Source organism: Leuresthes tenuis, unplaced genomic scaffold (assembly GCF_036924035.1).
Source record: "Leuresthes tenuis unplaced genomic scaffold, fLeuTen1.0.hap1 SCAF_17, whole genome shotgun sequence".
Lineage (NCBI taxonomy): Eukaryota > Metazoa > Chordata > Actinopteri > Atheriniformes > Atherinopsidae > Leuresthes > Leuresthes tenuis.
The window spans coordinates 16,772,992-17,061,349 of NW_027325371.1; the positions used below are offsets into that span (position 1 = coordinate 16,772,992).

The following is a 288,358-nucleotide window of genomic DNA, read 5'->3' on the forward strand; positions in this document are numbered from 1 at the left end:
ATAACATGACAACAGCAGTATAAATCATTGTCTTGTGTGTACTGCAGCTCTTTTTTATGTTGCTGTCACTGTCACTGTAAATGTCCCTCAGCCAGTTAATCAGTGGACTTACCTGTGAGTAAGTCTTGTGAGTGACACACATTTGATCTCCCAAAAAATAGGCAGTGCGGTTCAGTGCATATTAGGCTGTTCTCGCTTATTTTGTGCCTGTTGCTGATGATTTAAAATGACATCAAATGCGTAATGACCTTAACTTCTCCTTGCACGTGGTTTGAGCACGTGTCCATGCTGGTGATCCTGCTTAACTGTGTGACTCTGGGGATGTTTCAGCCCTGTGAGGATGTTTCCTGCCAGTCAGAGTGGTGCCGCATACTACAGGTTAGTGTGACACTCACCCTGTTAGCTGGGCTTACAAGAATATTCTCTGACGTGGGAAGTGTTATTTTTGTGTGCCATGCTGCATTTTATTCCACTACATGACATTCACCACATACATTCACATTCTTTACTGACAGAAATGGAAAATTTATAAGAAGCCAAGTCATGTGCAGTGTGGGCATGTTCTTTCTGTCTCATTCTTATTGTTTAGATACATTTTCACGACAGCAAAGTGTTGACTGTTAATGCTTGTTAAATTGAGCCACAATCACTGTACTTACATACACACACAACTATAACCAAACTAAGTCAGAATTGCCCGTTGCGTGGTTGAAACTAAGGGATAAAGGAAGTTTTTATTTCTTATACAGCTCCTTTTCGTACTTCTATAACTTCTTTGTAAATATATCGCCGTGCAGATGTGGATACTTAACAATGACTTGACCTTCTGAAAATTACTTTTTGTTTCCAGTGCGAATCACTTTTTGTGTGTTTTCTTATTTTTATTGTGTACAACCAGGTGCTGGACGACTGCATCTTTGCGTTCTTTGCGGTGGAGATGGTCATCAAGATGGTGGCCCTGGGGATATTTGGCTCAAATTGTTACCTCGGTGACAAGTGGAACCAGCTGGACTTTGTCATTGTCATGGCAGGGTTTGTACCTAATTTCCCTTAACTGCCCATGTCCACGAATTACTGATTTTTCTTTCTTGCTGTTACTAGATAACAGCAGTATGGTCTGGAAGTGGGATACTGAATGACGTGAATGATCTTATCGAGATATGTGATCTTCTTCATACTTTCACAAGCCCCAAATTCCAATCTTTTCTAGTTGTGACATAATTAGGATGATATTCACTGGAAATGAAAAATTCTCGAAATGAAATACAAATGGAAATAGGGCGCATAAATTTGTGATTTGGGTTGTCAGCGTTTAGCCGTGATGCATTGTATCCAAGCAACCATATGCAAAAGTCATGTGATCACTCTAGTTACACTAAATTAGTGGGCAGAAATATGATTCAGATCATTGCTCGTGCTCCTAGCCCAAAAATTTGTTCTCATCATCTTTTGTCCAAATCGCCCACCCCTGAATAACAGCTTGCTTTAGAACAAAATAACATTTCTGCTTTTCCACATATTTTCACGTGCACAAAGTAAAACAAACACGAACCAGCACAAACGCAATCTCACACACACTAGAGTGGAAATGTTTTTCCCGTCTGAGGAGTAAATACAGTATTTCAGGGTTGCTCAAAGCTCACACATGACGGAGCGCTAAAGCGAGATGCACGACACAGGTCTATCTATGGCGGTTCTCAAAATTAGAAATGTTGTGAATATTCATTTGTTTAGTTTTCTCGATTTCTTTTTAACTTTTGTGGTACAAAAGCCTATTTGCGCAGGCTCAGTATACAATAATCAGGGCTAACAATGAGAGAACTGGTGAAGTAAACACAATTTCTGCTGACGAGGAGAGATAGGGGAGGGGGTTTATAAAGATTTGGGCACTCAGTCAAGCCTCTACATCTCTTCTTCGCAACTTCCTCACTCTCAGTGCTACTCCAGTATGTTTATAGCTTAAAGAAAAGTGTAAAAAACAAAAAAATTGTGAAGACCATACCTATTTCCTTCTTGTATAATGTTATACTTTATTTTGTTTCCAAAATATGTAGACTATTGCCTCACATGATTAAAATGCACATTAATTGCTTTATTGGTTGCTTTATTACATCATTGGTGTGTGCGTGTGTATTTGTGTGTGTGCTGTTTTGTTTTTATAAAGTGTAGTACACCAAATAAAACTTTACATCTCTGCCTTTCTCATATATATATATTTTTTCCAGCGTGCTGGAGTATTCTCTGGATGGCCACAATGCCAGTCTGTCAGCCATCCGTACCGTCCGGGTTCTCAGGCCATTGCGGGCTATCAACAGAGTACCAAGTAAGTCCAAGTGTTATGAAGAATAGCTCTACATTCCATGATTAGTGATAGGGACATTAAAACCTGGGCAAAGCATCCTATGCAAAACTGCTAAACTCCTAAACTCCTTGCTTAGTCTATTTTGAAATAGGAATTCATGTACCTGAGCTTACTCTAAAGAATGTTTGATAAAAAGAGCATGTCCGTAACTTGTTAGCCAAAAGTAAGTTAACTTGATAAATAGAGTTCATAACAAGATGTGAGTTGGAGGAAGAATTTGCCTCAGACAGAGCTGACTTTTCAGTGAATATCAAGGATCTGGAGGTATGCCTTACATACATAAGAGATTGTTTGATTACAAAAAAAAACTATCCGCAAAATGCACATGAACCTTTTTCCTCCCCATTGCCACCCAATGTAAACTTTCCTTGCTCCACCCCCTGCTGCAGCATAGTGTCCTTTCAGCGCTCTATCAAAGCCAGTGTTATTTTTATTTTATTTCATGTACTTTTCAAAGTATTTGTTGTATTTCACCTGTGAATACTGTTGTGCGTATTACTATCTGTCTGTAATCCTTCAGTTTGTTTGCCATGAGCAGTGCAGTGCTCTATTTTGGTACCTGCATTCTTACTGCTTTGTTCATTAGTTGACAGATGTTCCAGCGCTTTGGCGCTTGCTTTTAGCTCACGAGAACTTGCTCGTAGTTTATCATTTTCCTAAAAGCTCTGTGACAGAAACGGCCATGAATCTACAGCTAAAGAGGATCACGGGACAATGGTGTCATAACAGCTTACAAGATTATTAACCATCATACATTAGGCAAGCGGCCAAGCTGTTTTTCAGACTTAGGCCGTGTATTCATGTATCTGTTGTGGCTTAATAAAACAAAAAGACTGAGTATATATTGAAAAATGTGATCTTAATTGGCAAATGGGAGTAAATTTAGTGCGATGACCGCATTATGTCAACGTTACTGATGTAGGTTTGCTGAATGGCATCAGCAAGATAAAAAATCATGACCCCATATATGTGACACATGACCAAAGATTCACCCATGCAAATGATGACATTGTTATTTTACTGCTGGTGTGTGCACTTTATTTCCTGTGTGTCTGTGTGTTGGGTGGGGAGGTGCTTTAGGCAATGAGGAGAACCCAAACAAAATCACCAAGCACTGCAAGTTGTAATATTCTACCTCCCTGAACACTGAACATTCTACATAAACCTTACCATTGAACCAACAGTATAGCCCCGAAAAAATACCTCCATGGACAAGGTGAAGTGAAACGTATTGCTATAACCTGCTGCTACCTGTAGGTAGACTAACAGATGGAGATCGACAGTGAAAGCACAGAGATGGAGACAGCAGTGAAGGTGACAGTGACAGGTATCACTTGGGGCTGAAAAGCTCAAGGTTAGTGTAGGCACACACGCATAAAGCAAACATACCCCAAAGCCCACACTCACATACTCACAAGTACATGCAACCAGAGACTCCTGGAGTTTTTTTTTTTTATTATTCTTAAAAATCAGTGTTTTTCCATACTATCTCTATTTTTTTATCCTTTAACTTATCAACATAGACGGAGCGTTTGTGGGTGCAATGCAGCAAAGTTGATGGAAAAGCTAAAGTTCTCCTACTGTTTTGTTTTTTTTCTCCAAACAGTCTCTGTCTCTATTCGTCTATCTGGATCAGTGGAAATGAATTGTTAGATGGATGTGAAACGTGTTTTTGTGCGGTAGCTTGGTTACAGTGAGCATGTTTACAAAGCTGCGGCTTGCAGGGAGCTTCTGCAAATTCTCTGCCGACTGCACAGCACACTGGATGAACTCACACACACACATACTGTATTCTGCTGTCGCTTAAATAAGTCATCAGAATTAATTAGAGATGTGTGCAACACCTTGTTTTTTTTCTGCATTATCTGATAGCGGGTTATTTTGCCATCCATCTTTATTTGATGACATTTGACGACTAAGTTTAAAGAAAAAAAATAGCACTTGGCTGGTTCCAACAGTAAAAATGAGAGCTTACACACGAATGAGATCACAAGCAGAGAACAAAGATGACATTGCCAAAGGGAACAGTATCTGGAAATGTGTGGCATATGAACTTCTTTCATACATAAGTCTTTTTTTTACATACCAGTTTTATACCTTGTTATATATGGTGATAGATCTTTGTTTGTGTACATAATTGCATGCAACCCGGCATTTATGACAAAATATGTGTCTCATACACACACACACACTTTGTATTTAATCTGAAAGTAATGCAGTGCAATTTAAGTCCTTTAATTTAAGCACTCAGGTGGGCAGTTTTTTTTTTAAGTCCTCCAACTGAAACAGTCTTAACTAATTTGATTATGTCCCTCAATATGGCATCCTGTGGAGTACTGCCCATGCAAGCGGCAGAAGGGAAATACAAACCATATGGACGTTTCCACTTAAAACTAGACATTTTTTCCTCACGTTTTTCATCTCAGAAGACACAAAATCCTCATGGGCAGGATGGAGGGTGCTGGATGAAGCAGCTAAGAGCTTTTCAACTATCGGCCTTCGTGTGACGTGAGGTTGAAACTGACATACATTCTGTCAGTAACACAACAAAACACTTTTGTCCCTAGCCGGTTGAGTTTTGGCAATAACGTAACTTGGTGAGGGTTATAAAAAGTTCAGAGTCACTTTCATGGACTTCATTGGCTGTTTGCCTTGGTTACATGTAAACACAACACGTTACAATGAAACATTGTCACTTTCTGGTTGTCTTTAAAGAATAACATCACTTGGTTAGGGTTATGGAACATTCTCTTTACTACACAACTATCAGCCTCACGCATACCACTTTTCCCATTCATGTGCAGTTGCTCTCGTGACCACTAGAAGTTGCCTATTCTTTGAGTCATTATTGGCTGTATCTACCAGCATAAACAAATGCCATAAGGACATGTGGGGAAGAAGACAGTTTCCGCAGTTTACTTAAAATTTTGCTTTTGTTTTCAGTGTTCGAGTCTTTCTAGTAATGAAGTCTATTTTTGATACTTCCTCCACCACTTAACCACCATGCCATTGCCCTCATAAACTGTAGGCTCAGGTTCTGGTGCGTCTCTTAGCTCCCTCTCCACAACATACAAAGCCCCACTGTGTGTCCTCGATGAGAGTCATGAGTCGGGAGCAGAGTGTTTTTCCTCTGCTGCACAGCTGTGTGTGTGTTGGGGGAAAAACCTAACATGAAGTGGCCTTGATCAAAGCAGATAAATATTCAGTGAGGAAAGCAGGCGAAAGTCACTGAGGCTGACAAGTTGACAGCTCGCCACATTTCTGTGAAAAAAAAGCCTCTCCAGAAGTGATTTCTGGGGCTCTTAACTAATACTAATACAAACTCTATTTTCTAGAATTTCTCGATAAACCGAGCACTTGCTTCTCCTGTTGCTTAGTTTGTAAAGAAACCTTCCTCTGGTGTTACGTCGGCCTCGTAAAAGCAACAGAGACGCTTCATAGAGTTGCTTTGAAGGGGATTTTTTTTTCATTCTTCAGGGGTTTAATTAATGCTGGGAGAAAGACTTTAAAAGTTCACTGATGTGATCACTTTATATTCGTGTGAGCTATGAAGATCACAGATTATCAAATGTCAGGGGAAAAGACATTCGTTCCCTGAGTTTATAATTAAGACATACTTCACAACAGAGTTGAAGGACTTATACCAGGTTTTATGATGCCAGCAGGAAACTGACATTAAAGGCTCATGCCAGCGGACAATATGCAAGTCACATGCTAATATACACAGTAACACACTCAGATCTGGACATATACTGTATAGCTGCAAACATGAACTTCTTCACCTTTGAGAAGGTGTTGTAAAATGGAATGACCTTCTAATTGGATGTCGTCAGTCCTGTAAGAAATGCTATTACTTAATTACCATGAAATGCTTTTTTTGAGAAAGTTCTACTTTCAACAAATGGCCTGTTTGTGTCCTCTCAGCACCATTAACTCACACTGTTTGTTACTTGACAAATGAGGCTTTGAAAATGTCATTTTTGTTCTCCTCAGTTCAAAGCTCAAAGGAAACTTATCAGGGTTGACAGCGTTTCTGTGTTTCAGACGCTCTGGTCAGCAGTGCCACCTATGCACTATTTGATTGCATTATTCTAATTAAACTAATGCCAACAGATTACATTTTCTTGGAGTAAGTGCACTTTCAATCTAGTTTGAAATATTTTGCAATGTATTCTGTTTTACCCTGAGGAATGAGATTCAGAGTGTACCTAAATCACACCATTTACTCCCCCCTAAATCGTGTCAAGAGAATGCATTCTGCATTGGGTGTGTTAGTGCTGTGAAATGTATTTACTTATTTTTATATATTTTTTGTTCTATATGTTGTCTGTCTATTACAATAACATATCTTCTATAATAACTTATTCTAAAGTCAAGTTATTTCCCTTAAAGAGGAATTTAGGTTTTTTAAACCTGGACCTTATTTCTGGCATGAAAGACGTTCATCTGCTCACCGATAACAGTTTGGCGTCCTTCGGAAGATATTTAGATCACTCGAGATCCGCGTATATTCATGTAACGGGAGAGACCAGGGCATAGACATCTCATAAGTTCCCCGATAGTCCCCCTCAGCTCTGAACTAACAGTGCAATAGTTCACATTCATTCATTCATTCGGCTTAAAGCATTGGTGAAATAAAGACAGATAATGCCTTATTTAGAGGCTGTATTTCAATGCCCTGTTCACTCCCGTTATATGGATATATCTCGAGTAATCTAAATATCTTCCGAAGGACGCCGACTTTCACCAAACTGTTATCGATGAGTGAATGAACGTATTTCATGCCAGAAATAAGGTCCAGGTTTTAAAAAAAAAACAACAACTTACCCTTTAAGAGATTGGTAACGTGTTCTTGAGTTCAAATATATATATTTTTATAGCAAACTTCATTGCACCTCTATCTGAAAAGTAATGCATCTGTATCTATAGTGTATCCAGTTCTTTAGAGAGGTTCACAGCCTTTCTGAAACAGGAGTTTTACATATAATGGGAGATTGTGTTCTTAAGCTCACAGAACTGGAAGACTTCTTCCTGGACAGCCAACGGTTTAAAGTGGACTTTTCTACCTTGTGTGTCTGACTGACATAAAGAGATTTTAATGGATTGAGCCACATGAGCCTGCATGCCATGTCTTAACAAACAAAGAAGAGAAATAAAAGGGGAAAGAGCATTACATTGGATACAACTCAAGGTCTGTAACTGTAACTGCACTTGGTCAATTCGTTTGGAAAGTAGAGCATGCCCTTGACAAAAAGTTTGTGTTTAATGAGTGCACGAAGAAGCAAACACTGATGAGTCACAGCCTTGGAGCAGGGGCAGCTGGTACGTCACAGAATAACAGCATCCAAAATCCAATTTCTACACTTGCAAACAAAAAGAAGTGGGCAGTATTCACATTGTCATATTTATGTTTTTCAATTATGAGTTAATTTTCCCCTAGAGCATAAAAAATTGTGAGTAATAATACATTGTTTTCCTGTCAGCCCTGATACTAGTTATCTTATTTTGTTATTCTGCCTGGATGACCTCTTTAACTAGTTGTAATGACAATGTGCTCCTTAACATTAAAGATGGTTAATTCAGACATAAATTGTTGAATGGATTTAATTTCTAAGACGAAAAGCTCCCCTTACTTTACAATTATGTCTATAAAAAAATGAATGGGCAGTTGAGTGAGATTTTACTCTGACCTTGCTGAATGGCACTTCATCTTTATCCTCTGGGTATACATTAATGAAGATCACTGATGAGTGTCATGCAGTTTTGGCCTGTCCCGATAACTGTGAAGCTCATAGACGAGCTATTTGTTCTTGTTTCCCAGGTAACGTCGTGATAACAGATTCAGGCAGGCTTTTCTCCTGCAGTGGCACAGCACAGACAGCCTGAACTTGAGAGGCATCTCTGCAGTTGTAAGAATTAGCTATAACAGTGTGGCGTAACCTTAGAGTGTTGTTATCGGCCTGTAAATGTGATCAGTGTGACAAGCGCTGTGCTTTAAGTGAAAAAGGACAGAACACAATGTTTCAACCTCAGGGACTGGATCTGCAACTCTGTTGACGCTGAACATGTCTGACATCTTGAGATGGATGCTGAATGCATGTGGTTAGATAATATTAGCCACAAGGAAGCTGTGAGTTCAAATCCCAGGGGATGAAATGATGTCAAACTGTCACTTTGAGTATTGTCACCACTTGTGATTATATTGGCTGTGAGGATGGAGTTACAGGTCTCACACTCACAAGATCAATAGAATTTGTCAGGGTGTTGAATAACCAGGGGCTAGTAAAAGACTAGCTGTTGCAAAACTCAGCTATCGTACCATTCAAACTCGTGCATGTGGGACCGTCTGAGTTGTTAGTTTCTCATGGCGGTTTTACTGTTTGTGTCCCACTGTGTAGGTATGAGGATCTTGGTGACGCTGCTCCTGGACACCTTGCCCATGCTGGGAAATGTTCTCCTCCTCTGCTTTTTTGTCTTTTTCATCTTTGGCATCGTAGGAGTCCAGCTGTGGGCGGGACTACTGCGCAACCGCTGCTTCCTGGGAGAAGACATAAGAACGTAAGCAATTCAGCCTTGAAATACAGAATTTGTATTTCTTCATGTCTTTCTAGGCTAAGAGTAAGTGAGAGTGACACAGGGAATTGTTACTCCTACCGTTTCAAGAGATATGTGGTTTGTTTTTTCTTGAGTAAAGGCAAAACAGAGATGAAAACGCAGATGAAATGATTAACTTTAATAGCAGAGTTTTAAATTACACCAACATACATTGCTTTTAAGGGCTGTATTTTGTATTTTGAATAACTTTCACCTAAACTCTTCACTTTCCCACTTTCCTTAAATCTTCCCCATTTAAGCTTATCTGTTATTCATGTGCACCACCACCACCACCACCACCCCCCACCTTGTCATTTCATAGTTTGTGTAATATTTTGTGATTGCACGAACAAACTGTAGCTTGTTGGAGTATGCAGACTGCGTAGTGCCCTGAGGATACGACCACTGTGTGGCCCTGAGAAGTAAGAACTAAAAACGAAGAGATAGGCAGAGGAACATTTACTTGATTTACATGTCTCAGAGATGTGTTATATAATATGTGTCATAATAAACCTATAAATCAGACCAGGTCAGTGCACGGGCTCTGACGTCAGTTTTGCTCATTGCAGATTATGTGACTCTTAAAAACTGCACTAAAGAAAAGAACACAGTAGAAAAGACCGCTGTCTCTGGGAAGAGCTCTACAACAATTGCCACATACTAGCTCAGCACAAAGTTATAGACCGTGTAATATGCTCATTTTGAAGTTTACAATTGTAGCTGTTCTGCTAGAGTTTACACGCTTTAATTAAAAAAGAACAAGCACACAGTACAGACACACCTGTTATGAGCGTGCATCTTTAAGGCCAAGCTGATGTTGGTCCAGTTTGCTCTGACAGGGCAAGTGTTTGGTCGAACAAAAAGAAAAACATGAAAGCCCAGTAGCAAACCACCTGCCCTTAACGAAAGCTGAGGAAATAAAAGCTTATTTAGACATGGACTACACCAATGTGACTGTGTCAGAACTCTAGAGCTCAGAAAGAGCCATGACCCAGAAAGGTCACACTACATTCACTCTCATCTCAAAGATAGACGAGTAGAATGCTGCGTCTCTGTCTTCACTGCACATGCTGTGAAAACAGCAGACAACCCATTTCCCCCCATTTATCTGATTCTGTTTTGTGGTGTAATAACATCAGATGCAAAAGCAGCAGATACACATTCCCCCTCTCAAATTAGGCAAACACACACACACACACACACACACAGACGCACACATGCGTTAAGGCAAGCGGAGAAAAGCTCAGTCACCAATTTAGCTACGGGGAGTGAAATTATAGGAGAGAACATGAACAAAAAAAAGCAATCCTCAGTGTCAGTAACCTTAGGAAGCCAATAATGTCACTTTGAAATCTTGGAACTAATTCTGTCTTTGATGTAATGGTACAAATTGTACCAGAGTTAAAGTGGATTAATCTTTTCTGTGTGTAAGGAAGAACAGAAGGCTGCTCTGTTTCCTCTCACAGAACAAATGGTTGTCTGACTTCCCGACCAATATGTAACCCTACTGTCTGAGATGACACACATGAACACATTGTCATGATTAGATGTTTCCCCTGTTAGTTTTTCAAATCAACGGGAAGAAAACAGTTTCCTACCTGGCACAAATAAACTTCATTCAAACAGCCTTTTTTTTTCTTCTTTTAGCTATTCAACAGGCAGCCGAGCATGTTATAAACAAACTCTGATGTGCTGGAAGGTAGGACCTAAATAGGGGCAGCAAGAGGCAGAAAAGTTAGAAAAAAAAGGATTTCAGATTTGTTTAAACGCTGAAAAAGAGCAGAGCCGACAGTGGTCAGAAGCTATCTATCTAGAACCGGTCCCTCCCTCTGGTACCTTCAGAATGAACGTCAGGCTTAAACCACAGTCACTGCTGTGGAGAGCCCTCCAATGTAAGAGACTTGATAAATGATGGGTGGGTAAACTGTGGGATACACTGATAAATCTCTATCATGAGCAAGAAATATCCCTGCCAACACATTATTGGCTTGCTGAGTCTTTTCATTTGTGTGTGGGGATTTGCTCTAAACGCAAAATAGCTTAACAGCATTCAACAAGTGGCAAATATGGGGCATTACTTACTGTGACTCGAAGTAAATAAACTTTGCGGCCATTTTCAACCCAGTAAAGACCAATAAGATTGTCAAAAAGTGTAGAAGCCATAGAAGGCTGAGCCCATACATGATCACCTGCAGCAACAAACAAGAAACAGTGCAAAAGGGAAGTGAGAAGTCACGCTGTCCTCAGCAAACAGTAAATGCATTTTAAGTGTTGTGTTGGCTGCCGCTGCAGAGCCACTGAGCTTTTATAAAACAGCAGGTTTATCCTTCATCATGTTACAAGGAATAACTTTTTGGTTGAGGGTCAAATCACCTATTTAGATGCTGAGGAAGAAGAGTATGATAACTCCAAAGGTAGCTTACACGAGGCAGTCCATGCACAGCGTCACTTCATCATCAACCTACAGATTATGATGTTTATACTGTGTATGTTCAGTTTGACCTTTCATTAGATAAATGGATGACAAGTGCAACTTAAAACTGTTTTGCATATGAAAACATGAGAAAATGCCGTAGCTGTAGTCAAACTTCTGTTGGTTTGCCTGCACTCTGTTCTGCTTCTACGTGTTTCAGGCCTCAAAGTATGTTCATTGATAGTTTTATTTTTCAACTCAATGATATGTCCATCATCAGAGTTGCTTCTTAGTATCTAATCCAGGTCTGATGTATAATAGCTCACCTTAAATTGAATCATTTCTACATGACAGAGGTGTTCAGGGGAATCGAAAACAGGATTTTTAAACCTTTAGACAATAACTAACCCATTCCTGCGTGATTATTAATACAACCTAGAACAAAATATATCAGTCATCTTAATAACCTGCTGTTGATGACACATTACTCTAAAGACAAAGAACCAAATAAGAAGTCATTTCATCTGAATTCACAAAGTATCTACAATCTATGTCGTGTCACAGCATATTCAGCAGTTACAATGATTTTTTTTCCCCTATCCAGAATTTACAACATGTCCATAAATCCTTACTACATGACTGAGGAAGGGGAAGACAGCCCGTTCATCTGCTCAGCTCCTCGCGAGAACGGGATGCTGCGCTGCCACGATGTGCCACCCTACTCTGAGGGCAGAGCGGAGTGCTCATTGGCTGCGCCACACCAAAGTTCTGCTCTGATTGGATCATCCCTTGCGGTGGGTGGGGCCAGCGTTAACGGCTGTGTTAACTGGAACCAGTACTACAACATCTGCCGCCCTGGGGATCTCAACCCCCACAAGGGAGCTGTCAACTTTGACAACATTGGCTACGCTTGGATAGCCATATTCCAGGTGAGGAGTGACAGAGGTGCTGTATTTGGATTAGGAAGCTAAAACTATCCAAACAACCTTGGACTTCCACAGTCTGTGCTGTTGAGATACGGATTTCATCCCTTCTTGTAAATCTGCCCACGTCTCTGTGTGTATATAATATCCTTTGACATACAGATTGCTTTCTTAAAGAGAGTCTTACCTTTCAAAATTACTCCAGACAGCATCAACACTGAGCACACACACAGACATATTAATCCCTGTTTGGTACTCCGAACTTTCCTGTGTGTGGTCTCAGCTCATGAGGCTTTGAAGATTAGATTTAGCTGTTTTTGTGCTTTTTTTTTTCTCTCGGAAGGGAGGGGTGGGGAGGTGGTTTGGTAAACAGCATTTTGGGTCTTATGTGAGATTAGCTTTTTGCCAGGTGGGTGATTTGTGAGTATACGTCTAATATCTTCCAGAAATCCTTTTTTTTTTTCGTTTGTTTGTTTTTAGTTGGGGTGTATGAACAAGATGATGTGGTTGAGGTGGGACACACAAATCTAAATCTCAAACAAAATATTCTAAGCGTTTTCCTAATTTCAGAGAATATTTGTTCATAAGATGTTACAGAGAGAGAAAAGGGTATGGAAGAGCTATTTTGAATGTTAGCTTAGGTTTGTTATCCCTTTCCATACATTTATTCCCTCAGTATCTGCATTGTACATTAAAATCATTACAGTCCGCGGCTCCAAACTGAATTAGTTTAGGTCTACATTAGGACTCTTGATGAGTACAACTAAGTTTAAAGATGTCACATGAGTACCCATTTTAACCAAGCTTGTAACTGAATTGAGTCATAAGGTTAAGCGCTTCACCCAAAACACCACACAGTCCCATGCTGATTCCTTTGCTGATTTTAGAATTATAAGCAGTTTTCTTTCCTAGAAAATAGTTTAGGTTCAAGAAAATACAAAGTGGTCCCATGATGTTGCTGCACATGTTCAATATAAGAGTTTCTGTTGATCCTCTACTCATGCAGGGAGAAACCAAGCAAATAAGTTGCTGATATCCAGACACATAGGCTCCTTCTAATCTCTTGTAAATAAAAATCAGATTTGAGAAAGAAATCTGATTCACTTTTTTGTCTTGATGCTGTTTGCTTAGTCATTGAAATAGTAATTTTATGGGGTTATCATCACACAACCCGTCATAGTGGGGTTATTAGTGCAGGTAAATATCTCGTGACAGTATCAAGGCTCCATGCAACCTATTTTCCTTGTGTGCACCATACAATAAAAATTATGAGGATCCATTTTTTTTTACTCTGCTTTGAGATTCCCCAGTGACACTTCAAAGACCAGCTGGCATCTGTGTCAGTAGGAACTTGCAGGCAGTTTTCAAGCCATTTAAAGATTCCTCCTGCTCTCTTTCAAGACAGTCTTGTTGGAAAATAAATATCAAAAAGCACAGGTGTCACATTCAAGATTCCCTACAACCACTATTGTCCTTGATTTAACCCCGGTAGAGTTAGCATCTATTCCAACAGACAGTTATATTTATTAAAGAGCAACCTGAGTTTACAAAAGATTGCGTCGCACCCGTAAAATAGTTGAGAATTTTAAAATATTTCAATCTTTTGAAAAAGAACAAAAAAAATGTAGTAATTTAGAACATACCTGTATGAATCATACCTGTTTCTGTAGAAAAACGTCATGATTCTCATGTCTATTTTCTTCTTATTGATCTAAAGCATTCCAGAAAACAGTCATTTTGTTGCTTTGTTTGTATGTCCAGAGTTTGTATTTTAACTTGTCTGTGGATGGATTTTGTAAAGATTTACAGACGCACAAACACATGGCTTTTGGTACGTTTTTTTTTGTGCAATGTTTATGTAAACTAAAAAGTTTCCTCTCTCTCTGTCTCTGTCTGTGTGTTTGTTTCTACCACCAGGTCATCACACTGGAGGGATGGGTGGACATCATGTACTATGTCATGGATGCTCACTCCTTCTACAATTTTATATATTTTATACTGCTCATTATTGTAAGTACCGCCTTTATTTTTTTCACTTTGTTGACAATCAAAAGTAAATATGAAACATTTTGCAAGAGCTCAATTGAATTACATATTTGATAAAGGCCCCGTAATTTGTGTCCCAGATCTACATGGACAATGTCCGTCGAGACTGACCCAGATACAGCTGAATTTCTCACTGCAATCCTAGCTTTCCTCTGTTTTCGTGTGGCAGCAGTCATCAGTGGATTTTAGGGCTGTCACTAATTCAGGATTATTAGAGTCGACTCAGTTGACGGATGATTCAATTCAACAGCTGATGGATCTGATGGCAAAAAAGTGGCATTGAATGATCACTGATCTTTGATTCGTGTTTGGAGTCAAGATCCTGTTTTGCTTTGAGATTGCTGGTGTATAAAGGAGATCAGAAGAAGCTGAAAAGGGTATTTTGGACTTGAGGGGGAATTCTGTGGGAGGAAGTGTTAGAGATGTTAGTGTTGCAGGGTACATATGGGGGCAGTGTGGCAGTTGTGAGGTGTACAGTCGTATGTTTATGCATTTGGCGACTTACATGTAGGCAGATAGTAGGGAGGGTTTGAGTCTTGCTTTGTTTGCAATAATGATGGACATGTTGAGTAACCATGGACTGCTCTCATCAATATTTGATCTGAAATGACAGTCGGGCTCAGGTTTGGCAGCGCCCGGAAAGGTGGAGGTATGTCATGGATGAAAAAAAGAGGGAAGAAGGAATACACGTGTGTCACTGACACGTAGGTTGGTGGATGGTGAGAATATGAGAAGAAGAGGTGGAGGAGTTTAACTACTTGGGTAAACTGTTCAAAGAAACAGGAGTTGCTGGGGAGAGATGAAGAAAGAAAGTGCAGGGAGGGTCTAGAGGACAAATAGAACAATCCACCACTTGATTAAAACCAAACAAAATTTAGTGAAAGGATTTTCTTTAACTGTCCTGCTTCTTTATATAAAGTTATACACACAAATTGTAATTTGAATGCCAAAACCACTATGCACATTTGTCGCATGTTTCTTTTGAAAAGATATATTCCGGTACTTTGATTTCACTCCTACTTTGCCAAACTCAGAGTAGCCTTTCTGAATGTAAACAGTACACTCTGCATGGAGCACGGCCCCATTGCTGTTGAACCCTGTAGACTTCTTATTGTGCGTGATTTGACTCTGATCATTTTCTTTTGAGGGGTTTCAAATGTCTCAACTTAGAGTATGTTTTGCATGGAGCTCCCTGTCCGCCTGCTGTTTGATGTAGAAGTGTTTATTATGCAGTGGAAGGGAGAGGCAGAAATATTTGGTGGGTATAGAAGTGGGAATGAGAGCAAAGGAGATCTTTTAAAAGAACTGAAAGAAAAAACAAAAAGAATATTCATTTAGAGACTGAGTATTAAAGATAAATTGGAATGTCTGACAAAGGAATATCAAAAAGTGGAGAATGCTAATTTTATGCCTTTCTGTAGCATATAGTGTTAGAAAGAGAGAAACATACATATTTCAGATTTTACACATCTCTAAAAGTTAGTCAGTTTTAACATCCCAGCATCTGACCAAATACAAGCTTAAGTCGTTGTTCTGAATCTTACTGAATTAAAGTTACACCCGTTACACTTTAAAATAGGATAAGTTGTTCTTGAAATCAATAATCTATCAAGTCCTCCCTATGTTGATTTTGTATTCCAACTATAAGGTTGAAGAGTTATTGCAACTATCTGCACGTTGGGCGACACGTCACAGCTGCTCAGAAATCTGGTTTTCTGTGGTTTTTTCACTTTATGAAGCTTTCTCTGTGGATGCTCTTTACCCTCCCAACCAGGTGGGTTCTTTCTTCATGATCAACTTGTGCCTCGTGGTCATCGCCACCCAGTTCTCTGAGACAAAGCAAAGAGAGAACGCCCTGATGAGGGAGCAGCGCGCTCGCTACATGTCTAATGACTCCACACTCGCCAGTTACAGCGAACCAGGCTCATGTTATGAGGAGATGCTACGTTACATTAGTCACCTTTACCGCAAGCTGACTCGCAGGCTGCAGAGGATGTATTATGGATGGCACAGGTACAGGGAATGTCAACTAAATATACCTACATCACAGTTTTTGCTGTAAATAATTATGTGCATGTTGAACTTTATGTGGCCAAGATAATTAATTACTTTCTCCCCTTCTCTGAACAGTAAACGACGTAAAAAGGTGAACCCAAACGGTAGCGGGGGTGGCAGTAACAGTGGTGGAAATGGGCACGGCCAGGGTTCCAGCAGAGGCTGCGGAGGCTCAGGACCAGGCAGTGCATTGTGGCTGAGACCCATCCACAATCTCCTCCAGCACCATCAGCACCAGCACTGTCGCCTCAGCAACGGGGGACAGCACACCGTCAGCGTGGTAACCGCTGAGCACATGGACATAGAGGGACATGTTGGAGGAGGAGAGGAGCTGGAGATGAAGTCGCTTCCTGTTCGCAGAGGAAGTACAAATGGAAACAGCAGCGATAATCTGGCTGTCACTCAGGGCATGGGGGCATTGCTTGGAAGACTGAATGGGGGGATGAATTATCCAACTATCCTACCGTCCTTTGTGTGCAGCTACAGCAGTAAGACGCCACCCCCTCACTCAAAGCAGTGCGGGCCAAGTCCGGAGCAGCATCCACCAAACCACCCAGCATCTGAACACACAGAGACACTGAACAAGCTTTACCAGTTGATGGGACAGCACAGTAAGAAAACAAACAATCCACATGAATATGCAGGCACACGAATGGATTATAGCTGTTGTAGTAAAACTGTGATGTAGAAGGTGTCAGCGTAAGGAAGCCGCAGCTATCTCCACACAGCCTGAAAACTTCAGCTACAACTAAAAAGAAGCTAAATTCTTTTACGTCCTTTCTTTTTCAAATCTCACTTAATTTCCCTAAACATTATGCAATTCACCAGCAGGGACCACACCTCAACAGTGTAAGATTGTGTGAGGAGTCAAAGTATTAGGTGGTACAAAGGAGAACTGGGAGCGTGAGTAAGGATGAATGTGAAAGCCCCAGATAGGCTCATCTGGGACGGTGACTCAGAATGGGGGCTCCTTCGCAAGAAAGTAATTGACCTGAGCTGACTGCAGACCCCTCCGATGATTTCTAAAAATAAGAGGAGAGTAGAGGGATTAGTGGATGAATGGGTGAATGGATAAGAACAGGGATGCCTAAGGTAGAGACGAGGTGGATGGATTAGGGAGGGAAAGATAGGATGAATGGATGTAAGGATGGATAGATGAAGGAAAGGGAAAGTGTGGTCAAAAGAACCAGACAAACAGTGCTGAAACCAGGTGGTAGAATGTTTGCTGGATGATTAGACGTAGCCCTGCTTCCAAACATGTGAACTTCATTTGATGACTTAGATTAACTTTTGGGCTCTGTCATGGTCTTGTCATCACACTCACGTCTATCTCTAGTTTGGTTCTTCCCTTTTTGCTCCTTCTTTTAGCACGTGTCTGTTTCCTCTACCCGAGCTTGACCTGAAGTAGCCTCTGTGCCGCGTGTTGGTGCATGTGTTCTAAGCAGCACTTAGAGTTCTGACAAGAAATCCATGTCTCAAGTGTTACAGTCATCAGAGCAGAGAGGTGGATAAAGGGCCAGGATTGAATGAATCAACACAGTGTGTGGGGAGATGCAGAAGGAGGGAGAAGTAGGCTGTGCAAAGCATGGTAAACATAAACAGGTGTGTAATGGTATTCTGAAAAATATGGAGGATGAAAGAAGAAAATATTGAGTTCAAAGGAGCGGCATAAAGTATTAAAGATATGGAATCCAGAGGGAGAGTCTAAGGAGGGAGAGAAAAAATAAATTAGATCAATAAGAAAAGAGAGAGAATAGATAAAAAGGAGAAGGAAAAGGAGGTTAGTTCAGGATATGGCACGGGAAAGGAAAGGATGGAGGACAGACCGCAGGGAGACAGCATGGTGCTGTGTTAGTTACAGAAGAATATGAAAAATCTGCAGCAGTGTAAAAGACTTGTCTGTTCTGTCCTAACAGGGTAAAACAACCAACAACTACACACATTGTATACACAAACACTTCTGTCTGCTGACACTCCAAACTAAATTAAGAAAAATTAAGATTTGTTCCAGGCGTAAGTGAGCTGATACAATATATTCAGGAAAGACACTATTAGGGTTTTGAGTGTGTTTGATAGTCGAAACACCTCCAATATCAACACACTCTGAATCCTTTGGAGAGTAAGTCTAACATTTAGTCTGAACATATTTCATATGAACTGTGTGTTCAGATTATACATTTAATCATTTGAACATTTCTGGCTTTGTTCTAAATGTTTGCTCTCAGCGTTGTCAGATGACTCAATGTCAAAGACCTCGGTTTTTACAAGAATAGCCCCTTTATACCATATGAGCACCAATGTACTTGGGAATAGTTATTTTTCAAGTCTCCAGCTTTCAAATCTAATTTCAGAGAAATTGTAATCTGATCAAGCCCTAATGCAATATATGGTGGTGTTTTTACCCAGCAAGTGTTGTGTTTGCTCTGATGGAATTTGCTAAAAGAAATTCTGAGAATGTAAACAGTCCGACAAGAATTGGAGTCAAAACTAGATGGAAAAATGTAATTATTGCCGTGATGTAAAAGACAATGACATATGATGACAGCTCTCACAACACCCTTTTTGCAGCTTTGGGTATAAGGCGAGACTGTAAACAGCATTACGAGTCATTGAAGCTGCTCTTTAAGAGCCGGTGATTCCACAAGCCAAGTCGTGCTTTGCATTTCCTCTGTACTGATTTTAAAAGGCTTTAGTCAGAGAACAGAGGATAGGCGCAGGCAGCCAGAATCCTGTACTGTGGAAGAGCTGGCGGTCTATTGGCTCGATATGGAAAAGGGACAACCACTTTGCTCTTTGTGCAAAACTTTGAGAACTCTGTGTTCTTCCAATCTTAGCATTATATTGCAATGTCTCACAATATCTCCCTATTTGTTTGTTTCTTCTGTCACTCTGACAGAAATCTCACATCAAGCGGATAAAAAGTTTATTACACTCCCATTTAAAGGGAAAGTCCCCCATCCTAAATTAGATATGCATAGTTTTTCTCTGTCCTGTGGTGCTCTTCATCTGCCTAAATTGTATTGGTGTCATTTGCTGGATTTCTGACGATATTGGCCATAGAGATGTCTGCACTACACTACTGCATCACTTTAAAATACGATGCAGTTGAAGGTACTCGGCTGTGATGCTCAAAGTGCCATTTGAAAAATTCAGGATCATCCTCCAACCCATCCTCCCAACATTTTCCTGTAGGAACGTTTTTCCCTCTATCATAGTAAAACCATCATCTGCATCGCTTCTCCTCCCACACCTCAAATGCTTACTTTTGTGACACAAGTGAGCTGCAACAGTAGCAGCCACCTTTTCGGTCTCACCTGCATCCTTCTACTGCGAGTCACACAAAATAGGTCCAATTGAGATAGTACAGATATCAAAGATCATTTTTAATGTCTTCCTCGTCAAACATTGGTAGCTCGCTAAGTTCATAGCTGACCTGATAGCTAAGCTTAACTAAGAAGTGTCTCATTAACATTTACATTCAGTCACAATGTTGTAATCACAAGTCTTGTGTTTTTTCTATTAGTTTTTGTATTTTTTATTTAAACAAATATATTTTTTGCTGCTTTAGGAAACAGAAGATGATTACCTTCCTGTCATTTAATGAAGAGAAGGCCGCTGTCTCAAAAAACAATCAACTCACTCCAAAACAATTCTAGATATGTAAATAGCACCTCAGGCCAGAGGAAAACCATGTCCACTTGATTTGAGTGTAGACTTTTTTAATATGCATCCAACGTTAAGGATCTGATTGTTTTTTACCTGTTTTTTGAGCTACCCTGGATTAATTCAGTCCTACCTCGCCGATGGAAGCTTCAAATTCTACTTCTGCAACAGCTGCTGTTCACACTGGGAGAGTTTTACCTGCGGTTTTTTGGATTGTAATAGAAAATCAAAATCAACACACTAATGAATCAGCTGGACTCTTATGCAAATGCATCATGTTATAAGGGGTCAGTGGGTTTAACAAAAACAAAGATTTATACTGAAGTTCAAACAAGATATACCACATAGCATAAAATAGATTTAGAGAGAATCTGGTGAAAGATGAATGCTAATCCAAAAGAAACAACAACATCAAGACAGCCAGGAACATCCCATCGACATATTTCTGATCATCTCGATCCTTTTCTCTCTTCAGGTCGCCAAAGGCTGCTGTTCCAGCTGGCAGGTGTGGTGCCCAGCCCTTTGCTCCTGGAGCTGCTCAGCTGCCCTCTATGCGCCCGCAGCCTTGAGACCTTGGAACTGGAACTAGGAGACCTGGAGGGAGGCAAGGGAGACGCTGACGGACTACATGACTTCCCTCAGGTCAGAATGGTTGGCGATGGACAAATGATGAGTTGAAATATTGATGATGAGTTGAAATATTTTTGTTGAATTTGTGTATGCCGATCTGACAGTAAAAATCCAGGCGAAGATAGAATGAAAATTAGATTCTGTATTACTTGTTTTCAAGCAGTTCCATTTAGGATTTTATGTAGCTGATTAAATATTACTGTTTATACATATTTTTAATGATCACGTCAAGCATTTTCTGAAACATAAGTAATTATTAAATTACTCAAAAATCTGACCTTCAGGGGGGTGATCTACGAGGAGGTAGAAGTCGGTTCAGACGGCGCAGAGTTGCCGAGTGCAGAAATGGAGCTGTTCGGGCCTGGATAGACTTTAGGGATAAACTGAAGAGGATTGTGGAAAGTAAATACTTCAACCGAGGAATTATGATTGCCATCCTCGTCAATACTCTCAGCATGGGGATAGAGTACCACGAGCAGGTAAGAGGGAGAGGGTGACTGTCTGCTTCAGTTTCTTGTCTCTGGGAACACAGGCTCGTTAGAGGTCTCAGATAGACCTGGGAGGTTTGACGAGAACTGTCGGCAGCTGTGTGTGAAAATGGCATTCGGTTGTCTGAAATTGTTTGAGAGGAAAGGAGAGAGGAGAATGGGAAGAAAGGGGAGGAGTGCAGCACCCATTTATCTCCCACTCTCTTCCTCTTTCTCACACATAAAACACACATCAGGGCAGCCTCACGGACTCTGAGCTTTTCTCTCTGGTTAAGTCTTTCTGGCTAACATCTGGAAAGTTTTGCTCAGACAATGCTGCTCCTTAATCCCCTCCCCCCGCTCTCACACACTCTGTTTGCGGAGACATACCGACTGTACAGATTTTTTTAGACCCATTCAAGTGTATTACATAGGTACACCCTGTTTATTTTAGTTTAGGAACAAAAAAAAAAAAAGATGTTATGCTCTGTTCCCTTTTTTCCCCTCCCTCCCCCTCTGTCTCTCATTGCCTCCATCTCCCTAAATTCCCTCTCCAGGACAAGTGTGTGTGTGTGTGTGTGTGTGTGTGAGTGTGTTTCTATCTTTGTGGTATAAACATAAGGAGCAACTGGGCGAGCCATTGCCTTCTTTGGGTAATACCACACACACACAATCACACATAAGCAGACTGAAGTGTGATGTATGAGTTCCGACTCCCCTCAGTTCTCATCATCCCCCATATGTGACACCTAGCCAAACTTTTTAGACTATGGGTGTATGAAGACATGTATTAATGTAAGGTGTGTGTATGTGCAGAGAGAGCTTGTTTTGGCTGTGTTGAGACTGATTCCATTCTGGTAATAGACTGCTGTTATGAAAAATTAAAATAAAAACAATGCACTTAAAGTGACTCTTTAGATTTTATATACTTCAAGACAAAGGGACTTCATATACACAATTTGCAAATGTTGACTTCAACATACAAATGTAAGTCATGGTTTCTCGATGTTCTACTATTCAGCTTAATGACTCACAGAAATAGCAGCATGGGTGGTAATTGCCCACAGAGATAAACTACACAGACATAAACTAACATGTCACTTTTCTTGTGCTTTGTGCGTTGAAATGCACACACAAAAATAAAGAAATGCAAAAGCAAACTTTAAGGCAAACCTAAAGGTTCAATTAAATTTGTGTTAAACATTTTCTATGGGAAAAAAGAGTCATGCTTTGTGTTTCTTTGTTTGAAATGCCAGTAAATACCACAGCACTCCAGTTTAAATGTTAACATTGTCTGCATCCTGTCTGTACCTAATGTACATATGAGAGTTTGGCACATAAAACTAAAATACATTCAGATAAATGTCAGTCCCCATCACTTTTAGCTTTTGTCAGGGTTGTTTTTATCTATGTCAGTTCCCTGCTTCTCGGCTGGGGGTTGTTCCTATACCCTGCTTTGAAACAAAAGCTGTGTGTGTGTGAAATCCTCAATCTCTGTTGTGATTTTCATCCTCAGATTAGTAAAAGGCAACGTCAGATGCAGAGCTGGATTCAAAATTATGATTATGTTATTTAATTTACACCAATAATTATACCCAATAGACACGGTCTAGTAAATGTAATGAAAAAGACAGCAGTTACTGCTTTGAGACTAATTCAGGTGAAGAGCAATAGCTATATCTACACAAATAATTTGTTGATGCTTGTATAGCGCTTTTCTAGTTTAGTTGACCACTCAAAGTGCTTTAACACCACATTCCCCATTCACCCTTTCACTCACACACTTGCACAGCACATCTAAGTACTACACGGTGCTTTCTTCTATGCATTCATACACCGATGAACGCATCAATAGGTAACGTGGGATTCAGTGCTTTTGCCCAAACCACCGACCTTCCAATTGGTAGACGACTGCTCTTCCTCCTGAGCTGCCCAAGAGGGCTTTTTCTAAGAATAGTCTGCTTTCACGATCCTTAAACTATATGAGTTCTTGTCACCTTTCTGTGCATAACGTGTCATTAACCAGGGCAGGCAGCTGAAATTAGTTTTGCTCAGGTAGTTCTACATCAAACAAAACCAGGGAAGCGACCAAAGCACTGCTGTGTCATGATCTTTGGCTCGAAGCTTTGTACCCTTTAGCTGTTTTGTACTGACTTGACCTACTATATAAACCACGCTTTACTGCTGTTTCTCCACAGACTGTGAAGTGGAAATGTAAAGATGAATATATAATCCTATCAGCTGGCACGAAAACTGCCCTCTGCAGTGTGCTTTTTCATTTCCCTGCTGAACAGTCAGTGGGTCACAAAGGTAATGAAAATGCCAGCATGTCCATTGTTGAAAATAATATATGTGTGTCCAGTATTATGTGTGCTGAAGAGAAAAGCTTGTTGAGAGCTTTTTTTTTTAGCTTTGAAGAGCTGCAAGGCATTTTATGTCCCGGTTAGTCAATACAGGAACATTTTGACAAACAACAATGACAGTTATTTTCTCTTCTATTTAAATGGAATTAATTTCCTCACAGCACGGGCACGGAAGTAATACCAGGGTGCATTATTTCTATCATTTCTATCTTCACACAAGAAGATTTAACAACAAGATTTTCCAAAGCAGGCAGCACCCCTTTCACCTATGTGTAGACACAGGACACTTACACGTGTGCAGGGAGAGGCCACTGCACAGTGGAAGCTGTAACCCACAGAACTGATCAAACACAGGCTCTCGTTAAGAAACCCATACCTCTACTGTCTGATAGAGGATGTAAACAGGAAGTAGACGCTGCGTGTCAGTTTTTTGGGGTGCATTGGGGTGAGGTTTGTGGTGTTTTGTGTTATGGCGCCCTCTATCAGAAATCATTATGATAATCTCTCTTGTGCTTGATCGAAAGTGTCAGTGACCTGACTTGGTTACAGCAGCATGTTATGTAGTTGTATTCAGCATATAATTTAGTTTTCCTGAGGGAATTGGCCAAGACTCCACAGTTTTGATGAAATATAATTATTAGTAAGTGATTGTGAAGCCCTATTAAGTTTAATTAATAAGCACAATGTGTTCAGCTGTAAACGTGGATCTTTTTGCAGGATACTGACAGAAAAGGATTGCCAAGAAAGAGGATTAACTACTAACAAAGATAGTGGGATTTTAGAAATGTATCGTGCCAGTGTTAGTCTTTAATAAGGCCCGCCTGCTTTTATATGCCATGGGTCAGGATACAAAATTGGCTTTGGGACTAATGCTTGTTGGTTACTATTGGGACTATAGCTTTTGGACTATTGCCCCGCATGAAAAGAAATGCAGGGTGCTTTAATGAGTCTCCAGTGCAGGACATTTTAAGAAAAAAAGAATCTGCATCAAAGGCGTAAGTCTGTACCTGCTGTAAGTCAGCATATGGAGGTTATGAATATATGATTTATAAAGATTCAGTCACCTGAGGATTGTAATTATTCATTACATATGAATCTCGGGATTGCATAAAGCTTGTTATCAAGAAATCATGATACTGTCCAAATGAAATATGAAATCCAAGAAAGAAAAGGGAATATAATATAACTCAAGGAGAGCAGCTGCAGGAGTATTTTTAAGATTTAGAGCGGGTGTGGCACCTCGACATGAGATTTCAGCCAATGGTGCAGAATATAGAGGTTTCTTTTTACAAGAGAGCGTCAGATTCGGACATTTATACCAATTTAAAAGTAGAACCATTTGCAGACTTTAGCGTCAAATGTGTCAAATACCACGTTTCCAGGCAATAACACGATGTGTGAAATCAGATGTGAAACGTGATAGAAATTAAACTGACAATCTCTGATATTCTGTCAAGCAGCCAACACACAAGTTGATATGGATGGAAGTTAACGGGATATATTTGGGAGAAGTGGGCGGCAGTGGTTGAAAATCACCAAGTACATTTACTCAGCTTCTGTACCTCAGTGTTATTTTCAGCTGCCTGTGCTTTACATGAGCAATTCCATTTTATGCAACTTCATACTTCCACCCCACTACATTGTAGAGAAAAACGTTGCCAAAATGAAACGTATCAACCAAAATTTGAGATCAGCACTTTTATGAAGCAGAACTTTCTTGTTGTCTTTTCCCATTAATCACCTCCCGATCCCCTGAGATTGCCCTGGTGTCCCTGTAGAAATAACATTGTGTGAATGAGTTCAGATTAGCATCAACCCCAACAGTTCAAACAGCAATGTGCAGCCTGGACAATACATTTGTAGTGCTGATAATCTATATTACAATAAAGTGATGCACCTGCCAGACAGTCAAAACAGTGATCTCATGGTTGGAGTTGAGAATTTGGGAGTTTAGGGATTTCTCCATCTGTTTGACCGAAGACATCAATATGTTTTCAAGTCTTGAAGTGGAATAAGAACCGATGAGGAAAAATATTAGAGTGAGAATCTGTTGATGTTTTTGGTCACATTTATGCATATGAATAGAGAATGTACACACAGTTCCCAAACTTTCAGCCCTCTCTGGATAGTAATACTTACTTAACACTTATACTGACATTTTTGGGGTAATTTTTCTTGCAGGACTTACTTTCATCAGAGTATACATATATTTTTTTTATATTTCGGACACTGTCTGAGTTCTTCTTCCACCACTGGATGGTAGAGTCTGTCATATCTTTTCAATGACTTCAGCACGTTTAGATCACCGATTCAGCTTAAGCTAAATTGCTTCCGTGGCAAAAAGTTGCAGATGTCGTCCCAGAGCACGTTTAGCAGAGCACAAAATTGCTACATTTTTCATACAAAGACTTGACTAAATGCTTTATAGTGGGCTTAGGAGGCTCAGTTAAATCTTTGCTGGATCGCCGAGCATACGGTGAGGTAAGTGGAGTAGATCAGCGGTGATATATTAGTGCTGTTGTTCTCACGTTGATTGATTGGGCCTGACTGCAGCTCTGACCTTGATTGATAATGCCTCAGCTCAGGGCACAAAGACAAAAAAGGTTTTACAGCACAGGGTTAAAAGAGTGGAGATTTTAATCTTGTTTAAAACTGTTCGTGTTTTCTTTCTTGTCTTCTTTCCTTTTTCTCTTTCTCTTGTATTCTCATGCTTTCTCTCCCTCCAGCCTGAAGAACTGACTGATGTGTTAGAGATCAGTAATATCGTTTTCACCAGTATGTTTGTCCTGGAGATGGGCTTCATGCTGCTGGCTTTTGGCTTGTTTGGATACATCAGGAACCCATACAATATCTTCGATAGCATCATAGTTATCATCAGGTCTTAACATTCCCATTATTTTTTTTACCCATAAATGCATTTGAGTTTCAGGTGTTGTTAGTGCATGAAATACTCATCCAATGGTATTTAAGATAAGCTTTGTTGTTTGTGCTCCTCAGTGTGTGGGAGATAATTGGTCAATCCGATGGTGGGCTGTCGGTCCTGCGAACATTTCGTCTGTTGCGGGTGCTGAAGCTTGTTCGCTTCCTGCCTGCCCTGAGGAGACAGCTGGTAGTGCTGATGAAGACCATGGACAATGTGGCCACCTTCTGCATGCTACTGATGCTTTTCATCTTTACTTTCAGGTGCAAACACATAAAAACACAGCTTGTTTGTGTTGCAGAAAAATGCATATTTTTCATGACTATAAAAATATTGTTTTCCCCCATTGGCTACATAGGTTTAAATCATTATGTATGCATTTTTTTTTTTTTTCTGCAGTATATTGGGCATGCATCTTTTTGGTTGTAAATTCAGTCTACCGATGGAGAACGGAGACACCATCCCTGACCGCAAGAACTTTGATTCTCTACTCTGGGCGATCGTAACTGTATTCCAGGTTAGTTTTTGACCTCCCGTTCCAGAGATGGTCCCTGCCCTCCTGCTTAGATTTTGCTTTATTTGATGCTTCCCTGTTTTAGGTTTTGGTCATCTATGAATCAGCTTTTACTCACCGAGTTTTTTTTTTTTTTTTGATGTTGTTGTTTTTTTCTTCTGACTCATAAAATCATCCAGTGATCAGATTCCATGATTAGATCAGATCTCCAGCTTCGGTGGTAATACACGTCTTATAAAAGCTTCAGTACAATGGGTTTAGGAGAAGACGAAGAGACTTTTTGAAGACGACCTCCTGACCTATAAAAACTGGAAAAGGGGGGTTTAAGATGAGACTACTGAAATAACGCACCGCTTGGAGCAGCACTCCACCCTCTACATCATTCACAATTGATGATCTGACACAAAATCCACCTCCATAGGCCAAGATTTAAAAAAACAACAACATTTGTGTGTTTTGATCAATCATGCCGCAAGCATCACTGACAGATGAAGTTTGGCACATTGATCACAGCAGAGCTGAGCACAGATGACATTGGATTTAAACGTAGACTAAACTAATATCTTGTGTTATTTACTCTATGATAAAAAAAAAGCTGTTCATGATTATCTATCACTTTCCCCCCCTATGTGCTGTGTTCGAATCTTATTGCTGCTTTTTAGGCATGCATGATCTGAAAAAATAAGTAAAACAGATTTACCACTGGTCTTCTCCTTTAACATGTTGCTGAATCTGAAAATGTTAGAAAATTGACATGCAAGAAACACAGTGGTCATTTTGGATGTCTGCAGTAGCCTGACATTTGTCCCAGTAGCCCTGTGTCCTAATCGGGTCTAACAAGTCAAACCAAATGTCAAAGTCAATCTAAAATGTCCCTACATGCATGTGTGCTCTTAAGGCAGCAAGTTTGCTCACTGCATATATTCCCCGCAAGCCACACTGTTCAAAAGGCATCGAATGACCTTGGCTTTGACATCATGTTTGATGTATGCTGGCTGCACGATGATGATACCTGCTGAGCTGTAGGACGGTGAAACTGCATAGAGCAGGTTCACATTGGCGTGAAAAAAGGGTTAAACTACGCTGTTTATGAAGGTTTGGATTAATTTGTTAGCTGGTTTTCTACACTCCCAGGCATTGCATTTCCACGTTATGAGCTGGAGGACTCAAACAGGCAAGATTTCTGCTGCCACAGCTCAACAAGATTTGCTTCTTTGTTTCGAATGCCATGAGATGCGCTTTGCTCATTTGGCTTCAACAGACTCTTTTAAAGATGATTTTGGTAACAGTGTTGGATTGATGAACACATCACTCCAGGCTACATTACTACTGGCTGCTGAGCTAAACAAAAATCATGCAGTGCATACCGAGCTTTGGTCAAATGCTATGAAAATTGTACTTAAACTACATCCACTATCTCTCTTTTACCAATATGTTTGAGTCTTTGCTCTCCCTCCCCCGTGGAGATGTCGTTCAGTTGCAGCAGATAGATTTTTTTCTTTTTATTTATTTATATTTTCCTGTGCTGGATGCGTCAGCAGCGGCGTGGAACACAATGCAGTGAACTCTCTTTGGTGCTGAAGAAGCATTTTATCAAGAGCTGACTGTCATGTGACAAAGTTACACTCCCTCTATACATTTATCATAGCTTTCTGGCATTTGACCAGAGTACACCCCGAACATTGCGCAGACAAATAGCAGAGTGAATTATCTTGTGTGCACAGTTTTTAAAGTGTGGACAGAGACGGAATAGGCTTTCATACTGGATCTTGAATTGTGGACACACAATTTCAAACTGATAGGTTTCTTAAATCAAAATGCTTTTGCTGCTTTTCATCTGGCTGCATCTGGACCAGATTCGGTTTTTAATTTTACATTACTAAACATCACATTCTCTTTGTCTTTCTCTGTTACTGCCTCTATCCATCTCTCCCCCTCCACCCCTTCCTTACTTACGCTTACATACTTTATGCGTTTCATCCAATCTTCAGATTCTCACCCAGGAGGACTGGAACGTGGTGTTGTATAACGGCATGGCTTCCACGTCTCCATGGGCGGCTCTCTACTTTGTCGCTCTCATGACGTTTGGCAACTATGTGCTCTTCAACTTATTAGTTGCAATCTTGGTTGAAGGCTTCCAGGCTGAGGTGAGAACGACCGGGTTGGCTTTTTGAATACGATAATGAGCTCAGGTTTGTTTGATTTGTTGCTACACTCATCATCACCATGCATCTTGAAAGGTTTGAATAAAATATTATATAAAGACCTCTTCCCTCCTAATTATGCTTTGTTTTTTAATCTGAATATACTTTGAGATGCAGGCTTAGTTTTTAATGTCAATTTTTCAGTGTTTGTGTTTGTATTTTTGGGGGCACTTTGCTGTTAAGATATTGACAGCAATCCAAAGGTGCTATAAAAATCTCTGCATAAAATAGTGCATTGGTTGTATGTATGTATATATGTATGTTGTCAGTTAAATTAGTGAAGATGTCGATAATGCTATCAACAGCATCATTCTTCTGTTATTTATTCCATTTTGGCAGTCCTTTCTAAAAAAGGAAAGCACACATGTAATTACATAGAAAGATAGACTTTTTCTATGCCTTTAATATTAGCAGAAGCAGATATATATCTATATGTCTATATAGATATATATACTAACATCCTCTTCCTGAACGCATCCCTTTCTCATCCACAACTGTGCGCCTCCTATCTAGGGCCTTGTCTTACTGTTAATTAACTCCAATGGGAATTCTCGAAGTGCCTCTAGTCCAAAATCTCAATTATGAAACTGTCATGTCACTAAGCCACCACTGCTTTTTAAAGGGGTTTACAACACACCCTCTGATGATTTCAAATAATCAGTTTTTTTTTTGCCATTTAACTCTTTAACTTATGTTTGCTCCTGGGTGTCCACTTCAATGTGTTTGCGCTCAATGCCACACTTAAAAGAGTTCTGCCCCTGCAATTTGTCTCTCTCGTGGTAAACTGATGGGAAGACTTTTAATTAATGCAGAAAAAGAGCTCATTTGCGTCAGTGTATGTGTGTGTGTGTGTCATAGGGTGATGCTAATCGCTCAGAGTCGGACGACGAAAAGAAATCGGACAACTTTGAAGAGGACGAAAAGGTGGAGCAGCTCAGAGACACTGGTACGTGAAGTGGAGAAAACAGTTCATCACGCATTGCTTTTATTATTGTGGTAGTGTTCTTACAACTGGTTGATTCCAAAATGTGGGAGAGATCATTTGAAGAATGATGATTATAATGACCGTATCTCTTCTCTGCAGAGCTAAAGATGTACTCTCTGATGATGACAGCTAATGGTCACATTGACCCTCGTGGCACTATAGCTCCTCCCATTATCATGCACACAGCAGCCACGCCCATGCCTACTCCTAAGAGCTCTCTGGGACCTGAGTCCGTCCTCGAGGAGGAACTCTTGTACAGAGAGGGTATACCTCAATATGGCGAGGTTGGACTGGGTTTTTCCGAGGCAGGAATTAGTCACGTGGAGTCTCGTCGTGGAAGCTCGACATCCGTGGACCCCTCAGCCTATGACCAGCGTTCTTTAGTAAGTAAGACCAACAATAGTTCAAAGTTTGTGCCTTTACATTCGGTGTCTCTGTGTTGAGAGTTGGGCCAAAATGTTCTTCCAAAACAACTGCTATACTCATCTTAAATCAAGCCTTAATGGGTTAATGGAGCTTCTTGGACTTTGCTTGAGGGATGGACCAACATTCTTCCAAATTACATTCCTCCTTTCAACACTTTGATGATGGTGTTCAGGAGTGTGTAGGTCCAGAATCTCCCAAATGTTCAGCTGGATTGAGATCTGGTTATAGCAAAGGCCAAGGATTTGTGTTCACATAATTTCCATTCTCATTAAACAGTTTAGTTACCCTATGATGATGTATGAATGAAGGCATTATCACCCTGAATGATTTTTCTGCACCTAGAACTGAACTATGTCAGCAAGATGGTTTCACACAGCATGACAGACAGAGTATAGCACAGGTCTATTTGCCCGCTCGGGGAACAAAGATGAATGTGACTGTATCACCTTTTTCCACATTTCTGTTGAGCAATGACAATAGGTTTTCATGCCACTAAATGAAAAAATCTCTATCTTGCGGACAGCCTGATCTTAAATTAATGTTCTCCATCAACTACAATTCTAAACAATATTTTTTGAAGTCTTAGATCTAGATGCTGATGCCAATAGGTGACAGAAACATGAGTCAGTTGATCAGTCTTGATGATTAAAGCTTTGTCCCTATTATGAACCCTCGAGTCCTTTTCTTTTGACACCAAATCAGAATCAGTTGAGCCTCTTGGGCTGAATTTGTATACATGCCATGCGCCTGGATGTCAGCCATTAAATTTTACCATATAGTGCAAATATGCAGATCCAGTCACTTTGTTTCTCAAATATTCTATGAAGATTCTCTCTTTTATTTTTTAAATACACCTTCTGTTTTTCAGTTCTACAGTTTTACGTATCAGGACATAATAAAAAGCTCATACAGCCCTCATTAGATCTTGAAATCAGGTAAATATAGCCTCAGGTGAACAACAATGTCATGGGAGCTTTAGATGCCTCGTGGCTGCTCAGGCAGTCAGTGTGGATGCTCTAATCTGTTAACAAAGAGCCAAAATAAAAACCATCGAGGTTCTGAACACGCTGCCCTTCAGTCTGAAAGGGCTTATACGACCAATTCAGAACAATTTAATGCTCATCATTCTACAAAGAAAAAGACTGTTAACAAGTGGAAAAGATTCAAAGCAGTTGCGGGTCACCCAAAAGTCAAACCGTGCATTACTCAGAGAAACTGCAGTAAAACCCAAGCAATACATTTCATACTTTACAGAACTCAGTTAGAATGTTAACGTTAATGTTCATGACAGCACAATTAGAAAAAGACTCATCAAGTATGGCTTGTCTGGAAGGGTTGCAAGAGAATGCATTTTCCTTTAAAAGCACAGCAGCACAGCTTTGGTGTGTAAAGTTAAAAGACTTTGAACAATGTCTTTTGGACAGATGAAACCAAAGTGGATATGTTTGGTTATAATGCACAGTTCCATGTTACGTGAAAACCAAACACAGCATATCAGTACAAACACCTCTTACCAACTGTCAAGCATGGTGGTGGAGGAGTGATTATTTAGAGTTATTTTACAGCCAGAGGACCTGGGAAGGTAGAGATTTCTCCTTGATGATAAAAAAAATGGAAATAGAGAAGGCCATTAAGCACCTCGTGCCATCTCAGTGGAACGGACAAATCCATTTAACATCAAATATTCAGTATAGACCATAAATTGTGGTCTGGTAGATAGCTAGTAGATGGAAACTTGGAAACACTATAGAGAAAACAGTAATGAATCCCAAAAATTCTTGTGTCAGCCTCATCTATGATCATTTCTGTCAGAACTTTATGGGATTTATATTAAATCTGATTCAGAAATATTACTGTGGGATAGACCAGAAGACCTGAAACTATTTGTCAGACTCAAACTGTAGCCACAATACACTACATAGCATATCTTTATATTATATATAACATATTATTGTACAGCATTAGCAGTAACTTTTGAAACTGATGTTTTTTTTTTTCATCAGATCGCCAGGTAGCTTTTTATAACCTACAGTAAATGACATATATTTTCATAGCAGCACACTGTGTTTAACCTTATTTCCTGTCTCTTCAGAGCCTTTCAAGTCCCGGTCGGCGCTCCCCTCTTCCCCCGCGCGGTTCCGGCAGCTCATGGGGAAGCCGCCGTTCCAGCTGGAACAGCCTGGGAAGAGCACCAAGCCTCAAAAGGCGAGACACCAGCGGAGAGAGAGAGAGCCTGTTGTCTGGGGAAGGGGGAGAAGAAGAGGATGGCCAGGACGAAAAGGGGAAGGCTGGAATAAATAACAGACTAAAGCCAGGGTCCTTGGAGCTTCTGCAGGCGTCTACTCTCTGCCCTTCCATAATAGGAGAGTATAGCGACTGCAATGGGAGGACCGTGACTTATGACCCAAATATGAACTCTGACCCCAGAGACGACTTCTCGCCTGAGGATGACATAGATGATGACGTAAGCTACCATGAGTCATAGCTTTCAAAATGACATTTAGGAACTCTGCGGTGAGGTTTGAGCAGTTTTTAAAGGTCCACAGCATGATACCATCCCAACGTATTTCATCAACTTTTCATTTACTTGCTTTACAATTATACACACGTCTGAACAAGAAATGAGGTAGATTTGACATTTATTATCTTAATCCGTTAATCTGCTCACTCTGACTCTGTTAACACATTTTATTTCTGTTTTTCTCCCTGTCTGACCACACTTATCCCATTCTGCTTTGTCTTCTGTGCCCTTTATCTCTCAGTTACTTTTAGATATAACGATTCTGTGTTCGCATTGCAAGACCTGTGGGGGCACTAATCATCAGGCTTTAATTGATTGACCAAGGCAGTCATTTTTTTTACAAACAACTTGCGTATCCGAGTGTGTGTCTGTGTGAATGCGTGTCTGTATGTGTGTGAAAAATCTGGAGAAGGGTTTACTCCCTCGCTTGTTTTTCGGTGACCTCTGCTGTGACACTGTTCATGGTTTTATGGGCTGCAAATTGAGTTCATCAAGCCATAAAATTCACAGCCACAAAGGCCTCTCCCTTGGTACACGGAATTCAAGAAGCATAGGTCTGTGTTTGCATGTGCACATGCAAGGGCACGCGCACGTGTGTGCGTACAATGGGAGATGCGTTCATAATGTTCTCTGTGAGTGTGAGTGTCAGGGATTTGAGCTATCAGCTCCGAGGGCATCTGAGCACCAGGTTCTTTTCGTCTGCGCACACTCTGACAAACAAACACACAGAAAGACATACGCAGATGCAAACATACTCACATAAGTGGCAGTGCGCCAAATAAGCAGTCTGAGAGTCTTGACTCTGGGCTGTTTTTAATTAGAATCCCGAAGTACAGAAGCTGTGGATCTAAGCTTTCTTCTGTTTGTTTTATTACAAACTTTAATGAGTTCACTCTGTACTGAGCTTGTGGAGTAGTTAAGTTGAAAGTCCACCTGTTATTGTCCAATTATCTCCCTCTACTTATGCAGCAAAAGACATTTTTACTGCGCCCCTATAGATTTAATGTGGAATGGCTAATATCAGCAACCCTGTGGAAACTGTTTAAATGGTGTATTGTTTCTTTAGTGGCTGTGACTCCTCATAACTATTTTCCATGCGTACAAACGCAGTTTGTATTCTTTACCAATGACTCACACAGCAATTGAAAAAAATCCTCTGTTATTAACGCTTGGAGTCAGTTGAATAGGAGAACACACTTTGTCCTCAGCCATGTGTTTAGTTTACACATTTACACCAATCAGCCCGTAACATTAAAATCACTGGCTGGTGAATAGCATTGCTCATTTTCACACAAAGCAATGTTCAGCTGAGGGATGAAAAAAAGCTGCCACCTACCTATACATTTTCGCAGCTCAGTGACCATCCCCCAGTACCAAATGGCCACAGCAGCCAGAAAAGCCTGAAAGTTGCTCCAGTGGTCCACGCTTAGTACAAGTTGTACTACAGACCCTTTGGTTTGAGGTTAACCACTCTAGCTGCTAAGCCATGGTCCATTAGAAAGGGCTCAAATAATGCGACAAAGAGACTGAGGTGTTCACCGGGCTTCTAAGCCCCAGAGATACCTAATGGGAAATGATGGTCCGTGGGACATTAGCCCAACCCACAAAATCCCCACCCCACAGGGCCCAAATGATCTATTGCTTACTGCCCAGTACCAGACACTCCAGCACACCATCAGGTGTTCTTGGTCAGTGCCTTGACTAGTCAGAGATCTTGTTAGACTTACTCAGTAATTGGCAGATGGTACTCATTTTATGGCTGATCAGTGCTAATATGCGTGATATCTGAGCAGTGCTTCAAAGTGTGAAATTGATTCAGGCAGCATTGCCCTCCCACCCCACCCCACCCCCCACCCCAACAGTCAATCTCTAAAAACATCTGGGGTATTCCAAAGTAGAAACTAAAAAAACATTGTATTTGGTCTTGAATTGTCCAAGAGCATATCAATTAAAGACATTTATTCACTGTTTGATCAGTTTTAGAGCAGCAACATAAAGTTAATTAAGCAATCTGTCATGTACAAATCAATCTGCAGCTATTATAACCTATTGATTTAAGATTTCCAGGCAAAGTGCTGTTGGCTCTTGTAATCTAAATGTCTTTTTTCATTTTTTTTTGGTTCAAATCAATTATTTAAGCATTCAAAAGACCCTTAGTCTTTTGCAGATCAGTCAGTTCAAATGATGCTGCTCCAGGATTTGAAGTGGGGTGAGCAGTTTGCTTGCTGCTTACTGATTAGATGAAAGATTCAGTTTGGGTAGTAAACATCATGACAGTGGTGGTTATTAGGATTTCCATCATGATGCAATTGCCAACATGACACACATAGCTGTTTGGTTTATAACATGCAATAAAGTCGTTTTATTGCCATTGCAAATTACATTAATGCTGAACTCTTAACCTTCCAGAGTCCTTTCTGCTACTGGATCAAAAGAGAGCTCCGAAACATGAAGCCCAGCTGGTGCAAAGAGCATGAAGACTGGACACTCTATTTGTTTTCTCCAGAGAGTCCGTGAGTCACGCACAGTTTTGTTTGTTGTGTAATTTCTGGAAAATACCTGAATCCTAATTAGTTGCCTTACTCTATTTTTAAATCAAATGTAAATCACTACAATATTTATTTGTTTTATGTCATGGGAACTTACTTTGTCCTCAAAACAAGCATTGTGATGTCGTAATCAGAGTTACATCCCACTGACTTCAGTAATTCTTATACACATTTACATAAAAATGTGGCCCCCACTAAGGTTGAGATTGTATGCGGCTTTGTCGGTGCCCCTTTTCGCTTCTAATCTCTTCCTATCTTAATGTTCCTATTTTATTTTTATTTTTACTGCTTCATCACTCCTCGTTGCCTTTTCTTCAGATTTATCTGACCACAGTTATTTTATAGACGATTATGTCTTTGTCTAGACTTCGTGTGTGGTGCCAAAGTGTGATCTCTCACAAGTTGTTCGACCATGTGGTTCTGGTTTTCATCTTCCTTAACTGCATCACTATCGCTCTGGAGAGACCCGACATACAGCCTCACAGCACGGTGCGCCACACACACACACACACACACACACACGTTCCACCTGTGTGTTTCAGACTCCGCCTTTCATATTCTTATTGAAAGCACTTGTTGTCCCTCAGTTCGTCCCTCTCACTGTTCTCAATTAACTGACAGCAATTAAAACAATAAAAGTAATAATAATGGCCACGTGGGGATGGCTTCCAAAGCTAATCAGACTTATTGTTGTGCATTATTACATGAGGACCTGCTTTGATTGACAATTGAGTTACCAAACTGATGTCTGAAGATTTATTTAATTTTCCCCTTTAGGAGCGAGTGTTTCTGAGTGTGTCCAACTACATTTTCACTGTGATCTTCCTAGCAGAGATGGCTATCAAGGTAAACATCGTTGTTTTTCCGTTTGACCTTTCTATGTGCCGACTGAGCGAGGTTCTCATGATTCCTTTTCCGTTTCACCAGGTCGTGGCTCTTGGCTTCTGCTTTGGGAATCAGAGCTACCTCCAGTCCAGTTGGAACATTTTGGATGGGTTGTTGGTGTTTGTGTCGCTCGTCGACATTCTGGTCTCTCTGGCGTACACTGGTGGTAACAGAATCCTGGGCATTCTCAGAGTCCTTCGTCTTCTCCGAACACTTCGTCCACTGAGGTACTTATTGTAGTGTATATGTGTGTGTGTGTGTGGATGCTGGTTTTCATTTTCTGGGATGGGGAGAGAGTTAAGTGGATGCTTGTCATGCACTTTTCTGTCTTAATTGCTGGTACTCATGTTGAAATTGTCTATGTATGAGTTGATAGTTATATTTGGTGCATTCTAGGGTGATAAGTCGAGCCCCAGGATTAAAGCTGGTTGTGGAGACACTCATCACCTCTCTTAGACCAATTGGGAACATTGTCCTGATCTGCTGCGCCTTCTTCATTGTCTTTGGCATCCTGGGAGTCCAGGTAATTACGAACTCACAGCACAGGCATTAAAAATTACATTGATTATGCAGCTCTTTCTTCCTCTCTTAAGCTCGAGAACACAAGTCTTTTATCCTTTCTTGCTTTAAATACCAGAGATAGTGAGCAGCTACATATTTGTGGCTTTAGGGAATTTAAGTGTCTTTAATGTTCATCAGATAATGAGCTTTTGTTCCTGAAGAGTTTTGAAAGAATAACAGTTAGGTTGTGTGTGAAACGAGTGACATGAATCCTCGGATCCTCTTGTTAGCCAAGAACTCAAAAATATTGTTTTACCCCATTGCAATGGAGAGAATGACTAATTACAGCCAAACAGCCCTGAAGGCCACTTTCTCTTATTTTCTTTTGCCTCCTGTAGCTGTTCAAAGGAAAGTTCTACCACTGTGAAGGTCTGGACACAAGAAACATCACAAATAAGTCGGACTGTCTGCAGGCCAACTACCGCTGGATACGGAGAAAGTACAACTTTGACAACCTGATTCAGGTATGGATTAATAGAACAATGTGAAGATAAGGCAAGAAAGATGGGGTATGATGTAAAACGCCTGCACAGCTGTATTATGTCACTGAGAGCTATTTCCAAGTGATTTTTCTCTCCTTGTGTTAATATTCCCAGGCTGAACAATGATATTGCTTCAGTTATGAGGCGATATGGTTTTAATTACATTTGACAGAGTGTGCTTGTCTTCAGCACAAGTGCTAGATGCCTACCTTAATGCAGGGCTCGAGCTTGATTTATGGTTGCACTCCTAATATAAAGATATTAAGCAAAACATCAATGGGTTGACGTCAAACTCCTCTCTGCCTTTCCTCTCCAGGCTCTGATGTCTTTGTTTGTACTGTCATGTAAGGACGGCTGGGTCAACATCATGTATGATGGACTTGATGCAGTGGGAGTGGACCAGCAGGTAATGATGTGAAAAATATATGTCTTCCATGTTCAAAGCAGTAAACTGTTCCTCTTTCACACTACAATGCACCCGTGTTGTCTAAAAAAAAAAAAGATATAACAATCTTTTACACTGCTCTGCTGTTCTCAGCCTGTAAGAAACCACAACCCCTGGATGCTACTCTACTTCATCTCCTTCCTGCTCATCGTCAGCTTCTTCGTCCTTAACATGTTTGTCGGTGTGGTGGTGGAGAACTTCCACAAGTGCCGACAGGACCAGGAGGAGGAGGAGGCTCGCTTGCGGGAAGAGAAGAGGCTCAAAATGATAGAGAAAAAGCGCAGGAGTAAGGAGAATGGAGGGGCTGGTCGGTAGTCTATTTTTCTGAGCACTGCCTGCTTTCAGAGCTTGAAAGAGACTGAAAAAAGAGAATGACAAAGAGTGAAACAGGGAAATATATATATATATACTGTATATATAGACTTCGAGAAAAAAAAGAGGGAGAGTTTGAAAGACTGGCTAGTTCATGCAAACAGAAGAGCATGGGCTACGCCACTCTGATGCATGTAACTGCATGACTGCAGCCCTTCCCCAACCCTCCCCAAACACAGCATGAAAAACTTAAGTAACCACAACTAAATAAAAACATTATATGCTCACTCTTTAGATATTATCACTTACACTATCATAAAAACTAAAAAGAAAAATCAGATCATAAAAAAAATAAAGCACAGGTCATGTATTTGAAATGCTTATGTTTAAATACTTAAACACCACATCAGTTAAAAGCTTTTATTGCTTTGATTTGTTTCAAAGAGCATATTTGCATGCAAAGTAACCAGTGGGAACTTTTTCAATATATCTAAAGACATTTTGCTTGTAAAATTCTCATCTATAAAATGCCAGTATCCCTAACCCCCCCCTTCCAAATGCATGCGCAAGCCCGACCTTGACACCTCTCGACTCGAGAACGAGAACATTTCTTCAAAACATGCTTTGACTGGCAGACTCAGAAACATAGCAGACGTTTTGGCTGCTATACCTGCTAATACCTTGTATAAAGTTGATGGTAACTGAGTTAGATAGTGTTATTTACAGCTTTTTAGAAAATACACACTGGTAGAAACATCAGCAACACACCACCTATTGAAAAAGTGAGTCAAAACACAATACATTCAAAAAAGCTCCAAGCACATGGTTTTAAATCCATTTCTGTAACCTGAGAATTGCATTTTAAGGTGGTAAGTGGTGTGAGCAGAGGAGAACTCTTCTCATCTTGGATTAGAAGCCCGTCTCAGTGGTCTAAAACTCTAGACAAACATAATTTAATCTCATCTGTTCCAGAACAAACTCCTAACTCCAGGGTTTGGCCATCCTATCAGACCAAACTCACTCATCAGTTCAAAGAAGGACATATTTTTAGACTACTGAGATTTGTTCCTGTAGCGACGCCATTGGGGAGGCTCCAGTGTTCGTTCAGCATCACAGACATTTTCTCAAATGAAAAGTTAATTAAGAAATTCAACGGTGAGGCAAGGCAAATTAATTCTATCTAACTAATTTCAAGCTAAATAGTCCATGTTAAATCAGCAAGGACTTGCTGAAAAGCACTTTATGTTTTTACGATTCTGTATGCAATAAGTGTATTGTTGAACACACCCTGTGTAGCCCCTCTACATCAAAGACATTTCATCAGAGTAATGTCAGCATGCAGAAGATAGACGGGGCATGGTGCTCATGGGACAAACACATGCACGTATAACATTAAAAATCATCATTATGGACATGTGAGTACAGTCTGTGCCTGTACTGAGTTGCTAATGTGAATTTGGGTGAAAAGGATTTTTTTTTTTCATACCAGGTCTCTCAGAGCCTGTTTGTTATTCTCAAGCAGTAATGCGTGTCACAGTTCCCTTTATGTTAGTCACCGTTTCAGTGGAATACAAAGTAGAAACACACTTAAGAATTTAACTATTCGAGGCACTGATAGTTGTAAAAGTGCTCTCATTGAAGGACTACTCCCTGAGCTGACTCCTTACCTTTTTTTCTCCATCAGAAAACACCAACATGGTACGTTAGTCTGGTGCAGCAAGAGGTCCAAATCATGTTTGTTCTCAGCAAAATAAAAATAAAAAGTAGAAGGGAGAATCAATCAAATGAGCAAAAGTCATTTGCAGCAAGTGCTGTTCAGTCTCAGCTTCACCTGGTAGCATATATTGTAGCACTTAGGTGAACACTCTGCTCGTGCAGAGTAGCTCTATGTAACATCTTAAATATACGTTCCTCATACTGGGGCTGTGCATCGTGCCATGAAGAAATACAGCACATATTTTTGACTTATCTGTTACTCTCATGTCCTTTCTCATTTAAAAAATGCCACACAGGGAGTAGTGTGCACAGACTGTTTTAGGACCAGAGGCAATGATTCACTTGGGACACCACCATCATGGGTTAGGCTACCGTTAGAGGTACTCATGAGGGCCCCCGTGCAAAAACAAAAGGGGCCAGATGCATAAATGTTGCAAATACATAAAAACGCCTCGTGTACACCTTTTCCTACTCACAAGCGGGTATTTACAAAGGAATGATTGCGAAGGTGCGCACCTCGCACATTTCTAAGACCATGCATCCACACGTTTTTATGGGGGTGGAACCCCGACATGAGGTGGAAACAGAAAAAGGCTACATTAAAACATTTCACAGCCTTACCTCAGTATGATAGGGACTTTTTTTCATTCGATTGTGTTTCCCAACATCAAATTTCAGTGTTAATTTCCATTTACAATAATTGTGGATGCTGTAAGTAACAAATGTCATACATAATGGCTTCGAAGGGCCTCCTTGATATTTAGAAATCACTTTTGATTTTCTAGCACAGCAATGTTGCGCAGGCTTTCACACAGCTGTTTAAGAAACAGCAAACATACTATGCTCCATCAGACATCTACCTCCTGACCTTCATGCAGACTGTATACTGCACAGACTGCTTTCATCATTTATGTTATAAAACAGGAGTTATCGGTCCCAGGCTGTGGCCTTGATGTGATGTGTGGGCAGATGCACGTTTTGGCTGCCGGCTTGTAATCCAACAATTTCTCCTTTACCACACAGAGCTATTCAATTTTACCTTTTCGACTGAGCAGTTTTCGTTCTGTTCATGATGACGGAACAGAGTTCACCAGATAATGTCTCCATTTTAAAAGCGGGTAAACTGTGCTTCTTCCTCCCCGTTGCTTTTATTAGCTGTTTATTTGTGGTACAAATTGCGTTTTTGATATGCAAATGACACATTTGGGGAGTGTCATAAAAAAAAAAATAGGAGTGGAAATCAGGTTGATGTATGTGCGTATGTAAGTTTCACAATGACTGACATTTAGAAGAGATAACCACACGTATGCGTAAGCAATTTTCTGCCTCTGTGTGTACACAAATTTTTATGCATCTGGCCTGACATGTCTACCTACCTGTGCACACTACTTAACAGGTAATATTTCCATTTCAGAGCGCAGTCGCTCACAGTTATCTGTCTGCCTCTCCATGTGTCTGTGTCTTGTTTGTGCGTTTGACTTCTCCAGAGGCCAAGCAGAGGCCATACTATGCGGACTATTCTCCTGTTCGTTTGACCATCCACACACTGTGCACCAGCCACTACTTGGATCTCTTCATCACCTTCATCATCTGCATCAATGTCTTCACAATGAGCATTGAGCACTACAATCAGCCCCAGGTAATGTATGCTCCTGCACACAAAGGCTGAAGTCAGCTGGTGCTACAGTCGTGTCTTAAAGTGGCTTCCTTGTCAGATCCTAATTATCCTATGCATCTTCGCCGAACATGAAAGAAGAATTTCTGTACATATTCATTGTCATCTAATCACCAGTGTGACACAAGTTCATTAAGTAGAAAAACATATTTTTACAGTGTAGAACAGCTTGGAGTTTGTCTGCAACTGATAACTGATTAATTTTGTCCCAAGTTTGATGTTATTCTTGTGAGGAAACTACATGAGATCCCATGAGAAATCCTGATCCAATCAGGTAGAGCCACCAACTGGGCGACAGTCTGTTACCACCTGGTAGGCGCTTAGCAAGAGATAACAGGAGTCAAAAATGATTTCCTGGAGTCCAGACACAATTTCCCACGTTTATTCAGTTTTCAGTTTTTCCATATGAAATTTGATCAATTAGGAAATATTTTCAAACTCTCTCAGTTTTACCTTTTTAAGGAAAAATGATTACTTTGCAGTTTTTATCTGTTTTCTTTTTGTGTTCAAAATATTAACTTGCAACCAGAAAATGATCATTTAATGATAGTAATCCTTTAGATTGTCCCTCAAAAAGCTAAAACAATGCCAGAGACTTCCTTGTTTTTTTTCATTTGATATTTGAGCATTTCACTTTTTAAAGTATACTTCTGTATGCTTTATATCATCTTGTATTCTTTGCAATTCATTAGCAATAAATTGCCTATGTATTGATATTTCTTCTCTCGAAAATAAAAACTATGAATTACTTTTACAACCTGTTTAGGGCATTAATACACGATATAGGACAAACTGTGAAATATCTTTATAAACAATGTCTGCTTTTCCGTGTACATTTGTGTGTCTCTCCTATTCAGTATTTAGAGGAGGTTCTGAAGTACTGTAACTACGTATTTACCATCATCTTCGTCATCGAGGCCCTGCTCAAGCTTGTGGCATTTGGAATCCACAGGTTCTTCAAAGACAGGTAACACATGAGGGTGACCGCTGATATGATGCCCTCTTTCGCATTGTCTGAATTATAGAATTTGTTGCTTGTGAAACAATGACAAATAATAAGCCATCAAACTTCTGACTTTATGCATATATATATATCCCTTTGTTTTCAGCACATTATGTTCAAGTGTGTCTGTGTCAGGGTGCTGGCAGAGACTTATCTGGGTTTAAATCAGTGCTTTTCCAACCATGGAGATTAGTGGGTGGTCTACCCATTAATCTAAATTCCCTGCTCCCTATTTACCATCAACAGTCAGACTGAGCCAGCATTAGAGCCTTCTCCAGTCCTCTACTTTCTTAAGCAACACATTTTAAAGGAAAGAGTTCACTCTCACCTCCACATGATTAACTGAGGACGGTGAATCTCTCATTTAACCGATATACACGCCTGTTAGAAGTATGTTCTCTTTTTATTTATGTGACTAAATTTTGCTCTTTGTATGTTTAGGTGGAATCAGCTGGACATAGCTATAGTGGCATTGTCCATCATGGGCATCACTCTGGAGGAGCTGAAAATGAAAGCAGCACTGCCAATAAATCCCACAATCATCAGAATCATGAGAGTTCTCAGGATAGCACGAGGTACACACACACACACACACACACACACACACCAGCTCATAACTCATCATGTAACTTGTGAATTAGGCTTTAAAAGAAAGATATAAAAAGTTTTATGAAAACTCCCTTGTGTAGTTTACCATTGCTATCATAGCCCAGTGTAGGTTCTGCAGAAAAAAGGCTTACTGCAGCAAGTACTTCAGACTTTTCCTGTGTCTCTCTGCAGTGCTAAAACTTCTGAAGATGGCAAAAGGAATGAGAGCTCTTCTGGATACCGTCATGCAAGCGCTGCCCCAGGTAAACACAGACTCTGGGGTCTCACGCAAAAAAGAATGCTTTTGTTTATTAGTTTTATTATAAAAATGGGGCAGACAGCCTTGAAAGATTTGTGCCTGTTGATGAATATTTTGATTCAAGGCATGCTCGTCCTCGTAACAGCATGCATATCTTGACCCTCAGGTGTATCTGTTTCTGTTATGCCTTTTCTTTCTTTCTTTATATATTTTTATGGCGTTGTGCAGTCCATTTGGCTTTATTTGTAAATGTGCCAAACAAGTAAAATGCAAAAAAAGGAAATTACATTATTTATCACAATACTAATGTAAGTACTGCTTTTGAGCTGTCAGCAACCAAGTTCTTTGTTTGAGCCACATTTTTAGCACAAGTACGTCCGATATCTTCAATTCATGACAAAAAGCAAAGAGCTTACCTACAGGGAAGGCATTCTGTTAATGGGGTCCGTTGCTTGAAAATGCAAGCTTAGATATTTGTCTGTGGAATAAATGCAGTTAAATAAATTGCATTCCCTCCATTCCCTGGAGCGTTTGACAAGCAATATCTGTGCTGTAGTGCTTGGTTCGCAGAGTGGAATTTAACCAGGCTACTGTTTCCAGGTGGGAAATCTTGGTCTCCTCTTCATGCTACTCTTCTTCATCTATGCTGCTCTGGGAGTGGAGCTCTTTGGGAAACTGGGTCAGTCACACTTCTGCTTACTCACACACATTCACACACATCGGTCTCCCTAGCTTCAGCAGAATAAAATATGCTCGTTATTACCGCAGTCACGACACGTCGCAAATTTCCCTGCCTGAACTGTCTCCTGACGTGCTGCTCCCCCCCCGTCTGTGTCCCTGACTCTTTGTGTCCACTTTCTCATATCAGCATGATCACCTTTATTTACATATTGCTTCCTCAATAGGCCAGCTCCATCTCACCAATTTTGCCCAAGACGATTAGATAAAAAGAGGCATCCACTTGCTGATAAATAGGTTGCTTTCAGAGAAATGTCATTATGGTTCCTGCTGAACACTTTGCAGGAAAAAGTAATGTCTGTTTTCAGGCTTTATGAAGCAAACCCCCACCACCAGTTACCATATTATTATGTCAAGGTGCTGAGAAAAGTTCTTGCATGTGTTTCATGCATTATTTTCTCAATCTGCGCCTTGTTGTTGATTCATGTCTTAGAATAGCTGACTCAAATGAACTAAATTACAGCTTGTAGGAAAGTTCTTTAGTCATGACAGAAGGGTTATCAAAGGGGGTCCTCCACATCTTCAAGTCAGTAGGGGTTTGTGGAGCAGTGATGATCAGGGATGAGTCCGTCTCAGCTGTCTGTCTGACAAGCAGTGCTGTACAATCACGGGTATGTTGAAATCTTATCTCTGGCTACACTGTCAGCAGAGAACTGAGATGATAAGGTGGAGCCACATAGAATTGACATGGTATTTTAAAGCTAATATTCAAATCGTGGGCAAAAAATTCCACTCCAGTAGCTATTAGCCCCCCCTCAACTACTCAACTATGACACTCATAGCCTGATAATGGATCAGAGTATAAATATACCCTTTTGCTCATTCAGTGAAAGTGTATCTGTGTATCTGTGCCCAGTAGATGAGACAATATGTGCTTTCTTTACTAAAACTCTGTTTTTGCTTTGCTGTTTGGCACTTCAGATATTTGGGTAACTCATAAATGTTTACACCTCAGAGTTATTCTTAACAGGAGGAAGCTGAAGTATGCATGGTCAACAGCCCACATTATACGTACATATTAAAAACACGTGGAGAGGAACTTTGATGACATCGTGACAGCAGATGTTCATCTCACACACTGAACTCATTTCAGTTTAATTCTGAAACTTAATGTAATTACCGATCTTTTGATCCGCTCACAAATGACTCACCATCACCTCCTCTATCCTCCTGCCGCTGCGCCATGAGTCAGACACGAGGAGAGAGACGAGGGTCTTTTTTCCTGCCGGAGGAACTGCTGACAACAAACACATCAAATCATATAGATTCTCTTTGATAATCTGTTCCTTCTCGACATTTTCTTTTTCTCCTCTTTCATATGTTCTGAACGTTATGCTGTATGTCTACGATATCTTTGTGTCACACAAGACATTTTTATCTCGCATTGAAATGAATGTTTCCATGAAGCTGTTTTCCATGCATTATGTAAAGCTGCCTTATTCAGTTCCTCTGAGCTGAACTGTGGCATTGTTAAATCCTCTCCCCTTTTCTCCTGGTTACTGATATAGAGAGAAACAAAGCGCATGATACTCAAAGGACTGTCTCAATTCTCTCCAGCTGCCTGTGTATGTGAACTGGGGTTTAAACCTACTGAAAATATCTACCAGTGACTGTTTGACGCACACTTGGCCCTGAAGGCTTTCTGCTGAAGCTGACCCTGAGACTTACCCTGTTCCTTAGAAGACTGTTCTTTTCTCCTTCACTGTGTTATGTCCAGAGGGACATAGCACTTAGCGACAGTTTCCTCAGTGTCTATACAAATGGTATATAAAGTACCTCCGTTTAAACTTTGTTGTGTCACAAAATCAGGTTGTTTGTCATACACACCCTCAAAAAAACAAAAAGAAATAGAATTAGATTGAATAAAACAGCCAATTTAATAAACCATCTGTGAGTTATTTGTATCACAGGTTAGCTTTAACCAATCACAACGCAGTGAGAACATATTTTCCATTGGAAAGAGCTATCTGTGTAGCCCTAATATAACTGATGGCAGAGCAGCTTTTATACTGACCTAAAAAATCTTCCCATAGCAGCTACTACAGTATGCTGATTGATCCAAACCACTTTACTTTGGCTATAAGCACATAACCCGGAGCTTGGCTAGACAGGTTCTCTCATGATCTCGATCTTGTAAATCGAAGAAGATGTTACCCTTGCAGGGCGAGGCATGATGCGGGCTTTAAGTTTTTCCTGAGGTTGTCGGGGGGGCTGTCCACACTCAGACTCAGAGACACAAGGACATTCACCCTGTTACCTGCAGGCACTCTTTTTTTCCCCCATCTCTAACATTCCTGGTCTTGCACAGCAGATTTTCCACAAGAATACATAGACTACATACATGTATTTTGTTTCGTCCTCTCTATCCTGACAAAGTTCCACAGTCGTTGAAGAGAAATACTTTCACCACTACACGTATAAAGTTTCTCTGGGCTGCGAGTTCTGTTTGAAGCGTTTGTTTTCCATACCATTGCTGCGTTATTAACGCCTGCATGCATTTGTCTGTCGATTAGAATGCAACGACAACAACCCGTGTGAAGGTCTGAGTCGCCACGCAACCTTTGAGAATTTCGGAATGGCCTTCCTTACACTGTTTCGAGTGTCGACTGGGGACAACTGGAATGGGATTATGAAAGTATGAACACATACACACTCATACATGATGACTGGGCTGGTAATAAAAAGAAGAAGAACAGTATTTATTTAACAGATATATTAAGCACTGTGGATTTTTAGATTTTTATACGATTTGATTTGCTTCTGATTCCGATTCTTGACGTCACGATTTGATTTCAAATCAATTTTCGATTGAAACTCAGTTCAAAACCATTCTTGATTCGGTGCAAAAGTGTACTCGTTTAAAACTGAAATGAAACCCAAAGTCTTCCTTGTCATCTAAGGCTGTAGTGGTTATTGATGTTATTTTGCAGTGTTTGCAAATTGGCTTGATGTCGAGCTGATTTTCTTTTACTGCTACAAAATCAGATGATACTGACTGATTTCATGAGAAGTAACACTTCTCCTCACTCACTCACATTCATGTCAGTGTCTGCTGCTGTGCTGCTCCCTTTGTCCTCTCTTCCACTCACTGACTGGTAAATTTATTCTTCTTTTTTTTTTGCTTTTGCTTTTTGCTCTACTTTTAACTTCAAACCACATTTTTAATTGTAATGCTTTTAGTTTTATATCCCAACAAGAAAATAATTTAATCCATTCTCTATACCCAGGTGATTCAAATGTATTTAGCAAATGCATTCCAAGTCCCTAAAATTATCAGCTGGAATGGATGTGTGAATTATTGGATGACAAAGCAGCTGCTGCACTGTTTGTCTTCTGTATGCGATATTTTGACCAAAGCATGTTACAGACATTTCATTAAGACCATGTGAAATGATGCCAGCTTTTTGGGAAAAAATAAAACTATAAACTATAGAGGGGGTTGGCAGCTCACTGGTCAGCTTTTCTTTGCTGTTTTCAATTAGCCTTTTAGAAGATGCCAATTAGACAGTTTACAATTAGCTCAAACATCCACAGCCGTGCAAAAAAAGTTTACACGTTTACTTAAGGTGGTTTCTTCTTGTTTCAAAGAAGGCTTCTTATGGGAAATAGAAACTAAAGTGCAAAGCACTCCTGACCTGGTAAAGATTATAATAACATGACTTATTTGCTGTTTCCAGTCTGAGCCAGAAACAACAGGTCACTGTCTTTCCAGACATGATATGATGATATTCCAGATATTCCCAGAGATGAAAGTTATTCCTGAAGAAGGGCTCTCTCTGTTTTCCTCTTGTAGATGTCCACCACTGCAATTGTTGACTTTCTCCTCCTCGATGTTTGTTACCAGTTAGGACAACTACTAACAGCCTACAGCTAAAAAAGACGATGCACAAATAGATAAATCCTAAACAAACACATTGCAGCAGATTAGCAGAACTGTCTGGCCTTTGCAGGGAGTCTTGTTGGCTTTTCTTTCAGAGGTGTCAGTTGGGCTGTAGCTGGGTTTTGATTAAAAAAAAATAAGATGGGTTATTATAGAATATGGGGTAAAAAGAAGTTTAACTTGATGGTTGAGTGTCAGTTTAGTTTGATAATGTGGGAATTTTAATCAGATCATTTTAACACAACATGTTATGACTGTCTGTCCACGTTTCTTTACACGTGTCACTCTCTTTGTTCCTCATTGTCTTTCTTTCTTTTTTACCCCTCTTTTTAATTTTGTTTATCTTGCTGTATGATTCTCCAGGATACGTTAAGGGAGTGTCACCCAGACGACCGGCACTGTCTCACATATCTGCCCTTGATCTCTCCAATGTATTTTGTCACCTTTGTGCTGATGGCCCAGTTTGTTCTGGTCAATGTGGTGGTGGCCGTTCTGATGAAACATCTCGAGGAGAGCAACAAGGTACAGTAACAAGAGAGGCAAAGACATAAAATGTTTACATGTGGAAAAAAACACTTGAATTTATGTAGTATTGTCTTATTAATCTGAACATTTCTTGTTTTTGACGGACATACCGTAGATGCTGTATAATTGTCATTATAAACTAGAAGTATATCTCATTTTACAGGAGGCTAAAGAAGACGCAGAGATGGATGCAGAGATCGCGCTAGAAATGGCAATGGAGAGGCAACGCAGGCAAAGCAACACTTCTGACAGCAGCTCCGTGGGGGGGACCTATGTTGGGCCATGCCCACATTCACCAGGACAGGTGGGAGGCGGCTACTTTGCCCAGTATGCTTTTAAAGCTGCAACTGCAATTTATTAGCAGCATGCAGTATGTCTCTAGCCATTTCAAATGAATCAACAAATTGATTTTAATACGTTGTTGCTGTATGCAGTAAGTCTAACAAAGCAAGATTCTAAACATATGGCTTCTGTCTCCCTCTGTAGGAAGAAGAGGTGCAGTACAACGACCAGAACCTGCTGTCCACAAGGAAGATGTCCGTGTCCAGGATGCACTCTCTGCCAAATGACAGTTATATGTTTCGACCTGTGCGTCCCGCCAGCGCTCCCCACCCTTTGGAGGAGGTAGATGTCAGTCCGAAGCACCAGCATTCAGGTAACTTGTCACTTCAAGAATTAACTGTCAGACATGAAATCAGTTTTTTTGGCTCTCTTTCCTGTATGTTAACCAGCCACTGACAAAGACACGACTGCGAGAACAGTTTACTAAACTTTCCATGGACAGAAATCGCTCCATGAAGCATGCATCTTAACACCGAGCTAATTCAGTGCTTTAAAAAGCGCTTAAAGTCCACCCATCAGTGCTGAGTTATTCTAGAGTCTCGTTTTAGTTTTTTGGAATTAGTCATTTTAGACGACACACAAAAAAAAGCATACAAAAAAAGCCTGTTCATGAAAAAAAATGAAATAGCTGGAAATTCACAGATAGGGAAAGAAAGTTAGCAAGCACACGTCTGCACTAATAATGTGCAAGGTGCAGGATGTTGAGCGTTAGCAGATCTGTCATTTACATGACAAGCTTTTTAGAATTTGGATATTAATAGCACTTAGATTTAGGAAGGATTTTTGTGCCGACATAGATGCAGATTTAAGCAAAGAGACTTGGCCTAAAAAAAAGAAATTGCTGCTGTTGGAAAGCTGGGGAATTACTAATGAAGTCGGATGGAGGAAAGGAGAAAATTCTCTCATCAGAGACAGAGAATGTCAACAGAGAATTAATCTGACAGAATACTGTGAATACTTTACATTAATAATTTTGTTTTCTACTGTTTGCCTTTAGAATTCTCAGTCCATAAAGAAAATAAAAACATCACAACAGTGTTACATAACATTATTGGTGTTTTTTTTTTGCTTTTTTTCCTCTTTGCTTTTCTCCCTAAACAGTCAAAGTTAAAGTAGAAAATAAAATAAAAAATTGCGGAGAACTGTTCTGTAAACACTGACGGGAACTGTTTCATCTGCAGTCAAAGTCTAATGGCATGTTGTGGCCTGGCTGTAGACAGACCCAGCTCTGTCCCAAGGTACTCACTGTAGTGGATGAGCTGATACATGTGAATCTCTGCAAACTTCACACAGGCTCATCTGCTCAGCTGTGAAATGGCTGAATACTAAAGGAGAATGACGGCTAACCTCATGGCCAAGCTGCAAAGTCAGAAAATTTGTCGATGCAAAAAAAAAAAAGTGTGCTTGTTGCAGCTGCTGTCTGTTGTTTGACAAAAGTGACTTTACAGCTTGAGCTGAATTTATCCACTTAAAATGAACTTGCTTAAGAGTTACAACCCCCGATTAAAACAAAAAGTTGAGATGGAATGGAAAATGCTCATTTAAAAACGCAACGATGCGGACAGTATGAACCAAACATAGTTTGTGTTTTGTCTATTTTGTCCATCTTTGCATTTCATGGCCTGCAACACATTCCAATAAAATGTTGGGTTGTTAGTTCTTCAAATGTATATATTTCAAAACAAGCAATGTCAACAGGTGATTGTAATCATGATTAGATGCAAAAGCAGCATCCGCAGAAATGTGTGAGAAGAGTCATTGAACAGATTGAAAACAGCAATCCTCAAAGAAAAATGGAATGTGATTTTCATATTTCCCTCGCTGCAGTGCATCTAGATAGCACCAAGTCTAAAAGCCAGGCCCTGTGATGATATGGGGCTGTATCAGTACTAAATAATATCTGAAATGCCTCATCAACATCTGTTGCGGTAATGAATGGCATATAGTTGAGAAGAATGGCGCATCAAGAATAGAAATGAGGCACTGATCATTCGAAACATCCAAAATGTATTAAATGTCACACTCAATAAACTTTACAGATATATCTACATAAGTACTGTCCTTCTACCATTTATCCGTCCGACACGAAACGCATCCAAAATGAGGCTCAACTACATACATGAAAATCATCTAAAGTCCTTTTTCTAGATACACAGTAAAAAACATTTCATATCAAAATCTATATTCAGATCATGTGGCGCGAGAATGTTTTGTTGAATTTAATCATCCAGTTAACTCTCGATGAAATAGAGGAAATTACCTATCAATCCAAGAGGAGATAACTTCTAAACGCAGTGGTGACGTTACAAAATTATAAAAGTTTTACTGTCCTGAACTTTTTTTGTGTGTTGTGTTGCAGCCCTGAAATGCATGAATGGATGCAAAATCTATGATATATCTTGGGTCCACACTGTATGCAAAAAAAAACACTTTATTTGTCTTGTTAAAATGTATTTTGTACAAATACATACATTTTTTTGTTTTTTTTTTGCATTTACTATACCATGCCATCTTTTTCTGATTTAGGGTTGTACGTCCAGGTTTACTGGGCCTGTGTGGGCAGAATGCCTAAGACCCTGGTTACACATTTTCACAATAGATGCGACACTTCTGATGAAGTTGCTTCTCCCTTATCTTTGTCCACTTGACAGGACACATAAGAATGCTACACATGCACCAGTAAAACTTGATATTGTCACATTAAACTTTTAGTGTAACCAGGGTCTAATGCAGAATACCACATCTGGCAAACTGACTGCACTGTCTATGAAGATAACTTGCTCAGTTCTGCTACTGAACGTAACATTTCTGCTCTGATTAGTAACCCCACTGAATGAGTTTCATTCAGACGAAACACTTTATTTTGATAGCAGGTTGGAAACATTTTCAAACTGATATGACCAAGTCTTTAATTGAAAGCTTCATGTTTCTCAAATCCAAATGTTCTATCACAATAAAGTGTTAATCATAACAAAGTAACAGGAAATGGTATGTGTTTGTACCCAATAATGCATGTCTTTTCTGCTAATTTTCCTCCCCTGTCTCCCCCTGAGTCTGTAAATGTGGTTTAACCCTGTGTGATGAACACGTGACACGTCTCCCCCTGCAGTCTCAGTGATGTCGGTCCACTCCCAGCCCTGTGAGAGCCACTCTCTGCTGCTGGTTCCAGATGTTTCCCCCGTTCACCCTCAGTCACCTCCCATCCTCACCCTGCCCCGCATTGCCCCACCAACCCCCAGCCCTTCACCACGGGCCCTTCACAGACAGGTGAGAGACGCCAGGCCAGCTGCTTTCATATACGCTTAGACGCATGCATCTGCTTGGACAAAAGCTGATCAAAGTAACTGACAGTGTGGGGTGTACTGTGTGCTGCAGGTGGCAGTTAAGGTGGAATCTGTGGAGTCCCAGGGGTGTGAGCAACATGAGAGATCCAGCTCTGCCAATCTGCCTCCTCTATCGCCTCACACCTCCTCCTCCTCACCTTTGGCCCCTCCTTCATCCATTCAACCCTGCTCCCCCTCTGTCTCTCCCCTTCCTCCACTACTATTCTCCCCCTCTCCTCTCCCTCCTCCACCAACCCCACCAGCGCTGCTTCTCCCTCCACCTCCCTCCCCACGTCTGCCTTCGCGCTCTGGCAGCCTTCGTCGACCCCGGCCGCCTTCCGCCATCTCCCTCTCCGACCCTGCTGACGAGGAGGTGTATCACATCACCAGCTCGGCCCGCCACAGGTGGCGAAATGAAGAAGAAGGAGGGCAGGATAGCAGACGGAAAGCTGGACGCAGTCACTCCCTGTCCCCTTACGCCTTGCCATGCTCTCTGGACTCCAAATCCAGCTCTTCGTCTCCTCCTCCGCTGCCACCTTCCTCCTCAAGGAGCACACTCAGTCTACTAGGAGTAGGACTGAAGGATATCAGGAAAGGCTTCAGTGTTGACAACCAGGGCTTCCTGGACAAACCGGCACCAGTATCCGCTGGTTACTCTGACGACCAGCGCCGCCACTCCATTGAGGTTTGCCTTCCACAGGCTGTCATCACCAGTGATAGCCAACACTTTACACTGGAGACCCACCGGTCGGAGAGAGGGGGTCAGGCATTTCCTGTGAGGGTGCAGTCAGTAGGTAGCAACCACAGAAAGAAGAAAATGAGTCCTCCCTGTATATCCATCCACCCACCCTCAGAGAAGGAACACCCCCAGATCGCCTCACCCCCAAAACTGATGACGCTGAGACGCAGGACGCCATCCAGTGACTTGACACCACACACACAATCAAACACATACATGCAAGATGTGTCGGCAGACACACAGATTCGCACACAGATGCAACCGCCACTAACACCTATCCAAGCACATTCACCGACTCACACACTGACTCCTTCACAGGCCTCCACCCCAACACACACAAAGACATACACTCCTCCTCACGCATCCACATCTGCACCCCCAAACATCCCCATCAGCCCCAACATCTTCATCCAGACTCATTCTCCTCTTCTCCCAAACTTGTCTTTTTCACAGACACACCCTGTCTCCCCCGCTGCGAGTCACTCCCCTCTCGCAGGGGACTACATCCCCCTCCCCCAGTTCACCTTTGACCAGCCACAGTCCATATACATGAGCGGCCTGTCGGCGGGGATTTCAGATACCGACACAGCCACCTGCTCTTCTCCTTTCGACAGCAGACTGGGAAGTGGTGCAGGATTCAGTGCAAAGAATCGGAGGACCGCCCAGTAAACACTGAATATTTCATTCAGGAGGTGAATTAATTGCTCTGAAGTCACCTGGAGAAGAGGGACCCCGGCTGACGTCAGCAGAGAATGAAACAAAGAGGATGACTGTGGGAGGTTTTGATTTTTTTTTTTTGCTTTTGTTTTGGTAAATAATGAAAAGATATTGATCACTCTTTCCAGAAAGACTCCAATACAGACTCTTCCTAGACTAACAAACAATGGATCGATTTTTCTAAACCTCGCTTGAAAGACAAAAGTTCAGCTGAGGCTGTACTTTTCAAGTAGTACTCACTGTACATGGTGTGTGTGTGTGTTCAGGACTGACACTAAACACACACCAGGACTAAAGCCACCTTACTCCGTAGCCAAAGTTTTTTTCACACACTGTCCTCACCCACGCGAGCCAATCAGGAAGCAGCGTCTGGCTGATCACCGCTGACCTTTTCAGGAAGTGGTTTGTGAAATGCGAGCGTGGGGGATCGTGGGATATGCAACTTCAGGTTTTCTACAGAAGTTCTGCTTGCCCCTCCTCTGCTCCTCGATCACATTGATCAGAGCAGAGGTGTGTGTGTGCGTGTGCGTGCGTGTGTTTTCTTTGTGTGTGAGTTTTGTCAAATCCGTTGTCACGGAAGTCGGCCATGTTGTTGTTAAGCTTGTAACGACAGAGAGGGGAGTGGGGCAGAGCTGTAGTTTGTTTCTTTGTGTATCTGCGCAGTGTAAATAAAGGAAAATACTGTATTCAGTGAGATTAAAAATAGTTCTATCCATATGCACATATTTTTATAGAGGTCTAAAATGTTTTTGCACACAAATTTGAACTTCGAGTTGCTTGTTTTTCCTCTGTTGTCCTCTTGTGAATGTATGTTTCTTCAAAAAAAAAAATATCTGAGAGCGGTCAAGGAGATTAACGCTCCTCGTAAACTGCAAGCCGAATTTGAGGAGAGGGATTTTATTTTTCTATTTTGAAAAAGAGACGGAGGAGAACTTCTGTGTGATGTGTTTCTGTAGATTTGTCTTTGACTTATATGTACCTGGTGTCTCAATAACAGTCTCAAGAAGCGGGCTCAGTAACGCAAGCCAAATTCATTTTCGATGGATTTCCACATAAACATGAAGAATTCCCGTCTCCACAAAATTTCATTTGGGTTCAAATATAGAGGTGATGTATGTGTCGGCAGAGTTGTGACTGTGCTGGGACTGCACCCCACTGAATGGCAAATAGACAGCTGACTCAGTGACCATGGAATGTTTGACTGGCAGGGAGACACACAAAGACATGTCTGAAATGGTGAAGAGCTGTTGTGCGACGAGTGAAGCAAAGAGAGCCAAATGCTATTCATATAGAAATCCAGGCTCAGAAGCATGGATTTGGAGTTGATATTTGGAGTCCGATATGTCCGATATAAGTTTTTGTGTAAAGATAATTACTGTACAATATTTTGACAAATATGGACAGGCAAAATAGTTTTACCCCATTTTTTCTAGCAAGAGATGGAAAAAAACCTTTTTCCCTTCTTTTAGTCTGCATTGTAGATAAGGGTTGCGTGTTGGCTCGTCGTGACAACCATTGAGCAACATTAACAGCTGAATTTCGGCAAAACTATACTCACACAGAAATTGACAATTCAAGTTTGCTCTAAATATGCTCAAAAGAAGGTATTTATTCACTCATTTGATGGATGGATGCCATTGTAATTCCTATCCTCAGGTTTTCAAGTTCAATTTTTTCAAAATGTTTTAAATCGAGGGGGTAATGGGTAAAGAAAATTTAAGGGAAACAAAACCGTGTAAACTCTGACTTACTTGTATGCAAACTGTCAGTACCGCCAGTGTGTGTACAACCAGAATGTAAATGTCGGATCTTCATCACCCACACTTTGCTGGTGAAGCCCAATTTGAAGTATGATCAGGCATCCAGACTTTTACATTCAGGCTTTGTTTTGTGAATTTTTGCCCTGCATTGAAACGAGGGGGCACATAATCATCAGGACACCAGATTTCTGGCCAGATATTAATGCCCGCAGTCCCCAAGATCCTGAGTCGGTCGTAAGTGTCCCTGTGGAGACAAACAGCCTTCAATTTAGATGATATTCACCTTTTATACTTTTGATCTCACAGCTAATAAATCATGTTGAATTTTTTTGCCACTCGGTGGGTGTGTCCGGAAGGAACAAAGAAGCGGGTGCATACCCTATATTATTCAGCTAGGACTAAAAGCGAGTTCTACCCCAGATTTTGAATCTTGAAATTTGAAGAGAAAGAAACTCTGCTTTGATATCTTTATTTGGCCGCGCACATTTAGAAAATATCAGCCTGTAAGCACCTGAATATATATGTATTTGGGCTGCTGGCTACGTGTCAGTTTACATTATGAACAGAATCCATTTCTTCTGATGGAGACAAAGCGTGGCATCACCGAGCCTCTCTTCTAAGTCTGTTCTCCAGCTGGATCAGCTGTGACACCTGTGTTTCTGTACATCTAAAGACAACCAAACTAACTTTTAAATATGTGTAGCCAGAGTGCAATAATAATATATACTTGTGGAAAATATAGTAACATCCACACACATTCTTGTATCCATACATACTGTAGAACTGCTATATATATAATATAAAACCATTTTTTTATGACGATTGAGAATATTTCTATTTCTAGTGTTTATGCTACTGTAGGTACTTGTGCCCTAACTGTGGCTGTGATGGAGTGGGTGTTGTTGGAAGCAGTGTTAGGTACTGTAGATTTCTCCAAAAAGCTCAGGCCCACCTGCTGATGGTGTTAATGTAAGCAGAAGAGGGACATGCATCTCTGCCGAGGGACTCAATAAGCCATTGATCATTCCGCCTTTTTCTTTGTCTTCTCTTACCCACCACTTCACTTTACAACAATACATCATATTTGTTTCGCACATCGCGGTTGGGTTAAATGAACCTTCACACAGATGGAATCACACAACCCTTAAGGTGTGAATGACAGAGTGTGACAAGTGTTTTCCCTCTGGAGGCTGAATGTTTTCTTACCAAGCCATACTTGTATTCTGACACAGCACAATATGTGTTTAATTCTCTCTTTGTGCACAGTCTGGTTTGGCCCACGTGCACGACTAGTACGCTTGGAAGCTTCTTGTATCAGCTGAAATTTCTAAAGGCAGCTGGCTGGGACAGCGTCTTTTTTTTTTCTTGTCTCTTCTTTTGTGATCAGCATGAAACATGCACAAATCCTCAGTAATCTGAGTGAAAAACCAAAGTGCTTTGATGCTGTACCATAATCACTTTAGGCTCCGTCTTACTTTTCCTTTCGCGCAGAGGAAAAAGAGATTACAATTTGTCATGATATTGCCAATTTCGAGTGCAACTAATCATAACAGGCTAAGTAGGTCTCTGCGGGTCAGTAAAAAAGTGGGGAACCGCACGAAAACAGTTTTACTAAAATGCTTCAAGTCCTGATTTTAATTTAAATTGATTAGAAAAAAATCTGGTTTTAGATTTATTTTGCAGATGAATAAATTTGCCTTTAAAGGGCATTTGGAGTTTGCTGATGCTTGCAGAGACCAATGTAAACACAGGATCAGCAATGAAGCGGTTTATCATTCCCATTTTACGCTCTCATTAGTCTTTCCTCTCCCACACAGTATAGTATGCATGTAGATGGCACAACTGTTAGATAAATCGTAAATAATAATAAAAAAGAAGTGAACTTGTGTGTGTCAGCCTCGTTTTGCAGCAGGTTGACAGATTTGGCTTTTGTGTCTGTCGTAAAATCAGCGCCTTCTGATTGGTTTTCTTCCTCGGGCTGTTAAATCAGATGGAAGTGAAAATAAGGACGACTGATGAATGTTGGCATCTTCTCAGAAAATCACGAGTTGAAAGTGTTACTGCTTAATGTATGAGCACTCTTCTTCCAGCTTTGACACAGAGAGGCACATCTGACGTCGGACTTGGAGAGGCTGTCCTGCCTCCTGAACTTGCCACATTTGGTCATTTCTCTAGTTTAAAACCTTTTCTTTTCTATCATTTTCTTCATGTTTTTTTTGTTGTACAGTATGTGCATCAACACACCAGTTATCGTGCAGCTGCTTCATCCCGTTTCTTGTCCTGTTACTGCACAGATTGTCAGCAGTGGGAGTTTTTGAGCGGTCTGAAGACAGCCTCTTTCTGTACGTGCAGACAACGCTAATCGGAAGCATATTGCCCTATTAATCAACACTGTTTGGTAGAGTGACTGCGTAATTGTTCTTACGATTTGCAGATCTTTAGATCTCAGTATTTAAATCCTGTTTTTGAGGAAACAGTTTTGATTATTGCATGTTCTGATTCAAGGAAAAAAAAAAGCTTTTGGGAAAGAATCATCTGGATGTTTTGGAGATTTTGATATTTGCATTTTCAGATGTTTCCATTTGTAGATTGACTACCTAATTGCGCTGGACTTTTATTAATTGGTATCTAATGAAATACTGATTAAATGACCTTATTCTTTATTGTCCAATGCAATATGGGGTTGTTATTTACTGTATGAGGACCATTCTCCTCTTTACACAGTTTTATAGAGAGAAGTGGAAACCTAGCCGGTTCTGTTTTGTTTAGAACCAATGTTATTCAAAGTAAACGAGGTGAATATTTCTTTCACTTTTCCTTATGATACTCTGAACATAGTAGAACTCTGGTGAAAATAATTATCTGATGTATATTTTACGTAGGAGTAGCCTCCGGCCGGATACTCTGTAATGAACCGACCAGATTATTAATAAGTTGCATTTTCCTGGTTGACAATGAGCTGGTGATCATGATCATTAACACAAGACCCCAGAAAGTTTGAACTATGACAGATCTTGACAATAATAAAGAAAAAGAAGCCTTGTTTTCTTTCTTTCCTTCTTTAATTCTTTCTATGTCTTTCTTTCTTTCTTTCTATCTTTCTTTCAACCCTCCTGTGATTGGCCCAGGCTCCCCCCTAAGCCTTACAAAGAGGGGAGAAGGTGCACGTGTTCTGTCTGTCTGAGGAGAGTCAATGTATCTGCAATAATAAGCCCTCTATAGCGTATTTTTTCCCTCATATCAGAGGGAGAAGGGAGGGGGATGAGCGGTGTTTAAAGGTTCCACACAGGCAGATTCTATCTATTGTATCGTTGCCGATTATTGTGTGATGACCAACCATTGTCCTGAAGGATGTTTCCCTGTCAATTAAAGAATACAAGAGTTTTCATTTTTTATTCCCGACACAGTCTGCTTAGTTTCTTGTGTTGATTGTGTTTACTCAATAACTTTACATTTCTACAGTGTGTGCTTGAGCTTGAGCCTTATATCATCCAGGGCCGTACATCAACCTGCATCATGGTTATATCAGAGAAATCATTTTTTTGGTTCACATGTTGCCTGGCAGGTAACAGGTTAAAGGTTAAAAATTATCTTGATTTAAGTTGTTGCTCTTGGTTGTTTTGTTTTTTTTAGATCACAAAAGGAATCACAATGTTTAAACTCATATGCTGGCAGGGGTTATACTATAAATAAGCGCAGATAAAGTGTCAGATGCACATTCAGAAGCAGAATGTGAAGTTTATTTATTGGTGTTAGTACTGTGTAAAAGTATTTATCTACCACTTATTTCTTGATATTTTCAAATCGCCAGGCTTCCTGGTTGTTTTACAATGGTTTTCTTTAGACATTAGCTGTTTTTTCTTTTATTTTCACTCCAGTCTATGTACTTGACCATTTTCAGAGTAATGATTTTATCTTTTTGTAATTGATTCATTAATTCATTATTTCTAAAAAGACACTTGACACCGACCTGGGATTCATTCAAACATAAAAAAGGCACCTAACTCAAGGGATGAACCAGTGTTCATCCAATGTAACGGACATTTTTCCAAAAGTAACTATTTTATTTCATTGTATCTTTAGACACTGTGTTAGTAGCACAGAGGCACTGTGTTAGTTAGTTGCATCTACAATAAACACCAAAAATGAGAGTTTAACAGGCATAAAACAGTATTTTTGTACAGACAAGGTGAATCCCAAAGAGCTGTTCGCTGAAAACACCATATCTCAGCATGTTCTGCAGTGTGCCCTATTAAAAATGTAAGGAAACTAGACAAGTGGAGGACAAAAGAAATTCCAGGCTTTAAAAACTACAGCAGATGAACAGTTGCTGAAAGTGATTTCCTTAAGAAGTAGAAAAAAACATCCAGCAAAGACTTCACAAAGTCCTGAGAGATTAATATTCAGTTGATCCATCAACTGTTCACTGAAGCCTCTTCAGAAATGATCTCCATGGAAAGGTGGCTGTCGAGAAGCCATTCTTAAGAACGGGAAACAGGGAGAAAGGGCTGAGGTATGCCAAATGACACACGAACTGGACTGGAAATCAGTGGCAGCAGGTCTTATGGAGGGATGAATTCTCCCCAGAGCCTGGACCTCAACATCATTGAAGCAGTGTGGGATCATCTTGACAGAGAACGGAACAAAAGGCAGCCAACATCCAAAGAAGAGCTTTGGGATGTCCTTCAAGAAGCCTGGAGAACTATTCCTGAAGACTGTTTAAAGAAATGACAAGAAAGCTTGTCTCAGAGGATTCAGGCTGTGTTCAAGAATAAAGGTGCTGGAATATAGATTTCCATACTGTATTTCTGGTTACATTTGCACATGTCCAAATATATCGCTGCACCTATTTCCCATTTTCCTGTAAATATATCTGAAAGAATAAGTGGTGACTCAAGACCTTTGCACAATATTGTATAAGATGCTGTATGTCATCAGCAAAATAAATATAAAACCCCATTATTATTATATTAGCAAACTATAAGTAGCTAATAACATCAGTTTTTTCTTTTTTTTTTAATAGAATTACGTATTTTTAGGTCAGTAAGAATCAATATTCATCAGTGCCAAAACACCGAAGGGTGATGACAGATGTTAATGTGAAGGGCCAGATGTTTTGTTTCACAGAACTGAAACAACATCTCTTACCAGCTTTTGAATCTCGCGAAAACCCAGTTTCTTCTCAAGGTAAGAGTGATGTAAAGTTTTAGATGGAAGGTTTTCGAAATGTGCCGTGGGTCTTCCCAGGAGGCTCCTCACAGGTTCAGGGGCGGCTCAGGGAAGACACACATGGTTATCAGAAACACAACCGAATGAATACCTTTGGACCAAATGCATTTGATTATTCCTGTGCTTCCAGTGATTGCGTATTTGCTTCAAAAGATCAGAATTATCAAACTGAGGTTTCAAGCTTATGCAATGTCCAAATGCTAGGAAACAGATCCTGTTATTCTATACAAACTGACCAACTTCAATAAACCAAAAAAAATCAAAATTCAACACTCCAAAGTAAGGCATATTACTCTTTTTTCCCCAAATCTTATTTCTACTTTAATTGTGATTTACAAAAAGTATGATACTTTTACAACAAACCTCAAGGAATTTTTAAGTGGTCAAGTAACCTGCAGGCAAATGATATCCATTCTTATATTTTACAAACCTACTTGACCCTATTCAAGGCTGCAAGGCGGCTGGAGACTATCCCAGCTGCCATCGCTCGAGAGGCAGAGTACATTCTGGACAGGTGGCCACTCGGTCACAGGGCCCTGTACAGTGTTCTCAATCTGGATTTATCTGTAGGGAGGTGACACAACCACTGAGTGGCAGTGTTTGACTGTAAATTAAGGAGCGGCAGATGTTCCCTGATGTACATTTCTAAATGTAAGAATGCATGAGGCACAGTCGGTAACTCCTGTGTGAACAAAGTCAGATGTTATGGAGCTGTATCCATTGACATGAGCATTCAGGTGTCACAAAAGAGGATGTCATGTACCAATCAGAAAACTGTTAATTAGCAGTAAATCAATTTGCAGCTAGCCTGCGAAAAACATGGCTTTGTTTCCAGTTAATATGGTGATAGTGGGGAAATACGGTATTAGGGCAAAGTGATAGCGTCACAGGTGAAATTGCTGCTCAAGGTAAATTTGTTTTGGCACAGCAAGGTGGCCAGAGCATCAGAAACCCAGCACATTGAGCTCTGTGCACTGTGAGGTGGAGAAGTAACCACACAGACTTAGATAAAGAATGTGTGACTCCAGGCTTTGTCAAAAGAAATCTACCTAGAATTGGTTTCATAGGAGTGTTGTCTCTATATCACTTCTCATGACGGGAACAAAGCCAAACACATACCAGTATTTCATTGTAAATCACTGAAAAGAAAAGTCTCATATGCTGTTTCCGGCAGACAGGACAGACACACGGGACAGAGAACCAGAACCATACTAGAGTGTATCAAGCCTGCAGTCGAGCATGGTGGTGGTGCTGAGATTTTTTTTCTTACTGCTGAGTTGGATAACTGACATGGATTGATCAGGTAGATCAAGGAGAAGCAGTAATCTATTCTTCAAATACATGCTCAACCCTCTGGTTTGCACTGGAGAAGGATTCGTACTGCAGCAGGATAATGAGCTCAAACACCCCTCAGAGCTCTGCATGAACTACTTTAAGACCAAAGTAGACCAGTGAGTGCTGACCTTCCTTCCTTTACCTGAAACTCTCTGGACATTTACGGTGGTGCTTGAAGAAATAGACAGATAATGGAAGATATATCAAATTCAAAACAAATGGTTCCTTAAGAACTATCTACACTGGAGGCCTCATATTTTTTGGCTGCTTTATTTCCCTTTTATATTTTGTTTTATAATTGTGAGTATTCTAATCCAGAAGCTTCCATGTGTGACATCTGTATATAAATAAACCACAACATGTGGTCAAAGGAGTTGTAAGTGCAAGAGAAATTAAGTCAAACCCAATAGACAGTGTGGTTTGGTCCATTCTGAGAAAAAAAAGTACTTTGTTGAACTCTGCAACATAAACAGGCCCGTGCACTGTAAATTCACAGTATATTCATTCATCACACCACTAGATGTTGCTGCTGAACATGATACTGTCACCGTAGAAAAATGTGAGTGCAGACTCCAAGGATGCAAGTACGTGTGCATGCGAGATTATGCGAGTGTTTGTTAGTGAAGCAAAGTCAGCTGAAATATGTTCCTGTAAGAAGTAAAGGTCAAGATGACAGATTCACAGAAAAAAAAATCAAAACACAAAAGCCTCCCTTCTTCTCTGACATGAGCAGCAGTGCCCGGTAATAGTTTTTCTTTTCAAACACCAATATTCATTTAGGCCTTTTTGCGGTAATAGATTTATTGTAACAAATTCAATTTTAATTCATCACCCACTGTAATGACATCAGTCACAGGCTTTTTGTCCATGTCAGACAGCACTACTTTTTGATGTATTAACAGAGAGATTCTGGGTTTGAATGCAGGTCTGCCTCTCCTCGATTGAAGTGAGCCAGTCAAAGCTGTATTCAAAGACTAACATTGCCAGCAACTGGTAAAGAAACATCTCTTTTTTTTGGCTTATGGTCCTTTTGAAGCATGTTTAAGAAGACTCCCTTGCAGACAGACATCTCCATATGTCTCTTAACTTATCTATCTTCAACTTGGTACCAGTCAGATGACAGGCTATCTTAATGGTGTAATGAAACACCTGCTATCGACTTTTAATTGGATATCCCTATTTGGCTCTTCAGCAAAACATCCCACAAAAAATTGGTCATACCACTCTTTAGAAAATTCTCATACTTCAGCACCTGTTCAGATTCAGAGTATAACACATTTATCAGGTGGTGACATGACAGTTAAGTCTGTTGGGATGACAGTTATAAAGGCACGAAAAAAAGAGAAAAACTTGGTTTGCAAGATGGTGGCATTAAAGTGAGCTCTGTCGCATTTAAATCCTTTTCCAGTGGACATCTACTGTGCAGAAGTGTCTGTGAGCAAAACACTGATAACAGCTCTGGCACTATGTGCCCAATCTGACTGACTCAGATGGGGGGGAAGTAAAAAGACGATAGAGTTAATTATAATGTTCCCAGTTGCGGGAGTATAACTAACAATTTTACATTTCTTGGAATACCTCCAACAACATGCGCAAGCTCCTTATTATCCAGCAAACTACCACTCATTTAGAGGTCAGCAGGGAGCCTCTGTACCTTCCACACAGAAACCCGGATCCAATGCAATTGAGAGGCTTTTTTTCACTGTATTTCATCTTGTACGCTATGGTTCTAAGTCCTGCAGCAGACAATTGTATTGATTTATTTTCATTCTCACGCTCTGTTTGGTTTGGTTTAGACAACAGCAATATTTGATTAGTATGAGGAAGCCATTATTTTATTTCTGTTTTCTAATTTAGTTCTGCATTAACTGTATTATGAATTTACAATGGATTCCAGTACGACCAAAGAACATTAAGATGCCCTGAGGTTTACCACAAACTGTATTGTTCAAGGTGTAGCACCTTTGCAGAGTTCCTATTTCAGAGAAAAATGTTCATAAGTATTGTATATCCCATAAAATACTAGATTCTTTTGGAGTATGAATAACCTATACATTTATAGATATTTGTCAGATTTAGCCATGGAATTGGAAACAATGTTGTAATATCATGTAATTAGAAGAATAAAGTATGACTTAAGGGAGCTTTATGTTTTAAAGAGAATAGCAGGTTGTGTTGGCAATACAGCTTCCAGTGCAATTGTATGTGTCATCTTATTTTTACGCTTTTTTTGTAATCAAAATACAGTTTATCTATGCATCTACTCAGATAACCAAATAAGCCTTGCAGGTTGACATTGAAAAAGATTCAAGCCATAGTTTTACATTTTGTCCAGGCCCTAAAATAAGCTGAAATTAATCTTTGCCACAGTTGGTGCACTGACATCATGAGGGAATTCAATTTTATACCAGCAGCCATTTCTCTGGGAAATAGCTGGCATTACTTATTACATTAAATGAGGAGTTTTACCTTCATAGAACAGGAACTTCACGGATATCATTGAGTACAGTACTTTTTCATGTCAGAGTGGCTGCTGTGAAAAAGACTTATGGTGAACAACTTTGGAACAAACATTGATCATTTACAAAGACTCTTATGGTCTGGACAAGAAGTCTTCATTTTCATTTTCAACAGCACTATCTGACACATCAAACTAGGCACCATCTTCAGTTTGGCTAAATGTCAAACATAGCAAATCCCTTTAGTCCCAAGTGACCTAAACTGCTAAGGCATTGCTTTAAAAGTTGCCTGGCTTAAGACTCCTGGAGGAAACCCAGGTGTTTGGTAATGGTTATGATTACACACTTATACTTCTGCCTTTTTCATACTATCTTCCTTGTTTTGGTAATGTTAGTTCCATACAGTATATCTGTATTCGACTGAATGCAGGTTGACTCTCTAACAAAAACTTAACTGTGTTGCTGGGATCACAATGAAGGCCAAGCTAAAAGATGACCATCATCTGAGTTCATATTGATACTGATTCTGATGTGGTCCCATACCATGATGGTTCTTAATCAAATGAGTACTTCATAGTACTGAGTCAGACTATAGCTTTATTCAAAGCTGGCCTTCATTTTGATCTCAACTACATACCTTTAAAGCTTCTAGACCACATTTTGTAGGGTTGTGGCACGGTGACAGTAACTGACTACAGACAGACAGATAAACCAACACTGCCCAGCCAAAAAAAAATACAAAGATAAAGCCACACACTCAAATATCTTTTCTCATGCAATGTATCAACATTTATTTCCATTCAGAGTTGCATTAACTTTTCACCAAGATCTTGTATTGATGATGGGAAAGTTGGACTGCTGCATAAAGTCTTCTCTTGCACACTCCAAAGAACATCAATGGGGTTAAGGTCTGTACTCTATCATGACAATGTCAGAAAATGATGATTCATGTTCCCTAACCCCTTTTTACCAAGACCTCAATTTTACCAAGATGAATCCTAAGATTGTGCTCTTAAAAAATTCCCATGCCCACAGGGAAGAAAAAAATATTAATGGAAAAACCTTGTCATTCTGTCAATTCAGTGTAACTTTGCTTAACCAAGACCTCAACAACTAAATCAAGCTCCCATGGTTCGTTTTTCAGGTTTTGGTTTCCCTGTGGTTTGTATTAATGCAGTTTCTAGGTGTCTGTCATAGTAACATTCATGTCTGTCTTTGTCATTTAGTTGGGTCAGTAGTTTTATCTTGTTTCATGTTTTTTTATGTAATCTTCTCAACCATAGTTTCCTCAGTCGCCTCCTGTTCTGTTCTTTAGCTCTGCTGCCACACGTGTTCAATCTTCTCAGCTGCAACCATTCACTAATCAGTTCTCCACAGTATTTAAGCTCTCTGGTCTCTCATAATCATTTTGTTTGCCTGTTGATTCTTGTTCATGTTCATAGTTACAGTCAGGTTTTGTTGTTTCTTAGGCTTTAGGGTATTCTGGCTTGGCTGCACTTTTTGTTACAGTTAAAAAAATAAGAAGAATAAAGTCGAGTTCTTCTGCAATTTCTTGTCCAAATCCATGTCTGCATTTGGGTCCTCACTTCACCACTAACCCTGACAATATCTGGACTAATCACACCGAAAGGCCTTTGTCATTGCTCCACAATCCAGTCTTTATGCTCCCTGGCAAATTAAAGCCTCTCTTTTTATTAGCTTCTCTTATAAGACGGTCCCAATACCTTGAGTTGTCTTTGCACTGAGCACGTGGAAACACATGCTTTCACTCCTAAACATGGTGGTTAGTTTGGCTTTTGATTTTAATTGATTTAATTTCACCAAACTGCGGAAATGATCTTCATTCAAGACTTTCCTTTGACTCCATTTCTTTCACCATGATGTTTTACCATTTCCCTCTCAGGTTTCGATGAAGCTTTGGAGAGTTCATGACCCAGTTTTAGTAGTTTCGGCAGTCCTCTAAATTTTCTTTGTAACCTTGATACAAACCATTGAATTGAACGCTCTAAAACAGTAAAAACTTTTCAAACACCACAGGATGGGTCTTCCAACATGATTGTTTTTGGAATGAGATGAGCTGCTCACTGCATCAGTTTCAGTCAAATAACTTGTTGCAAACTAATAAACATATTAATCTTATTTATTTATATCCAAGTTCTGATTTTTTTTTTTCTGTAAGATATGCACACAGATTCATGGGAAGAAAACTACCAGCCACGATACCACAGTGTAAATATACAACAAAATACAACAAAGCCAAGGATGTGGTGGCAGAGAAAGGCTTAACATATTAAGAGATAATAGCATGGAATTGCTGGTATGTTAAAAAAGGTCAAGATTTATGGCATTTGACAGTGTATGTGGAACAGTAACAATCGAGGCTGAAGTCGTGCTGCTTTTTTGAAGAGGAAGAATTTCTGATCCTAACATACCCCTGGCACTTAATGAGGCTTAAAGGAGCTTTGTTCGGAAATGCAGAGAGAATGGTGTGGGTGGGTGCTCTGCTAAATACCTAATATCTTGTGCAACTGAATGCCGCACAAAGTCACAATAACAGTTAATTCACCTCAGTGAGTGCATTGCAATGAGAATCCAAATGAGCTTTGAGTAGCTGCAGCTGAGTCAATTTGATGAGTTTGTTTCTAAAGTTTTGGATGTCATTTAAGGAGCACATTAGGTTAATTTGATGTCTTAAATTTGGGGGAACTTGTCATTTCCCCTCTATCCATTCACATATTGTGCTACCCGTCAGTCGTTTGCTTTTATCAAACGGAAAAGATACTGTTTTGGGTGAAGAACTCATAATGACTAAAGAGAACTAGAATCCTCAGGCGGAGAGGGAATCTCCATTCACATGCCATTAAAAGATAAAGAAAAAGACCCCGGGTCATCTAATTCAAAGTTATTGTTTTTCGTCTCTTACTCTTTTACAGTGCAAACACATCTCCACATGCTTGTTTTCCCCCACTCTATTAATTTATCTCCCTCCCAATGACTTTGTTGATTTATGTCACTCTGTTCCTTACTTATTCCCATTTTCCCATGCCCCTTACTGTGAATTGTACAAGATGTATTTGTGTGTAAGACAGTGTGGCCACAGAGAGAGAGAGAGAGAGAGAGAGAGAGAGAGAGAGAGAGAGAGAGAGAGAGAGAGAGAGAGAGAGAAATGAGAAATTGATTTTTTTTTTTATCAGATTTCTGCAGCTGGAAAACTTCAGGAAGCGCTGAATTATACTCTCAATAAAAAGATCAGCAACTATAAGGGAACTAATTGCTCTCCATATGGTTTTTTGCAGTGGTGTGTGTGAGAGAGTTTGAGTGTTTGGGAAGCAAGATACCGCAGCATCTGTTTCTCTGTTTCCTTGGATGTGTATCATACATTTGTAGCTGTGTTACCTTCTGTACATGAGTGTGTGTGTTGCACACACCTTGAGGCCATTCTGTCTCCCAGACAGCTGTTTGGTGACCTGGTAACACCCCCTACTCCCCCTCCCTCAGCATGTCGCACACACCAACATACTCCCACACAAATGGCATCCCAGCATGTCTGCCACTACTCGTGTCCCCGAGCCATCACACTCACAAACACTCAAACAAAATCAAGGCCACCTTCAGTCCCGCCAACTCAACACCGGGATCATCCAGGACTGTCCAGTTGTTCCCCAAGTGCATGGTTTTCATCACACAAAGCTCTCTAAAGTGTTAATGATTGAATATAAGCTTCAGAAGTATAAAACACTTTGTTCTTTCTATTCATGAACCTCTGTCGTTATGGGGCCTCGCAGAGATGGAGACACTACACACACAGCACTGAGGGCTGTGGATTTGCAGGTCAACCTCAATAACTCAGCCAGGTCCAGCCAAAAATAAGCCACCCAGCAAGGCAGAAAGCTCTTAGGATTTGTACACACTTTGGGCAAAGGATGAGGGTAGAACTCATTGGCACTGACAAATTGTGGCTCCTGGTACATGCAACGTGACTGGAAAGGTAGTCTTGGGTTGTTTGTTACAGAGAATCTGTACAGTACAAGAGGGTTCTTGGTTTGAATCCTGGCTGGGGGTCTCTGTGTTGGAGCTTGCATTTGCTCCCCGTGCAGGCGTAGGTTATCTCCGGATTTGTCCCACCATCCAAAAGCATGCATGTTAGGTTAATTGGTGATGAGTGTGAAAGTGCATGGTTATCTGTCTCGCTTGTCCCTGTGTGGCCCTGTAATGGGCTGGCAACAATGGCAGCTGAAATGGGCTCTCAGATCACTGAACAGTGTGTGGTCGTTGTCTGATTTACATTTTGATGATAAGACATGCATTTGTAATTCGAGACAGATCTGGACTGCAGGCAGGACAGTCAGGCACACAAACAGGGTGTGTTTTACATGAAGTTACACTGTTGTAAATTGTGCAGAATGAGATGCAATTCCATGTGAATAGTACCTTCACATATATGCATCAGTGATGTGACCCCATACCATCACAGACACTGACATGTGCACCTCCAAGCTTTTGCTCAGAGAACTCAACAGTGCTTCTGCAGAGTTTATACATGACTTCCTCCTTGTGTAATACAGTCTCAGATTACATTTCTGGGTGCAGTATTGGACTGTGTTCAGTGAAATAGTTTTTCAAGGTTCTCCAGAGTCCATCTGGCTATACCGATCACACGGTGAGATGAGAGTTTCTTACACAGTACCATCGGAGGGCTTGAAGGTCATGTGCATCCTACAGTGGTTTCCATCCTTGGCATTTACAGATTGGGATTTCCCACAGGCTCCCCAAAACCTTTTACAATGTTATGCACCGTAGAGTTGAAGGATCAAATTTCTTTATAATCTGGCATTGAGAAATATGTTTGAGCAGACACTGTGAGCCACAACCCATCCTTGCTTAAAAAAAAACTAAGCCTTTGATGCCCTTTTTATACCCACTCCTGTCACCCTTACCTGTCACATTTTGTCTGGCTGATTGTAGTCTTCCTGCACAACGTTACTTGTATATTTCTTTGCCTCTCTATCGGCTTTTTTGTTGTTGTTGTTAAACCTGTGGCTGTAATCAAATTTTAGATTTGTATAAATCTTTTGAATACAGTAAATTTGGTCAACAAAGACAATGAAAAGAGTTTCACAGATGTAATTTGTTGTTGCATTTTGGAAAGGTACCAAAGTTTGCAGTAAACTGAATTTGTATACAGAAACTCCCACAAATGATGTTGCACGCCAGTTTACACAATCTACTATTAGGTTTACGGGGGACCTTCGAGAGACCAAAGGAATAAAACTTGAGCTACATTCCTGTGTTTCTAAAGTAGGTCATTTACATAAATAATTCATACGGGGGGAAATTTTCCAGTCTTCTATGTTAGTTTTGTGGATTTCTGCGAACCTTGTGTTGCTAAATCTGAGGGCCTTGCAGCATAAAATATGGAAGCTGAATTAGCATTTTTGGCATTTAGTCATATGCATTTATGTTACCACAGGAGTCCAGGAAGGAAATGACTGCCCTTTCTCTGACTGTGGTATTCATGCACAAGAGGATGCAACCAGACTGTCTGGAGAGTGTCCAGCATGGAAGCACTGGGGTGCCATCCGACATTGTCCTTCTGTCTTCAGCGGAGCATGATCGTTGGTTTGCACAGGAGCAGTCTATGGATCAAGTGGAACACAGTGACACTGAGAGATCATCTTCACATCAGGTGCAAGCATCATGCTCGATGTTCCAAATGCCTCTTAATCCTGTGTTCTTTCTAATATTGTAATACCAACTTCTGAAATGTGAAAATTTGACTCATGACCTTGACACTTTTCCCGCCAACTATATACCTGAAATGTCATTAATGTTGTCATGAATGTTGAATTCATGTAAACAAGTTAGGATGTTTTAGATCATCTTCAGAATGTTTTAATCTAAACTTTGTTTTGCTATTGTGAATTAAAAAATAAATCAACAAATAAAAAAAATGATCCATGGGAGGCAACAATGTAGTTGACTCATTAAGCAGCTGACAAAAAGGACATTTAAAAGTTCAAAGTTTTCACAGATTTATGTGGGTTAATGATGGTGGCATGATAAGCTGGGCATTTCTACCCTTCCTCTGACCCTTGAAAGGACTATCTGAGCCTGCATGCTGCGTAGCCTCCAGCAAATGAATGAAAACGACAAACAGGACACTGGTCAAATGTGGGCTATCGGATCACTATCTATGTATGAAATCAATTGTCAAAGAGGATATAGCAGATTTTCTGACCGGGCATGCAAAATCGCAAACTATTTTCAAATGCAGTACTGTGTATCAGCTTTTACCATGTACTGTCAAATGATAAATAAACTTTACTTTGGAATTTCTGTAGGGAGAGGAAATATATCTGTGATATGGCTCAACAGTTTCAATTTCTGTGACAACAGACTGCTTCTCACTTAACTTTAAGTTCTTGAAGTGTTTCTAACCCCACTTGTATCCATAAAATCTCCATACACTGAATGTTTAAGGCTCATTCATATTAAGATCATATGGCCTCATATCCCTTCATCGTTGGATCACTATACTTTTAATAAGGGCAACATAATGTATCTGTGATGTGTAGTAATGAGTTCATGGTGACCCGTGTGAGCCTTGTGGCATTTTTAATGTCACAATGGCATTCTGTGACATTTTTATTACAGCCTCGCAACAGGTTTGCTGCAGTATTTGTTGGTGTGTGAAGTAGCTTGTCCTTGTAATATTACCAAGGCCTTTTTTCATACGGTAACATGGCAGATTGAAAAGTATCATTTGCTCTTCACAGGTACAAGGGGCACTACTCGTTTAAAATCCCAAAACAGTTTTTTTTTTTTAAGACGCAGACATATGAAAAGCCCAGTTTTACAACGCATCTATCCACCAAAATGGAAGCAGTCCACACACAACATGCAAAGACACACACATGCAGATACACAGAGGATACTCTGCGCATCTCTTATCGTTTTACAGTAATTTGTCCTGTCAGGTGTGAGTTGTGACTATATGGCCATTTGTGAAGCCTGTATTACTGCATGTAACCCCAGCCACTCCTCTATTGCTCTCTCCTTCCCTCTCCCTGATGCTCTTTATACTCCTTGCTGCTCTGTTAGAGATGTAGAAATAAAAAAATCAAGAGAGGAGGAAGATAAACTCGGAACTTGATAACATGCTAAGTGAGATAGATAGATAGATAGATAGATAGATAGATAGATAGATAGATAGATAGATAGATAGATAGATAGATAGATAGATAGATAGATAGATAGATAGATAGATAGATAGATAGATAGATAGATAGATAGATAGATAGATAGATAGATAGATAGATAGATAGATAGATAGATAGATAGATAGATAGATAGATAGATAGATAGATAGATAGATAGATAGATAGGAATTTCATATTTTGATCCATCTGACCACAGAACAGTTTTCCGCCTCGCATCTGTCCATTTTAAATGTGCTTTGGCCAAGAGACGATGGTAGCATTTCTGGATCATGTTCACATGTGACTCCTTTACATGATGGAGCTTTAACTTGCATTTACCACCACCTGAGTGCCCAAAGCTCTCTGGCATCCAGTACTGATTTTTGCCTCTTGCGCAGAGATGTCTCCAGATTCTCAGAATCTTCTTAATACATTACGGTCTGTATATGAAGGAAAATTCTAAATCTTTCAATTGTACATTGATGAATATTGTACTGAATTTTGTAGATTTTTGCAGATTGATGAAATTCTGCCCATTTTTACTTCTGGTAAAGGTGCTCATTAACTTAGATAGTTGCAACTGTTGAAGGACATGAAATGAGAAAATCTCCTTTTGTGAAGATTGAAGATTTTTTGACTAAGCCTCATCCTGTTCTGCATCACTTTTGATAGCGCTTTTGAAACTGTGTCTCGTGAGCAGACTCGAAATATACACTTTTGTAACTTTTTTCTAATGTTTCTGTACATTTTCTGCTTGAAATCCCCATATCTTGCTCTTATAAGCTACTTACTCCAAGTCTTGACTTGTTCCAAAGTCAACCAGGAAATGTAATCTCTCCATCCGGTCCTGGGCCTACCCCAAAGCCTCCTGTCAGTGGAACATGCCCGAAACACCTCCCCAAAGAGATGTCTGGAAGACATCCTTTCGATGTGGAGGAACTGTTAATCTACTATCTATACCCCTTCCACTTGACTGAGCCCCTCATCCTTGCTCTAGAGGCTAACCTCCCCTCCCCTCAGAGGAAGCTTACATCCTTGAATTGCATTAATAATTATCTCACTACATTCACAATCCTAGGTTTTCTTAGTCATTTGCCAGGTTATCACCTTTGTCATATTTCCTATTCTAGTGGATGTGTTATCCTGATTACCAGCTCCTCTCCTGTTCTGAGTTTCTTTTAGTTTGTATGCCTTCTGGATTTTCTATTTTTGGACTTCCTGTCTGAGCAGCGCCTTCTGTTTCTTGTGTACTACATTGAAGACATTTTAGTTCTTCATCCACCTACCCTCGTGGGATGTTGCATTGGGCTATTCGCTGCACACAAAGATGATAAAGTGACCCAGATTTATTCATCAGCCAAATTGAAAATGTATGTATATGGAGGTCTCGACGGGTGTCAGTTTGGAACCTTTCCTGCGAGTCTCTCACACATTTTGTCTGGACGGATAAATACATTTCATAGAAAAACTAAAGTTCCCTGGCCCCCTTTTCCAGCATGGCAGCAGTCAAGTTATGTAACTGTTGTAACTTTGCTAACAGGTAGCCCATAAAGGCCCAATTCCAGCAGGTCAGAAGAAAATTTAGCCCAGGTGAGGAAGACGCCTAGAGCCAGCTCGAGTCCACTGGCGTATCTAACTTTAATCCAGCTCAACAGGCATGTTCCAATTCATATTTAGACCAAATGTAACTTAATTTGGCAATACTCAAACCAGGACAAATCCTCCCCCGACAGAACCTGCCCTAACAGGACCTTAGCTGACTTATTTTGGTTTATTGCTGCCAAGTGTGTGAACACCAAGCCTCAGTCTTCTTGATTTATAGATAAACGAACAACGGCAAAGAACTTGGAACAATTAGGTCATGGGAAAGATAAGTCTAATACTTTAGCAATAGATCCTTCACAACAGGGCATGGGCTTGTTTATGTGTTAACACAACCTTTTTACATTTAGTTGATATGCAATCTTAGATGACACGTGTCAGTGGTGCCCTTGTGTCAGCTAATTCCTTCACAGTGGGAGGGTGAAGCTACTGACGTTCAAGTGGCATTTAATATTTTTAGTTGTATGTACCACTTTCTGCTCTGTTGTGCTCTAGTTTTCCGGATGGATTGGCTCGATAAACGTCCCTAAAGACATGACTTGAGGGGCCATTTGATGTCAAAAGGGAGATTTTTCTTTCTTTCTTTTTTTGACAAAACCAAGAACGCGATGGTGAAATAACAGAATGGGTGTTAAAAAGCTGTTGCGATTAGCCCACACTCCCCGTGTTGCCTATTTTGTGGGTTGTCTTTTTTTTTTGAGTGTTTAACTGAGCGGCTTGCTGATGAAGCTTTAGCGCAGAGAGCAGTGGGGGGGGAGAGAGAGCGCGACAGACCGACGGACCGCTAGTCCGTCTATCCAGCTGCCCCTGCCTCTGCAGAAGCGCGCAGGCACACGCATACACACATACACACACACACACTAAGACAAGAACGCGAGCACGATCACCACGCGTGCACGCGCGCGAGGAGAGAGACCGAGAGACGTAATTCAAAGCGGGTCCCATGCATGGTTTGCAGCCTGCCTGCCCGAGCCTACTGTAGTAGTCAATGAGCGTGTGCGTCTCTGCGTGCGTCCGGCGGCCGCTCGCCTGCCTCTTCCCTCCTCTGCGCTTCTCTCCTCCCGGGACAGGAATAACGGGATACAGGGAGCTCTAATCATACGGAGGCAAGTTGAGCCCCCACAATGCGCGGGGCCAGCAGAGATTGCAGTGGAGAATCAGCAGCATAGGCGCACACACACACAAACACAAAATGAAGATTGGATTACAACAACAGTAATTTTATTCGCAGCTGCGCGCTTGTGAAGTGCTAAAACGGAGGATTTCATTCATAATTTTCTTTTTTCGGAAACGGTGGGAATTATTCATTGCCAGAGATTCTGTGATTTTTTTTTCCTTGTCTTTCCCTCTCCTGTTGTGCAGTGTTAGTGAGAGTGATCACCATCAGAGGCTGCATGGTTTTTCACGGGAGAGTGTGGACTGTTGCAATGTCATCTCACACCACTGTTTTGGAGCTCTGTGGAAGGGAGATGCTGTAAGTACTTTGTTATTTCTCTCTCTGTATGTGTGCGTTTTCTCTGACGATCCTTCTCCGTTGATCCGCGGGCGCCGCACAAGCGTCCCTTATCCCAAAGTGCGGCACCACGCCATAGAGAGCACAGCTGTCCGTAAAATACGATCAAGTTGGATTTAAAAGGCGGATGGCAGGCAGCATAAGACGTGTGAAAAAGAGGGAAATTAAGCTCTTTTCTCACGGCTCTGACGTTAAGTGCTAATTTCCTCTTAATTCATAATGCTGGCGCAGTGAGTGGAGCGCAGGCAGCCACAGTCACCATCCACTCACACTTCCACATTTAAGATGAAAGTACACTTAGAATATAGATATGTCAAAAAGGGGTGGCATATTGTCTAATTTGTAGTTTCTTTTGCACCAGTTACACATCACTAACATAGAGAATCATGTTTTATCCGAAATAGATTACATTAACTGACAGGCTAAATAAAGCCCATTTAGGTGATTTAATTCTTAGGCTGAAGAACACATTGCGGGATTTTGGTCGTGCCTCTGCTTGGCACAACTTCCAGCAGCTCTTCTCCATCCCATATCAGGACGAACGATGTGCTTTGCACTGGAGAGATCTCCAAGAAAACGCCTCTCGTTTTATAAGTTGTAGTTTAATTTCGAGGACAGACATTGCGACTGTTCTCTGCTGATTCATGACATAAAGTGAACACAAGCCCCGAAAAGAGAGATGGGGAGGGGAAAGAAAATCTGTGTGTAATGAGCGCCTTGGCCAGGAGTGGAGGAGGCAGAACCACGTTGTGCCAGTGGGGGTCGCACTTGCATTGTCTTGGCTTCATTGAACCTAATAGGGAGATCCAAATAAATTTACATCCACCCTCCCATCCCCGATCTCCTCTCCTCTCTCCTGTGCTCGGGATTCAGTCACGTTGAAGCGCAGTGGTCCTGTCACAGAAAAGCTCTCCTTCTCTTTTCTCCCTTTGTCTATAAGAAGGCGTCAGCCTCTGCCCATAGAAGACCAATCTATATTTTCACAACACCAAAAGAGGGGGAAAAATATATTAACCAAGACCTCTTCCCATATACGTTCAGGGCTTCCACTCTTTCCACTGAAACAGAAAGACAGTGTTCTTATATCCTTTTACTCTGTGCTTATTATACCGATCAGCAAGAGTGTGGATGTATGTGCTTGCTGGTGTTTTTGTGCAACAAAAGACACATGCACGCAAAAGAGTTACAAAGTAACACCGCTGTAATCTTTTTTCTGCCAGTTTTGAAGCCTACCATAGTGAGAAGGGTGTGGAGAGAAATAAAGAGAGTGAGATTTTAAGTGCGATCTAGAAAGATAGGTGTCATTGATTTTTAATGTGACCTACATAAAGATGTCAGCACTATAAGCAGGGCATAAATCGAAAGAGATTCGAAACAGGAAACATCTGAAAACAGTAAGGGGTTAAAATTCAAGTTAAAAGTGATTTCTCCGGCAAAGCAACATAGCTAAACTATGTTTCACATTAATCAATGTTGTCCATGGTCGAAAAATTCTGAAATTACTTCTGACTCTGGCCTTCAGAGGTAACCTCTGGGAAAATATTCTTTTGCTGTTGGGCAAAGACAGAAAGCCCACATGACTCAGATCTTTGTATTTTACCTTAAAGCACGAAAGACAGATACCAGCTAACATAACAAGCATATAAAGCAAGTGTAGGAACATATAACATGCTCTCCTTATCTTCACTGACAGACTCTAGTGTTCTAATATAGGATTCCTGTTGTCTAATAAAATATAAAGTGACTGATATGTAATGAATGAAAAGAACAGAATATAACCAAGAGAGGAGTATATAGGCTGATCTATATGTAGGTGTGTATTGGGCATCAGGTGCAGAGAGAGGACATTTGACACTGTTCACATCCTTCATAGGAGAAAATACAAGTGACATCACCATTTTCCTTGCCATTCCCTCTTGTTTCTCTTGTCTCTTTCACACACACACACACATTCACTCAGACACTCAGTGGGTTTGTTATAAGGTAAAGAGGTATGTGCAGTGGGCAGACAACATGCTGAAGCCTGAGTGGTAACAGACGATTACTTCCACTGGGCTTCTCATGGGCGCTCATGCACATGTCAGGGCACATGGAGCAGATGGCTGGGGCCTGAGAGTGCGACTGAATGAGGGAATCGCTGGGAGAAAATTCTGTGACGGGGAGAAGAATGTCAGGTATAATTTGTGTGTTTCATGGGTAAAAGAGCACTCAAGCAAAGCTGAGGGAACTCAACTTTACAAGAAAGGATTAACGTTAAGAGTTAAACACAGAGGTGTTTCTCTACTTTAAGTTCAGGGTAATGGCATTGCCCTGTTTGAATTTTGAATTCAGCTCAAACCGAAACCACCACAGAGGACATGGCTGCTTTCATCGCTCTGACCGCGGAACAATCTTCAATTAGACAACTTTTTCCAGACAATTTTAATCTGTTTTCTGCAGCTTTTTAAAAGCTGCATGTAGTGTTATTGGAGATACTTTGATGAAAATGGCACCGTATAGAGCCAGGACATTTTGACATATTGGCCTTGACTCCTGTGCTTCAGAGATATATAGGTATGAACAGCTATAATTCTAACGTCCTTGGGTGGCACTTTCTTGAAAATGGTTAGAATACTGTAAATTGCACAGACTCAGGAGCATTTTCGAAAAGTGTTATCATGAAGCGCAGTTCACAGATTCCATAAATTCAAGTTAAAACTTGTGGAAACAAGATCCTGAAAAGCTGCTGTACTCTCTGGACTTGACCTCAATGAAGATGAACTGAGGGACACTGTCAAATTATCATTACTGATATTGTTATCATTAGTTATTATCACACTAGCAAGCATGCTTCTGTGTCTTCTTTTTTTTTTTGTGCTGCTGGCATCAAACTCTGACATTTTCTAATTTTCAATAATTGCTCTATGTCATCTCCATATTATTATTTTTTTCCATTTAGATAAGGTTTAAAATTGTAAGTTGTTGCATTCTGTTTGCAGCATCACAATTTTGATGAGAATTTTGGAGAATGATTGAAAATACTCGAAAAGAGGGGATGAAATTATAAGTTTCGTTATTTGATTCACACAAGCCAGAGTTGCCTTTGGTTGACGTATTGAACGGCTTGTGCAGCAGAGGTTTTTCTTGCACAGTTAGAAAAAAAAGCAGATGCTGAGGAAGAGGGAAGAGAAAAATGTTCTTGCAGTATTATGGCAATTTGAAAAAGAAATATAAGCCTGCATTGTTTGATAAGCTCAGTCACCAAAAGTGACAAAACAGCAGCAAGCAACAACTTTGTAAATGTCTTATATCTAAATGTTCTTCCAATCTCCACACATGGTTACTTCATTTGCAAAGGCAAGCGGACCCATAACTTTAGCAGCACATTGTTATTCATACAATTTGACTTGGTGGTCTTCAAATGAAAAAAAATCTAATTTCATATCGAAATTTTTCAGATAGAATGGGACAGAAGAGTACAGAACCTGAAGAAACAAATTAGTTGGGCGAGATTTGAATGGAGATGGATGGAAACGGTGGCGTGGAGCAGACAGAAATGGGGAAACAAGTTGTTTCAGAATCAAATGATGTTTTTAATCATTCTTTCTATAACTTGGCATACATGGTGAGACAAATATGGACTGGGATGATGAGGGAAAACAATGGAAAAACAAGGATGTGAGGAATGGTGGAAAAAGCTTGAACTCCCCGGCTATTCAAAACGATGGGCAAGTCACAAAGGATGAAGGAAAAGTGAAGACATGTGATGGGGAGGATTTATTTGGTTTGAGGGTGTAAAGATTTAAAAATCTCCACGGTAACACAGACAGAGACCATGGAGGAGTGTGAAATTTCAAATAATAGAAAAAATGACTTATGCAAACATCATAAGCCATTGCAGCACAGAAGAAAATGGTTGACGGTGAATAAACGTTTGAAGGATGAAAGCAGTATAAAGGATGAAAGGCATGATGGACAGATAAGGGAATAGATGGCAGGGTGATGAATGAACGTAGCGTAATGAAGGAGCCAGTGTGGGCCGAAAAAAAACGACAGAATCAAAGATCTACAAACAGGAGAATATGCACAGTCCACTCACACGCACATCATCTGGGATGTGGCATAGTAGAATATACACTTATCATCCTCAGTGTCAACCATTCTGACCCCAACTCTATAAATAAATCATATCCATAGAGTATATACAGTCTGTTAATCTAATTTTAATGCAGTTTGGGAGGATAACAGGAAGAACAAATGTGACTGCAGTGGTAAATATAATCATTTTAATCATCATGTAAAGAGAATGCAGCTGAATTATTGATGCATGTGAAGTTTAGTTGTGTGTGAAATGGAAATGCGGGCTTAGTGACGGCGAAGCAGTGTGGGAATCGTGGCAATAATGTAGCAAGAGATTTTTCACTGCTTCAGTGGCAAAGAGAAAAAGAGAAGAATTAACCTCATAAAATGTTTCTTATTCACTGATGCTTGTGAATTATCCCTCCAAGACCAGATATTCATATGTACAGGCACAAAGTGCTTGTTTTTGTTATTTATGTTCAGTAGAAAATTTGAGTCTATGTGTGTTTGTGTTGCCAGTAGTATGGATGTGACTGCCAAACATCATTTATTATTGTGGTGCCAAGGAACGGTAGCCTCGGTGTGACGACAAACTACCCAATACGCTTTGGCATGTTCTCTCTCTTATCCTTTGTATCTCTCCCCTCATATAACGCTTTTTTCCCCCCTCTCCGCATTGCTGTTACTTATTCTCTCTGATTATTATCCCCAGATTTTCTCCAGTTCCCAAAATATCCCTGCAGTGCCGCAGAGTTGAGACAACTAAAAGAAGACAAAAAAAACCCCACATTATTTTGTTTTTCAGTTTTTGCACGCCATCAGTGGAGCCAAAAAATAATCTTGTCAGCAATGGACTAAATACACCAAATACATGCTCGCTTGACCTTTTAAACTTTTTGGTTTTGCAAGCACCAACACTGTAGTTCACGGGAGTAAAAGCTGTGTGTGCAACTTCTCAGAGCATTATGAAATGCCCTCGTAGCTTTTCATAATACCTAATTCATTAATGACACATGAAAGAAGTAACTGATTTCATGTGTGCAATATGTTTACATAACATATGGAAGGATCTATCTAGATCTATCTAGTATCCAAAGTATGTCTTGCTAAGCTCCTGTGTGTCTACACTGTTTAGGCTGTGTGGGCTTTATATGTCATCTGGAAGCTCACACCCAACAATGTTTGATGGGCCTGCTGATGCTGTGATAGTAAAATGTAATACACCAATCAGCCACAGCATTACTATAAAACCTCTGAGGTGAAGTGATCAAGATTGATCATCTCATTACAATGCAATGTTCAGCTGGGGAACTTCATGTGTTTATGCGGAGGTTATTTTGACCTGTACCACATTGTTGTGGACCCACAACACCAATAAGCCCGCAGCAGTGGCTGTAATACACCTTAATGAAAGTGGCTTCCCCTAATATACATCCTATTTGACCCCAAAACAAAAAGAAGAAAAACAGCTTAAACACGGGCCTATGGTGTCTACCAGGCTTACTACTTTCCAAGATCCCCATCTGATCATAATGCACGAGAAGAAGCGCAATCTTTTCAATCGAATTGAAATTTATCATTGAAATTATCAATACCCTTGCATAAATTATATCCTTGCAGTATAAAGGGATTATAAATAATATAGAAAAAAACAGGTTAGATAAAAAAAACCTGGAAAAACATTTAACTCAGCTGACAACCCATTGGAAAGCTGAGGTATCGCAGAGACAGAGCCAGGGTTGAAGTCTTCAGAGATCACCATAAAAAGCATTGGGTTGTTTGTAATGACGTAATGATGTAATGATGTTACCCAGAAAGTCAGAAAGTCACAGCCAACAGTTAAATATCCAAGTGCAGATATGCTCCTTCTCAGTTATATGTCCAGTAATACATTATCTGGTGTTGAGAAGTGCTGCAAAGCCTCACCCTTTATTCTTACGACTCCATCTGCAGTCTCTGTCTGCCCGTACAGTCTGAGAGTCTGTTTCTAAAGCCAAGCTTTTTGAAACACATGATTCCACATTCCAGCTATTCCCGCTGCGTCCTCGTCACCACTCCAAGCTGTGTACTGCTCAGCCACTTTATTTGCTCGTGATTTTATGTTTACGCAATGATTGAAGGATGAATGGTTTCAACTTCCTCTTTTCTGTCGGATCTACAGCGCCTCCTCTTCGACTTTTCTGGATTTGGGGCCATCTGGACATTATTTGGGCTTTAGAAAGCTCAATCAGCTACTCCCACATTTAAACAACTTTCCTGTTTGCATGGTTGTGCATCATAAAAGATGTTAAAAATGATCAGAACTACTGAAGCAGAAATCCCTTCAGCAGCACTGCATCCAAACCAGGGTAGAAAAATGTTTCAATTATTAACGTTTTCACGGAAATAACCTCAGTTGAAAACCCCAACGAGATTAAAAGAAGGACACAATATTACTAGAGCTACTGCAACATGCCTGTTTCCATGTCCATGGGTCAGATTACCCAAAAGAGAATCTTGATAATATGAGGCAGGTGTTCTTAATGATGTGGCTGATTGATGAGGTCAGTGAGGTATCTTCTCATGGGCGAGTTAATGGTTGAATTTATGTATCTCTGGTTTGGAAAATACTCGCTGACCACCATTATTAAGGACCGTGTTTATGTTCTCTCTCTGTCTGTGAACTGGAAAAACATGAAAGTCAAGAGGGATGGAGATGATCCCTTGACACGATGTATATAATATGTTGTTAATTCCTGCAATTCAAATAAATCCCAGTTCTTCACAATGAAATTATTTCACAAGTTGTCAGTGCAAGCCTCCACGTAATCTTACAGCTTTTTTGGTGAAGGAATGTGACGACCTCTTGACAGAGACACTAAGAATCCATTAAGCATTATAGCTCTCTCTGCAATGAATGGACTGAAATATGGATGATTCATCTCTCAATCTAACCGTGGTTTGGCTGGGGGGACAAGCAGTCCTTTGCTTATTTAAAAAAAAAAAAAAACACAGGATGACATAGTGAGCCCACATGCATTACTCAGCTCATATAAAGCCTTCCACTGCAGTCTCGATTGTATTTGAGAATCCCAAAGTATGACAAATCCTAGCCCACAGAAAATGATATAAAAAATCATCATCATATGTTGAATTTCCCAATGCTGACATTTTTTTTCTGTTTTTGCCCATCTTTGGGCACGCAGGGTTGAACAATCATTGAAATACATGCAAAGTTGTGACAAGCACTGGGAATTGAGTAGAAAAGGTTCAAATGGCCTCTGGACAGAGTTTTCATGTAATTTCTTTTTAACCTTTTGACATTTTTGGGTAAGAAAACAGAACTACAAAAGAAATCCCTCTGTTCTACTGCCTGCACTTCTTTTTGCATTACTTACATGTACATGTTGGGGTATTGGTATGATTTTTATAAAGATGTCACTTCTGAGTAGAAATGCTGTGTAAATGAGACAAGTTTCTTATGAACTCAGTACTTACGCGTATGCGACCTCCCACAGAGTCATGATAAATGATAGCTCGTGTGAATCAGTCACGCACCAATAGGCTTTGCACAGACGCAAAAAACATACGGTTCTGTCAGTCAATCCATAAATCGTCAACAAGGGCACAATTTGTGACCATATGTTTCATGCCCATATGAATTTCCTCACGCTCTGTTGTTCAGCACACCTGCTCATATGTCTTACAACATATGATGATGTCTCATGCTCTCTGAGCACCACGTTTGTTAAGGCCAGTGAGTGTTCTCTCTTTGGAGAGATTGGGTGTTGAGATGATGTCATCATTTTGCTTTTTCTGTTTATTGGTGCAGTGTATCCACTGTATCGTCATACCTGTAACTGCTCACATCAACAGTCCACCATTCACCTGTGAACAAGTTCTTACACATGCACACACATGCATTTGCGTCAGCCGTGGAACTCAATCTTCATACCTCTTTCTCCCTGTCTCTCTCCTGGGAAGGCAGTGCTTCTTCGGAGACACAAAATCTGACATCCATCTGTTATTCACGACAACTCCTAATTTATACAATATTAGCCTCTTCTGTTAGGCCTTTATGCATGTGGTCTCCCACTGAACTTACCATAGGTAGACAAACTAATCTTTGTGTGTATCATGATAATTAGATCATTTCAACCAGCTCACATACCCAGGGCATCAAATTGTGCCATGCAAAGTGTCCTTTGGCATTGGTGCTGTGACTCACTGGTCACAGTAACCCAGTACTTATACTTGATGCCTTGAGCAAGCATCACTTTATTAATGAGCTGCAAAGTCATTATTAGAAGGTAGATAAGAGAACAGAAGAAAAGAGTCAAGGGGCTGTTCATAGATCCCAGGCTCCACACCTCTCAACACAGCTCTTTCTACACTATGTTGCATTCAAGAGGCAGAATTGAGCATCCCTTTTCAGTCCCTTGTAAAAATAATTCTGTTTCACTTTTTTGGTTAGGGCACCAAAACTGGTTTGATGCTGTGCACAAAACTCTTCTCCACATTTGAAATGCTAGTTATACAGAGCGGTTTATGAAGCGAACTAAACCCTGCTCGTACCTGTGAGGTTCTATCCAACAACAGCAATCTCCTGAGCAAAATGCTAACATTAGTTTCCAAACATGGTCTTAAGTACAATGCTAATATAGCAGTATTTAGCAGGTCAGTATTAGCATTTTCCAGCAGCACTAAACACAAAACCGTGGATGACTGAGAAACTAAAAGACTAACATCATTAGTCCTTGAGCAACGCTGGTAACATCGTCAAAATAATAATAGAGTACTCGCTGGAAACATTTAGGACATAATCTTGAACTAATGGAACCACATTTCACGCTGTTTGTCATGTGTCACATGTGAAATCCCTTTGATAGCTTAGTCTAAATTATGTGTCAATCTTTACTGAAAGCTGAGAGGGAAGTTATTACACTTGGATACTGAATAAATGTCTACATGCCTCTACTGAATAGCACAGCTTGTTTCTGAATCATCTGATCCCAGCAGTCGTGACCAAAGTATACACTTGTTAGTCATGTTCTCTTTCTCACACCCTATTGCAACTTCCTCCCAAGGACATCTCCCTCCCCACAAGGTTTATGAGTTTGATAAACATACTGAAGAGAAATTGAATTTAGAAAAAAAAAAGAAGCTATTTGAGTGTGTGGGCTAAAAGAGCTGCACATTAACAATTTATCTCATCTGCTTTTTCTCTCCATCATCTTTCTACTCTTCTCTGCCCAATCTTCTTCACTCTTTGATTTGTCTTCATCTGCGCTGTTTTCCATCATCCTCTATCCATGCAGGGGATGAAGTGGTTTCGCAGTATGTCCCTCAGCACCAAAAGGAGTAAGAGGAGGAGCAGAGGGAGCAGCAGTTCTAGCAGTGGAGGAAATAGTGTGCTGTTCTCCTTGGCCCTCCTGTTGGTGGTGACCATGATGGCTGACCCTGCAGCAGCTCAAAAGCAGAGAACTGGCGGTGGTTCGGAAAAAGTGCCAGTCCTGAACATTGCGGTGATCCTGGGACGCACACGCTACATCTCAGACCGGGACATCCGGGCTCTGTGGAGCAAAGAGGATCCAATCGACGTCAATGTGGTCACACTGCTGGTCAACGAGACTGACCCGAAAAGCATCATCACCCACATGTGCGACCTGATGTCAGGGACCAAGATCCACGGAGTGGTGTTCGGGGACGGCACTGACCAAGAGGCCATCGCCCAGATTTTGGATTTTATTTCCTCGCAGACGCTCATACCCATCCTGGGCATTCATGGAGGGTCGTCCATGATCATGGCTGATAAGGTATGGGGGATTAACAGGATGCATGACAGTGAGGATGGGCAAGGTGATGGATGGAAGAATGCATGGCTATGGAGATGTTTGTGATAAATCAATGTAGTTGTGCAATGCAAGGCAGGGTCTAATGGGTGAATGGATGAATAAGGAATAATTGTTGTATTGTCTTTGTTGGAGTCATTTGCCAAAGCGTCTGGCTTTTGTTCTTCAACTGTTGTTAGGCGTCTGTAAAATCTTACTGACTGAGGACAGGAGTGACACTGGCAGTTAGCTGTACCTTAAAAACATGAGTTTACTTGAGAAGATACAGAGAGGACCCAAGCAGGTGCTGGCAGACAGACATGATGTGGAGGAAGGATGAGGTAAGTATCTGCAGAAAAGTGTTGGAGGCTTTAGAAGTATTTGAAAAGCAGGAGGAGAACAGGAAAGGGTGAAGAAGAAGATTTGTGACTCGAGAAAAAAAGAGAGAGGACAGAAAGAAGGATTCACGAAAGGAGTGGGTGTTGTGGTTGTCTGACTAACTCTGGCTGTGTGGTCCAATGGGCTGTAATATAAGAAATCTCCATTCATTGTGCAAGATTCTCCCAGACAAGGTGCAAGAGGCCTGATTGGTTGCCTCATTTAAACAGGCAATGCTTCCCCTGCCTGCCAATCACTCTCAACCTTGAATGGGAATAAATCAGCAGCGCATGATTGTGTGGATTCATTTGTCAGTGATGAGCTCATGGAATTCATCACATTCACAATGGAGCTATACTTAAATGTGTTATTTGCCTAGAAGATCAAAGACAGCTTAACAGCTGTGATGGGTATATAATGTGACTTTACTTAGGTAAAATCATTCTCATTGATAACAAATTTGAGGAAAAGGTGCTCAGATGAAAGTAAAAAGTAGGGCAGTTCAAATGTACATAAGTAAGAGATATAATGTTATATATCTATTATAGAACTCCTTTAGGGTACAAAATAATGCATTACCATATGAGTACAACCTGTGCTGAAGCAGAACATCATCCAGGTATAACACCATCGCCATTGTTTCTTGCCCGATTCAGACAGAAAAGAGGACATAACCACTCACATAACCATGTGAGTGCTCATTTGGAGGGAGAAACAAATACAATGTCTTCATCGATGACATCATTGTTGTGCTGTATTATATACACTTATTGTGTTTGCTGTACTTCCCACAAACTGCCAACCTCAGCTGAATATATCTGTATCCCTCGCTTCCTCTGATGTTTTGTTCATGAACATATTGTACAGTTGGACACATCTGGAACATGTGTGGCTTTATACAGCTGGGATTGACTGAGAGTGACACATCATGACGCTAAGCTCTCAGAGGCACACAGACAGCAGCTACTCCTCTCTCCCTGTTGGTTCTCCGATCTTTAGTGCCTTTTTCATGTGATTTTTCCCCGTAATGACTAATGGAAACAACAAGGTTGAAAAAATGCTCAAATATACGAAGAATTATTACTGATGTTTACAGCAAGTACTGAAAACTAAAAGGTGACTTTGTTACTGTTATCCTTAGTGTACGAGCCCGAAAAGCATTAGCAATGCAGCATATAACATTTTGCTATGTTAATGTGTCATTGTCCATTGAGTTGTTGTAAATTACCTTGCTGGAAAACAAATCAACCAATTATGACTTTAAGTTATTGCTAATGTTCTCTTCATTACCACAATACTTCCTCCAAATCCCCCCTCCCCTCTAACTTAAAGGCTCAGGTGGGTTTTATCCTGCCACTTACCTGATGATACATTTTGTTTCTGTAAACCCTCATCTTTCCTCAGCATTTTTTTGTTAAAAAAAAAACAAAAAACTCAACTATAGCTTCAGTTAGACTAGAAAAGTAAGATTCTGCCTCCTATTTAATGCCAAGTGCTCCTGCAGATTTCCTATCAATCCTGAGCCTGTGTTCCATGGGAAATCGCATAGAGGTTTGGACTTTCCGAGATTTATCTTGTTTGTTTAAAGTAAATACACAAATACTTTAAAGTTACCGTGGTAATGGTTTATTGATCCTGTAATGGTACATGTGGCGCCTTTCTATGAGAAAGCAGAAGAGGGAAGGGCAGAAAGAGATAAGTTGAAGTAAAGAGGGCAGAGGAGAAAGGAGGAGTTGGGTGTTATAGAGAAGGTGGACAGGGGCAGCAGAGAGATGAAGGGGTGAGAGATAATCCCTCATCTTGACCAGAGGGGATGCCGAGTGGAAGGGGATTACTGAATGTACTGATTGGCACTTTCTCTCCACCTATTTCAGGAGCACACACACAGTGGTTTTCCAACACTTCTGAGGATATTACATTGACTTGCGTTTGTTTTCTGGAGAGCCACACAAACCCTAACCATAACCAGCACCTACCTGACTCCTACCTTGACCTTAGGCCCACAATACCCTCAAGGATTTAGTCATTTAATAACTTTGCTACCTTCTGTGTTTTCTCTCACAATTTTCTTTAGATCTCAATACGATGATGCAACCTCAGTTCCCCCTTATACTGAATGCTGTTCAGAATGCAGTCCTTTAGTCTATTAGAGCTGGGGTTGGATAGGATGGAATAGGACATGATGCATTGCTTTTAATAGTTGGTTTTAATGTTTCCACAGGCTTTCGCATTTGCATTCTGCAAAGCATTTAGTGCTATCATCTATGTATGACTATAAATAAAGTCTGCTTGATTTATTGGTTGATTACACTAATCTTGTGCCAATTATACATATCAAAAGTGAATTATTTAGGGTTGGAGAGTTGTTTTTTGTCCTTAAAAAGAAGAAGGCTCCCCACACAGCAATGATAGCTTCTTGACAGCAAAGTTGTTTACTCTCCAAGATCATGTTAATGGAAAAATTCACCATTTGTCTGTCTTTGTTTTGCCTCACACCTTTTTTTTTCACCCAAAAGCTTACAGGCTTCCCATGCTTTGTGCAGATGTATCTTATCTCTCAGCACAATTGTGCCAAAAACAGTACAAGCAGCTGGTGGCTATTGTAACTGAGGAGGCAGACTATGCAAAATGCAGGTGTGTGCACAATCTACTTCTTATAAGTGCATCCTGCAACAAAATAAAAAAATATTGAGCTTTAAATCAGATTACAACAGATCCTGAGTAATGTTCAAAGCAATACTTGCACAATGCTGACCCGCAGACTCAACTCCAGTATCACCTGTCAAACAATTTAGGGCATTACCGACCTCCCTTGGCAGCACATCAGATATCATAGAGTGATAATCACCCACTAATAACTTGAGCTAAAACACATAGAATCAAAATGAATAACGCTTTATTTTCTGCATATAAAAAATATAGAATATTTTCCTCTGAAATTTTAGAAGAGGCTATGCCTCCTCTGCTTTGTACAACATCAAGGTTAAGATGCAAAGTATGTTTTTATTTAACAGAATCTTACTGAAAAAACAGAAGGTACAGCTTAATCGTGGCCACTGCTTCACGTTCAAAAATGTGAGCCTATATTCTTTTTCTAGTCCCCATGGGCTTGCAAAAAAAGCCACACACAGTGAGAACCACTTTGCAGTGTCTGGTTTCTAGTAGATTATTTGACATTTAATTGCAAATTCAGGCCTGAGGTTTGTTCATGATAGAGATGTGTAACCATAACTTTGTCACTTACCAGTCTGCATACATTTTATTTCTTTGTACATACTGATTATGGACTGCAGAACGTATTATATGATCAAAGTTCTCGAGTCAGTCAAATATTCTCAATTAGTAGGGTAATACCTGGCAGGGTTAAGTATGTTAATTATATCCACTTCAGAACAACATTTGTTTTTTCCATACCAAACATGGATTAGGAGTCTTCCAATGGGTTCTGTGATGCATCCTCTCCTCTTAACATTTTCATAAAGCTGTTTCTCGTCCTTTAAAGATTTATGTAACTCCTCACCCTCTGTGGTTAAATGTTTATACGGTTACCCTGTGCAGTAGCGGAGTCTCGTTCCACCTTGTTCCGTGGAGATTTTCCCTAATCCTCATGTGAAGTATGAGGAGAAGCTCGCCTCCAATGATTATGCCTTGTAAGACCCTTGGTGTGTTTGTCTATTCTTGATTACACCTTCCTACTTGTGCGTGCATAGACTTGTGTGAAATTTCCCTACGCATGTATGCTTTGGTGCCTTTGGATGCATTTAGCTCGGTGTGGGTATGTGTGTGCATTTCTATGCATGTCACTTGGAGGATAAATCTCTTGGTGCTGATGACTTCCAGTCAAAACCATTTCCATGTCAACTTCTCGAGAACTCTATCTGGGAGCTTCCCCGTGAAAAAAAAAAAAGTATACATGCCTCATGTAATCTCTCTCTTTTTCTTTTTTTTTGCTCTCCTCCTCTGCTCTCTCCACCCCTCTCTGTCTTTCATTCTTGCTTGTTAATTAGATAGATGTTGTCGTATCTCCTTGTGTTTACCCCTCCCCTACATCTCCCAGTCTTTCTTGAATAATGCACACTTTCCTGTATTGAAAGGAATACATTATTGATTAGGGAAAGAATTATCTTTCCTTGCTGCAGTCTAAGCAATTCAGCTTGAAGGTGGTACCATCCAACTCCTTGTTTAGTTTATTCCTCTTTTTTGTGTGTTCTTTTGAAGCTTCTCTAATTGATTTACTTATTAATTGTGTGGGTGGATGTCAGGATTAGCCAGATGATTGGCCATGTGTAATTCTCATGCTAAATGGTTATCGACTTGCTCAAAGGTCAGGAGTAGCGACTTGATCGTGTTTGTCACGAAGCCCTAAAGCTGTGTATTGCAAGCCTTGCCTGCTCTAAGTCAGAGCTGCCTGTTGACACGTCCACTCTGATTTATCTTCTGCTGCTGCAGCTGTTTTCTCAGGCTGTCAGTTCCCCCTTTTTTTAAAGTATGCGTCATGTAACAGCAGCAGTGACAAATATCCATCTCTGCTTCGTCTCTTAAAGAAAAACAAAAATCCCGGATGTAACAAATAAAATCCTTGCACTGAGGGTCGCAGACATGCTTACACTGATCTCCCTTTGAAATTGATTTCCAGAATGACGTGAAAAGTGGCACTTCATTAACATAGGCTTTAGCTGTTAATTACTGAGCAACTAAAACAAATTAATGAATATTTTGGTTGATGACTAATAGAGCATTTATATTCTTTCTGTATTCAGAGCTCTACATGTTGCTGTGCTAGGCTTCTTTACCATAGTGCAATAAAAGGGAAAAATTAATGCGACCAAGAAGCCTAAGTAAGCTGCATCCTTGTCAAAGCCAGCTATTGATCTGTCCAGTGGTGATCCGGTTCGGGCTCTGTTGTTTGAGCTTTTCTTTTTTCAGAACCAATCCACAATATTTTTGTGGAAACATCAAATTTAGCTGTTGCCAGTGCTGGTCGATGGGCAGTACGGTGTCTTTTCTACAACACGAGCACCTCTCACAGCTTCCACACAGCTCAGTCAGTGCCAGAGAGAAGCAGCAGCAGCAACACCTGATTGTCCGTGCCTTCTGTCACTCAGAAGGATTCTGTGCACTTTGTGTGAGGAAAAAAAAAGACACTTTTTCTGTCACTTCTAACTAAATTTCCGAGTGATCACCGTGTAGTGAGGTTTAGCCGAAATCAATCACAGGGGTCCACCCGTCTCAGCACGCAAACACAGAAAATTCACCGAAATTTACACAGGTTTATGACAAGATATGCCAAAAAAAACTGTTCATTTTTCATCTAAATTGATCATATCTAAGTTACCCCGACCTGTAACAGCATGCTTACACAATGTGAAGTGTCAGTGACTCGCATCAGGTAATAACAGGGTCCCCTGCCACTCAAGCCCACCCCCAACCTCCTGGCCCTGATTGGTAGAGGCTGCGCTCCATGGTTTTTAGAAGCCCTCCATCTGCAACTGTTGCTCAGTGTTTCCATGCAAGTAGTTAAACCATGACACACAGTGTACCCTCACTGAGTGCATTTATGTAATCTATGGACCCATAATGATGAATTCTATTTGTCGATCATTCCCAGGATAATGAGGGCCACCCATGTTAGAGTGATATTCTTTGCATAGCTGCAAACCTGGCAGCTGCTGGCTGAAATTCTTCTTTTTTCCCAATTCTACTATCAAATAACCACACACACACCTGATATAAATGTCATCATTAATGTAGTAGATTTGTGGGTGTGGTGCTACTGTGATCAAAGGACATTATTCATCCATCCCTGTTGTCTCCCCTCAGGCGGTCTAATTACACAGACACACACCCACACACACACACTCACGAGCTCTGTGATGTTTGTTGCTGCTTGCTTATGTCAAACAGCAAATCAGACTGGAAGGGAGGGAAACACAGAGAGAGCCTGAGAGAGCGGATAACTTTTCTACAATATCATTTATGAGTTTGTCCAATTACTGTGAGGAGACATTTGTTTTTGTTTGGTCTAAATAACAAAGTCATTTAACTAGAGCATCTTCAGCCTGCTAAACCACAGGGCCCACTGCTCTGTCACACACCTCCACGCAGATAATATTCAAGTTCGCTTGTGTGCACTCAACTAGGCTTTAGGCTATAAATGTGTCTGTTTATGTGCACGCGCTATATCAATATTTTTCGGTCCAAAGGTAATTTGTTTTGTGTCTCTATAATAGGCTAGAGTTGGGGGAAGAGCACAATAATGACATCACTGGGGTGTTGTCACATATCCTCTTACATCGGTAACACTGTCCTCGGTGCGATTCCCATGGTAACTCATTGCTTGTTATGCTCACTTTGTTCTGCAGTCTTAGATTATAGAGTGTTTGTGCATAAATGTGTAAGTATGTGACTGTAAACCCAAAAGCACTTAAGCTTGAGCATGTGTGTGCACCTACTTCATGTCTGTATGTGTGCACGATTCCAATAGCTAGATGCAGCTGTCCTGAAGATGAGAAATGGCCTCTCACTTCTCAAAGGGAATCGATTTGGATGAATATGTGGGACTAGAGGAAATAGAGCTGTTATCTGAGACTATGACTATATTTCCCTCCTTTCTTCACCTCCCTTCTCTGTCTGGCCCTCCCTAATGACGTGTATTAGAGGTTTGTTTTTGCTCTGCATAGTTTTAGCTTTGCTGTTGATATAAAGTTCTTCTTCTCCTTTCATCTCGTAGCAGAGCATTGGCTTAGCTCCAGAAATAGTGGGAGTTTATGCAGATTCCAGCAACACGTGTGCACCAATGAATACAATGAATGCACACACTAAGTTGCAAAGGAAATGTACAGGTATGGTCAAATTAAGGTTTTGGTAAACACAATCCAAAACATCTTTTCCTCTCTAAATTTAATCCACAAATGTGTATGGATAGAAGGACTAACACTATGTGATGGTGAAACAGAACATAAATTGATTTTGATTAAATACTCATGTAGACATTTACTTTAGTCTTTAATCTTCTTACGCACTTCATCTTCTGCATTTTATCCTTGTGCTGCTACTTACTCCTTTTTCTCACTGCTCTTTCCTTGAGTGAATCATTCTGTGAATCCCAATCTTTTTGTCAACATCCCTTTTGCCATGAGAGATTCTTTGCTAACAGCTGGTGACGTTCAGGAATCGATCAGGCTGCCTCATTTGCCATTATCCTTTATTCAAACAACTTGTTCGGAGGTGATGCCATTTTTGCAGCACTAATATTTCCATGCATGTAAGTTTTGTTGCTCTATAGTGTCATTACAAGGCTGGAAAAAACAAAAGCCTGGCTCACATCAGACTAATACTCTTGTATGCTTGTCTTTGCCTCTGTGTAACAGTGACTGTTTGACTAATGTGCGTGAGAATCTAGCTCTTCTGGATTTCTTGTCAATGTTTTTCAGCAGTGAATTGAATTACCGATCTGACTGCCATCATAAACCAACATCAAAAACCCTACATTAAATATAAAAATAATATAAATGTTGTCATCTCGGCCACTCTCTTCTGGGTGCTGCTAACCCCTGAAAAAAGACTAACTCTAGGAGGTGTGGGGTTGCTAGCACCTGAATTTTTGAAAACATGGATAGAGAATACATAACCCTTATGATTTTGTATAAATCCTCCCAGATTCGTTCTCTGTTTCAAAGTGAAGGCTGGTGTTGGCTGCTGGCAGGTGGAGATGTGGGCGGGGTCAGATTAGAATATTCATATAGCCCCATGCACTGAATGGGGAAGAAGTAGAGTCCTATTCTGAGCAATTTTGAAGACATTAGAGTTTTTCCCTGGTAGAAACTTTGAAATGAAGACTTTCAAGGTACACAGGTCCATTTTAGAGGACTTATAACTCCTGCACATGATATACTTCTACAATACAGTCGTGCCTGTGTCCGAATCTGTAAATAAGAGTGACAAAATTCTTTTTAAAAAGAACTGTATGCCCTACAGTTATGTGTTATGCTGAAAAAAAGAGACATCAGTTTATGTGCCACCACATTGAGAGTAATGACCTTAGCCTGGCCCCCTGCCATTGATATCAGCTTGAACCTAATTTTCAGATAACATTTGCAGTGAGAGACTCTGTGTCCTTTCATTCCTCAGTTTTCTGTTATGAACATCATCAGCACAGATAAGAAAAGAATAATCTCATTTTCAAGATGCTGAAATTGTGCATTTGAATCATCTGCCAAGAGCTTCACTGTAAGCATCGGTTTCTTATTAACTAGGAACATCATCCAGCAGAACTTGTCAGTCAGTTACAGTGGAGGGAGAGAGACGTTGCTGAGAGTGAGGGGTTGATTTTTCAGACTATATTATTACTATCTACTGTCACACTCATGAGACGCACATATGAATATATGTAAACCAACTTTTCCCTCAGGGACCCTGACATGATAGCTTATTTGTTGACAGAAAAATGTGTTTGTAACACTAAACACATCACTCTATTGATTTCATCCACCTCAACAATCAAACCGGGAATGTAGATTGACAGCTTGTTAAGAAGTCGACAAAGGTTTTCCGGCAGTGTCAGGTTTTACAAAGTTTCTGCCCTCACTTGCCTGCAGCTGCAACCCCCCCCCCCATTTTTAGGCTCCTTTTCATGTAATTTTGTGCTTTGCTTTGAGTATTGTAAGTGCATGGTTAAGTCTTTTCAATTTGAGACCATAATTGCATCTATAGTTAAAATAATATTGTGACAAAATACAAATCAAACATCAAACGCGCTTTCCCGACACTTTAACTGACAAAAGTTCAAAAATGGAAAGAGTAAATTGTATGTTTCTCAACCACTGTTTTATTCAATTAACAAGGTTATTTTAGATATGTTCCCATCTTACCTAGAAAGCCTTTTTCTTCAAAAAATTATTGAAAGTTATGGTCTTTGTTCCCTTGACTTATTGCCTCAATCAATTTCCAAAGGCTCCAGTGAACAGGAAGAAGGCAAGATTTAAATGTGATGCTCCCTCCTCTGGGGCTCAGGTGCAGAAACCCTTGAATATGAGGTGGCTGGTCTTGCTTAGTGAAATCAAAGAAATCCTTACTGACGAGGCAAGAAGGCAAGAAGTTCTGCAGATGCTGTGTCTGAATGTCCTTGCCATTATTCTTTTGTGAGTCCTGCTGAATTTGTTCTGTTGTTCTGTTTTATGTTTCTTAAGCTTTCGATGCTCTCATTCATTTCGAATTTGCATGCATTTTCATACAACCAAAAAGCTCTCTTTTGTTATAACTTGCTGCCAAGATGCCAGACTTTCTTGTAACCTTTTGATTTTTGTCCCAGCAATGGGATTCTCAAAGAAGTATTGGACAAATGGAGGACAAAAAAAAAAAGTGCAAGGTCTAAAATGATATTCACATCGGATAAACAGTATCTGAAAGTGAAAATCCTTCTATGGAAGGGTCGCTTTAAAGAGGCCATTCTCAAGGAAGGGAAACAGGGAGAAAAGGCTGAGGAATGCCAAATGATAAAGAACTGGACTGAAAGCCAGTGGAGGGATGAGTCCTCTGCAGTGCCTGGACCTCAACATGACTGAAGTAGCGTGGGATGATCTTGACAAAAGAAGAACTTTAGAATGGCCTTCAAGAAGCCCAGAGAACTATTCTTGATGACTATGTAAAGAAATTACATAAAAAGATTTATTTTGTGTGCCAGGATCCTTCTGGTTGAATAAAGGTTAAATAACCAGAATACAAAGGATAAGTATTTAATGAAGCCCCAGTTGTTAACAGTTTCTTACTAAGCTGGAGAGGCTTGTTTATACTCCATGAGTAGGAGAATCAGTCAGTGCTTACAAAGACACAATTGTCTCATATCTGCCGACACATTTATGATTCTGTGTCTCTCAGTATCTCTCTTCTTATGTTTTTTGGTGCAGTCAGTTCCCTCGGTTTGTTGCTGAAGGTGTTTTTTTTTTTAAAACCACGGTACGATATCTTTGAGCAGCTGTGGGATTTGATTTAGGTTCCACCCTGTTGGGAGGTCAGGCAACAGCCACTAACTTTGAGTTTGATCTAATTAGAAGAGAAACTAAAAACACTCCCACTCCTCAGACATCATCTTGATGTGAAAGAGTGGAAAATGGAGGAGAGACAGATGGCACATATTATGACAAAACTGCGTTAGAATGAATTAGGTGACTGTAAAATAGCTAAACAACTAAGAAAAGCAATTTCCATTTGGGAGCTACTGTATAACCACGCTGTTTTTAGACAAGGAGTATGATGCCCTATTTAAATAGTTTCATGCTGGAGTCTTTGCAGTGTGTGTAGTTTACTCTGTCAAAGTCAAAACGGGTCCTCCTGCATCTCTTCCTCTCATCTGCATTTCTCATCTTATCGTGAAATTTACCACCCCCCCCCCCCCCCCCCCCCTCCTGTCTGCTGTTAAATGTTTATAGAGTGTAACAGCAGATTTTCTCCCTTTGCGTCGAAAGGGGACGGCACTCATCATCTCTCAATCTAAACACCTATTCATGCACACATACATCCAAACACCACTTAAGAAAGCCATGTATGTCCGTCCTTTCCACCGCTCTTGAGTGTTTGATGAAGCTCTTCCTTACTTTTCGCCCATCTTTCACTTTTGCTCTATTTACCTCTGACTAAATGCACACACACACGTATTGTATGTGCAGTCATATATGTATATACATGTATATATATATATATATATATATGTGTGTATATACATGTGACACAGTCATGCAGAAACATTGTTGTCACATCACTCCACAGTGTATGCAGTGAACAGTCACATTAGAAGGGAGCTGACTTGCTTCTCTTGCCCTGTGTACAGTAGAACCTATCTGGCATTGCAACACAATTCTATTAAAATGGACGAGCCCCACTGTCAGTGTTCACATAGTGTAGCCTTGCCCAGCACTGCACCATGTTTGATGCAGTGAGCTGTGCTAAAAGACAGGGAACGTAGAGATGCAGGCAGTAAGAGTGACATGAATTAAATATCCCTTCGATGAACCTCTCCCTTGTTCCACTCGCCTCTCCATTATGATGGAAAGCCCCGTGGAGCATGAAGTCAACCTTAATTGTGTTGAAGTAGCGGGCTAGACAGGCACAAGTATGGACGGAGAGATGGATGGGTGTGTGGAGAAAAGGGACGACTTGTAAGAATGCCCCCGTGTGACGAACAGAGAACAAGCTGTGAGCCCCGTAGGGGCGGGGGTTCTCAGGAAAATGGCATTATTCATGTTTTATCAGCACACTTAGTTTATTTCTCTCGCTGCTGACGTCTCCGCTTCTTTCACAGTCTACATAATGTACCCCCAGCACTTTGCTCTTAAAACTTCAGTTCTAAAAACAAGGATGCTGCAATGCACCCATTAACATGAAAGACAACTTAAGAGGTCTTGTCGAGCCTGAAAAGAAACTTGAGTGTCTTCGTGTCTACTGACAGTCTACTGAGAGCTACATAGGCCTCACATCAGCAACACAGCAAACTTTCAACTCCCAAGATGTCAAAGTGGCAGAATATCTATTCTCCCCACTTATGCTTTGTATCCATCCTTTGGCTAGTTGTCATACCTCTTCTGCGTTAGAGATTTACATTGGAATTCTTATGTATGTAGGTGTAAAGCATGTTCTCTGTGTTGTACATGAAAATGGAATGGACATATATAGCTATAAGTTAGAGTGACATCTATGTGATGTGAAGAGGTTTTTTGTGTAGGTTCCAGTGGCGGCAAACACATCACTTTACATCTTTGTCTCACCTCTTTAAAAGCTTCAGCAAATGGAGACTTTTTGGGGAGAACTATTTCTGGTTTTCAGGTCCTTTTGCAAGCCATCTCAGCGCTCTCAGTTCTTTTAACCACATAGCCCCTAATATGTAGTCCTTAAAATGTCGTGTTGCATCATGTAACTGACACAGGGTGGCGAGCTCTCAGCTTTTGTGCTGTAGAGTTGTGGGAATCAGCTGACTTGGGAAGAGAATGGGGACGAGGAAGGAGTGACTCAACAGCTTTCTCCTTGAGAGAGCAACCGAGAGGAAGAGATGAAATGAGCACAAATGAGAGCGTTAGAGATAGAATAAGAAGCACCGAGCAAAACCTTAGCAAGGCTGAGGGGCTTTTAAAAAAGCTTGCTTTAATTAAGTTGATAGTATGGCTATTAGCGATAAGGATTTTGCTGAGAGAAGTCAGTGCGTATGCTATTAAGTCCCCCCCCCCCCTACTTTGTACTGTTATTACTGTATGCAAACTCTGTTAAAACCAGAACTGTGTGACCCTTCAATCCATCCATTAGGTACAGAGAACAACCAGGCCCCTGTGTTTGTAGTATGTGGCTTTTCTTTTTTCTTTTCCCTGATAAACTAAGCTATTTATCTATTACTGAACAAAAAAGACAGTCATCTTTTATTAAATGTAGTCTTTATCCTGCATTTTATAAACTGCTCCCTATATTTTTATAACCAGTTGATTAATTTATCTATCAGCTGTTAGGTGCTGTGAAAACACTTTGTTCAGATGTTTAAAGCTTAGTACGTCTGGCAGCTGCAGCTGGAAATTAGGTTTGTGAGAGCTGAGACTAAACTGAAGCAACACCAGTTTGGCCTGTGAGTCTAAAATAAAGAGCTGAGGGATGCTTAAAATGCTCCATTAAGCTGCAAGGAACTGCGGAATCAGGTGATAATTTGCCTTGGGATCTTTGCTATGAGCAACATTATATGTTAAGTCATCATTAAGTGATGAATATAACTTAAATCTGCCATTTTGAAATGTTCCTTATTCAGGTTCAGCACAATATCTTTACATCAATTAAATGTGCTGGGTTTTTCCTTGTCTTCCCTTCAGCTACAGCAATATTTTCCCATGTCTACCTCCTCCTCCTCTCCCTCTCTGTCTGTTTCTGTGTTATCCCTCTCTGCCCATCTTCTGCAGCTTTTGGTACTTTCTGGTCTTTTTTTGGCAGAACGGACAGGCAGCGAGACATGTGGGGAGGATTTAAAAATAGCCAGAAGAAGAGACAATGGATAAGGCGGGAATATGAACGGAGTGGGGGGGTGGAAAAAGGGAGGATTTCAGGGTCAACGTTGACAAATGGGTCTACAGAGTTAGCTGGGGCTCCGGGGAGCACTGACAGTTAGGTCAGTGTTCCCTAAGGGTAAAAGGGAAATGGGGTTTTTACCTGCAGACACATGAAAAGAGAGGATGGAAGGGAATAAAAAAAGAGAGAGACAGCGAGTCCAAAGTATTTGTGGCCAGTATGGGGTTTTAGCACCGCTATCCCATTTTATGTTATTTCCATCATGGTGCCTGAACAATTCCTTATATTGTGCCTTATGGGTTCTTTTCCTCTAACAGGCCATTATGGTGCTAATTCTACATCTGAAAATAGTTACAAAACTAAGTTGATATTAGGCCTCAAATATATATTCTTAAGGCCAAGACTGGTTTGACTGACATGCCTGGCAGCTGATGGAATTGACTGAAAAGCCATCATGGGTCAGGAAGCTCATTTACCACTGAACTTGTGGGATGGTTGTATTCAACCAAAGACAAACATTTTGTCATCATTCATTGGTGGAGTAAGCGGTATCAGTTTTATGGTTCACAATAATTGTCTGTTGTTGTATAGTTCAGTGGACCAAGGTGCCTCAAAGGATTATGTGATCCTGTAAATTTGAGTAAAAAAAATAATAAAATTTCTAAGGCACTTTCTAAGCAATATCAGCATCACACAGGTATGTTGGATGAACTAAACTGATCAAGAATGCCAAGCTTTTGTGGTGGATTTGACCCCCATTAACATCAACATTCAGATAGATTTGTTCCTGTTTAGCGCCCCAAATACATGCATGAACTTTCTTGCTCAACTTAGCAGTGAACCAACTTTTTGTCCTTAGAGTTAACTTGCTGCCATCCAAGTAAACCACCAATGTATGATAGCTCAGGTAAGCAGTCCTTGAGAGAAGTGATCCTTTATTCTCCTGCCTGCAGTAAGCCCACGCTCTTCCTGGCCGACCCTGGCTTTCTGAGATTGAATAGTGAAGCTCCTGAGCAAACCAAAAGAGACTGAGGTTTGTTATTAAAGGATTTGAACTAATCAAAATCGCAGCCCTTTCAATGGCTTGTTTCAGAGGGCTGATGAGGAGTCACGACGAGGGGGGCTTTTGCGTGTTTGCCTGCGCAGCTTTTGTGCATCGGTTCTAGCGTGTGGGTGCAACGTGATCAAGTGTTTTTGTAAGTCTGTGTGAGCGTGTGTGTTTGAAATGTTAGTTTAGTTCAACCTTGACAAGGAGGAGAGGGCACTGTTAGAGCGCACCTACTGAGAAATATGCCTTGACAGAAAGACAGAGCCACACACAGACACACACACACACACACATACACACAAAACACAAACACAAAGAGCAGAGACGGAAAATGATTTCACTGACAAAAGAATCTGCCTCTTACCTCACGCACAAACGCACACATACGATGGATGAACACACTTTTAAAACATCTTTTGCATCCATCTACCACTTTAACACGAGAGGGTAAATGATGCGTGAATGTATGCGCGAGTGTCTGGACCTGTGACTAATGAAAAGCGAAGTCCAGGTTTTTTCAGGCCACACACCCTGTTCGGTCATCTCCCATATACAGTGCACACAAAATGTTAAGCACACTTAGCTATTGATGAAGATTAAAAGCTCCCTCATTTAACTGTGGCCTACCCTGCAGTATACTGACTGTAATTTATGACTGTTTCCAAACACATAAAACATACACACATAAATGATGGCTTTGCAGCGCTGTCACTGCAGAGCGAGGCCATTTAGCATTCTACTCAGCGCATGCTTGTTTTGTGCATATGTGTGTGTGTGTGTGTGTTGCATAGGTTCAGCTACATTCACCCAATATATTTCTGCAATAGCAAGATTTCCCTCTAATAATCAATATTAGCACAGAAAAATGGTTTGATTAGAGCAGATATAAAATTAGATAAATGAACAGACATTTTAAAATACTCAACTGCATCAATTTAATTGCACGCTGCACTTTAACTTTGAGCACTTAGACAAAATGAAATGGCACAGCAGAAAATACATTTTTTTAAAGTTCATGGTGTGTTTTTTCATTCATTCAATTTCCTTACCTAGGGTATCCTTTCCTTATCTAGGGGCGTCATACTTGCTGAAGGGGCCATCTCTCATGCAGAAGTTGGGCTCTGACTTTTCATAACAGTGCTGCTCAGCTGTACAAAACCAATGACATCTCTTTCACATATTTAATTTCATTTCATAGCCCACATTTTTTCAGATTCACATCATCATGAACATTCAGACCTTCCAACTGTAACAGATTGAAACCAACTTAAGCCTCAAATCAAATTCCTCTAAATATTTCATCAGCTCTGACTCATTATCACATTCTATACCCCGCTAGCTTTGAGGAAAAATGCAGTACGATGCCAGGAGGTGGTAGAATTTAGGAAAATCTAGCGTTCCTTTTCCTGATATTTTGCCAGAATATATTGAGTCCTTTGCTCCTCGACTCTGTAAAAGAGATTAACTGATAAATTATCAAGATGGGTTGTTGAACTTCAACACAGTGTCAAACAGCATTGATGTCCTGCACAACAGAACTGTGATATCTTCTAATACTGTCCATATACATAATCAACATGTTACCAGTAATGAGTAATTACACTGAGCAAAGTGGTTACTTGTACACAAAATCTGATTCAATTTGAGACTTTAAATGAGCAGCTTTGTACCTTTCCGAGTTTCCAGCCACATCACGACAACAGAAATCGTTTCCACTGCAAGCTTTGTTTTGATCTTGTGATCTATAGTAGTTAACTTTGCAAATGAGAATATTGTGTTTTGAAATTAATGATTAATATTGTTCACAATACATCAGCTGTGACTACCCTACCATAAACTAAATTGGAAATGAATAATCCACCCATTCATTTTCTATCCCCGCTTAACCCAGTCAGGGCCTTGACTGGGCCGGAGCCTATCCCAGCTGCCATTGGGCAAAAGACGGGGGTGCATCCGGAACAGGTCGCCAGTCCATCACTGGGTCAACACAGAAACAAATGAGACAAACAACCACGTACGCTCACGTTCACTCCCCGGGTCAGTTTAGTGCTAACACCCACACAAATGATGCGGAAAATTCAATATACATGTTTAAGCACATTTTTCTACCTTTGCAACCCAAAAATACAATGACAAAAATGTACTTGCAGGCTAACAGGATTACTGTACTTTTCCTCTGCTCTTAACTGGCTCTAATTTTTAAAAAAAATCATCTATGATTGGATGACTTCTTTCTTCATCCCCCCCCCCCCGCTGTGTGCTGTCTTTTCCTGTTTCTGCTTGCTGCAGCGTTTTACAATCACTTTCTCAGCGCGTGTCTTTGAAAGGCACTCACACACACGTACGTAGACAACACAGTTTGTCGGTGTGCCGAAGAAGGTAAATTGTTTTCAAGGTCCCTTTCTCAGCTTGTAGTCATGTATTCTTTCAAATGTTGTGTGCGCGTGTGTGTGTGGGAGGATGTGTGGGTAGGTATGTGCATTTGTGCGATCGAGCTGTCAGGCACACCGTCCCTGTGGCGAATCATCTGTCTGCTCCTTAGGGGTCGTCGGCAGGTGCTCTCTAAACAAGCCTCCCCCTGGACACCTCTGTCCTTGTGTCTGTCTAAAAGTGCCCCTATCTTTCTCCCTTAACTCTCCCTAACCCCTTTTGTACTTTGTGTGTGATAGTGTGTGCGTCTGTCTCTGTGCCATCTCCAGAATTTCAATTGAAATACCGGACTGCAGTTGGCGATCTGCATGTGCCGCCTGAACTTTCTTCACTGATGTGACAAAGCAGGTCATATTGTGTTATTTGTTCTCACTTTTTGACAAATTTTCAGGTGTATCACCTGTTAGCATTACAAAATTAGCCTATCATGTAAATGGTCGGAAGGTATTTTTTTTATTCCATCTCAACCTTCAGATAGTGCCTTATTTGAATGTACACATCCTGACTGGTCTTCCTGACCAAAGCTTTATAGTAATGCATTGTGTGGCTGTTCCATAGGGACAAAGATCAATTCCACAGCATTGCAGGCAGTGGGGATAATGAGGCTTTTCCATTGATTAGAATTTAATTGAGTGACAGCGATGGGCTGGGGATGGGAGGAAAGGCTGTTGAAGTCACTCTGTGAGGTGTGAGGCTTCGCCTTCTCATCCCTCCATTTTTCATCAGAGAACTCCCTTCATTCTCCCAATCCTTTTCATTGCTCCGTCTGTCCCTCTGCCGCTTGCGTCTGCCTCTGTCTGCTGTCTCTCAATCTGATATCGAGGGTCTTCGGACGCAGTAAAATTAGAGTGAGTGCAGGGGCTGATGGGAATGATAGAGTTGAAAGATGACAAAGTCCTGCAGTGCTGAGCGCAATCACACCCTTCTATTTACAACTTAATTCAGCTCAGTTTGCTCTCAGATGTTCAAAACCTCCCGTGTGACACATACGCGGACATCAGCAGACACAGCGACACGTGCCCTAAAGGTGAATTGGTAAACCATGCTTTTAAATGTCATCCGTCTCTTACCTCTCTCGTCTCTTTCTCCTGGTTTCTTTCTCTCTGTTCATCCATCTTTCTCTCTGTTTTGCTCTCTCCCTCTCCTCTCTGCCTACATCGCAGCACTATAGGCAACACTTTATCATCGTTATATGAAAATATCGCTCCAGTCTTGTACACCAAATAATTGATCCTCTTCTCTGGCGTTTTTATTTTGTTCAATTACACTCAGTCAGAGTACTGACAATGAAAGAGATACCAAACAGGCATGTCATTTTCCCTGTGTTTGCTTGCATGTGTGACGATCACTGAAGAATCTTCATTAAATGTGGTTACTTTGCTCTTATTTCACATCTGTGGCATTATGTGTTTGCTGCATCAACATATCATTAGATACGAAACACGTTTGCCACGTGTTTCACAAAAATATTCCAAATGAAGAGATAAAAGATATGTCAAATCTAAATGCTTTCTAAAAGTTTAAAAAAGGACAAAGTTCTGGCAAAGTGCAGCTTTGGGATGGGCTATAAAAGAATATCAAAACTAAATCCATCATTAGAAATGGGAAAGATTATGGTAGCCCAGCAAGCCTGCCAAAAAATAAAAGCAGACCAGTGAAACTGTCACACCAGGCGGCACTAGCATTTATCAGATAGATTACAAAGAGGCCAAAGGTAAACCTACAAGAATTCCAAAGCGCAAAAGCAGAGATCAGAGTGTCTGTCCACATAGGAGCACTTTAAGTTGCACTGCAACAAAGCTGGGCTTCATTGAAGAGTGGCCAGAAAAGCCATAGCTTAAAGAAAAAAGGAGTTTACTTTCATGGCCACCGAGAAAACACATCGTGTCGTGCAAACCTAACACATTAACAACACCATCCCCATAGTGAAGCATGGTGGTGGCGGCAGCAATGAATGCACAAGAGACGTGAACAAGTTTATGGAGACATAACTCCAGAGTGTTGCAACTGTAATCGTTGCAAGAAAGCGGCCCTACAAAGTATCGACTTCATTTGGGATTGTTTCTTTTTGCTTTTACAACTGAAAACATTTTGTACCTTTAAAGTGGAAAGCATTTTGTGTTAATCAAATGACACAAACCCCACCAAACCCTTACTCCAATTGCAGGGTATTAGATTTAAAAAATAGATTTAAAATGTGGCACTGCAAAGGTTCTGCAGTCACCTTTTAGCGTGGGTCTGTGTCAGTGTACTGAACACACAAGGTGTCCCACACGCTTGTTTACATGATAATTTACTGATTAAACTGAAACTGCACTTAAGAGGAAACACACACATGTGAGGCTCATACTTATTTTGTAATTTATTTGTGATGCTACTGAATAGTTAATATACCTCAAGTAGACAGAGAGTGAATATAATGTTCCCAAGGGCAGATGTAACTGCATTTATGCTCGATAGTTACGGACTAATACACAAACATAACAAGGAAGGCGGACTTTCTTAAAGTGCTCGCTATCTCCCAGATATCTTTTCAGGGTATCGTTACTCTGTGTGAATGTCTGCACACAGGTGTTCACGTGTGTGAGCAGGAAGCGCCTGTTCTCACACAAAAGGTCACTTTCACTTTAAATTCGGTAACGTGGACGAGAGCGAGAGGGGGCGGGCAGAAAGGGAGGGAGAGAGAGAAGTGGAAGATGATGAGGGTGCGGTTTGGAACGAGATGACAATTGGGGAAACAGAGCGATAAGCAAGAGACAAGTTGATGTGGGGGGAGTGGGAGCACTCTTTGGATTTTTTGTGGGCACAGATAAAGACGTAGATAAGAAACATAAAATATGGGCAGAGCAACGGGTAGAGTTCTTTGTAAATTAGTAATATTTCCTCCTTATTATATGGTATCATTATGACTTTAGGACCGCAGCTGCAATCTTTTATTGTTTAATGCTGGTGAACTTCTCCTTTATGTTGCGGCCTTAACTGAAAGATGGTTACCTCAGCAAGTAAAGATTCTGCTAATATAGTACAAATTGCTGTAACCTGTCCTTCAGCTCTTGGCAGTGCTGCGCATACCATAATCTATATCATTCTCTTTAAATAAGTGCGTGCGTGTATGTGTGTGTATGCACATGAGCAGTTGTGGGAGACTGACCCTCCGGGATCACACCCTTAGGTAATGGCTCCATTAGGAAGACAAAGCTCTCCCCTCCTGGCTTAAACGCTATCATTCTCTCCATTTCCATCTCCTCCCTCATTAGTCCCTCCCTCTTGTCTTTTTCCTCTCACTTCAATCTCCCACATCCTCTCTTCTGCGTCTTTCTATTGCCACATCTCACCATATTGCTACCTTTGTGACATGCAAGCATGTATGACATAAAGAGACAGCAACACGGCAAGATGTGTCCCGTCAATTGGCTCATCAATCTATCATGTGCAATTTCATCAGGCTGACCCGTGAGTGCATGTGTGTGTGTGTGCTTGTGTGTGTGGGCAGACATAAATAGGAGCAACCTCGCTAGCCTTTTATTGGAGACGGTTATTAACCCTCTTACCCTCTACTTGTTATCTCTCCCACCACTCATCTGTAGTGTGTATGTGATTTTGGTGGGTGTGTATACGTGTATCCATTTGTGGCTGCCATTCATCTTAATAAATCACCAGTCTATCTCAATTCTATCAAGAGATTGTTTAAGGACTTGAACCCATTCTAAGTTGTGTATCTTTGCAGCTCTTTCCAGAAAGAGGTTTTTAATTGCCTTTTAAATTGCCATTTTCCAATTGTGTTTTATTTGTCCATTTTGTAATCGTGTGTCAGTAATAAAACGGGTCATTATAAGAACGTACTTAATGAATATGGGGACAGATAAAATGTCTGACTGAACCTGTGTTACTTCTTCTAAAAGTGTCAATCTGTTCATTAATTTCTCTTTTGAAACTTTGCAATTAATGTCAAAGTCCGAAGATTACCCATAAGTCATTGCAGCGCACTTGAGCTCCAAATTTAAAAAAAAGCTGAAAGGAGCTTGCTAAATAGAAATATATATTCACACAGTAATAAATGTCAAGCCGCGTCTAGTGTTTACCCTAGTTCAAAACTAGAAACATTAGTTTATTTCTTTATGAAAACAAGCTACTGCGGAAATGAAAACTAGCCTGATAGCAAACTAAGCCGATGTTGGTTTGGCTGGCTTAGCTGTGAAATTTGCTGTTAACGTTAGATTTTAGTGCTGAATTGACAACAGCAGCAGTAACCTTTCAGCAGCAGCATTTCTCAAGAGATTGGGTGGCTAACATAATATATGTCAAGACTTCACTGGTGGCTCGCGTCGTCGCCTCACAGCAAGAGGGTTCCAGGTTCGATTCATAGCTAGGGCCTTTCTGTGTGGAGTTTGCATGTTCTCCCCGTGTATGTGTGGGTTCTCTCCAGGTACTCCGGCTTCCTCCCATTGTCCAAAAACATGCATGTTAGGTAATTGGTGACTCTAAATTGTCCCTAGGAGTGAGTGGGAGCGTGCATGGTTGTGTGTCTCGTTTGTCTCTGAGTGGTCATGTGATGGACTGTCGACCTGTCCAGGGTGTACCCTGCCTCTCGCCCAATGGCATCTGGGATAGGCTCCAGCCCCCCACCCCAAAGTTGGATTAAGCGGGTATAGAAAATGGATGGGTGGACTTCACTGGTGTTGTTGCAGTGTGCCCTGGAAGAAAAGAGATTCTTTTAAGGGTAGTGCCTTAACCGACAGGGGGGAGAAAGTGTTTATGAATGGAAGGCAGGTATGGTGTATTGATTGGTATGCTGGGATATTCTTTCTCCTTCTTCTGTGGATATGGACATGAAAATAATTCAATGTCGAAATACCAACTCACAGCATTTTGGTGTTTTTTTAAGTTCCTTTACACGATTCTTTCATATACATATATATAGTGTTATTTTCATGTATGTGTCAGTCTGGGCGTACACTTAGAACAATAATCTTTTCTTTTCAAAGCACACAAGATGTAACTTAAACATAAATGCTTCAATACACATGCAGTATATTGTAGCTTTAAATGCTGAATGGTTAGTGGACAAATTGTTAGCCTTATGTCACCATATGACTTTTTTGTATTTGTTAAGCGTGGCCCATTTCTACCTTTCTGCAGAACGTTCAGTGGCCAGAATGTGATCATGATTATAAGAGGGCAAAGTGTAAAAAAATGAAAAATGAATGAATGAATGAAAAGGACAAGGTAATGCTGCCTTGTGCAACAATATGTCTGACGGAGTAGGGTAGGCGAGAGATGGATAGAGCACAAAAAGGTAGTGTTAAAATGAAAAGGGGGCCCACGTGATAATCTGTTACAAAGATAAAAAAGATTAAAGAGCCATATGAATTGTAGCTTTTTTTTCTTTGCATTTGCCAATGTGAACAAATAAGCTTTAATATTTTTTTTTTTTTTCATTTTGAACAGAACTGGCCTATCTCCCCTCCACCACATCATCTCTTCTTTAAAGAGATCTTTTGGTTTAATTAGTTCATCCCTCAAGGCGCTAGAGAGAGGACAGAGGATGACCACACTTCTTTTCCTCTGTGAGTGAGAGGGCATTCAGCAGTGGAAACTGGACTTAGTCAGAGAAACTGAATTAGCTGGATGAAGAAGCTGCAGTGCTGGCCTTTGAGTGCGTACATGAGTGTGCATCAGCCTCCACATAACCCTATATGCCAGCTTAGACGATTCTGCTGACTCGGCGTTCTAAATAGAATTACTTGAAGGAGCACAAAGTGTGTGAGAGAGTGTGTGCGTCAGTGAGTGTGTAAATGAGTAAATGAAAGAAGAAACCTTCTTATGAATAGTTGGAGTTCCTAATCTCTCTGACTGTTCTTCCTCTCTGTGTGTGTGTGTGTGTGTGTGTATGTGTTGTAGGTGAGGATTTAGGTTTCTGCTTTCTCTAACTAAGCTTGTGTGAGTCTGAGTGTGATGTCACACAGCGTTTCCCCTGGTTACCGCAGCTCGTTTTTGTCGGTCGGTTAGGGAAAGGGACAAAGATGAATCCAGTCAGAGCGGTGGGAAAATAAGCGAGTTAGCAAAGCAGGCACCACACTGATGGTGGCAGATTTGAAAATCAAAAAATCCCATAGAGGAATATATGATACTCTGAAGAAGATTAAAATAGCCTTCCACATAGAAAGAAGTTAAGTTTGTCAGCAGAAAGGCAAAAAGTGCAATGCTGATTTTTTTTCTCCCCCTGTGGGAAAAAATAAAAAAAGTGTCACTGTTGCCTGAATAATGGTTTGGCACCAGAGCAGAAAGCGACTGGATGATATGTCACATATGTATCCTCTTGCACTTGACATGGTAACTTGTGTCATAAACAGCAGCAAGTAGATAATTCATTACAGTAATTACTGTCCAATTTTACTTGACACAATGCTGCATTTGGATTTGAGACATTAACATCAGGGCGCATAATGCACCGTTACTCTGCTGACTGGTTTTGTGAGTGATACTACTTTTATACTTTATAAAACACTAGAAATTAATAGGGGACAGATAGTTATGTAAAGTTTTACAAATGAATTGTTATCCAAGATATATATTCATTCATTTGTACATGTTTCAGGAACAGACAAATTTCAGTTTTAGATTAAGATTACATATTTGTGGTTTTGCATTCCAGTCAAATTTTAGCTGTCAGGAAGGTAGACTTGGGTATCTGTTATATTGCTCTATAAATCCATAGCTACCATCAAAAGCCTGAGAAAATTTCAGTTTATGAATTATATATCCCATAGGGCTATGGGCAATGAGTGAGTTATGAACACAACAATCACCTCAGTGAAAACCACCACAGTATAGTTATGACTAATACTGGAAAGTTTTATTCCTAACCTTTCTCTTCCCTTTGCCATAATTACTCTCAAAAACTCTCAGCTCGAGTTAACTTATTAAAAACGAGCTACAAACAGCCGTCAGGAGTAAGCTAACCGTTTTTATTTATAATCTTTGGTATTGACATGATGCCCTTAAATGCAACACTAATAATAGTAAATCATTGGCTATTTGATGTGTCAGTCATCATGAAGCTCATCTGAGGCAGTGCCGAGTCAAGGGCAGGGCTCTTACTCCTAATGTGGTCTATCATTGGCTATTGTAGCCAGTACACAACGCACGAAAGCTCCTGCTTGCTCAAGGGAGATGGCAACCAAAAGCTAGCAACGTTTTTGGCTCGCTAAACGTAGTGCTAATTAAAAGTCACGGAAGATAGGACCTAGAATACCGCGCAACTCTCGGCTGGTTGTAAACGATGCAACAGCAGCTCGTAGGAGTTCACTGATGCACTGGTGCTTTACTATTTTTTAATCAAATAAGGTGGTGTAGTGGTTAGCACCGTCGCCTCACAACAAGATGGGTTCCAGGTTCGATTTCCTGCTGGGGAATTTCTGTGTGGAGTTTGCACGTTTAGAAACGGGAGAATCTCTCCAGAGGGATTGTGTGGCTCTGTGATGGAGTGTCGACCTATCCAGGGTGTACCCTGCCTCTCACACAATGACAGCTGGGATAGGCTCCAGCACCTCCCACGACCCTAAAGCGGGTATAGAAAATGGATTGTTTGAAGCTACTTCTGCAAGGATGCTACCAGTCAGTGGGGCCTTCATCTGTAAGTTGCCTGAAGTTGGATGTCTTTTGATTGTACCTGCTGTGGTAATTGTAATTGCTCTTAAACGCCTTCTCAACATCACATCCACAAAAACAAGGAAACGCAGGAGTCATGCATTATTCTCCTAATCCTACAATGTCTGGTCAGCTTGTTGGTTGTTTTTTTCTACTTTAATGTTGAGAGCTGTATGCCGCATAGTGCAGAAGCACACTTTAAGTGGTTTTTATGGTATGGAACATGAGTAAACACTTTCTCTGATATAGTTATTTAGTCAGCTGGTAAAACACTCACACATGCTGTACATGTACAAATACAGTAGATCTGTTTGAGTCACCATGATGACAGACTGAATATTATCTCTTGAAGGGTGTAACATATTCACATTCACACATGGACATGAGGGAAGTCTTTTTTTCTAGTCATTGCATACACACTCTACAGAGCTTTACGACATCAAATGCAATTGGAGGAAGAAGATGGGTAGATGTTGTCAGCACACACTCACACTTCCTCACGAGTCTCAGTGTTTGATCTCTGAGACGCAACCCGACGACGGCTGGGTTGTTTCTCACAATCACGGCCTTTTGTTTTATCCTGACACAACTGTAAGTTGTGCGAACAGAACAACATGAAGTCAAAGCGGCTGACATTGACAAGCGAGAGGAAAAATGAGAAAAGGTTTTGGGAAAGCCAGAAGGCTCAAATATGAGAAGGCAGAGTAATCAGCTAATTTCCTCTTATTCATTTATCTTTTTTTTCATGCATTTAGAGAGTAATTGTGAAATTCAGACAGTTTTGGAGCCATTTTGCATGTGGCCTCTTTTTTTATTTTTTCTAAAGACCGTATTTAAGCTCATTGTGCTGAGATGAAAAGTGGTGCACATGACTCCCTGTCATGCAAAATATATTACGAGAGGAAGTGGAGCTGTCCATCTTAAGTGTTGGACCACTGTATTTTTCGGGCCAACAAACCACTGCTCCGTCAGAAAACCCCAGGGGAGTGGAGGGGACGGATGACATTTTCAAACGTGTTATATTCCTAAGCTCCGCTGTCACATTCAGTGCAGAGGTTACAGCTTTAACGTCTGCCAGACAGCTCTCCTAGAGTTTGCAAGCGTTTTTGAGCGGAACTGACACAGGCACCCCCTTCAGCTTTCTTGTCTTTATAAGGAGTTTTAATCTGTTTTACCTGGGTGTTTTATGGTTGTTAAGCTGATGATTGTCTCTCCATACTACGTGAGGTGCATTTTGGCAAGAAACATCGGGCAACTTTGGGTTTGATTCTCATTAAGCTCTACAAGAGGAGGACAAATGGCGAGGATTATGTTGTTGAAAACGGGGAAAAGGAAAATAATTTTGTGTATTGTCCAGCTAAAATGATTTTTTTTTTTAATGTTACAGACTGCAGTGTTGTGGTTTGTACGTTTGAACTTCTAGCTGACTTTTACTCCATGGTCACGGTTGATGGTTCTCAAGGATAGTTCAGCTTTAAAAACCAAAAGAAAACAACATAATTTTTATGAGACAGAACTGAAATAGAGGAATACTCCCTGGTTTTTAGATATGTAACTGTTAGGTTTTAGGCTTGAAGCTTCATACATTCAAGCATTCAGTCCTCATGCTGCTTCCTCTTTTACAACTGCTCATATGCTGTGAAGTTGGGGCTGTGTCAGACATCCAGCGGAGCTCTCCATGGTGCTGATCGCACAGTGCTCGAAAGCTAATGTGTCCCGGAATGATTACTGCTCATGGAAGTGGGAGCTGTCTGTGGTACCATCTACACTGTGTAACAGCAATCGAAGCAGTTTTTGTAAGCCTTCATTTATCCCATTTCTCCACACTTAGTAAAGAGACTTTTTTGGCCTCGGTATTTTTTGTATGGCTTAGGAAATAAAACTTCTCTGAAGTGCATCTGCAGACCCCCTGCCTCCGCTGTCGTCTGATGACTTTTGTCATTCTCGGCTCGCCCTGTGTTGTGCTTCAGGAGCGCTAACATTGTTTGGATGATGTTTAACTGCGGAGGTAGTTGTGTAATGTAATCTGCAGGGAGCTTTTCAGTGATCCAACAAATTATAAGAGGAAGCCCTTATATAAAGTGGGGCTGTGGTGTTTGATAGATGGTTGCATTTACCAGAGAGGGAGGGTGTACAAACTGCTGCTAAGTTGCATTATGGAAAATGTGGGATGCAGCAATTTTGGGACTCGCCTCTTGCTTGGAAAAAAAAAAAATTCTACATATTGCTGCCTCAGCTAACCCTGCTTAAACTTTTTTTTTTTTTTTTTTTACTTTATTGATTCAGGCTGATTTTTGCCTCATTTTGAATCTGTACCAAGTTCCCCCACTCTGGGAATTGGAGATCTTGATTGCCATTTTAGTAGAGTTTGACACTTTCGTTATCACTGCTTGGCCATGTACCAAAAAAATGCCACCCGCACTCTGTAAAAAAATGCATCATATTTACATTCAAATGTTTCAAATTTGTTATGATGAAACCGCTGCTGTTGAAGGATAATCTGTGTCAGACATTGCTGTATACGCGCAACCAGGAGTTAATCTGAAACTTGATGGGCAAAGTGTAGATGATGCCTTTTGCTTGTGTGAAGGTGTGTGTATGCATATGCCCTCTTGCTCCTAAGATTAATAGTCCGAAAGAAGCTATTACAGCTGCCATACGCCTTTCTAATCTTACAACTAAAGTAGGGAAAAATTGATGTGGACACGGAGGACGCACACAACACACACACATTGACCCTCCTCACCTTTCCCCAATTAGATATTGTTAATGTCCCACTTTTACAATCAACCTCCTGGCCACTCTTCACTGGTCTCCACTACACACATTTGCACACAAACGCACTGCAGGTTTACTTTGATTGATATATTGGGATGAGAGCTCCTTAATTTATTCATCAGAGCGTCCCAGCTAGAGGTCCAGGTGTCATCCTATCTATTGGCATATGGTGGATTTAAGGTGTATCGGAGTCAGCAGTCCTCCCCTCCTGGCCTCCTGCATTAACACTCTTAATGCTAAATCAACAGCTCTCCGAGAGTCGGGTAAAGCCTTTTACCCCATAGAGACATAGGGAGATGGAACAAGAAAGGGAGGAAGTAAAAGAAACTGGCTCAGGGGATACCCGTGTGTGTATATATACACAGATACCAAGATGACTTGAAACATTTTGAAGTGAGATATTGAACAAAAAAAGGGCACATTGGAGAATAAAGCTCTTTATGTTTGGACAAGTGTTAGTTGGGGACCTGAGAGAGACGGGGAGGGAAAGTGTTTCCTCTTGTTGCTAATCCCCCCCTCTCCCCCTCTTTATCTCTTCTTTCTCTTCTTTTTTTTTTACCCCTTGTTAAAATTAGAAGAGGGGAGGCGAGGTCTCAACTGCATGTCATGGTGCAGAAGCCTAATGGCTAATCATCGCAGGCTGGAGCAATGATGACCAAAGACTGTCTTGGGATCTGACCCAGGACTCTGCTCTAAAAGACTACAGAGCCAAAGGATTCTTTTCAGGCAGTGAGGATATAAATAAACAATTCATACTGAAAATTTGCTTAGCCTAATGGTTAGAGAACAAAGTAACTTTTCAAGGTTTGGGCTCCTGTTCATTGTAAACAAATCGGAGTGAGTTCAGTAAAGTGGACCTGGGGCAGTTCTTATTTCTTTATTTCTCACATTCAGTTTCATGTGTGTGTGTTTATCTCGTTTCAGCGGGCAGTAAATGTTGGGAAGTGAGTCACTGTCGTGGAGGCCTGTAGATAGTTGCTACTTACAAAGACCCTAAATATAACACAAAATACCAAATATAATGGCGTTTAAGGTAACCGAAAAACTTGGCAGTTAAAATGTAGTTCTTCTGAGTAACAGTCTGATTTAAGAAAAATCAACAAAAAAAAAGTGGTATGAAAATTGATTTAACCTAGAATTTGTATCTATCCACATGGGAAAAAAAGACACCATAGATAAACATAATTCTCTTTTCTTTTTCCATCTTGCATGCTGTGTTCATTTGTGCAAGACTCAAAATCCCCACCCAAGACTGAAATGTCAGGGCTTTTCTTTGTTCTGTGTGTGCTGTAATCTGTGTTTAAATGTCTGGTTTGTGTTCTGTGTTTACTGTTTATTTCAGTGTGTGTGTGTGTGTGTGAGAGCGACTCTAGTGCTGTTGTTGGTGCTAATGGATTCACTGAGGAAAAACACTGCTGGCCATGATGTCAGCAGGGGTGTGAAGGCAACAGTAGGGTATGTGTGTGTGTGTGTGTGTGTGTGTGAGAGTCAGGGTGTCTGGGTATGAATGTTGCAGAGTCTGGGGAATAACAGTGTGAACACTTTTGTCAATTTAGATCAGCAGGAGTGAGAAAGACACAACCGCACAATTAAAAAGAGAGGACCCGCGGTTCGTGGAGGCTGGAAAGAGGAGAAACAAATTGGTAGGGGACAAAGAACGGAGGATGCAGTAATTTCCGTCAGAGTGACGGAGGCCAAGATGCGGGCTGATTAAATGGAAAAAAAATGGTGTTGGATGGAAATGAGAGCAGAGAGAGATGCAGGTGAACAGTGTAAGGAGAGGAGGGAGGCGGGGATGGAGCACTAACGGTGAGGATGATGAATCTAAGCCCAAACTGATGCGAAGGATGGAGAAATGAAATGAAATGATTATTAAAGGGAGACCAAACAATGTTTTAAATAGCTAGTGATATTAGGGAAAGGGTGATACACTTTTTTTGGTTTATTTAATCTGCTTCGGAGCACCTTTTTAGTGGGAGGGAAGGGGAAATGTGATGTTGGTTTGAAATAAGAGCAAGAGTTGGAATTAAAGGCAATATTTCCGCATCTACATGGATGCTCGTCACCCACAATAATGTCTTTATTCCTACTCGGCACAAATGGAGATTTCTTTCATGATTTCCGCTTTGGGTGAGGAAAAACTGAATGAGGCATTCAGCAGGGCTATACCTAATCTGGGGTCTCGCACTGATTATTAAGCCTGGCTGAAAGATTGCTGCCATTCCTCCTCCTCGGCCCGCGGTTTGAGGAATGTGGAAAATTTGAATCGCTGGGGTGGGGGTTGATTCATTACTGCTAACATGGTCCTCCTGCTGCTGCCAGGTTTATCTAAGACGGGGGGGGGGGAAATCAATATGATGATCACCAATCAAGCCGCTAACTAACAGAGACTTGGACAAGAGAGATCTAGGATTCAGAAAGCCACGTTTAATGGTTTTGTTTATTAATTTTTTTCTTTTAGTGATTCAATTGATGTGGCTGGGGAGCAGACACAGTCATTAGGAGGTTTGGGGAGGTTTAGCCCCTGGTGGGAAAAAAAGATAAATACTGAGGAAGAACCAGAACAAATGGGCAAACTTTGTAACACAGAGTTCAGCCGAGAGTTTCCGTCTCCAGCGTGCCTTAACACCATTTTTTATTCATTTTTCTTCTGTGTGTGTGCGTCTTTTCTTTCATTGCATGTCATGTTTCGAAGCGTAGCTGTCTTGATTTGTGTGTTTTGTCTGAGTGACAAATACTGTAGCTTGATAATTAAATTATATGTGGAAAACAGCATATATATTTAATTAGTCCTCCTTTAAAGCCACACTGAATAAGAAATGGCAGTGAGAACTGCTGCACCCTGAGCACAAAGGTGGGGGGGGGGCAAAAATACAGACTTACTGCTTGTGACACACTGCTGATACATTATGCACACATGACATGTTACAGAACAACACTTATTTTAATTATCTGCAAGGTATTTAAGTACCACAATCAGTGTTCTAATGTTCTAACAAAACTAGCCTGTCTGCTGTATTTCTTGTTACTCGGTTTGGAGAGCATTTTGCTGCCTAGGTGAGCTTTTTTCCCCTTAGATGTCCGATAAACAATTCCCACGGAGGTATTCACACCAGCGCTGAATACTATGATGGGATACATTGCCCCGAACAGGCTCCGATGGGAGAGATCTGAGGAATTGGACTCAATCGGACTCTTCAGGGACTCTTCACCTAACAAGGCTGTGTTGACTTGAATTATTACCGACTGAGTTGGATCATAACTGGATTGACTCGGATGCTATTTGATTGGTGTTTAATTTCACTGCTTTACTTTCTCTGAAGAAAAGCCCTGAGATGACTTTTGTCATGAACTGGCTTGATGTAATTAAACTGTATAGAGCAGCTGAAATGAGGAAAAAGGTCATATTTCTGAAGTAAGCTGCCTTTGAGATATTGGCTGAGAGACCGCTGCTGATGTGAGACCAAGCAACACTTTAGCTGTGTCTTTTGCTGAGGAGCTGATAGATACCTCACAGGTGAAAAATAAACACCTCGCCTGAACTCTCGATGGCACACAGCTGCGGTGTGGCTTGAGCCTCGGCTGAGATGCACACGTCGTGTGAAGTCTGCCTAAGCCTAGGGCAAAGCTTGACTATTTGCAGCTATAATGTCGAATGAACCATCGCAAGTCCAACAACACCGATTGGATCCCATATCTTTGCAGATAAATCTTGCTGTCTTGTCAGCGATGCCGTTTTTACTTCAGCCAGAGTCCTCAGCAAGGGATCTGCAGTGGCTCACTGTGCCCAATGTTAATTTACTTGTCAACTCTCTTGTATGCAGTGCCTCCGCTGCCTCTGTTTGGATGGTGGAAAGTGGAGCTGCAGATTTTCTGTTGCTATAAAGAAAGACTTCTTTGTACGTCATCAGTAAGCGTCCTTTGCTGGTTTTGATATAATTTATGGTGAAAAAAAAACCAACACACCATTTCCTAGATTATTTAGTGTTAGTTTTTCCTCCCACTATTGTCATGGCCTGAGTTTAGCTTTGTTTTTGGTTTCTTACTTTTTCACTTTGTACCTTGCTTTTGTTCAGTGCCAGACCATTGCATGTATGCAGGTCTGTATGTAGACTGGTTGTTTTGCTCTCCCAGTGTTACACTATCCTCCATGTTTTTCATGCTGGTTTGTTTCCAGTTGGTCAGCCGTCCTGCTTTTGTTTCCATTCAGTTCATTTGTAGCTCTTTGGTCCAGCTTTTGTGAGCACCTCAGTTTTCTAATAAATCCTTTATTCGTCTCCATCGCCTGTCCTCGCCTCCTCAATCGGTCATTTGAGTCCACCGTTGTTCACTAGATCCCACCATTAGCAACATTGGCTTCTTTTATTGAGTGGTTATCATGGATGGGGGGGGGGGCATCGGGCCAAGCTGATACTTGAGTGCCCCCTGCTGGATCACTGTACAGCCAGTGGCCTGAAGCACTCACAGACTGGGATTTTTTTTTAATTAGAACAGGCTGGGGACTTTCCCCACGTTCCAAGAGACGCTCCAACTTCGAAGAAAAAGTCTTTTATTACGATGTCCTGAGACGTGTGATAGCGGTTTGCTGTGATGCAAAGCCAAACCAAGTCACAACTGCTTTGATGAAGCGCAAAGTTCAACCCATTTGTAAGACCCAAGAGGAAGTTGGTGGTAATCTGCATTCAGAACTCAAACATTTGCACTGTATCTGTGGCTTTTGAGTTGTTTGATTCAAAATAATTTGCATACATCACTCTGCTATTCTAGAGAGGATTAAAGGAAAAAAAGGTCACCAGTTAGCTTCACTTACCAGGACGGTTGCCATAGCAACTAGTGAATACAGCTAGCATCATAGAAGTCGTCAGCAGGCTTGATTATGTCTCTTTGACATATTGGATTTCTTGGCTGAAACTGCCTGATGTATAATTTACTATCATATCTTTTACTCTTGCACAGCTGCACCAGCGTCTGGTTTGCTTGGCTGAGGCTGAGCGTTAGGATGAGATGAGATGGTGTGCTACATTACAGCTGCAGCCAATTTGAAGGAGAGGAGGGGATGAGCCCTCCTTTTCATTTATTCAGCTCTAATGTTAAGCAGGATAAGTTGACTGCATCCACGTTGTCTGCGCGAGAGTTTGCCTGCAAGCCGGTTGGAGGAAAAAAATAGAAGCTAACAGAACATGCTGCACACCTGCTAACAGAAGACAGAGGAACAAAACAGATAAATAAGTGAGAACCTCGGTATAAAGGTGGCTTTAACAAAAGCATGTCTACTCAGTTAGGATACGTCTTAGGATACGTACCACGGCACGTTGTGTGTTTGCATCAGGAAATTAATCAACCAGTTGCTGCGATTGCAGAAGATTCCCCCCCCCGTGTACGGCAAGGACTCAAGGGTGCAACTAAGGCACAACCTTCACAAGTACGGCTGGATTTGACAGTAGTTTCCTGTGCTGTGATAGCCAGAGTCGTGAGATCCAGGACGGTTTTTATCAGTGTATCACTTTACACGGGATCGTCATGCATGCTGGGCCATCTCGCACCGTGCTGCCGTTATATTTAGCACAACGCTGTGCCGGCCTTTTCTAACATGTGCTGTGACTTGTTCTGCCGCTCCTGTGTGATCTCTGCAGTGTGTGGCTCCGAGTCCATAATTCATAGTCGTATGCAGTTTTCCCTTTTGAAATCTATCCATAATTGATTGTGCCGGTCCCAGAGTTGAGATGGTTGGGGCACTATCTGTGCCTGCGACTCTCTGCCACAGCGTGCGCGGGTGTGTGTTTCTGAGCATCTGGGTGTGTATGCTCATGTGAAAAAGAGACTTGAGAGAGGTTGGAAAAAGACTCCTAATGTGAGCAAAGAGCATGGCGCAGTGCAGTGTAAAGCGCGGTCTCTCTCTCTCTCTCTCTCTCTCCCTGTCTGTCTCCCTCTTTCTTTCTTTCCTTCAAACGCCTCCCTCATGGGCTTCTGAGGGAAACAAAGAAGCTTTAACTCACCTTCCTCCCTCCTCCCCTTTTATTTCTCTGGCTACATTTGTGTCATTTTCGATTCTTTACTCTTCCTCGCTGCCTCCCTATATTCTCTGGCTCCTTGGCTGTTTTTGCTTTATTACTAAAATGGGTCCTCCGTCAGTGTCTTTGGGACCATTAAACTATATTTTGAATGGGTTTGCCAATGTGCTTATTTGATTAATCTCTTTAATCCTTTCTTTTTTTTCTCGCTCCACGTAATGAACAAAGCAACGCTTCTGCATGCTAAGGAAGATTCGGCTTCTACTCTCACCGTAGGCTAGTCAGCAATGCCACTCAGGCCGTGATGCAACCTGTGGTAACTCACTGGAAGTTTGTCATACGAACTGTCATGAAGGGAGTTTAGTGAAAAGGATTTTCAGAGTTGGCCGTTTCCCCATCAGGTCAAACAGTGAGAGACGAGTGAACCAGAAAAATACTTTAAAGGAGGATTTTCGTTGCGTCAGACGACCGAAGCAAGCGGCTCATGGTTGTTTTGGTGCCTGTGATGGAAATTTAGGGTGAACGGTCGCTTGATGCAGCACTGAACATGGTAGATGGTGGAAAACCAGCAGGTTGGATAAAATACACAGTGAGGAACCTTTCTTCACTCAGTGCTGACTTCAATTACATAAACTTAGAATAGCCAAGTAAACTATGTACCGTGATTGCTTTGCCCCAAAGTGGAATAACCCATAACCATAACCCTTTCTGCATTGAAATGTTGGGTGAGCTACTGCTTGGCTATTTGTATCCCTTTTTTTTTTTTTTTTAAAGGAAAGTACAAGTCAGCGTTAAGCAAGGCAATTCCAGAGGTAATGCTGAGGTGGGTTTGGGCGTTCGTCAGTGTATGCTTGAGAGGGAGAGAGATTGGGCCAATGGCCCACCGAGCTAACGACTCCATCTGCTCCGCTCGCTCACGCCATTACAAGCACAGCTGGAGACACACCTCTGCATGTCTGTGTCGCTCTCGCCGCCTTCTTTCCATCGCAAAGTAAAAGTATTGGCTAACAAAAAAAAAAATTCTAATAACCGATAACAAAGTCAGACAATGCACTTTTACGCATCTCTTGGTTTTAATTGTCAATGTCCCTTCTGTCTGAGGTGGGAACAGCTTAATGCATATTTTCAGCATCGTTGGGCTCCCACTCCCTCTTTCCTGCTGGCTCTGCGTCTATTTTCTCTCTTTCACTTGCATTGTCAGTCTGGTTTCCCTTCCTCTTTGTTTGCAGGTTTATGTCACTGTTTACTTGTCATTTTTTTTCTGCTTCTCTTCTCACAACCCCTCCCTCCCCACTCCTTTGGCCTAATTTTCTTGGTTTTTCCTCTCGGCACAGCCATTGCAGGATTTTTTTTTCATATCCCGCCACCTGCTTGCAGAGCTGCTGCAGCATAGCTTCTGCACACACTCGCTTCGCTGCACATCAGAAACGGCGAGCTGACGTTTCAAATACGATCACATGGTTTTGTTGAATAGGTTGTCTTTTTTTTTTTTTTTTCTTTTAAATTGACGTCTTGAGTTTCAAAGTTCAATTGATCTGATTTGACTTTTTTTGGGGGGCATTTTTTCCTGCAGAAATCCTTGAAAATTCTTTCAAAGGTTTGTGAACTGCTGAGATTATTCTGACTATACATACTTGATGCTAAAAAACAGTAATGAACGGAAAAAGTATTGGAACAAACTGTTGGCTCTTTACACGAGAAGATTCTCAGCCTGAAGCTTTAGTCTTTAGGTTGGAAGCAGTCTGACAAGGTGACAAAATGAATGCAAAGAATAATGAATGAAGAATTCAAAATGAGAGCATAAGAGCTTTGGGTTTGATAAGCTAGTGAAAGACCTTAAACCTCATATACTAATAAGATCATTTTCGGTGTCAGGGACATAAAGGGTTAGGGTTTCTTTCTCTTTTTTTTGTTAATGCAACTTTCAGACCTACAACGAGAGGGCTATCTGACCCAAAAAGAAACAATCCACCTTCTACAAGCCTTCAAAACTACTCTGCAACATGTAGGAAAAGTTTAAATTGACAAATTGGAAAACTGGCCATGTTTCTGGGGGGGTCCTCAGAAAAACTCTCCCATCTTCATATTCACACGACCTTCACCCATGTAATCTGGGTAATAATCTTCTCATAAGTGACAAGAATGGAGCAGATGCCCTTTTTAAGCATAATTGCGAGAGCAATAAAAACGATTAAAGCAGTGAAAGCCAATAAAGACGTTTTAATTTGGTGGCATTCAAAGCCAATGGCTCATTGTGGCTGTTCGGTTCCAAATTCATCCCAGCAGCTTTGTTCAAATCCAGTTGAAAAGTGGAATTGTATAGCTTCCACAGAGCCCCTTTCTGGTTTCATTTTTTCATATATATTATGGGAACAACACCATAAGTCTTTAACTCCCATGAAAGTTGGCACCGCTTTGTACTGTTTACACGTGGCTTTTACCATCTGACCTTACCTGAGTCTTCTTTTTCATAGCTCCAACTCCCCTTTTTCTGACTTTATCCCTTCCTCCATTATTTCTTCCTGCATTCATCTCCCCCTGTAAATCACATAGACACACACACACACACACACACACACACAGAGCCCCTGGCAGACAGAAGCTCTGTGGGTTTTGTGCTGACTCTGCCTTTATTACAATATCTCTATTGTTGAATAATTCACTGCAGACATTGGGATCTGAACACAGACGCATACGAAGTGCGTTACCTTTCACTGGCACGTGTTGCACATGCCCACACGCAGCGTCTCGCCCGAAAAAGACGGGCGCCGAGGCAAAGACAAAGTGTGTATGTGTGCATGCACTCGCAGGCAAATGACAGGCCGGGAAAATGGGGAGATTTCATTACCCTGTGTAAAATTCACAGCAGTTTAACTGTCTCTCTGTGCATCAATCCCTCCACCCACACCCCCTGCATCTCTCGTTTGTCATCATTGTGAGTTAATTACCCCACAGAGCCACTCATTTCCAAGCATTACGATCTGTGTGTCTGCTGTGGGTGTCTTGACTGTGTGAAATCCACGACTGAGGGAACATTTGCTGACTGTTTTCTTTTCTTTTTTTTTAAGTCCATGCAGCCCAATTTTGATTTGACTCAATTTTCCCACCATTGGAGTCTATCACAGGCACATGCCAAATATGTACAAATGGCTTGGCGTAACAGAAAAGCTAAAAATCAGCATGTTTCTCCATCATAACACAACAATATCATCCTCTCAGCCCTTCTTAAACTGTTGGAGGTGGTTTTTACACAAGAACGTTAGATAATTTCCTGAGGATCAGGTTTGCAACTGCTTAAATTATCAGTAACAGAAAGCAGAGGATTGTTAATGTGGGTGAATGCATTCTCAGACATCGCAGTGAAGAATGGTGGCTGAGGCGATATCCACATTAAATGTTTTTGGAAGTATCCACAATAGCGACGAAAGCAAAGAAAGCACCAATCAGATGCGAAGGGGGGAAAAAGAGTGAAGGATAATCAGCACGTACAGTTGTGGGCTCTGGATTCTCCGCAGGTTTATCTGCTCTATTCACACACTGTCATTCGGACACTTTCCAGACTCAACATCAGGGAGCTGGATAGAATTCGCCAAAGTCCGGTGCATCTGCTGCGGAATTTTACGTTATCACCCACGGATATCTGGGTAAACTGTGGAGGGCCGCAGCACAACTGCTGCGTGTGAAAACTGATTTTTTTTTTTAGTTTTGTTTTGTTTTTAAAGCAACATTTTGTTGGCTTTTTCTATGAAGACAGAACGATAGAAGGAACGACTCTTAGAAATGACCGTTTGTATTGACAGTCCTGGAGGACTTCAGCTATGAATGAACAACGATGAACAGTTAATGGGCAATAGTAGCTAATATTATTTTATATATACTGCAAGATGATGTGTTGGTCAGTGGAACTGATTCCTTATGCAGTTACTGACTTTATTAATCACTTCTTTTCCATTAATATTTATTGACTGATTTCAAATGCCACGTTAGTTATTTTCAAGTAATTAAATTGGTGTGTTAGGCGGAGTTGTTACAAGCTTCGAGTCCTCGTTCCCTTTTTTATTCATTACTCAGTGTTTTCTTAAGTAAAGCAGAGCAGTTACTTGACATCCAGTGCAACCATTGATTTGTCTTCCTGTCAACATACGTGCATCAACTAAAACAGACCTCACGCACCTCAAGAGCGTTTTGCCTTCGTTTTACGCTGGCAGAGCCTACCCGTCCATCCCTTCTTTGTACTTTTTCAATGCTCCCCGAAGGTCTGGCAGCATCTCTCCCTCACACCCTCCCTCCATAATCATTGCCGAAGCCGCTGCAAAACCCTGAATGTGTTCCAAATGAAATTGCCGAACGCAGCAGCATAAGATATCTATCAAGGCTCACCGGCATCGCGGGAGTAAAGAGAGCTTCTTATTAAATCACATTAGCTCCATCGATTTCTGTGTTGGCTCGCTCTACTTTTTGTCTCTTTCACCAAATGAGCTTTTAACTCCTGGCTGGCCGCAGCGTCGCTCAATGCATTACAGACCATAATGGTACTGTACCTTAAAGCGGCGAAGGGAAGAAGGCAGCGTTAGGCACAAAGCGGCTGTGGGTCTTTCATCTTCATAGTGTTTAACTGATTTGTTTGTTTTTTTTCTCTTTTAGAAGATTTGATTTCCTTGTTTTCTTTGTCTGGAGCCTTTCTTTGGGTGCAAGCATCTTGACAATTTCACAAGAGACGCCATCAATGTAAGCATTCATAGCCATATCCTTTTGATAGCAAAAAGGACCACCTCTCACAGATAAATACCGAAGCTGCCTCTAGGGGTCAGAGCCTTAATCATGGGGGGGTGATTGAGTGGATTATGGATGGTGTAATGTGCATGTCTCGGTTGAATGAGGTTTTGAGGATTTAGTACAGTTATATGCTGAGCAGGGTGGCCACACAGCGGGTGTGTTCATCCGTTTTTGCCTCTTGCCTTGTATCCCGTTGCTCATTTACACACATCTGCCTGGACACGGGGATTTGTGTATTTGCATGTACAGCCTCTGATGATGACTCCGGGGGGAGGTCAGGTGGGACCAGCTGAGTGAAAGATCAGTGAATGACGAGCTGTACAAGCCTCGCTGTATTGTGAGGCACATCACTGAGCAACCTGGCTGCGCTATTCCCAATGATGTAGAAATCGATGGCAGTGGAATCAATGGGTGTTCTTTATTGACAAACCAACCATTCCGGCAGGCCCCGGCTGACCCTGTGCAACAATACAAAGGAGGCCTGCTTCCCACGCGGAGGGAGTGCGTTACACAAGAACCGAGACGAGAAGCATCGCATCACAAAAGTTTCCGTTAAAAGTTCAGAAAAGCCGCGTTGTTTTCTTTTGGGTCTGTGTTGAGCATATTTTCTTTCAGGCTCGTGTTAGATTGACGTGAAATCCTTGAAACTGTGAGATAAATGTTCTAAAAAGGTTCTCAATATGTCATCATACGTCTTCCTTCGTGGCATTTAATGCAGCCAAATATTATACAAAAAATGGAAATACAAATACCAGTTTTTTTTATACCAGTGAATGTGCAAACTTAGGCTGACCACTACGTGCATCAGCCTGCCCCATTCATGTCTCGACTGCTAGATGGCTTTGTTTTTGTCTCGATTGTTCGGGAAAGATCTGTCCACTTTGACAGCAGCGCATGTAACTGAGACCGTGTGCGTATTTAAGCTCTCAAAGCATATTCATACACTTCCCACAATGAAACGTATCAGACAGTTGCTCTGCGTGGCCAGCTCCTGGCGACATGTCTCCACGTAGCTCCTCACTTGCAGTGACATCTCCGTCCCCGTCCTTGCTGCATTTCTTTTCCCAGTTACCTGTCAGTACGTTCCACCGCGTCACCCGATCACCCCGCGCGCTCAACAGCTGTCTCGCCACCGTCCCTCCCCTCCCTCACCTTTCCTACATCAAACGGCCCAGCAAGTGTGACCCATTTCTTTACCTGCACCGGCATCGTACCTCTCTTTGCCTTCTTCTTTCCCTCGAGCACTTGACCCGCCATCTGCCTCTACCTCTACCTCGTGGGGGGGTGAAAGAAAGGGAAGTTGGTGATTGGGGAGGATTTAACAGCAAAAAAAGTCGGGGAACAGAGGAGGGAGCAGCCTTGATGGGTGAGAATCACTAAGGAGGAGGGAAGTGTAGGTCTCGACATGTGTCTTCATTAATTATGCTCTCATCGTACAACATGCAAGGGGAGTGAGCCATAATAATTGTGATGGCTTCTCCTTCCTCGAGGTTGTTATTTTTAATGTAGAATGGCAATATGCAGATATTCATTCATATTGTTGGTATTCATGCACATGCAGAATTTATGTAGCAAGTGTGTGGCAGAATTGGGTCAAACAGTCCTGAAAGAAGTGCTTTTATTTTGCTTGGGTTTAAACCTTGATGATTTGAAATTCTGGTTTCAGAGTGTGACAAATAATTTGATATGATCTGGCATCCCCCATGGCAAACATTACCCATCTCTCAGTCAAGCTGGGACAGAAATAAAAATGAACATGGAAAAAAGATTTTATCTCCCCAAGTGAGACGGCAAATTATTAAAATGCGAGCATGTTGGTCGAAAAATAAAACTCTCTCTACAAGATAAGTAGATAATGTCTTTGATTTATTTTTCCTCATGTCAAGTTCTGTGATCAAATGTGACGGGTAGAAATATCCAGACTTGTACTGCAGTCATTAAACAAGTTTGCTCCTCAGCCTGATATTGACTTTTTCTTCGTGTTGCGAGGTCATTGAACTTCTTACATATCCTGTCCTAAAGTAAGGAAAGAGATTCATATTATGAAATGAGTACCTTATTCTGTGCTTAAGAGCATGAATTAGAAAATTTAATAAAAAGCGCTGGAACTGTATTTGAGGTGAGGCTTTGAAAATCTCCTCGTATTTGCGGTGGATTTCTGTCAGATCCCAAGCTCAATATAGAAATATCCCATCTTTATTTTCGCTCAACTTCAAGCTCAAAATATGCCTTCTTTGCTGTACCTGAGAAGTAAGTTAGTAGGTTTGACATTTTGATTTCACATTTGTTACTGAATGCAGTTCAATGCCAGAATCTTCCAATGCATAAAAAAAATCTTGTAACATAGACATAAGCAGCAGTTCTTAATATTAGCTTCTAACAGCTAGAAGAAAACAGAGGAACGGTTTAACAGTGAAACGCAGGGTTATTGTAACTGATGTATGATTGAGGAATTACTATGCAAGTTTTGATAGAAATATGAACCTGTTGGCTTGCTGTATTATTCTGTGGTTTTGTGTTTCAACAACCTGGTTCAGTTCAACGCATGACCTGCGACTAGATGTTGCCTAGAAGAGAAATTGATATAAAGTGTCGGAGTGCAAAGTGCAAATGAGAGTATTTAACAATTGGTGTGTGGTAGTCTGAGCTCAGTGTGCAGTGTGTGCTAGTGGGAGCTCTACTATATACTCTCTTAAATGGTAAAAGTGTGCTTCAAGTGTTATCGAGTGCTATCGATCGTATTAAAGCCAAAACCCGTGCAAGACGGGTAAAGTTGAGGAAGTGGGTCACTCCACTCCCTCAGATGGGCCAGTGTGAATCGGGTACAAATTATGCCAAAGGGGAACTATTTTACAGTTTTCGTATAATTTTGACCAAAGCATGTCACACATGTTTCATTAAGCTCTTTACTGGGCCCCTTCAAGGCTACTGCTGTTCAATGCCATGGTTACCAAATGTTTGCGTGTAACCATACCAAACAGTAGTTTCTTATTTTGCTATGGAGGACAGTAAACAGCATTTCACGAAACAGCAATTTGGCCCCTCCGCTCTCTTTCATTCAAAGTTAATAGAGTTGAAAATGTCAAAGCAAGAGGAGCAGCCAGCTGATGCACAGCTGTCACGAACCAGGCGTTTGGAAATAAAAAGGCAAAAGACCAATTTTAAGATTGTTCTAAAATACCCCCTAAATATTCACATCAAAAACACTAAGAATGGATTATGCTCCCGTCATTTTATGCTCAGTTTTGCATTTGTATATAAAGGGTCACAAGTTTACCGCTTTTCATATATGTACTGCAATTATGTGCGTGCTAGGGCTAATTAAGCCTACACTGAGGCTTAAATTGCTGTAGGTGTTACAGTTCTAAAAAGACTGAGATCACAACTAAGTAGGTCATCATCTCTCTCTTTCTTCAAAGACACACAAATACTGCAGTATAAAGTGGGTTTAGACTGTCTCAGCTTTTTCCTCACGCACCCATCTGCCAATAGGTGCTCCTCTTCTTCCTCTTCTTCTCTTTTTGTAGATGAGAGTGCAGCCATATGAAGCCTCTCCATCTCTTCAGATATTATTGTTGTTGTTAAAAATCTTCCTTCCGTGAGAGGCAGAAGCACCAAAGTGGGCATTTGATCACTTGATGGCTTTGTTGCCGGGAAGGTCGCCAGTTGGACATCATGAACTGCCTGGATAAGTTTGCACAGGGAATGTTAGCATCTGTCACTTTCCTATTACCTCTGCGATATATGGGGGGGGGGGTTTCACCTTTTTGTGAACTTCAATAATGAGGATTTGGGTAAACCGATGGCTGCAGAAAGCCAGAAAGAGACGTAGGTTTCCAGTCACAATGGCTCTTTAGTAATAGGAGCTCAAACAGAGTGCTCGACATTACTGATGCTATCGAAGCTACTTTTGGTCCAGATTATAATAACAGATTAATATCTTGGGTCTAACAACCACTCGGAAGGCAAAGATGACTCCACTTGGAGCTTTATCTGATCATCTGATTGTGGAAGTTAGTGTTTTTTGGGCAATTCTAACCTTTCCATTGGAACTCTGGCGTAAAACGTTATGTGTATAAGCGCACACGTTACATTATTTAAGATGCGTATCATTTTTAGTAACATCGAGAGCCAACTGCTGTAGACTGTGTCCATCACCTTGCACAACTGCAAATGCATTTGGGGTTTTTGGATGTTAAGTCAATATTAATCCTGAGCAAGGAGCCGAGTTTACCTTCGTCTCCCGTCCACAGAGAGTTCAGAGGTCATAAAGGCAGGGACAGTTCAGCAGCCTGCAGATGGTGGAGATTCACAGCAGTATACCTGAGGGCAGAAGCTAGCCTTCCTAAAAATGAATGCATCTGTTAGCCTTCACCATGTTTTCCTCCTGTAAATTAAATTATGGCAAATAATCATCGTAGGTAGAAACATTTCAGTGAGTGCACATTTACCCAGAATGAAAAGTGGTGTTTGATAGTTCGGTATGCAAGGGTTCAGTTGTGCTGAGTGGGTGAGATGCATCAAACATAAAAGATTCACATCATGTTTTCACAGCTCAGGATCCTCAGTGAGGGCTGTAGTTACCCATCCTGACCACTAGAGGCTCTCTATCACACATATAAAAACAAGGTGGTTACTTGCTGCACCCGGCTGATGCACAGAGGAGTTGAGAAGAATATTTAACCGTCAGTCCCCCCCCAGCTGCGTGCTACATCCATGTGGATGTGCCAAATTCAGCATGTCTGAATTACACATAGAAATGTACCGATGGGCACTGCAAACATGGATGAAGAGCTGTCACATGCACATCCGTGGCACATGTGTGGATGTTTTATGATGTAATGAAAAACTGGACGAAATGTTGCACAAAAAAAAAAGTTGGTCTTAGTAGTTTATCTCAAATCTTTGTGGCTAGAAGTAGAGCAAACAGACATCTTAAATCACAGCTTCTCAGATCTAAATCTTCACACATGAATCTCTACTCGTGTTCTTTACTCTGGCATGAAGTCGAACATCATTATAGAGCAGAATTTCCAGTCTTGTAGTAAAAGGATTACATGGCCTTCTCCCCACGTCTTACCTGTGGTAAGGCAGGGCAGAAATCTCTTTCACTTAAATTAGAGTGGACGGAAGATGAAATGTGGCTCTCGTTTTCTCCAGATTCATTCCTACTTATCTATATTAGATATGAAAAGACTCTCTCTTTCCAAAAGCTGGTGGTCAATATTTCTGGTTTACGTTCTCTCCCCCCAAGTGACTGAAAGTGAATTAAGAGAAGACCCTGTCCTCTGCCAGACATTTTCCTTAAGTACTGAAGTGCAGCTCGAACGCCAGCTCTCTCCGATCCCTCAGCCTTTGCACTCAAATCGTAGGTGACCCCTCCTTGATTCTCTGGATCGTTGAACTTAATCCGCGTCTTTGAAACCTGCCTCTTTCTCGGTGGGTTTGAGATTTTGTCAGCGAGAGGAGCTCAGAAGTGAACGTGTGGTGAACTTTACCCCACCTGTCTGGATCTTAGATATTCCTACCTGCACTGACCTGAAGCAGCTCAACTACATTACTTGGTTTTCTTTTTTTTTTTCGCCCCTCTGTAACCATGGCACCTCTTCCCATTTATCCAAGTTGTTATGATTGTCTTTACATGAGCTTGTCTGTTGCTTTTGCTGTATTTGTCTGCTTTTGGGTCAGATTCAGGGACTCGTAAGGGGTGTGCCCACATGCATTATGGTGTTATAATACGAGTTAAAAATCATTCAGATATATGAAGCTGCACAGCAGTAAAACAGCTACTTTGCTCTCTACAAGAAGATCCACTTTTTCATGCTGTTTTAAACCTTTTTTTACTCCTTGTTCATCAGTTCCCGCACAGTGCTTTCTTGTATGCCTTTATTTCACCTGATAGCAAGGTAAAAAAGTCTTTTATGACGACAATACTGTGCCAAAGGCTTGAGTCATCCCTCACTTCTTTACAATTTACTTGCAAGGAGCCAGACTTTCTTGTTTTCTTTTAAAGTGGTTTTGACATTGGCTGCTTGTATCTGACCATTTTCAAAAGAAAGTTTTTGTTTTTCTTTTCTTTTGAGCCGCTCAACAATGGCCTCTGACTCATTCATCTTTAAAAAGGCACTTAACTTAAGGGATGAAATAGTGTTGCGTCTACACATAACAGACAACGCAGCAAAGAGGCCATTTTTAGCCGGTTGCAAGCACATGTGATTTATTTCCTTTCCTTGAGTAAAGTTTGTGAAAAAATGCCCCAAGTTAACATGATTTGACTGTGTTTTTGGTGGTGTGGTGTTAGCACAGTGGCCTCACAACAACAAGGTTTCTGTTGTGAGTCTCGGCTGGGTTCTTTCTGTGCGCACAAAGGACAGAGAGCTGGACTGAAAATCAGAAGCAACAGGTCTTGTGGAGTGGTGAATCCTTGTTAAAACCGAAGTATTGTTATGATTGCAGCAGTGTGGGATCATCTTGACAGAGAATGGGGGGGGGGGTAAAAGGCAGCCAACATTCAAAGAAGAGCTTTGTCCTTCAAGAAGCCTGGAGAACTATTCCTGAAGACTTTCAAACTCATTAGCATTGTTCAAACTCTGTTCTTAGCCTTTTATTTTGTATTTCCATTTATGTCTGCACATGTTTCAATAAGCCGCTGCCCCATATTTCCTCGTTTTTACCGGCAAAAACGAACGAGGGATGGCCCAACGGTGACGTCTGCACAGTGCTGTACTTTTTCCGTTTTCAGTCAACCAAATGCAGTCATTCGGCCAATCCAGCATCCTGAGAATTGAATGCAAAACGGCCCATTTTGTGTGGGAAAAGCTTCAAAGAGCAGCGGAGAAGCTGCCGGGTTCACATCAGCGTCCTCTCTGTGTTCTCTGAGAAGTTGCTGGATTCCAGCGAACACCCCGGATCTGCAGCTCCGCAGTGCTCGGTTCCAAACGGATATCCGCTGTTATCCCCCGTGTTGAGTGTGTTTGGAGTTGTGTGCGCCTGCCCGTGTGCGTGTTCGGGGTGGATTATGTGACCCAGCGGTTTGCACTTTTACCAGAACACTCAAAGCTTTTGTGTCTATATACGTTGCACAAGACACCGCGTTTGATGCTGTTCCGGGCAGCGCTCTACGCGTTTGAACACGCGTGCGTGTGTGTGTGTGTGTGTGTTTTTTATACATGCTCGTGTTCTCTTGCGAGTGTGAGAGAAAGAGTGAGGAGGATTGAGGGTGCGACTGCGTTTGTTGCGCTGCTCTCTGCCGCTGTGCTCAGAATGCTGATGTGTCACGCTGCAGCACTGCCCCACTTATCCAGCTAACCTCTCTTCCCTCCCTCCTTGCCTTCCTTCTTCTCCCTTCTGCTCGCCCGTGTTGCTTTCTTTCCCTCATATTCTTGCTTTCTTCCCCTTTGCCAGATCGTTCTGCCTCTCTCTTTCGTCCTCTCTTTATTCCTCTGTCTGTTCTCTTCAGCCATGCAGCCACATCACCTTTATTTCTTCTGTCATCTGCCTTTTCTTTTCCTGGCTGCTTTCAGTCTGCATTAACGCGCCCATGTGTGTGTGTATTCACATGTTCATGCTGTCGGTGGGTGAGTGAGACAGTGAGTGTATGCTGTGTATGTTTTATTCCTCTGTCCGTTTACAGATGTTGATGTAACGGAAAAGCACACCGGCCCAGGAGCAACCGCTCTCAGCCTTTCGTCTCCCTCATGTGCGCACACACACACACACACACACACACACACACACACACACACGTGCACATAAACAGCTCTGTTCTTATCAAACAATCACATCAACCCCATCCGCTCGCATCAGCTAGCGGTGCAAAGAGCTATAGCCTGTGACAGCCGCAGCCCCCGGCAACCCACATATGTCCATGCCAGAAAGCGGAGGCCAGAGCTGCAAAGCTGTCCGTGTGTTGGCAGCATCTGTCCCTCTGCTGAGCAGAGCAGGGTCTGCGATAATGAAATCTGACCACACTCATCTCGTGATGTAAACACAGAAAATAACACAGTTATGAAGATTTTGTCCCACGATGACGACTGCAAATTGTGCTGAAACAATGTCGGCGAACAGCTGCCTCTGGTCATATGGAGCCATGGATATGTGATAATGAATTTGTTAGATAGGGTAATGAGCCCTGATTGAACAGAAGATACAGTATTGTGTGTGAGATATCGTCCGTGTTGCAGAAAGTGTGCCAGTCTGACTCGTGGGGGTATAAAAGGATCAGAGATGAATAAGACTTACAATGCAGTCCATGCATAACATATGCTGCCCAGATCTGAGACTTCTTTAGAGGGCATTTTCCACAAGGTTGCTGGAATTTAGATTTTCCCAAGGATTTCCATAGATCAGTGCCTCAGAGCCGCGAGCCAGAGAGGGTTTTCACTCGAAGCAGTTTCTGAAACTTTCTCTGTCTCTTTCTTATGTCAGCCAGGTGAATAAAATGTGTAATCTCACTCCACATTCAACACATTTCTTAATGAGCTGGGTTGGCTTCAGTTTCAGTGTCTTGCTCAAGGGCTCCTCTGCTCAGAGATGCAGCACCAACCACCCTTCAGTCAGCAAACAGGTAGGCCTTTCACAGTTAACAATTAATCTTATAAGCCCAATAAATTGACTAACTGATGGAGTTCTTATGACATCATGCCCTCTGATGTGGGCGTATCTGCAACGTGTCATTTTTCGTTGAAAAAGGCCCAATTTGTGCTCCTTGTTTCTGCATTAATTTCAAAGAAATGGCTGTTCTGCTTCATAAAGGTCAAGTGAATTCTTAAACCAGCAGTAGGCTTAGGCCTCGGTGGGTTAAAGACCAAATTTGCTAAGACCAAGTGTCTCCAGAGCCCCGTGGGCTCATCTGAAGATCCCCCAGCTGGGACATGTAATCCCCTCAATGAGTTGTAGGTCCCATAATACCTCCGTTTTGATCAGATGATGGTTCTAAGCTAGTGTATGAAACATTCACATTGATTTATGATTCATAGCAGTGGATTTCCCTTTTTTGTCACGCTGTGAGATCTTTATCCTCTCCTCAGGCTTTGTAGCGAGCTGGATGAATGCATGTGGTACACGCGATATTTTTGCCAATGATCCCTTTTAGTTATCGAGACACATCTGACTGACTTTTGTCCTTCTGAGACACTTAAAACTCCTTTGCTTGGAGCAGAAACTGAAACTCCCAGCCTCAGTCTGAGAGGGAGATGAAAATAAGCTATTATGCTCAGGTAATAAGCCGTTGTTTGAATCCATGAATGTCAACGAGACACCTCAGACACTGATCTTTTTCTTCGTGCGGCGGACAAAGTGGTTTAAGAAGCGTGTGCACGAGATTCTTATCGCAAAAACAAAAGGGACGTCGCACTGTCGCGCGAGCGTTCGGCGCCGCAAGGCTGCATCACAACGTCTCCTAGATAAGTGTGTTAGATATGCCCGAAAGTGTGCGTCTGCTCCACGAGCGGGTGAGCGTGGAACCATCTTAAGAAACCACGAGGAGCGAACGGCTTGCACAGACACGCGGGTGCTGTAGCACACACACGCGAACAGACTCTTGTTCGTCTTTTGTGTCGTCTCCTTGTGGCAAAAGCAGCGTGACGGTGTTTGGTATCGACCACAGAAAGATGTGTAATCCACTCTACGGCTGTTTGTTTAGGTGGTTCCAGACCGTGTGCTGTGTTTTCCTGTGTGTTTTGTGGTTACTCGCTGAGTGAGTGTGGCGTGTAAAGTAATTATTCAGACAATAAAGCCTGCCTTCTTTTGTTTTTTCGCACTCGACAAGGAGAACGCCGCGCGCGAGAGTGCAGACGTGCGCGAGCGCGCTCTGTTCTGGGCCTGAAATGTGAAAATGTTGTGATACTTGCAGTATATTGTAATATATTGAAAAAAGAAAGCTTTTTCTTTTCCCAAAAAGTTAAGCAAGCTGTGACAGTGGTTCAGAGTGTGTACATGTTCCTGGTCTCAGGGATGGCTTTTTTTTTTTTACAAGCTTCTGATGAGGAGCCTTTTAATGGCGAAGTGTTGACAATCGAAAAAAGTAATAAACTTTATGTTGTGATTACGTTGCCTTATTTTACCAGCTACCAACCCCCCCTCGGCACATTGCTTCTCAGAGGCTTGCTAGATCACTTAGGGCGGTTTAGGACCCCTAAATGGGTCAATGAGGCTATGCGATGACAACAATAATTGGGAATTTTTATGTGTAAAATTGTCAACGACTGCACTTTGTTTTCAGCCTCATTCTGGCTTTGTCTCCACCTGAATCAATTTCCCGTTGCAGAGGATGTTCGATTTTTTTTCCCCTTAACCGGTCTCTGGAGACCAGCGTATCCAAGGCCATTCAAGTCTGGAGCTCCGTTCATAAAACTACTCAGAGAAAAGTAAACACACATCTCAGCGTGTTATTACACTCGTTGTTTGGAAGCTGTCTCTCTGGAGTGCCCACAAAAAAGCGAGCGCTGCCCAATTAAAGCGTCCCTGCTGCAGTGCAGCTTTAACAACGCTCAACAACTTGTCAGAAGGCGGTGTTGTGCGAAATTCTGTTCCACTGAAATAATCTGTTCCACTGGTGTCGGGAGCGCGCTCAACAGCCGGAGTGGCAGATTCTACGATCTATACGTCTTTTCTGATAAAGTTGTCGGTAAAACGACAAAAATATATTAATTTCTCAATTCTGAGTGGAATAAATGACCCAAAACTTGAGATGATCGGTTGCTCATCTCAAGTTACCCCAAATATAGGGGGGAACAGAATATTTCAGAAGGGGAAAAATGAAAAGGCTGAATATATTCTGTTCCCTTAAGTAACTTTGTTTAGAAAAGAGCTACTGTGTTCAAATTCACAGGAATAGTTGAGTATTATGAGTGGAATAAATTACCCAAAACTTGAGATGATTGGTTACTCTTGTCTGAGATACAGGGGAGGACAGGATATTTGGGAGGGAGAAAAACAGGCTGACTGAAATATTCTCTTAGTCTCACGCATTTTCCTGTAAGATTGGGCTGCAATGGCAGATGGATCAGTCAACTTGATGGTGTGTGAACTATGTTGTAGGTTGTAAAATTTTGCATTTGAACATTTATTGCAGTTTTTCCCCCCAATTGAAACAAATCTTTGAGTTCTGAATAAGAATTAGAGCGGCCTAAATAGCATACCTCCTCTCGTTTTCCTTTGATGCTTGAAAGTAACTGCGCTTTTATTTTTCATCTCATTTGGCAACTGTTTTGTGTAAACGGTGTTACCGTAGAAATAACCGTGGAGGTGCAGATTTTCAATATGAAGACAGAGAAAAGAGAAAAACGTGGGGCTTTTTTTGATGATGGAGAGTCTCTCTGCCCTGTTTATGGAGGCACTAGAGAGAGAGAAGGCAGATAAAGGAATGGAATGGATACAGAGTGAGAAACTTGAAGTAGACAGGGTTGTGTGAAAAAAAAGGGGGGCTTGTGTCATTGGGAGATAACTGTTTTCATAGAGGGTTTGTTTTCCTGCAGTAGAAACGGTCCGACGGGACAAAGAGGAGGGAAAGGATTTGAGCAAAGGAAAATATGATTTATATCTGGGGTTCCAGAGAGGAAAAAAAAACAAAGAAGGAAGGAAAAGAAGAAGGGTGGTATGATGGGGAAATGAAGAGAAATATGAGTTTTCTCAGTAACTGGGTTTAGTAGGGCCAACTGAGATGAACTGCCTACAGGCACCCTGACCTTGGTTATGAAGCACACACACACACACACATTTAAGCCATGGCACAGTCACACACACACATATTGCACACATTTTGTCTGGCATCATCTCTCCTCTGTATGAGCTTTCTGTGTCTTCTGGTCGTCTTTCCTCTCCAACTTGTCTTTCTCTCTCTTTATCTGTGCCATCTTTGTCTACTCCATCAGCTACGGAGGGTTGAAGCAGGGCATCAGGATTCAATAACACTAACCTTTATCTCCACCACTCCAGTGTTCATAATGACAGCCTCTTCTTCCTCACCTCGTCATCCTCTCCCTTCTCTCCTCCTCTTGCTCCAGGCTCCTAAGCCCAATTAGCCTGTTGCAGCTAATGAAAGGATGACAATGTGTGTGTGTGTGTGTGTGCATGTGTGTTTGTAACTAGCATGAAATAAGATTTGTCCATCCAGCCGATCAGCTCTAGTTGTGCCTCAGAAGCAATGATAAAAAAAAAGAAAAGAAAAGAGGATGTGGAAAACCTGCAGCTCAAAGTAAGAGATGGATAGAAAGTCTTCTGAATGGGTTTTGCTGAAACAATCTTATACTGACAGTTGTGGCCAGTATGATCAATGGTTAACTACAAATATGTAGAGCTAAAACGAGCTCTGAGCCCGCCATGCTTCTTGGGATTTTGATGTGAGTCTGAGCACGGATCGCTCTGTTGTCAATATGTACTGCAGGGGCGCCACATACACAACACACACTTCTGCGATTTAGCTGTTAGAATTCTGTCTAAACCGACAGGGCTTCTGTGGAGGTGGGTGGGAAACTCAGACGTTCAGTGATGTGCATAAGACATCACTGCCCTGCTGTTGTTGAAGTTCTCGTGTTTTTTACACGGCAGCGCTGTGAGCATGCTTCTGTTGGTCAGGTGTCAGAACGGGAGTTGGTGCTATTTTGCTCCTACTACAAAATAATTGCAGTTCATGAACTGTAGTTTTCAACCAAGAAGAACTTTGACACAAACTCAGAATCAGGTTTACGTGTGCTGTAAAGCGATTCAAATTCCCGATCGTCATTATTCACAGTTTGTTTTGGTCTTCGTTTTTATCTTTTCTACCGCATGTTTTAAACTAAACTAAATATTTTTGAAATGCAAATTGATCCATACAGCAAGTGCTTCTTGCTGAGTCGTTCCCTTTAAGAGGGTGGAACTGTGGGTAACCTGCTTGCAAAGTAGCTCTCGTGAACATAGATGTTTGGGATGCAGTGTAAAAAATGCTACAGTTAAGAAACCCTGATGATGAGGCGCTCACATTTCTGGGAAAAAAAAAGGATTTCCCAGCACTGGCTAACTGGGACGGTACCAGTACTACCTCGGTGCCCAGGGTGTTTTAACCTTTCACAGCCTTTACATAAAAAGCAATGCTAATGCTTTCGGGAATGTAAGCAGCCTCTTTGGTTTTACACTCTGCGTGTGTGAAGCTGGCACCTGTGGTAGTGGGCCGGGTTTATCTTCGGGGACGACCGAATTCACAAATTATGTCACTCTGCGTTGCTTCTACCTTGTATGAAAGAGACAAAGTTAAGACTCGGTGGCTGACCCGAATTGTCATGCCAGGTCTATATGTGTGTGTTCTTTATTTTGATAGTCACTTCCTGTCACAGTCTTATTGTCGTCATTCTAATTCTTTTCAGCTGTGCATCACTGTCTTCCCCTCTGTTTAGTGTATTTATACCCCAGCCTTTGTCTTGTTTGTTGCATGTTCATCTTGTCATTTTGTTATTCGCTCAAGCATTTATCTCAAGTCTAGCTTTCACGTTATTTGACCCCTTTGCATGTTTTTTGATCAGAGATTTTGACAGCCGATTTTGTACTTCTGCCTACCTACACTTGCCTGGCCGTGTACCAGACCTTGGAATTATTAAACCGACACTGATTTTGGAATACTGTCTGTCTGAGTCGGGCATTTGAGTCCACCAGTTTTGAAGCGCGATACAAATGTTCTCCCACACCGCATCTCACCTCGTTAGTGTCTGCTATTCCAGAGTGATTATTCTGAGGGAACGAGGCCGTCCTGCTCAACAGCTCTGCTGACCTCCCACAGAAAGCCAGCCGTTCAGTCATGGCAAAGAAGAGTGGAATTTGTGTCCGGGCAGCATCAGAATTGGTAATGTGCGCGTCAGCTGCAGTCAGTTAATGCTCCCCCTTCCATCTTTGTGACTTTTGCATTGCCTTTCCCAGAAGAACACAGCACTGAAACAAAAGGGGAAAGAAAGTGGGCGGATGAAGGGGGGGGGTGAAGACGGAGAGAAGACGGAGAGGAGGAGGAAGTCATTAGTAGAAGAGTTTAAGTGGAATGATGAGAAGAAGCTTGAGGGAAGGACAGGATGAGATAAGACCGGATTTAAAATGAGAGAAGGAGGGAGGGATTTTGGAGAGGGGGAGATGTGTCACTTTTAACATTCTTCACTGGGGAGAGACTGGAATATCATGCGAACCGTAATCCTGGTTTATATTTAGTATCAGAGATGCACAAAGATGAAAACCGTGCACAGCACAGTCGCACCATCACCATCTTTAATCGCAACAAGATTGTAAGACTAACAGGTTTCCAGATAAGTTTTGCGGGGGGTCGGGGATCTCCTCTTTCGGACCCCTCCACGGAAGACATAAAAGGTATTTTAGACAGAATGGGAAACACCCAAACAATTTACTTTTACAGTTGTGATAAGTCTTGTGATATGATTGTGACAATGAATAGAACTGTTGCACTTTAACTGCTCATAAAAGAATTTCCCACCCTTTTCTCCAGTTGTTAGAATTCAGCTGTAAAAAAGCCGATTAAAGCAAGATAAATGCTCATTTTTAAAGTGTTTTGGGCTGTTGTTTTATGTAGGCAGAAGATTTCTTATTTAGCAGTGAACTTCCATCCCCCTAATCGAGTCGGCAACTTGACGTGGTTGTAAAGTTTTGATTGTCGATTGCCGGGTGCAAATAGAGCTGAGGATGTGACCGGTGCGAGGCGAAAGATGTCCCCGCTCTGTTTACCTTTTCAAAATATCTCCTCCTCTGTCTCTGACACGCATGCAGACTGTCTCTCACCCACACAAACACACAGATCTGGAGGCTGTCACAGTGCTGTAGCAATCAGTCATAATTCTTTCTGCTTAACTATGTTCAAAAGCATGTTAACTGTGTGTGTGTGTGTGTGTGTGTGTGTGTGTGTGGGAGGTTATGTTTGTGCGTAATCACATCTATCTGTCTTTGCATACATTCCCCCCCCCCAATCCTCAGTCATCTAAAGGCCTATAACCATGTAAACTCACATCTAGCACACTTTGAAAGTCTTCCTTCATAAAGACTCTCCTCACCCATCTGCCATTTCACTTTAATGTTCCATCTGAAACACTCCCACTTCCTCTGAAAACATCATCATGTCTGTGATGTACTGCAATCATATCACTGCCGCTCTGTGCCTGAGGGGCCTGTTTGTCAAATACAGATGGAACTGTCATCAAAAACCCCCCACTTTCTTACACACACGTGCGTGTTTCCCCTTCTCTGCTGCTGTGTGCGTTTGTTGGATTTATTTAGGGTGATGAGCTATATAATGCAGTGATTAGTGCTCTGTAAGTATGCTGCCTAATTTGCTCTATTGTTTTAAATATTATCATAAAAACGGATGCATCCATTTCGAGTAGGAAAGTCCATCGATTTAATGCTGTTGATTTCCTGGGCAAGGAAGATGATGAATTATTGTATGCATTTGTTCATAATTAACAAACCCAAACTTAAGGCACTGCTGTTGAAGGTAAAACCCGAACCAGAACTTTTAGAACAAGGACTGAACAAACGGGAGAGGAAACCGCTGCGGTTGTGTTAAATTTACCCAGTTCACGGCCCGTCCCAAGGATGAAAGACTCCATAATCTCTCAAAATGCACATTGCTTGTGGCTGAACAGCGGTTAGCTTGGCTTTCCCATCAGGAGTCCCGCCTGATTCTCCAAAGCGAGAGTATGCTGACCACTTTCTACTGCAATTACAGACTGATCGCTCACCGGTGCTTCGTGTAACCCCACTTAAGAAGGAAAAAAAGAAAAGATTGAGCTTCAAACAAACGCGACATGCGAAAAAGAATATTGAAAAATCGTGAAGGGATTAGAAGTAAGGCACATTTAAAATCTGGAGTTTAGATTTGAATGATTAAAAAAAAGTTTTGAGGTGCGGACTAAAATGTAGCCTGAGAGTTATCTATTGAAAAAGAAAAGTCATCGGAGTGCTTTTGGCTGCAGTGAAAAGGGGGAGAAGAGAAATGGGCCGTATAGCTATATAGCTGCTGTCTGCACACAAACAGACACACATTGTCCTGGGTGATTCTCGGTATCCCTCTATAATGATGTTGAGCTGTTGCCCAAATTCTTATCGATTGCCACTAGTGAACCTGGCGCACACACTCACACACACACACACACACACACAGACTTATTGCTTTGAGCAGATTTCACTGCAGTAAAGAGAGGGTCGGAAAGACTGGGGTGTGCTGGGAGAGGATGATGAAGAAAAGTGAGGTGAAGGTAACAGTAACACAGTAATTGGGACTTGTATAATGATCATATGAAATAACTCTATTAATGAGGATATGAATGGTAAGCTAATAAGAAACACAATGCTTACACACAACTCATTTATTTTGATTGGTTGAAAAAGCTGCCACAATAGCTTTGTAAAAGACCAACATTATAATTATACAAGCATATCAGCTTTGCAGCACCTCACAGTAAACCATGACTACAAAGGCCATTTTTTTTCTCGCTGCTGTGATCCCCTCCCTTTGGAGTAAACACGTAACATTGAACAATGCTTTGGAAGCACAATAGAGTATCGCTGCCAGCTCCTAGAACGAGCTGCGCGACTCTGGTGCTTCGCCGCATAGTTTTAACGTTATTAAAAGTTCAGAGCCGGGTCGCCTGAACAGATAACAGCGACAGAAATTGAGGTTCGGGGTGAGAAAGTGAAACGAGGGGTAATGCACTGTGGATATTGGGGAGAGATTGGGTAATGCTTAATGTTGGAATGGCTTCCCAACGTTGCTCGACTCGCACAAACGCGCACGGATATTCCCACAGTTGCAGCCATAGCTGTGCCCATGCAAAGCTGCTTAATGGCAGAGTGACGAGGGTGAATTGGCTTATGGAGAGGAGGGAGGGTGAGAGGACATAATGGTGTCAGTCTGGCTGCCACGCACACAAAAAACACACAGAAGCACACAGACACACAGAGATGCAAGCCAACGGCCGTCGCTGCACACTTTTCCTACATAAAGAAGAAGCTGAATTACAGTTCAAGACGGTAACACAGTCCTCATGTTGCAATGTCTCTTATCAGGAAAAACGGCAAAAAGCACATCAACAAAATCTTTCTGGGGTGTTTTTTTTCTTTTTAACCTAGACTTAATGGACAAAAATGATGAATGACTCGTTCCTCTACCAGTCTGGAGTCTCTCCTTGGTGTTTTGCTGTGTGTGTGGGTGCTTTGCTGTTGCTCCTACCGGCAGGATTGTTCCACAGTCACCGGTCCGTCCCTCATCGATTGTTGGCAAGCCTTTTGTGACGCTCTCCCCACGTTCTTCCTCTCAGTTGTTTGACGTGGCGCATGCGTGCGAGGGGCTTCAGGAAAAAGAAGCCAGTGCTGCTTCAGCAGTTTTCTGGCCAGCATCCTCTACCTTGAAACAAAATTGAAAAAAAAATGAATGAAGGGAATGATAGTGGAACTGAGTTGGGATTAAGTGAGAGAAGAGGTTTTTTTTTTTAAATTCTTTATCAGAAGCATTAAAGGACTAGGAGTTCAGTTTAAAATGACTTCCAGCTTGTTCTTTTTAGTCACCAAACAAACTTTTTGCTGCAGTGAGAATTATGTTGGTCGCCTCCCAGAAGCAGAGGCAGAAGTAGTGTAATGTTGCTACAGCACAACACTGCAAAACGCCTGGAGGGAGTTGGTTGCAGTGGGTGATTGGGTGTACAAAGCATGTAAGTTGGACACTATAAGCTGCTGCTTGCTTTCTCCTTACTAGCGGAAGTCAGTGCTGGTGTCTTCTAGCCCAGGCACTGAACTGGATAGGTGTCTGTTATGGTCATAATGAACTGCTGCTGGGGTCACCAGATTACAAAGTGGCCGTACTGTACATTTTAGAAGGCTAAGAGCCTGCTCTATGAGGAGAGGAGCATCTGTTGTGGGAGAAATAGAGGAAGATAGAAAATAGTGGACATATTTGATCGAGAGGGAAGGAGTGATGACAAGGAAAAGGGAAGGAACAGGGAGGTTAGCAGGGTAAAGAGATTGTGAGAGTGACGGTGGGGCTTACTAAAAACTGCTCTCATGCTTTGAATGCCGGGTGTGATGAAAGGTGATGCTCCAATAGGATACAGAACCGACGGATAAAGAGATCAGCTATCTCTCCCTGGGAGCGTTCCAATCGGCCATCAGGTCCCCATGCAGGGCTCGTCAAAGGAAACGCCTGCTTTATTCAGAGCCCTTCCCATCACCGGGGGACTACCCTGGTGTCCTGCCAAACGACCTGGTTGGAATATACTGATGAGGCAGCGAGGGAGGATACACCAACTTTTCTTTTTTTTTGTTCAAAGTTTAGAAGAAATAGAGAAGAGGTCAAATATCTGCTTGTTGCAAAAAAGAATGAAAGAACACATGTTGAAAGTCGGATTTCCTTGTCATGAGATGAATCCTTGTGCTGGTAGACCATTATGAGTAAACTGTGTACTTAGAGCTTCAGCTTCCCGCTTCCAAAGCACAGCAAAAACTACGTCATCTCAAGTGAAGTTGGTTGGAGGTGAAGACGGAGAAGGCTCTTAAGCACAGAAAAGTTTCTTTTCTTTTCCTTTTTTTTCCAGAATATGTCCCCTTTAAGGCCGGCTTACTGGTCTTAAATGATGAATTATTACTTCAATCATGCTAATTGCAATAAGACTATGAATGCCATTTCCACAAAAGTAGAGTACAAACTTGATTTAAATGCCTGGAGCTCATTAAATCAGTGCTGTAATTTTTTTTAATGTTTTCTTCATCTCCATAGATATGGTGAGGAAGTGCCCTCCTGCACCTCATGGGACGGATGATCATTAGCAGGTCTTTGGGCTTGCGTGGAGTCCTACACGGGACCATGCTTACAGAAGGAGCTTTTATTGTTTCACGTTTGCTGTATTCTTTCTGTTTTAGGTCACTGTTTTGGCAACAAAAGAGGTGTCCGATTGCACTTTTTCGTTTTCAGTCTGCGCCTCGCTTGGCGTTGACTATATTAGGCAGTTGCTGCAGGTTCTAATTGAACTTTTCACTCACTGACAGCAACGGACATTTTACAGACTTGGTTGGAGGATTGGTGGGTTGTAACTGCATCACATTTGGCAAAGTTTAAATTGAGGTGACTCGCCAGCTGTTTCCGGCCTGAGTTGACAAACGATAAGAGGTCTTGTTCCAGTCTGGTCAACTATTTCTTCTATGGAGTCATAACCACTTGCCACATAACCTTTACCACCACCCTCTGCACAGCTCAGTTTATTCGCCTCACACGAGTCAATGGAAACATGTCCGAGTACCACATTTATGTGGCTTTTGAAAAGATCTCTTCAAACTTTGCTTCACTTTTGAATAGAAACCTGGCTGGCGTCTCCACGTGGAAGAAATTACGGTGGAAAATATCCATTTAGTTGGATCTGAGGCAGGTCGGCGACTTTGGCACATTTTGCAGTTTCATACTTAAAGAGTTCCCCCTCGCTATGATAGAAGAGGATAATATGGGAGGAGACATACCCTTATTTCCTAATAGAAACTCCAGATACAGAAGGTGAACGGTATGTCTACATTCTACAAGGGAAACTCATCCCTTGCTTTGGTTAGTGATTGACGCCAGCACAATACACCACAACGTGAACCCAAAACAGTCATTAGGCTCTTTTCTATTCGCATCATTGTGGCTATATCTTGTTTCCACCTTTAAACGAGCTTCTCAGTTAAACCTCGGTTTGAGCATTCCATGTTGAGAAGACAGCAAAATGGGGAAAAAAAAAAAAAAAAACTGATTACGTGTTGGAATTCTTTGCTATTAGGTTTTGTCAACAACATAAAAGCTGCTCGGGATGGAGGAGAAAAACACATCAGACAGGTGCGTGCTGCGGAACAAAGATATAAGTGAAAGTGCAGAACAAATCTAAGGAAGGAAAGAAGGGAGGGAAATTTGGGGCAAGACAAAGTGAGACAAACTCAAAGAAAAAAGGAATAGCATGATGAAAAAGTGTACTCATTGTTGAAAGCCAGAGAGGGGGGGGGGTGGACCAGAAAGAGTGGGAGGTAGGGTGCTAACTCATGTATCCTGCCAGATTTCATTGTGTCAACAGCTAAAACTGCTCCACAGAAGCAACGCGGCTGTAATGGGATAAAGAGGGAGAAATAACCGAGGGGGCAACTGTAGGAAGAGCAAGTTGGAGGGAGAAAGAGGGGAAAAAAGAGGGACTAAAAACACGCAAATTATTGGTTGTGTAAGCGGCTTTTAACTTGATCAGTGATCAATGATGCTGGGTTTTTGCTGGCTCAGTAGCTTGTTGGGACTTCCAGATGCTTGTGGTTATCTGTGGAGAAGATTTGAGCTTTATGATTATGTATCATTTTTAAAGTGGGAGTAGCACGGTATTTTTGAAAGGGAACATATGTCACAGTAACACCTAAATTATATAATACAGTCCGGTATCGGATCTGTCTTCGGCCTGTTGCCGTCTGCAGTCGGTTGAGACGCTCCCTCACAACAGGTTGTGTGCAAACCTCAGTTTTTAGTTCACCTTTGGATGCCTAATTGCAGTTTAAGCACTCTCTCGTTGTCGCCTGACCATCCTTTGAGTACTTTGGTGTAGGCTTCACCCGATTAGGCTGCAGTATGTGTACATCTGAGCAGCAAGATTAGACATGCGCTCATGTTAACTGCTTTTCCTCTGGGGGCACTTTAGATGTTACCGGAGCTGTCAGTCTGTCACTGCGGGGTGTTAAGATGCCAACCTTTAAGCAGCTCAATACCGTCTGCCCCTCCCATGCAACCTCAGGTCCTTCTAATGTCTTTATTTCCAGGATGACTGTCTGCAGCAATGGGAATACTCATTTTGTCAACTCCCAAGTGTACATACGTGAGAGTTTTTTCAGTCAGAGTTTTTAATAAACCGTAACTAGATTTCCCTGTTAACACTTGAGGGTTTGAGTAAGAACTGGAGCAATTATTACACTCCCATAGGATATTAATGCAGTGGAAGATGGGTTGATTACATCAGTAATTAGGACGAACCTTAGATACAACTTGACAACAGATTTTTTTCTTGTGTGCTCAGCTCTTCGAAACGGTTCAACTCAGCTGTGAACCCAGAAGCTGACATTATGCTCGCGAGATTTAAAAGCAATATCATTGGAGTGGAGGGAGATGAGAACATTGTGTAACTCTGCAGAAGGTCTGAGAGTTATCAGACCAACAACAGCAGAATCAAGTAGCATCCTTCATTGTTCGCTCGGCGTTATCTTTGCTCTGAGTGGTTTTTCTCTTGTATGTGAGCCTCATTCTTCATTGTGCCCAGAGATATCAATGCATGTATAGAGCGCAGAGCCTCCAGTTATTGCCGTGCACTCGCATGCACACACATCCCCTCAAACACTGAGATCAGTGTGCAGTAATGCTAAAATTGACACAGGTGCTGCTAGCATTATAATTGGCTTAAATGGACACGATGTAATGAATGTATATATATGTGTGTGTCAGTGTTTGTGCCCGGTGTTATTTCCCTTGTTTTTCTTCCTGCAAACATGCAAATGAGCCCACACACAGTCACTTTTCCGTTTCATCAGATGATCTAACATTGATTTGCTTGAGACTTGCTTCGACCTGTACAAGGATAACTGCTTGTTAGTTCTTAATCCTTATCCTAAGCTAAAGAAGTTTTTTTTTCCATATCAAACTGTAAGGGTTGACTCTGTGAGGACTTGTTTTTCATTCCCAAAGGTAGAATCCTGTTCTCACGTTGTGACTGTACGAAGTCGCACCCTTTCAGCTCAGTTCAGTGGAAGTGGTAACGGTGCCCAATAAAGACTTTCTGCTCATGAAAGAATGGCCATTCCTGTTTTCTTTCGAAGATCTATCAAGAACCGATATAAAATCGTCGCACGGCGGGGATTGCTCATTGGTTGAAACCGTCACCGGACTTTTCTACTTATTTCAAACTCTTAATCAAACCTTAATTACTTTGTGTGCAAGGCTTTATGTACAGACACGCTGGAAGACTTCGTACCCGTACTCTAACATTTTGTACATAATACAGTTGGGCTCCAGATTTGGCAGCGGCTAATTTGGCCAAGTTAATGTCATGGCTGATTACTCAAAAGCAGTCCCCTCGGTGAGTGGCAGAATGAACAAAAGGAAAAACACAGCTTACAAGGATGTGGATGTAAGTGAGTGAGAGGGGGGAAATGCTTCTATATGAACTTGTACCTGAGTATAAAGACAGATTTTCCAGGAAAGAGATGAGTACTGGGGAACATAACTGGGATCCGATGGCAGCAATAGGCTGTTTCAGTCGAAGAAGAATCTTTTACAAACAGGCAAGATCACAAAGACATGAAAAGGGGAAAATGAAAGTGAAGTAAACAGAAAAAAAAGAAGAAAAATATTTTCCCCTTTGGCTGATTAAGCTATAAATATGTGACTCATAATGATTTGCAAATTAGGGCAGCTGTTTTTTTCCCACCACTGTACCCCAACTCTCTCTCTTTCTTCTTCTCTGGCGCTTCCCCCATTCTCTTTTGCTCTTTGAATATCCGTTCCTCAGTCTTTTTCTCCTCTATTCCCGTGTGCAGAAGTGTGTGTTTGTGTACAGATGTAAGTTCATTAATACGTTTTCAGGCTGCGGGGGCAAGATGAGAGGAGAAAAGAAGCTCTCCAAACAAACGCCGCTCTCGCTTCTTATCTGGCCCCGGCCAATCACGTGCAGATCTTATCACTGACATCAGCAAAATGCTGGAATACAGGTCGTGCACGGAGGCACGAGGAGGAGGGAGAGAGGAGACAAAAAAAAAAAAAGCGCGGAAGGTGTAGAAAAAGGTAAAGCTAGCAGAGAGACAATGGCAGGAGGATCAGAGAGAGGAGAAATGAGAGAGAGGGTTTTTGCAGGACAAAAATAGACCAAGTCAAATGAGAAAGCCAGCAAACCGTATCAAGCACTAGTGTGTGTGAGAGTGTGTGTTCGTGTCGTTTGGGGCTACTAGGTGATGCAAGCGCTAATGCAGTGTTAAATAAAAGCAGCACTTGCTCCATTGTTCGGGGTGTCTGTCACAGGGCTGAGATTACGGCCGTCTGTCTGTCTGTATACATCACAGTGCACGTGTGTGCTGTGCGTCTGTGTGCGTGCGCAAGTGCAGAAAATGTGCATGCACTTGTTTGTGTCCTGCTTAAATCTTGGCCACAACTCAGCCTTTCTTTAAAGAGGATTTTGGATCAAAGAGGACTTTGGGAGCTGTAAAGTGGGTCAGAAACTTTCCTTTCCTTTCCTTCTCCTCTCCTTTCCTCTCCTTTCCTTCTCCTCCTACTACTACCAATTCCCCTAAGAGAAACGTCACTTTCCGCTGTAATGTTTGAGCCATCTGTAAAGTGCGCTTTAAAACGCCGTATAAATCCAAAGGGAAAACGACAAGTCCTTGCGGGTAGATTTAGACGAAGCATCAATAGCTGCCTTTAAAAACAAAAACAAAAACGTGTTTCTCAGACCTTTGTGTACACACGTGTTAGTGACCTAGTTGAGTCTCTCCCCCTGTGCTCTGTGAGCACTGATCCACAGATGCTCCTCACCACTCACGACTCCAGTCAGAAAGTATTACTGTCCTTAGTCCTCATAGCGACCACAGAAAGGCCGCATGAGGACGGCCCTGCTCCTCCAAGATGTTCCGCCTCTAACCAGCGTCACAGATGACTCAGATTTGTTTTCCGTCACACTTGACTGTTAATTACAGCACATGACCGTTTGCCCTTTCCGTGTCTTGTGTGTTGTTGTTGCTGACTCATGTAAAATGTAACATTTCGTCAGATTGCTAACAATACCCTATACTTTAGTATGAGTGGTACTATATATAATTTGTCTGTACTCTTTTCTCCTCTTCATATTCATTCCCCCGCCACTTGTCTCGGTCATCGAGCAGCTGTGATAAATGCGCTCCGAGCTGCACAAAACAAACTGCATTGAATTTTCACACTGTGATGACTTGGTGCAATAAGAAATCCGGGTTGAACGAGTTAAACGCAATCTTTCTCCTGAAACTAGACGAAAACGCACACACGAGCCTCCAACTGCACTGAAACACTGAGCTGACCACGTAAGCTTCGCTCATCGCCGTCTTGCGTCACCACTCAGGAATGATGTTGCCGAGGCTACGGCTGACAGCAGCCTGACACCAGTGAGCATGAAGGCTCCGGGCCTGGATGCGAAGCAGCAATTATTTCTGTTCACCGACGACCCGCCCTGTTATGTCATCAACGTTAAATGCTTTTTGTTTTAGTGTGGGGGGGAAAAGAGGGGAAGCAATCTTGATTATTGCTTTGCACTCACCCTGCGGACTGAATGATGGCATCTTGTCTTTTTGTGACGACTTCATGTGGCACTTCTTGTGCTTATTCGTGAACTTGAAACACAGCCCGGTGTTTCTATCCTGGTACCTTTGGACGGGCCTCTCATATTTTGACTTCTTTCAGAGTTTTGAAGTTCATTGAGTGTTTCTAACAGGGCCTCGTGGACCTGTTGCTTTAACCGTAGCAGTGAGGTTGTTTTCTAGATTTATGACATATGTTTCATCTGTTTTCTACATTTTTCAAGTCTTCTTATTTGATAACCGGGTTATTTATGTGTATTTAAAGCCGATGATATTCTAAGCCTGCATAACTGATCAGGCTCAGAAAGAGAGGAACACGGTGAATCTATAAATCCTGCTAAATCAACAAGTGGCCTTTACCTTCTTCACTATTTTTGCATTTTACAAATCCCAAATGCCTTTAAAGGCATTTCAACAGGATGCCGACGTTCGTACTGACTGTTGGACTTTGAAGACAAAAGTCGGCATGAAAAGGACGTCAAAAAATGACTGCATTTGCAATTTTCCTTAAGAAAAAAAGAAATGGTTGTAAAGAATGACCGAGTAAAGAAAAAGTTCCTTCACTCCTTCCTCTACTCACCTGTTCTCTTTTCTTTCTTTTTTTTTACCTCATGTTATCCATTCCCCACTTTCTTTCCCACAGCCCCCTTTCCCCCTCAATCGTTAGCACTCCTTTTTTCTCTCCCCCCCGCTCTTAATTTGTCCCTCTTCATCGCTCTTGTGTGAAATGTAACTGACCCATCTGTGATAGCAAAAGGTACATTAGGCATTAGGGAGTTCCCCTCTGGCCCTGTGTGTGTGTGTCTTTGTGTGAGAGAGTCGAATTGTGCATGTTGTGCGCGGATATCCTCTGATGGACTACTCCCAGGGGTGCCGTCCGTCTGCTTGGCCAATGAAACGCAGCCAATTACGCTGCAGGTCTCGCTGGCAGCCAATCAAATGGAAATGGGAAAGCTTAGAGATGACAATGGGGTGTGGGGCTCTGCACTTCTGCTGCACTTTGTTAATGCGATGGAAAGTTGGTGAGCGAATGCATGTGTCCATATGAGCTCTTTTTCAGCCTCTCTCCTGTGGTATTGTTGTAGCATTAATCAGGAGTGCGTGGGCGACGGTGAATTTGATGAGCGACAGCTTTACAGGTGCTAGAAACGATAGTTATTCCTCCCTTTTTTACTGGCTAAACATCAAGTGACTCGAGCTTTGTAGTTACCACAAAACCATGAGAAGAAAGCAAATGATAACAGTCATAATTTCCACTATATATAGCATATCTCTCCCCACTCTGCCTCCCTTTATCCTACTCATCCATCCTCACCTTGTTTTGTCCTCTTCTTCATCTATCTTCCTGCCACTCACTCCACCCATCCTTCCTGGCCCCCCCTGTCTCGCGAGCCCTCCTCAAAGTAGGTCTCTTGGTGTCAGTGTCTTTCGGTGACAGCGGTGATGAATCACTCGCACCGCCACCACAGTTTGTGATGACCATCACAGCTGACCCATGCATCTCTGTGAGGAAACTACCAGCACATTATATTGCATTGATTTGTCCCCATATAGTAGTTTGTCACAGCATCAAGTTGGTGGGGTGGGGTTGGTATTTGACACGGGGGATGGCACAAAAAAGGGTTTTTACCTACTTGCTTAACCGTGGTTATGGCTCATATGGTTTCTGCAGGTGTCTGATAATGATGCTGGTTATAGCAGCATCCAGGTTGCATCCGGGTTCACTCAAAATGATGAAAATATTATAATAAAGTGTGGTAATGGCTCAGATTAAAGTGGATTGAACAAAGGAGTAGGATGAAATGGAAATAAATACAGCGTCTGCTGGGGGGTATTTCAAGTTTTATCATAAAATTAGCATATTTAGCATTGGTCACGCCAGTCGATCCATTCATTTTCATTTTATTTTTCATTTTCAGGTGCATGTCGGCTGATATATTCAGTCTAAAACGAAAGTATGCTACTGCAGCTCTTAAAAACATAATATAATAGATTAAAAGACTTGCCTCATAATGCTACCTCAGCCTTTCTTCCTCTGTAAATGTAGGTCTAGGTGTTTTGTTTCTGTATAAATGTGGCCTTTGATTTTCTTGTTTCTTTTCCTCCCCGCCCCTTATGAGGTTTATGTTATGTTGTTCGTGTCTTTGGTATGAGCTCAGCATGATACACAGCCCCCTGGCGCAGATTCACAGAAACGTACACGGGCTCATACACACACGGATATGAGCACACGCTCAAGACCTCCCCTGAGCCCTCAGTAGATGGTGTGTGTGTGTGTGTGTGACCACGTAATGTGGGTGGATTGTGAATTTGAGTGCGTCAGGCATGTATTTGTTACGTCAGGTTTAACCGTTCACGTCTCCGTATTTTTGTCTCCTCGAGCTGAACTCTCGTCTTAAAGCTTCTGTTCTTTAAAAAGACAAAAACACTTTCGGGATTTCTACATCCATCGCGTTTCAACAAATAATCCCTGCAATAAGATTTCTTGTCAAAATACGAGTTATGTGTTCCATAAAGCACGGCCACATCGAGGGCTGGGCTGAGCAGAGAGTCCTAATTCATAGTTCTTTTTCGTGTTTTTAGCACCTCTACTCAGCCAATTGGATTTTGTTCGTTCAGATTCCTGCCAGCGTCTGAGTTACGACTCGCAGCTCGAAAGGTTAAGAAGCAAAAGACAAGTGAATGAAAGAAACGGCTCGGATAGGAATGTGTCCTAAAAGAAAGGAGGAGAAGGAAGGCGATAGTAGTCATATATGATAACATTCCTGCTGCAAATGCCTTGAACTTCAGGAGGATTGTGTGGTGGATAAAAAGAAAAACCCAGTAACTTGGAAGGAAAACGCGTAAACGCACATCGTTGGCGTCCTGCTGCTTTCTACATGCTGATCATTTTTCAGCTCCTCAGATTTACATCGTGGTCCACTGAGTGGCTGCAGCTAACTCATCTGGTATGTCACATGATTTGTAATCAAGTTCCTTATAAGATTACAGAAAAAGAAAACATTTTGTCATGCATATGGATGAAGCATCCTTCGCATTTTTATCACAATGAATATTCAACAAAACCGATCAGAGAACCACCGCTCTGTCGTCTGTCTCTACTTTCTTACTAGCAGCGGACATCTTCATGTCATTAGTTTAATATCAAAGCCAAGACATTCTTCTTTTCATTGGCCATATTCTTCTTCATCTTTTTCCTCTCATCCTCTGTGTTCTTATTCCCACAATTGTTTTAGGGCCTTTCATCAATTTACGCCATTAGGTCACTCTTTATTTGCTTCTAAAATCGTCTGCATCATGATTTTTAGGTTTGTTGTGTGAAGACATGACATAGCCAGCCCTGCTTAGGTGCTCTCAGAGGAGTTCAGCAGAGTATTGGCCCTATTAGAAAATGCAGGGAGTGGGTGGAAGAAAGGACAGAGCCGCTGGACAGAGAATCAGCGAAAAAGAGAGGAAGCCGCAGAGAGTAAGATATTGGTCTTATTAGAGAAGAGCATGAGTGGGAGGAGAGGGCAAATGTTGAGAGGCAAAGATGGAGACGGAGAGAAAGGGAGGGATGGTTCTACTTTGTCAGTGTTTCCCTGTGGGGGCGCGACTGCTTTTTAAAAAGTCCTGACAATGAAACGACGGCGTAAACACACAAACACACACACACATGCATTGCTCCTGTGTGATAAACTTTGAGTAGGTCTCTCTTTCTCCCTCTGAGTCTGTTATCTGCTGTGATGGACTGCTTCCGTGGAAAAATACGCTTCCATGACGTCAAATACAATCTTGCTTAATAACCCCTCTGCGTGTGTGCGTGTGTTTGTGGCCTCAACTACAGCTGTAATTCTTATGCAACACGAACAAAGGCTTCTGCTCACACCCCAACACTAACACACTTCAAGAAGCACTTATTCTTCTTCACAGCGCCACCACGACATCTGCTTATTGTTTTAAGACACTGTAATCTAATAAAGACGGAATAAGCCGCTACAGATTCATAAGCCATTTGCAGAAGAAATGGCTTTAAGTGAAAGGCATTACTCCACCACTGCTGTTTGTATGGTAATATATCTTTGTAGAGATTATGAGACTGAAAGGAAAAAACAAAAACAAGACTCAAACAAGTTTGTCCAGTTGCATAATTAAGCCCCTTGAAGGCAAACTTGTATATGAATTTCAAGTCTTGCAGCAACTATAGGGGTTGGACAATGAAATTGAAACACCTGTCATTTTAGTGTGGGAGGTTCCATGGCTAAATTGGACCAGCCTGGTGGCCAATCTTTATTAATTGCACATAGCACCAGGAAGAGCAGAGTGTGAAGGTTCAATTAGCAGAGTAAGAGCACAGTTTTGCTCAAAATATTGCAATGCACACAAAATTATGGGTGACATATCAGAGTTCAAAAGAGGACAAATTGTTGGTGCACGTCTTGCTGGCGCATCGGTGACCAGGACAACAAGTCTTTGTGATGTATCAAGACGGTATCCAGGGTAATGTCAGCATACCACCAAGAAGGACGAACCACATCCAACAGGATTAACTGTGGACGCAAGAGGAAGCTGTCTGAAAGGAATGTTTGGGTGCTAACCCGGACTGTATCCAAAAGACATAAAACTACAGCTGCCCAAATCATGACAGAATTAAATGTGCACCTCAACTCTCCCCTTTCCACCAGAACTGTCCGTCGGGAGCTCCACAGGGTCAGTATACACGTCCGGGCTGCTATAGCCAAACCTTTGGTCACGTGCCAATGCCAAACGTCGGTTTCAATGGTGCAAGGAGCGCAAATCTTGGGCTGTGGACAATGTGAAACATGTATTGTTCTCTGATGAGTCAACCTTTACTGTTTTCCCCACATCCGCGAGAGTTACGGTGTGGAGAAGCCCCAAAGAAGCGTACCACTCAGACCGTTGCATGCCCAGAGTGAAGCATGGGGGTGGATCAGTGATGATTTGGGCTGCCATATCATGGCATTACCTTGGCCCAATATTTGTGCTAGATGGGCGCGTCACTGCCAAGGACTACCGCACCATTCTGGAGGACCATGTGCATCCAATGGTTCAAACATTGTGTCCTGAAGGCGGTGCTGTGTATCAGGATGACAATGCACCAACACACACAGCAAGACTGGTAAAAGATTGGTTTGATGAACATGAAAGTGAAGTTGAACATCTCCCTTTGCCTGTCACCAGATCTAAATATTATTGAGCCACTTTGGGGTGTTTTGGAGGAGCGAGTCAGGAAACGTTTTCCTCCACCAGCATCACGTAGAGACCTGGTCACTATCCTGCAAGAAGAATGGCTTAAAATCCCTCTGACCACTGTGCAGGACTTGTATATGTCATTCCCAAGACAAATTGATGCTGTATTGGCTGCAAAATGAGGCCCTACACCATACTAATAAATGATTGTGGTCTAAAACCAAGTGTTACAGTTTCATTGTCCAACCCCTGTATGTCAGTGCTGGACTGTATTTGTACATCGCATCAGTGGTACTTAAAATCAGAAGATCATAAACCAGAGATAACAAAGTTTCTCAATCCACAAATGCATGTAATGCCTCAGCTGGAGTGACAACACCGTTATTAACGTATGAGGTTTTCACATGGACAGTGGAAAGTTGTGTGAATGTTCACAAGGTGTCTGTATGTGTGGGATTATCTTGTTCGCTGCTGCCCCCCCTTCCCTCCAAATTAAATTAAACAAGCTGTAAACAAAAGCGAAGCTTGTGAAACCATTTGATGAAAGGAAGAGATGACGAATGTCATTGCAGTGGTTTAGCCTGCACAGTGCACGAACCAGTCATGAAAGGAGGGGTTCTTGCAGCTGCCTGTGTGTGGACAGCCTACCGAAAACCAAAGTTCAGCCTCATCAGTGTCATACAAAAGTGAGCTTCTCAATACTGGGCTAAAAGGATTCTGGGGAACAATTCTGGCACAAAGAGGCTCGGTTCGACTCAGATCAGCCTAAGCGCTCTGCACATGCTCCAAATGTCCACCAGTTTGCATCTTTTTGTAAAAACAGCAAAGTGCAAGTGCATAGAAATCCAATGGAATTCCCAATAAAACTGCTCACAATCACATATTTTTTCCCGTCTCTTTTGTCAGGCGGCTGAACGTGACCTGAAGGATTAAGACTAGGTATCGACTGATTGTCTCTTGAAGTATTTCCGCACTGTCGCTCTGCTCTAATAAAATGTAGATTTTATAACCGTATGCACCATCTGACAAAATCTCCATCGTAGAAACATTTCTAGAAGCTATTCATATGTGTAAAATGATCTCAGAGGCCGCAGAATCTCCTGAACATTATCGCATTAATACTGGGAGGAGGACAGTGGCCCATGTGTCAGAATGATGCGTAAGCATGGGGACGACTAGGCGTTGCATTGGCTTGAAGGAGCAGAGGAACAGGATGCCATTTATTTTCCAATTTCCAAGAAGGTCAGCAGCGTCCAAAAGTCTTAACAACCCTTAATTAAATCACATTCATTATCCAATCAAACCTGAGAACACACCTCCTCACTTCCTATAAAAGGGCTGCTTTTGAGGCAGGCTTCCTTTTTAAAGGGACACACTCTGAGAAGGTAATGGTTTTTGGTTTACAGTCCACACCCTAACCACCAACTGATTTTAATATGGAATCTGAGTTATTTGAAAACATGCAGAGCCACTCAACAATCATACAAGATGTCTTCTATTTCCTGGTGTTGTCCATGGATAACACTTTATATTTAGGATTTCTTGTCAGAACCAAGTGTTGGCAGGCAGGGCATTTCAGGCTGAAATACATTTACTGCATAAAGTAATGTTAATGTGTCATTTCACGTCAGAGAGAACAATGACGATGTTTGTTGGTGATGGCTGTTACCATTATGGACTGAGTGGTTAATATTGTTGACTTGGCACAACGGTTTGTTTTCCACGGATATTTCTTCCTCTTTTGTTTCGCTGCTGCTATTTTTATGTCTGTCTGTTTATATTTAGCAACTGGCCACCGAGGAATTTTTGTCACTTTCTTTGCCTCTCCTCCTCCTGTGGACTCAGCAGAGCTGCTAAAACCTGCAGATAACAGAATATTTGTGGCAAATATAAGTGACGGGAAGGAGGATATGTGTGATGCACCCCCCCCTCCCCGCCCAGAATGCCAAATATACGCAGGTTTTAGCATTACCTCAGTGTTTTCCTCCCAAACTCAACTGACTCGCTACAGACTCATCTGATGTTTTTTTTTCTTTTTTTTGTTGTACACGTGTGTGTCACAGACCAGACAGTGCATGATGCTATCAGCGGCAGAGGATATGAGGACTGCTATTTTTAACTCCCCTCGGATCTCGACGTAGACACGCTGTCCTGCCTCGTGGGGCAGGTGTGTGTGTGTGTGTGTGTGTGTGTGCTCGTGCGTGTGTGTCGTGTGTGCATCACTGTGGTTGTGTGTGTGGGTTTTAGTTTATGCAACAGTGCTGGATATTTAACAGGGTGGGAGACTGAGAATGTGATAGACAAAGTGAGAGGTGAAAAAGCAGTGAATGACAAACTGCGCCTCTCTGTGTGTGTGTGTGTGTGTGTGTGTGTGTGTGTGTTTGGATGTGTGAACGCCGCTAGTTGAAGGTGTGAGTGGAAAGCAGACATGTCACACTTGACAAGGGTGAAATGAGAGGCAATGATTGGCTGTTTTCTGATGTCACGGATTGTGAGCCATCCCAATTAGAAACAATCATACGCTGCTTAGTCATTCCATCTGTTTTTTTTTCCCACTCTTGTACTTATCCTCTCTCTTCTGTCTCTCTGCCCTGCATCCAGCTCATCTTTATCTGTGCCTCTGATTTTGTGGCTTTCAGAGATTCTGTTGCTAATTCTTTTTGATTATTGCTTTCCATTTTAGTCGTTTCTTTTATGTTCCCTGTCTTATTTCATAAAGTATTGAACTTAAGATTATGTAATTAGCAGTTACTGTATTATACATCATGTAGGATCTGAATAAATTATGTAATGAAACAGCTGACAGAAAAAAAAAGAAATGAAAGCCTTACAGTGACTCCTTTTTCATCTCTCTGCTGTCAGTTTGAATGCTGACATATGTGGATGCCCTCTCTTGGTGGAAAACGTGCATGAAGGCAGCTTTATTGAATCCTTTGTTGTCTGTGTTTTTCCAAAGTGTCTACTTCAGTGAAGTGTTGAAAATAGGCCACTCCTGTCTGAGAATTGCAGGTTAAGTCATCCTAAACTGGCCATTTCTTGGACAAAATACTGAAGCCATGGCTCGTGATTTTCTCTCTCCTGGTAATGTTTCTGTTTTTTTGCACATGAAATGTGCGCATTCAGCCTTTAAAGTACATTTAGGATGTGTTCGATGTGACATGACGAGAGCCGGTGTCGTACACGAAGTAGCCATAACATTAAAATCACCTTAACATTGGATCTGTCTTCCTTATGCTGCCAAAACTGACCTGTCAGTGCTTGGACAAAGGACTTTTTTCTTTTGTCATGGCTGACACCAGCACATTGATTGCAGATCCTTTGGGGTTTGTGGGGTTGCTATGTTTGGCCTGTTCTGCTGCATATCAAGGATGCTCAGTTGGATTGGTATCTTTGGAATTCAGAGGCCAAGTTAACACATTTTGGTGTCCCAGTGAACCGAAGGAGTGCTGCTGTTACGGAGAGGAGTGTGTCGTCTGTTTAAGTGTGTTGTCAAAGCAAAATATCCAACCAAATGCCAGGAACTAAGGTCTGCTAGCAGAACATTGCATTGTACCTAGACGATCGGTGTCATTCACGCCACCTGTGAATCATTTAGGTGCCGTTGGCAGATCAGTGTAAGAGCAGGCACAGATTTCCTGTTTGTTGTATGGAAGAGTTTGGTACTTTCCTCTCTTGGGACGCCTTTAAGCTTGAATAATTTTTTAAATGAACAAGTTCTTCAGGCAGAACTACTATATGAACCGTAACGGCGTACTCTAAAGTACCGCCCATACAAGTGACAGGAGGAAAATATGACTCATGAGTGATTCCACGTTGGAGTAGAAGTTATTCTACTTCATTTAATGAGGTTTTTTTAATGGATTTTGCCTTTGGGATAAATAAAGCAGTTTTAATTTCATTTGACTTAATTTCATTAACAAGCCACAAAGTCCTCATATGAAGGCAGAGGGTATGGTTGGATGGCACACAAGCGTTTTCAACCAGCGAATGCAAGTTCAAGACCAATATATGACAACTGTTTTTTTTTCACTTCTTGGTTACATTCACTTAAACACACAGCGACACTTTACGAAAGAGCAGAAACCTTTCGTGGTTAGTGTCAGAAATCAAAACTACTTGGTTAGAGAAGGAAAAACGATGAATGCACTTCATGCAGCGCTCTTGCTGAATTAAATTAACAAGAAATAATGACTTTAGCTGTAAATAGGCTTTTGCTGTCCAGACAAAATTGTGTTTTTAGAATTTGGTGACTTTTCAGACTGATCTAAATGTTCTTTTACGAGTTAATACGGCTCAACTGTGCATTATAGCAATATCCAAACACCCTAAAGTAGCACAAGAGAGTCTGGTAATCATTTGCTTTTGGGCTCCTTCTGTAGTCCCACGAGGTAACACCACTGTTTCCGTCACTGGAAAGTGGTTATCATGCTGAAGAGGCTGACAAAGACACTAACAGAAGCTGCCAAAAATGTCAAGAAACAAAGTTGGACCCCCCCCCCCTTTTTTAAATGTGTACTGTGATATTGGTGACAAACAAACACATGCACAAAAAGACTAAACGCATTCAAAAGAATTAAGAGTATTGTTTGTCAGAATGTTGATACATAAGTTCATATAAATTGGTTTGAAATAATTGGATTGAAAGCTGCGAAATTATCGCTGGGAAAAAAAATAAACCTTTGTAAAACATATGCTTCTCCATAGATGGCCACATAAAAATCGGACCCCATTTTGCATATTCCATGACTGCCCTCTGTACACTGCAGCTAAGCGTGGGAGTATGCGCTGCTGCCGTGATGAAGACAGGGAGTGACAAGTCTTATAGCATGACCTCCCTCCTCTCCCACCATGCTCAAGCATCGCTTCAGTTTCTACCAAATTAGCACACACACACACGCACAAAGCTCCACAAATAGAGAGGCTCTGAAGAGCACTTGAGCCTGCGTCTTAGAATTGGCAAACCGCACATACAGATACAATGCCATTAAAGAGCATTCGAGGTTCCTGATGTAGAGGGGACAAGCCGTACACTCATTTTCTCATTCACTCCCACTGACACAAATAATGCGATGAATTCCCACACTATTCAGAAGCTATCAAGACGGTGAGAAAAGAAATGCAAGCTCATGCATGTGGCAAAGAAATTATTTTCAGTGCTCCAATATGATTACGAATGCCAGCCACTGCCCTCAGTCCATGCTTCCGACTTGTATTTATTTTCATTCTCACAATGCTTTCCACCGTGTTATGCCAGACTTCACTTATCTATCGAAACCCACACCAGATATGGCCACCGTTGGAGCTATGGGGTAGTAAAGGCCAGAATGGAAAGCCAAGATCGCACATCTGAGCTGTGGAACATTTCTTCAGAAACTGGTTTCTTAAACAACTTCTCTCTTTAGTCTTTGGAAATGATTTGGCTGACAGATGGAATTGCAGCAGCGTTTTGTAGCATCACGCCATGACTTTGAAATCATGTCGATGAATCTGCATAAACTGAACACGGTCCACGCTCAGACTCCAAACTTGGATACGGTAACGATGCTGCTTCATACAGGAACTCTGTTGTCACATAACATTCTTGTGTTATTTCCACATTTTAAAAGCACATCTTATCTACAATTACACACACATATTTACCCCATATCATATTAACCAGCTGAGGTATGAATTTTCCCATTTAATCCTGTATTATTATATCATATTCTGACTCCACCTCCAAAAGTAATGAGTATCAGCAGAGAATTGCCCAAGTGGACAATTTTTCTCCACAAAAAATGATTTGTATGATGTTTGAATGCATAGTGGCAGTGTCGAGAGTAATTTTTGATAGTAAATCGTCTGTTGCAAATTGAAGAATGTACTATCTCTTCTTGTTATTTCTGCTCATTTATCTTCTTTCCTTCATTCTACACTACAAAAGGTGAACAATACTCTCCTTGTATTTGGTGTATTTTCTTTCAAGATAAGGGATAGAGCAACATACATTATTTCAGCATAGTATCTATGCTTTGGCTCCCATATAGTCCAGGATGTCTTATTATTATTCAAATGTTGCAGTCAGATGTCCATACAACATACATTTCACTCATGTCAAAGCGCATCATCTCCCTGAACCCCCGGACAGGCTAACTCAGGCACAGACAACTGCACGCGCTCACACTCAAGCCACTTCACCCAACTTGCTTCTTCGGATTTGAATGTAAAGGGTACCTCACGAGTATCACTTTTGGATGTGCAGAGATTCACAAGCTGGGACTGTGACCGTCGAGGGGTCACAATCTGGAACATGTTTTGTGTGTTTTTGACACCTCACCATGGCTTTTTTCTGACCTTTAACCAAATATTGATAACGCTCAACGAAGTTCAGAGGATGGAGTCGAACAGAAGTCTCACACATGGCAGCTTGGGTGTCCATCCCCCTCTCTTCCTCTGTAAGCCGTCGATAAGCCAGCACTGTAGAAAGAGGCTTTCCTCTCTGCATGTACTATTGGCACAGCTAATGTATGTCATTTGCCACCACAGAATGACAACTAGCAATAGAAAAGTTCCCTTTGCATTGGAAAGTGATGGCAAAGGGAGGTCACCCTGTAAGGCTGCAACTTTTTCTTGGAAGTTAAATCATCCTGTTGAATATGGGTAAACTTTTCAATCTCAGTTCCTTTTTCTAATGTACTTTTTAGCATTTTTAAGGTCCCTTTCCAAAGTCCACTTTGGAACTGATGAGGCTTGACTTTTTCCCCATATTGGGGCTGCGGCCCATTAAGGCTGCCGTCATTATGGATGCTGATTCGTCTCACATCCCAATGTACGAATGCTTGCTATTCCACACTTTAGTTACACTGTGGATGAATTACTGTGGAAAGAGACTGCAGGCTGTGTGTTCATGTCGAGTGTGTATTTACTAAAGGGGTCTGTATGTCTTGTGCACATATAGAATAAGAAAGCCGGCTGACTCGGAACACTTAACTTAAAGACAAAGTTTGTGTTAACTCTGACACCTTTGCCTGTCCTGCCATTATCTTTTTTTTTTGCCTTCCTCAGTATGTTTAGTCTCATTTCCCCCTAATTTAATTTAGTCCACGTTATAATGAGTCATTTTAAATGCAGCATAAATGAATAGAGGTAATTTGTTCACCTGTAATAGAGCTTGTCCGCACTGTCCAAGCTCGTGTCTGAGTTTGGCTGAATTAAGTGGCAAATGACTCTCAGTCAGGTTTAATGGAGTGGATATGAGCGGCACGGAGTGAATGCAGTCCTCGTTCTCCAGAACAAGGCCCAGAGTTCTGCAGCCTGTCTGTACGGCACCAATCCAATTAGCTCTTAATTGAATTGTTCTGAGCTCCTCATCCATACATTTCCTTCAAAGGAAGCTTATTACTTGCGATCTCTGCATATGTGTTTATGTGCATGGGGGAGTGTGTGAGAAAGAGAGTCTGTGTACTCGTATTTTGCCTAATTTGAAATGCTCTGTTGTCATTTAGATATTTCTGAGATGCAGTTTGTATGAGCTGGACTGATCTCCCCCCTCATTTCTCCCCCTCTTCCCTCCCTCTCTACTGTTCCTTGTTCTCAGGATGTGAAGTCCACTTTCTTCCAGTTTGGTGCCTCCATCCAGCAGGAGGCTTTGCTGATGCTGAACATCATGGAGGAGTACGACTGGCACATCTTCTCCATTGTCACGTCGAAGTTCCCCGGCTACCAGGAGTTCATCAATATCCTTAAAACTACTGTGGACAACAGGTGAGATCATTTCCTGTGTTGTCGCTTAATTTAGATGCTTCATTTGGAAGGATAAAGTCGGATTTTTCAGACCTGTGGTTGATGCGTTTGCATATGATGTTGCCGTGAAAAACACGTCCCAAACGTCTCCTTTTTTTTTCCCAAGCGAAAATGGCGATAATAGGCGCCGCTGATTCCAGCACCTCTGTGAAGCTACTTTGGCAACATTGCGCTTTGAGCTAAATTCTATTTCTGACAAGCGAACGAAGATTTACAGTGATAACGGTAAACGTGTTCGTCCCGATGCAGCTGAGGCTAATGGGAACGTAATGACCCGGTGATGATGATGATGATGATGATGAAAAAGCAATCACTTTTCACTCCAATACCGCATTTCCTCAAGTTCTCATACAAATGTCTTGTTTGTACACAATGAGATGAATGGTTGTGGAGAAAAGTGAAAAACCGACAGACAGAAACAGAGATTCCCTCATTAATAGTCATGAGGGAGGTTTGGTATTGATATTCAATAGTTCCTTGTAAAATGCTTCATTTATAGGCCGCAGGCTAAATATTCTCCCAGGCTTCGTCCACACGTACGGTGGTGTTACTGGAAAAAATTAATAAAAAAAAAGGAGATTTTCCTGTGTTTGCACCTATTATCAACATGCAAACTCAGCTCTTGACAGCTGAAAATTAACTGTTTTAAAAACACCAGCCAAAGACACGGCAGCAGGAGATGCCAGGAAGAAAGTGCCTGCGCTAACCTTGTCGACGGGACATTCTACACGCTTGCACATCAGTGACCGGTTGCTTGCCGTCTGCATGTACGTACGTGGAGCGTCGGAATGAACTGCAGAAGTGGCTGCCACGTAATTGCCACCAAGTTTTGGAGGAGACCTGATCAGACGCCTAGCTGAGAGGAAAACTTTGAGGATGAAGTGGTTGTCGCTGCATGATTTTTTTTCTCTCTGTGGTGTACTTACACAATAGCACTTCTGTATTAGGAGAAATTAAGCAGAAAAACGCCCGATAGCCCACTTGTCAGGGGTAAATGCAACAAAAATCACTGACGTTATCAGCTGAAGACCAGTTTAACACAGTTTCGTGACTTTTGTTGTTTTCTTTCATAAAAAAAAAAACAGAATAAAAGTTTGCTGTGATAAGCAAGTGAGAAACTCCAGAATATTCACATTTTAGCTGCTGGTACTAGGGAATTAGAATAACTTTTCATCAATTCTAAGCATTGCCGCAGGTCCCCTTTTCTGCTTATTTAATTCCCACTTTGAGCACTGGTTAGTTTCTGGGCGCCTGAGGAAATAATTAAATTGCTTTGTACAGTATAGTGAATTTCACATTAACAGTTTAATCTTAACATGGTTAAGTGACACAACATACTTGCCCCAGAGGATTGGAAAGTCATTGTTTCTTAAATTTAATTAGTCACAGTTTATCTGGCATCTGGTTGTGAGGGCACCAATCGAATAAAAAGTGTCCCAAGCGTCTACAGAGGTAATCTGGAGTTATCTGGCAGATGTTTATGTCTGTCGGGACGTCTGTGGGCACATTTTGTCACAGCAAGTGCGTCACAACCACAGATACCGGATACAGGCATGCAACTTCACAAATAGTTACTGTAGTTCAGATCCAAATAGGGGTCGGCTCGATCGGGGGTGTGTGAACCTCATTATATAATATTGTAGTAATGAGTAAGTACCACTAGGTTGGATCATTAACGGTTTGATGGGTGCTGCTGGTGATTTGATTTCATCCCATGATGGTTTTTCTACAGAAGTATTACATCTGCCTGTAATCATTAGTGCTGTTGTCTCTTTTACTCTGTGTGCGAGTCTACCTGTGTGTTTGTGCGTGTGTGTGTCATTGTCTCTCTATTAGTTTTGTCATGTGGGACTTGTAAACCATCATCACTTTGGACAGCAGGAAAAGGACAGCGAGTCCCAAATCGCTCTCGTGTTACACTGCCTGTCTACTGTTGAACTCTTACACGAGGGTTAACAGCTTCCCTCTTTTCCCTACAGTTTGTCACACGTTGTAACACTCACTCCCTATTGTGTGTGTGTGTGTGTGTTTGTTTGTCTTTGTGCTTCACTCCGCTAGCTCTTGCTAGCTGCTGCTAACCCCTGATACCGCAGTATGCTACCAGTTTATGACATGTTTTGCGGTTTAATTACCAAGATAACTGCCTTTTCCTCCGTTTGTTCAGCTCTTTAGCCTAATGTAATGGGACTTGCTGATATATTGTCATTCCGAACATTGTGGAAAAAGGGCAGCCGATCCCCCAGGATGAGAAAAAAAACACTCTATAAATGCATTGTCTTCTTTTAATGAGCACTTGTTATTTTTTTACTCTGCAGGCTATAACTAACTGGTACCAGAACTATAATGAAAATGCTCCGGAAATATGCAGACTCGTTTTCCATTACTGCATTTTAAACTGTCCATTTATTTTCCTTTAGGAAAAAAAAAAAACATGTATACACATGACTTTTTTTCAGATATGTTAACAAACTCTTTGGTCTAACAGGCAAGGGGAGCTGCGTATCATGCTGATATCTGTAATGTTTTCTGATTTCTGTTGCGACCAGTTAGCACAAAGACCACAGGCATTGCTTTGGACCTTACACCTTAACAGGGCAGTGTTTGTTCCTTTTTTCTTTTCTTTTTGTTTTGCTCTGTGGGTTAAAACCAACTGTAAATCATGACCCGGGGCCAAGTTTAACATCCGCATTCCACTTAGCCTTAATATATTCATCCTAACAATAAGCACTCACCTCTGTGACCTCATGCCACAGCTATCAATGATGGTAATTAGAATGGATGATTATGACTGTCCTTGCCAGCGCCGGAGCGAAGTTAATAATCTATTAGTTAGATATTAACATTTCTTTACTGTCCTCGTCATTCTTGTTTCAGTTTCGTGGGCTGGGACCTGCAGAATATCATCACTCTGGATGCAGTGGAGGAAGACAGCCGCTCTCAGATCATGCTGAAGAAGGTCCAGTCTCCGGTGGTCCTGCTCTACTGCTCCAAGGACGAGGCGGTCTACATTTTGGACGAGGCGCGCTCTCTGGGCCTGACCGGATTCGGTTACATCTGGATTGTGCCGTCACTCACCACCGGCAACCCGGAGATAACCCCGGAAGCGTTTCCGTCGGGGATGATTTCAGTGTCATATGACGACTGGGACTATCCGCTGGAGGCGCGAGTTCGTGATGGCCTGGGGATCATAACGTCGGCAGCGGCGGCCATGTTGGAGGAGTATGGCGACATCCCTGAAGCCAAAACGTCCTGTTACGGTCAGATGGAGAAGACAACCAAGCTGCCACCAAGCGCACTGCATAAGTAAGCAAAAACGTTTGTTTCATTTCACTTTTATGTTACATAAGAAAATAATTGACCCTTTCCAACAAATCAGCACGAAAGAGTAAGAGTGACTAAATATAGTACCTGCTTTACTGATGGTTATAAGACTAAGAGATTTAGAATTAGAATTAGGAGCATAAAGAGGTGTTGGACTTAAAGTAGAATGAGGGGGAAATAAAAGGAGATGAATGGAATTTGAAGAGGGAGTTTGTGATTTAATCTGCAAAGAAAGAGGCAAGGGAAGAAGCTGAGAGTGGGGTGCCAGCGGGAGGCCACTCCAAATGAGTGCTCTCCCAAATTGAAGAGCTCCTCGATGGGTCCTTCTGTTCCTCTTCTCATTTATTCCTCCAGTACTCGTTGGCCCTCATCACGCGTTCAACCCCCCCCCCCCAATGGCCAGTGGGAGATGTTGCAGGTCCTGCCAGCTCTGTCTGGTCTTCCATCTGTCAGAGGGGGGGAGATGCACACACACACAGCCTGTGTTTACATCCCAGTATTGTTTCTGTTTGACATAACGATCTGTGAAATTAACATTCTTATGAGTTAATGACAGAATTTAATCCCTCGATATATTTCCAAAAAACTAAATCAGAAACGCTGTCTTCACTGTTGATTAAAAACGATAACTCTCGAAAGCGATTGTCAAGAAATGTGGCTCCACATAAACGCTGACGCATGTCTGCCCAACACCCTTTCCACTCCCACTGCATGCAGCTGTCGGAAAAATGCAAAAGAACACCAGGAAACACCCAGGGGATACGTGTCATGACTCTACAGGCCAGGGTGGGTGGATTAAAAGTTAAAAATGAGGACAGTACTGTCAGAAAAAGACGAAGGGAAGGAAAGGCCGCCAAGAGAAAGCTTCTTTGTTGCATCTGAACAGCCTCTGGACCAATGTCCTTTGGACGTAGGAGACGTTTGGAGAAAATAAAAAGCATAAAACGGCTCATACCAGCAGTGAAGCACGGTGGTGGAAGGTTGATGATTCAGGCTTTTTTCTGCAGCCGCTGAACCCAAAAGGTTTGCTTTTTCTTCTGAGGTTGTATTCATCTAACCTCAAGACCTCAGGTTAAAGGAGTGTGTAGTCTTTTTTTTTTTCTTTTTGGACTGTGTGACTCGTTGTGTAAGTGCTAACTAATCGTGTCACCATTCTTGACACAAATGCACCGACTGATTTCACTCTTAAAGAACAATCTTCTATACATGCATGTTTCTTTTTCTGCATTTTTACAGTGTAAACACAGATTAAAGTTAAGGCATTACCCTGAGCGGAGCTCCACCTCGAGTCCTTAGCATGGCCAGCGAGCTGGGATCCAAAGTCAATCCCTCTACATTGCTAACACTGCACTTTACCCATCGAGAGAATCAATCACTGTCGTCAGGAGACCTTGCATGACAGCTTCATATTATTCACCTGTTCAAGGAGCCTGCCAAAGGCCCATATATACAAGCTCATCTCTATGTGACAACAATAAAATCTTGACACACGTTGGCGTAAAGATGTATGTGGGAATGTCTTCCATGTTGTGTGGACATCTAAAATGTATGAAGAACATACTGGCTGGGCCGTCATTGGACATGTAAACCACATCACCACACGCCAGTTTGTCGAAAATCTGCTTGCAGTTGTTACTTTTTTAATCGTTGATTTAAGACAGCATTTGCCGGATTTAGTCTTGGATGAAACGTTGGGAAAAGAAATCTCGTAGAAACAAAGAAGAACAACTCATCCAATGATTCTCTGAGATCCTTTTTTCTTTTTTTTGAGGCGACTTAGTCATTTGGTTTCAACCCGTCATTGAGAGAAGTTTACGGATGTAGGTTTTGCATTTCATTGTATATTTAGGCTTTCGCTGAAGCTGATTTGAGAATCTTTTCTCAAATAATTTCTCCTTTTGAGATGAATGAAGTATCTTTTCAACAAAACATATGTGCAAGTGTCACATCAATCACATGCTGGCAATATCTAAGAATATGGTGTGAAGTGTGAAGTCCTGAAAAAAAAAAAAGCACAGAGATTCAGGAGCCTTCTCTGTATGTACTTGTTTTTTTTTCTTAAGTGTCAGTTTTTTTGCAAAACTAATCCTTTTTTCCCCCACTTAATCAGCCTGATTTTATTTGCTTATTATTACACAGTTGTTTTCTTTATATCTGCCTGTTTGCACAGCAGCAGTAGACACAGAGCTAACTGAAGAGTTTCTTAAAGTCGCTTTGTGCAACGAGAGCTACTCTGCTGTTATAGTAATCCCTTTTGTGCCTTTAAATGCCAGTTCCACCCTTACAGATCTCTTGTTGTCAGTAATCATAGATGTCAATTACCAAATATCCAGAGCCAGGTGATTATGTTTTTCAGCATGCTTTGCTGCTCTCGGTTGTTATCCAGGTGATGAGGTCCACAGATGGCTGTGTCGTGGCTGAGAGGGCTCAGCCAATAGGGCTTCAGGGCCAGACTATGATAAAACATGATTGGTCTACGATAGGTCAGGGCCATAGGCCAGTGCGGGTTGTTGGATCTTCAGCGGCTGTCGGTGGAGATAAGAAGACACGCTCATTACACACGCTCACACACACACACACACACACGGCGAGGTGGGCTGATGACAGGACTTTGTTCCCTTCTTCGTTTCTGTTAATTATTTCAATTGATGAGTTGTTTTTCGTCAAGATGTCAAACAAACAGCATTATCTTATGAGCGTCTCGCAGTTCGTTTCGCTTCCCGGACTCAGTCTGGTTGGATCGGCAGTTGGATTTACAGTGCAGGCCGCCTCTGGCCCTCCGTGAGACTGTAACACGTCACAATTCAGCAACGCTCATTTTTGCGAGACTAAAAGAACAAAAGTGACAGAAGTCCAGTGACTGGAACAGCCCCGTTCATTTGGGCTTTTGGTGAAGTTTCACCTTACTCCTTTTTGCTTGTGACAGCTGTGGCGATAAATCCTCTCTGACACATCCAAGATGAATATGTTTTTGCACAGCAATAGAAAAACTGAATTAAATAAAAACCCGAGAGACAAATGACCAACTAAGAGTGCAGGACGGTGCAGCAATCAGACAGAGTGACGGCCTGTGCGCTATAAAAAATAAAAAATACGTGCATCCGTGAGTGTGTGTGTGCATGACTGCTTGTGTGTGTGTATTTTGGGAGCAAGAGAAATGTCCCCTCCATCAGAGGATGTTCTGTCATGGCAGATTTACAGTGCAAGGCTCACCTTGCTGTGGTGAAGAGTGTGTCTTAAAAGACTTAAGCACTTATTCATCAGTGTGCGAGTGTGTGTGTGTGTGGAAAAGGCGTGATGGTACTACTTTGTTCTGACAGGTAATTTCAGTCTCTTGACCTGATATATGAGGGTTAGAAGTGAACGAGTGCACATGTGTACACATGTATAGGCCTCACACACTCATACCGAGTCATTTGGGATGTTGAAGGGTCACGTTTTTACACCCCAGACCCAATCAAGCGATTTGTTCGGTTACATAAGATATGAGTTTAGAGGAGCTGATTAGTCTTTTCGATATAGTCACCAAGAATTGGTGACCGATGACGGCGGTTTTTTTGGACAGAGATCACCAAGCTTTGCTCTACTTTCAGGCAATTCTGATAAACTTCCAGCTCTAAACAGGGGTATGAAGAAAGCACGCAGAACAAAGACAAACAGATGACAAAGTCTTAATTCAGACGATAACAACTGCCAACTGCTGCAAGGCCAAACGGAACTGCCTCAGGCTCTATGAATAAGACAAAGCCTCCTTTACCAGGCCAGTTATACATTATTATTACAGAAAAGACCTGTTCAGGAACCTCCAGGGAAACAGATGATTTGTTCTATTTTGATCAAATATTGATTGAACATATTGATTTAGACCTTTCTTACTCTCCTATTCTCTCTTCTTCTCCCCTCTGTTCCCACCTAATAGTGAAAGCAGGGGGAGGTAGAGTGTTCCTCTCTTCTCTCTTACCCCCCGTTCCCATTTAAACTCCCCAAAGCACTCCATACAAGGTGAGTGTTGGTCTGAATCGTTAGGGATTGAAACCCCTAGTCCTACTAGGGGAGTCGATTGATGAGATTTGCAAATCTGTGCATTATGTTGTGTGAGCAGTGTTGAGTAAGGATGAAATGGCAACCAAAGCAAGTCCCGGGGTATGAGAGTGGGTGTAAGTGCTGTGCAGAGATCCTTGTCTTAAACCCTGTTTTGCATATTGGAGAAAACGCTAAATATTCAAACTTTACTGCGTTGACGTCAAGCTAATATAGATATAAGCGCAACAAGAAAACCCTTCTAAAGAGGCTGTGTAGACGTGTGCTGCGACCGCAAGCTTGAAATAGACAAGACCTGACTGTTGGCATTAATGTGCCACCCACACTCACACAGCAAAACAACTTTACGCACAAGCATAAATACGTGCAAGAGGATGGGCAGGGACACTGCCAAGTTAGCATTTACTTCACATTGTACAGTCATCCTTCATGCCATACTTAACACACTCCGCCTTGGGATGATTGTGTTTTCAAATGACAGCTGACCCTGGGGTCCTCTTAAAAAGCCGAATCAGCATTAATAGCAGTCTCCATCTTTTTTCCGCACTTCCTCCTTTGTCTCTCACAGGCATGGCGCTTGTGTATGTGCGCCTCATAGATCTCAAGTACCCCGACAGTACACATCATTACTTTGACTGGTCCTCGTCTTAACAGGGATGGATGTCTCTATCTTCGGCGCACGCCGCCTTGTACAGTTCATCTTATCATCTTTGTGGTCGCTTCCCCCTGTAGTAAAGCCGCCTTAGATGAAATGTAGACTTCGTATCAGGAAGTAAACCAGAAGTAAGAATGAGTGAGCGCTTGAGTTTTCAGCGTAGTGTCACGGGAGAAGACGGCTGTGGTGGAGATCACGGCCAGGATACCGTGACGTGAGATAGAAAGCATGTTTTCTGGTCCCTCAAGGTCTTCAGATGAACGATAACATGTTTCATTATTGAACAAGAAGTAATGCAGAAATAATCTGCAGAAAAACTAAGTACATCCCATGATTCAGTAGTTTGCAGAAGCGGCTTAAACAGCAATAATTTGAGTAATCGTGTAACTTTATCAGTCTTTGTCAGTGTTGCTGCTGTGTTTGGGGTCGCTGTGCTGTTGCAGGAGCCAGTTTAAGCCAGGCTTTAGCTGCAGGACAGATGGCCTTACGCTTGGCTGCAGGATGCTTTAGTGTACAGTTCATGGTCGACTCAAAGACTGAAAGATGTGCATATCCTGTGGCTTCAAAGTGAGTCAAAAAGCATCACCCCTCCACCAAATTTTGTCTTGGAGTTGTGTTGGGCCGTGAATAATTAGCTTTTTTTCTTGTTCTGAGAAGCTTTTGGCTTTCCCGTTAGGAAAGTTTTTGATTTTGAGATACTAAGAGCACTCCGAGTGCTCTTTGCTGCAGGTAAGACACCGACTACTCAGAACTACTTCACTCATTCCCACTCCAAAGAAAAACCCAAAACACAAATGTTTGTATCGATATGCTGTTCAGTTTCCAGTAGATGTGGACATTTTTCCCTGAAGTCTTTTTGTTTGTTCAGATGTAACCTACGCTGTGCTGCCATGTTCTTTTTAGAGAGAAAAGCCTTTCTCCTGACAGCCTCTCCAAACAACTTATACTTGTTCAGTGCTTTTTCTAATTGTACTGTCATGAACTTCAACATTTAACATGCTAGCTGAGGCTTGTAAAGTGTAAGATGTAGCTCTTAGGTTGTTTTTTTTGGTAATTTCTCTGAGCATTGCACTCTGGATTTGGGGTGAAAGCTTGCTGGGACGTCCACTGCTGGGCAGCCATCTTAAATGTTTTTTACTTGTAAATAGCCTTTCTCGCTGCAGAATGATGGACTCAGCAGTTGCTTCTCTAAGATCAATGCTGACGTCTTTCCTCCTCTGCATTATGTTAACACACACCTGAAGGATTTTTTTTTCTCTTTTTGTTATGCCCAGATTTCCCTGTTGCTGTGGAGTTGTTATGTTAATTCTGCTGAAGTTGACCCCCACCCATTCAACGTCAAAGTATATATTTTTTGACTCGACGAAAAAAGGAAGGGAGTAAAAAAACAACACTGCGTGTATTTCTATCCCAACTCTGTTGAGGCCTAGTCCTCTTCCTCTCCCGTCATACCCTCTTTCCATCTCTCTCCCTCTGCCTCATTCGTCTTTTTACTCAATCTCATTTCTGTGGGTGCTCCATCTCTGCTGTCTCCCCCACCCATGTACTCTCTCTTTCCCTCCCTTGATGAATAAGGAGGCTGCAAATATAAGGGAGGCAGGACAGAGAGCGAAATTGGACTATGAGCTTTGTGCTACTTGGTCCCCACTTTGACTCGGAGCATAAGGTGCTGCACGGAGTATTGTTGCGGTGTGCAGAATAGTTGTCTGTGTGCAGGGATGTTCATCCAGGGATGATTAGGGTCATTCTGCAGCATACACACTTTAGTCTGTGCCCGTATCCTAGCAACGCCCTATCAGTCCACCTGTTCGATGGGCGTCCGTCCAAAAGAAATCTCGCCATCGCGCACACACATGCACACACACGTGCACACACACGTGCACACACACATGCACACACACACACACAATCCCCCTGTCCTGTGTGCATCCTGTTTGTTTTTTTTTGTTTTATTTTTGTCATTAAAGTAAAGAAAAGATGGTTTATTTCGATTTTCTCATCAACTAGTAGCCTTGATCTTTGTTTTTTCTCTGTGATAGTGATCAGGTTAGGGAAAGGTGACTCGTTTTCAATTTAATATCAAAGGTGTTCGGTTATTTTTGAGCTGCAGACGTACATTATTATTCCAAAAATTGGTGTGCATGTGTTTCGGCGTAGGTGTGTGTGTGTGTGTGTGTGTGTGTAAGTCATCAGTGAGTATGCCTGTTGCTACATTGTTCCAAAGTGTGAAGTGGACGGTCAAAAAAAATAAAAAAATAGCAACCTTGACACTGGTTCTGACCCAGGTTTTGCATCCCATGACCAATCAAGTAGCCTAATTCTACTCACCCAGGTACTTGCAAGCCAGCCAGATTATTTTAACCAGAAAACACGTTCAGTCTCCATGTGATATATTCATTATAGCTTGTTTAATACACAAGTTGCATTGTCTGTTGACAGTATAGACAGTGGGAGTTTTTTCAGTAGTTTAAGGACAGTTATATGTAGGTGATTGTTTGATGGTTAATGATTTATGTGTGTTGTATGCTTTTAAATTCAAAATGAAGAGGACAAAGAGACGCATGACTGAACTTAAATTGATAATTGTTATGAAATATCATGTTTTGAAGGAATGGACATGCAGACAGCAAGATTCGGACAACATTGCCTGAACAACCTTTTTTTTTGTGTTTGTGTTGTCATTAAGTCCTGAAAGAATACAAACCTTTCAATTCCTGACCTGCTTTATATTGCACAACGCCCTACGCTACATCAAAACACCTCACCCTCTGCAATCCACTGTGGCTTTCCAGTGAGATACCACGTGGGCCCATGCTCCATTTAGAAGTCTGCCCCTTCGCCCAGCCCCAGAATGGAAAGGAGGAGGAAGAAAAGAGAGGAGCCGTCTCTGCTGTGTCGTACATGACCGCTGACAGAGGCGGTGAGGGAGACAGAGTGGGGACGGACAGTCATGATTAATGTGGAGGCAGTGCGGACCCAAGAATATCTTCCCACTGCCCTCCATCTTAGCTAATGTGACCTGCCATATGGGTCAACCATTACAGCGTGTGTGCGTGCATGTGTGTGATGTGTTGTAGTGTGGACTGACAATGGCTTTAGGTTTTGTACAATATGTGTATAAAATGTCAGATGTCTCACATTTGTATCGCCTCAAAATAACTGCAGTATTTCTCAGTGGACAAGTGGGATATTTTCTTTGGGTATGTCACAAACGTGCTCTGAAAGGGATATCTAAAGGGAGTGTATGATGTGCCCATGAGTAGTCATTGTATTACCTGCAGTGGAGAGCTATATTGTTGATATTTACACCGTGTCACATCTGCATTAAACAGATTAACACTTCCTCCGGCGTAGCGTGCCCACGCCACAGCACCGTCCAAGGTGCGTTCAAGAGCGACTTGGGCAGCATGGGCGTTCTGTTGTGAGTTGTGGCTTTTCTGCATTTCTCGCGGCCCCCCGTTCTGAGAAGCCTTTCGCGTTTGCCCTTCCTCCTGCTTGCTTTGACTGCAGGCAGGACTCTGGCTACTCATAAGTATTCCATACAACCCCGCTTAAGAAGAAAAAAAGGTAACATCCCTCAAAGTCAGACTGAAATATCTCTGAAAAAGAAAACAGAATGAGCAGAGTAACTTGCCTACAGAATAAGCAGCAATCGGGAGGTATGGAATGAGCCACAGTCCTACTGAAATGACACCGCTGACCACCCACTGAAAAAAGGCCTTTAAATGTGTGTAAACCTTCCTTTTTCATATAGTGAAAACAGCAAATAGAATTAATAATGGCAAACACCCTGCTGGTAAAACAGCTGGTAATGCACTCATTTAGACGTGATAACATTTTTAATTGTCTGACATTTAAGTACTTTTTGCACGGGGAGGGGGGGTTTCTTTATTTTTCTCTGTGTGTTTATAGTAGCCATTAAACCACACTGCACCACCATAACGATCTGCGGTTAAACTTGCTTTTCTTTTTTTTTTTTTCAAATACAACACCAGAATACTTTTGTTTGGTTCAGTTTCTTTATTTCTGGATATGGTCATAATTCAATCATGTTAATAAAACAGGACTTTACAACTCTCAGTATGAAAGAGTCTGTGTTAATATAAGAGGACTGTAATGCCTGTGGATTGTGAATTGACTTTTCACATGCTAATGTAATTCAATTTCATTTCCCCTCTATTTCTCATCACCACCCATTCATTCCTTTCATTCTCTCATTTGCTGAATTTCCCATTATCGCCCTCTTCTTCCCCCTCATCTGTCTTGCTTCTCGTCGTCCGTCCTGCTATTCTTCATCCTCTGCTCCGTGGTTCTCAGGTACATGATGAATGTGACGTGGGACGGCAGAGACTTGTCGTTCACGGAGGACGGCTACCAAGAAAATCCCAAGCTGATGGTCATTGTTCTCAACAAGGAGAGAGAGTGGGAGAAGGTAGGATCCATACCTGTGGGGGCCTGGCTCGGTGGCTTTTTGTTTGCATGCGGAAATGGGAAATTTTCGCTTCAACACCAAGACTGTCACTCTAATGCAAGAGTTTGGTATTCAAGGCTGATTATTCTTTTTTTTTTAACTGTTATTATTATCGTTATTATTATTGTTGTTAACAAAATATGTAAAAAATGATAAATTTTAGGCAATTATCCACTTTTTTTTGGTTTTAATATTCTCTACTTACTGTTAGAGTTGGGTTAACTTTCGAATAGCATACAGTGTATTTACATTTACGTCAGTTCAGTGAATATATTTTGAAATCACTTAGGGTTAAACCTTGGAAATGATTGTTTGGCAGCTTAACTAGGACTGAAGCTTCAAACTACAGTAAGTATACAAAGTATTGAGTCAGAAATGTGACAAGCTGCATCCCCTGGTCCCCAAAGTTGTATAACTCTGCCACCAAATCCCTTCAGCCCTCAAACACTGACTTTATGGCCCGTTAAAGATGTCGCCGTTTCTACTGGTTGTGTACCTTATGATTTGGTTTTGAAGCCAGGGAGTTAATTTAATAGATAGATAGATAGATAGATTGATAGATAGATAGATAGATAGATAGATAGATAGATAGATAGATAGATAGATAGATAGATAGATAGATAGATAGATAGATAGATAGATAGATAGATAGATAGGCTGCCAACACAATGGTTAGAAATGTATATTGTAGAAGCTAAAATTGAAATTAAGAAGGAATAACTTTGTGAAAAGCACAGCACAAAACAAAACTTGAGATAATCTGTGAAACCATTAATGAAAGCACGACCTTCGTCCCATCATAAAACACCTATTTGAACAGTGGGCTCGTTTAAAAACATGCTCATGGATTCCTACAAACGGCTAAGATGAGGGGGCTTCTTTAAAGAATGGCCCCTGTATATGATATACTTGGGATTGTAATGGACTTTAAATGGCGGTCATGCATCTTTATATCTACATCTGGCTGCCTCACACCTACCTGAGCACACCATATTTAATGTCCCTATAGCTCATACTTTAGAATGGGTGAAGGGACCAGTTCTAGGGAGGTGTGGGAAAGGAGAGGTGTTTCTGCAGGAAGGAGCCAAACAGGCAAAAAAGGGAAGCTTGATTGATTGTTGTGTTTCTTGTCATCATTGTCATTTCTTTTGATTCATCATTCTGCATTTTTCTCCCTCCTTTTCTAATCCTTTCTTCCCCAATTTGAGCCTTCTTGCCTTCACTCTTTACTTTTCTCTGTACTGCCATTTGCCTTTTTTCCTCCTTCTCTTCTGTCCTCTTCCCCCCTTTATCTCTGAGCCAGGTGATCTGTGCGCTCTGGTGTCATGCTCTCTGATAGCCCCTCAAACTACACTTAATCAAAACCCGAGAGCTCTGTTTTTGGTATGGCGAGGGGTCACTGCTCTCCTGCGTGTGCATGTGCGTCTGTTTACCTTTCAGCACTGGCTACCGACAGAAAGACTGTTCGAGAGAGTCGGCCTGCAATCAATCTGGTCGTTATTCAGGTCACATCCGCGTGCGTGCACCTTACAGTATGCGGTTTAGCTTGCCGCAATCCGCACAGTATCCACCCAATCTTTGAGACTAGCTTTTTCATATTTCATGCAGGCAGACACACTCCTTTGTTGTTGTGCTGAGGAGGAGTAGTTTGCTGTAAACAGAGAAGCCATGAAATTGATCAGAACCACTTCACTGTGGTGCAGAGAAAGAGACAGACGCCTAAACCCAAAGAGGAGACGCAATTGGGAGCTTCTCCGTCTCTCTGGTTTTGCTGTCCCACCCATGCAGCAGAAATAAGTGGCAGAGAGTGGAGGAGACTTTCGCGATGATCAAGAGGTAAAAATTCAGTAACTGCACTAAAATATGGATATGCACTAAAAATATAAAATGTGTCCCCTTGGGGCTCAGGATGCAGAGACAGCGAGAGGAGAGCAATGTGGAATGATACTGAGATGAGCAAGAGATAGAGACAGATGGGCTGAGATAGTGAGCGCAAATGAGCGTGAGAAAGAGACAAAAAGATGAAAAGGAAAAAAAATTTAAAAGGGGACATTTAAGTGAAAAGAGAGCTGGAACTTTGCCACCAGCAGGTGTGTGATTTCTCTTTGTTCCACCCACCACAGGTGTTCTGCATTCGGGCGTTTAAAGCATTCATATGCGATATTCTCTGCAACGCACCCATGTTGTCCTTGGTGTTAAATGGTAAAAGAAATATGGTTTTAAGTAGTTTCTGCACAAATAGGCTAACGCAGAAGAAGTCTAATCCATCTATCCGTCTACAAAGATGATAGATATAGCCGCCGGGCTAATGATTAATAATTCAAAGCATTTGCAACGGCCTTCTATATTAATTGTATTTTTGCAGTATAACCGTGCTTCAAAATGAAAAGGTTGGTATATTGTGTGAGAAAATGTCCATCAAAAAGAACGCAGGGACTTTCAGATGACCAAAACTCGAATGACGAAGAACACATCAGACCAGGTCGAACTGTTTTCTTCCCATTTGCATTGTTCACTCTTGACTGTTTTGTCAGTTTTTCTAACGATGTACCTTTTTGTCAGTCTGGGCAAAACAATACATCTCAGAAACCTTGGCACAGGACCACCTTCACCGCTTCAAACAAACACCTAAAAAAGTTGCTTCAGGTGTCTTTTTAGTTCCTCGGTTTCTCGTTGGCCACGTGCCAACTTTTGTGAGATGTCTTGCTGTATTTTCTTTTTCTTTTTTTTTTTTACTTTAAATAAAAATGTTGACACTGGAAAGTACTAATATCTACCAGGATATGTGTTATAAGTGGCATTGATGTCGATTATCACAACTTTGCTTCGATTTCATATGTCCACACTGTCCACACCCAGGTTTCTACCAATGGATGTACAGTATAAGCATCATGCCTCACAGGAAAATATCTGTCATCCATGAAAGCCAAAAACCCTTTGATTGCAGTTGAGAGTTTGGGTACAACTTCACTGACTGAAAAGGAGAACTGCATTTACTTCTTAGAACTGGGAATGTGTGTTTTATTCCTGCAGTGGGGGCGGAGTGTGTAATCTGATTCAGGAACTGCCACGGTGTTTGCAGCCAGTTCACAAAATAATTATTACAGACAGCATGGGATTTGTGCTTGAAGAATCACAATATGGAGAGCAGACACACGCTAAAGCCCATGTGCATACACCCACGCTTCCAAGTTGACACACAAACACAGATGTGTGTTTTTGATCTGGGCCTCGTTATTCTCACAGTCTTAATAAAAGAGCTTCTCTTGAAGGGAATGAGTCGACATCAGTGATCGTTTTTTTTCTCTAGCTCTGCCGCTCGTCGTCGACCTCCTCTCTGCATTCGTTTTTCACACGTAAACATTAGCCCGCACGTGCACCCTGACACATGCCAGCAGACACAACACACACACGCACACACACACACGTGCGCGCGCTCCCATCCACACAAACACTCAGACGCTAGGCTGTAGGAGAGGGAAAGCAGAATCCATTTTCCCCGACATAATTTTGTCTGACAGGAGTGACAGATACTGTTTTATGACTGAATGGGTTTCTCCAAGCTATTAGGAACTCATTCTCCCATAATGCAACTTGCCACAATGATAACTCTCCCAGAGAGACCAGCACAGAGAAGGTGCTTAGCGTAAGAGCTCCGAACATTGTTTTTTCTTCATTCTTTCATCCTGTTCTCCAGCTTTTTCAGCTGGGTCCTGGTTGATAATAGCCCTTGAGTGTGTGTGTGTGTGTGTGTGTGTGTGTGAGAGTATCTGGAAGTCAAACACAATATGACAGAAAAAGTGATACAGAAAGAGAGAGGTGTTGTGAAATATAGAAAATTAAAGTAAATGATGAATTTGCATGGCCTAAATAAAGATTAAAAACAATATAAAGAGAAGAAGAGGATTAAAAGGAAAAGCAGATGAAAGATAACCTAATTGAAACAAAACTAGGGATTTCCATAGAGAAAAAAGAAAGAAATGATGCACCACTCTTCTCGGGCAGAGTGGCATTTCATCACCAAGTGGCTGTGTATCTGTTACAGGGTGACGATGCGATAGGAATGCCTCTGCTGCTCCTCACAATGCAGTAATCCCACCGGCACCATCGCTGTAACCTCCCACAGGCCGAACTGTCAGCTCACACGCGCGCACGTGCACACGCACGCGCTCGCTCTTGCATTGCCATCTTTGTATTGCGTACTTGTAATATCTGATATTACATCCAGGAAGATTCAGCATTCTCCTTCCCTGCCGGTCGATAAATAGAATCCTCCCGGGTTTCCTCCCGGCATTAATTTATAACCCCCCCCCCCTCCCTCTTTCTTTAATTGGAGCGAAGGAGAGACTGGGGAGGAAGTGGGAAGAGGAGAGCAGCAGGACAGCAGAGGAGTTGCTGTAGTCAGCTTCTTTTCCTCCTCCTCCACCTCCTCCCCAACCTCTCTTTTTGTCAAACATCTGAGCAGAGCATTTGTCTCTCCTCTTAGCTTATTGACTCATCTGACCAAATTAGAACCACGTCTCTGAAGATTAGAGAAATGACTGAATGGCTCAAACATTCTTTAATTAGGCCGTGTATCTGTTCAGGTTTAGGTTTCTAGTGTATCTGCTCTACCTTACTGTGTGTATAGCTATGAAAAAAGAATGAAATAGTGCTTCCAACAAAGAAAAATAGACTTTAGGGAGGATTTTAAGACACGTCTTTCTTCCATTTTGTACCACACACTTTGGGTCGGTATTCCAAGCAGCTTGGGATGCTGTTGTTAGCCGCAGAATACCACCGTGAATAGTTCCGTGCCCCCGCTGCAGTTTGTCATGACTCTTTATCTTAGCAGATGCTTTTATCCAAAGCGACTTGGAATTGAAGAACACACTGAGGGCCGATTTCGAGGATACATCGACACGTACACATGGAAAGCTGCGGACCGAACCGGCAACCATCCGGTTGAAAGACGACCACTCTACCGGCTGAGCTCCAACATGCCGACCACATTAAAGCTGAAAAAAATGTTTGTTTGGGTGAAACACGTGAGAAATATAACAAAGGTCTATTCCCCAAATCCCATATTTTGCCGAGCTCTAGCTGGATGGGTTCCGCATGTGTAACAGTCTTTCATTTATACCACAGATTCTCAGCTGCATTGAGATGTGGGCTTTGACAAGACATTTAAATGTTCCCCCCTTTTAACCACTGTGGAGTGTTGCTTTTGCAGTCGGCACGATGCAGCCACCACCGTGCTTTCCTGTTGGGATGGCATCTTTGGGGAGTTTTCCATTTGCACCACACACATGGTGTTTTTCAGAATGTTCAGTTTTAGGTTCATCTCACCATAGTACCTTCTTCACATGCTCAGGGAATATATCGGATGCATTTGAGTGAACTCCAAAGGTGTTTCGTGTTTTATTTCCCTTGCATAAGGCCGCGCTTTGGGAATTCCTGAATTCCTTCAGAGCTACCATTGATCTCTAATTCTTTCTTTTTTGCTCAGCTCTGTCTGATATATGCCCCTCTTGTTTCATCTGATAGTTTAGGCGCTCTGCTCCTTTTTGTGAGAGTTGTGGTGCCATTGTTTTTTCTCTGATAACGGTGCTTCAGGTTTTCCACATTTCTTATGTTTTCTTTGTAGCTCAGTTTCTATTTTAGCTATTTGGAGGGATCCCCAAACATATCTGTTATAACTCCAGGTCCAGTGGTAAAAGAAATAAGAAAAAAAAGTCCACTTTATCAGGTTGATGTGACCTTTGCAGTATCTTTTTTTTTTTCTTTCAGTATTTTACTGAAAAAGTTCTCTTCTGTAGTTTTAGTTTTGACACACATTGCAGGAAACCTGGATTCTTAACAGTCTTACAAAGACAATTTTAAGTCTTAAATGCTGTATTCTGCCACCTTACCCTCCGATTCTTACATTAACACACAAAGACAAGCAAGCGTGTGTGTAGATACGCAAACTCACTCACCTGTGAAATACAAAACAGCTGGACTAAGACAGATAGCCAAACGTGGCCTATCCCTGGAGAGTGAAGGTGACACTCCAGATACTGCACACATGCCACCTCAGCGCACCGTCTGGCTTCACTCTCTTCAACGCAAAATCCGACACGCGCGCACGCACAGTTTGAGGGATGCAGCTGACAGCAGAGCGAGCTGCTGATGGCCGTGCTGACTAAAAGCAGAGAGGAGACTCTAATCCCTGTCAGAGGGTAGAAAACCACTCAAAGCAAAACAATTAAAATGCTAATTTCATTTCCTCCCCTCTGCTCGCCTGTTAATGACTTAGCCAAGCGTGCAGGCTAAGCGACAACAGTGTTGGAGTGAGTCATGTGTGTGTGGGTAACAACCACTGTCTCATGACTCCAGGGTCAAAGGTGTGACAGATTAACCGTTGCCATGTGTGTTAGGCGTGTAAATGTGTCAAATGGGTGCTTTAAGAAATTCACTGTTTCACAAATACACACAAAATGAATCTTAACCTTTCTTCCTTTGTTACTGGTTGATAGAATTATTGCTATATTATCACATTTATGTCCATGAAGGTGTGTGTTTTCTTGACTGTGTGTATATATATGTGTGTGTCCGTTTGTCCACTCCACTCCACAGTCGAGCTGCTTGTGAACTTAGAAGACAGGGAGACGCGTGAGATGGTGGAAATGTTCTGAGATGGAGGGAAAGAGTGCGAGCTGGCTTTTGCTATTTTCTGGCTCCTGTATTATTAATAATTGAAAGTCAAGCAAAGCCTTAGTGCCTGTTGCTGTTCCTGTCTTCCTCGCCGCCTTCGCTGTCTGACAGAAACACTCATACACACATGCCCACACATATATATTTGCAGACAGATGTGGATGGGTAAAGAGCATCTATAGGGGAATCTGTGACATCACAGCTCTGAAAACTTTCTAAATTATTCAGACACTACTACAGTCCCACACACTCCTGTCTCTTTGCCATCTATTTATGTGAATAAATTCATAGCAAAACCTCTATGTGCACTTTGTCATCCATCCCAGCTACTTTTAATCCTGTTATGCTGTGTCTACAGTCACACCAGCACTTATTGTTGTAGCAGGTTGGAGTTTTAGGTATGCCTTTGTGCCAAATTAGAATGAACTGTCCATTTATATGGACTGCAATGAGATTACATAATCACATTTGCTTTTAACCACCTCAAACAGATGAGCTCGATAGGTCAAAAGACCGTGAGACAAATGTGTAGTCATAGGTCAAACCCCAACAACAAGCAGGCTGACATTAGGTTGCTCACACTTCATGAAATCCATTCTATCTACATTATAAATGGGCCAACTTTCTTAAGGCAACTAGTAACTTATTCATAATCTTTTTTTTATTCTCCACTCCCTCTGACCAGATGGGGAAGCTGGACAATGGCAGCCTGACAATTAAGTACCCAGTGTGGCCACGTTTCAACTCCTTCGGTGATGCTGAGCTTGACGACAACCACCTGTCCATCGTCACCTTAGAGGAGAAACCTTTTGTCATTGTGGAGGATGTAGAGCGACTCACTGGCACCTGCATGAGGAACTCCGTGCCCTGCAGGAAGCATATCAAAGAGTAAGTCCCACATTGATCTATCTGACCACAGAGCAAGTAGTGGTACCATCACTGAATGTCACTCCTACATGCTGTCATGAAAATACAAGTTACAATATCATGGCAAAAGAAAGCAACCCAAGCTCTGAAAATGAGCCCAAAACAAGTGTCAGTCCTCTTAAAAAATGTTAAAACTTGTTCTGATGTAATAGTGCGATGACGTTTTATACTTATCAGCTTAATTCCATTTTCTCTCACTCCAAATATGACGTTATTCATCGATCGGAAAACGCTGTTTACGTGACAATGTCTTATCCAGACTGACGTCTTGATAAGGCTGAAATATCTTTGGGCACATTTATGCTATTTTTGAGGTGGATTTAGCCTTTTTCCAAATAGAGTTGATAAACATATTGGTATGATGAAGCAAACATTCAACACACAAATGATCTGTTCACGCTTCCTATGTGACAAATGTGGTTGGCACAATGAGAGGAAACACATTCAAAGGGATGAAAGCATATCGTCCATTTTCCGTCGTCTCCAGCACTGTTGCTGCGTTCCTCGTGATCGATGGCAGAGGCGCAGTGTTCGACCTGTGCAGCAGCTTCTCTCCTCCCCCAGTAAACGGAGGCGACTGCTGAACTAAGCACTTCTCTTCTGTTTCTTACCAATTTTCTCTCTCACGCCCAAATACCTCTAGCCTCTTGCTTGTTCCCAAAGCACGCACACGGTGTGTGTTTGCGTGTGTGTGTCACTGAGAGGCTTGAGTGGTGCTGAATCAAAGCATGTAATTGGTTTGTGGAAAAAGGGTATTAGTGTTTCTCTCTACTGGAAAACACACTCGCGGACACAAAGTGAGATTGTTTGTCACTCATTCCATGCGCACATGTATGTATGTAAAGCAACAGCTACACATTGAGACACAGACGGAGCTGATTAGACAGTGATAGCATCTCAGGGAAGAGGCTGAAGGAGATTATCAAGGAATCACTGTGAAGTGGGGCGGAGAATGAAGCATCTCCAAGGAGGAACGCAGACACACATTTGCAAGCTCGTATCCACTCTCTGTTGCCACATGTCCACTCACAGGCCGATGCATTCGGCTGTGTTCCACCCTCCCACAGCGCAATTCCCACTCAAGCATCCGTCGTGTCCATTTGGAGAGAGAGGGATAGATGGAGGGGATAAAAGAGGCAGAGAATGGGGAGTGGCGGAGGGCTTGGATCGGGGTCTGAAGGGTATCCATGCATACAGAAGCGTAAATTCACTCATCCAGGCTGGGCCTAAAAACAAGCCATACTCACATGAACACACACGATCATACACGGAGCCACACTGCCCTCTCTGGAGACCCCTCAGGCCCTATAGTGTTTCTATATCAAGTTGGCCTGGCAACTTCACAAACTGCCTCCCTAGCATCACATGCTCTTACTGCCTGAACTCTGCTATGGCTTTCCTAAGTGGGTACACTGTGTTCATGAAGGCAGCTATTAAAGCTCTGGCCTATATGTTGTGGTCAGTCACTGTCCGCCAGCTGAAATGGCCAGAAACCTGACTTAGTTGTGCCTTTTCCTGTTATTGTTGCGCTTCTTCTGCAAGAGCACTGCATGAGGATTCTGAAAACTATTTTATCATCAATCATTTATGGTAATTGGCTTGATTATTTAAAGTAGGTGATATGCCCTGGAACTTAAGTGGCGAACCTATTAGTCTTAATGAAATCTTTTCAGTTCACACAAGCCACTCCCTCTGTGTTCTGGTCCATCCATCTGCTTTATATCTCTTACTCTATGTGTCGCCATTGCTGTCACAAATGTCATGTCTCTGGATGATTAAAGTCTGTCAGCCAAGTAAACGAAAAAGGAAAATCTAGAAGGGATCAGATCATACAACAAGTAATATTTAAATTTCCAATATATATATATATATATTTTAGATAAGGCAAAGGAAGTGAAACCCATATCGCTTCTTCTGGAAATACCATTTTGCAAATGCTTGGTATATTTTTTGCAGGGGCTTTTAAATGGAGCTCGTCTGATTTATTTAATTTTCATACAGCTCACCAGCTTAAATCAGCAGGTTTTTGTTGCATCTATAGAAAATCAAAGTTAGAGTTAGAGCAAGTTAGTTAGAGAGCTGAACCAATAACCACCCGGCCACCCATCCTACTAGACTGTAAAAAAAAAAAAAAAAAAAGGAAAGAAAGAAAGAAAGAAGGACCCGTAGGAGAGACTTTTTGACAGATTAATGGCAAACTTGTGAGGGAAACGCTGGCCAATGTTTTTTCCCACGCGAATTTGCTATAAAGTGAGTTCCGTCTCTGAAGGTGACGGCAGAGTCGTTGCAGAAGTTGTTTTCTTTAGTTTTTTTCCTCCACTCTTTGTCAACTTTGCGCCCAGGCTGTTGTTAAACTAAAGGACGAGGTCATCGTCCTCTGATTACCACACATCTGAAAGTTAAATGAGACTCCCAGGTGGCCACGCAGTCTTGTGTTTGTGTGAGTGAACAGTGTCTGAACTCTCCCGCTCTCGAATCCACACTCGCAGATGGCACAAGGCTTGCAGATGCAGCGCCGTCATATCCCCCTCCTCTGGAGACACAGAGGGAGAAGCGGGGTTGGAGCAAGTCTCCTGTCATTCCCCAACAGAATGACCCAAACTTTAAGGTCAAAAAGTCTCAGGGCGATATTTGTTTATTGGTGCGGTTGTGTTTTACTCAGAAAGAAAGATGGCGTCTGAACTTACACAGGGTTTGCAAAAGCAGATTTAAAAGTAGATTTGCATGTTCAGGCTTTTGTCGAGCAAGCAGCCGATAATTAACATGCTTAATGACTCTGTTAAGTGCTCTTCCCACGCTGTTTCTTTCATTGTTTTTTGGCATGGAGAATGATGATTAGCACGGCTAATGATGTATACGTTTCTGTGATTTTGCAGCAACACGACAGAGGCTGGTGGGACTTACATCAAAAAGTGCTGCAAAGGTTTCTGCATCGATATTCTGAAGAAGATTGCCAAGTATGTCAAGTTCACCTATGACTTGTACCTGGTTACCAACGGCAAGCATGGCAAGAAAATCAACAATGTCTGGAATGGGATGGTGGGAGAGGTAAGATCAGCTATAATTAGAGACGTTGTCATTGACTGATGAATTAGCAAAACAGAGAGAGAGAAAAAAACCTTTTCAGGTCTCAGGCTTTGGCACCAACACTAGAAATGTCACCGTCTCTGCAAAAAAAAAAAAACCTCCTTTGCATCTTTTTAATTATCAGCCCTAACTTGAAGGTAGTCCCGGAGTTCATTTTAAGACTGTAAAGTTTATGGTTGTCCATATTTTTTTTTATAGCAGACTTCATTCATTGAGTTGAAGTCTGTCTGGCTTTCATCCTGTTAAGTACTGGCTCCAGCTTGCATATTGAATATATTAGAATTCAGAGTGAGAATAAAAATAAGAATCATTCTGGAAGTACAACCTCAGCTTAATAACAACAAATGGCATCCGAAACAAATTTTTTTGCTAAATTGATAATGACAGAATATTATGTCATGTGTTGTTGTTCATCTGAGGCTCTGTTTACCTCATGCCAAGACCTCTTTTAATCATGTCCTGATAGGTAATACCTATGAGTTAAAGAGGGTGTACTTTCTTTTTCACGTAACAGTTTTTCCTGTCGAATGTAAAATTTGTAACTTCTGTCAAAACCAGTGGACGTCATGTAATTTGGACTTTTCTTCACTCCCTCACTCCATTTCTCCATTCCCTCCCATCGTTCATCCCTAATCGCCCCTTCTCATCCATCTTCGATCCCTGCGTTCCTCCCTCTCCCTCTCCCCCCTGGAAAGGTGGTCTATAAGAAAGCCGTCATGGCCGTCGGATCTCTGACGATCAATGAGGAGCGTTCTGAGGTCATCGATTTCTCCGTCCCGTTCGTAGAAACTGGGATCAGCGTCATGGTCTCACGTAGCAATGGAACGGTCTCGCCGTCAGCCTTTCTCGGTAAATAGCTGCTTGTTGGTGGCCAGTAAAACAAGCCGCGGGTGATCCGTCTTGTTTGCTTCCTCACTTTGTGACAGTGTTGCATGCATGTTTGTTTTGTGTGTGTTTTCCCTGAAATGCAGAGCTGACAATATCATTTAGTTCTCCAACACAGCTGCCAATACTTGCTTTTTCAGCCGAGAGATTTAGCTCAACTCCCGTTTCATGCCACAATGGCACTCACACTCACCTGAGGGGCTTAACTGCGGGGTTTAAACCGTGGGGACCGTGGAGATCCCTGTGCAGTCTGCTCAGTCACGTTCGTTTGATGCCGAGCGTCCACGTCCAACTTCCTGCACACAACCCACAAAGGCTCCCGCCGGCATAAGACCAGGAAATAGCCAGGCACATGCCAGTAAACACGGGCACAATCACACACGGAGGGACACACGTTGACATGTATGCAGCATGCAGTTAGTGCTGCGAAAGTGGCAATTATGAGGGCTTAGCAGGAAAATGGCCGCTTGCCAGCATTCGCACACATCACTTGAACACACACACATTGGCTGCCCGGTGCCAGCAGTGCTCCCCCGTACATTAGAGCAGAGTTTAATCTCTGCAGCAGTGTTGTGAGCTCAGAGGGAGGACAGGAGTGCTGACACCAGAGTTTCCTTCACCGTACATAGTCAAATGAGAGTGTGTGCTTGGGGTTTCTGCCGGGCCTCCGAGCCTACAGGACCCAGCTTCTTGATGTTCTTTCCTCAGTGTGTGCGCATATTGATTTGATCCTTCAGTTAATTGTAAGACAGAGGCGGGGGTAAAATAAATCGGGAAAATTGATGTGTAGGATATTAAAGTTTTGACCGAACACATGTTGATACTTAATCTCTGTGTTCTTCATTCTCTCTCTCTCTCTTTCTCTCTCTCTCTCTCTCTCTCTCTCCCAGAGCCATTCAGTGCATCAGTGTGGGTGATGATGTTTGTGATGCTCCTACTGGTGACTGCAATGGCTGTCTTCATGTTTGAGTACATCAGTCCTCTTGGCTTTAACAGAAACCTGGCTCAGGGAAAAGGTGAGCGTGGACACGACGCGCACGCCCTGCAAATCGACATTTTCTGATAAATTGCATGAAACATTACCGTCGGCCCTGAAAACACAAACACCATCCGACTGTCTTTTCTTTGTTCTGTCTCTCAGACCCCCACGGCCCTTCTTTCACCATGGGCAAGGCCGTGTGGCTGCTGTGGGGTCTGGTCTTCAACAACTCTGTGCCAGTTCAAAACCCGAAAGGAACCACCAGCAAGTTCATAGTGTCAGTGTGGGCCTTCTTTGCTGTCATCTTCCTGGCCTCCTACACTGCCAACTTGGCTGCCTTCATGATTCAGGAGGAGTTTGTTGACCAAGTCACTGGGCTCTCAGACAACAAGGTAAAGACCAACCAATGGGAAAGATAGTCCGTTGCTATGGCTCGATGACGGTTTGTTTTCCAGTTGAGACGTCAGTTGTGGAAGTAATAACTCCCTCGACCACAATGGGAATGCTTACATCCAGCTCGATATCACAAAGTCTTTGTTTTTATGCACAGAAGTTTGAAAATAATCCTGAAATAAAATGACAAGTTTTTGAGCTAAAGAGCTAAAATGATGGAAGAATCACTTTAGGTGCATTTAAAAGGTTCAAACAAATTATTTGGTTTTAGCTGCTGGATGCTGCTCAAAAAAATCTAACTGGATGCATAACTGGAAACTGATAGTGGTCAAATCTGTTGATGTAGTACGAAAGGGCTGATTCTGTGGGTCTGCAACAGTGCTGGTGGCTAAAAACTCCCTCATAGTGGAGTCTGTACAAGAGTAGAGATGATAAACGCTAGTTTAAAGCTAAGCTCTCTAGTGGAGATTAAATTCTGTTTATTTGCATGTTTCTCTACCAAGTTCATCAGAACAGCAGATTTTTAGTGAGGTTGGACATGCAGTACGAGGAAGATGGGTTAGAATATAAGAGAAAAGGTCAAGCCAAATGTGAAGAAATGGAAAAGGAAAGCAAGATAAAAGGGCACAGAGTTCCTGTGGACAGAGATATAGATGTATGGAGAGATACTACCAGCGAGAGGCTGATGTCAAGGGCTTTGACAACATGCAGAAGGAGGAGAGCGAGGGATGGAATGAGGGGTACGTCAACTGGCAGGAGACTGACTGAGGACGAGCAAAAGGCCGAGACGTACAAGATGGCACAAGACAACAAGCGGACAGATATGGGCAAGGCTGACAGCTGAGGCTGGGGAAGGAAAGGCATGAGGGAGCAGAAAGTAAGCGATATACATGGAAAGACAAAGAGGAGAAGGGAAGAAATGAAGCAGACAAAAAAGGTTAAATGACCATTCTGAGAGACATGCCGAGAGAGATGAGACTGGAAATTGAGCCACGATTAGGACAGTGATGATATGTGGGATGACGTGTATTTAACCTGCTGTGTATTTTAGTTTAAAGCAGCGTAACTACATAATATTAAGCTACTAGGGGCCAGACACTCCCGAAGAACCTTGCTTATCAACATCTTTTAGTCTTATTTGTACGAAAAATATAGTTTACTTAAAGAAGCTGATAACTTTAGCATTTTTGTTTTACTTTGCATATCGAATTGTGAAAATCCTAATATTTGCTTGAATAATTCATTATTAAGTGTAGTGAGCCACGAGTGGACAGGTCTGTCTCTTTTAGGCGACCAAAGATTTGTTCTCTGCTCTTTAATTTTTCTCTGCAGGGAGCTTTTGACAGCAGCCACTGGTGCAGTTCTTAAAAGTGTTTCATTGGTAATTATTCAGAAGGAGAAGAGTGCCTTTCCAATCCCAACTCCCCCAGCAGGCTCAGATATTCTCATCAGTGAGCCCCCTTGCCATATTTACCCTTTCCTGACCTTAAAGTCTCCGCTCAGCCTCTGGAGAGGCACAAATGAAGGAAAGTTGAGAGAAGAGAGGGAAACAATAGTGAAGAGAGAGTGTGTCCCGAGGGCTGTTGCTTGTCATACTGACAAACACACTGCATGACATCACCACTTGCGTATGCATGCACACTCAAACGCAAAGTGGAGTTTGACTTGAAAACGCATCCTCACTCTGACCTGATTACACAACAGAGACGCACACGGAGGCAGGCAGATACAGCGTGTATTATTACCGAGAAAGACTCATATACGGAGCTACATTTACGCTGTAAGCAGCTCACATAAGCAATGCAGACTCCAAACAAACAAACAGATGAGTTTATGCGTGTTCAACAGACACGGAGCAGAACGCATCAGTGCTAATAATATGCTAATAGAATCCTTCATGCACTGCCTAAATGTTGAGTCAGTAATGTGCTGTATGAATATGCAAAAGCGAAAAAGACGTGAAGATGTTGGAATTATCACGCAGAGCGATTTTGATTACAGATGTATATGGAAACTACGCGCACGCTACGTGGTCAGAATGAAGCTCGTAATGCACACCCGTGCTGTATCTGATGGGGCACGGTGCTCCCCCTTTTTCTGACATTTAGTGGGTTGTTACCACAGTGACAAGCACACCGCTACAGAATCTCTTAACGCATACGCTGACACACTGTACCTAAGAAAGCACATTGGGCTCGGGCAGAGAGGGGAAAAAATAGAGGAAGAGTAAAGAGAGAAGAAAAAATGGAAGCAAGAGTGTCCTTTAAATATGTCTTATGCAAATAAAGTGTAGGTGGTTCAAACGGGAGGGAAAACTGTGTGAAAATGTTTGCATTTGGCATTTTTCACTTGTCACGTGATGCTTTGTGAGAAGTATGCACATTTGGGTGCACAAAAGTTGCACTTTCTGCCAATCTAGATCATTTCTGTAGAAACTTTGAGGAGTGCTAATAATAACAGCTGCCTGTTGGAATGCCCTGCTAAGTGTATAAGCTCACTTTGGTATCTTGGAGCTTTCACTTTGATAGCTGGAAGTAATTCTCAAACATTAGAACATTGAAACATTGAATTCTATGAATGGTATAGAAAACATGCACGAGCATGTTTAAAGACTGGAATAACATTTGTACTGTAAAGTTATCCCTGGGTTTTTTCCCCGTGTTTCAGAAATTTTTGTTTTGCAAATTTCTGGTGAAAAGTGCTGTTGAACTCCCGAATAACACTGATGTTTCCTTCATGACGATCTGCTGACTTAATCCACCACCACTGCTGTCTGATTTAGATTTACTTTGGTGACCGCAGCCACTGCCTTATTGCTCTTTATCCCACCACAGTTTCAGAACCCATACGCATACTCGCCTCCATTCCGCTTTGGGACGGTTCCAAACGGATCTACAGAGAGGAACATTCGGAAGAACTACCCTGCTATGCACCAGTACATGGTGAAGTATCATCAGACTGGAGTCCAGGACGCACTTGTCAGCCTCAAAACAGGGTAAGCACACAATCAGTGCGTGACGGTTGTAAGTCTGTTTTTACACCAGTCATTTATGTAAAAAAAAGACTCACCTTAACTGGGATAGGCTGTTGGGTTGCATGCTGCTTTTTTTGTGTGTAATTTCATGTGTGAGTGTACTTCTCTCTCGAGTGTGTGAATATGTGTGTGTGACAGGTCTTCTGAGACTGTGGGTGAATGGGCTTCCTCGCTGAGAAGACCAGGAGCTATTTTTAGTAGGAGTGATGGTGTGTGTGTGTGTGTAGGAGGGGTAGGTGGTGGGGGGTGTTGACGCAAGGCTAACCAAGGACAAATTGACAGGCTGGAACAGTGAGTGGTTTAGTGTGGACGAAAATGGTTAAAACTAAAGAAAAGGACGAGAGGGCAGATGGGGCAAAGTGGGTGGGGTAAGAAACCGAGCCAGAATCATCTGATTGGTGGTAATAAAAATAAATAAAAATATGGAGGGAACAATGAATGAATGGGGCCAAGAGATGAGAGAAGGAATTAGAAAGCGAGGGGCGGTGAGTAGAAGGGGAAATTGAGTGTTTATCCTAATATGAACATCTAATTCATGCTCCCTGATTTTTATTCAGTTGTGTTTTTCAGCTCGTTATCCCTCATCCATAAGTCATAGGACCACTGGAAGTAAACTAGTAAAGACGGCTTGAACCACCATCTATAATACTCTCAGCTGCTCATGACCGTGGTGTCGTATTAACATGTCTCGCATACAAGCAGCAAAGCAAACAAATACTGCACGCACGCCGGCGAAATGCTTCGAAATGAAACCAGCCGCTCGTGTCGACACATCCAGCTAACTGCAGGTGTCGGCAGTCAGTAATACCCTCATTGATATTTCTATTCTGTGGTATTAGCAGATGAGCAACACTGCAGCATTCAGCTGTTGGAGCCTTGATGGCTGGATTAGCTCTGATCGCACATAATGCTGTCAGGCTTTACACACAGAATCTGTTGCAGCCGCAAGAACCAAAAGTGTGCACAGAAGAGCTAAATTGATTTGATTTACACGATGGGACCGAAATTATGAAGACCCCAATGTTTTAAGTCTATTTCGTAACTGAATAAATGACAAATGTACAGCAAATACTGTTAACGTACAGAAACATCTTGGTGTATTTCTTTAGAAAAATGTTAATTACTGTAAAACGTAAATCCCTTGTGAGTTCATGCTCACATCTGTCTAACTCAGCGCAAGTCCAGGTATGTTGTGGGTTTTTGTGACTGTATTAATATTGAAACATTCAAGTATACTGATAATTATAATGTATGATTAAATATACTAGTAGTTCCCAAAGATAAAGTGAGTCATTTTTGTGAGCTATAGAAATATCTTGAAATCCCCCGTCTGTTTAAGCTGTGTTTTAATGGTGAAAAGTTTTATATATATATATATATATATATATATATATATATATATATATATTTTCTAATTCGGGAGTTGTTTTCTCACACACATTAAGCTTAAGAGACAAGAGCATTCCAGGCGACGCAGTCACTCTTTACCTGCTCGCGAAGGCTGTACTTGGTACTTCAGAGTGAAAGACACCTATCTTCCTCCTTGTAGCTTAAGAATTGCGTCAGGAATAATTGTGAATCGGGAATCTCCAGCAGAAAAACTCACCTGCAGCGCCAGAGAGGAGTGTGCAGAGCTCTTTAAGCTTCCCACAGGGCAGCTCAAATTTCTGGATCAGTTTCGCTTGGCTTCTGCATCAGAGAACCCAATCATCTCGTGCCAGGCTGTTGCAGAATTACATCTTTCTCCCACATCTGCTTGTGTAAGTTGGTGTTCCTTGCTCGGGTTTAAATAAAGATCACCGGGATGTTACGCCTCTCTGTTGAACAGGACTAGCAAGTGACCCTCTGTTCAGTACCACCAAGGATTAAACGACTCCCAAACAGGTATGTGATCCTGTAAGTTGCCAAGAAATATAAAAACATACGTTAAGTCTGAATACCACTGCATTAGATCATATCTGATGGGTTCCTGGATTCATCGTGCCTTAACCTTTTCCTTAACATACAGTACTTAAGAGGAAATCTTAAGAAGGTGAAACTAGCGAGCCAGGATTTTATAAACTTCATCAGAGAGAACACCAAGAGAAGATCCTACCTGCAGACGTCACAAACTGTTATGGGATGTGCATTTCCCAAGACTACAACTGACCAGAACATCGGTGGTATTGGCACTTATCTAAGCATCTGTGATGTTTGTGAAGTGACATGTATAAATAGAAACTCAAGGACAAAACCCACCCCAGCAGCCTGTAGCGGCTCCCATATGTCAGGCATTACGGTAACAGTTGTACCAGTCCTATTGTTGTAAATTCAGACATTGAAAAGACTGAATTCACAACAATACTTTGTTTTCTGACTTGACAAATAACCTACCCTCAAGACCACTTCTTAAAGGTGGATTTGGAAACTTTTGTCCTCAGCAAATTGTCACAACAAGGAGCCAAGAGTTTGACCAGATGAGGTGTGATGGCGTGCACTTGTTTTCCTTTTTTAAGATCAATTTACAAAAGGGTACAATGAAACCTCTTTTTTTCACAGGCTCTGTTGCCACCACTGACTCCTTCCATTTTATTTGAAAGAAAAATCATCTCGATGAAAAGAAAATGGCCGACTAACAGCTAACAAGAGGACGAGCGTAGGCTCATTTTGATCTCACTGCTGATAAGGTGCATGCTGGTCACATATAGAATTATGATTATCTGGATTTTTACCTAGTTTAACCCACTGCTGTTCCTCTGGCAGTTCACACTTACCAGAAAGGAGGTGGCTCAGCGCCCCATCAATACACACAGCAAGCTGACATCATGGAATTAGCTGAGAAAGCTATTGCTACATTATAAGCTGCAGCCACGATGTTAACAACGCAAGCTTTGCTACCTTTTCTGCCCAAAATTTATTTCCAGTGAAGAAAAGCAACACTAATATTTACTCTTCTTTTTGCTAGTTTTTTTTTTTTGTGGTCATTTTGTATCTTTGCTGCTGAAAATGGCTTCTTTGTGGGAGGTGCTGGCAAAGATAATGCTTGCTTGCCAGGAGCTTCGGACATTTTATAATCACCGTGCTTTACCTGTTTCTATGCCCTCTATTTGCTGCTGCAAGTGCCTGCGACTCCATCTTCTTCTTCTACTGTTGACTTTCAGGCAGAGAAGACACTTTTGGGACTCACAGCCAGTCTAGTGGCAGTATAGTGAAATTGTTTTTTATAACATCTTAAGTATTTCTTCAAATTAAGTTTAGCCTTTCAACCTCTGATTCAAAGATTATAATTATCTATCCCATTTCCAAAAAAAGTTGAGAAACTTAGTTTCCCACCGTTTTGTCTTAGTTTTTGTCAAATGAGTGATGACATGGTGTCATACGCCATGTTATTGGTCATTTGAGATTGTATTGACTCAGTTGTAAGACCTGGGGACAAGATGTTTTTTATTATGATTGGATACATGAAACCTTAGTTTTAATTAATTGATAGAGGGTTTCCTTTCTCTTTCATGACTGTATGTGCTGTACTTGGAGTCACCCTGCGTTAAGTGTAAAATAACACAAAACTGTATAATTTTACAGCTTTAGAGGTGACATTCAAAGGCTTGGATGAAATGTGGGAAGAGAATCTCTGCTGCTGCCCATCATTCAAACATTTAAAGGTGTTACAGAGATGCGGTGGCTGATGGCCTCAGAGCTTGATTTTGTCCATCTTGTGCCTACAAACATGCACAGACATAAGAGCACTCTTAGAAAGGCACCAGTGCGCACTTTCGTCTGCCTCATCACACAAGCTCGCCGATACAACCCCCCAGTTCCCCACACATTCGAACACACAGCTTGCGAGTGGATGGAGCCAGTGGTGGTTTAAGCTGATTATACAGCTAAACTATCGGCTGTGAGCCTTCGTTAGAGTGCTGGATCTGACATTCAGTAAATGCCAGCCAGTCACTGGACTATTAGCGGGGCTCAGAGTGTTTGAGTGTGCATATTTGTGCATGAGTAGTGGCTGCTGAGGGTATCAGTTACATTGGAAATGTCAGTCTGAGGCTGGGATCTTTTTTTGTAATGCTTCGACTTGTTTACGGGTCTCTGTGTGGACGGAGGGAGAGAAAGCAAGACAGTGTAAATGTTTGTGTCTGTCTAAAGTTTGTTTAGGTTGTCCATGTGTCTCCAAGGTCCTATCATCAGTGAGGCCTGCTGTATTGAACCGCTGCTATACCCCACTGTGTCCATTGTGTTTGGTTACGCTCGAATTGCAGTCCCATTGGAGATGATTTAACACCTCACAATTGATCTGCAAACAACACACTCTGAGAAATAGGACCCTCTTCTGCCTCCTGTCTCATCCTGTGCACTGCTCGCTCACTCTTTTTAAAGAACTGCGGAAGCCGTCTCGTTTTGTCTTCATCCCCTCACTCGTTTCTGGTTTTTTTTCTGTTCTTTTCTGTCTCCCTTCTCAGCAAATTGGACGCCTTCATCTACGATGCCGCGGTGCTGAACTACATGGCTGGAAGAGATGAGGGATGTAAGCTGGTGACCATCGGCAGCGGGTAACTAAAGCTACACTTCCTTAAAAGTGTCATTCGGGTTGCACTGTTCAGGCAAGTTTGATATGGGCAGAGATATGGGCAATAACACACAAAATGTTATCAGTCAGCCATGCGTTGGAGGCAAAAAGATCCCCATCGACAGTGTTTATGCTAATATATGCATGGTGAAAGATTCATTGGAATAAATTTGACTTGTGACGGCATCATCCCGAAAGTATAATCTAGCATGTTAATGGGCTGCTGCTCTCACTCTTATTTTGGTTTGATATTCTAGGAGTATATATGATCATTTTGTCTCTAGTCTGATTCGTGGTTTGCTGCGAGAAGTTGAGACTAGTTACAGTTCCACATGCAGTGCTGTCTTAAGAAATAAACCCTCCTAATAAATTTCATGACATATTTTGATGACTTTTAGTGTACAGCCGTGACCTAAATTGTCACTTCATAATATTTGCGTGCATTGATATGCATGAGGTGTCAGACTCCAAGCCATCTGGAGAAACAGAGGTTGAAATATCTGTTCAAAGGTTAAAGTGTGTGCTTCTGTGTGTGTGTGTTTGTGTGCGTGTGGGTGTGCTTCTGTGTGTGTGTGTGGTCATGTTTGTGTCCAGGTATATCTTTGCTACCACTGGTTACGGCATTGCTCTTCAGAAAGGTTCCTACTGGAAGCGACAGGTGGATCTGGCCATCCTGGCAATCATCGGAGATGGTGAGAATCCCACACACAGCATTCTTGTATGCAAATTCCGCGTGTATGACACTATCCGAAAGGCGAAAGGTTGCATTGCTCTTTGCCAGCATTGTAGTAAATGCAAACACACACACACACACATGCATTTTTGCTGCCTTGTCTACAGACAGCACAAAGCAGTGAAGTATAAATAGTCCTTTGATGTTATTCTGGACACAAAGACTGCTCTAAACAGAGGGCAGAGTGTGTAAGTTATTCTAATATATTCCTCTCTGCAGAGTCAAAGCTGTTGCGGGTGTGTGTGTTTGTGTGTATGTGTGTGTACACACCACTCTGAATCACAACATTCCTTTATTACAGTAGCCTCTGAGGTTTTTCCGTAAACAATTTCCTGCTGCAAAACAGGGAAAGTGAGACAGCGAGAGCTTTTAGTGACAGATTCACTTTCATTTTACAACAGGAGCATTTTGCTGATGCAAGTGTTCTCAGCCACTGGCATAAAGTGCATTGAAGTTGATTAAATGAACATCGGTGTTGCAATAATCCTGTCTAACTGAATGTTATCCAGGCTTCAGAGTATGCGGGCCATACTCTGCAGATATTTTTGAGAAAAATCAGCTTTCCCTCTTTTGTTTTGCTTCTCACTAATGGCATCCAGTCTTCTCGTTCTTGTTTTTTAACCCATTGCGGTACTACTAGAGTCGGCTTTAAATCTGTACTGTCTTCATGCCACAATAAAAACTTCAGCGTTGCTCAATTTGTTTATTAAAAAAAGGAAACGAGTCACAAAGGTAAGGATGAAGGTGAGAAGAGGGGCTGAGAGTGGGACTGAGGAGAGACAGAATAAAAAAGTTCAGGTGACAGAAGAAAGGAGAGAAACCAAACAGGGGGTGAAAAAGTGACCACACGATCAGGAAAGTGACGGAAGAGGGCAAAGAGAGAATGAAACACGAAGCATTGGAGGAAAAAGGCAAGGAGAGGAGTTAGAGAAGGGCTGGTCTTTGATAGATGACAGTGACATTTATGTTGGCAGAGCCTACTAGATCACTTAGACACAATGTGGGACGAGAGCATGTGGTACTTCATGAAGGGACACACAGAGGGCTCTTTCTTTTAGGATTGCAAAAAAATTTCACTTGAGACTAAATATGCTTGTAGTCAGAATACAGTCAATATTTTACCTGTTGGGCGACAGTAGGAAAACTTTGCTGGAGAAAAATCATTCACAAATGCAAAAATCTTTATTAGTTTTTACAGTAAAGCAAGTTTATTATCTGCCTAAATCTAAATATCATTCAGCAAGGGTTAGAAACGGCTCATGCTTGAGCATGAGTGATGAACTGGGTTAGATCATCACTTTGGGTTCATAATAGCAGAGGCTGGAAATTCCCACAGAGAGCTACCACAGCTCAAATCAAATTTTACGATTTTCTGTTTCTAATGAGCTTGAAAGTCGTAGTTTAGTATGAAAACACCTTCATTCTTCAACACAGCCTGAAGCCCTCTTAGACGCACCTTTTTGTCATTTCTTTTAAGTAGTCTTCAGGAATAGTTCTCCGGGCTTCGTACAGGACATTTCAAAGCCCTTCTTTGGATGCCGGCTGCCTTTTGTTACGTATCTGCCAAGATGATCCCGCAAGTTTTCAATAATGTTGAGGTCATTCATCACTCCATGAGACATGTTGCCACTGATCCTCCAGTTCTTGCCTCATTTGGTATACTTCAGCCTTTTCTTCACGTTTCCCTTCCATAAGAAGAGCTGCTTGACAGCCACCCTTACAGAGCCTATTTGTGATGAGGCTTCAGTGAACAGTAGGTAAATCAACTGAGGAGCCAGATGTATCTGTCAGGTCTTGGCTTGATTTAGAACATCACTTTTAGACACGGACCAGCTATGATAAGTTCTCAGCTGACAGCTCATTGAAAATCACCTTGCTGGTGCAAAAACACTATTTAATGTCTGTCCACCTGTGTTATCTTTGGTATTTTCTTGTAGATGCAACAGAAATGTAAACTGGAGATGTAAGCAAGTTATGTGTCTTTGCAACAGGCTGCTAGTAACAGAATGCCTAAGGAGACAATTTAAATTTGGTTTCTTCAATAAGTTTCCTGTTATGTGCAACCACACCGGTTCACCCCTTGGCTTAGGTGCCTTTTTCATGCTTGAATGATTCTTAGGTCAGTGTTAAGTAGCTTCAGAAACAAAACATGCATGTCTCTGGAATTGCTCTGGAAAAAAGTAGCCGATGATCAAAGAAAATATTTTTAAAGACCTTCAGAAAACCTGAACTATTGCTCAAGACCTTTTAAAAAGATGACAAGAAAGTCTGGCTGCTCTGCAAAACAGGGGTGCCCTTTAGACTTTTGCACTGTACCGTAGATTCCTCAAAATAAGACATTTTTAAATATGTGAATATAACTTTGAGTGACGTGTGTTCCTGTGTTCCAACTGACTGACTCCCAGACTTTAGCCTGAGCCCTGTGACTCCTTATACTGTAAGAGGAAAGATTTTGGATCTCAGCAACACTCTACCCTAAAATTAGAGCAGTTTGAGCTGTAGCCACTCCAACAGCTTTGAATGTCCTTGATTCAAAAGAAAAAGGAAAAAAAAAAGATTAACCTTTTGATACCTAAAGATCATTCTTAATTCCGAGTTTATCATAATGTGATTAAAAGACCTGGGTAGATCCATTAGTGTACTCAGAAATGTTACATGAGACAGGTGCTCTTCAATTGTACTTAAGGGTTAATGATGTCTTGTGAGTCTGCACCCAAAGACTGAGCTGAGCACCACCATGATATTTGTCTTTCCCCACTAGCAGCCTTAGTTATCCGGCCCTGAATGACACAGATTGGATTAGCCACGCGCCAAATGTCACAGAGGAAGCCAGAGCAGGAGGGGAAATGGAGGGAAGGGTACACAGAGTGAAGAATGAGAAAAGATAAGGTCTTTGTTGCTTTCCAGCTCCCTTTTAATAACACACAAAAAAACAACCTCTTTGACCTATCTGGCAACATAGAAGGGACTGTGAGCTCAGTAGCTGGTGACACAAACAGGCCTTAAATTTAAAGCACTTAAAAAGGAATGTACAGGTTTACAAAGTTACTCTGAAGTCAAAATGAGACGTACTGCAAAGCCTGAACATATATGAAACACTAAAGGGTTGTGTGCCTAATCTGTTGTGGTCATCATGTTTTGAGGTATTTAATTGTATGGTCTGTTATTCCTTTAGGATGGTTTTGTTTGTTGTGGTTGAAAATAATTAATTATGTTTTACAATCAAACACCAGAGAACATTCGAGAGAAAACATTTCCCACACTATGGTATAAAACAGGGACAAGTACTACCAGAGATAGTCACATTTTGAGACCTACATTATACAGATATTAACAGATTTTGGTTTCTCTATTTTACCACCAAATGTCTCCTATTGGTTAATTTACTCGTTAGCTTGAAGCAGTTCCTACAGTACAACAAAGCTAGATTCAGAGCATTTGTAGCTTTGTATTCTAGACTCAAATGAAATAGTCATAATGAAAAATAGAAATAGAGGCCTTGGAGTTTTAGGGTTCTACGCAGCATCTTAGCTGTTCCTACAACTGAACTCTTCTAGATCTCTCTGATGTTGTCCCCGGGATCTGCTGATCCCAGATTGGGGTCGTGGCCCCGCGTGGTCCGATTACCACTGGTACCACTGCTGCCTTCAATTCCCACATCTTTTCAACTTCCTCCGTCAGACCTTGGTATTTCTCGAGCTTCTCAGGCTCCCTTTTCTTGATGTTGCTGTCACTTGCATTTGCTACATCTATCCACTACTGCCTTCCTCTGCAGTTTGTCGACCACCACAGTGTGCAGTTGGTTAGCCATCACCTGTTTTTCAGTCTGGATCTGGAAGTGCCGCAGGAGTTCAGCTTTGTCATTCTCCACTACCTTTGGAGGTATATCCCACTTTGACTTTGGGATTTCCAACCCATACTCAGTACAGATGTCCCTCCTCTTCCTTCTCCCCTTCCCTGGGTTTCAGCTGCCTGAAACATTCACTCAGCAGTTCTTTACTGCGGGCCATTTTCCTGAAGTATTCCTGCATATTTGTTGTTTCATCCAGGATAGTAGCTCTAACGCTCACTGGCCCCCTGCCTTTCTCCTTCCACTTAGTGTCCAATCTTAAAGTGCCAGACTTGAAGTGAAGCCCCCCATGCATCATGTGGAGCTTTTGTGCCTTGATATCAGTAGCTTCTGTCTCTTCTTTGGCCAGGTTGATGACTGGAAGAGCATATGTGCTGATGGCTTTGACTTTGTTCTTCCTATGTAGACTCTTCAGGACCTGACTTACTCTTTGTAGGTACTTTGTTGTGACTGACTTCCTTGTGACCTTCTCATGGTTGCCATTTGCCTGTGAGATCCCAAGGTTGGGTACAGCTCTCCTGAACTTCTGCTATGGTGCCCTCTGGTAGGTTAACCCCTTTGGTTATAAGCTACATTTACCATTTCAATGTCCTTGCTGTATATCCAGTGAGTCGATGTCTCACTTATTTCCTGACATACGGCTTGATGTCATCCACGTGGAGGAGGTTGCTGTTGGTTGCTTCATTTTGAAAACGGTATCTGAAACCACTCATTGTGATGATGTGGCTCAGGGGGTTCAGGCCTGTACAGAACAGTGGGGACAGAACGTCTTCTTGGTAGATACCCACTGGATGTGAACTTGTGCATTTGACCAGGAATTGGCCTCCAGGGTTGTCTTTCACAGCACCATTAAGTTCTTGACAAAGCCTCCTAGTGTCCTATTGCTGTTGTAGAGTTCCAAGCATTCCAGTATCAATGTGCGCGACATTGAGTCGTAGGCTTTCTTGTAGTTAATCCAGGAGGTGCACAGATATGTATGTCTGATCTTACAGTCTTGAGTGACAGTTTTGCTGATCAGTAGCTGGTGTTTAGCTTCGCTGGTGTTTCTTCCAATTCCCTTATTGGCCCCACCCATGTGTTGAGGCATGTGCCAACTTATCTTTGCTATGATGCCTGACAGGAGCTTCCAAGTTGTACAGAGGTAGGTAATCAACCAGTAGCTGCAAACTCAGGCAGAAACAGCATTGGAAACTTTAGATCCGCATCTCTGCAGAGTGGAACATGAGTCTCCTGCTGCCCCAAACATAAATTTGCGGTAGTAGTATGTGCGCCGTTTTGACTAATCAGTCAGTCGAAACTTTTGACTGATACTGTATATCTAAAGTATTCCATTGACTAAAATGTGATTATATAATGAGGGTCTACACATATAAACCGTGTTTGCCGGTCAGTGAAGGCTGCTGAATTCAATCATTTGTTATTAATCATCCTTTTTCATTATTTAGTTAATGATGTTTATTGTTCTGGAGCCCATAGAGCTGGTAAAAAAAAGAATGATGCATAAATTGCTAAAAAGAAAAAAACCTGGACAACACTGCACACCCTCTATACAACCAAGTTATTGATTATTATTGATTACACAACGGAGTGTCTTCGGGCAGAGGCTTCTTCTGGTCTGACGCAAGAAGGATGGCTTCCAACGATAGCCTTGGATCATTTTCATTATTATTATTTCATTATTATAGATTAATTATTCGTAATGCAACAGCATTGAATAAATATATACTAATAAAATTTGTTTTTCAGGTGAAATGGAAGAATTAGAAGCCCAGTGGCTGACAGGAATTTGCCACAATGAGAAGAACGAGGTGATGTCTAGTCAGCTGGATGTGGATAACATGGCAGGCGTCTTCTACATGCTGGCCACCGCCATGGGGCTCTCCCTCATCACCTTTGTCTCGGAGCATCTGTTCTACTGGAGGCTTAGATACTGCTTCACCGGAGTCTGCTCCGGCACGCCGGGTCTTCTTTTCTCCATCAGTAGGGTAAGGAGCAGTTTCTGTCTGTGAGGTGTTTATTTGCATGTGCAGCCATGTTTCACAAACTTTTTTTTTGCTTGTTCAGTGGTTCGGGGGGGGGGGGATCTCCTGCTACGTTCCACAAAATTAGTTTTTTAATCTAAGTTAAACACACAAACAAGCAACCGAGTATGTAGACAAGTGAATATGTGGCTGTGTGGATATCTGAGCCTGGGGTGTTCTCACTGGGTTAACAGTGGTCATGATCAAGGCTATAAGGTGCAGTGAAGCACTGCAGCTATACTAGAGGCTAATGCTGCACTATTGAGGTCAGAAAGGCCATTCTTTTTTGTATTTGCTGCCAACTGAATGAGGGAGGAGAGCGAACATGCTCGCACACTTATGCGGAGACAGAGCTATAGCTAAACTAAGACGCTGACTGAAACAAGAGAGAAGAGGAAGGGCTGTGCAGATGAGGATGAGAGGGAAGGAAGGGGATGGAGGCACAAGGGGGGATCACGAGGCAGCCCTGAATATCGATAAAAATAGACCTTAATTGCAGCATTTTTTTTCTTTCTTTTTTTTCGGGTGAAACCACAGCAACCCACGTTTAATCAATGTGTTCTCTCTCATTCTGCTAAAAGGTCAGCATTCTCTCTGGTTGTGGGTGAGAACAGAAGACATGGACATGCATCCCTAAAAGCACTGCAGTGTCTCTGCACTATTTTTAAAGCAGTGTGACTCCGTATTTAGACGTTATCGGAGGGACGCAGCAAGGGCTTTGAGAGAAAATAAAGTGAGGATCTTGAGAAAGATGTCAGAGTAATTCTGAGTCGAAGTGCCCTCATGTGTTAAATACTTTCGAGGACATATTGGTAAACATTTATGTATGAATTCAGTATTTTGTCCTTTTTTGTTGCTTTTATTCTCACCTTTAAATGTAAAGGCATTCGGTCGAGTCCTCAACTGTCTGATTTTCAGTGTGAGATGATCTCTCAAGAGAGGTATAGTTTTTTTTTGCTTTTAACTTTGAAAGATCAAAGTTGGGGTAATTTTTGCAAAATTCATCAACTTCAGAGTTGCTTGAAGGTTGATCTGGGGCAAAAGAGACATAAAACATGAAACCAGCTTCTCAAGGGGGCACTGCTGACCACGGAGTTTGGATGAACTCTAAGTGCACTGGTTAATTTTCACATTATGCAAGCTTTCAGTTGTATAATAAAGTCGTGTTGTAAAATTAACAGAGCTGCCGAAAGGCTTGTTTCAATGCATTGCATCATATCTCGTATGTGTCCCCTTTAGAAAACATACACTTTTTGCTTTTCTGATTATGATAAACACACGCTGATAGTAGGGACTTTTTGTTTTGCTGGTTAGACTTAAGTTGTTTTATAGTGTTTGGATTGAATCACAAGTCACTTTACTTACTCCGTTATTTTCCTTCTAACTTGATCAAATATGGTTGTTTTGAAGATTCATACTTAGAATTAAATCAACGTCTGTCTCTACTGTGGGCCTCAGTCAGATTTTCTTTGTAAGTTGCTGCATTTCACAGACAATTAAAGATGGACTTATTTGCTAATGTTTCAAACAATACAGTTTTACTATGATTTGCTGAGTCCTTGGCAATGTCATTCATTTTCATTAAGCCTAAGGAGCACGGATATATTTGGCTAAAGCATACAAGTAACCATCATACTGTTTGTCTCTCTTTTTCTTTTTTACCTCTCCACTGTTTTGTCCTCTTACCATATCTTTATCTGATAAATTTGTATTTCTCTCACACTTTTTGTTCTTTGTTCATCCATATGTCTCACACAGGGAATCTGGAGCTGCATCCATGGAGTTCACATTGACATGAAGAAAAAGACAGATCTTGACTTCAGCCCCCAGGACAAAATGCTCAAGCTCATTAAGTCCGCCAAACAGATGACCAACATGTCTAATCTGAGTGGCTCCCGCATGAACTCACCCAAACGAGAATTCATGCACTCAGCTGGCCCCATGATCATGGACATGATGGCAGAGAAGGGCAACTTCATCTATGCTGACAACCGCAGCTATGCTCCCAAAGATATGATCTATGGGGACACGGGTGACCTGCAGTCTTATCTTGCTAACCGCCATAAAGACCACCTTAACAACTATATCTTCCAAGGTGGTCAGCATCCTTTGACCCTGAATGATGCCAATCCAAATACGGTGGAAGTAGCAGTGAGTGCTGATGCGGTCCAGACCAATGCCAAGCCATCACGGACGCTGTGGAAAAAGTCAATGGACACGCTCCGTTCTGCGCCCCCAGGGCCCTCTCCAATGCCGGACATGCTCATGCCAGACCCACGGTTGTCGATGAAGACGCAGCGCTACCTCCCCGAGGACGCAGCCCACTCCGACATCTCTGACTGTTCAAGCAGGGCAGCCTCCTACAAGGACCCAGAAAACAACAAGCACCTGAAGCCCAAGGACAACTTAAAAAAAAGATCGGTGACGTCGAAATACCCAAGGGACTGCAGTGAAGTTGAGCTGTCCTACTTAAAAACTAAGCAGGTCACTGGTGGAACCACCCAAAGTGGAAGAGGAGGAGGAGGAGAGAAAATCTACACCATTGACTCAGACCGAGAGCTGAGCCTCCATTCAGACCCCATTCACTATCATGAGAGTCACGGTCTTGCTGCAGACGATTTGGATTACCCTGAAATGTACTCAGACCACAGTGAAAACTACAGGAAGTGTGAGCAGCCCATCATTCATCTGAACTCATCACCTTTGCATCACCCAGATTCAGATCTTCTGCCAGACTCAGCCTACTCTAAACACTACAACCTGAAAGAGAAAAACCTTTCTCTGTCCCCTCATGAATCCATTGACCGTTACAAACAGACACACTGCCGTTCCTGCTTGTCCAAAGTGACCGCTAGCTACCAGCCAGGAGGGTCATATACACCTGCTGCAACTTCCTCAGCCTCTGGCACACGCTCACCTTATAATCGCTGTGAGGCATGCCTCCACACAGCCAACCTATATGATATTAGCGAGGACCAGCTCCTTGCAGACCCCTTGCTCAGTCCCACCTTACACCACCAAGAGCAGCAAGAGCCAGACGAAATGTTTGGTCTGTATTGGCCACAGACAGATGGGCCACATGTCCAAAAGAGGAACCGCTTGAGGCTGAGCCGTCAGCACTCCTTTGACAACATCATGCTTGAAAAGCCCAAGGATGTAGACCTGGGCCGACCAGCACGCAGTGTCAGCCTCAAAGAGAAGGATCGCTTCTTGGACTCTGCATCTGACTCACACTATGCGAACCTCTTCGGCATGCGTCCCTACTCTGGCCGACTTTTTGGCTCTGGATCTAAATCAATGCTCTTTAACCACAGCCTGGAGGAAAGCAAGAGGAGCAAGTCCCTGTACCCGGCCCATGGCTCGGAAAACCCTTTCCTCAGCCACTCGCTGAGGGATGATACCAGCAGCAGACTGGTCCATGGGCGTAGCTCCTCTGATATTTACAAACAGCTGGCAGGAAGTTCTCCTGCGGCGGCCCTAGGAGCAGCCCCCATCAAAACGCGCAATGATGCGAACAATCTTCGCTCTTCTGTTAAGTCCACCTCTTCATACTGCTCAAGGGACGGGCGGATAGCTAATGACATGTACAATAAAGAGCATGTGACGCCTTACTCAGCCAATAAGACTAGTGCATACCCAGGTCCACGTGGTGTCCTAAACTCAGCCCAGTTCAGCAATAGACGGGTGTATAAGAAAATTCCCAGTCTGGAGTCAGATGTTTAGTTGATATAAGGAACATTGTGTTCTCTCCTTAATACTCCTCTCTGGGTTTGTATTATAATTTATCAACTATGTTATCCAGTAAGGGATGCCATAGCCGCACTACGTTTTTCTTCTTGTCTTCGACATTGTAATCGAAAAGAACTTATGCCCACTCGGGTGTGACGGTATTACAACTATTCTCTTTACAGACGATTTCACCGTCTCTGTCAATTCTCTCCCATGTACCAGTGAGTTGGCAGCACGGCCAGCACTCTGCCATAAGGTATCCAGAAATAAGAATAAGCTGGGGAAGCATTTGTCCCCAGCTTTTAAAAGGGGAAAGGAAATGGAGTAGTCCCATTAGTTGGATTGGAAAGCTTATGTTATAGTGTTGTGGAACGCCTGCAGTTGTTTGGAAAGGGTCCGTTGATACTGGCTTGAACTGTGTGAGGAGGATGAGAGGAATTATATGACAGGGGAATTAGAAGTAGGGAAGGAGGAGATAACTCCTTGAACCACCCACCCACCTTCTTCCTCTTTTTCGTTTTCCACCTCCACTGTCAGGCGTGGAGCTCACTGGTTGAGGCGAAGAGGCCTGACAGGGCGACCAGATGGGTGGTCCTGACGTGGAGACATCCCAGGAGGGCAGGGGTGTCACAGTGAGCTCGTCCAACAGTCTGCTGCTTGTTACTCTGACAAAATAAGGCAACTGAGACACCTGGCAGCAGGGGAGGAGAGACAGGGAGGAACGGGGTGAGTGGCTAAATGACAGAGTGGAGCAACCAGTCATTTGTGGCAGATAGGAATTGCAAGTTGAGTCGGAATGTGGTTGTCTGTGTTTAAGCCCAGGCTGAGGGACACCGCAATGAAGAGAAGATGAGAGTTATGTAGGTGCTATCAAAGAATAATGTTTACAGACTGACAAAATGACTGATAGAAAGGGAAGAAAAGCAAGAAAACCTGAGGCAACTGATGGGCATTTCATTTGTGGCACTGCACATAGAAAAATAATTGCAAAGTATTGCTTTTTTATTCTATTGAGCTATAAGATTTATAAGGGATTCTGGCGTTCAGATCCCCCTATGTAGGATTTTAGTGTTTGCTTATTTGGTAGCACAATAGCCATTAGTTTTTTGAAACCTCTCCCACATTTGCTTTTGAAAGAAAGCATAGCTTACTGAAAAATACCATCAAGAGTAGTAGATTCTTTTGCATGTGTTGATTTTTTTTCTGTGTCAAGAGAAGAGAAAATACACACAAATACGATTTCAGACGCATATCTTACATGTTTTTTTGAATGGGGCTGAGTCTTGCCGGATGGATGGATATTTGTACAATCGAGACTTTGATCCTTGACCTTTGTACTTAGTAAACCTGTGTCATGCTGTGGCTGCAAAGGAGCACGGTGACTATGGAAGGGAAGAGAGCAAAGATGAGACACACAAGGGAGAAAAGGACGAGATCACACAGCCGTGTCCACTGTCACTGTATCGGCAGGTGGTCGCTGATGTGTGTTTTGTCTTTGGACCTCCCTACCACTGAGAAACAGGGTATTTAGCTATGAAAAACACTGACGATTCCTTCCTTCTTTCCTTCTTCCCTTCCTCCATCAACACATCTCCTGTGTGATCGGTAACGATTCGCTTTGTTTTCTTTTGGTTTGTGTAAAGTTTGGTGGGCTTGTGCGGCGATAGCGGATCTGTATCGTCTTTTTAAATCACTACAGTCAAACTGAAGATCTTGTTTAGATATTTTTGGATGACCCAACTGTTTGTAGATGTACAATCAGCCAGGGCTGTCGAGGATGTGACGATTGCTTAAGACTGATCCCTAGTTTGCCTTTGTAGTGTTGTGTGGGTGGGATGTGGGAAGGGGTGGGCTGGACAAGCTGGGTGGATCCGAGGAGGCTCCACTGTTTATGTATTCATCGATCACGTATCCATCTGTGGAACATCTGGAACTTTGGTAAGCTCGAAACGTGAACTAGAACGTTTGGTTCTTGATCCGATTGTTTATGCATTTATTTCTTTGTCTGTTCTTTTCGAAAGCACTTAGCAGAAAAAGACTTGCACATGCACAAACTTCCATTTCCACTTGTGCCCACGAAACATTTTCTTTTACTGTGTTTATTTCTTTTTTGTAGCATAAAACTGTACAAATTGTACAGTCAAAAAAGAAAAATCGTGAAACGATCTTTAAGTGGCTGATTTGCTTGATTGATTGGCCTCACAAAGCCAAATTGTATCAAATGAAATACCTCAGGAGGATTCTGCGCATTTCTAGGGAGCCGTAGCAACAGAACATGATGCGCCGCAGGTTTTTTGTAGAAAATGAGTTTGAAAGGGGGGAAAGAAAGAAAAAAAAAAAAAAACCAACAAAAAAAAAAACACTATTTATAGCGGCTACAAAGCAGAATCGAGCTTTTCTCCTTCTGATGTTTACCAGTCCAAGGTCTTCCAGTTCGGCTCTGTGCCCGAACTCTTGCAACCCAAGTAAATCAAGAAGAGGAAGAGAATGAGGGGGGAAAAGGGGATGACGGTAGGGGGGCTTCAATGGTTTCGCCCACCACAGGGGTGGCTTGCGTGCCGTTCTGCTTCTTGCCAAACTGAGCCCCCTTAACAGAATGAAGGGTGTTACTCTAACATCCCCCAAAATCAGAAAAAGCCACCCCTCATGTGGAATACACAAATTGGAGTCTCTCTCTTTCCTCTCCATGTTTTTTTTTTCTTTTCTTTAATGGCGGTTGACTGCTTTAGCCACTGTGTTTCAATTCAAGCTTCATCTTTATCGCTTTTAACAACCACTGTCTTATCACTGTTGTGTACTCTTGGGATACGGCAGTGAACCTCTCCTTGCTTTCCAATCAGCTTACCCAGCGGTGACTGAAGAGCAACATTTGTCCTTTCTCTTTATTTGCATCTTATCTGCATATTTATTCTTATCATATTTACCTCCACATGCTGCTTGCGTAAGCTGACGAGTGAACAATATGCACATGTAAAAAATATCAAACGGCACCATTGTGTTTTATGAACTCATGATGATTTGTTCATTTTGTTCGACTTTTACAGAACTGTCATGTACACTGATGCTGTTTTGCGTTCAAACACACACACACCCACACACACACACTCTCAGACACACCCTTGTGATGACAACCCTGCTCTTTTTAATGCAGAAAAATGTATTTTAATTACATTTAATGATAATTAATGAGGTGATGGCATGCAACCCCAAATGTAACAATTCTTTATGTTTTTATGTTCTCTTCTTTCTTTTGCGTTTGTTTGTTCATTTTGGTTATGATGTTATGATCAATAATGCGTTGTAACCAGGTGTGAGTATATACATATTTTGAGAGGAAAAAAAAAAATTTATCTGTGTTAAACACAATGAAGATGCTGCTGCTGTTCTGAGGGAGACGGCGAGGACCTGACCCCTGTGAAACTTCCTCAGTTGGCCGGCTGGTCCTCATCGGGCCACGTTTTGTCCACAGGAGGGGCAGGTCAGGGGTCAGGGCTTGGCTTGCTATGGCAAGACATCCTTGCTCTTCCTCCAATGGCAGGTGAGAATTACCTTATCACCAGCTCTGCTTCTCTCTTCCCTCTCCCTCACGTGTAGTCAGGACTTCAACTCTGAAGAAGATAGAAGAAGAATAAAGAAAAAAAAAAAAAAAAAAAAGCAACCCTCTACTTTGAGTCTGCTATCCCTCCAAAGATACAAGACCTCTTTCTTTATTGTTTGCTGTAAGAAAGAATAGAGCTTTTTTTTTTCTTTTTTCTTTTTTTTTAAACTAATACTTCCTCAAAGACTTTTAAGGAACTATTTTGAATATATTTAGAAATGACACCTGTAAACATCGCTTGTAAATTCATACTGGAATACATCATCATGGAGAATTATAAAGAGTAAAAACAATATTTTTTGTGTGAATTTCACAAGAGCTCTTCTGTACAGTGGCACTGTTTATCTCTCTTTCTCTTTCTATCTCTCTCTCTTTCTCTCTCTGTAGAGCGACTAGAATAAAATTTCACCATTCACAAGGCTTGCTGTCCTGTCACAATGTCCTGTCACAACAGCTTTTTCTCACCTTGTATGAAAGTAATCTCTTTTGTCAACTCAAGGTTACTGATTATCGCAGCGGAAATGGGAGAAAGCGCTGGCCGATCCTCCACCGACTTTGTTCATTTCGCTTCTAAATATGTTTTCTGCTACAATTATGTCTCTTGCTCAAGACACCGGTCGCACGGATTCAGTCGGAAATCAGGTTTTCATCAAGGCGAGTCAAAGAAAAAAGGTCTACTACTCATCGTCACTTTCATTCTCACCTCTGCCTCTCCCTTATAGTGCACCTGGGACTTTGTATCCATATAAACTTTCTATTTTCTGCTCTTTTCGTTCTCTGTTCGACTGTAGGAATCTGGATCGCCTTCACATATTTGTTCATTTAATTTCACACCTGTCGCCAGATGAATAAAACTGGTTTCATGCAAAGGAAGACAGCTTTGTGCATATATGCTGTCTGCCTGATTTCCACCCCCATATTTAGACACGAATAGATGTGGACACTCCTCTACTTAGCAATGTGCATGTTTGGGAAAAAAAATATTCTGTTTGGACCACAATCAAATAGACGAGGCAACAATAGAAATGGCAAAGAGAGAGCTCCGTTTTAACCAAATGTGAAGCAGAGAGAAGGAAATGTATTTTATTGTCTGTGTCTCATTTGTGGAGCATTGTTTACAGCTGCTGTCCCGTACTGTGCTTTAATGTGTCCCGCAGATGCCTGTAGAGGCAGACCTGTTTGCATACTCTTCCCTACAGCTGTTCCTGTTTGCAGGCGAAAATTGGCCATGTACATTTGGCCCAAATGGCACCTAAGCACCCAGTGCAATGTCGATTTTTGGCGCCTGCAAGTGTTTTGCAAGATTGAAAATGGCGTTAAAAGTGAACACGAAGAGGTGCATGAACCAACTTTCATCGTGTGCCAGAAAAATCAACAGGATCTCTAAATATGTTCATTAAATCGCATTAAGTTCCTCCAACACCCCAGAGGGGCCATCCTTATGCACAGGCATTGTGTCGCAGCTACAGTTATTTAGATCATCCACAACTGTGTCACTTCTGTTTCTGGTTTATGCATAAGAAAAAAAAGGCTTGAGCTTTTTTGTGTGTGTTTACGCATCGTTTGGGCATCTGACCCCTGGCGAGGCAGCTTAATTCTAGCAAGCCGGTCACAACGCAGTCCAACCTGCCAGGCTGTGAATTTGTGGTGAAAAGAAACTGTTATTTCAGACCGATCGGTCTGGGTTCTCAATGCGACAGCAGTCAGCAAAAGCAGACCCGTAAACAAGTTAACACAGAAGCTTACTGCATCCATTTTACAGGCAGTTGAGGATATTTCCTCAGTGAAGGAACTGCAAAGATGGACACAGAAGGCATTCCTCAGCAGAAAATACGTGTTTGTTCTCCTCACCAACTAATCTACTTTGATCTGATTTACTGAAGTCCAAACACTTTCCAATGACTAGTTCCCACATGGTTCTTTTTAAGGAACCATCTGCTGCGTCAGATTACAGTAATTCTCCTTCTCAGATGAGTCAGCAGAAACATACTTTTTTTTTTGTAACACTGCAAAGCTCAAAAAGTCAAATATGTAGAATAAAAACTGAAAAACCGACTTCACTGTTGCTTGTTTGACAGGTATACCAAGCTAAAAAAAAAAATCTCTTATTCAGCATTGTTGCATTAAATCTAACTTTCTTCATAAGTTTACTAATGCTCTAGTGTTCTGTTATGACTTACTAGTATTGACATTTGATTTATAGTAGCCACTGACCTCAAAGTCACCTACATAATATGTATAACTAAAGCAATAAAATTGCAAGAGCTTTGGCTAAAGTTGATCACTGACACCACACGCGTCAGCAGTGTCAATCAAAGCGTTCTGAAAGTATAAGGAAATGCTTTCGAGAGCTTTGCACATTTGGTTGTCAACATAATGTCAAATTATGAAGGCTTTTGTATTTTGAGTTTTAATTAAATACTGTGCATGTAATGCACCGTGCATTGCACTCTACTGTCTACTGTTGGATGATATGTAACGTATATATCACCTCTCTGATTGATTGACATGTCGATGACCCTCTGCAATTCTCATTTCTTCGGCCACGAGTATGTATAATCTAATTTTTCCTGTGTTTATGACTTGCCTTGTTTCACTTACAGTTTTGCTACAGTTGAAGCGGAATCGAAACTTGGATGTTTGTGTTGCCGAACATTTTAAATGAGGCAAAGATGTACGCATCTATCATAATGAATCTCATTGTAACAAGAAAAGCAAAATACTCACAGCAGCAGAGACGCCAGTGATTTATAGTTATTTCACAGTATTTTACTTAATTTATGTATATATATGTATTTTTAAATCTCCACAAACGGAAAAAAAAATTGAGTCACTAAAGCACTTCTACTCAGCGCTAAGTAACTCAGAACGTAATGTAGTAACATTACTCTTTGTCGCTGTGTGGTTTGAAACCAGTGCCACATTTGTTCAGGAAGGTTACTTCTGCCACTCAGTCCTGAATTTCCTTGGGAATAAATGACCTTTTCAAATGCACTAACCTGAAGGAGGCGGTTCTCAATGGAGCAACTCACTTCACTCGTGGCGTCGGTGAGTCGAGATGTGTGGGACTTCACAAGATATGGAAAAATGTGGGATCTAATGTTATTTGCCAACTGACAGTTGCATACAATTAGCAATAAATACAATAATGCACCGTTGCCATTTTAAGGCACGAGGAAAGATGCTGTAAGGATAGCAAACCTTAAATCAAACACTATTTTTTTCTTGAAATCTACTCAGACACATTTAATGAGAACCTGGTGTTTCCATGAATGAGACTTTCAGTCGAAGTTGTTTTAAGTTTGCTGTGATGAAAAAAAAAAAAATCCCTTCTGAACTCCCTGTAAGGCCACAGTTACAACTTCGCTTTAGTGTTAATTACTCTGATTTTTTTTTTCGCGTTGACACGTACATTCACAGATTGAATCAGAATCAGAAAAAAAAACTTTATTTATCCCTGAGGGGCAATTAGGAACAGACAGAAAACATCTATTCACGGCTCAAATGTTTCGTCATATTAGCATTTGTGCACGGCTTTAAACCTGCAAACTACGACATTTTTTAGAAGTAATTTGTATATATCCACTTAAGCAGCTGGACGGAATGAGGTGAAGGTCCATGTGTTCACACATGTGAGTGATGGGGACCGCAGAGCTAATGTGAGGCTCTCCTCATCAGAACTTAGGGTAGTGCTAGCTGTCACTTGTAATCGGTCCGCCTGTCACTGCTGCTTGCTCCATTGAGCTTCTGGATTCATTCTTTGAAAACAAAAGATGATCGACACCCTCTGCGACTCTGCAGTCCCCAGCTTCTGATGACACCACGGCGAGGAATGTCCTGCAAATTTAAGGTCATGATGGTGTTCGAAAAATCCCATGGAACTGCTGATAAACCATCCACACATTCACAGGACACATTATTCATGTATTTTATGACAATGGAAGACATTAAAATGCCCTTTGCAGGATATATCAATCTGTCAACCACACTTAAGTAACTCGTGTCATACAATTTAAGCGTTTAAGGACCTAAAACCTACCAAAGCCTCTTTGAAACTTGTTTTTCTTCTTTCTCAGACTCGATGTGTTTTCTGTAAGAATTAGATGTGATTGAAGCGCAGAGAAATGTGATGGATTCTGTATTTAAGCAGCTTTTAGACACCGACATGAGGTTAATCTATAGCAACAATGCAGCAGTACAGCAAACAGTGTGGAGCTCTTTAATGCCTGAGTTTAGTTTGTTTTTTTCTCATGGAAACATTAGCAGAGAGCGTGGTTTGATGTTCTCGTGGAAATAAGAAAAAGAGTTAAAGTCGCAGGGGTCACAGTGATAGAATAACCCTGTTTAGAAAAGTTGAGATGCTGGGCAGACTTGTTCTGGGGTGTCTCTTGTTTCTACTGTGTTCATGTTTAATTGTTTAATTTGATGCGAGCAGCACATTTCAAGAAAGATGGGACAGAAGTGAGACCGCATGGGCCAGTTTCCAGTTCTTGATTGATGAAGGATTCCAGCGGCTCAACGACGGATCACCAGCTCCGAGCCGTTCTTTAAATTTTGGCTTTTCACACCAGGGGACAGTTTTCATCTTGGTCCATCTTAAAAGAGGCGGGATTTCTGGAGCCTCTTTCCACTGGGGGAGTTTTAACTGGCAGTTGTGGATGCAGTGACACTTGTGTTCGATGACAGTGTTTTACAGAAAGGTTTCTGAATCCATGCAGAGATTTTCTCGGCTGAACTGTGCCTTGTTTTTAATGCAGTACAGCCTGATTCGCTGGAGAGCACAATATTCATTATGTTTATCAATGGTTTATTATTCAGTCTTCCAACCATGCATTTTTTGAGTTTAATAATCTTGTATGATGTTATCTACTGTAGATGTTTAAATTATGAAATTACTGAACTATTTGCCCACAGTCTTTTACAGTCTGATGCTCTCTTTGTTCTCTTTGTCATTTGTTTGTTTTGTTCTTTTTTTAAAACCTTTCTTTTGTCATGAATTTAAAAAAAAAACAACTGATCATATACCTTCTCAGCTCATTATGTAACATTTGTATTATTTCCTATTAAATATAGACTTTAAATGATTTGCAAGGCATTTAATTTTATTCACATTTAACATGACATTCAGACTTTTTTGGGTATGATGATGGACACACACGTGTGAAATTAACACGACAACATGACGTGTCGATGATTTCTGATTTAATTCCTCCTATTTTGTACAGGTCCAAAGGTGTCTTTGTGGAATGAAACTGTAACCGACCACAGTTAAAAGGGAAGAAAAAAGATGTTCAGATTGGCTCTTTGCAAAATGCAAAGAAAAACTGGTCCAGTTAATAACGTTGGGTTATCATCAATTTAAATTTGTGTCAGCTGCTCAAGCCTTTCATTGTTTATCTGAGTTCAGAATGAGGTCACTGCAGCTTGATTCACGGTAAACCTTGAGAACGGTTTGTAGTTTTTTTTAAAGCCAGAAACATGAAACGATCCTTTCTGTACCTATCATGAAAATGTATCTTGAAATCGTTTTAAAGAGAATCAGTCCACCAAACTTTGACTTAAAAGAGAACTAGAAAAGTAGAAGAAAATGTTATTATTTTATAATATATATAAGTATTTAGTATGGATAAAGTATTTATTTGTAGAATTACTAAATGCTGCCTTAAACACCTACATGTGAAGAGTCTTTCTTTCTCCTGAAAACTAACTTTCATAAGATGTCCTTTTGTTTTTTTTTTGTGTGTGAAGGTGTGTCAGAATGAGTGTCATTGAATCATTGTTTTTGCTGTAGTATCACAGTGAAGTAGGACTTCTGCAGATCCTAAAAACATCTTCTATGAAACACAATTGTGTGAATGAACATTTCTTTAAGCTTTTCACCTTGTTGTAAACATGTGACAAAAAGTTTATATTCATACACACACACATATATATATATGTATATATATATGTATATATTCCAGAAAATGCATTTTCCCAAATGTAAATACAAAAACACTTTCCTTAAAGAGAATTGAACACACTATTCATGGGCATTTTGGGCTGTTTTGCATGATCTCTTCCATCTCATTTTACCACATCGACTAAATTTCTCTTCCCTCAGCCTTTTTGATTTTTCGCTTTAAGCAGTTATAAGAGAACAAGAGCCGCCTCGTATATTTGCCGAGGTTTCAGGTGAGAAAAGAAACCTCTCCATGATGAGTATTGACACCTCACCAGTTTTCATTTAAGAGGGCGGTTGGAAGTTGTGCAACTTGTGAGAGACCGCCTCTAAGACAGCCAGTGGGACTCCAGAGGACGGTCAGTAATTGAAATGGGGGGTGTTCATTCATCTGATCTCACAGAGGTTACAACAGTGTGGTCCAAACTGAGAGGTGCCGTGTGTGTGTGTGTGTGTGTGTGTGTGTGCGTGTAAGTGAGAGAAAAATATTTGTGTGAGTGGTTGTGTGAGCTCAAGAGAGGGACAAAAAAAAAAAGACTGTGGCAGATCATTCTTCTTCTGCAGAGTGTAGGTAAAAGATAGAGAAGAGAAAGAAAGGAGCACTCAATTATTTTGTCATTTTCCATTCTCCCTTTTACTCCTCAGAAAATCACCTCTCATTTGATTCAGAGAGACAAACAATTGGCTCAGGCAGCTCCCCCCCCCCAGGCTCTCCCATTTTGCGTGGACACGTCCATGTACACTGGTGCATTTCTTAGCCCGTGAGTTTATAGAAATCCCTTTCAAAAACTGCTCTGCACCATATATGTCCAAACAGCAGGAATCTGTAATCCTATTATACTTCTTCAAACACGCACTCCCTGAAAGGCACCCGTGCCTACAAAACTCGTCATTATTCTCAACTTCTCGAAAGGGGGCCAGGGAGGAAGAAGTAGTTCTGATTATGAGGAGCAAAAAGGATGAAAGCCCAATGATTTCGCTCACAGTACCTTACTTCTGTTCACACACAAGAGGCTCGTCTTAAGTAGACTCTTTTACGATTGAATGGTTTCATGCTAATAGCAAAATGGGGCATTGCTACGACAGTGTTAAAGCTTGTTCTTTATTATAGAAGGATGCAAAATTCTGGTATACTTGGAGTCAATAAAAACGAATGGAGCACTGTAACTTCAGGGTAAACATAACAATTGCCTGTTAACCAGATAATGAATAACTATTCAACAACTGAATTACTTTTTTAATAACCAAATAATAGGACTCCATTCATAACATTTAATGTGTTTTCTATATCTCATATCTGTTCATTATAAGTAAAAAAAAAAAAGAAAAGTATAGAAAAAGTTCCAAGAGTATAGAAAATATTTATTTCCAACACAGTGATGTGACGACATATAGCAACAAATGACTACAACTCCATAAGATTATGGACAGCTAAATCTATCTGAAAGTGACACAGTTTATTTACTTTAAAAAATTATCCAAAAAAAAGGGATCAGATGTTCAGATTTCAGCACAACAACCGCCTTGTTAACTCTGTTTAGGAGCTTTATTGGAATTGTAACTTTTAAACTCATGCAAAGTGAACCCACACAGTAGAAAAATGCACTCAGCGATGTGCTGGAATTTGAGTGTACATAGAACATCAGGGTCAGTGAATGAATGTGAGTTGTTTATCTTGTTTCTCTTGCGTTTCATATAACTGCACCTCATTTATTAATTTCTACATAATGGAAAACCTTGATGGGCATAGTCTCTTACTTGTCAGCATGGGAAATGCATGTTGCGTGTGCACTACCTGAAATGCATTCATATCATGGCCAAAGCATGAGCCTTACAGAGAGTGGCCTTTTGCTTCAAATTTCAGTGCATTTTCAGGGTTTTTGTATTTTAAACCTAACAAAGCATTAAGATACAATGGGTCCTGTACACATGAATGTGGATATTTTGATAACTGCAGATTTTTCTATGTGTTTATGTCTATCGATCACAAATCACATACAAACACACATTTTTTGGGCAGCGAAACTGAACATTTGGGGAGAAAAAATGCTTTCCAGGCTGAAGATTATCACTAACTCTGGATGTAACGTGTATTTTACAGAGGACCTGAACACATCGCTTTTGGCTGCAACATTGGAATGTGCACCGCTATCAACTTGGTTCAACTTCACAAATATATCTGTATCCTAAAGTGCAGGAAAGTGTAAGCTCTTGGCCTTTGGGTCTAAACCAAACCAGGATATTGTTTATCACACCCGTGTGTTATAGTACTGGGGGTCTCGATCTCGTCTCAGAATTGACTTCATGTTTACTTGTCCTTGTGTCGGTCTTGGACAGGATTCTATAAACTTGAATGTCTCATCATGTCTTATGATGAGTGGGTCACTCATCATAGGGGATTACAGGGATATTCATGTAATTTATCATTTTAAGTAGGGTTGTGTTCATACTTATACGAATATTCATATGAATATTTGGTGCCTTACCTACAGTAGATAGCAGTCGCCGTTGCACCAGTAGTGTACCCCCAATGTACAAGCATCGCCGACTGGTGGCCGTATACTGCTAGCTCGACACTGACTTTATTTGGTTGAGAAAATTTAGTGCTAGAGAAAAGAACCTTCTGATCCCAAAGTGAGGCGGTGTATAAATCCCCATTATAGTTTAAGCTCCAACTTTCCTAGGTTTATGAGGTTTGAGTCGTCCCAGAAGATGAATATTCGCTCCAGCTCCCTGTCAGGCGTCTCCGCTGCTACTCGAAGGGCCTCTGACCCTGGCCTCTGTGACAAGCCACATAAAGTATGTGCAACAAAAGTCAGATATCAGTGTTGGATAATGTCAAGTCAAACAAAAACACTGGAACAACTCCCTTGCTTGAATGGGAGAGCTTAAGATTTGACAGCAGCATGAGAACAAAGTAATGCTGCTCTTCAATGAAAAATGTGCTGATCAAATAGACTGGCTGCTTAATTTGCTGTGCTATTTTGACTTCTTCTAGGCTACACCTATACAGGTCAGTTTAGTTTTTAACCCAATCAAATCCTAGCGCTTGTTTGTTTTGACGGTTGTATAAAAATGAATAGAATAAGAATGACAAAGCTAATATGAATACTTTGTCATTTGTTTGTCCGCACAAAATTGCTCTGTCTCTGTCTCTGGTTTTGTTATTGACTTGGTATCAGTTTAGATGGTTATGACAACACAACCAAAACCTGAAAAAAACAGTTGTGATGCCTTCACTTAAGAAAACAGTGAATGTATAATATGAGAAGCCATCTACCAATCACCTGTAATAAAGTGCACTGTTACGGTGGTATGAGATTCTGAGGCAGTGTAGCATGCATCACATAGAGTTATCCTATTTGCTGACTAAAATGATTCCATGGTTTCTTTTTTGGTCTTGTTGTAAAGGGTGAGGATCACCGTGTCAGTAAATTCTCTTTGAGATGGGACGTGTATGCAACATTTCGCAGAAACCCTGGTTCATCGACGCCCGCCGCTGCAGCACAGCTCATTCACTCCGGTAAAGATGTCCATCGTACTCAAAGTTGTCGTCCACGTTGTCAAAATCTGATAAATATCCTGCCATGTTGCACAAAACTATCAGTAGCAAACTACGTGTGAAGTTAGTCGACTGTCACAGAGCACAGAGTAAATAAGCTGTGCTGCAGCATTGCAGGTTGATGACGTCATCCCAGTAGACGAGTGTGTAGAAAGCCCTCTATACGCCCCCGATAACAACGACATTGCAGCTTTGAGCTAACAGTGCAATAGTACGTGTTCATTCATTCATTCTTCTTAAAGTATTGGTGAAATAAAGACAGATAATGCCTTATTTAGAGGCTACATCGTCTTTGCCCCGTTCTCTCCCTTTATATGGATATACGCGGATCTCGAGGAATCTAAATATCTGCCAGAAAAAAGGTCTAGGTTTAAAAATACTGGAGTTCCCCTTTAAAGCACAACACTGAAAGTGGACTTTCCCCACAGAGTTAAACTTTATGTAATCTTTGGCCAAAGAAAGAAATAAGACAAGTTGCTGTGGAAAGTGACCAACATAGATTTAGTGGAAAAGTTCAGTGTAAAGTAGGCCTATTGGCCACAGTGTTCTTAAAGGCCAATGACGCTCATCATCGCATCGTAGAAGTTGACTGTGGACACATATGCATTCACATGGCCATGGTGCCACATGCATACACTACATCTCTCAACCCCTTAACCCTCCACCCCTGCCGCTGAGGTGTCCTCTTTTTCACAAACTCACATCTGGTCACCCTGACTAAGTGCACTGAGTTGCTCTGTTCCGTAAGACCCATACAGGATGGTAACTTATAATGTGCTGTAATTGTTATTAAATGAAAGAGGTTTTCGTAGAAATTGCAGATGCAACAATTATTAGGAGTGAGTCACCGCTACTCAAGCATTGCTCATGGATGAGAATCGATATGGAGTGATTAAGTAGGCTCCAAATACACTGAAGAATGGAGGCTAGAGAACCGAGCCCAGGACAGCCTTAGCTCTCTTTTATCAGCAACAGTAAGTGAGCAACTGCTGCAAAAACAAATTAATAATTCTACAAAGAGAACTACAAAGAAAAGAAACCTGCTGTTTTTAACTTGGAAATGATCTATGGAGCTAATACAATCAACTTTTCAACCAATTTAGAGTGAGTGTGTTTTGTGTGTGTGCTGGGCAAACCCATCAGTTTCACGTTGACACGCTCATGATTACATTACGCAGCGGCCTCATTGGTTCCCACAGCCTCAAATCAAGAAGGAAATAAAGACAAATTACGTAAATCAAATCAGGTACCATAGAGTAATTGAAGTCCTGTTTTCTCAGCTGGCAGCAACTGCAGGCTGTGGTTTCACTGAGAGAATTGGTGCAGAAAAAGACCAAAATGATTGCAGAGATATACAAAGTAAGCCCCATGCTGTTTTACTTTTAGTGGCTGTTTTGGTAAAGGTAAAACTCCTCGTGATAATCTGATCAGAGTTGTGGATGTGTGTATTTTTCCTACTTTCTACGGGACATTTTGATAATTCATAAAAGACATGAACATCATGGCACTTTGAATTGTATGCTTACACTGAATGATATATAATGGTTTAAACTTTGACACACTTGTTTGTATTTTGGTTTTCTCCGATTTGATTACAAACCCATTTTCTGCATTTCTAATATGTTACTTTTTCTAAGAGGACACTTTCGGTTCTTGGTGTGTATGCGTGTGTGTTTTGACTTGGGCTTCATTCCCGAAAGTGATGAACTAACCCGTGGGCTTTTTGTGTGTGCGCACGTGTGTCGTGTTACACATTTGAAATTACGCCTGGGCGCATACAAGGAGCAGGTGGGACATCAAAAAGTTCAGTTCTGTGTGGGTATACATGTGTGTATATATATGTAACTATACACACACTTGTGTTATGTAATATGTAATCCCGCCATGTCCTGCTGTAAATCCAGTAATAAAGTTAATTGGCTCTGTGGTTTGCACTGCACAGAACATTTTGTCGTGTGCATGCATATATTTGTGTTGTGTTGGCTGATTTAAGATAATGCTGACATCTTTATTCACCATGAGGGAAATCTTGATTGAGAGAGAAAGTATTGTTTTTTGATTTATGCCTTTTATTAGTGAGTCAAATGCGTGTTTAAATGTAGTTGTCATCCTTCCTTCTTCATGCCATCTAAGTGTTTGTGACATCTTCTCAAATCAACAGGCTGGATTTGTTAAGCACAGATGACTGAATATACCCGTGTGGGAAGGCTCTTTGTTCTCGCTTCCATCTGTTAATAAAAACACATACTATACATTACACACTTGAATTCTGCACAGTGTTCACACTGCAGTGATGCAGTGGAGTGTACTGAACCGATTACAGTTTGTGACAGAGATGATGGGAGCTGCTAAGCTATTACGTCAACCACATGGAAGACAATCTGCCATAAAAACAACCCTAAAGTCATTAAACCTGATGAGGAATTAAATAAAGCGTCTTAAACCTTTTGTATATGTAACAAAGATTTAACATACCGTGCTTAAAAAAGCTGATGAATGGCATTTTAACCCAAAATTAACCTGTCTCATTTTACTTTAACTGATTTACAGTCATAAGTAAATTTGGGTGTGCTTGATAATTTGATGTTAGTTGGCAGTGCTGTGCTTAAGTCTTGAGCCATCCCTTACTTTTTTCATATCCTGCTTTCAAGGATCCAGACTTTCTTCTGATCTTTTAAAGTGGTCTTCAGCGTTAGTTTCCCAGGTGTTCCAGCTCTTTTAAATGTTTTTCATCAGACATTGGCTGCTTTTTCACTTATTGTCTGCAATAGTTTCTGCCAAGAAGCCATTCTTAAGAAGTAGGAAACGGGGAATAAAATGTTGAATAAAATAAAATGTTGACTGAACAAATTCAGTCAACATCCAAAGAAGAGCTTTGGAATGTCATTTAAGAAGTCTGGAGAATTTACGAGAAAGTGTGTTTACGCGGGTTCAGGCTGTGTTGAAGAGTGGTCAGTACCAAAATACAGACTTGTTAGATTGTTAGAACTGTACAGTCCCCGTTGCCTTATTAACTGTATTTCATTTTATTTTTTCCTCATGCTTCCCTTTACAATCTTCTCATAGAAATAAAGAAATTACCGATGGCTCAGGACTTTTGCACAGGGCTCTATGTACAGGCAAATTATGGATGACTGGCTAACTGTTGCTAAAACATCATTTGTGTAGCATAGATGTCATAAAGTGCTCTCTCATGTACTTCATGGATAGGATGTAAATGCATTGATCTCCTGATGATTATACCTTTTGGGTGTGCTTTCGCTAAGAGCTTCAAGGCTGTTCAGACAGACTTTAACCGTGTCAGCATCATCTCCAACACAGTTCTAATCCTTTTCATTTGCCCCACTACACCACTGTCATAGACCTTGGATTTTCTTTGTGCTGGGAAGGCTACATCAGTGAGACACAAATGAATAATTGTGCTTGCAGCATTCTCCTGACATATTACTTTTTTTTTTATTTATTGTGCCCTTGCACAATGAGCTGAGATCTGTTTTTCCATTTATCTAGTTGGGATTTTTACCATAATTTCTCCTTTTGATTATTCAAGTATTTCTATTTCATATTTCACAGTGGTTCAAAACACGCAGGAAGTTAATCTAAAATTTGAAATACAATATTGTGTTAGCTTGACTTAAAACAGACTTTTAAATTCCTTTTCCTTTAGAAATCCTCTTTAGGAAATGTACAGAGCTATAAAGCTGTCTGATTCAGCACTAAATGTGGAACCAATTTGCGACCAGCTAAACTGAGCACTAAAAAGCTGAAAGGAAATCTTTCATAGTGGAGTCAGACATACTTGGGTCAATAAATCGATTTCCTTCTCTAGCTTGTATATCAAGTCAAGAACAGTAGTCCAATTAAATGGCCTAGTCGAGCTATAATTTTTTATATTTCCTTTTTTATTTGTTTGTTTGCATAAGTCAGCCAGGTGCATATATGCACTAGAGGTCTGTCTGGAATCCCAACTGTTTGTTTTACAAACTTATATATGACTTACAAAGTTATGAAGCTAAATATATTCCTGACCTGTTAAATGGATCAAATGTCTTTTTTTTTTAACTGTTTTGGATAACATCCTTCCGGCAGGGTGCTATTAGCCTGAGGTGGCATATCCTGGCTGAGGGGAACTGGTTTTATGCCCAGCAGCCACTGTTCCAACATACATCTGCGTGCCCTGTTTTACATGTCCTTAAACAACATAGCGAAGCAGTACTACTCACTCCAGTTTTCCCTGGGTGAGAACCTCAGTTAAATCACTAAACTTGTAGATGAGTGCGTGCGCACACGTTTTTGAAATATCCAAAGTGTTTTTGCACACTCTCTCTGGAAGACCAAATCTCTCACGCGGGGCATAATGGATAAAGCGAAGTTCTGCTCTACATAGAAATAATGAAGATGATTCCTTTTTTCCTCTCTCTCTCTCTCTGCTGGGGATGAAGAGAACAGAGGGAGAAAAGAGCCCAAGGGCAAAAGCAACAAAACACACCGCAACAGTCCAATGTAGGCTAACATGTGTGTGTGTGTGAGTGTGTGTGTGTACACTTTTGACTACAGCTGTGTCTAAGGCATAACACATGAAAGTTTCTTTCTCTGTGGACTTACGTTTTATGAGTTTTCACTCATCTAGTTTGACTGTTGGAACATGACTTTGCATGCTCCTTTTGTATCCCGAGTTTAACCTTTAAGCGCAGCGCCTCTTGATAAAAGGTCCCATAAATCATTGCAGTTGACTGTAACGTACCTGAACGTCATTATCTGCTGGAGTGTCTGAGCCAATCTGAGTGCACAGTGATGACACAGGAGCTGTGCAGACTGGCTTTTTCTTCTGTCTCACTATTCCATCATAAAATTATAGGGTTTTTTTTTTAAGCAGGAGAGGAGGCAGCAATATTCCATCAGGTGCAATGGCTGTTGCCATACAGATCAACTGGTAGGTCAAAGGCACCTGATAGAAACACTTGTTCCAGTTTAGCAGCCATGAGCAGAAAAGATAAAAATGTAGGCTAAATCTTCTGGCATCTCCGGCATATTTACGATTTTATATACACAACTTGATGCAGTGCTTCATCAGCAACTAAGACGGCGTGACCTATTTTAAACCAATTTAGTGTTTTGTTTTACAGTAGACCAACAGGTTGTTTGACTGAGTTTGCCAACTTCTAAATGCACACCTCTGTTCCACAGGAGCATTTTCCCAGCACGGCATTCAAAGTACTGTATTTAACTGAATGGGTGTGTGTGTGCGTGTGCCTGTAACCCCATTTTGTGTCTTTTGTAGATAGTGCAGAACTCATCAGACAGTACGCCAGAAGAAAGGAGACTTGTAAGCAGTATGAGAGTCTTTTTTAGTGTCAGCAGTCCTTGTTGACAGTCATTGATTTGCCACTAAACCCCTTTCGCCTCAAAAACATCCCCTTTATCACTTGGTAAAGTTGATAATCGCTCCTCCCATGTCAGTTTCACCAAATGCCATGAGACTGTATTCTTTCGTTTGTCCTCTTGCTCAAAAGTCAGATATAAAATGATACATTTTTGCCCAAGGGCAAAAATCTATAGAATATGTTTTGTGACAGTTTGATAAAGTTTCTGTTGGCCAATGAGCTGTGGCTCAGATATGTCTGTAACTAAAGCAGGACCAAGAGGCGGAAACAGTTGACAAGCAGACAGCAGGAAAACCAGCTAAGGGTTAGAAATGTTAGAAAAATTGTTTTCACCAAGAGATCGGTGTGCAGAAAGTATGACATTTAATATGTCTAATGCTATGCACATGGCAGGTATTTTCACGTGAAAGGATAACGAGTACAACAGCGTTTGTGATCAAAAATATGCAAGCTTGAAACGAGGGTTCTTTCTCTTTATTTCCTTTATTTTTAGAATGATTGGTAGCATTGTCACCAAGTCTGTAATGATTGGAGGAAAAACATCCTATTTCTGAATAGGATAATTCAAGCATATTGCATATGTTCAGTAACCGTAAGAAATATCACTGGTAACTGAACTTGTGAAGTCCCTATTCATTGTCAGAAACTATCCACGCTCTGAATTAAGGCGGGCACACTTTTAGATGTGTCTGTGACTTGAGAACTTCTGATCCCTGTCGCAATACTCTGATCTGAGGAGTGCGCACTCTTCTGATCACAGAGTGGGGATCGCTCATGACAGCACAGCAGCAAGAATCAGACGCTTTCAAGCGTAGACACAGCTGAACACGCACCTTCCTTCATCAAGTGCGCGGGTCGTTTCCGACGATGTGCGTGGACTTATCACATCAGGATCCTGACTTTTTCATGCAGTGTTACCAACAGTGCTCGTAGTACTACCAACACCACATTTACAAGTGCTACTAAAGCCAGGAACAACATTATTTCTATTACAATGATTGCTTTTATTTAACTGCTTGCAAGAACTACAACTGCTGACAATCCTTACTGTTTAGTGCGATTACCTCCATTACTCATGCTGCCCACACCTGGGCCTGCTGAAAAGGAGCGTGGAACTATTAATTACCCAATGAAAGTAGATGAGCCACCGTCTCTGCCTCGAAAGTCTTGTATCAAATGCAGGATCCTGGTTTTCACTTGGGTGTGGCGACTGCAGTACTGGTCACAGCGCCCTGCTCACCAATACTGCTCTGTGCAATGCTCCCTCACAAGGATTTTATTCTAGTGTCAAAAGCAATAGTTTAACCACCCTAGGAGCTCGTAACTGCTCAACACCCACGCAGTTCCTCTCTCCTCCGTCCTCCAGCGCGTTACCCAGAAATCATTCAGAGCCAAATATTTGGAAAGATGTCTCAATTTCTAAAATGCACTGGAGGGAAGTAGGATTAAGAAGAGGGGAAGCTTGCCTAGAATACCTATGAGCTAGGGTAAGTTTTTTCAGCATGTTTGTAAGGAATGTGTGATTTTTGTGCTCATCTGACAAAAATTAAAGCGGTGGGCTGCCAGAAAATAATTGTTAGATGATGCAGCTAGATGCAACATGTCATATATACTTGATGTCTATTTAAAATGACGCTCTAAAGCACAGTTGTCTCATTTTGTTAAACACCTGTCACCTCGACCTCTCTGCTTACATCTCTTATTGGAGGTAATAAGACACGAGGAGAGGAGTCGAGGGGGGAGGAATCGACTGTGTGCAGCTTTGGAAATGGGGTGAGGAGCTGGTGAAAGGAAAAGTAGTAAAAGAAGCAAGCATGCAACAACAGTTGTTATCAGTAGTTGTTGTCAGTAGAACTTGTTTTAAAAGTCGTTTGATCAGAAATAGTACATAAAAAACACACAATATGATAGGTCCGACATAGTTTCCTTAAGAATTTTATGATGGTGGCCATAGTGGGAGAGCTGCATGGTGTCGTGGTTAGCACTGTGCAAGAAGGTTTCTGGTTCAGCAGGGATCTTTCTGTGGGAAGTTTCCAAGTTCTCCCTGTGCATGCATTTTCTCTGGGGTTTTCTTGGCTTCCTCCCACAGTCCAAAAACCTGCATGTCTGGTAATTTTTGTGATTCTAAACTGATCTTAAGAGTAAGTGTCAGTGCGTGGTTGTTTGTCTCTGTGATGGACTGGTGACCTATTCAGTGCACCCTGCCTCTTTCCCTCTGGCAGCTAATATGGGATGGCTGTGATAGGAGCAGCAATAGTTACAGTAATTAGATGGTGGTTGCATTGTCTTTTCTCCATCATTAACACAACCACACCACTTTCTGCCTGCACAGAAAACAAAAGAAACTGCAGCTTAACTGAGACGGTATAATATCCCCACTGCCATGGTCTCAAAAGTCAACCTCACAGGAAAAGCATGTTGTAAGAAGTTGGGAGTGTGAAGGGAGGACTAAGAGCATGCCCACCTTACAGCCTGTACTTATGGGACCTTATTTGTACACTGCTTTCTTGCAAGCACGCTTTTGTGATTGTGAATACTTTTCTGTATTCCAGGTTTTTACTAAATAAATTCTATGGTAAACTGGTTAACTCTCCTCAGATACTGAGGAAATAAATGGTAGATGAGAGTTTGCATGGAGGTACATAAGATGTAGGAAACCTGCTAAAGATGCTTCAACTTTTGGCTTTTTACTTACTGAAATGAATAAGATGTTGGTGGGTATATGATTCATGATTCAGTTAAAATACAGATTTTAATCAAAATGTGCATAAAGCAGGTGTCCATGTGGGGAATAACCCAGAAATAAGCATACCCTAGTGTTCCTATCCCATCACATTGCCCTCTCAAATGATGATAGACAACATGATAGACAATCTGTATCAGGCTAATATTTTGTTGTTGAACTTATACGTATATTTCAAGTTGTTAACTCTGTGTGTGCCTGTGTGAGATGAATGGGCACAATGCAGGTGTGCAGCAATGTGAGCACTTATGTTTGATTAAAAGTATGAAGCTTGATTGCGGCGTACCAGAGGGAGACTAAGGTGTTAATTGGCTGCGTGTGCGCATTCACGCGTGCTTACGAGTAAAATGCCTGCCCATGGAGAATCGCAGCACTTAAATAACAGTCAAAGAGCGCCTGCTGTGGATCAGTCTGCCTCAACGGCATTTGTTGTGCAATCCCACACGCTCACACAGACCCAGAAAATGATGCACATAGTATGAATTATAAGTGGATAAACTCGTTAGATACTAACATTAAGCATGGAGGGCTTTTTTTTCATTTCCTGAGTACATATGGGTGTGTGTTTGATTATGGTGGATGAGTCTCAGCTCTCTGAGCCATCTAAAAAAGTTCTCGCCAGTGATACAGGGGCAGATACGTGAGGCAACATGAGAGGCAGATAATGGAGCTGAGGTAATCATGTGCACAAAGTGTGTTTGTGCATGGGAGAGCTATCCCTGCTGACTTAAGCAATTGTAATGTAAAATTATGTGATGAGACTTATTTGGGTATCTGGGACAGCCTTTCAGATATCTCGCCTGCTGGCTGAAAATCGCACACAGACACACAAAAGCTGAATTCTACACTCCTTTCATCTCCTGTCCATCTTTTTTCATTATTCCTTTGCTCTCCGTCTCTGGCCGTCCTCTCATATCTCTGAGGTGTTAAAGATAAACACAGACCACACGGGTAGAGCAAAATCTGCAGTGCTACTACCAAACTATTTTTCTGCCACTTTGCATTAATAATGAATCATTTCTGTTTCCTTATTCCTTATCTCACTTACAAATGTACACTATATTGCCAAAAGTATTTACTCATCTGCCTTTACACGCATATGAACTTAAGTGACATCCCATTCTTAATCCATAGGGTTTAATATGCCCACCCTTTGCAGATATAACAGCTTCAACTCTTCTGGGCAAGCTTTCCATAAGGTTTAGGAGTGTGTTTATGGGAATTTTTGACCATTTTTCCAGAAGTGCATTCGTGAGGTCAGACACTGATGTTGGACCAGAAGGCCTGGCTCGCAGTCTCCGCTCTAATTCATCCCAAAGGTGTTCCATTGGGTTGAGTCTGTGTGGGTCAGTCAAGTTCTTCCAAACAAAACTCGCTCATCCATGTCTTTATGGACCTTGCTTTGTGCACTGGTGTGCAGTCATGTTGGAACAGGAGGGGGCCTTCCCCAAACTGTTTCCACAAAGTTGGGAGCATGAAATTGTCCAAAATCTCTTGGTATGCTGAAGCATTCAAGCCCAGCTCCTGAAAATCAACCCCTTAACATATTCCCCCCTCCACCAAACTTTACACTTGGCACAATGCAGGCAGACAAGTACCGTTCTCCTGGCAACAGCCAAACCCAGACTCATCCATCAGATGGAGAAGCGTGATTCGTCACTCCAGAGAAGCGTCTCCACTGCTCTAGAATCCAGTGGCGGTGTGCTTTACATCACAGCATCCAACGCATTGCACTACACTTGGTGATGTATGGCTTGGATGCAGCTGCTCGGCCATGGAAACCCATTCTATAAAGCTCTCTGCGCATTGGTCATGAGCTAATCTGAAGGCTCCATGAAGTTTGGAGCTCTGTAGCGATTGACTCTGCACTCTGGCCTCCCACTTTGTGGCTGAGTTGCTGTCGTTCCCAATCATTTCCACTTTGTTATATTACCACTGATAGTTGACTTTGGAATATCTATCAGCGAGGAAATTTCACGACTGAACTTGTTGCACAAGTGGCATCCTATCACGGTACCACGCTGGAATTCACTGAGCTCCTGAGAGCGACCCATTCTTTCACAGATGTTTGGAGAAGCAGTCTGTGTGCCTGGGTGCTTGAATTTATACACGTGGCCATGGAATTGATTGGAACACCTAAATTTAATGATTTGGATGGGTGAGTGAATACTTTTAGCAATATAGTGTATATGTTTGGAGGTTTGGCATCATCAGGTGTTACAACCCTCTTTTTACAAGTTAACTCCATCCCATTGGACTGAAAATAAGAGGACTAGTTATTAGTTTAATTGTAATTAATTTCGTCATGACAAATGTAAGATTCTTCTCAAGTTCTTTTCTGGTGAATAATAAATGTTGGCCTTGTGTTGCATTGAGCTTTGACTGGCAACACACAAATGATGCGACTTGTGACAGATTGTCTCTCTTTGCCATTTCTCTTATGGTGAACAAAACTTTTTCCTCCTCTAACATTTCTCTTCTCTCTTTCCATACACACACACACACAAACAATATTTTTCAGAGTTGTTGTTAGCCCACATGAAAATGCTTTGTTGTGCTTGGCCAGCTGCGTTATATAACACCACCACACTGCCCTAAGTCAGGCTTGCCTAACAGTGATGTCACCCCTGGATGTAGGTTTGTGTTTGTGTGTGTGTGTATATATATATATATATATATATACATATATACATATATACAAGCTTGCCCCTGGGTGTGTGTGTAAGTGCAATACCCCTTGCATAACTTTTCCATCCATGTTTTCTGTTAGTGCGCTAGTCATCCTCTGTGTAATTATCCTAACCAAAGTCATCTGCCTTGTTTTTACATTATCCCTCCAATACATATTAAATCAGTGAAAATGACACGATCACGATGTGTTTACTCATTTATCCTCAAGATATTTGCACTTTGCAAACTCATGGATCTGTAAAATGTATTCACTCACAAACAAAATGTTAGGCAGCCCATTTAAAAGCCCACATATCTGTGTTTGAGTTATATGGGAAGCAGCAGGATCTGAGCTTCCATAAGGAGGGGGAAGGGTGAGCTGCCTCGAGAACAGTAAAATAATGCATTCATACAACGACCTTTCTTTACTCACAAATGTGATTGTATTGAGTATTTTGTACATTAACGAGATAAACAGGCCAAAAGTAATTACAACTATGCACTGTACAATGTCTTGGCATGCAGTACATTTACCTACTCAACTAAGTCGAGCTGCAGTTAAACTTCAACCTGGCCATTTAATTGGAATACAATCCTTGGCCCAGTGCACATGGATGGGAGCAGTTTTCAGTTTTGTTTGAACTGTACAACAAAATGTTCAAAACTTTTTGCTGTCTCTAACTTTCTTAATAGGAGGTCATCACACATGTAAGCATAGCAACATTCACTGCACAGACATGGTCTTTGAGTTCCTTGAATGGCGATTTTGTCAGATGATACTGCAGTTACAAAAATCTGGATTTTATTAGAGCAGAGCGACTGTCTGACAGAACAGTTTTTTTCTATTAAATCTTTTAAACATAATGAAAGCCGATTAGAAAATGAGGAAGCTGAACAACTTCTATCACTCACTCAATATCTGCAAAGCTGCTGAAAATTTGTGTATGACTCCACATTCGTTTGCAAGTGTGTATGATCCACATGTGGGTATCTGGTCACCCGCCTGCAGGTTATGTTTTAGTACATCAGTCTTCATGAAGAGAGCTGATGCAGAATGGGTGAGAGTCCTCCATAATGACTACCAACATTGGCAAGCATGCATTTCCCTCACCTCTTAAAACCCAAATCTGTCACTCCGTCATCTTAACAGGGGAATTAAGAAGGTACAGAATCAGATTGTTCACTGTTGAGATTGTAATGAAGATGTCAGTCTGTCCACACGAGTGGAAAAATCTGATTTGAGCAGTCACTGGAAATCTTGCCAGTGAGATGAGTTTCATTACAGATCCCCTTAAGCGTTTTTACCACAGATGACGCATCTGTGTCCCACACTCTTCGCTCTAGTTTGTAAAAAATGCAAAACTATGGGGAAAATAACAAAAATAACAGGGACATGTAGCATGGAAAGTTTCACTCTACCTCAGTTCTTGTTTCTCTCTATTTATGTTTGTTCTTTTAATGTGAGTTTCGGTTTTCATGTACGCGTTAAACTAGTAGTGGACTGCAAACGTCATTGTGTTAATTTTCTCTTACTTTTGTCTTCCCGTACTGATGCTACCTGGGCATCATTGGCCAATATATGACATTTCCATTTTACTCATCATTTTAACCCTCTTTACTTTTTATATTTTCACAACCTGCATCAAACTGATGATTATTTGAATGAGTTGGTTATTTGGATATTTCCGTATAGGTGGAAAGTTCATGACAGGCATTGGGGGTAATCCTTTTTTTGTTTTATCTCAGTGACTAAAATAGGAAATATGTACATGGAGCACTATTGTGACAAATGTAAAACTACTAATGCAAAAGGAAAGTAAAGAGTGTAGCCTGGTAGATGGGTGGTATAAAAAGATGAGAAAATAAAAAGATGAATTAATGAAAGAATACATGCGGAAATAAGAAGAAGTCAACGTAAGGGATAACAAATAATAAGAAAAATACATGTAATTATTGATTTAATATAATAACATGTAGTTTTAACATGATATTTCTATCATTTTTCAACATTGCTTTAACTTTTGTTCTTTCTCAATAGCTTTTGCTAGAATGATTTATGTACTGCTATTCCTGAATTGCATTTTCGTTTTGCATTGCTTTTGCCTGTTTTTTTCCAGTTGATTTCCAGTTGTATTAGGTTTATCCTTCTCCAAAGTGCTACTTTTAGTTTTGTTAATAACAGGTCATAGTCTCAAACCTGCAACTTCAAGCCTACCAGCCAATGAAGCTAACCACCTCTGGCAATAACCTTTTAGCATGAACAACAGGAACAACGGGATAGTCTGATACAGTACATTCTCCTGTGTGTGTGCAGCCAGATTTTCCTTTCCCAGCCAAATGCTGCTGCAAGGATGCATATGCAAGACTGCATAACCTCTTTCTCTGCTGGCAGTCAAAGACTTTGCATGTATTGGCATCTAAATTGTGGGCAATTTGGGGCTGATCTGCTAATTTGCATGCGCTGTGAGGAAGAGATGAAATGTGAAGCTAGGGGTACAAGGAAAAGTTAACCAAGGGCAGTTGAGAAGCCCCGACATTTGGTCTATCAAACCTGGCACTCCTGAAGCTAGTGGGTTCTGCAGTGAGTGAGCCTATGGTCAGCTTGTAGCCTGGCCGTGACTTCCCAAAGCTTCCACGGCGTGCGAGCTTGCATTGATCATCCAGTGGCGCGGCTTCTCATTTCTTGTTTTGCTGCAAATCCAAAAAGCTGGACTACCTCTGGAAGCACTGGGCTAGCTAGCTCCTCTGAGTCAGCCCTGGAATTGTTAGAAAGCATAGACAGTGACTTTATTAATCCCGGGGGAAATTACTTTGGTTACGACTGCACATAGACACAAGGACGATAAGGAAATAAGTTAAATCAAATAAGGTCAGATGAAAGCAATCATGTAAAAACAGCGACAGGGGGGACAACTGTGCGAGGTACTGTGTAGAAAGCAATAAATACAAGCATACTGGTGCATACTGCTTGTATGGCTGAATTTCCTTTTTTTTCTAATCTGGGCTTGACTGAATATGCAGCTGTGAGACATTGGATATAAAATTGCACTGATGTATTACACCAGTATTAGAAATGGTCATTGCTTATTATGGACAGGTTTCGACCACTGATGTGAGTGGGGCCAGATCATCACATTCAAACATTGCCATTCACTGATTGAGGTTAAATATCTTAGGACATTTTAAAGGCATGAGGTTGTCCAAAAATATTGAAATATGCATTTTGGATGTTTTTACAGGGTTTATAACTGCTGGGGCATGACTTTAACATTATACAGATTGATGTTCATTATTAGAGTCAGCTCCAAGTGTAAGTAAACACACTTGTTCTCTTAATCACACCCCTGATCTTCAAACATATGACATAGAAAGTCAACAGCTAACAGTATTTTCTGAGTTTGCAGTCCTTAATAGCCAAATAGCGAGAATAGATTAAAGCATCTAAAAACTAGTCCTTTCACATACCATTATTTCACTGAGAGTTGGTTACACGCCCATTTTTGAATGTGTTATAGTAAAACTCTCACATATTGCATATGTCTAACAGGAATAGCCTAAGGGACAACTGGCACATACTTACAGCCACTAGTGTTATCGCTTTAGGCAGGGAAGTTAAATGCACTTTGTTGAAAACAGTTCTTACATTAAAAAACAGTAGCCACACATCAGAGGTGAACAGCAAGGGGGAATGTCCTTCTGGGCAAAAACATCAACATAAGACTGCTGAAAGAAAACAGGTGGAGAAAAAGATAAATTAATACAAAGACAAAGAAGGAACTGTGGAAACAAAACTAGTGCTACTAAAGCTCATAGACCTCAGTGTCCACCCTTCCCTTTATCACCTCTCCCCTTACCCTGTGGACTTGAAATATTGGATAAGGAAGATAAAAGATTAAAAGCAATGACAGTGGGACATACAAGGCTCCTGTGAATGGGAACTAATGAAAAATTAAGAGGCTGTGTTATGCTTTTTAAAGGGACGGGAACTACAGCAAGACTGTTCTCATCCACAAAGCTCGTCCATCCATGAGCTGTTTATGTCGGGAGAAATGATCTTCAGTATGATTAAGTTCAGAGAATATGCAATCTCTAGTGGTTGCGAAAGCAACTGCATGTGAAGTGTAAAAATGGCAACCATGAGGGTCACGGTGTAAGAGAAATGTCTTTATTTCCTATGTGCGTTTTGTTTTCTAACCCAAACTAAGTTGTTATTGACTATACCCTACAGGGAAGTGACGGAGTTTCAGTGTTTAAGTGTAACCAAGGCAACCAGCAAAATTGGTAACCATGAAGGTGACAATCGTGTTGTAAAAATAATTCATTTTAGAAGTAATCCTGATCATTTTCATACATTAACCAAGTAGTTTTCATTTGAACCCCAACCAAGTGGCGTCTTAACTAAAACAAACATGTTAAGTGTTGTTGTAGTTGCCATATATTGAGAATGTCAGTCTGACATAAGAAGACAGATGCCTTCAAATCCTCTGAGAGCATGGAGTGAAGTAATCAGTCCTCAGTGTCATCTGTCCAGTATTAGGATATTAACACTTATCGTGAGTAATGTCTTGATTTTGGCAATAAATTCATAAAGAAAATGATTTGTCATATAGCGCCTCTCTGGTCTTGCTGACAAATCAACGCACTTTACATAACAAACCGTGTTCGAACACATTTGTATACACATTAATGAAGTGCTTTAAAAAAAAAAATCTAATTGAGTGCATGTCCCTCGTATTCTTATGCAGCTGAGCTTTCATTATAGTCTAATACACCATTATATTCCATGCCATTTAACGCTACAATAAGCATGTTAGCAGTGGGAGAGGAAGGTCTCGAAATCTCCCTCATTACAGCTTTGCAATCCAGAAAACACCATCCTATCTGCCAGTTACTCAATATCTGTGAAATTTTAATATCTATTATTCATTTTGATATGGGAAACTGGGATCAGACTGAGGTCAAAGGTCTGCATTTCAAACTTCTAGCATGGACTGAAGTAGAGGAAATCACTTCTTACAGATGTGCCAGAAGTTACTGTGCTATGACATCAGTCTTTCTGGGAGATTGTGTCTTTTTTCACTAAGCTATGACTTTCAAGTCTACTCTAATTTAGAGTGTTATCATTTCTTATGCAGCTTATCCATTAACCATTAACCATTATCAGTTAAAATGCTCAAAAGCTACTGTGTGCTATGTTTCACTGCTGTTAAGCACTAGCTACTTAGAAGCAGTTTTGCTTAACACCCTTTTTTGGCTGTTTTGCACGTTTGTCAAACTTTAAAACTTTTCACAGTAAGCCCACAAAGACTTTCTTTGTGCATCTTTGGAGAGTTTATACAAGGATCAAAAAGCAAAAGCCATGGAAATTGGAAATGAAAGCCATTGGTTTGGTGCAGCTTCTTCTCCTTTTAGTTAAAAAAAAAGTGTGAATTTCAGGGTCCACTGAAGGATTTTTTCAACTGACTGAACAAGTTCAACCACATGAGACTACCTTTCATAAAGTTTCAGCTTTCTCAGCTGGATTGTGCTCCACTTTAGCACATCCTTCCTTCTTTACCCATCTCCCCGTAAGTGATCACTCTAGTGAAGACTTTCAGGCAGTATATATATATATATATATGGCCCCTCTGCTCCTCTGTGTGAGAGCAATTCACTAAAAGAATTGAGTAATTAGGAGTAGATTGGCTGTCGTCTCAGTTGGGACAGTGCTGCCAGGTTCTTTTTGTCTTTCCAAGTGCAAAAGTTTTGAGCAGTGCAGAATAAAGATCATCAATACCGACTTAAATTGTATTGCTCTCTTTTCTGTCTTTTGATCTAAAACTCGTGGGAGCAAGTGGTTTTAACATAACCAGGACTTGGAGTGCGCAGTCACATAAATGAACTGCTGGTCCTGCGTTGAATATGGCCCATGGCTGAATATGAGTCTGTCAGAATTAACAAATGAATCAGAGGAAGATTAAAAGAGGACTTTATAGTGCAACACAGAGCTAGATGAGTCTGTCACAGTTTTAGGCTACATGCTTTGACTTTCACGACCATCTTTTACTTATATAAGTATAATTTTAGGTCTCGATTTACTGCTGAGTTTACTTTTTATGTACCTTTATCTTTCTATTGACTTATTTATCGCACACGTAATTTAGAAAGCCTTTTTTTTTATCGAATTGTGACTTAGTTGTGTAAATTCTGGTAGTCTGGTGCCATTTTTTTTAATGCAGCTACCTTTTGTTAGTTAATAGCAGCACATTTGTTAGATGATTCACACACAAAGGGGTAATTCGGAGAGGGGACCAATGGGACCCAAAATCCTTCGAGAGCAGGATTTAGGCCGAGGATGCACTTGCGTTTAATTATGAATTGTTGTAGTTATGATGGCTACTTCATGCATCCTGCATTTGTTTGGAGCGTCAATAGTGAAAGTCCTCTTAGGTGGGGGTCAGAAGTTAGCGCTATAGGCCGTCAAGGAGTAAATGGAACCGTATGGCCAACATCCTTTAATTAGGGGCCTTAATTAGTGTCTTCAATGCCGCTGCATGTGTTGCTTTTACTACAGCGATCGTCAACAAAAACACAAACTTCTTTTATTATCTTAATCGTTTTTATCGTTTGCACAGACAAATGCTGTTAGCAGGAAAATTATTAATCTGTGTTGCACCACAATAAGCGTTACTTTATGTGAATAATTCCGCTATCAACAGAGCCGGATGCCAACAAGAATGAAAGTTTAAAAAAACAAATATGTCCGGGCTGTAGCTCCAATGACACAAAGTCAAAGCAATAAATTGTTTTTCTTGCCATTATTAATAAATAACATTGCTTTGACAGTCAATCATATACCGCATACATAATTATGTAGGCTATATATATATATATATATATATTTATGAATATATGTGCGTTGTCATAAGTAATGCAAACGTATCATACTGTTTATCCTATATCATCAACGCATGCACAGTCAATTGCCTGACAGCCATTGGCTAAGCAAAGCGGCTATGTATTTATTCACGGTAAAAAAGAGTTTGGATGTGAAACGCTCCTCCACTCTTTGATGTTTTGCCTTGAACCTTGCTCTCGGGACAGATATGTTTAATGTTAGTTATGTATGTGAGTCTTGTTAGCCGCGTCTGCGATCTGCCTTAACTAAAGAATTGGAAAGAGGACAGGGTAAGCAAATAGCCAGAAGCTACTCTATGTCAGCATTAATAACAACACACAGGAAGAGAGAAACATACATACACAGATGAACACTCTGCAGGGAGGGCCCTACGTGTGGGTGAAGGCTGGAGATAATCAACTCTCATAATGTTCAGTGGAAGTTGAGCGTTGACCTTATTTCACCTAGCCCTCTCTTTTCAATCCCCCCACCTCTTCAGTCTCAGATGAGCTTACGCAGGTCTTTTGTAACACTTGAGGGATACTTGCTGCTGCTGGATTCTTTCTCTTGTCACTTAGCCAACGCTTTGCTCCTCTGCTGAATTTTTTATCTGAAACAAATTTTCTCTGGAAACGAAAAAGCCTGGCTCTCTCTTTTCCCTAATGTTTAGCATGCTGGATGTGCAGTCTGCATATAGCTCAACGAGATTATTTTTCCTGTCTTCTTCGTCTGTCTTACCTCAAAATTGGAAGTCGTTGACATTCTCGCTAAATGTATTCTTAACTCGAAAAGAATTGTTTCTTTAAGCGTACTATTATCATTATGAGTGGCACATCTGTTTATGGTCCAGTATGTACAATGTAGTGGCATCTAGTTGTATAAACTGCTGAATAAGCACTGACTGAAAAACCCTGCCCTGAAACTGCAGTACTTACATGAAATGCCAAAGGCCTGCTCTGCAGTGGAGTCAGTGTATGGTTTGTCCTCTCTGTGCTACGGTATTAACATGCTGATGCTACATACTGGAGAGTGAGTAGGACTTGGGGCGTCTTTTGCTAAAAACTAACAGTTCTAAGGTAATGAAAACATGAGCTAATCTACACTAGAATCAACATAGTTATGAATATTATATAGATTTTTTTTACCAACAAGTTACTCTGATTGTTACGCACACTGAAACTTAAAAAAAAAAAACAGGATCGTACAGTTTTAAGCTTTAGTTGAGATTTCCTCTCATTTGCAGAATAGAGTCAATCTACTCCTAAGTGTGCCAATTAAAAAAAGTTTGACAGGGGGCGTGGCAGCTGTCGCCAAAGAGAAGTACCACAGAGAAAAAGAACACACGGTGAGAGGATATGCTCATTTCAATTTTATTTAAAGTGCCAGAGAAATAGATTAGCCGAACATATTAACTGTCAAAACAAATATTTCTTGAATTGCTAAAGGATATGTAAGATGACCTGAAAGTGTTTCACAAAAAGAAAGATAAACAGGCGTGGCAGAAGAATACATAATGAAGTTGAGGAGTCCCTAAGAGAAGGAGGAGGAGTCATATGGCATATCCCCTCTGACTTTACAGTTTCACACTGCACATTTTCACCTGCATTGTCACTGAACCCGAGGTCACCACCAGGAGGAGTCGGGTATATAATCCTCACAAATGGCCAGGCGGTCAAGCGAGGGCAAAAGTTTCAAGCCATGGGAGATGATATAATTCATGGGATGACTAATAGAAGGAGAGGTAATACCTGGTAATAGAAAATAAAAAAAACATAAGATAAGATATAGATACAGATTCTGATTACAGAACTGGAACTGATCACAGTAACCTTCACAATTACAGCCTTTGATATTAGACAGATTAGAAACTAGCCTTCAACCATCCATGAGTTTCCGTGTTCGCACGCCCTGTGCTCATTTCCACAAATCCTGGTTGGCTGTGTTTGTCAGTATTTAAATAAAGTCGCTGTTGTCACATAGCAAACCTCCATCAATTCCATTCTGTCCATAAAATTCTGCTATGTTAATTTAGCATATTAACCACACTGCCCATACCTATTTTATTTTTGTTATTTTTTTTGGAGCCTAATGCTAATTTTGAGAGCGTCTGTTGTTTTTGAGTGAATAAATGTTTGCTGCCTTTGGAATTCTGGCGCCTGTGGTTTTTATTTTCTGTAATGAAACACGACAGGCAAATCTGGTCATACCAGTTCATGTCAAACGCTTTGTGCAGCCTATTTTAAAACCCACAGTCCCACTTACCCCCCGGTTTGCCTGTATAACATTTCCCTGTTTGTAATCTTGCTTATCTCAGCCATTCATCCACCTCTGACTTCTGGTTTATGATTCTAACCATGTCCTCTTCTTTTCCTTCCCATTCGGACAAGCCGCATCTCTTTTCAGTTCCTCCCTATAATTATCTATTTTATTTCTTTCCCCGTTCCTTGTTTCCCCTTCCCTTTGCCTCTTTCACTCTCTGTTTTTTTAGATGTATGATTCATGGTGCCAGTGCTGTGACTGGGGCATAAATATTTCACTAGAACCAAATGCATTTTCCCGGAGAAAATAAATGGGGGATGGGGCAAAGGGAGAACGAGGAAAAGAATGTGAGAAGTTGAGGATAAATCTTAAAGAGAAAGATGTTGTCTGTTCTAGTTATCCTTGTACATTGTTTACAGTACAACACAGTTTGTAGACCAGATATATCTGTTACACGAACAGCCAAACTAAGTGCATATAATGAATGACAAGTCAGATAAGTTATAATCACTGTCCCAACCCTATTTTAGAGCAAACGTCTGAAATAATTGTACCCTGACTCTGTTGAAAAGATAAGCTTTTTTGTCCATGTATTCTATACAAAAGATTCCATACAAGATTTTCAGTCGCCAACAAAGCAGTGATGAACACTAAGGCGAAGAGCTTGTTAGAGCTGTTACGAAAAGATTTATGCTTTATCGGTGAAAGACATTTCTCTGATGTTCATAGAGCAGCATTCATTTAAAATGCTGAAGGTGTGATATAACTCCTTGTTCTTGTGTGATATAACTCCTTGTGCCACATACATCTGTATGCATACTCCTCTCATCAAGCAACAAAGCCTCTAAAAAAAAAACCCAGAGAGATCTGCATTGCGTTGCATTCTTGCTGATGCCGTCTCAAATCCTTTGTTTTTTGCTTTGAATTTTGGGATACATTTTACAGCCCTTCGCAGCTCTAATAAACTGTATATATGTATGTCATTAGTTTTGTATTTATACATTTATATCACAAAACAAACACAAACTTGATAGGTGATAAGCTGTTGGAAATAAGTTGAAATTACTGTAAATTATTGTGAAAAAGCGTTGAAATAAATCTTAACATCATCAATCGCCTGTTTTGCATTGTCAACATCACTTTCATAACCTGCCTTTTTCCAAAGAGAAGTGTGCAGACGAGGACAACAAATCAAGTGATTACGGCTATATGAACTACTGTGACTAGCTACAGCTTTACATTGTCAGCTGAATGTCTGAACAAACGGGACATTATGTCCTGTATTGCAGCTTACTTCCATGAAGGTGTGATGGTGAAGCTACAGCATGCAGCTCAGACAGTGAGCTGTCTCAGGGAACAGAGTGATTGACAGCTAATGGGGAGATAGATGATCATCAGGCAAAGAAGAACAGATGATAACAGGGGAAAACTACACACTCACACATATATTCACGCATACCTATGACACATATCCCATAGTGGTTACAAAGTAATTACTCTGTCAAGGGCACCTTCTGTTACTGGAAAATATGGGAATGTTCCCTTGCTAAAATAGATGATGCTGACTCTGGTGAATTGTCAGTCAAACAATTCTATTTCTTTAAGACTGGGACTCAACTGAGATTGAACTGTGGACATAGTTTGCGCAAAGGCACGAGAGATAAAGCTTCGCATTACTTAATTTGAGGCAGTGCCAAGAAATGTTCAACCTGCCATCTGAATTTTTTTCTGGGTGGCTTAATCTTTTTAATTTTCCCAGAGCCTCTCTTTTCATCTGTGACTGTATTGTGTCAACATTCCACACAGTTTATGCTGCCAGAAGTGAATAACAAGCGAATAACAAGTAAAAATATCATTCTAAATGATCATTCTAAAGGTTGTTGGTCTTTACAGGGATTCATGTGGCCTAAGAACTGGTTCTGCCCGCGCTAAATTTTCCAGATGGAGTAGGTTAGAAAGAAGAATAGAGGAGCTCACTGGTCCACAGAAATGAGCCTTCAGGCTAACTTTGACCACTGCTCATGTCGTGTTCTTCTCTAACCACTCGCGTCACTCTCATCTCTTCCTGCTGGGGTTGGCTTTAGTGGTAGAATCTGCTCCTGTGTACAGGTGGGTCTTGTTGCCTTAGAAACCAGATATCGTGTGCAGAGCTCTATATTCAGTACTGAGTTAGCAGCTATTTACTTTGGTGAAGACTCTGCAAGGTAGGGTAAGTGTCTGCTAATTTGACAGTTGACTCTATATAACACAACTTAGTCTCGGCCTTTGCTGCCACAGCCTTCTCGCAGGGTTCATAATTGCATCACAATCTACATTTGAACAGTATATGTATATATTTTGTTATCTCCGAGTCTGATGATTGTGTCCAGTGGGGAAAAAAGTGGGATAGAATGCTTAAGAAAATAGTGGACACAATGAGGGCATTCCACATGGTTCCAGTGTATTTATATACAAAAGTCCTACTGCATTTTGAGCAGGCTTTGGATCCAACTGATTCGTCTTCCTGATTGCTGCTTCTGGGCTGTCCTCCTGCAGGGCTGTAGGCCAGTTCCTCCAGCAGCATGCCATTATATAGTACGGCATTAACACGTGGCAATGGATGATTCTGGTTCTCCTCGTGTTCACCCCACCCTCTGAGTGACCGCAAAATGTATTCAGTTGAGACTTGATACCTTCTTTCCTCCCTCTCTCCTTAAGTTTTCAGTGCCAGTATATTTCTACAGCCTTGGAAGTGAACAAACATGGTAGTCGGTGACTTCAAATGTTTGAAATGAACGAAGGGAAGTGATTCAAATCAGCCAAGTCATTTGTGATTTCCACCTCTAAAGTCATCTTTACAACCTGATTATATTGACCTACAGAGCAACCATCTGCATTTAGTCTTAACCATTTTCAATGGGACCAGATGGCAATCTGCTCGTGCCTGTGTTTTTTTTCTTCCCATTATACGCTCTGCCTCACTCGCTCTGACATACATGCATACACAGGTACGAATGGATCCACACACCCTCATTGTGCGTTCATCCAAATCATCCTACATTTTTCTCACCTCCTATTTTACCTTTTCTGCTGCTACGTCGACCTTGGAGTAGGAAGCAAGAAAGACACAAATGAGGTACTAGACAAAGGGGAGAAGGAGGAGGTCAGAGTGAAAAAGAGAAGCTGAAAAAAATAATGGCAAGGAGTGATGGCACACAAAGAAAAAACATGATGAGAGTGAAGGAAAGCAGATTAGCAGACAAAGATGGCAGAAAATACTGGAAAGTTAATCGAAGGAAAACATAATGAATTTACGAGATGGAAAATAAGCAGCATGAATCAATAAGTGCACTCGTTCCACTATTTAGAAAAGTGTTGAGTCGTTAGGAAAGTTCTCTGTGGCTTTCAAATCATGCAAACCAGTAATACTTTAACTTAATCACGTCTCAAATATCAACTCTCTGTCAAGCCTTTTCTTTTCTACCTTCTCTTTTCAATTCATAAAACTAACTTTGATTTTGAAATACTGTTGTAGATTAATTGTAAATAATGCAGAATTATTATTGAACGATTTTTCTGCAAAACATTTGGAAGAAATAGACTGTTCTGATTATAAACAGAGAAGCTGAGCTGTGATCTCAGATGCAAAGCAGAATTAGTCTTTCCCCAACCTTAATCAAGGTGTTGTACCGACGGTTATCGTGATGCTGACCTTAAATTTTGGTAATACAGTCCTGTGCTTTGTAAACCCTCTATCCTGTGTGACTTAGGTGCTATTTGTACAAAAGCATGCAAAGGTTTGGACACATATAGTCAAAAATAAGTGGGAGATAAACAGTTAACCACCTTGTTTTAAATACTTAATCTTCACCAGGTAGTTTGAATTGTGTAAAACAGAGAGAAAACAGCTACTGAAAAGACAAGGAAACAGCAACTGAATGCAAAAAGGACTTTACAAAGTAAAGTTACTTGAAAACTTGTCAGCTCAGGAGTCAATCTTTGTTCTTCCACTTGACAGCCTGGCACATAGCACCAACCTCCACCTCTTCCAGCCCCGAAATGCAGACTTTTTATTCCCTTTTAAACACAAAGCAGCTATAAACATGGGGCTACTTGACTTAAGTGCTGTGACACCGCTCTCCTTCATAGTTGTTTTTGTATGTGCAACATGAAAAAGACACAAAAATCACATCTATGAACACAAATCAGTACATTTTGTGTGACCCATTCGTGTTTTGCGGTGAGATTAAATAATCAGTTGTCACAGACTCATCCAAGCAACTTTTGTGGGAAAAACTCAAAGGACAAGTGAAAGAAAGCGTTTCACAGAGCTGCAAAGCTCAAGCAGGAGCAACCAGTGACAATACCCCAAACAAGAACTGAAAGGATTTACAAGCTTTGACATTTGCCAAAGAGAGTGTTTGCAAGTACTAACAGCCCATACACCTCAGTCTTCTCCCTTTTTTTTTCTTATTGTTAAAAAATGGAAATAAAGTCACATTGTTGAAACGCATACATTTTTTGAAAAGTCAAAAATTCTGATGTTTTATTCTCTTTGCTATTTTAGAGCAACAGAAATTCTGACCCGAGGAGCCAAAACATGAAAGGCTAAATGCGGTGTTTCATTCATTTAAACAAAATGCGACTTGACAGGACAATCTCACTGAGGAGACAGACAAACTGACCTTTCTATATGATTATATAATGTCCCAGGAGTGAGTGATCAGAGTGTGTGAATCAATCAGAACTGAACTCTTTTTACTTGGAAGGTCAGCTGTGATCAAACAATTGTGAAACCCCAAAAGGATGAATGCGAATGAGATGAATATGGAGCATGAGGATGAGCTGTGTGTGTGTGATGAAGAAATGATAGGAGGTTAACAGGAATAAAAAGAAGGTTAGAGGGAGAACTGAGAGATGTTTTTAAAGAATATATCGGAGGATAAAGTTTTAAAATGATTAAGGGGAGGGGGGTGGCTGAGAAATGTAAAATGAAACCCTTGTAATAGACAAATACAGCCAATAGTCAAGGAGGATGTACAATAATGATCATAAAAGTACAAAAATGAATGGACAGAAAGGGACAGATGGAGAGAAGGGAGTGTAAACAAAGAAAGTCTCAAGAAAATTTTAAAACACATTATTGGTGTGGCGACAAGATCCATTTGTCTTTGTCAGATGAATTATTGTAGGATTCCATTTCAAAACTCCTAATTTGTCTCCAATCAAGAATTGTTCACAAGTGCAAGTTTCCATTCACAGGTTCTAGGTCTGTCTTGTGGAAGATAATGCACATCAGTTGTTTGTAAAAGAACTTTATTTTTACACTTTTTGCAGAAAGATTAATGTCCCTGTAACTGTCTATCTTTCCAACACACAATACACAGAAGGATGATGTGTTTTTGGACCTCTCAGAGATGCAGCTTGCGGCTGATCTGCATGCACATGACATGATCTCTGGTTAACACAGAGATTACACAGCAACTTAGCCTGCTTTGCCACTGTGACCCTGCTAAGCCTGCTAACTCTTAACAGCTAATAACCATTTTACAGCAGCTGCCTTCCCAGCCTCTAACTGTAGCAGGCTGAGTTTATGTGTCAACTTTCCTCCACCTTTCTCCCTCATCTCTGTGTTCTTTTTCTCTGCATCACTGTCTCCTTCGCTCCCATCTTAAACCCCTTCCTCAGTAGGGGTGTCATGCCGTTTCTGGCACGTGAGCCGAAGCCCAGATGTCTGCGCTGGCTGCTGCTGGAAATTAGGTCATGTTGAGGGAGAAACAGAGGGAGTGAACCAAGAAGAACAGACAAGAGGAGAGGGAAGTTAAAGGAAATGGAAAATGGGAGAGAGAATGTACAGAGTCAAAGGAAACAAAAGTAGAGGAGCATGGAGAGCATCAAAGAAGAGAAAAATTAAAGGGAACAAAGTGATCAAAAACCACTTACAGGGGTTCCCTCCATGTGACCGGTATAAACGTGATCAAAAGCCAGGGTAAATAGAGTAAACTACTGTCACATCTATGGGTTTTTTGTGTTTGATTTCTGTTATGACTTTAGGTTTTTCAGGTTTCTGTTTAGTATTTAGTTCTTGTCATGTTTTCCCCAGTCACCCTTCACATCATTAGGTGCATCCTTATCACCTGTTTTAGTTCACAGCTGCACTCCATCACAAATCACCTCCCCACAGTATTTAGTTTCCAGGTTTCCTCATGTCATTGCCAGATCCTCACCATTCACCACCATTCATGGTGTCAGGTTGGTCACGGCAAGTAATTGTTCAGTTTGTTATCACAGTTCATGTCATGTCAGGGCTTGTTGTTTTTTGGTATACTAGCTCAGCTGCGCTTTTGTTTTATGTTGAGCAGATGTTGAGCAGATGGATGCACAACTCTATATTTATTTATTTTGTTTATTTCTAACCATCAACATACTCAAAATGAAACTATAGAGATAAAAAAATATTTTTAGTACGTAAACTACAGACATTTTTGCGGGTTTAAAAACAACAAATTTGCCCTCAACAATCGCATTCTTTTTATTGAAATTCAGCTCCTGCCATGGTAAAACACTGATGACTTTAGATGATCATAAACTGTGGAACTTGTATCAGTTTACATATATAATGCATCAAATAAAATCCTATCTTAAAAATCATACTCTGGTGCAGAAATCATTGCAAGGCTACCCTACTCCTGTAGGGTGCATGCAGATCTTTGCCTACAGGCTAAAATTAATCAGTGGAGAGCTAGCAACCTGAAGCTAGCTTACTTGAGCTGCAGAATTGCTAATTAAGTCAATAGGCTCTGTGACTGAGTTTTTTTTTTTAATTTTGAGCTTTATTAAGCAATGTTAAACAACTAAATAAAGCCAGGTATCCACTGTGTTATATTCACTTGTCATACATAAGCAGTGCGGTCGTCACCAGTGTGTTACTGGCTTTGTAGCTGTGTGCGACTCTCAACTATAACTGTACAAAAAAAAGGTAGCTTCACTTTGCAGATTATTTTGAGCCTTGCGGGCGAACTGCGTAAACTACTTTGTTTGTTTCAAGGCACGACAGCGTAACATTCACTCTCAAGGATGAGGACTGCTTATTTCACATTTCTAAGTTATTAACAGCCTTGTTCAGTTAAAAAATCACTGGAAATATGAATGTTGTTCATGAAAACAACAGGGCAAAAGTTGCATCAAACAAATTTATTTTACATGGAAAATTCACCCTTGTGTCACACCAAAGCATAAAATAGACCTGCAGGAACACTGGCTGGGTTTCTATTATATATCAAGTACTTCCTTGACCCCTTGTGTACAGTCTTCATTTTATGTTGCAGCCCTGTGAGTCAGGTCAGTCCAGTGACAAAGTCAGAGATTTAACTTGCTTTCTGCCTCAGCTTCTTCCTCCAAGCATGTAGCACTGTGTAGCATTCTAGAGTGAGTGTTTTATTTTTTCGGTTCTGGTGCCGCTGTAGAAACACGACTCCAAGAAGAACCTGCACCATCTATAGATATTAAGGACTCATTCCACAGTAACAGCAGCCCATTAAAGAAAATAATAGCATTTCTCACCTCGGTAACCTTTGCACACAGAAGCGTTAAAATTCAGTAAAAGTATAACTAGATCAGAATCTGGACATCCAAACATGGTCACCCACACACACACACACACACGCAAACTCTGCTCATATACATACATTCACATATTCAAACATTCCATTACATGGATAAATGACCTGAACACAGAAGATGTTTAAATGCATCCTCAGGCGTAATTCAGAGTCACACTAACTCTACACACTTCATTCTTCCAACCATTAATACAATATGTACTTCTTAAATAACTAAGTGTACACATGTATGCACACACACACACACACACACACACCCTCGCAGCCAGTCATCATAAATAAATCATTCACACTATTGTATGCTGACATTTAATTGTTGAGTACACAAATGTGCATAGCTATGTAGTTATAAAATTGATAAACATCCAGCATGATCATTTTTGAAATTTTGATTTGAACAGTGCCCCTACTGATCAGTTAACAAGATGCTATCTAAATTTCTGCCTCGCACCTAATAGAATTCACAGCCACTCACTTTTAGCTAATGCCCTTATCCCAAATAGAAGCAAAGCAGACATGGCTTCATGCGCCAGATGGCTTCTTACAGATGGTTCGTTACAGAACCATCTGGGAAGTTGTGTGTAGAACAGTAACCAAGCACTTTCAAAAGATTCCAGGTAGAAGACTGGATGAACTATCACAGCCTCTCCAGATCAGTTAAATAGACCTCACTGATGAGCCAAGCTGACTGAAGCCTTACCGAAGTGTAAAAAACATCTCATCCCCCAAGGAAATTTACACATAGTAATGAATACTGATTGAGATCCAGCTAATCTTACCAGTATCCAGCTACCTCACAACATGCCATCACACAACATGCGATAGCTACGTTGGATCACAGTACAAAACATTGCAGTTTCACAATAAAGGTTAACAAATTATTCAATGACGACACTTTCATCGATGCTTATATATGTATAAAGAGATAGATGAGCAAAGATTTCTTTTTGGAAACCATCCAGTGGGGTATGTCACTTATCCCTTTGCTGTTATCTCTTCCCTTTTTCCTTCCTTTTCCATTACATCATGCAACCCATGCATTCTCCCATTATTTATTATTCCTCTCAGTCAAGCCTTTTTGCAACTCTCCTTCCTCTTCCCTTCCTCTTTTAAAGCTCTTCCCTTTTCCATCACCCTTTATCTCGCCCCCCGTTCCTTTGACACCTTTGTTTTTGACCTCATTCTCCTCTTTAATCGACGCACTTTCATCGCTTTTTCATCTTTTACTTGACTCGTTATATTTGCGCGCAAACTATCCATTAGCGAAAATGAGGGAAGAAGACACAGCAGAGAAAATGAGATAGACATGAGAAAAGGGAGCGAGTGTGTGATAAATAAAGACAGAGAGAGGGGGTAGAGGGAATTAGGAGTGTAAATAATGATCCAGTCACAGAGACAGAAGGAGCGAAGAATCAGTGTAATTAATGAAGGAGGGAGAGGGGGGGGCAAAAAAAAAATAGAGAGAGCAGATAAATCACGTGAAACAAAGGAAATGAGGAGGGGAAGCACAGGAGAGCAACATTAAATCTGAATAACATCCAGTGTGTGCACGGACAGCATGGTCACATCTGGACATGTTTCTACCTGTAAAGCTCTTCACTATATTTCCTTCCAATTATATGTGCTCAAGTGCTGCCAAAACCATGAGGATGTGTCACTGTGTGCCCTGCATGGATGAACACGACCGCACTGAAAATATAGTTAGAAATGATCGTTTCGGCAGTTAAAAGTTGTTCTTAGTTGGATTTTCCAGCGTAATCAGGATTTAGTCGTCTGTTTGTTCGTTTTGACAGTTTTGCAAGCACCATTTTTCCTATTATGTTATTCATGGTTGGAGGCAAATTCAGCTCTCGAAACTTCAGCTGAGACAACCAAAACTACAAATGTTTTCTGCTCTGTTCTGGTTCCTTCTTTTCAACCTGTCTCTTCCGAAGTCTCCTGGCTGGTTTACTTTGTATCACTTTTAAAACTTTATCTTTAGGCCGAGGAACATGGGTGGAATTGTTTTATTCATGAGGGAGAGAGCTTGACAATGTCATGATTGCACTTGGCTGTGGTATTGTGGTTTTGTTCTGAGTAGCCAGCATCCAGGAAGTCCGGGGCGGAGCCTGGACTGCTCCTGCCAGCACACCTGCTGCTCGTCTGCGCTCGTTAGAGCTGGCCTCTGAAGGATCTGCAGGAGCTCCAGTCTTTGCCAGATTGTATCACAGTTTCTGTTGGTAATCAGGCTCACCAGTGGTTCTCGGTGTTATTCAAAAGCCTTTCTTTGTCTTATTGTGCCTTTACCTGTGTTCGCCAGTGTATCCATGCCTCTCCTGAGATCTTTGGATACCTCTTCCAATCTCTTCACTGTGTCCGGATTACAACCTGCATTCTTCACTGCTTCCTTGCTTTATACCTGCCTGCTCGCCCTGCCTCCATCTCGGACACACCACACTATAGCCAGTGTCATCACTACCCCTCCTGTGTTGGAAACCTTCCTGGAGACATAGGAAGCCCTCACTGAGTAAACAGCTATCTCTATTCGATTACTCCTTGCACCTATATAACCGTCCCTCCTCTCTTCCTAGAGATATTGCCGAACTGGACTCTCTGTGGACCTACTTTGCACCATTACAACCAATAAATCAGCTTCTTTCTCCCGTCTGTCTGTGTCAGTCTGCTTTTGGGTCCCTCCTTGTGTGTATCGGCTATTCCATAGCTGTGACAGACAAGCTGCAATTACTGTCTCAAAGGCAGAGAATGGAATGAAAATATTTTGAATGAGCAGAATTTTGGAAGTCAATAGTTCGTGAAAATGTTAAAAAGTGTAATCTATTGATTCGTGTTCAGACTTCTCCTTTTTCTCATTGACGAAGCAATTGACGAAGCAAGTAATAACCAAAATTAAGTTGTCTTCATCTTTTTCATGAAGATTGCCAAAAAGCCAATATTTTTGCCATCTAAAACAACTCCTATTTCTTTATTTTTTTTCAATTCATAGAGGTGACATTTTTTAAGTTTGAGTCATTTTAGAGGGTGGAAACTTACTCCTCTGGCTTAGTTCTGGTTAGCTTGAAGTATTTGCTCACCTATTAGGAAAGGTTCTGATTCTCTAGCAGGTGCTCTGGCGTCTGTCTTCTTCTGGCAAGATACTCGCAAATAAGTATTAATAAAAAGTAAGAAATCGTCTTAAAGCAACTAGTGTTATTTTATTTTTTTATTAATCATTTTTCCCATGAGCAGTGTGGATTCTCAGCTGAGGTAAGACATTTTATATTCAAACCTCCTGAGCTGCATATTAGTAAAGCCAACAAACAGTGTAATGCTGGGCATTACTGAGAAGATGCATCTATGCATCCCGGATAATGAACTCTTCTATGCTAGTTTCTGTTCATGTTGTCTACAGAGGGAGTTTTATCTCTGTTACTTTCCAATGCTGCATGTGATGTCATCAACTCAGTTGTTGCCCAGCTACAAACACATCATCCCAATTCATTCAGAGTGATCTCTGAGAATGTCAACCACACCTCTCTCTCTCTCTCTCTCTGCTACACTTCCGTCTTCCCACAGTCTGTCGACTAACGTTTTTCTGCAGCATTATAATTTCCTTTGGGGACTAATAAAGTATCATTCCCCAGACAAGCTAGAAGGTTTTGTTTTGCTAAAAACTAGATCAATAATAGATTCAAGATTTTTAATTGCCATTATGTTTCTGGAAGATGACAGAATTGCAGTGGTGCTCTCGGTGAGAAAAATGAAAAGGCATAAAAGAATAAGACTACGTATAATAGGCCTATATACAAAAAGAAATATGTAAGTATGAATGCAAAAATATATGTAGAGATTATACAGATTGTTTATATTGTAGTTATTGCACTGGAATGGTTAAGAATGTGAGAATTACTGCACTGATGATAGAGCAGCATCAATGTTTACAGAGACATTATGAAGTTAGTGCAAAGAGTCTTTAGCAGTCTTTGAGGTGCAAAAATATGAGCAACAACAAAAATTCTAACATTATAAAACAGCCCCATGAACATTTAACTCAGTGCCCACCATCACACTGAAACTACACTCAAACGAAAGAGCTAAAAGATTTGAAATTATGTTGAGAGGGTATACATTTTATAACTGGGTTGTCAAACAGCATCATCAGTACATTTATTACATATTTATGTATTTCTACATGTACAATACCCCCCCGCAAATATCGCAACATGCCTTTAGGGACAAAGAAAAAAAGAGAAGCACACAGTAATCATGACAACAATAGACAATATTGACGTATTTGAACAAATAAAGAGTAAAACTAACAGCAAAACTCAAGGGATGGGTCAGGGTCACATGCTCATCGCGGTTTATTCATTGGATTTACTGTTTTTTGTATAACTCTCTCGATCATGCTCTCTCGGCAGTGCTGCTTCCTCTGAACTTTATAGTGAGACAGACTGTGGGATGGACCGGCTGGGGCTAACTGGCAAGACTGCTAGCTTCAGCAGGTATAGTATCTCTGCAATACAGTGGATTACAAAATGTCACAACAATTGTATCTTCACATACTGTTGATCATTTTTGTTGATTTTTTAAAAATGTTTTGAAATTAACTTTATCGCAAACATTTAAAGACGATCCTTGACACTTTTGTAGTCTAACTAGCTCTTGAAAGGATAACCAATCCTCTGTCGAACTCCAGAATGCAAAACTCATTATAGGCATGTAGGCTGTGTTGACACAAAAATAAAATGTTATATGCAGGCACTTTTTTTGGATAGTCTTGAAGCTGAAGACATTTGGCCAATCAACAGAAAAGTCGATTTCAATCTTAAGCATAAGATTTTGTCAACATGTTATCATTTGATCATGTATTTGCAGCAAATGTTGTTCGTACCTCTAGAAAAAAACTAAACTCAAAAAGAAGCAGACTTGGGTTGTGGTATGTTTTTGAAGGCACGTGTGTGCGCCTGTTGTTGGACAGCTATAAAGACAGAAGACAGTGGCACTATAGAGGGCTCCTCTTGGCAGACTGACAGAAACACTGATGACAAGTGATTGGATAAAACATGCCTGGAGGAGACACACACATACACATGCATTTACATAAAAAACATGCCTCCACACATTTTTATGATCCATGATTTCCAATGCAGCACTATTTTTTCCCACCACTGACCCTGATTTTATGCTTTCACTCTGATCGGACACAGCTATCGTCACTCTGCTTATGCTCTGTTTTGATTGGGTAACTGCAGAGGCTGTTGTGGTACTTGCTCGGTAAAGGTTCAGCGTTGATCATGGCTAGCCTTTCTTTCTGTTTTACTGTTCTGCTCTAATGCTTCACTCCAGTCAGTTGCACTGCCCGTCCACCTGGTCCTGGTGTCTTAGTGTCACGCACGTTGGTCATTTGTCATTAGTCCCTCGGTGTATATATTGTGCCCAGCTTCATGTGTAGTTTGAAGTCATTGTCATTCTCTGGGTTCCTGCACTTAGTTCTGCCTCTTATTGGCTTGTACTACTGTACTCTAGTTCCCTGGTTTCCCTGCACTGTGTTTCACATTCCTGTTTTTCTGTCTATGTTTTCCTTTCCTTCACTTTAATATTGTACGACTGATGCATTGAAAGTACTTAGGAAAACATTATGGTTAGACATTACAACACACAACAAACTGCATTTCTTTACACTTTTACCACGTTGTCATGATATTATATTATAAGCTCGGGAAACCAAAAGTCCAAAAGTGGTGCTTTGAGGGCACGCTTTGCATCTAAAAACAACACAGTGGACACCTGACTAAGTGTCTGTATTTGATAAGCCGGGAGCTGGGAGAATAGATTGTGGTGTTTAAAGATATGATTAGGTAACAGGCTAGAGAATCCATGGGGCAAACAGATGTCTTCACATAGATAGCTATACAAACAAATATGTTTGTATCCAACTTTGGATCAATATGAGTTCAAACCAAATAGGAGACTGAAGTGAATGAGCTCTTCACCTTAATCGATATCATCAGCGGTCTGCTCCTCATCCTTCATATAGAGACACACATAAAAATGCACATATAAACAACACTGATCAAAGAGTTCATTCATCCAAATTAAGCAGAAAACACTCACAGCATCCTAAAGTCATGATGCACTTTTACTTTTACTGCATTAAGAACACTGCTCAACAAGTACACATTATCCTGTGCAACCTCATCATTGGTAATAATAAAGCATGTGCAGGGACAGATATAAACAAACATGACGAATACCCTCTACACTGTGATGTAAATAATCATTGACACAACAGCTCACATCATTTATCAAGCTTAGCATGCCTGACGACTGACTGACTCCCTCAGGCAATGACAGCTCACATTCTCTCTCACATGCACCCTCTCCCTCACACTTTTGTGGACTCAGTAATTCTTGAAGTCAAATCCCTTTTGTTGACGATGGAAATCGTTACAGAGTGAGTCCTGAATGGCAAGTGTACGTTTGTCCGTGTGCCCATTCCATTAATAGGCTCTCACCTTTTTACTCGCTAGCTTTTATACAATGCGCTCAGTCGATAGAGGCTCCACTTCAATTGATGTTACTCTTTGAATAATACAATAAATAATAAATATTGTTTCTCTAAGTTTTGCTAAAAACATGAAATAGATTTTCAGCAGTAATGCATTCATAAATAACACTTAACTCTTGACAAATCATTTGTGTTTATGCTTTGGCATATTCGTTCTTATTGCAAAGAGTTTCCAATGATTCATTTGGAAAACCATTAATGCAAGAAATAACATCAAAACCTATAAATATATCTGGAAAAATTCATGCAGTTGTAGGACTGATCACAGTGGCCCCTTTGCCCTACCTATACCAGTTTTGCAGGGCTATGGAGTCCCTATTGGGGATCAAGAAGTATGGCTAATCTAGCTGGACACATAGAAGACAAGACCACTACTTCTAGATCCTGAAAAAAAAAGGGAGACATGTATGCAATACTCAGAGGGCAGGCCAAAGATAGGACCTGGGATTTGGTCAAAAAGTATAAGATAAGGCAAAGCTGACAAAACTGCTATTTAAGAAACAAGCAGCTACATAAAACAAGTGACATCACATGCATTTTTTCAGTTAAAGAGCATACATTCTCACATTATTAAAAAATACCAATTTGCACTCAATATTTATTATAGTAATAATATTGTGTGGCCTATAGTCGGAGGGTATCACTTTTTTCAAAAATCATAAGCCGGGAGATCTGTAATGTTCCCGAGCGGGGGCCCATGAGACCACAAATGTTTGCAACATTCACTAAAAACTGCATAGATTTTCCACCCAGCCCCCCAAGTAAGAACATCAGAGGTTGAGACAATGTATAAACGTATCAGCAAAGGTTTTGTTCATTTTGAAAATAGCAACATTCCAAAGAAATGGAAAGAAAAATGAAGAGTTGTGTTTATTTCACACAATTCTTCAAAATTCAGTGAAACACGGATGGCTCCAGTTCCATCATAAGTTTCCGTATACCCACTCCTGAAACAATTCCAACGTGTGGCACTTCCTTGTATTTAAATCTGGCTTTCTCGTCAGGAATAGCATGTTTGGGAGCCTCTAACAAGGGACCAATTGTAGCTAACTGTGCCAAATAATAGGCAGCCAGACAAGGCTGAACTCCAGGTGTTGACTGATTTATGGTACCTATATTGCCTTGGGTGTAAGGCTGCTGCAAACCATTATTTAGCTAATAGTGTTGACAGTAGTTTGATGGTACATAATCGTTTTCAATCAATTTATTATTCCAGGGATTAATGAAGTAATCAGATAAGAAATACTTTTGCCTTGATAAAGAGGCTTTCTAATATGTATTCATTTATCATTCTGAGAGGTTTCCCTGCACTTGCTTACACTACATTGTGACATTATTATATGGTGTTTACATATAGCCACAATTAGGGCTGGGTAGTATGACCAAAAAACACATTTTCTTAATGCATCTGTCGGGTCGTGAGGGGGCTGGAGCCTATCCCAGCGATCATTGGGCGAGAGGCAGTGTACACCCTGGACAGGTCTCTACTCCATTACAGGACCACATAGAGACAAACGAGACACACAACCAGTCATGCTCGCACTCACTCCTAAGGACAATTTAGAGTCACCAATTAAACCGAACATGCATGTTTCTGGACGGTGGGAGGAAGCTGGAGTACCCGCGCATACACACGGGGGAACATGCAAACTCTACACAGAAAGACCCCAATCAAAAATTGTAAAATTTATCTGGAACCTGCAACCCTCATGCTGTGAGGCGATGGCCCTAACCACCACAATACCGTGCAGTCCCACGTTGAGCTATTCTAATAAGCTAGTTTGGTTTCACAAGACACACATGGTGCAGTGTTTATTTTATGAGTATTTTTTTCTTCTGTTTGAAATAGTCCCAAACTTCAGACATTTTTCATCTTTTTTCTCTTATGTCGCTCCTCGCTGTCTCTGTTTTTTCCTCCATCGCGTCATCAAATCAAGTCTGAAAAAAACACACCACGGGACATGAACTGGTTGTGTGACAGTATTAATTGTTTGTATGAAACACATTGACCACTGAGCAGAAATATATTTGTGTGGATTAAACGAAGCATTGAAGCACATAATTTGCATCAAGGATTTTTTTTGTAATGGAGCTGTTCAAATAACTCAAAGAATCATTTCAGCCCTTTTGGCTGGCAAGCTAACAGATCCTGGAAATTTTACAGTTTATTCGCTGCAGAGTGAGGCTGCTTTTTTTTTTTTCTTGAAGGATTACTGCTAGTTTCCTCAAATTTTGTTGCAACTTAGTAAACACAGTATTAGCTTACTTTATCAATAAGTTGCCAGGGCGGGCCATGCATTAGATCAAGCTAATTTTAGATCGCCATCTGTTGGCTCACAAGGAACACTACTGAGAATGAACTAGTGCATCCAGCTCTACGGACAACTATGTCTGAAGAGCTAACATTTTCATTTCTTAGTTCGAACAGGTTTTTCTTTGAACTTTTCCCACATCTGAACAGATGGTCTAACTTAGAAGAAAAATTGACAGCCCAAATATTAAATTATTTCAACAGTTTTTTTTACACTGAGGTACGCTAACAATATATATTTAGCATTAGGATGTAATATCCACTGTGGTACAAATGCACTCTTAGTTTGTATTGTTACATATTGCACTTCAAGCCCTCTTCTCTGTAGCTTTGCCACATGTCTTTCAGCATAACTTTGTTGCACAAGTTGCTTGTGGCTGAAGGTTTGGTAAGTGTAAATGTTCGATTTTTCTTTTTTTCTGCCTGTGTGGCTGTGTTCTTCTGTGCTCTTCCTTGTAAGCTGAAAGCAGGGTTGTGGTAATCCTGTTCTCCCCGATCCCCTTTAACCCTTATCTCTGTGCTCCCCCTCTGCTCACTACTGCTCATCCCTTCTATTCCTTTGCTGCATCAATTTTACACTTGCCCCATTTTTCATTCTCAAAACCTTTTTTTCTTCATAGGAAGCAGCTGCCACTGGTCATCAGGAACTGCCATCAGTTTGAGAATGTTTGCTTGGAAATAAGCTGCTGCACTTTTGTTTCATACCTTGGTTTATGTATTAATTGCACTACCAAATAGCCTAAACTCTAACCTGAGAGGGTTAGAGTTTGTCATCTTAGGTCTAGCATATAATATTTTGGTTAGTCAGAAAAGACTGGAAAAAAAAAGGAAAATCATGTGTGGCTTCCATGGGTTGGTCATTTTTAAAAGTTAAAGATGGGTTTTTTAACTTTGGTCTTAAAATACTGTCACCGTAAGTGGCAGAATTTTTACCAGATGAGATTATTTAAACTTCTCAACCTTCTCAACCATAGTTTTCCTCAGTCCCCTCCTGTTCTGGTCATTAGCTTCACATTCACTGATCAGTTCTCCACAGTATTTAAGCTCTGTGGTTGCGCAGATCCTCATTGCTGCTACTCCTACGGTGCTGCGTAGTTGTTCTTTTGTCCGTGTTCATTTTAATCTTTAGGTTTTGTTTTTTCACAGCTTAGTTTTATGGTGTTTCTGGTTCGGCCACGCTTTTTGTTACCATTCTAAAATACATCAAGATAACCTTCAGCATCCTGTTGACATCCATGTCTGCATTCGAGTCCTTCTCCCCTGTCCACCGCCCACCCAGACACTTTACCCTCGCAGTCACATGGAGAACAGTGGAAAACATCCCCACAGAAAAACAAAAAACAGTGAAAATGTGAAAAAATAAGTCAAAAGAAACAATAGTTGAGTTCAGGAATGTGAGCCACTACTCACCACCATCCCCTCCTGCACATAAAAGTTTACTTTTGCGGGTCTATATTGTACCTCCACTGGGGTGTGTCAACCGTGACATGGAAAGTTTTTCTGTTGCCGTTGTTTCTGTAGTGCCAGCATGTAATTGCATAACAAAATATGCCATCATCGTTGAATCCAGGGTGTGTTTATTTCAGATTTATCTGTGAGATCAGGTTCACGTGTAAATTAGAAAATGCAAGGTACAACTTTTAAGTTACCCAAGCATTTCATTTTGAAATGCTTGAAGAACATGGAAAAACTGGATGACTCAAATGCAAAAAAAACAAAAAACACCAAAAGTTAAACTCTGAAAACGACGACAAAGATGATAACTTTTTGAAAACCGCAATAAAAATTTGAGTGTGGAAAAAGGAAACCGCCTCATTTTTGTCTTATGAGGGTCTGGACACGTAGTATTTTTAAGCATGTAGAGAGGTTGGACAGTTGGAAACAGACTGTAAAGGATGTTTCTTCAGTTGTTAAGGGTTGATCATTTGTCAGCTGTTTAGTGATTATCTGCTCAATATGCTGGTCGATACAGATTATAATGTGACCGCTGAGTATAGATAAATGCTCACAGATAGTGACACACGCAGGACCCCTCTCATGTGTATACTTATTAAATCACCAAATAGGAGAAGCAATTAATGTTCTGTACAGTCTCAATGAAGTTCAGATCCATGCAGTGGATGTTATGAAGTTGGTATGTGTCAACACTGGTAAATATGTCGCGACATCAGCCTCTGACGCATGCCAAGGTGTAGCTGGTATCCAGGGTTACCAAGAGAACAACTAGTGTGAGCATTTAAGGCGACACAAAGTATTTGATTAGCTCCATTTATTCAAAATTTTGAGGACAGTTCCTCTGATGTAATCGCTGACATGTATTGAAAGGATAGAATGTAGAAAATCAGTTGTTTTTTTTCGTCTGTTCTGATTTTTAAATGCATGCATAATGGAACATGAGAAACCCAAAGTGTTGTGAAAGCGTTTTAGTTTCTCTTTGCTTTTACTGCGTCTACCCTTTCAGTTCTCTCTAATGGAGGTACTTAGCATGTGTAGCGTGTAAGCAGGGGAGAGAAGTGTTGATTTTGTATTCAATTAGCCAAGTCTGCCTGCCTGGGAGCAAGAGGACCACTGCAGCCTCTATCTTTCCTTCCACAGTGAGAAGGAGAAAAGTCGAAGCAAATGGAGGTTAATTACCTAATCTTAGGTACTGAATAGGCTTTTCTTATGTCACTGTTTTCAAACTTTTCAAATGCTCCTTATTTCTTTATCTGCTGCACTGATAGATTTCCATCTAAAGTGGAGTCTTAGTGGGACTTCTTGTTGCATTAGTGTGTAGCCCAGAAGAGGGACATGTAAGTTATGTAATGTGCAGTTTTCTGTGATTAAGTAAGATGAAGCTCTCTCTGTTCCGTACCACCTCTCCTTACATATTTTCACTCTTTTTTCCTTATTCTTTCCTTTCCTGTCCCTCCATCTGTTGTTCTACTTTTGCAGTGCTTAATTTTCTTCTCTTTCGCCCTCTCTTGCCATCTCCCCCACACCTCACTGCTCTTTATATTTGCTTCTTGCTGCTTCCCTCTCTTCTACGCTCTGTGCCGCTCTATCTCTCTCCTCTCATGCGGTTTTCTTTTTTTTTTTGTTAAGTTTAATTGATGATTCACTATGGATTTCTGTGCACTTAGAATTTCACACATATTTTGTGCGTCATGGATCTGGTCTTGTTTTGTCGTATCTGTAGGGTATATGTTGAAACCTGGAGCCTCATTTGAAGAAATGACACATAAAATCAGCTTTGATCTTAAAAACCTAATTTAAGCAGTTCATTTGGAAAACTTACTTTGGCATGTAAGTAATCTTGTCTTTGAGCTAAGTTTAAACTTGGGTGGTTTTCTGTAGTTTGAGACCCTTACAGTGGCATGCATTATCTTTTATTCTTTATTGGGTTTTCAGGTTATATGAAAATCTACAAAAAAAATCCAAATTGATCAAGTGAAATGCAGGAAAGAAACATATCTAAAAAATTCTAAAAGAAAAAAGTGGCGCGTGCATTCATATTAATCCCCTTAGCTATCAAGCCCCTAAATAAGAACTGGTGCAAAAAAATTATCTTCAAAAGTCCCAAAATGACTTTAGATTAAATACATTATACACACTTGTGTGTACACACCTGTGCACATTCTTAGTGTTACATGATCTCAGTACCTGTACTAAAAAGCTCTAGAGTCTTCATTACCAGTAACCATGAGGCACCACCAACCAAGGGACACCATGAAGACCAAAGAGCTCTCCAAATAGGTCAGGAACAAGAGGAGAAGTTCAAGTGGTTGTAAACACATAGCTTAAAAATCCCACAGATGGTCCCCTGGTTAGATGAGACTAAAAGTTGTTTTTTTTTTTGGTTTTTTTTGGCCATTGTGCAAAACACTATGTCTGGCACAAACCCAACACCTCTCCACAGTAAAGCATGGTGTTTGCAGTATCATGCTACAGGGATGTTTTTATCAGTAGGGACTGGAAAACTGGTCAAAATTTAGGTAATGCTGGGTGGTGCTTAATACAGACAAATTCTAGAGGAAAACCTGTTTAAGTCTTCCGGATATTTGAGACTGCCATGGACGTTCACGTCTTTTTTTTTTTCTTCCTGTCCTCAGTTTCAGGTCTGATCATTTCTAAAATATATGAACTTTTCAGGTCTGTGAAGGCCCTGAGAAGCTTTGAAATGAGCAGCAAGTGACAGGGAAACTCACATATTACATATGCAAGCCACTTCATACACTGCAAATAACTCTAACAAATGACAGTTCTAACAAAATGTCCCCAATTATATTCTCCTGTTTACTAAATAATCTATTACAAATGAGATAGAGATAAGCTGTGACAGAGATTGAAATCCTGCAGGCAAGGAGCATACAATAAAACAATGCACTGTGTGAAATAGTCTTTGCATCATCATTAATACATGACATAATGTCGTCAACGTGGTCCAGTTACTTGGACTGATAAAACTAAAACAACAGTTGAATAATCCTAAAAACTCCAATAGAATCTAGAGTTTTAGAGTGATTGTTAATTTTCAAATAGGGGGACTGTTGTGGAGTTGTACCACCATCTCCTTGTATATGTATTTAAAATGTAAATGTATATAATGCACAAGTTGTTTTTGGTCTGAACTGCATCTAGCCGTTGCATCTGGCCTGTGAAACGAAAGGATCAAATGCCGCAAACGTCCTGAGGAAAATACTGATGAGTTAAATAAATTAGGGGGCAGCTCCTCTTGTAAAGGCACATCACTCAGTGAAGGGCATCTGTGTATGCATGTAGGATCCTGACATTAGACTCTACCACTGTTATTTGAAATCCCAGATAAAAGACAAATGGATTCAGTGTTTGAACACAGCTATGATCAAAGTTATAAGTGGAAATGATTTAAGATATTTTGAATCACTAGAAGACTGTATAATACTCTTATACTGTGAGTATGTGTATATACTGTACTGTTTTTTTAAATTTAAAATATTTTTTTTTTTACACTATATTGCCAAAAGTATTCGCTCATCTGCCTTTATACGCATATGAACTTAAGTGACATCCCATTCTTAATCCATAGGGTTTAATATGACGTTGGCCCACCCTTTGCAGCTATAACAGCTTCAACTCTTCTGGGCAAGCTTTCCATAAGGTTTAGGAGTGTGTTTATTGGAATTTTTGACCATTCTTCCAGAAGCGCATTTGTTAGATTAGACACTGATGTTGGACACGAAGGCCTGGCTCGCAGTCTCTGCTTTAATTCATCCCAAAGGTGTTTTATCGGGTTGAGGTGCAGACCAGTCAAGTTCTTCCACACCAAACTCGCTCATCCATGTCTTTATGGACCTTGCTTTGTGCACTGGTGTGCAGTCATGTTGGAACAGTAAGGGGCCATCCCCAAACTGTTTCCACAAAGTTGGGAGCATGAAATTGTCCAAAATCTCTTGGTATGTTGAATCATTCAGAGTTCTTTTCACTGGAACTAAGGGGCCAAGCCCAGCTCCTGAAACACAACCCCACACCATATTACCCCCTCCACCAAACTTTACACTTGGCACAATGCAGGCAGACAAGTACTGTCCCTCAGATTGCCAGATGATTCATCACTGAGCCCCTGATAGTGACCCATTCTTTCACAAATGTTTGCAGAAGCAGTCTGCGTGCCTGGGTGCTTGAATTTATTGATATGTGGCCATGGAAGCGATTGGAACACCTGAATTTAACGATTTGGATGGGTGAGTGAATACTTTTAGCAATATAGTGTATATTGTAGACAGTAAATACTGTATTTATTGTCTTCTTATACTGACCCACCCCTAAAATGACATTCCTGTAATTTCTCATTCCACTTTTATCCTTTTGCATATTAAAGGTTACATTCTGTGCTGTCAGCTTTACATTATTTATGCCTCTTTACCAGGTGTTTTAGGAGATAACCAGAACTTGCGTTGTATCTCATGGTACCATACATGTACCTTCTCTCTCCTGCCTCCATTGCTGTCTCCATTCTGTATGCACTCTGTTCTGTTAATCTCTTTGGCTACAGATATGGCCACTTCCTTCACTTCCTTTCTGTTTTCATTTTTCGTCACCTTTCCATATTCACCAGCTGGAAATTAACATGATGATCATCCTAAAGTGCAGCATTCACCCAGTTGCTTCAATCATGACTTCCACAGCGCTCGAGAATTTTGCACAATCACCAGCGACAAGTTGTCACAAAGACTTAGAACTCTCTTGCTTCATGTTTTGTTTTATTTTCATATCTTTGCTCCTCCAGAAAAACAACAATTGTTAGCTGAAAGCATCCACTGTAACACACAGGGTGGCCTCTCTCACACATAGTCACAGTCAAAACTGTGGCCATAACTACTCATGGATATGTTTCTTTATTTCAACTTTTCTCTCAATTGCTGAACAACAGCTACACTATGAAATAAAATGATGGAATTGTGTGGTCAACAAAAAAGCTTTAAGAAAAGCTTCACATAATTTTTTCTTTGATTTTTTTGTTTTTTTGGGGGTTTTTTTCAACCAGCTTCATGGGATAATCGCATGGATTTTTTTTCCATCAGTCATGAAGAAGTTCCCAATTTTTTTTTTCTTTTTCTTCTTTACTTTTTAAATTTGTGATGCATCATCTATGAAAAGGTTTGATCCACATGCAACAGTGGCATAGAGTCAGAACTTTAACTGAGCAATCCATTAGCAAGATTTACTATATATTTACTTTCATGATCTTGCTGATCCCTTGAAGAAAATAACTTATTTTAATGTTTCTCACAATACACATACAAATGGTCATTCAGGTGCCCTGTCCCACAGTCAGAGTTTACTTTTTATGCTTCTTCCTACTCCCAAATCTTCACATACTAACACTTAGGGAGCCAGTTTTGAACACTGACGGTAACACCAAAAGCATCCTTTTTGGACATACAGGGTTTAGCGAAGTGGTAAATTATTTGTGGGATGCATCACCATGGCATAAAATGTCTGTGAAACAAAGTAGTATAGTAATAGATTAAAGAAGTATATAGAATAAATTTATATAGTATAAAGAATAAGTACTGCAAGTCAAACAGACTGGAAAAAAATGGATGTGAAAAACAGCAGTGTCAGTAATTAGTGATCTATATGTGATCTATACAGACAAGATATGCCTATTTCCATGCTTGGAATTCAGGTGACTGTCCTTTTCCTCCCCTCAGGCCTCCCAACATAATCTGTGTTACTTGTTTATAAGTAAACACTTACATTTGCTATTGGGGCAGCAGGTGCATCGCTTACCCCCACAGAAGGATAATGCGCAATATGCAGCTGTGCCTCGTGCACTGAAAAGTGATGGTAAATGCTCCACACTTGTGTAACACTGAACATTATTTAGAGGAAACAAAGTACTTTACAATGTCTTTTTTTTTTTTTATTGACCCATTCACATAGAATCTCTTCCAGTGCTTTTTATTATACGTTTGCACTTGCAGGGTATTTTCTCTTTTTAGGGGCAATTGGGGAGGTTGGTGAAATGAGAGGCTATAGATCGAAGTGCCTATCTTCTGATTGGAAGATCACCACTCTAACACCTGAGCCAGGGGCAAATCGGCTCATTAGGTTGACAAGTATGTGACAAGCTGGAAACGAGAATGTGTTGGAGTTTGTCAGTATCACTCAAGCCAAATGAGATAATTTTTGATTGCAATATTTAGCTCTTATTGTGCTGTGTCCAGCACCAAAAGGCAGAGAGTCAAAGTGGGAAACAAGCCCATGAGCATCGTGGAGCATTCAGCTGCTTGTGGAGCCAGATATGTCCCACAGGACGTAGAAACCACAGAAGAGATCAGAAAACCAGAGGAAGGAGTGAATATCAGACCAGGTGGCCAGAAACATGATGATGAAAATGAATTATTAAGTTGCTCTTTTACTGCTGGATGAGGAAATGAGAAACTGTTGGCAACTGTCTCTTCATCAACTTAAAAAGGGATGATGTGAAATCTGTGTTCACAACTTGTCTCTCTTGTCCCCAGGCAACCAAATAAATAGTTTTATTACAGCTTTAAAAGAACTACAAATGTTCTTTTTATTCATAAATATGTTAACCCCGGCAAAATGCTAATAACAAAATATTATTAACAAACATTTGTTCTTCATCCTCAGGTATTTTTGGCAACTGTTTTTTGATATTCATGTTGTCATTTTGCTCTTTGCAAACGTCCGTAGGCTTTCTGATTTTAAGCTCAAAGCAACACACCGCTGTATTTGCCTCTGCCGCTGTATTTCTCTCTTCTGTCTTATCTGTAAATGTCCCTCCCTCCTATCCAGGTGCCTTTGGAGATAACTAACCCTTTCTGGTCTGCTGTTAAGCCACGACAAAACTCATTTTTGCCTTCACTTCTCCCCTGCTTTATGTCTTTCCACCCCCCTCTCTCTTTCATCACTGCCATCTCCCTCCTTCCCTCCGTACCTCCAGGCCTTCTTGGCTCCTGCTTTTCTCTCTTTTCTTTCTCACTCCCTCCTCCCCTGTCCGTTTTTTATTTTCCACCATCCTTCCTGTTTTTCCTCGTGTGGCTTTCTCTTGTGTTTTACAAGTAATAGTGCTGTGCGTTTCATCTGACAAGAGGCGCTTTTGTAGTGGTGGCCTGCTTACCATATCAAAGGCAGTGATGGCATGATAAGGCTGCTTAGATTAAAGCAAGGGATCTCTCAGAGAACAAAAGAAAAATAAATTGTTGTAAACTATGAGCGTGCGTGTAGAAAATGCTGGTTTGAATAGGTCAGTGCGTAAGCATATGCTTTACAGTCAGTGTTTTTTTGTTTTGTTTTTCCAAATGGAAAAAAAGAAGTTTTTTTTTTGCCTTTACCTCAGGTGCATAACGGGTAATTAATGCCATAAAATAAATTTTGTGCTGTGCTGTGAATGATTATCTGTCATTCGGGTTTCTTAGTTATCACATTTCAAACATATGACCAGAAAAGAATATTTTCCCACTAAAACAGTTTGTCAAACGTGATAAACATTTGATGTTATGTGATTTTAAGATTTTACTTGCAATACATTTGGAAGAGAGATTCGTCTGATTCTAACTTTTTGCAGTCAACTGATCTGCTGGAGTTGCTGGAAGGTGAAATATCGAAATGATTAATGGATTGCGGATGGTCAGTCCCCTGACTTTTGGTCAATGGCACCATCACAATGTAAAATTCTAGGATCAAACTGTATAAGGAGCCAAACCTCAACACTAGTTTTATACAGGTGCGAAAGACCTGTACCGAGACCACCATCTGACCTTTATGAATCCAAAAATCTTTATTGTTCTCACCCTTTATGCACGTACAGTACATTTGTCTTGTACTGTAAAATGCTTAGGCTATGTCTTGTTCCAGGGTTTCAAGTCATTGCCTGTACTAAGTGAGACTAAAAAGCAACTTCTTATCTGCTGAGATATTGCAAAAGCACTCAAACATTATCATCTCAAGAGCATCACCAATTCCAAAAACTGTTGGCGCAGTGTAAAACGGAAATAAAGACAAAATGCGGTTATTTGTTAAATCAATATATGTATCACAATGAATCTAAGGGTGGAACATCATAAAAAATATTTCATTTTGAATTTGATGGCTAGAAAAACAGGGACAGGGCAACAGAAGGCTGGAAAAGAAAGGAACATTTAACAAAAAAAAAAACAGGAAGAGGGACATGTTGTAACTAATTAGGTTAATTTGCAACAGGTCAGTAATGTGATTGGGTAAAAACAAGAGCACCGTACAAAGAGTCTATACAAAGTATTTCTGAGTCTCTCAGAAATAAAGATGGGCAGAGGTTCAGCAATCTGAGGAAAAACGGCTTCTAAAAATTGTGGAGCAATTTCAGAATATAGCTCTTTAACATGGAATTACACAGACTTCAACTCGTCTGTCATCGACATAACATAATATCGTTAAGAGATTCGGAGAATCTAGAGACATCTGTACGTAAAAGACAGGCTGAAATTCAATATTGGAAAATTTCTGGCACCTAAAGAAGCACTGTATCAGGAACAGCCATTATTCTGTCATGGAAATCACTGCAAGGGCTCAGAAACACTTCCAGAAATCAGAAATCATGGTCTGTAAACGCACTTCACTGAGCCATCCACAGATGCAGGTTAAAGCTCTGTCATGCAAAGAAGACATGTTATTACAGCAACATCACCGTCCGTCTTCTCTGGAGCAAAGCTAATTTAAAGTGGACTGAGGCAAAGTGGAAATCTATTCTGTGATTCACAGGGGTAAACATGACCTGTCCAAATGTTTTTTTAGACGTGCTGTTGCCACCGAATTTTAGACCTGCTCATATTTTTCATGAAAGAGTTGCTTAGACAATGTGCGAATCATTGCCTTCTGTTGTTATTTACAATTTACACAGTATCACAAAAACTAATATGTTGCTAAATAACACTAGGAAGTTAGTGTACATACATTAAAAGTACGTTATTCAGCCTCTGTGTGGTTGCTTTTTAATGGCTCTTGTGATTGTTGGGTATGAAAGCTGAGTGAGTCTGTGCATATGTATTTGCAAGAGAGAGGGAAATAAAGATAAAAAATCCATCTACATTTATCACTGTCACTCAGACACAATTGATCCAGCAAGGAGACAGCTGAAAACTGAATTTGTCATATAACCCTGCTGTACATAGAGGGGGGATGTAGAGAGAAGCCATCATTTACACCACTTTTTCACCTTAGCCACAGGCACAGGGAGCATGTTGCTCCCAGGAAACACAACTTATACATTCCTATAGGACGCAGCTGGGTCTCACCGTCCACTGGTTTCGTGCTTGGAAGGATGAATTTCCTGTGGAAGGATGGATTGGCTCTTCCAGTCAAAGTCCTAAACAAAGAGCGGTGTGGACAGTTAAAACAAAGCCAATCCAAGAAAATAACAAAACAGCATGAAGTTGGAAGTTAAAGAGGTGGCATAGATGCTTTTACCGTTACTTCCAGTAGTGAAATAGATATATTTTGAGAGCTTAAAATCAGCCTGTCGCCGTTTTTTGACAATTGTCCCACAATGTTGCTCATTTATTTCATTCTTCTGAGTAAATGTTCTAGTTCTCCCATTTGCAACCAGTCAATCTTACGTGCTACGTAACCAGACCTGAGAGATCTCTCCAAACAAGACACAAAAGACCCTTCATGTTCCTCTCTCATTACAAGTGCCTGCTTAGCTTCTTTTTTATGCCAAACCTGCTGAGATTGTGAACAGGACGCTATAACACATATACATACAATATGAGTCATTCACACATAACAGTCACGGCATCCATGTTTTACCTCTTGAAATGAAAGTTGTGTGCGCACACAAGAATTCTACCATTCAAGAGTGACATAAGTTTACAAGTGACAATCGTAGATCTTTAGCTTAAGATGTATTTGTGGCATCTTTGCAAGTGCAAAGACAAACGGTGAGTCCTCGGTGGAAAGGCAAATTGTTGCAAAGAGGAGACTCCTCTAAATAATCCGCTAACACTAACTTACTTTTGCTGTTAACAGCAGCAATAATTGGTACAATTACTGGACATCACAAGGGATGCGCAGAGTGGAAAAAGCAGTGAGTGAAGTAAAAGGCAACAAAAGAGCAAAAGAATTCAAATTAAAGCACTGCTCAGAGGTAAGCACAAACTTGAATGAACAGTATTACCCTTTTAACATTTGATTATGAGTGTTATGGTGTAAAAACTGTCCTGTTTCCATGACTTTCTATCACCTTTAAAATAATGCGACTAAAACTATAATTTACGCTTCAAATTTCAAGAAAAAAGGCCATAAAAGGCCAAAATATGCAATGAAGAGATACACCCAACATTGTTAACTAATGAAACACATCAGTAAGCTGTAATGTTGTCCTACTCCTTCTTTACAATGAGAATAAAGTGCCACCAGGAGGAGAAAAAAAAAATGTGGAAAAAAACCATGCGCACGTATCATTAAACTGTTCTCATGGTTTTTCTATCCGTGCGCACAGATTATTAATCATCCTTGTTGTGTTTGTAGTAAACCAACAGAAAAGTTCAGTCTCAGAACTACAGCTTGAGAATAAAAAAAAAAACTCTGAACCAAGCTTTCAGACCTCGAGGGAAGATTCAGGTGAGATTATATAAAGATGATCATTGTTCCGGAGGGTAGGAGAGAGGGCGGCCGACCGAATTAGTTTCCAACCTCATCTTTAAGCTGCTGGGGAGCAACATTATCGATAATATTCGATAACTGTCATCAACCGAACGCACTGCACTCAGCAACCCAAACCACCGGATGACAGTCGGATGACCACCGGTTCCCCCCCAACCAGGTATTTCGACTGTACAAACCCAGTTTTAAGAGATCTAAGAAAGTGGTGGATATTTAGAGACTGCAACACCCATCTGGTCGGTCATATGCACACAAACCTTATACATGGATCAATTATTTTTTCATTGACTCCAGACCATAGTCCTGTTTATCTTGGTTTGAAGTTGTCTCTCCCCAAGAGACCTTACAGCTGGTGCGTTAACCCTTTCTTACTGGAAGATCAGATGTTTAAACAATACATAAGAACAAATACCCTGGATTTCCCTGAGACCAATGACAATAGCGAGGTGAGTGACTCCGCTGTTTGGGAAACACTTAAAGCCTATATTAAAGGACTAGTTATTTTCCATGAGGCAGACTAAAGCTAACCGAGGGAGGCTGAAAGAGATTGTGAGGGAATTACCAGCTGCAGATCAGATTTATAGGTGTTTAATGCTGCAGTCAGATTAGAATAAAATTCTCAAATTAAAATACGGATATAACTCCCTCCTGGGGATCACATAAGCAAAACACTTCTCCAAAAGCACTTCAAGCTAGGTGACAAGCTGCAAAAATGACTGGAAAGACAATTAAAGGGAGATCAGGCAAAACAAGCTATTCATAAATTAAAAAACCCAAATCTGGCCAACCGATTAACAACCGAATCTACGGCTAAAAAGCTGCAGTTTTATGTATATTTATTAGCAGTTAAACTGGCAAGACGGAGAGGAAGAATTGAGGTGTAACTTTAAATTCCAGCTGAAAAATAACACTATCTGATGTATAGGTCAAAGAAATATGCCTGATTCAATTCATTTCAGTGACTACATGTTTGAAGTGGCGTCTTTTTTGCCTTTTCTTAATTTGAGAAACACAACAAGTGGTTTTAGGCTTGAAGTTAGAATCAGGTTTAGGTTGGTGTTTAGCATTCAGCTGGGATGTGAGTTTAGGCTAAGGGGATGTGGGGAATATTAAAGAGGGTTTTTCACATAGATAGAGATGTAACTTGTACACTTGTGTGCGTGTGTGTGTGTGTGTGTGTAGATGAGTGAAAAGCACACAAAGAGAGAATGATTGGAGAGTATGTCAGAACCCGAGAGTTTGATTTCTTCTTGCTTCATTATTATACCAACTGTGTTATTGCCTTCTCTAAAAAAAAAAAAACAGAAACCTGATAAGCTGCGTAATCGTTACCCCTATTGTAGGTTCATTTGTGTGTGTGTGCTTGTGAGATTGTGTGATGGCAGTTGTGCAAATCATTATTTGATATCAATCTTTTTGTCTCGCAGCAACAGAAGCCAGCAGTTTCGTAAAACAGCATTTAACTATGCTAGGGCTCAATGCCTTTTATTTTCTTCCAGATTGTTTCCAATCATCTTTCTTTCTCACTTGCCCGTATTAAGATGGTTTTAGCACCAGGACCTGCTGTGAGACCAGCTTGTGGACAAGCAATTTAGGATGTCGGGGTAAGCAGTGAGGGAGAACACAGGAAAAAGGTGGACAGAGACGTGACATCACAGGACTGAGCAGTGGAAATTAAAACATAGCGTTTCTTTGTTTTTGCATTTTGAATGAAATATCTTCACCATTAAAATTCATTTTCCTTTTAGATACCATACAGAATGCTTTGTGGTGAAATACAGTAAACTATTGTGTTATGGAAACTTCAGCGATGTGCATTTTGGTTCTTCGTCCACCTTTGCACCTCGTCAGTTATCTTCCCCATTGTACACTGTATGCAGTTTTGCGGCGCACAATCAACAGGATCTAAATATAGAGCTTTACTCAGTGGCACAGCAGTGCAGGAGATGCACATCTAAGCAGGATATTATGACAGTCCTGTGACACATTATATTGTGTGGGCATCTGTACGTGTGTGTCTGTGCTCGTGTCGTCCGCGTTTGTGTGTGCGTGTGTGTGCACACAGCGTGGTGTGTGGCTCTGAGATCTGTCACATCACCTCTATACCATATGAGGTTGCACATCATGACTCTGCCAGTTCCCCAAAGCTTAATGTGTCATTGCAATTACATCACACACACACACACACACAGGCACACACAGAGCTGACTATATAGCATACGCAGGGAGATACTTGGACATAAACGAACATGCAACTTTCCTAAAACAGACGTCACAAACTTGCAAGTTAACGTTTGATGACTCAGTTCTTTGGTGGGTTTTTTTATGGGTTGACCAAATAAGAAACTTTTGATGTTAAAGGTCAGTATTCTACAGTGGTTCTCTTTTGCTTGGTGCTGACGTCATGCTCAAACATCACTCGCACTTTGGAGCAGGGATGAGTCATTTCACCACTTCTTTTAACCATGCAGAAACACATGTCTATCTATCTACTGTTCGGCTCATCAGAGTGCCTAAACTTAATAACGTGTTTCACGTCGCCTTTACCTGAATCACATCAAAAAAGACATGCTGCGTTGGAAAGGTGGCCAATAAGTGCATTTCATCAAACAGTAGTGGGATGGGAATAAGAAATGAGAAGGATGTAAGAGGTTTTTCTTTTGGCAGCGCTTTGGCCTGTCCTTGAATGTACAATTATTTCTACTGTATTTCTGATATTGATTAGTCTGGCTCTATCAACAGTGATGGCTGTTAAATAGATCCAGCATGAGTTCCATCAATTGAAGGGCCTTTTCATAGTGTTATTAAGATTCTATGCAATGGATTTAATTTCAGATTCCGCACAATATGCCATTTACAAACATTTTCGAGTTCTGCTTTAATTTTGGTTCAAACCACAAGTTGGATACCTGCCATATAGTTCAAGAAGATTGTTCCTCCAGTTCTCTGTTTTATCAGTAGAGCAGTAGCCTTGAATATGCCTTGAAAGAGACTGCGGTTTAACATGTAACCTTAAAGGGCCACCGTTTAATCACACTAAAAGGGTTGGTTTGGTGTCTAATGATGATGACAAGACATAGAAATATTTGAAAATGACAGCAATTTCACATGAAATTGACTATTAAGATGACAGAGCACGAGTGAGCAAAGAGTAGCAGGGAAGTTAAACGATGCAAAGCGCTGACATGGCAGAAGGAAATTTAGCATGGGATGTCGTCTAGAAACAACCACTAACTTTTCTGATGGGTTTCTTTTAGAGCTCTTGAAGGTGGTGTTTATATGTGTGTAAGATGTTTGGTGTGCACATTTATGTGCACAGTATATACTTACTGCACAGTATATACTTATACTTTTCTTTTTGGATAATCTGGCCTCCCATTCAGCACATTTGATTTGGCCCTCAAAAACCTAAAGAAGTTTTATCTATTCTAACCCCTCACCTACAATTTGATTGTAGCCTGTGGCTACGATTTGAGGGGTAATATGAGGAAGCTTTTATATGCTAAAAAGGTTCAGAGTGCAGTTATTATTCATGTAGCTCACCACCACAGTACATCATGTTTTACTGGTCTTATTGAAGGATAGGGCCACATGAAGATAAGGTAACCAGAACCATGTTGGTGTCCCTTGATCTTCATACAGACATTCCTTAACTTGTATCCTGATCCATTAAAGTACATGTAAACTGCACAAGTATGAATTAACCCTAATTGGTCATCAGTGATTGGTCTTTGTGCCCCATATTGTAAAATTGTTAAATGACTTAATAAGATAACGTTTGAAATAGTGCTGAAAGAGCACTACCTTAAAGATACAACATATATTTTTCTCTGTCGAGGCAGAAAATAATAACAATAATTATGATGATGATAATGATAACAACAATAATAGAACTCAACTGATTTTATGACATTCAATGGAACGTTAGGGCAAGGATGACATCTTTTAAAAGTGCAACCAACAGCACTGGCCTTGGTGAAACATGCACTCTCTGAGTGCTCTAGGCTCTTTGTGACTTTTCTAATTTTGAAAGAGTCACAAAGCATTTGGACATCAGTGAAATGCTTCTGACTCACATGGGAAGTTGCAACTCTCCCTTTCTTCAGAGTTGGGTTTCAGTAAGAAACGTGTTGGCTGAATTACTTCCATATTACAACTTGTCACTGTTTAGCCCAAAGTGGTGTTAAAGTGTTTGAGGACAGTTGAAGACGAGCAGGTGTGCTCCAGCACTCCAGCCAGACTAATGCAGGGATTGAATTGCACAGTGAAAGACGAGCAAAGACTATGAGGCAAAGATGTACAGTTAAAGGTAAGCCAAAAGAAAGAATATATACAGTGCATATATATACTTACACATATGCTTGTGTCATGTGTGCTCTGCCCACATATCACACTGTAACTTTTTCCAGTTGTGAGAATTCATCTCATGTAGAGAATCTACTGTGAAGTGCATGTGTTAACATGAAACTGAGGAGAAATTCCAGGCATCTTTCTCAAGACATCCCCTTATGTTCAAGTGTTAAAACAGCTATAGAGCAAGACAGACTGCACTTATACACTCAAACACACATCAGTCAGGGTACTCACTTGAGAGTCAGTGCCTGTTCAGATTATCCTTTCCAGGTCAGTGTCTCCACTTGCAGCCACTGATGGGACATCGTCATCATCAGTGAGCATGTGCATTTGCATCCATAATGAGATATACTCATGTGAATTTGATGAAGAATAATGCATAAGCACTGAGTTATATGACGAGAATGTAGAGCAATACAGCTCTTATACCCTTTAATATTTGTACTTCCTCTCGCCTAAAATGTTAGTTTGTGAGTTTAGTTTTATTCCTTTTCACTCTCCCTATTCCCTTTTCGCTGTCCCCATCCGCTCCTACCCCCACACTCCCGTTTTTACATCACGTTGCATTAAAAACAGTTTGCCACACAAGTTAGTAGCTCTGCAGAATTGGGAGAGTGCTGGTGAGTATTAACCTTCCTGAAGACAAAGGCTTTCTGCATCATAAACAGGGAGTGTTTTGAAAAGGCTGGAGCTTGCAGATGGTACATCCCATGCTCAGAAAGCTATTATTATGTTAGACCACATTGTCACTGCTGTCACTGTTCATCACACACGCGAATATTCACACGCAACTACTGAAATTCAGATTAGCAACAAGGACACGCATTTTTATGGAGGATATAGAGTTGAATAAACATCACATGATGGAAGAATAATCTCTAATTTGTGCATGTGAGCGTGTGCATGCATGTGCGTAAGTTAATGAAGATAGCACAGTAATGATTTCCACTGTTAAGTCTGTAGAAGTCTAATAACATTTGTTTTGCGAGTTAACAAGAGGATCCAGTAGGTGTAATGCAAATTAACGTACACAACATTCAATTGCCTGGTGTCATTATGAAATGCTTTTGGCCACCAATAAATACTTTCATACTTCACACTTTAACCGTTGATTTCTGCCTGATGACGCATCGTGTGCAGCGTCGATAATATGTTTAATTCAACAAATCAGGTTGTGAGACAAGATTCCATTTTTTTATGTAGATGCACATTGTTGAGTTCCATATAGGTTTTGAAGGCCCTCATTCTAAATTAAACCCATGACGAAAAATAAAGTTATAACTGCTACAACTTCCAGGAGAAAACTATCCCAGACAAGCCCCTAAATAGAGAAACTGCAAGTGGACAGTATTGGAGACTTGGGTTAGTGTCAAAAGTGTCAAAAAGTTACTTGATTAATTTATTAACTGTTTGACCATGGCAAAAACACTGAAAACACATCTAGAATGGGGAAGACCATAAAGAGGTCTGTCTCTTCTTTTTATTGTTGTACAATATTTGTACAAATCATAAACAAGATTTATTCCCAATTACAATCCATGTGTTTGGCAGTGCTTGATCTGTATGATACAAATAACAGTGATGGAGTTGGCTAAAAACACTGCTGTTTGCTTACAGTTTTAGTTTGAAAAAGCTTAAATACAATGAAAAAGGTTTGTATGAACCTGTTCGTAAGCAACTACAATATCCATTGTGGTCACTGTCACCTTAATTTACCTGAGAAATCCTACTTTTTGATATAAGCAGACATCCATTCTTACATATATTATCAGGCTTTAGCAGGTGTTAAAATGAGGGACATATAAATATCAGGAAGCAAATTTCTTGCAAGATGTTAATGTATGTGTTGATCAATGATCACTTTCAACACTGGTAGCCTTTCTTTTTAAACTCACTTAGATCAAATGTTTGATTAACACTTTATTTATCATTTATTAAAGGAAAAACCTATACAAGTGAATGTATAAAGCTCATAACAATGGAGACATCATGAAGCATTTCAATATCTGCAATTTCATTAGACACCAGGTTTTTTTCTATATACAGTCTGTCTTAAATATCAGCCAAGATCCTGGTTAGAGTCATACTCAGAGTAAGTATTACAGAGTCACTTCCTGACTTGCTCTTGACTATATCTGAACATCCAAATAAATAGCATGTTACCATGGAAATGAAAGTCACCCACAATGTGAAATACAAACAGAATAACAAGCAGTCTGCCTCAGTTGATAAAATCATGAAACGGTATTAATAGACCTTGTTTTCGGTCTTGCACAAATAGTCGAATGCAGTCCAGGGTGGCAGAGATGTCTGCATACACAATAGCAGAAACCTCCCTCACTACAGATGAAGCATCTTTAAACATTATGAAAAGGCCATACAGCTATATGGAGCTCCCTCCTCCCCCCCCCCCCGTACTGTCATTGTAGTTTTTGTCTATCTCCGTCTCACTGTTTGAATCTTTAATGCTCTTCTTCTTTTTATACAATCTCTCTCTCTGTCTGCTCTTGGTCTCTATCCATCCCACCATGCTTCCCTGCTCTTCTCTTACCATTTGAGGCTTTGTATTAACATTTGCGCTTCCAGAACAAATTTCAAAACGAGACATGGCACAAAGGCATAATGTTGTGAAGGGGAGTAAAATGGAAAGAGGAGGGAAACAAAACACAAGGAGGTGGGAGGAAAAACAGCGGCGGTAAGAGGAGAAGCAGGGGAGGGTCAGTGTGCATTTAGCACTCTAGTTACTTTCCTCCTTTGATTAGCCTTGTTATAGGTCCCCCCTCTTTATTATTTCAGCGCAGCCAGTATTTTCAGTACAGTTTTGAAAGACAGACTCATCATTTTGCCCCGCAGGAGAGAAATGCAGATGGCAAGATGCTTCACTCCTCTCTCATCCTTCACTTCTCCCTTCTCATTTTTTCCCTCTCCTCCATCCCTAATGAATCAGGAGAATTAATCAGAAAAATATAAAATTAGATGATGGGAGAAATTGGGAAAGAGGAGAGAGGAGGGGGAAGAGGGAGTGACATAAATACGTTCTGTTCTTTTTTGGGGAATGTCGTTACTTATGTGAACATGCGGACAATCTCCCCATTGGCCGTCCATATTGGACTTTCTTCTTCACCATACGTGTGAAAGGTTTGGCCAAAGACATGTGACTTATACTGACATTATTTAGTGTAGCACTCACAACTGAACAAAGAGAAACGGTGTGAAACCACGCATGGTCAGCTTTTGTGTGAGAATAATGTTAACTTTAACACACACACTCAAGTCCAGGGAAAGGGAGGTTGGTGTGGCCGGATTAGGGCCTTGCTTGTGCAGGCTAAAATACAAGCAAATTACTTTGTCTAAAATGAATATAATTAACAAAAAAGAAAAAAACAGCAGTCAGTATGGCAATAAAGGAATAAAAGGGTACCATTATACCTTGAATAAGTTTCTTATACAATACATAGTTGCAACACAAAATGTAACCGGCAGTGTTGTAACTGACTGTAAATGTGTTCTACAAACCCTGTAAAAGAAAAACAATTCTGTCATTTTACTGTTCGTCAGTGTGGAGTTCTCCCCGTGCATGCATGAGTTCTCTGCCAGTACTCTGGTTGCTCCTGCAAGCCAAAAACATGCACGTTACAACTATGAACTGAATAGAGTGGCTTTCAAAAATGAATGAATAGATAGACATCAGTTATATTTCCACATGAAAGGTACCTATATGAGGATGGGGACTTTTTTCAAGCACCAAGACTTGTGGGAGTGTTAAATTGAAGTCCAAACTATTCATTTGTGATGAAACCGTAGTTAAGTTTTGTTGCATTTCAAGGGTTAAAATTGTTGAGTTTAATAAAGAATTTGCAAATGTGGGTTCTGTGAGAAATAATGACATTTAGTCAGTGTGCGTGGAAAACCAATATAATGAGCACTCTAATTTACTGCATAGCATAGGAATAGAAACTAAAACTGTGATGTTGCTACAGTATGCTGCTATTTATTTCCTGCCTATCGATGACATGAAGATATTAAGTACGGTGTGATAGTGTTTTGATATTATTGTGTAAAGTGTAATGTTCAGCTTCATGGGTGAAAACAAAAAGGAAGGTTTTCATGCTGCTTCATGCTTACTGCTTAGGATAGCAGATTCACATTAAAAGGCCTAAAGGCCAAGCGGACACAGAAACCATGAATTACCTTTAATTCCAGTGGTTGCTTGTGGATCTTAGGGTGCACTGACCTTTAGGGTGGATCACCTCACTACAGACACAAAACAGACATTTTTAAACGTTTTGGCCAAAAGTCAATAAAACTATCTTTTGGTGTCAGAGGCACAAGCCCCTTGCAACTGAGAGGCCAATACAAAGTGAGAAACATCTGTTCTTCTATTAAGTTGCCCTTGTGCAGACAAAATCTGAGAGGAGCAGAGGGATAAAACTGACACACACATTCCATTTGACCTATAGTGGATGCCGGGGAAGGAGTGGAACCAGCTCAGTGGGGATGTTGTACAACAGCAGCATGACTAAAAGAAACCTTTTTCCTCAAGATTTTTTTCCTTCTTTTGTTAGTAACCTTTCCTCCCTCTCAACCTCCAACTTTCCAATTATCGTCAGCTTTTCTCCTGCTGTCTATTCAGCACAGTCTCACGCAAAGCATTCTCATTCCCAGGTGTCAAATACTGCCACTTTGTTAAAACCATGACTGTTGCGAGACAAAAGATGCCCTTTGGCTTTAGAATACCCGCCGCAGCAATATTAAATGCAGAGAGCAAACAGAGATTTTTTTTAAAGGACTGTCAAAGTTAACACAATCTCACTTAAACTGCCTTCAAATTTTGAACCCCTCACAAAAACATTCCCTTATGATGGTGGCTATGCAACACAGCCTTTTTTAGCACTTATGATACAAGAAGGAGAAAGGACTAAGAATTATTCTTCATTATCTTTTTATGAATGCCAGCAAGGGCCACATCCAACACCAATAGTAATAGTTCTGGTAGTATAGCACAGACTAAGCCTGGCAGATAGTGTTTCAGGTAACTGATAGTGATAAGCACTGTAATATTTTTACAAACTGTCACTTCTGATTGTAGTAGGAAGTCTCTTTTAAAGTCTTGGTATGCCTTGCTTTTGCTTTTTGGACCAAAAGCAGTGAATAAAAGATGAATAAAAAGGGAATAAAAGTACATATGGATGACAGTTATTTTATAACCTGGGCCTATCTTGACACTAACCAAGTTGACGCATCCCTTCACCGATGGCTGACTCGCTTCCGAAAATAAATCCACAATGCACCATTTCTATATTGGAAAACTGGGCAATAATTGCACCGTACATTTGCATGGGGCATATGCACATTTAAAATCTTTCATTGTATTCCTAAATTCAATGAATGTGTGATGTATCACTCGACAACTATCGTTATAATGAACAAGATCCTCATTGGGATGTTGGAAGGGAGGTTGGGAAATTGCTAAAAATGCAGAAGAAAAATAAAATCTGCAGTAAAACTTTTATAATCTGCTAAATTTGTATTCATATGTGTAATCATATTTAGCATATTGTTAAACTTGTACATGTATACACAGGCAAACAATGCATTGTAGTTTAAAGTCTGAGCCTTTTTTGTAAACTTCACATTGCATTTTTTAAAACTATCTTTTCAGTATGAAAACTCATTTATTTAGAGCAAATTACTTGCTCAATCGCATGCCCACTGGTCAATAAAGAGTTTCTAAATTGAATCGACCTGAATGATTAAACATCTGTTCTGTTCTGAATGTCGCAATTATCAGGAGAATGGGCTGTTCTTATATACAACACTCTACTCTCCACATCTTTATCTTTACATTTCTTTCCCAAGCTTTAATTTAAGGGATCCATGTTTTCTCCTTATTTTCCCTTCTTTAGCTTTTTTCCGTCCTTCCTTCTTTTTAAAAAAAAAAAAGCACCTTCACAAGTGTCTCCCTGCCCCTCTGCCTTTCTCTCTTTTTGTCTTTGCTGCTGCCAGTCTGTCTGTCTAGCTCCCTGAGGGGCTATAGTACAAGTGTTTTTGATTTGAAGCCAGGGTAAAGATGCATCAGACAGAGACTGCTGTGTGTCACACCAGCGTGCAAACACACATTCATGTAAACCCAACAAAGTACACCCACACACCTACCTGTGCAGCATTTAAACACAGGAACATCTACCAACACATAAGGATGCATTGAGCAGCCAGGTGATGTCAGTCAGGTGAAGCCTTGAGAGGTGCTTTCTGCTCATTTGGAAAGCGAGGTGAGGAGAAGGTTGGGACTGGCCTGATTGCAGTCCTTTCACCAATCGAACACATTTGGAGCATCATGAAATGCAAAATATCAAAACGAAGAACTAGGACTATTGAGGAGCTAGCATCCTTCATCAGACAAAATGGGAAGATGTTTGTCAGTGTTCCTGCTGTTAAATTCAAAATGACCCAATCATTTTCATGAAAGAGACACACTTGTGTCCTCTTTGAGTCTTGGCACAAAAATAACTTCCATTTACCTGAATTTTTCTCTCTTTTCAACGTGTGTAGGTTTTCAGACAAAGCAAGAGACCTCCTCGTGAGTTTGAGGATGAAGAAGAATTTGACCCTGAGAGAAACATTATTTAACTCAGATGACTTCACTGTGACAGAAAAAAATCTAATATGTTTCATATTTTTGATACATGCCATGATTTTCAGTATAAAGCTGTTTTTATGTATTCTACCCAATTCTGTTTCATCTATCCATTTCAAAAGGTTTCTCCAGAGAGCTGTTTAACACCACTTATGTGAGTAAAAGACAGTGTGTGTCCTTTTTCAGTGCAATACCATGCATCAAAAAGGGACTTCAGTGGTGTTCAGTTAGTTTTGCCAAAAGTGTAGCTATCTTTTAAATTGACAAAGCCAGCCCCAACCTTCAAATATCAGCAGCCCCATATTTCACCACTGCATCATTCATCCAATTGAATCGCTAATTTCCATGATTACCAGGAACATAACAGACAGGCCTAGCTCATGTGACTATGCCATCAGAACACTGAACAAGATTTTTTGAGGCATAAGAAGTCAACTCCATTTGAAGCAGTGAAGAATATGTCAAGAAATATAGAAACAAACCTAGAGATACAAACATTAATTGTGGCATATGAAATCCAAAGGCATTTCTTTTTTTTCTTCCCGGGCATCTTTCTGCTCGTCTCAGACATTCATTAACTAATTGAAGCTTAATAGACTCATTAAGATTTGTAAGGCAGGCCAATAATTAATTAGAAGCTACCAGGAATTACTGCGGTAGACATTTCCATTTGCTGATAAATTCAGACTTGTGGAGCCTCGCTGTAGAAAGATATCAAAGGGCTTTAAGGTACCAGAACACAATAGCACACGATACAGGATGTGGAAGACCATGAGAAATTTCTGATAAATGTCTGCTGGGCAGAAGGGGAAAGCAAAATGCTAACATATGATTGCAGAGGAGCTGCTGGCTAACTTTCTTTATATGAAGAACAAAAAGCAGCATCTGGACAAGCCAAGACACAGCAAGTCTTGTTTGCGGTGGGATTTGTGTTGACATGTTTTCATTTTGAACAAAAAAAAAAAAAAGTGGAAATGGTGAGTGGAAATGGGTCGAGAAAAGTAATAACATTAACATAGATTAACTTGCTTTGATTCAAAATTTAAGAGGGCTATTACAAGCTAATTTCATTTAATACATTTGAATTCAGTCTGAAAAGCAGAAGTGATAGCTTAATTAAATACTGGTGGTGGTGTTGGTGGGAAGTGGTGGGAAGGGGGTTGACAAATTGAGTCAATGAGAAGAGAATTTTGTCGGTTTCTTCCAGCGAGAAAAGCACTATTTTCTGCCCTGGGTGTGAGAGTGTTTGTTCACCTCTAGCACAAAGTTAAAGCATTTCTTTTTTGCGGTCTTTGTACGTCTGCTTTTTTTAAAAATTTTCTTTAATGACTACGCATGTTGGTCAATGCTCTGGCACCACCTGAATAAGGAGTTGTGCAGATGAGCCTGCAAATGCGCTTACTTGAACCTTTTTTTGTACTTTGTACTCAAACTGCCCTCAATCACTCCTTGAAAAGACAATCCAACAGTAACTTTGATAATTATTTAAACTGACTAGCACAGCAACAGAATTCGCTAGAATCTACACGTAAATGATGTTCTGTAACTTGATAAAGCCACGATGTTTCATATTCAGGAACTGTAGAATCAGTCAAGATGAGCAATGAGCACCATCTGATCCGTGCAAACATTTTTACTAAGCTGTGATTAATTAAACAAACTTCACAAAAAAGTCAGGATGCTGTGAAAAATGCGCTTAGAAAGCAGCGAATGCTATAACCCTTGGACTTGACAGTAAATGATCTCTATCCTGATGTCCATAGTTTTAAATTGAAACAAAATCTAAATTTGAGCCTGCAGTGGTTGAATTGTGTTCCTTTTAACAGCAGTGTAGCATGAGAGCCCAAAGATCTGGCCGAGTTCACAAAAACAGGGGAAGAAAATTAGCACCTTTTTAAAATCTCCATCCATACAAAGCACAACGTGAACATAAGTTTCTCACTGAAAGTACACTGTGTATACAAGGCCCAAGTGGTACACACTCACTTCCAAACCATATATACCAAACTTCCAAAACCCCTTTTTTTGACAATCCAAAGGCATTTGCTGTCAGGCTTGATTTTCTCTTTCCTGATAAACAGTTCACTGTGAATGGAACTCTTCTGACAGCGCTGGCAGGTCATTTTATTAAAGCTGTGTGTGTCTTATGAAAAAAAACAAAAAACCTTATTCCTAGTTTTTCACTGCCAACTAGATGTTCAAAGCCAGCGACGTTGGAAGCTGGTTCTGTGTTGATATGTAGCAGTGACCTTCGTAGCACATTCTGATGCCTCAGTTCTTTAATATAGTCAGCAAGTTACTGAACAGTTATGTGCAAACATCTAAAAAAGTCCCCTTGACAAAGCTGTCAGGGAAACGAAGGACAGAATGACACACAACCCAATGCCAAACAGCAAATATAACTGTCCGAAATCTGACTTGGAATGACAAAAACTCCTCAAGACAATGCTGAAACTGTCACCCTGCAACTATGCAGTGATCAAACCTGACAAACTTTGAGAGAATCATTCAAAATGAACAACGTTTTAAACAGCATTTGTTTAAATCTGTAAATCCATATGTTCATATGGTCAAACCTGGCACACCTGAAACTGACTGAAAGCGATACTACAGAAATACTGTTTTTACTTTTAACCCAAATCAAATCTTAAATGCTTTCTGTTTTGGGATGTTGACAGTTAAAGGCCAAAATGCCACCAAATTCCACTGCATAGACCGATGATCTGAAGGGAAATGCGAAAGATTTCGCTGTATCTTTTTAGTCTTTGAAACTGAAACTCTAATGCAGCACAAAATGTAAATTATACCATGACTTGCAAATCACCTAAACCTCACATTCCATTTTGCAAAGTGCAAGGACTCAAATTAAATGTTAGATATTAGTCAGCGAGTAAATGAAGATTAAACCATAATTTAGTTGAACATGGAAAAATCGATTTTTCAGTCCCTATTCAAAGGAATAAATCTTTTCAATTTCATGACAGCAACGTATTGTTGAACAAGAGGTTTTAAGACCAAGCCAGCAACAAGAATACATTTAATTTTGTATTGATTTAATGCTGAGTAGAGGTGCGTTCTTGTGTAAGTGAATCCCCTTCGTGGTACAGACAACATTTTAGTGATGCCAGCCATATCTGCCTTTGTGGTGTGAATGGAAGTGAATTCATTGTGGAATGAGAACCAGACACCAGAAACGAGCCTTTTCTTGGAAGAGCTGAAGAAATGCCCGGTGATGTCACTTATTTGAAGAGAACAACCATTTTCAGCCAACACTGGCATCTGTGAAAGTGATGGGGAAACGATAGTAGATATTTCTGATGATGAGTTAGGAACGAGGGGAGGAGCAAAAACCTAAACAACACGAGATATTTAAAAGAAAACTCTGAAAATCATCAGTAATGGTTAATTAAGGCATTGTTAAGAGAAAAAAAGTCTCCTCTAATTGTTTCTGTAGAAAAATATCTCATTCTACCGCCTGTGCTCTTGTCAGTTTACACCTCACTGCTTTTACACTTCATGCTCTGCTCTATTCTCTATGATCTTATGCCTTTACGTTTGGACATGCTTCGGACTGGCTGTTTTGTTGTGATATGTCTGCCAGTAACCGTTTTTGCTCTTTCTGTAGGGAGGATGCAAGCATGTCTCTGAGACTTAGTACTTGTCGTTTTGTGTTTGTGAGAATTTGTGTGTGTGTGTGTGTCTCCCACTCTCTGCATGGTGCTAGCTCTTGAGAGCTAAAAGAAGATGCTGATTGGTGATAAGCAGTGTGAATGACTAATTAGAACTGGTGGCAGGGAGAGAGGCTGCCTCTGCCACTTCACTGTGAATGGGCCTTTGATGTGGAATCCAAGTCCTGTGTTCAGATAACACACAACACACTCAGACCCACATGGACATTCATGTAAATGAAGACGAGGAGGATGCACATTCTGCCACAGATAATGACCCACATTCACATGAACACATGTACAAGAGATGGCGCATTTTTTTCAGCATCAAGCTTTTTGAATTGCAGAGGCTTCTTCAGTCTCAGTAGTGATCGGGCTTGTTCACTTCTTCTGTTTTCTCTAATATTCAGCAATGAGTTATACAAATTTCTCCAGTCACAATACGAACTAATCTGTGTGTAAACGCAATACTGCAATTTTCCCTTTTGTCTCATTACCGTGAGCCACAAGAAGTAATTAATTACGTTCACCTCCTCTCCCGCTTCAAAAAAGAGCTGCTTATTTATCCGGGTGCATCCCGAATGATTTATTTGCTTCTAAATTACAATGGTGCTTGAAAGTGTGTGAACCCTTTTGAATGTTGTACATTTCTGCATGCAAATGACTAAAAACATGTCAAATTAGAAATAAAAGTGATTAAAGGGAGCCCAAGTAAACAAACAAGGAAGGAATACTGGACGGATTCATTGTGACAATATCACACAGTCATACATATGAAAGAGGCTAAAGTATGAAAAGATGTTGGATTAGCAGGTAATGTAAACGTGAAATTAAAGACAGTTGGTTTCAAATAATGTGATGACAGTCAGGTGCGAGCAGGTGCCCTCTTTTACTCAAAGAATACAGATGTTTTGAAGTCTGATCTTCACAAGATATGTTTTACAAAGGAGCATCATAGAGTCAGTAGTAAGTAAAAGGAGAATTCTGAGGACCCTGACAAAAAAGTTGTTCATGCTCATCATGATGGAAAAGATTACAAAAGCAACTCTATAGAGTTTCTATAGAGACCAACTCACAAAGATCACTTCAGGAGCAAAGTGGTAAATAGTGTGCAAGGGCACAAAGAAACCCAGGGTAGCTTTAAAGCTACTAAAAGCTTCTCTTGCACTGAGTGAGGTTCATGGTTCGGAGTTAACCATCAGAAGCTCAGTGGTGTTCGTGGCAAGGCTTCAAACAGCACAGAACAGAGTTTTACTCTCTGTCTGAGGTGCGCTAAAGACAGTTAACCAGAAAGCTACTGAAAATATATATATATTAGACCAAAACAGAACTTTTTGGATTTAATGAAAAAAAAAAAAAAGCAGCAGGCTGCCATTATGCCATTTGTTACACATGGTGGTGGTCATGTCATGGTTTGGGGCCTGTTTTGCTGATTTGCAGGACAGATCAGCTGCCATCTAATATATTGACTTGCAGCAGTTATTGCATTGAAAGGACACCAGATAGCAGAGGTCCACATGCTTTTGCCACTCACAGTTTCTATTCTGAAGTAACACAAGTAAAAGGCTGGTACAGGGGCTTAGTATTAAGAAGAAAAGTGCACGTATTAAATGAACAGAGCTGTATAGCTGTGCAATTTCCCATTTCACACGGTACTAATTTGCCACCGACTAAATTGTCTGTGGCATAATAGGTCAACCAGGACAGCTAAATATTAAGAAGCTGAATTTGCCTCCCTAGCTGTATACCGGCACAAGAAGTCTAATTAAATGGCAAAACAAGCTGCGTGTGACTAATCTTAACTGCGCATGTAAAGGTTTTCACTGTCACACATGGAAGCTGTCCAAAGTGATACATTTTCCCTTGGTAAGATGTTTGATAAATACCAAGATAAATACCAAGCATCTACAATGCTATCAGTTACAGGATTGTTTCTTTGACCTTAAACAAACTCCCAATGTGGATGTCACCCGTGTGCTGTCAGCTGTGTTGAGGGGACACGACAGCAGACTGCCAGAAACAAATAATGAGTCACTAAATATTGAATAATTGATGTTTTAAAATTCTTGTCCATATATACATTCGTGTACTGAGTGAAGCCATGTTAGTGCAATAAGCAGAGCCAGACCCATAAGAGCTGATAGTTCCATCTGGAAAAATGTGGCCACTTATACAAGCGTACATGCACAGTTATGCACAGGTATGCAAGCAAAGGCTTATCACGCACACTGTGTCAAAAATTACGATAAAGATGTGATTTGTGGCACTACTAAATGAGAGCATGAACATTTTTTTTTAATTGTACGTGAAAAAAATCACAACTGAAAACAGTCTGCTTTTCTAGCAATGCAAAAGTAATGGGAAGAACCAAAATAAAGTGGGATAAAGGTTTATTTTTTTAAAAACTGGACTCCCATTTTTTCCTTGCTATACTGTTACTGCTATACCGCTGAACACACATGCAATCTGGTAAATGGCCAGCTGTTACAGTGCTGCTGTTTCTGCTGTTCTACTTTGATGACAGCTGGGAAGGCATAGCTCACACTGCCCCCAGTAGACTGTAGTGAGAAGTGCACCTCAACTGCACAAGGCCAGCTGCAGCAGCAGCAGGAGAAGCACTCGTGACTTTTCTGCTGTGAGATGACGCAGTGGAAGGCTAGACAATAGATTTGCAACAACTCTCTAAAACTTAGGCATGGCAGGACCTAAACAGAAAGAACGATTAAGATATGAAGAGGGTAAATATTATGTATCAATTGTCAATTCATTGCTATGCTGCAATTTCACTTTTCATTCAAAGTGGGAAAGAAATTAACTGATTTTAGATAAAACACAACAGAAGAATGGACCTAGACTGATATATTGATGAAAGAAATACACACACACATATATTCAGACACAAAATGACAGAGGAATCTAATTAACCATACCACATTGCAATCAATCTATATCATTTTAGCCTTCATTCATGCATTCAGCCATTCATGAGAGTGGGAGTGTGTGTTTGTGTGTGTGTGTGTGTGTGTGTGTATGTTAATGTAATATGACTGGGCTGAGCCGGCTCACCACAATGCAATCCAATGGCCATGATCTGAGGCATCCATCAAACTGCACACACATGCATGTATGTGCATCCATGCACGCACAAATTCACCCACAGATTTAGAGTACTTGCCATCTTGATCTGAGTGCAATCCAGGAGAGGTTGCCAGAAGGAAAGGTCGATCTGCAATCAGTCATAAGACACACATGCACACTCACACACAATCATACAGGCAAGCACCTGCTCCATGGTGCAGACTTGAAAGGTAAACGTAAACTTGGGACAGTAAATTTACACCAGGGCATGCAGTTTTGAAAAAGAGAAGGAATAAGATAGACACCCAGCTGGATAATTAACTCATCTCCTGGAAATTCTAAGTACTGCACACTGAAATTAAAAAGCATGTGACAGAGATCAGTCGATCACACTTCTGTCAAGTGTATCCCTGAATCTGGGTTTTCAAAAGGCCGCGTGTAGAGAAAAGCAGGTCAAACACGCCTTCTTGTTATTTAACACGGTTTGCCATCTGAAAATGTAATATAATTAAAGGAATTCTAATCATACTTGCAGTAGGGGCAGCACCAGAGTCACTGAGTCCTAAAGCAAATTAGACAGAGAGACAGATAAAAGCACATTAGTGGATGTGTTTTCATGTGTTTTTCTGTATGGCAGAAGTTGAAGGGATGTTGATGGTGGACAGCAGAAAAATACCAATATAGTTCATGTTATTGTGTGGATGTGTGCGTTCATGAATGTGTGTTTGCAACTGTTCGCTGAGTCCTCTTATTTGAGAGTGATTAGTCAAAGGCCTGAGTTTGACACAATGGGATCAACCCAGCTGAGGAGAAGGCATACATTCCTGTTCTAGGCCATCACACACACACACACACATGCAGGCATACATGCAAGGAGAGACACAGAGGGAGAGATGCAACAGAGACAACCAAGCACATCAGGGTGTGCAGGTGTTTTGTCAGTCACATACACAAAGGTATAAAAGAGGCTCTGAAATACACAGCTTCTTTTCTGTGCTTATCCTTACTCTATCATTGCTTGTTTCCCCTCAGCTAGTCTTTCATCGTCTCTGTCGCTTTTCCTCCTTTTCTGCATTCATCTGCTCATTTCTTCCACCACTTCTCAATCTCCTCTACCTCCCTCCTCCTCCCTCGTATATTCACCCACGTGCACCTGCTCTGTATCCTTCTTGTCGTCTACCTGCGTTAGCTGTCTCCTCAATTATCGTCATGCTTTTGTTTTCATCTGGGAGAAACATTCATCCTCTTCGCCCTCCCTCTTTCCATCAACTCTTTCTCCTCATCGCCTTTCTGAATCCCCCCCCCTCCTCTTGCTGCCCAGTGGTTATCCAAGTCAGTTGCCTTTCTGTATTACTCCAAGGAATGAAATTTCTGCCTGCTGCTGTCTTCTCTTTTCTTTCATGGCTTCCAAGCCTCATCTCCTTGCCCGACTCTTGCTCTCGCTTTTCTCTTATGTAAAGGTCAACATAAGTTCAGATTAAGTTCAAACCCTTCAGGAGTATGTGCACAGAGCTGGTCAGAAGTATTAGCACTTATGCATTTTTAACAGAGTTTTGAATATTTTTAGGGGCATTAAAAAAGGCTCTCATCAAATTAAGCAAAACCCTAGGCATAATAATGTGCACTCTTCTGATGAACATCAATTACCTCTAACAACAAAATAGGAAAAAGATTTGACTCGGTTTTACAGCATGAAAAGGCACTGACTGTTTCCAGTTTCTTGTTCCCTGTGACGAAGACAAGAGATCTACCTGGAAGCAACAGAACATGTATTATCAAAACATTACAGCTCCAAAGGTTACGAGAAAATGTCCAATAATCCCAGTTTCAACAGTGCACAATTGAATTGACTCATACTTTTTTAATACCGAAATGCAAAAAGCATGAAGAATGAAAACTGTTATTAGCCATAAACCATTTTCCAAAAGGGTTATTGTGAGAGTTATAGCTAAGTGCAGGGATGACTTACTATAATATTCTTTGTTGCAACAGAACATTCAAAGGCTCTTACTGAGCACACTTAACTGATCACATTATATACTGTATGTCATGTAGAGGGTGAGCGGCATTGCCTATTATGTTGTGCTGGTTTTGTAGTATTCTCCTTTGCATAATCAGCTACATAGTAGCTTCATAGTAGTCATCAGCACAGAGTCAGCCTTCTTTATCAGTTTATTCAGTTTCTTAAAGACACTGCAGTCATCTGTTGGGACAGCAGCATCAGTATTTCTCTTTGTACCTGAGCGCTTCAGGGAAAAATTGTCTAGTTATATAGTTACTCTAAATGGTATTTCTTTGTTCTACAGTGAAGAACCTTCGAGTTATTTTTGACCAGAATGTATCATTTGACGCACATATAAAACTGATTTCAAGGACTGCCTTCTTTCACCTTCGAAATATTGCTAAAATCAGGAACATCCTGTCTCAGGGTGATGCAGAGAAACTAGTTCATGCATTTGTTACTTCAAGACTGGACTACTGTAATTCTTTATTATTGGGCCTTCCCACATATTCTCTGAAAAGTCTCCAGCTGATCCAAAATGCTGCAGCCAGAGTTCTGATGAGAACTAACAGGAGAGATCATGTTTCTCCAGTTTTAGCTTCTCTTCATTGGCTCACTGATTCTTCTTCTCACATATAAAGTTCTTAATGACCGAGCTCCATCATATCATAAAGATCTCATTGTATAATAACATAAATAACACAAAGGCATTGGGGAGCATGCTAAGCCTCTACGAGCAGCACTCAATGAACAAACCCTGCTACAGACAGGGCTAAACCACTCCCTTCCATTTGAATACATAGCCATTTTCACAGAATATGGCTATGTCAGTGTCTCTATTTTTTTTTTCTGCTCAAGCATATCTAGTTATTTAACAGGTACTTCAGTGCTCCTGCTGTGGAAACAGACAGTAAAAGAAGTGTGAAACACATGACACGACCCCTTTGTCAATCAAACTGCCAAGCTACCGATGTTACAGATCAGGGCATGTTTATGTTAACCTGTGACCTTCAGCCGAAAGCATCAGTGGTTGCCGGTGGCTACGACAGCTCTTTGCAAAGTCAAAGAGACTGTGCAGTTGTACTGGTCAGTGCTGCATCATTTGTGTCTCACTAAACTATCCAGGCAAACGTGCTTGATTGTTAAATCAAGTCTTGTTAGAGTGAACTGTCACATAAGAAGTTTCTTTCACCACAAATTAAAATTTTGTCTGCTAACTGAGTGAACTTGACTTTGCTTTCTACTGTTTTTAACATCAGATCTACACTGGTGAAACAAAGACATCATGAGAGCTACTTTAACCACAACACACTTTTTTCATGTTATATTCTTTTATTTTACTTTGTTGTTGCAATCAAATTTGTTTCTCCTGTCTGACACGTGATGCTGCAACAGCTAAACATGTAGAAAACATCTGCATTATATTTCTGCCATCATGATACCCTGATATCTAAAGCCATATCTTGGCTATATCTTAGAAAATCCCATATCTGTTGACGTCTGAACACCATGCAGGACGTCTAAAAAGCTTCCGGGTTGACCTCAACCAGCCTGGATTGGTCATTTCAACCTGTTCCATATGCTGCACAAAAGCCCGAGTATGGCTCCAAGGGTGAAGAGGACATGCTGCTGAAAAACAATTCTGCTTGTTGTTTGTAAAAAGTTAGAAGCAACTGGGGCCAGATGCATAAAACTCTAGATTCATGACTAAAACTGTGTGCAGGCACAAAGGCATATTGTTTTTGACAGGTTTATAAGGCCTCGTGTCAATCACTGAGAAACGGAAAAACTTCACAGAAGAATGTGTGAGGTGCACATATTTGCTGCGCATTTCTTTACAAATACCTGTTTGTGTGGAGGCAAAGGCATGCACATGTGTTTGTATGTGTACTCATCACACTCTCGTTCATCTTTGGGCTAATTCACAAGCCTTTTGCCTGATTTAACATGAACTTTGTAGCGTGGACAACAAGACGCACGGTCGTACAACAAATTCAAGCTGGCAGTAATTATTAGGTGTCAGATGTGAAGCCAGTATAGAAGCCCTTAAAGTGCAACACCTCCTGTGGCCTGAATACATTTCTGGCTCCTACAGACTCCTATTCAAGGAGTCAAAATGTCAAATTCTCCCATGACATAAGACATGACTTATGAAGTCATTTTGGCCACGTCCATCTCTTCAGCGCAGCCAATACAATCTTATATTTGCTGAATGTGCAAGTGGTTGTACAAGGGGAGGTTTTGCCTTATCTACATATGCAGCCATTTTTGGCAGGAGCTTTTCACTGTGAACAAGAGAGAGCGGACGCACGGCTGAATTCTGAGGGGTAACTTTTATTTTCTCTGATTGCCTAGGTAGGATCATGCATAAAGATTACTTTCCAAACCCTGTTCATCCCTCACAAACCTTCACTTTGTGATGATGTGGGAGACACACATACTTTACACAAAGTAACAATTAGTTGTCCTACAGTATGAGGTTACTATAGTTGTAATATGGCAACTTTTTTATCTTTTGAGCTCAGATGCACCAACATCAGTTGCTACATTGTTAGATATGTTAATTTTTTACAGAAATCAAACAAAAACAGGGAAAAACCACCTATAGTTGCTTTGAAACGTGTGTATGTATACTTGTAAGTGCCACAAAAGGATGTATGGATTTAAGCTGCCTCACTGCCTAAATGGGACACTCAGAATAGCTCCAAGAGCCTCACATCAAGGACACATTCTACTTTAATTTATCATGGGAGTGTGTGTCTGATTTGGATCATTTAAATGCATATGCGTGTCGGCTTGTGTACAGTACATACATAGCTGTGCAAGGGAGCATGTGCACATTTTTGTCGTGCACCTGATATTAATTTGCATCAGGTGTCTCTCATTATATCATACCAAACCCATCTAGAGTAACGCCTGAGTGTTCACAGAGAGGTCACCTCAGACATAAATCGAGTGGAGGGAAAGAAAATCGAATAAATTAAGTTTGGCAGATATGTAGTTATGAAAAGCACACTTGAGAAAATGCTCTGTCACAGAAAAGTTTTTTTTTTTCACATGTCCCTCCTAAGTCTCATAAATGACCTCAACAAAAACCGCCCCCCATCAGTGCCTCATCTATTTTACATCACGGTTCTCTCGTTTTTTTACATTTATGAACATAGTTCGTAACGTCTGAACTCTTGCTATTGTCACCACGAACAAGAGAACCATTGTCAGAATCTATTAGTTTACAATTAGCGTTGCTCCACTTGTACTGGCAGCAAAGCAGAACAGAAAACGTTGCTCTTTTATTCAGTCTACCTTCAACAAATCATGCTGATTTATGCACTCTATTACGTGCATGACCACTCCAATCCAGTCTAAGTGTATACATATATGTGTGTGTGTGTGTGTGTGTGTGTGATAGTCTGTATAAGAAGGAACAGGAAATTGTTTGATTTGATTTGGTCATCAGT

At 41.1% G+C, this 288,358-nt stretch overlaps 2 protein-coding genes across 4 annotated transcripts; both read left to right on the top strand.

The window, feature by feature from the left end:
* The first annotated feature begins 271 nt into the window (after positions 1 to 271).
* cacna1ha (calcium channel, voltage-dependent, T type, alpha 1H subunit a) lies at positions 272 to 58,987 on the top strand. 3 transcript variants are annotated; one of them, XM_072369614.1, is made up of 36 exons: positions 272 to 378; positions 899 to 1,032; positions 2,226 to 2,323; positions 8,761 to 8,920; positions 11,974 to 12,298; positions 14,210 to 14,302; positions 16,113 to 16,351; positions 16,469 to 17,004; positions 20,532 to 20,698; positions 20,971 to 21,165; positions 26,243 to 26,394; positions 26,514 to 26,699; positions 26,836 to 26,953; positions 28,942 to 29,097; positions 30,013 to 30,100; positions 30,239 to 30,522; positions 32,658 to 33,029; positions 35,496 to 35,599; positions 36,001 to 36,124; positions 36,413 to 36,481; positions 36,563 to 36,747; positions 36,917 to 37,043; positions 37,420 to 37,545; positions 37,880 to 37,969; positions 38,102 to 38,315; positions 41,524 to 41,675; positions 42,569 to 42,678; positions 43,156 to 43,289; positions 43,495 to 43,565; positions 44,162 to 44,240; positions 46,813 to 46,934; positions 48,543 to 48,701; positions 48,868 to 49,008; positions 49,191 to 49,359; positions 52,156 to 52,313; positions 52,422 to 58,987. In XM_072369614.1, exons 1-36 carry the CDS (start codon positions 286 to 288, stop codon positions 53,775 to 53,777), a joined length of 7,086 nt encoding a protein of 2,361 aa, XP_072225715.1. In that variant the 5' UTR covers positions 272 to 285; the 3' UTR covers positions 53,778 to 58,987. The 3 variants fall into 3 exon arrangements, with proteins under 3 accessions (XP_072225715.1, XP_072225716.1, XP_072225717.1); XM_072369615.1 differs by having other exon boundaries at positions 38,102 to 38,294; XM_072369616.1 differs by lacking the exon at positions 52,422 to 58,987 and adding an exon at positions 50,228 to 50,284 and having other exon boundaries at positions 52,156 to 52,198.
* A 15,803-nt stretch (positions 58,988 to 74,790) lies between these two features.
* On the top strand, positions 74,791 to 207,194 carry grin2aa (glutamate receptor, ionotropic, N-methyl D-aspartate 2A, a). The gene is made up of 15 exons (XM_072368139.1): positions 74,791 to 74,883; positions 84,279 to 84,776; positions 159,985 to 160,151; positions 163,065 to 163,493; positions 172,525 to 172,639; positions 180,039 to 180,241; positions 183,157 to 183,328; positions 184,063 to 184,216; positions 185,143 to 185,268; positions 185,394 to 185,623; positions 188,459 to 188,619; positions 193,101 to 193,190; positions 193,802 to 193,899; positions 199,537 to 199,775; positions 201,570 to 207,194. Exons 2-15 carry the CDS (start codon positions 84,282 to 84,284, stop codon positions 203,532 to 203,534), a joined length of 4,644 nt encoding a protein of 1,547 aa, XP_072224240.1. The 5' UTR covers positions 74,791 to 74,883; positions 84,279 to 84,281; the 3' UTR covers positions 203,535 to 207,194.
* The last annotated feature ends 81,164 nt before the right edge of the window (positions 207,195 to 288,358 follow it).

Excerpts from the sequence above, each read along its gene's own strand:
- cacna1ha (XM_072369614.1), top strand. The coding sequence starts at position 286 with ATGCTGGTGATCCTGCTTAACTGTGTGACTCTGGGGATGTTTCAGCCC. Across the intron at positions 30,523-32,657 it reads CCTATGACCAGCGTTCTTTA|AGCCTTTCAAGTCCCGGTCG; the intron begins GTAAGTAAGACC and ends CTGTCTCTTCAG. Across the intron at positions 41,676-42,568 it reads AGCACTACAATCAGCCCCAG|TATTTAGAGGAGGTTCTGAA; the intron begins GTAATGTATGCT and ends TCTCCTATTCAG.
- grin2aa (XM_072368139.1), top strand. The coding sequence starts at position 84,282 with ATGAAGTGGTTTCGCAGTATGTCCCTCAGCACCAAAAGGAGTAAGAGG. Across the intron at positions 172,640-180,038 it reads AGGAGAGAGAGTGGGAGAAG|ATGGGGAAGCTGGACAATGG; the intron begins GTAGGATCCATA and ends CCCTCTGACCAG. Across the intron at positions 185,624-188,458 it reads CTGGGCTCTCAGACAACAAG|TTTCAGAACCCATACGCATA; the intron begins GTAAAGACCAAC and ends ATCCCACCACAG.